This window comes from Anomaloglossus baeobatrachus, chromosome 6 (genome assembly GCF_048569485.1).
Source record: "Anomaloglossus baeobatrachus isolate aAnoBae1 chromosome 6, aAnoBae1.hap1, whole genome shotgun sequence".
NCBI lineage: Eukaryota > Metazoa > Chordata > Amphibia > Anura > Aromobatidae > Anomaloglossus > Anomaloglossus baeobatrachus.
In genome coordinates, this window is record NC_134358.1 from 259866829 (window position 1) to 260155186 (window position 288358).

Here is a 288358-nt window from a genome sequence, read left to right on the forward strand (position 1 = left end):
GGAAAAAAGAAAGTGACTATTTCTGCTGTTTACAGCGGTATAGCTGTGATCAGCAGATAGCGATCAGCAATCGGATTGCTGATCGCTATAGCCCCCTAGGGGGACTAGTAAAATAAAATAAAAAAAGTAAAAAAAAAGTTTTAAAAAATTAAAAAAAACAAAAAAACCCCTAAAAGTTCAAATAACCCTCCTTTCCCCCTATTGAAAATTAAAGGGTTAAAAAATAAATAAATAAATATACACATATTTTGTATCGCCACGTTCAGAAATGCCCGATCTATCAAAATATAAAATCAATTAATCTGATTGGAATTTTTTTGCCACTACGCCGTTTACCAAACGCCAAAATTACGTTTTTTGGTCACCGCAAGTTTTACGCAAAATGCAATAACAGGCGATCAAAACGTAGCATCTGTGCAAAAATGCTACCATTAGAAACATCAGCTCGAGACACAAAAAATAAGCCATCACTGAGCCATAGATCCCAAAAATAAGAACGCTACGTGTTTCGGAAAATGGCGCAAAACGTGCGCCACTTTTATTGGACAAACTTGTGAATTTTTTTTAACCCCTTAGATACAAGTAAATCTATACATGTTTGGTGTCTACAAACTCGCACCGACCTCAGGCATCATACCCACACATCAGTTTTACCATATAGTGAACACCGTGAATAAAACATCCCAAAAACTATTGTGCCATCACACTTTTTTGCAATTTTTCCACACTTGGAATTTTTTTGCTACTTTCCAGTACACCATATGGTAAAACTTATGGTTTCATTTAAAAGTACTTAAGCAAGCATTGTTGACCTTAGGGAGATCAACATATCCACTGCGGAGACACCATCACGTGTTTCTCAACGCAGTGATTCTAGAGCATTGCCCCCTGGGAAGTATGCAAATAAGAAAGCCGCGGAGACACCATCACGTGTTTCTCAACGCTGGCAGGAAACTAGCCAGGTCTTTCACCGGGAAGGAACAACCACGGGAAGGGCAGTCTCCAGTCAAGGAGACCACCTATACCAAACATGGTATCCATCCACAGACAGCCGTTTCGGGGTATTTGCCCCTCATCAGTGTGGAGTAGGAATCTGGCTAGTGGGGGCAATGCCTAGTATAAGACTACTTAAGCAAGCATTGTTGACCTTAGGGAGATCAACATATCCACTGCGGAGACACCATCACGTGTTTCTCAACGCAGTGATTCTAGAGCATTGCCCCCTGGGAAGTATGCAAATAAGAAAGCCGCGGAGACACCATCACGTGTTTCTCAACGCTGGCAGGAAACTAGCCAGGTCTTTCACCGGGAAGGAACAACCACGGGAAGGGCAGTCTCCAGTCAAGGAGACCACCTATACCAAACATGGTATCCATCCACAGACAGCCGTTTCGGGGTATTTTCCCCTCATCAGTGTGGAGTAGGAATCTGGCTAGTGGGGGCAATGCCTAGTATAAGACTACTTAAGCAAGCATTGTTGACCTTAGGGAGATCAACATATCCACTGCGGAGACACCATCACGTGTTTCTCAACGCAGTGATTCTAGAGCATTGCCCCCTGGGAAGTATGCAAATAAGAAAGCCGCGGAGACACCATCACGTGTTTCTCAACGCTGGCAGGAAACTAGCCAGGTCTTTCACCGGGAAGGAACAACCACGGGAAGGGCAGTCTCCAGTCAAGGAGACCACCTATACCAAACATGGTATCCATCCACAGACAGCCGTTTCGGGGTATTTGCCCCTCATCAGTGTGGAGTAGGAATCTGGCTAGTGCTTGCTTAAGTAGTCTTATACTAGGGATTGCCCCCACTAGCCAGATTCCTACTCCACACTGATGAGGGGCAAATACCCCGAAACGGCTGTCTGTGGATGGATACCATGTTTGGTATAGGTGGTCTCCTTGACCGGAGACTGCCCTTCCCGTGGTTGTTCCTTCCCGGTGAAAGACCTGGCTAGTTTCCTGCCAGCGTTGAGAAACACGTGATGGTGTCTCCGCGGCTTTCTCATTTAAAAGTACAACTTGTCCCGCAAAAAACAAGCCCTCATATGGCAAGATTGACGGAAAAATAAAAAAGTTACGGCTCTCGGAAGAAGGGGAGCAAAAAACAAAAACGCAAAAAACGGAAAGTGCCCCGGGGCTGAAGGGGTTAAAGATGTGACATATACACTAATGAAGGCATATATTTTGTGATATATACTGTACATATATTTTGCAGGAACCACATTTTGGATTAAGCTCTTAACACCAGACATAATATGCATGGATGAATGGAGGAGCCTTGATTGCAGCTGATTTGTAGCATTAGTGCCTTTTTATCATATATATGTGTATAATCTGCTGCGGGCTGTTCATGTTATATCTACTGTCAATTACTATAGTGGAGTTTTCTTCTTCTTTTGAACTAGTTTCCTGAAGCAACATATAGATAATTAATATTTCCTTATGTTATGTTCATTAATATTCATACATGTTAATGATTTGATTTCAAAGTATAGAATAAAATATATCATGTTATCGGTTCTGGATCAAAGCCGATTCCAGGAGCATTATACTACAAGTCATGTACAGCGCTTCATGTGAAGGCAAATGCGAATTGTCTTCCATGATATTTACAATAATTCCATATTAACCTACTGAGAACGATAATTTATTTAAGAAAAGATGGCAACAAAATAGCATATTTTTTCATTTTCAAGGCATTGAAAAAAATAAAACAATTTTTATTTTTATTTTTCCAGTAGATCGAAGCGTCAGACATGGCCATGAAATATTTTTAATACTCTAGGTACAAGACTAGTATATTGTGCTAATTTCTGTGAATAGAACTAGTTGGACACATTGGATTTTATATGTCGGAAATATGTATGTGTTAAAGCCAAGAGAGGATATGTCCTTGATTTGGACATCTTCAGTTCATTTCTGCTCGGAAATACCGTCTAGTATTCTCTTTTAGCTTGGTATGAGTGGAGAAGATTGAAGGTGCCTTGCTCTCAGTAGTGATTCAAATAAGACCCAATGGTTCTTTCCATCGGACATAAAAGAATCTACAGAAGAAATGTCCTAAAATTGAAATGATCTCCCCAAATAATGTAATGTTCATGTGCAGAAGGTACTAGAGCTATAAACTGTGGGTGAGGCTTCCGACACACATCCGTGAAAAACACGCACGTGTGTTCCGTTCCGTTTTTCGGGTCCGTTTTCTGTTTTTAAGTCCGTTTTTCATGGTACGTGTGGCATCCGTGTGAATTGCGTATGCTAGCCGTATGTGCGTGTTGAATGTCTGTGTGTGCGTGAGATACGTAAGTGACATGTCCGTGTGTTGCCCTTGTAAAATGTTCCGTGTGTGATGCACAATGACGTTGATACATGTCGACTGACGGCAGACAGCGACGCGCAATGAGAATGAACTCGGGTGAACTTCACCCGACTTCATTGTCATGCCGCGGCTCTATCTGTGTCGCGTACTGATTAGCGGTCACCCGTGAAGGACTCACCGGTAACCGCTAAAACCCAGAGTGACTGAAGTGAGCAGCGCGATTAGCGCTGCCGTCACTCAGGTTACCCGCGGCTAGCTGGATCCTCCACCCGTGACCGCAACTCACCTGTGACTTTATCGCTGTCACTCGGGCGACTTGCAGTCACAGTTGGAGGATCCAGAGGTGGCCGCGAGTAACCTGAGTGACATCATCGCTGATCGCGCTTCTCACCTCAATTGCTGTGTGGAGCTGACAGGAGCGGCGGTGTTCTTCTGCAGCTCTTGTCACCTTCATGTTGCTGAGCTGGAAGCGACGCGGGACCTCCGTGGATTACGCCGGACATAATTGGCTTTTTCGGGCTTAATAAAATGGTGAACGAGGGTATTTGTTAGTGTTTATTATTCTAAATAAAGGATTTCTTCGAGTGTATGTGTTTATTTACTGTAACTTACAGATTAATCCTGGAAGGTATCTCGGGGAGACGCCTGACATGATTAATCTTGGACTTGGTGGCAGCTATGGGCTGCTGCCATTAACTCCTTATTACCCCGATTGCCAATGCACCAGGGCAAATCGGGAAGAGTCGGGTAGAGTCCCAGAACTGTCGCATCAAATGGATGCGGCTATTCTGGGCGGCTGCTGGCTGATATTGTTAGGCTGGGGGGCTCCCCATAATGTGGGGCTTCCCATCCTGAGAATACCAGCCTTCAGCCGTTTGACTTTACCCTGGCTGCTATTAAAATGAGGGGAACCGCACGTCGTTTTTTTTTTTAAAATTAATTATTTATTTATTTTACTGCTCGATATTGACACACCCAACGGCGGCTGTGATTAGTTGCAGTGAGACTGCTGTCACTCAGCGTCGGGGAGTGTCTCACTACAACCAATCATAGGCGCCGGTGGGCGGGGAAAGCAGGGAATACGAGATTGATTAATGAGCGGCCGGCTTTTTCAAAATAGTAAAAGCCGCCGGAGTTTTTTTTAACAGCTGTGCAGCGCCGCGCCGGTGATCAGGGAACGGTGAGTATATGAGAGGGGGAGACTGACCGACAGACTGAGAGAGGGAAAGACAAAACAGAGAGACAGACCGATGGACTGAGGGAGATTGACCGACATACACAGAAAAAGAATGACCGACATCACTAGAAAAAAGCACACAACGCATACGGAGATTCATCCGTGTCACATACGTGTGTTCACGGACCCATAGACTTCCATTGGGTCCGTGTGCGTGTTCCGTGCAGAAAACGGACATGCTTCCGTGCAAAACGGATACACATACATATCACGGACACGGACCGTATGGAATAACATTGGTGCACGTTTGTCCGTGTCTCCGGTATATACGGAAACGGACCAAACACGCACGTGTTTCACGGATGTGTGTTTGAGGCCTGAAAGAAAGGTGATCTGGCAGCTAAATAGGAAAGGGTTCTTTACAGTTAGAGCATCCAGACTGTGGAATGCCCAACCATAAGGAAGTAGTAATGGCTGACACTATAACAGGATGTAAAAAAGGCTGGATGATTTCCTCAGTGCACACAACATTGTTAGTTATGGATGATTTAGTGACAAAATGTATAATTGGTGGAGGAAGGTTGAACTAGATGAAACTAGGGTTTGTTTGTTTTTTTAACCTATTTAACTGTGTAACTAAATGATATGCCATCTTCTTTTTACATTGTTGTCTATTCATATACAAATATAGCATACTTATTTATAGCATTTTTGTCTTTTTCCTTAAACGTGAGACAGGGTTTTTTTTACACCCCTTGCTGATATTGCCAGGGTTTGAGCTGTACAAATTAAAATCTGAGCAAAATGACTACAAACAATAGTAGCAATGATTTCTTAAAATCTACTAGCAACACTTTTGGAGAGAAAAAAAAAATCCCTAAAAATATATACTTATAAGGTGCTAAGCTGTAATGAAAATCCAAAATATCCCATCTGCTTTGGGAATTTATTTTTATTCCTCGTGAAACTTGAAATTAGCACTTTATAAAATGATGTTTTCAGGCACATTTTCAGTATTTTACTGTTTATTAGCTGACATTATTAATTGGCTATATGTAATGCTGTCTTTTGGTGCATTCAGTGTATGGCAAGTATTAGTATTTTTTTCCGTTCATCTGTTTTCTTATGTTTAGTGATGAGTGAGCACTTCCATGCTCGGGTGCTCCGTACTCATAATGAGCAGTGGGATGCTCAGATGGGCACAACTCTTGTACTGAGTATAAAGAGCGCGCCACCCTGCAAGCGTGCGTTAAATGGCGCTGTCATAGATTGATAGTGGCACTTAACAGGTTAACAGCTAGTTAGTGCAGCTCCACTCGCGGGTGTCAGAGGCAGATGAAGGTTTAATGGTTCAGCCTTCATCTGCATGGAAAGATGTGGGCTCCGTGTGCGAGCATTCATCAAAAGCAGGGACACGACATATGTGTATAGTATGTCATGGGTTCCTAAAGGGTTAAAATATTTAATTTGAGGCACAAAGAAGATATTTCCACTGCAAATGTGTTACGTGCAAATTTTGCTATGGCTTTGTTATATATTTGTGGCCAAATCTGTGGTGGATTTTTGTTTTTCACCACTTCTGGGCATATTCTAACATCTCAGAGCTGAATCCACAGTTCTGCTGGTGGTCATTGCTAACAATCCATAATTCATCAATGAACACAGTCTCAAAGGGGGTTTTGGCATTAACAAAGTCAAATTTAATGTTTATTTTTATCAATAGATCTTGGAATAATAATGATGTTCCACAATAGAGTGTGTTAGAAAATATATATATTTCTGTGTTGTGGTATTCTTATATATGTGCCCCTGGTATATACTGTGTAATGGTCGTGTCTAACTGTACAGGAAATAGTCTGATCATAGCACATCTCATGGGCAGGGGAGGACATAATTTGAGATCCTGTACTGTAATGTCTGTATAGTGTTTTATTTCCTCCCCTGCCCAGGAGATGTGGTATGATCAGCCCATGTCCCTGTACAGTCAGACACCTCCATTACACAGCACATAGCAGGGACACATATATAAGATTATCTCAGTACAGGAATGGTTTTTTTTCAAACACAACCAATTGTGGAAATTATTATTTTTCCAAGATTTATTAAATTGAACTTTGTTCTTGGGACAATCCCTTTAACTTCTATAATGACGTGAGGCAATAATTCAGTGTAATGTAAAAACCCTACATATCATAATGCACAAACTCAGCCAGAAAATAATGCTGTGAGATTGTCATTCTGAGGGTGATTAAATCTGGTGTACCTGTGTAAATGAGTGATGGGCAGCATGGTGGCTCAGTGGTTAGCATGGCAGTCTTGCAGCGCTGGGGTCCTGGGTTCAAATCCCACCAAGGACACCATCTGCAAGGAGTTTGTGTGTTCTCCCCGTGTTTGCGTGGATTTCCTCTGGGTTCTTCGGTTTCCTCCCACACTCCAAAAACATACTGATAGGGACCTTACATTGTGAGCCCCAATGGGGACAGTGATGAAATTTACTGCCTATTAGGAGGATCTGATATTGTTCTGAGATGTAGTGGTTGCCTATATAGATTCGTTTTATATATTTCTGTGCATTAAATCGTTGTCATCTGCTTATTTTTCAGGAGGCTTTTGTTGAACTATATGGCAACAGCGTTCGACCTCCATTTGATCCAATGTGGCCCTCCATCAAGACTATCCTAAGTATTGCTGTAATTGGAGCCTGCATCACATTAGGAGCCTACCTGGGAAATAAGTGATCATCCTCGAAGGCATTTCATCTGGCACGATCACAAGACAAAAAAAAAAACAAAACAAAAAGAGACTGATCTGTATGGCTAATGGACCAACTGTCATATCAGCTATAACTGCCAAAGGAGGTTTATTTCTTTATTCTAGAGTTATTTCCTTTTTATAGAAGATTTATTTATTAAAGTTCTTTCGATTTCAAGCTATGCCTCACCATCGTGACCATTATATGTAGCGCTTAAACATTTTCTTTTTGCCTATTTCTTGGTTATATAGTTACTTTAACGGCCACTCTCCTATTGTCCGCTCCATGTGTAATGTTTGGTTGCCCGATTATTGGTTGACTTGCCACCATTAATCACATCACATTTTGTATTAGCACATCTAACTTATTTTTAAATCTCTTTTCCAGTATTTATAGTTAGCTTTATAGTAAATTGTGGCATCCAAGTTTCCATATATTAATATTTCCTCCAGTAGTAAAGAGTTTGGCAGCCATCAATGAGAAGAGAGAATCCGAAATGACATCTATGCCCTTCTGTTCATTTAGTGTTCTCTTGTGACTGGGTTGGTTCTCTGGAAGAGAATATACTGCCATCTTGGTCATCGCTTAGCACCGCGTGCCTAACGAATTAGAATTTCCAGTAACTTAGTCTGAATAAATCTGGCACCGTCAAGGGAATAGATAGTATAATACTATTACTATGTAAGTCTCTAGTTTTCTTACACATCTTCAATGTACTTGCATGCAAGGGTTTTGCTGAGCACATGTAAGGATTGTCGGACAGTTGGTCTGATATTGCTATTCATATGCCTAAGACCACAATTGATATGAAAAACCACTGTCGTCAATCAGTGTGTGTCAACCTCTTGCGGAGAACCTAACAGATGCTTCCAGTCCAGTGGGCCACCTATATAGGTGGCATAATTAGTCAGTGACCTTATTGCTTGTCTCTCAGGCAAGGGTGAGAAATACTATGCGGTATGTGGGACTTATATTTTGCCGAACCACATTTGATCTGGCAACCAAACAATAAGGCTCCCTCGCTCACCCTGTCATATGTAAAACGTCATTTCAGCTTCCATTACGCTATAAAAGTGACTAATTTCCGCGTTAGAATTGCTTGGTTAGAACTACTGTTACTTTAAATTCTGCGTTGCTAAAATAACGGAATGTTGCAACTAAAATGCAATATATTCTAGCGGAGATCCAGGTGTAGTCTCCGGTGTAACGGCTCTGACTTAGACTAGCTAGCTATACATACAGCAACTGCACCTTATGCATTAAAGGGGCATTATCATAAAGACCTGGACATGGCTGATCTTAAGGAATTGAATTAGAACATATAGCACTTATCAATTTTTACACTGATTACCAATGCACAAGTAGTGATTCTACTGTCAAGAGTCATCTTCAAGATCTGGGATATTCAATGTCTCATGGATTATGGTTAATTTAGAGCAGCAAGAGATCTGCATATACTTGCACATAATTTCAGATGAAAATTGAGCAAAAAATATTGGAACGATGCAGCAACTAGTGAGGTCCATGCTTCCAATATATTAAAAACCCAAAGCCATTACCTTAATAATATACTGTCCTCTATCCTCATTAAAATATGTAAAACATTAAGCATCTATTTTGTCTTCTCGCCAACCTAAGATATAACCAATCTCTGGCTTTAATGCACAAGTGGCGCTAAGCCTCACTTTTTGACCAAACGCTACCTATTCGGTCAATATATTTATCTTTTAGTATCCTTTTATAGTGGTTGTCTAGCTTAGACACTAGAAGAACTTCTGAATTATACAAAGGTAGTACTTTGTTCAGAATCCTTGGGGAGAACCCTAAAGGAAAGCTTTGTAAATCTTACTTAACCCCATATTATACGGCATCGTCATGATATTGCCCCTTTAACGAGAAGCTTAATAGTGCAATTTGTATGTTTCCTATATACTACGGTACAGTAGATTGAAAGGCTTGTACTCTGCATTATGCCTATAGATCTCAGTGCATGCAAGCCTTGAACATTAGTTTTCTTGAAATAACTTAATTCTATGCTCCACAGTACACATACGGTAGACAGGTTTTTTGAAAGCAGACTGTATGTATTCATGTGGTTTCTAAGGATTAAAGTGAACTAGATCACAAGAAATAATATGGCTCATTTAACGGCATTGTGTGTAGAAGAAAAAGTTGAACTAAACCATTTCGACCAATCAGATCTAGTCCTGGCAGGTTTATTTGCCGGACTTGCACTAGACAGGTCAATGCTACTGCTGGCTGGTTGTTCTGGTTCGCTGCAAACTTTGTACCCCAATGTAATGCTGTTACATTTGCTGTACTGTCTTTTCTTCTGTTCTCCTATTTTTAACTTGTAGAGAGAAAATTGTGCAATGGGACAGACTAGATACGTCGACAATAGTTGTCTCCACTTCGAATTTCGAGACAATGATTGAGTCTGAATATCATGTCCTTCTTAGAGTCTCGTCCTAATAGAAGCCCTTACTTATTTTACTCTGAAGCATACTATTTTTTATTTCCAAAACTAGTATACATATATATTTTTTTAAGAAAAGAAACATATTTTTGTTATAAGTCTTTAGTTGTGACCTTCTTAGTAGTAGGGTCTGAATAGCTTTCATTTCTTGAATCCTGAAGTCAAACGTTGACGTTAGCACTCACAGTAATGATATTACTATATTTTAAGCTTAATTCCATCTCTTATACGAATAGAATGTATTCACCTGAAAGAGAGAATTAACCAAAAACTGAAAAACAAAGCAATAAGGACGAGTAACTAAAATATGTAGTTGGATAAGTTAACTATGTACATTTAATTTCTTGTTACTCCTAATACTAGGTAGCCCAGAAACTTCCGGTTACCTAGATTGTGTTCTTTTCTATGTATTACAGAGAACATGTTGACCACCATTCGAAAAAGTTGTTGTGTGATCTATCTGGTTAAATAATAGATCCGTACAGATTTACGTGTGCATGACCAAACACCTCTAAAAGTTTCCTTGTTGTATCTTTATGTTATACTAACGGTAACCACAGGTAAGAATGGGGCTGTTGATTCAATGTTTGTGCATGCAATCTCTGTACTATGTAGTAGCCAAAAGTTGCAATGTTCCCAAGGTTCTGATTGAAGAGAAACGTTGGCATGCCGTAGTGAAGAGAGCACTATAACTTTATATACCACACAGCCCCTAACAAGCATGTACTAATGTTGTAATGGTGTTGGCATTGTAAGTATAACAAACTAGAAATGTAATGGACCTTGTTTTAGCCATGTAGAAGAAATGCTGCTTCCTACCAGTGTGCATCTCAGCGTTTTATATTGCTTTTGATTGTTCCAACAATTTATTAAGTGTATTACATTTGTTTGATTTTTTTATTGTAACATTGATTTTTTTATTTTAAGTTTCTATATTGTAATGAACGTGGTGTGTCAAGAAGGTATGAAAATTTAAGTGTAAATACTGTTGGTTCAGGTCAATGTGTTTTTTATTTTTTATTGTTAGGTGGAAGACAGAAAAGATAGTAATCATTTTGATTGTAGTTTTCTACAGATCTTACATATTGATCTGAGTGCGCACCTGAAATGTAACCACAACCCACACACTAATTCTTACCCCCAACTGTGCCACATTGAGTATCAACCCATTGATTGTGTTGGTATGAAATTATATCTGGTGGCTCATTTCCATCCTCTTCATTGGTCATTGGCTGGAGGTCAAGCTGTTGAGGTGTGCCATGGTCATCTGGCTGCATCACCCATCAATGTGCCATACATAATTGAGATCATTTGAGTGTTCTTTAAGCTCATTGTTTGGTGGACCGTTAAATCATCATCAAGCCAAACTCAATTGTGTGTGGAAAGTCAGCTTCTACTTCCTTTTTACAATTAATAAAGCTACAGAAGTTTAATTTATAGTTCCCACCTTAGAGGTTTTCCAGCACTTAATCGAAGACCTCTCTTTAGCAGATCAGTAGGGATCAGACTGCGGGAATGCCCACCAATTAGCCGACGAAACAGAATGTGGTGCTCTGGCAAGCACTGACCCTTCTTCATTGTTCCAGACCTAAGGGTACTTTACACGCTGCGATATCTGTGCCGATATAGCTAGCGAGTGCACCCGCCCCCGTCTGTTGTGCGTCACGGGCAAATCGCTGCCCATGGCACACATCGCTAACACCTGTCACACATACCTTACCTGCGACGTCGCTCTGACCGGCGATCCACCTCCTTTCTAAGGGGGTGGTTCATGCGGCGTCAAAGCGACGTGACACGGCAGCCGTTCAATAGCAGAGGGGGGGGCGGAGATGAGCGGCCGGAACATGCCGCCCACCTCCTTCCTTCCTCATTGCCGGTGGACGCAGGTAAGGAGATGTTCGTCGTTCCTGCGGTGTCACACGTAGCGATGTGTTCTGCCGCAGGAACGACGAAGAACATCGTACCTGCAGCAGCAATGATATTTGGGAAAGGACAAGCAACGATTTTTCACGTTTTTGCGCTCGTTGATCGTCGCTCCTTGGTGTCACACGCTGCTTTGTCGCTAATGGCGCCGGATGTGCGTCACTAATGACGTGACCCCGACGATATATCGTTAGCGAAGTCGCAACGTGTAAAGCAGCCTATAGCTTCGTACATTGGACCTGCTTTTTAAAAGGGGTGGCTCACCCCTTTTCATTACTGGCCACATTGATATTTTGTTGAGAAACAAGGTTTCTGTCAAATACCTTGTGTTGCCAATAGTGTCTGTGAGTGGCGCTATTGTGGTTTGCTCATCCCCATTGCGTGCCCCCCAGGCTTCATGACTTCAGATGTCTGGTGATATCATGACAACTGAGGCAGGCTGCAGTCTTCCTGAGTAACTGGGCTGTGGGCAGCGTTTCACCGCTCATCACAACTCACAGCCCACATCCTCCACCTTCACTGTAGAGCGTGCAAGCAGGAGCGGCGCTGGGCTGTGACGAGCGGTGAAACGCCGTCCACAGCCCAGTGACTCATGAAGACTGTGGCTGGCCGCGGGGATGTCAGGTCAACAGGAAGTTGACGTGACATCACCGGATATCAGAAGTCACGGAGCCCGGGGGACACGCGATGGGGATGAACGACCCGCAATAGCGCCGATTGCAATCAGAATTGGCAACACAAGATATTTTAGAGAAACCTTGTTTCTGAACATAATATCGATGTGGCCAGTAATGAAAACAAGTGAACCACCCCTTTAAGCTCAGAACTATCTACACACATTAGACTGAGCTGCCGAGAATCACAGTACCTGGTAAAATGTGCACAGCTGTGTTTAGTAAATATTAAAGAGGTTGCAGCACTTGCACTGATTAAGTGGGAGATCAGAGAGTGCGACTCTCATCGATCTGGTATTGATGACCTCTCCTAAGCATACATCATCAATATTAAAGTCTGGAAAACCATCTTAATTTGTCTAAAGACAAAAGCCACTGGTTAAGTTGATCCGGTATAGAGGGAGAGGGAGATCCTTAGCAGTCAAAATTTTGTTTACCGAACTACCATCCGTATCTGATTTTTGGATGCTGGGTTTTGTGCTAAGGAGGGTAAGAATACATTTTGTATTTAATTTTTTTGGTTTGTAAAAGTATATTATAAGGAGATTTCCATAAATAATAGGCTGCTTTTTTGTTGGAGTTAATCCAAACTAACAAGAAGTGGCATTCTTTTATCCTTTCATATACTCATCATGTCACTCCAGTTTGTTGCAATTTTTAGGAGAAATCAGTGAGAAACAAATTTTGTTATCTTTCCACTGATGCTCCAATGCACCCTGACCAGAAACCATTTAACGGTCTCTCACGTGGCTGGCACACCCCGTTTGAGGCTGTAGCCCATGTTTACGACTTTCTTGAGGGATCGAAACCTTGACAGCTCGCTCACATCAGTGTCTGTTAACTTAAGCGTTATTTATCTTTCAGTGATTTCACTATCAGAGTATTCTTTATTTTATTACATTTTATATACTGTAGCGAAGAATTAGTAAACCGTGCTGCTAAACTGCCAATATCATTTGAGTTTATAATGATGTATATTTTTGGAGGACAGCGTAATATGGCTGTCTGCATTGGTTAATATGAAGTATATGACTTTGTTGTCACACTTGCTAGATAGCCATCTTGTTCAGGAGTTATCCTGGTCATTATCTCAATGACAGTTTCTTCATCAGCTATAAATACATGGTATACTATCATATTCAGCACACCATTGCATATTTTTAAAGCAGGAATCCATAATTACATGTTACTGTCATCTTTTTCCATACAATTAGTGTTTTATCATCAGAAGATTATCATTGCATGGATTACAGCTCACTTATCTGCTAGATCGACCATGCTTCCCCACACCTCCCTCACACTGATTAGCAGCTCACTGTCAATAGACAATGTACACACAAAGCTTAGCGTTCTGAGCTCTACTACATCTGAATACTTTGTGTCACAACTGCTGCACCCAGTAATCTAAGTGATACATCATTGGAATCAGGATCTCTCTTCCTACATTACAAAGCTCTCAGTGGCGGTGGAAAAAAAAATTGCTGACAGATTCTCTTTAAGTATACATGCCCTAATAGACCTCTAGAATGGGGTCATCTGGTCCAAATTTAGCATGCAATGATTAGTGAAAAACATTTGTGCAGTTATTTGTGTAATATTACAATATGCCATTTATACAAAGCCATTTAAAAGATAAAACCTATTTTAATGGGAAGCTAACATCAGGAATTGAACCATTGTTTAATTCAGGTTTTTGTGTTACATGTATTTTTTATAATGTAGCAATTTTCTTTTATTTTTTTTCCATACATCAACACGTATATAGAATAAAAATAATAATCTTGCAATTTTCACACTGGTCACTGGGGCTTTTTTTTTTTAGACTCATACTTCCTGTTTTTTCAGGAGGAGTTTACAGTAGAGGTCAGACACATCATTACTGAGCTTGATAGTACATAGGATATACTATTCTAAATAGGTAAGTGATGTCACAGCTGGCACTGCTCTCAGGGTCATTTAGACACTTCAATAAAAAAAAGGTCAGGATCGGACACTTGTGGGCGTGTACATTTGTTGTTTCCTGAAACAAGAAGTCGGAGTATAAAAAAAAAAAAAAAAGTGGCGAGTCTGAACATCGCAAGATTTTTTTCTAATATATATATATATATATATTTATATTTGTGTGTTATGTAAAAAAAAATAAATCAAAAAGTGCATTGAAAACAAAAAGCCTTATTTAAACAATAGGTAATTTTCTGACGTTTCATTTCCTTTAAAAAATATGCCTATGACGAGGATGTCTCTTAATGGACTGAAATCAGATTATATCATTCTCCAATAGATTTTTTTTAACACTATTTCTCAAAAGTTAAATATCTTGCCAGGTGCCTAGAATAATTCTGGAATAATCATTAACATAAAGGCAGTATTTAAAAAAAAAAAAGGGCTTCTGGCAGCTTATATATGATTCATACATAGAGCAGATGCACACGCTTTGGAATAACTCTGTACAAGTCACCTGAGTCTATGGCAGCCATATGCGAGGTGTTGGGTATATAGACGCTATCCTAGTAACATTTATGACTTTTCTGCTGAAATTAGACTCTAACACTGAATAAGATCAAAGTGACATTATACACTGCCAGGCTCTCTCCATGGCCGCGTCAGCCGACAAGCACATTCTCTGATCACATAGTCTCCACATCCATACTGTACAATGAGATAATGATATCCAGGTGTGCTGTTAAACCTGGACAAGCAATGCTTTCTGTGCAGCCATACGCCTCGCCGTGTGGGCTGGTTGCATTTCTTAACATATTGTGGTTGACTTTTTTTTTTTTCTCATCCGATCATAAGATATATGTGTATTATATGATGATATATCACTGTCTAATAGTCTATACCCATACTTACTGCTATTATTAATCACTCACTTACCTTTCCTCGCTTTGACCTATGAAGGTGTGTAGTGTATCATATTGTCTACAGTTTTTGTAAAATATCCATTTTATATCATGTGCGTTGTTTTTCATTGTATCTTTATTGGTACGTCACAGACTACCTGCTATCGAAACTAATCTGTCAATGAAACACGATATTGAACTTTATTTTTAACTGACAAAGGTACAGTAGTAGCCTAACTTGGCATTGATGTATCTCCACTATACATCATGCCAGTCTTACCATACGCGAACACCCAACACTGGCTCTCAATCTGGGAGATGGTGAAATTGTATGATTGTTTTCATTTTGTAGACAATGAAGCAGAAATGTATAAACGAGTCCAACTCCCTGAATACAATAAAAAACTAATTGAGGAGTATATTCTCTAAAGCATAGACTGGCACCACCAGAATAACCTCTACTATTATTAATGATCAGTCCAACACTAGGCGCTACTAACGAGCCAACCCATATCCAACAGGTTTTCATTCCTGTATTATTAACAATGTAACAGGATTTTTTTAAACATACTCTAAAAAAACATTTTAAAGGGGTTTTCCACTACTAGGATAACCCCTTTAGCATCCACATGTTTCCACCAGATAAAATACTAAACTATACTCTCCTCACGTACTGGAGCCCTTCCGGTGGTGTGCAGGATTGCGGTGTTGGGGTTGTGAAATCACGCGAGCCCCGCATCCAATCAGTGCCGGCATCATTTTCATCGCCCTTGGACCAAACAAGTTAATTAACAGGAAATGAGATCAGCCAAGGACTCACTTCATGTTGATTGTTCGTGCTGCCCAGACAACAACATGATTAGTCCAATCTCCGACTATGCTCTTCAGCAGAATTTTCAATCTAAATTTTTAATATATGTGGTTGCAACTGTGCAGCTGGGCTTGATTCATTCTGGCCATAGTTTGGTCAACACGAATCACCTGACAGGCTCCCTGTAAGGGTAAACCTAAAAGCCAATGCTTTCCAAAAGGTCCTTCTGGTGGACAACCCTAACATCGAATAGCTAGTATGTATGTATTGGTGGCTTCATCTTTTCAAACCTGATAAAAAGATCATTTAATAAACTCAATGCTTTATTGATCTCTTTGAATTTGGACATCTTAAATCTGAGACTGAAAATAGAGACAAAAATTGAAAGAACTTATCCAATGTTGGATCAGCTAAGCATTGTAGTGCCAACTGGTTTTAAAGGCATTTTCCCACTTAATTTCTCTAACTGTATAATCGCCAGTGTTTTGGCTACTGGGATTCTCCACTCATCTTAAGAACGAGGGTACCCAAAGTCTTCTTTTGGAATGGAGTGGTAATACACAGCAATCAGCCACCCATACACATTTATGGGACTGACAGACATAGCCATTTCTGTCATACCTTTGAAGTGAATGGAGCAGTGGTCAACCATGGCACAATGAGGACATTGAAATATCCATTATCTGGAATAGAGGGTCCCAGCAGTAGGACCACCAGCAATGGTTATATTAACAATACATGACTGTTTACTTGCAAATGTGATGTCCTCTTTTCACTTTCAAAGCATGCTAGTAGACCTGTCATTAAAGGGGTGTTCCCATCTCTAAGATCCTATCCCAATATATAATAGGTGTAATAATAATATAATATTTGCAAACACTTCCAGTTAAAAATATAGCATAAGAAAACCTATAATTGCCACTGAAAATAGAAATAGGCTTTATTCCAATGAGTTAATAACGCACAGAGCATGGATCCAAAAATGAAAACAAAATGTATCATTAAAATTTAGTTTTATTGAAGAAAAATAGATGAGCCAAAAAATAAAAGATTTTTGAGTGACCTTTTTTTTATTTTTTTTGCTTATCCATTTTTCTTCAATAAAGTTGCATTTTAATGATACATTTTGTTTTCATTTTTAGGCTCAATTATTTTTCTAGAAATGTATAGTTCTCCTGATTTACTATGTCACTTACCTCTTGTGCAGGGCATTACAGTAGCATAGGTATCCATGGTTACGTCTACTAGCAACTAACTAATGGAGATGGGCGAATAGTGAAATATTCTGGTCCGGATTATGCTATCAGAATACTGGATCAGAATACTATTCCAGTATTCTGATAGCATAATCCGGATCAGAATATTTCACTGTTCTCCCATCTCCATTAGTTAGTTGCTAGTAGCTGTAACCATGGATACCTATGCTACTGTAATGCCCTGCACATGAGGTAAGTGATATAGTGAATCAGGAGAACTATGCTACATTGTAATGAATCTCATGCAAGTCGAACCTGAGCATTTTTCTTGAAGGTTTCCCACTTAGTTGCTTGGGTTCCCCATTGACTTGCATTAGGTTAATTATTCATGACAAATACCGAAATAGTACTCTGTATTTGGATAGCATAATCCGAAACAGAAAATTTCACTAGTCGGCATACTCTACAAACCTACTGTCCCTATAAGTGTGGCCGAAATCATGGATACCTAAGCTACTGCAATGCCCTGCACATGAGGTAAGAGACCTAGCTAATCAGGAGAACTATACTACATATCTAATTGGAGGTATTTGCTAATATTATTAATAGTATTACACTAAATACGTATTTGGATAGGATCTTAGAGATGGGCTAACCCTTTAAAGCATGACTAATTGGGATTCAACTACTGGCTACCGCTAACTATGAAAATTTACAAAAGTGGACCAAAAATTCTTTAGAAGTCTGTATCATAATTTAGGTTCTGGCTCCACTAGTTATTGTGCCTCATATGAAAGGACAAATAAGTATATAGTAATGTATGTATCCCATCTAGTTGAATTTTCAGCACTGCCCAATATTCTTGTCTGTGCTATTCCCATTATGTGTTCACCAGGTATACATACTCGCAGCTGTCCAGGTGATTCCCTCCAGAGCCTGTGCATGTTTCAGCCTGTGCAGATATAAGCATGTGTACATAGCCAAGACCATTGTTACACCGTAACATCCGTTGGATGACTTGCCTTTCTGCTTCATTGTCCCCTATGTTATTGAGTACCCCCCTTTAATATGTTCATGACAGCGGAACTGGCTGTATGTTTGCAGGGGGAAGCAAAATCACATTTAATTTTAGCCATGATGATTATAATAAGTTAAAAGGATAACATTTGCAATGCAAACTTAAAAGCAGGTGGAGAACTAACGAAATAAATAGCCCACTCCCCTTTCAAAGCCAGTGCCTTTATTAGGTTGTGTGCCTTACATGAGCAGTCTTAAAGAAAGGAATAAAACTGTCACACTTTACAGGGGAAGGAATATGCAGGTTCAAGTGGATGCGAAGTAACCAGATCTGTGGTCATGGTATATTGTATTGTCGTCACTAACATACTGTAACATTGTATTATCACTTGTATCTCTATCTGTGTGTACATATTTATATTTTTTGTAATGTTTGTGCAATGTAGCTTTTGTTTGCATCTTAAGTGTAAAGCCAGATTTTGCTTTATAGAAATGGATGACGTTATGAGCTTTGCGACTTTTAAGTAGCAATATGTAGATTTTGTTTTGAGTACACTGTCAGTTTAAAAGTGAGAAATATTTCATTAAAATTGTGTTTGATCACATCACGGAGTGTGACATTTCTTCTTATCATTTCAGAAAGATTACATGAAAACATTAGGAATGTTTGGTTAACACTGGAAAGCTTTCTTCTTATAGACATAATAATGGTTTTCTTGTGTTTTTTTTCTCAAGAATAGTTCACGGGACAAGCCTTATATATTCATACTTGCGAACGGACATTCCATTTGTTTGTTTGTTCTTTTTATTTTTAACAAGAAACCTGTCCTGTGGGAAAAAAATGCTATTAGCCTGTAGATATGGGCTTAAAGGGAATCTGTCAGCAGGTTTTTGCTACTTCATCTGAGAGCAGAATCATGTAGGCAAATAGATCCTGAATCCAACAATGCATCACTTAGATTATTGGGTGCAGCTGTTCTCATACAATCAGAATTTTGTTTTTTTTTAAATGTAGCCATGTAGCAGTCAAGAGGGCTGTCCCACCCACACCAGGCCCACAATAGAGATTGTACATAGGCAGTGAGGTGTCAATTGGAGGAAGAGGCATGAAACACTGCAGAGTAATAAGGGTCCTGCTGCTTAGGCTACGTTCACACATGAGTTTTTTTTCCATCAGGCACAATCCGGAAAAAAACGGATAAAACGGATCCGGCGCAGGATCCGTTTTATCTCCATTGATTTGTATTAGCGCCGGATTGTGCCTGATGGCCTTGCGTTGCATCCGGCTTTTGACGGATCCGGCGTAATTACTCAATGAGGCAGCTGGATGGAACATTTTTTGTCTCTGAAAAAAAAACGTATCTGCGTGTTTACAATGGAAGCCTATGGATGCCGGATCCAGCGCGATGCGACAAAAAATGGATGCGGCCGCCAGATCCATTTTTTTAAACTGAGCATACTCCAATTTTTTGAAAAACGGATCCAGCAAAAAAACGGATGAAACGAATGCAAACAACGGATGCGCCGGATCCATTTTTTGACGGATCAGGTATACCGGATCCATAAAAAAAAAGGATCAGGCGCATCCGTTTTTGCATATTTTGCGCCAGATCCGTTGCATCAGGCACACACCAGATTGTGCCTGATACCAAAAAACTGATGTGTGAACATAGCCTTAAACAAACATAGCACTTAAACAGCAAATCAGACCTTCACAAGACAGGCATTCCAGAATTCTCTGTTTTAACCATTGCAGCATGCAGTCTATAGATTACATAGCAAAAACCTGCTGACAGATTCCCTTTAATATGCAGCTGTCCCACTGAAAGCCAAGATAGCGGGAAGAAATGAACTTTGTCTTGGGCTTTTAGTTATTTTGGGCAGGGCCAAAGCAGTTTGTTACCGCTCAGTACATTTTGAGTGACAGCTGTAACTGCCCCCTCGGCACTGACTGACAGCTGCCTTTACACTGATGCAATGCCATGGCGCGATTTCAGCTGCCACTCACGATGTACTGCTCCACTATTAAAAATATATTTTTGGCAATACCTCATAGAGAACAAGAACCTACAAACATAAGGAGTATAGCAGCCAAAAATAGAAGTAACAAATCTTTTATTAATGATAACAATAAAATAGGGAGTCAGAAGACTAGACCAAAGGAATGCCCAAATAGTAAAAATGGCACATGTTGACCTAGAAACACCCCAAAGAAATATATATTTTGGCAGATAGATGGTAGAATAAAATCCTGTAGATAATGATTTTAAAAGCAATTCATAATAAATGGAGCTAGGAAAATTGAGTGGAAATGTACCCAGATGATACAGTATATGTAGTGCATCAGGTAAAATGCAAGGAATGGTCCTATGCAAATACCTGCAAAAGAGCAAGCTGATACATTGTAACAAAAGAGATGGGTACAGAAAAAAGTTCCAGCGACAGAGTAAAAAAAAAAAGACTGTGCCAGAAATATCAATAAATGCTAAATCTGGAATCGAGGGCAGAACCTTTTAAAAAGTTGATGGAGACACTTCAACACGTGTTTCGCGTATAGCTTCATCATCCTCTGTAAAAAGATTTACCGGACATCAATCAATTGGCCTTGAAGGTAGTGCATGGCCTTTGGACCACAGCTCTGGAAACCTCCAATCTGCTGCCACTCCCAGTGCCTCTTCTGATTAGTGGGTCCAGCACGATGTCCTCATTGCAGTGCAATGCATACATTATAGTGACCATGGACTGCTAGCATGGCCACTGGTCCTGGATCCTGTACATTTTTTGCTCATCTCTAAGTTTTGAATACTCTATTAAAGAGAATTTGTCAGCAGGTTTTTGCTATGTAAGCAGTGGACAGCATGCTTTAGGGGTTAAAAAAAGCAACAAAAAGCAACTTTCCTCTCATCAGTGTGTGTGCTATTGTTTACATAATCTAAAGGGTTTATTACACTGTGATTACCATTACAGGACTAGAAACTCATGTGCAGAGAAGTCCGACACTCCCCCTGCTGTGATTGTGCATTGACTGTAAGGTGTCAATCTTTATTGAGAGCCTGGTGGTGGTGGGACCACTCTCCCAACTTTGATAGGGGCTTAAAGCTCAATTCCTTGAATGTAAGAATGACTGCAGCCAGTAATCTATTTGATACACCCTTGGATTCAGAATCTCTTTGCCTACATTATGTTGCTGTCAGATGAGGTAGCAAAAACCTGCTGCATATTCCCTTTAATAAGTAAATAGAGGTGTGCACCTCAATTGGGGCCTCGATGAGCCAGAGCAGAGAGCTACTTTATATTATGTGTCTATGGAGGACTCAACATGTCTGTAAACTACAGCTGTAATGTTTTAGTCACCCTGCAGTGCCATGGCAGGGAGCTGAGGATGCCAGCAGTGAGACTTCCTGTGATTAGTGACTTATATCAGGACCCCCTTATAAAAAAAGGAATTTAAGCCTAGAAGATGGTCAAAGGATATCAAAACCTGTCTCATGACAAATCACTTTCTGGGAATTTTTGATACAACAAATCTTGTTTTGTATTAATGTAACAATGCCTACTTGTTACATCTCTCATATCCTTTTCTTGAACCCATGATAAAGATCATAAAGAACCCAACTATATCAATAGTCAATCACTCTATTAAATTTTAAGAAATACTGTATTGTTTACAGTTTCTTATTTTCATGGTGATGAAATTTGATCATTTCTTTTGTTTAGAAACTTTTTAAGCTTGTCAGAACACAAAACCATTTGTTCTATATCTGTCCCTTTTTCAATCCAATCCAACTGATGTCACTAAAAAAAATGGTGCCAGTGATCGCTCTGTAACTGCTTTATCCAATCCAACTGATGTCACTAAAAAAAATGGTGCCAGTGATCGCTCTGTAACTGCTTTATCCAATCCAACTGATGTCACTAAAAAAACTGGTGCCAGTGATCGCTCTGTAACTGCTTTATCCAATCCAACTGATGTCATTAAAAAAATGATACCAGTGATCGCTCTATATCTGTTTTATCCAATACAACTGTCACATAAAAGGGTGCCAGTGATCGCTCTTTAACTGCTTTATCCAATACAACTGATGTCACAAAAAATGGTGCCAGTGATCGCTCTATATCTGCTTTATCCAATCCAACTGATGTCACAAAAAATGGTGCCAGTGATCGCTCTGTATGTGCTTTATACTTTTATAATAGTAAAGAGTTAAATTCTTTCCACCTTCTTTCAGAAGTCTACTCTTTGCTTAAAGGTAATGTGTTCTTCAGAAATGTGACTGATATTCACACTTAAGAAGATATGTGCAGTCGCTTTGTATTGACATGAAATGTCAGGATCGGATTATTTAGGCATTCATTAAGCTTTCAATACATTGTCGTTCCATTAACACCAATCACAGCAGCGCCGCTGTAGAGCTTTTCCACTTTATTAAAGTATGCACAGGAGGACATGTCAAATCATTGTCAAAATGATTTTTTTTTTCACCCCACAAATGCAGAAGATGAAATCATCACTTGACAAGGATTGGAGCTGTAGAGAGGAGAAAGGCTAAGCGAGGGTTGATGGGTATTCAGTGGTGACTATGGGAAGCTCATTATGACTGCAAAGACAGCTGCCCAGCATGATAAGTTTGTGCTTACTCTGTACTGAATGGTCCAATTAAATAAGAAAAGGAGTCCCTGGGCTCCAACTCATCAAACACATGCTGTCACAAGCTTTAAATTACTCAACAATATATTTCAAGGGCAAATACATTTTTTTTCTAAATTTGGGACTGTAATATTTACTGTTTTGCAAGTTTAATGTTCATTAGCTTGGCAAAGACTTTTTAGCGTTATCTGAATAGATGGATGTTTCAAGCTTGTGAGACATGGATGTGATTCATCAAGGTCCATTAATGTCAATGTGGCTGCACCAGCCATAACTCCCATTCAAATTAATGGGCCACGCTGTGTAACCACTAATGGACCTCAATGGATCATCCTCGCAGGCTGTTTAGGACTAGTACTGTTCATGTCAAGGATGATTAATTGATGTGGCTGATAATGCAAGACAATTATTTAGTGATGTGAATACATTTCAAACATTTTAGAAACACTGTTAAGCTAATAGCACCCAACAATTATTATTTAGATTCATTAGATGGTAGACAAAAACAAATTTAGAAAACATAAGGACGGGAGTAAGAAGTGATGAAGAATAAAGATATGAAAACAGTGGAGCACAAGGGACCACACAGTAAGTTCAGCCGCATGAAATCGTGCACCGGACGAGGCTTTCTACTCTAAAAGCTGATATTATCTGCTGTTATTTTCCATTTATTGAAGGCACCTGTCGAATAGGTCAGCGTTTCTCAGCACGGAGCTTCATCCTGTCAATAGACACTAATGAAATTGACACTATTCGAACTGTCATTATTAGTAAACATTTCTCACGATGGCACTCATTTTAATTTTTTAGGACTAACGATAGGTATAATCACCTACCATAGTAAATTTGGCACTACAAATGGGCGATGTTAGTTTTACCACTATTCTTGACTACTTTTATTGCCACTATTATTGAAGATAAAGGTATTGTCACTCGCCAGATGTGCAGCAGCAAACCACACTGCGAAAAGTGATCATGTTGCCTAGAATGGTTCTGTTATTGGGAGCATCTGTGCTGCTTTTAAGCCTTGGGGACAATGCATGTAGCATTACATGACATGTATTGATGAAATCACTTAACAATATCAAATTGCTTCAAGGGCCTCAATGACCAAGACCCAATTTTTTCAAATCTGACACATTACTTTTTATGGTAATAACCTATGGAATGCTTCAACATATCCCAGACATTCTTACATTGTTTGTTTTGTTTTTTTTCTCTCTCATGACACATTGTACTTTGTTAGTGTCATGGGGTATGTAATGACCGGACAGGAGCCCCTAGACTGGTGCTCAGGCTTGAGACCCTGCGCTGTCCTTTATCTCGGAGGTAGGCTTCATGGTAGCCAGGTCCGAGCCCCCAGAGTGACCCTAACTCCTGTCCAAGCCCTGATATTACTCCCCCTCTCCCACTTCCTTGGGCCGGGCAGGAAAACAATGACAAAACCCCACAAAAAGACACGGACAAGGGAGAATGGAAACTGATACACACAGCACTCAAAACATACAGGAGAGACAATATGTGTTCCATGGAGCAATGAAAAAGGGAAGTAACGCACAACAGGGGAATGCTCACACTACTCAAAAGCGCAACCCAGGTCACCATTAACAGGATAACCACCAAGACCGTGATTACTGGAGCTTATGCTGAAGCTATCGTCGGCACATGCTTGAAGGAAACCATGCCTTAAATAGGGAGGAGACAGCTGCACTTAGCAATTAACAATCTGAGCTCTTTGGTCCTGCTCACAAGTCTGCAGGAATTAACTACTGCAGAGCTGAAGACCAGTGAACCTGAACCAGCAGACAACTGGCTTTGGCTGAACAATCCAGAAGCCTTGGGTTGCTTGCCAGACTCTGTGATGTGAACAGTATTATTATTTTATTATTATTATTTATTATTATAGTGCCATTTATTCCATGGCGCTTTACAAGTGAAAGGGTATACGTACAACAATCATTAACAGTACATAACAGACTGGTACAGGAGGAGAGAGGACCCTGCCCGCGAGGGCTTACAGTCTACAGGGAATGGGTGATGGTACAATAGGTGAGGATCTGACAACTCCATGCCAGCAGGTGTGTGCAGAGTCTAACATCGCATGACAGTGGAAGTTTAGGTCAATATGTTTGTTTACTTTTATTTGTTATTAGCTGTAGCACCCAGCGTTGCCCGGGATAGTAACAGTCTCTCTGCTTCTCTCCCAGTCTCTGTCTATCTCTATTTCTTTGTCTATCTCTTTCCTTGTCTGTCTGTCTCTCTGTCTTTCCCTGTCTATCTCTTTCCATGTCTGCTCTCTATCTCTTTCCCTGTCTGTCTATCTCTTTCCATGTGTGTCTGTCTCTTTCCCTGTGTGTCTGTGTCTTTCCCTGTGTCTGTCTCTTTGTCTGTCTTTTTCCCTGGCTGCATTGTGACATGCCAACTTTTCATTTAAGGGCGTGGCTGCGCATTCTTCTGAAGTTCTGGCTGCACTGTGACTCCCAGCTCCATTGACTTTAATGGAGGTAGGTTTTTTGGCAAATAACTGTAAAGCGCGGGGTTACAATTTCCCCTCAAATCATAGTCTTTGACGTTCCCTGAGTCAAATGGAGTGTCTGTGCAAAATTTTGTGATTGTACATGCAAAGGTGTGGATTCCTTTAGCGGACACACACACACACACACACACTCACTCACTCAGCTTTATACAGTGTGTCCACCTATATCCTGTCCACCGCCATTAACTTGAGAACGGCGGCAGCTATAGGCATAGAAGTGGTGTCTAGGTATAGTAAAGTAGCTGTGCGCTACGCAATGAAACCACTTATAGCGCCACCTGGTGGAAAACAACACAGCATTTTTATCTCAAAAAACGGAACGAGAGAGAGAAAAAAGTGAATTACAAAGTTGTAGGGCATCTTCAATTCAATACGAATCGACACTTTGCATACAGAAATGCTATGATATCAAACCCATGCCTCTTCCCCCCCAAAAAAAAACATTGAATTCTGGTCATGCATATGGCACTCATTTAATTTTGATGATACGTCGTCGTAGGTCCTGCAATGTTGGTGGAGGCATTGCATACACCTGCTGTTTGATGTGATCTTACAGAAAGAAGTCCAATGGGGTCAGGTGACGGCAGGTGAGTGTTGAGTCCACTCCACGCAGCCACCATACCCAATGACTTGTAGGAAAGTCTCCATGAGGTATGGCTGCACGTCTGCAGCCTTGTGAGTTTTACACATTCTAATCATAGCATTTCTGTATGCAAGGTGTTGATTCGTATTGAATTGATGATGCCCTACAACTTTGTAATTCACTTTTTTTCTCTATCTCGTTCCGTTTTCGAAATAAAAATGCTACCTCCGTTGTTTTCCACCAGCTGGCGCTATAGGTGGTTTCATTGCGTAGCGCATGGCTACTTTATTATACCTAGACACCACTTCTATGCCTATAGCTGCCGCCATTCTCAAGTTAATGGCGGTGGACAGTATATGGGTGGACACACTGTAGTTTAGAAGATGAACTATTGAACTACAAATGGTCCATTTATTGTTCTTTCACATGGGCCCTCTTTTGTCTGCATCCACCCCTGCATCTCCCATATGTCTCCTTTTCTTTGTGGTAAATTTTGAAAAATTATGCTGACAAAGTATAATGTATCATGAAAAATAAATCAGAGTCACTGGGGTATGTTGGAGCATTATTTTGTTAGGATGTTACAAGGATTAAAATTTAATCTTTTTTTTTTTTTTTATCAAGGAAGTTTACAAACACAATGTTTTTATGAATCATTTCAATTTTAGGTAATGCTCACACTAGCGTATAGCTCACATATAAATCGGATGAGTGCTATCTGATGTTATATTGGATAGTACTCGCTCCAGTGTATACTGAGGGGCAGTGCCGACTAGTATTTTTTTTTCTCATATCCATTTGGCATAATAAAAAAAAAAGCATGCTGTGAATGGTAGCGTATATCAGATGGCTCACACCCATAAAAATCAATTGGTGGATGCAGAAAATCGGACCGCCGATGTCATCCAAGTGCAGTCCAATATATGCCAACACAGACCATGGAGAAATTAAGTTATCCATCTTCTCAACACCTGGGCTCTGATTCTTGCATGCGAGAGAGTTGAATCACAGTAGAATGACGCTGTTCACACTTGAGTGTCATTTGCATAAATCATCGAATTCTCTCGCATGAGAAAATAAACGCTAATACTGAGTGTACCCTTAAAGTGACTTTGAGGCGCCTCTAAATTGGAACCATATCCACAATGTTATATTAGTTGCAAATTGAAATCCGCAAAAGTATAAAAAATTGCAGTCAATGAATTTGTGCAAAGTGGAATGAGAAAAAATGAAAAATTACATATTTTCCGCTTAGATTTAGCAAAAACACTTTTCATTTTCAGAGGGGAGGAAATTGACTCCACAATTTTTAAATTTGTTACTCAATGTCTCCTGAATTTGGATTTTATCACATTTGGAAGATATTTTATTTTTCACATCAAAATCTTGTTTTAGCATCAAATTTGTCTTTTTCATGTGGGATAAAAAGGAGAAAATGGACTCCAAAATTTGTTACTCATTTTCTCCTGAAAACAGCGACACTCTAAATGTGGTCAAAAACTAAAGTGTGGGCACACAGCAGGGATGGGAAAAGAAAGGGCGATATGTGATTTTTGTAATGCAAATTCGGCTGAAATAGATTATGGACACCATGTTCGGGGTCATGGCGAAGATCAGAAGGAAAAGAGTGCTATTTGGCTTTTGGAATGAAGATTATTTTTAAAAGATGTTGGGCGCCATTAGCAAACCCCTGCCCGATGCATAAAAATATAAATTTAAAAAAGAAAAGTAAAAATCAGTCATCTGCATTGCCTCATTGAATAACATGGGTCAAAGTGCTATCCGATAGAAAAAAAAAATAAAAAAATCTGCACATGTCCAATTTATATGGTTGGCTGAATGAGCCCTAAGACTGGAAGTTTGCAAGGGGAGACCCAAGGTCAATCCAAGCACTGAAGTCCACATTGAAATAGTGAAATACACCAGTCGAAACCCACAATTTATTTTGTTGACCAAAAAAGGACCTTAGTAGCGGCTAACTTATGCGATGAGTTGAAGTTATTGGTAACATTTTGGGGTACATAATGTTTTTCTGCATTTTTTATTCATGTTTTTTAGACAGCATTTATAGGGAAAAAAAGGAATTCAGGTTTTTTGTCTGTTTTAAAGCCATTTATGTAGTGTAAGTTAGAAGACAGTTTTGTTCTTCAGGTCAGTAATAGTAATAGAGATAAAAAATTGTTTAAAAGAACTGAAGTCCTCAGTGGTTGTTACCTTTTTACCTGTAATAGAGAGAACACATTTATATAGGTTTTTATACTGAGCAACAATATAAATGCAACACTTGTATTTGCACCATTTTTCATGAGCTGAATTCAAAGATCTAAGACTTTTTCTCTCAAATATTGTTCACTAATTTGTCTAAGGCCAGAATCACACTTGCGAGTAACTCACATAAGTCTTGCATCACATCACCCGGCATGGCCACACTCTCCTGACCGTAGCGGGTCTGCTGCATGCATTTCTATGCAGCTGAGACGTTCCTGTACGGAGAGCGGCAGGTCGTGCCAGGTGATGTGATGAGAGGCTTGTGTGAGTCACTCACAAGTGTAATTCCTGCCTAAATCTGCGTTAGTGAGGACTACTCCTTTGCCAAGATAATCCATCCACCTGACAGGTGTGACATAGCAAGATGCAGATTAGACAGCATGATTATTGCACAGGTGTGCCTTTGACGGGCCACAATAAAAGGCCATATAAAATGTGCAATTTTATCATCACAATGCTATAGATGTCACCAGTTTTGAGGGAGCATGCAATCAGCATGCTGATTACAAGAATAGCCACCAGAGGTGTGAATTGAAGGTTAATTTCTCTACCATAAGGTTAATTTCTCTACCATAAGCCATTTCCAAAGGTGTTTCAGAGAATTTGACAGTACATCCATCTGCCCTCACAATCTCAGACAACATGTAACCAGCCCAGGACCTCAACATCCAGCATGTTAAGCCCCCAAAATCATCTGAGACCAGCCACCTGGACAGCTGCTGCAGCAATTGGTTTGCATAACCAAAGAATTCCTGCACAAACCATCAGTAACCGTCTCAGTGAAGCTTATCTGCATGCTCTTCTTTCTCATCTTGGCATGTTTAAGAATATATTACTAGAATACTGTAGAAAACGTATACTCTCTGGTAATAAAATGTCTAGGAATAAAAATAAATGTCTATGGATAAATAAGACCGTAGAAAGTATAATGAGAAAAAAACAAAGGGCTTTCAAATCTTTGTAGGCTGAGAAATCAGAAATAGCATTTCAGCAGTATAAAGATGTCAATAAGAAATCAAGCTAGAAAAGTTAGCTACTGAAACACAAATAGTCGGTGACATTAAAATAAATCCTCAAAATGATATAAATTTATCAATGCCAAAAAGAAAAAATAGATGGTATCAGCCCCTTAAAAGCTGATATCAAGATAATTAAAAAGGAAACGAAAAGGCTGAGACATTAAACAGACACTTTTCATCTGTGATCACCAATGAACTGACTGTTCCAGAGTTCTGTCAACAAGGCAAAAATCAAAGTTTGCTATAACTAATTTAACATAGGATGACGTACTCCTGCTTCTGATCAAATTAAACATTGACAAACCTCCTGGGCCGGATTACATTCATCCATGGATATTGATGGAATTGAGCTCAATTATTGACAGACTGCAGCATCTCATCTTCTTAAACTCTCTTATAACAAGGTTGGTGCCTAAGGTTTGGAGGATATAAAGAGTGACCATGGCACTTCAGTTTGTGTTGTCCAAGTAGGATCCAAGTAGGAGCACAGAAGTTTCGGTCCTAATACCTCGGACATTATTTTGTATAGGTTGAAAGAGACAACCAGCAAGGTCTCTACAACCTAGGGGAGGGAAAGAGAAAATTCAAAGTGAAGGGTAAGAGTGGTCTGCAAAAGCTGTCATTCAGTGTATTGTGCCCATATTTAAGAAAGGTAAGAGGGTGGATCCAGGTAAATGCCATCCAGTAAGTCTGATATCAGTGTTGTACAATGTTTTTGAGGGCATTATAAGAGATGACCTGCATAAATATATTGCAGAGATAATATAATAATGGACAATCAGCATGGATTCATGAAAGATACGTCATGTCTATCAACATCTTGGGTTTGTATGAGGAGGGAAGTGCAAATGTGGATGTTGGAAATGCAGGTGAGGAGATTTATCTGGACTTTTCAAAGGCGTTTGATACCGTACCACATAATCTAATAATGAATATCCAGTAAAAGGGACAAAAGGGGATTACTATATGCAGATGAGTAAGGAAATGGCTAAAAGATAGGAAACAAAGAGTAGTCGAAACATTCTCCAAATGAAATATAGTTAGCAGTGGGGGTACCACATGGATCTGTGCTAGGACCAATTGTTTTTAATCTCTTTATTAATGACCTTGTAGATGGGATTAAAAGTAAAGTATCATTCTTTGGTGTTGACACCAAACTATGTAGGATATTAAAAACTAACCTTGATTGTACAATTTTACAAAACTATTTGGATAAGATGTCGGAATGGGGAAACACTTGGCAAATTAGATTTAACATTGCTGAATGTAAAGTAATGCACCTAGGACAGAGTAATCCTATTAAATGAAGTAAACCCGCAACTTCAGAACAGGAGAAGGTCTTAGCAGCAATACTCAATGTCAAGCAGTGGCTGCAAATGCAGTAAAAAAAGAGAAGTAAGGCCACATCTAGACTATGAGATATCGTTTTCATCCCCACATTTTAAAAAGGATATTCAAAAGTTAGTCCGTTTAAAGGCAGGCCACTAGATTATTTCAAGGGATGGGAGTCCTTCTATATGATGAGAGGTTGGAAAAGTTGGGCTTGTTTACCTTAGAGAAAAGATGTCTCAGAGGATATCTCATTTATATGTATAAATACATGTGTGGTTAATACAAAGGACTGGCACATGACTGATTCCTTCCAAAGACGATACCAAGGACAAAGGGGCACTCATTATGGGTGGAAGAAAGGAGATTCTGGCAGCTTAATAGGAAAAGGTTCTTTACAGTTAGAGCAGTCATACTGTGGAATGCCAACCACAAATAATGTAGTAGTAATGGCGGACACTATAACAGCGTTTATAAAAGGGCTGGATGACATTTTCCATTCACACCATATTGTGAGTTATAGAAAATTTAGTGACAAAAAATGTACAATTGGTGAAGATAGGTTGAACTTGATGGACTTAGGTCTTTTTTCAACCTATGTAACTGCCATACGAACGCTGTAGTGTTTGATAAATTAACAATTATTCTGTAGCATTGCTTATTCTAATGAGGAAGGACTAATCTGCCTTAGATCTTTTAATCATGTCTATGTGGGTGTGATTCACAGTTTGCATAGTGGTGCTACCATAATCAGCATTTTATGTGATGTCAATCACAGGGACAAAAAAAAGACAGTTACACTCTGAAATGCTAAAGCATGAAAACGATGAATGTAAGAATATAGACATGCATTACTGCTAATGGAAATCTAGGAAACATTGAGATATTTAGTCTACAAAAATGACCATTTCGATATCTGCCCAGTAGCCATGTCAATGTATATTTCATAATACTGGGTACCTACACTAAACTGAAGCCTCTCTCTAGGTTTTAATACCTTCATGTATATGGGCAAGTAGGAGCCTGCTACTAGAGAATAAAATCACCTGTGACTAATGGGGGATAGTCAGAAGGCATGACACCATAATCCAGGCAAAAAGACTGATGGTACTTCCTATGATTTTATTCTTTATAGCAGGTTCCTCCTCTCCCATACACATGGAGGTTTTTAAATCCAGAGTCTTCAGTTCAGAGGTAGGTACAAACATGCGTTTCTACAAAGTGAGAAGCAGGGAGAGCAATGTCAGCTATGCTTCATCGCTCTCTACAGACATATACAGAGCAAGAAGCAGGCTGACAGTGAGGGTATGATTCCACTTGCGTATGACTCCTGCAAGTCTCGCATCGGTATCACCTGGCACGGCGCACACTCTCCTCACTGGAGCGCCTCAGCTGCATGGAAGTACATGCAGCCGACCCGCTCCTGTCAGGAGAGTGTGTACCATGGTGGGTGATACTAATGCGAGACTCGCACAGTGACAGTCAAAGTTCAATCGAGTACATGGCTAAGCCATGGACTCGGGTGAACCCTGATGTCACAGTGAACACGGACGAAAACGGCCGAAGAGTGACGAGCAATGCAAGGAATACCAGAAGTTAATGATCGGACACCGAAGCAGAAGCCGCTAGGAACCAGAGTCTATAGGACGCGTTGCGGGACCTCTAAGTGTAATGACAATGTTTATTATTAACGATATTCTTTATTTTACAGCCCCCTCTCCCCATCCCATAACTGTAAAATCCAAGCTCGGGGTTCGGACGCAAGTTCACATTATCTTCGAGCCCGAACACTGACTGTACAAAAAGTTTGGGCAAGGCTCCCGATCCCAAAACATTGGGGGGTTCACCCATCGCTACTCATAGAATAATAATGATTGCTCCTGTATGCATAGAGTATTCCTTGGCTTTTCTAACTTGGCCATTAAACGTCCGCCGATCAGAATCGAAATATGCCATTACTGTGACCCTCCATTTATACTTAAGTGACCTTTCCATAGTCCCCCCTATATTAGTGGTGAGACCACCCTCCCCATATTTACTGCATATTGTTAATTTGTATCCAAGAACTCTGCAGTGCAATTCTGTACCAGATAAGTAGATTTCAACAAATCTCAACTAGTTATTGCGAAAGATTTCTGTCTGGTAATTCCGCAGTGCGTAATTTCTTTGTGTGGAATCAGAGATTTCTCCCTATGAAATGAAATCTGTGTCACATCTGCAACAAAATTTATAGAAAAATCCTCAAGTAATACAGGATCATTTGGTGAGCCAGTCTGACATTGGTAACAGTTGGGGACAGTCAGCGGACTTGACAGATTCCCTTTAAAAGAGTTGCCCAAACATCAAAGTCCAAATGGTTGAGTCTGACACCTGGCACAATGACCGATCAGCTGTTATCAACAGTAGCTAGATGTGAAAGTTGAATGGAGCAGATGTGTGGGTGTTGTATCCATCAAAGTTTGGTAAAAACGGCACTTGGATATGGCGGATGAAGTTGCACCAGTGACGTTCTCTTAGAGTTGAACGACGTATACAAACACAAAATAAACACGTTGTCATGTATATCAAAATCTAAGTAATTTATTGTGTTATTTCTGACATCAGGTGACAGTCATTTTACTATTTCCACTGCTTCTTCTCGTAGTCCCAGTGGGAGGAGAAGCCTGTGACTGGATTCACCCTCATGTCAATCATTCTCTTGGTCTGCATCGCGATCCATTCATCAGAGAGGGTGTGAGGGACTGGACCAAACACTGAGAAGAAAAATAAGCCATTAGCAAATGTTTGGAACTTGATCAGTTTTCACAACCACATAAACAAAGGATCGGAAACCGGCTGACCCTGAATCGGAGACCCTGACTATCAGCGTGTTGTTGTAGTTCAGGAAGCCATATCTATTCATCTATCTATGTCAACCTTGTGTCAGTGTCACATAATGAGCAAGGCAACAAATGTCACTTTATTCCTCAAAAAGGCCATCATTTAATGTTACATCGCTAATATATACCATAAGATTATGATCCGCGGGGGTCCAAACTCTGACACCTCCGCTGATCTCTACATTGAAGGGACAGAAGTCCGTTCAGTATTTCTTCTGTAATTCTGGAGACCTGCTGTGAATGGAGCTATGTATTTTTCTGCACGGCAGGTGGCTAGGAGCATTACTGTGCAAGAAAAAATCATGGGGGATCTGACAGTATACCCCATTATTCAAGTGATGGCATAGTCTATCAATATGCCACCATGTACACCCCTTCTAACAGACTATTATAACATTTATCAATTATCGCTTTATCTACTTGCACAAAAGAATGTATTTTAAAATGGATCTGTCACCAGATTTCACATTTCAAACGGCATACATCTCAGACCTGGTGTGACTGGTGTGCTTACTTTGAAAAACCATGTCAGAATGGTAGTATAATAATAAGCATTTTATGACTTTGAGAAAAATTAAATCTTTATCAGCCAAGATATCCTCAGTCTCTCCTTACCCAGCTACCCAGCTTGACTGCCACCTGAGCAGTGTGAGATTCACCGGAAGCCTGGGCTGCAAACCGTCCAGAAATTCCAGGACAGTCCATAAAAACAGGGCACTTTTTCTTCCCTGTCCATAATTTTTTTTTTTTTTTTAGGCAATGTAATTTTTTTGAAGCTAAAGAAACTTATACAGATATTGACTGTAATTGTCATTTTACAGTGAATGCAGCTGATGTTCTCTTATCAAAATTATTGGCTGAACACTTGTATCATTTATCATTATGACTTACTATGGTTTTCTAATGTGTCCATAAAAATATTGTCTATGCGTGATTTTTTTGGTAAGCTTTCCAGAAAAAATAGTCAAGTTGGCAACCCTAGCAATATGTAGCCGTACAGACAGTGAAGAGCTCAATGAGGCTAGGCAGATAGAGGAGAGAAAATGAGAAGCCATCAAACAAGCTAGGTGGGTGGAGCAGGGAGGAGGGACAATGAGGTGCTGTCAATCAGGATAGATGGGTGGAGCAGGGAGGAGGGACCATGAGGAGCTATAAAATCAAGTTAGGTGGGTGGAGCAGGGAGGAGAGACCATGAAAAGCCATCAATCAGGCTAGGTGGGTGAAGCAGGGAAGAGAGACGAAGAGGACCTATCAATCAGCCTATGATGCTTGACCAGGGAGGAGGGACAATGAGGAGCTGTCAATCAGGCTAGGTGGGTGAAGCAGGGAGGAGAGATAATGAAGAGCTGTCAATCAGGCTAGGTGGGTGAAGCAGGGAGGAGAGATAATGAAGAGCTGTCAATCAGGCTAGGTGGGTGAAGCAGGGAAGAGAGACGAAGAGCACCTATCAATCAGCCTATGATGCTTGAGCAGGGAGGAGGGACAATGAGGAGCTGTCAATCAGGCTAGGTGGGTGGAGCAGGGAGGAGAGATAATGAAGAGCTGTCAATCAGGCTAGGTGGGTGGAGCAGGGAGGAGAGATAATGAAGAGCTGTCAATCAGGCTAGGTGGGTGGAGCAGGGACAATAAGGAGCTTTAAAATCAGGCTAGGTGGGTGGAGCAGGGAGGAGTGACAATGAGGAGCTGTCAATCAGGCTAGGTGGCTGATATAGGGAGGAGGGATAATGAGGAGCTGTCAATCAGGCTAGGTGGGTGGAGCAGGGAGGAGAGATAATGAAGAGCTGTCAATCAGGCTAGGTGGGTGGAGCAGGTACAATAGGGAGCTTTAAAATCAGGCTAGGTGGGTGGAGCAGGGACAATAAGGAGCTTTAAAATCAGGCTAGGTGGGTGGAGCAGGGAGGAGAGACAATGAGGAGCTGTCAATCAGGCTAGGTGGGTGGAGCAGGGAGGAGAGATAATGAAGAGCTGTCAATCAGGCTAGGTGGGTGGAGCAAAGGCAATAAGGAGCTTTAAAATCAGGTTCGGTGGGTGGAGCAGGGAGGAGGGATAATGAGGAGCTGTCAATCAGGATAGGTGGGTGGAGCAGCAAGGAGGGACAATGAGGAGCTATAAATCAAGCTAGGTGGGTGCAGCAGGGAGGAGGGATCATGAGGAGCTGACAATCAGGCTAGGTGGGTGGAGCAGGGATAATTAGGAGCTATAAAATTAAGTTTGGTGGGTGGAGCAGGGACAAGAGACAAAGAGGATCTATCAATCAGGCTATGATGCTTGAGCAGGGAGGAGAGACAATGAGGAGCTATCAAGCAGGCTAGTTGGGTGGAGCATGGAAGAGAGATGATGAGGAGCTATCAATCAGGCTAGGTAGAGATTCAGTTTACACCTTCAGAAAAGATTATACAGTCATTATGAAAGCCATTTTTAAATTAAGTACACCAGCCTCATCAGGCCTCAGAGACCTAATAATGTATGCAGTGTGTTTTGGGAAATCTGGTGATTAGATCTTTTTTGAAGATTTGGCATTTAATAAATAACATGAAAAGAAGTAAGGATGTTCACAAACGACTGTGTGGGCCATGGCCATGGTCATGAACATGTGAATACATATATACATGTACAAGCTTGCTTTAAAATAACATGATGCCTAAGAATGCCTAAGAATAATACTCTACCTAAGAATCAAGACACCAAGCTCTTCTTGTGCACAAATTGGAACAGAGCACAGTACAGGTAAGAAGTGATGACCCTTATGTCTTGTATGTGGTGCGATCTCCTCATAACCACAGCATAAAACACACAAAAATAGACTACTTAGCCCCAACATTAAACCACCTGCCTACATGTTTGTCTTCCTGTGGTCCCAATGCAACTCTGATGCCTTCAGATGACTATAAAATCTCTGAAGGTGTAATACCTGGCACCAAGACGGCAGAAAATGTACGTGGATCGGACCTAGTTTTTCAGCACAATAACAAATGATTGAGGCATTAACATCTGGGGAATTTGGAGGTGATGTCAACACCATGTAAGCTGTCATGTTCCCTTAAAGGGATTTACAACTTTAAAAAAGTGGCTCCCCAAATGCTTTTATACTTATAACATCATATACGCACCCTCCCTGGGTCAAGCACTGGTTTTCCTCCTCATGCTCCGTTTTCTGTATTTTGACTGCAGTAGTGATCTTGCATCAACAGCCCACATCAACCGCTGCAGTCAATCACTGAGCTCCACGGGCCTAGCAGTCTACATCTATCTTTCCTCCACTTCCTTTGCATGCATGCTCACTTTGATTTCCTTTCACTTGCCGTCAACAGAAAATCACGTATTGTTTAGACATTTATCAAGTCGGCTTCTAGCATGTTATTATTAAATGTGTTGGAAAATGTCCATTTGGTAACATTGTAATTAAAGAGTGTAATCCTCCCTCTGCAGTCTGCTATTCTATTATTGCACAGTAATTTCCAGATCTTATTTTTTTCTTTCTAATATTGTTTGCAATTCTTTTCTTTCAGCAACAAAACCAGATGGTGTTTTCAACAACACTAATGAGGTGGATCAGATTGTCCCAGTGCTTAGCTTAGGAGGCACATTAATACATTTAAGAAGATCAACATACCTACCAATCATGTAGGCTTCAAAGTACAAATCTCACTTTCCGTGTAATATCAGCCTATTTGCCTTGTTTTTGATACTTGACCTGTTTTACTTGCTTTCCAGGCACTCCTTGATATATCATTGCCACTTTCAGGAGGTTGGCATGCCAAGCCGCTTCCTGGCACCTGTAGTCTAGAGTGGGATAGTCTCTATTGTTCTGAACAAAGCCCCGTGCACAAAGACCTGTTTTCTACACATAACTCTGAAAGTGTAACTGGACATCGTTAAACGGACTTTTAGTACTCCACACTCTATGCAAAGCAGTGTTTGCCTACTTCAGAGCCGAGCCTAGATGAACATTTCTCTAAATCTCTAATTCTTCATTGTGAAAATTATTCATCTTTGATTGTATATAGTAGATGTATCACATCCAGCAATGTATTGTTAGTTATGATTTTATTGACTTATGCAGTTTAAAAGAACATTCACTTCATAAAAGGAGATTTACTCTTAGTATTAAGAGTATTTAACCATTGACTTATTTTCCAGTACACCATTACACAAGTCTCTAACTTTTAGTCGTTACTCTACAAAGTAGATGTCACAATATGACTGCAGAATGGCGAGGGACAGTGGGCTCCTATACTGTCCCTCAGGCTAGGGAATCCTAAGCTATCCCTGACCTCCGGATTACCCCTGAAGGTGGAGACTCTGGAATCCCGTGCCTAAGGGTACCGTCACACTTTAGCAACGCACCAGCGATCCCACCAGCGATCTGACCTGGTCGGGATCGCTGGTGCGTCGCTACATGGTCGCTGGTGAGCTGTCAATTAGGCAGAACTCACCAGTGACCAGCCCCCAGCCAGCAGCGACGCGTGGAAGCGACGCTGCACTTGGTAACTAAGGTAAATATCGGGTAACCAAGGTCTTGGTTACCCGATATTTACGTTGGTTACCAGCGCACACCGCTTAGCGCTGGCTCCCTGCACTCCTAGGCAGAGTACACATCGGGTTAATAAGCAAACATTTGCTTATTTACCTGATGTGTAACTCCGGCTACGTGTGCAGGGAGCAGGAGCCGGCACTGGCAGCGTGAGAGCGGCGGACGCTGGTAACGAAGGTAAATATCGGGTAACCAAGGAAAGGGCTTCCCTTGGTTACCCAATATTTACGTTGGTTACAGCTTACCGCAGGCTGCCAGACGCCGGCTCCCTGCTCCCTGCACATTCAGATCGTTGCTCTCTCACTGTCACACGGCTTTGTGTGCTTCACAGCGGGAGAGCAATGTCCAAAAAATAAACCAGAGCTGTGTGTAACGAGCAGCGATCTCACAGCAGGAGCCAGATCGCTGCTCAGTGTCACACAGAGCGAGATCCCTAATGAGGTCACTGGTGCGTCACAAAAACCGTGACTCAGCAGCGATCTTGATAACGATCTCGCTATGTGTGAAGTACCCCTTACTGTTCTCCTAATCAGATATAATCTTTTAGCCCCCAGGGAAGGAAGGGGCAGAAGTATGATGAAAACACAGATAAAAGACAAATGGGAATACCAAAACTCAAAAATTATTGAATGTTCTCAGTGAGAGGAACAAAATTTTGTTCCTCTCACTGAGAACATTCAATAATATTTTAACTGAATTTTGTTCCTCTCACTGAGAACATTCAATAATTTTTCAACTGGCTAACACGGTACCAAAACCTTTTCACTTGTACCAAAACTCAGACACACTGCAAACTCACAGGAACAAATAGTAAGAGACTAAGGAGAAAAGCTAGAGCAGGAAGGCAGCAACAAAAAGACAAGTTAAGATCTATGACCTTTGATGTTATTCTCTTGTTCTTTTTTCCTACATATATTAGTTGTTTGAATTTTCTTACTGTTTGGAAATTTTGCCTTATATTTGCAGTATGTTTCTTTGGCATAGTATTAGTTGCTAGGAATCCTGGAGTTGTATATGTTTTTGTTTTCTTTGTTGAAATTTACCTTCCAAATTTTATCTAAAGCCTATTGTTTGTTAAAAAATGTCAAAATTTGTACAATAAGTAATTTCAGTGCTTGTTACACCTCATTTTATGTTTCCCTTTTACCTTTTATAAATAGACAGTATACAAAAAGACAACAAGGGTTAACACCACAACCACTCACAGCAATAATGCACAACAACCACCAGTAAGTCTGGATCACAACACCTCTCCAGACCAGTGTAGGTAAGCTATAGCTGGCATTAATGTAATAGTACAGCCAGCATATGTAAAAGGGGAGTGAATGTGATAGTCTCTTTGATCACATGCTGTGGGGGAGCCAAACAAACAGCCCTGCAGAAATTCACTCTTGCTAACCTGCCTAAGGGTGGTTTTACACGCTACAACATCGCTAAAGCGATTTTGTTGGGGTCATGGATTTTGTGACGCACATCCGGCCGCGTTAGCGATGTCGTTGCGTGTGACACCTATTAGCGATTTTGAATCGTTGGAAAAACGTTCAAAATCGCTAATCGGTGACATGCCCCCCATTCCCAATTATCGTTGCTGCCACAGTAATGATGTTGTTCCTCGTTCCTGCAGCAGCACACATCGCTACGTGTCACGCCGAAGGAACGAGGAACGTCGCCTTACCTGCATCCCGCCAGCAATGAGGAAGGAAGGAGGTGGGCGGGATGTTCGTCCTGCTCATCTCCGCCCCTCCGCCTTGATTGGGCGGCCCTTAGAAAGGAGGCGGTTCGCCGGTCATAGCGACGTCGCTAGGCAGGTATGTGCGTGTGACGCTGCCGTAGCGATAATGTTCGCTACGGCAGCGATCACCACATATTGGCCGTACGATGGGGGCGGGTGCTATGACGTTCGACATCGCTAGCATCGGCTAGCGATGCTGCAGCATGTAAAGCCCGCTTAAGTGTATGGGTCGACACCAGCGTCTCCCTGCTCTGATCATAGACATCAGAAAAGTCAGCCGGCAGCGTGGCAGAAACTGTAGTTTCCACAGATTCTGATGCCGCCATGACAGTTGGCGATGCCTGCAAAAATCTCTTTGCGACCATAGAAGTAGTTATCAGTCAATTTGTGAGCACTGTCCTGCAATATGGAAAAAGTTGTATCTAGGTAATTGCTACATATGGTTGGGAAATGAAGGCTGAGGGAGGATTTACATTGGTAAAAGTAATGAAAAATATCTATTTTGTGCATAAAAGCAATATAGGGGAAAGGGGCAAATACCTCATTTAAAGGGGTTCTCTGGGAATAGATAAAATAAAGTACGCTTTATAAATTGTTAAATAACTTTAATTAGAAAATCATACTAATTTTATCTAGGGCGTTAATCACTGTAGAATTAAAATTATAGCCACTTTGTTATACAAACAGAAATCTGTCCCAGATAGTTAATTGGACAAGTGTCTAAGTATATAACATAGAACCTCTGCCGTCTTCCTTCATGTGTTGAAAAATGTCCTCCCTATTGATATTCTAATACAAGAAATGCCATGTTTGCTGAGCAAGGGGAATACATTTAATAGCAGAAACTGCTGTGTGAATACTGACATGAAAAATCCAATAGCTATATGTAAGAATGAAAATGTGAAAAATGGAATCTGCATTACAGTAAATTCTTATTACCTTAAAAATATAGTCTTTATTTTTTATTGAACATATATGCCACAAACAGAGTACATACATACATAAAGTCATAAAAATGTATTAAACTGATTTTTGAAGAAAAAGGTGAGAAAAATAATTAATCCTTCTCTCACCCTTCCTTACATACGGGGGTCGGCGTCCAAATTGACCATGACGCCCCCGTTCCTCGTCGACTGTCGACCTAAACTGACCCTCCACTCACTCTAAAGAAAATACCAGTGTGTCTAAATAACAGTGGGTAAGGTGCAACACCAAAGATGAAGCCCACAAGATTATATGCACACAAATAGATTGTGCAAAGGAGGGAGTTATGTCCGTCACTAATCATCAGTCGCAGACTAGTTTACGTCCAGGATTCATCGGGTGAATCCTGGACGTAAAACAGCTTAAGTCAATATTTGATAATCATTGTGTGTCGACTTGAGGACGTAGTCTGGCCTATCCCTACTAGTCTGCGACTGATGATTAGTGACGGACATAACTCCCTCCTTTGCACAATCTATTTGTGTGCATATAATCTTGTGGGCTTCATCTTTGGTGTTGCACCTTACCCACTGTTATTTAGACACACTGGTATTTTCTTTAGAGTGAGTGGAGGGTCAGTTTAGGTCGACAGTCGACGAGGAACGGGGGCGTCATGGTCAATTTGGACGCCGACGGGGGCGTGTCCTGGCTATGAAGGAGTGAGGACGTGACTTGTCTTAGCTCCTGCCACTGGACTTTATAACTGATGATCCACGCAACTGAGGACTCTGCAACACAGGCTATGCAGCGGAGGAGACGAGGGAGATCCCAGGGGTGCAGCAGCAGAGCTTCACAATCGGAGGAGAGAGGGATCAAGCACTTTTTATCCAGGCCGGGGCAGAGAGAAGCTTCACAGGTGGCACCCAAGATGGCTGCTAAGGCTACACATGAGGTGAGCTCAGCGTGCAGCAGTGAGATGGCAGCTATGGAGATGCAGGGAAAGGCTCAGCAGCTGACCCGACTGAGAGGAGAGACCACCCGGAGTGAAGAGGAAATACAGAAGATAAGGCCAGACAGCCCAAGATTACAGGTACAGGGGAAACCCGGAGTGAGAAGCACGGGGGAAGTGCCTGCTGATACAAACAGTAGCCCTGAAGCCTGGAGGCCTCTGGAGGGGGAAGTAACGTCCCCTCCTATAACACACATGCAGGAGTGTGAGGAATTTCAGGAGGGGGGACACTGCACTGCAAATGAGTTACAGGTCCCTGACAGAAGTGAGACTGTACCCAGGGAGAAGCACAACATAAATCTAAAGTTACCAGATGCAGACAAGCATGCAGGGTCAGGGCCAGCCATAACAACACAAGAGTCAGGAGTTCTGACAGAGCTTAATGAGATGCGGGCACGTTTCTCAGCTATACCCACCAGGGAAGATATGGAGGCATATATAACCAGGCTGGAGCAGGCGTACCGCACAGAGCTGTCAGCCCTGAAGGGGGAGGTGGAGAGAGTGGACACCCAGAGTCAAGTGCAGGCAGCTAAAATTCAGAATATGGAGGACACTTCACAGGCCCACGGGGCACTATTAGAACAACACTCCTGCCAAATACAATACGTGGTTGAAGCAATGGATGATGCTGAAAATAGGGGCCGAAGAAACAATCTCAGAGTGCGCGGCCTGCCTGAGTCTGTCGAGTCCAAGGACTTACATGGTACCCTTCAAGTGATCTTCAATAATATTCTGGGTGAACCATCAAGCCAACCCCTGGAATTGGATAGAGCGCATAGAGCGTTGGGCCCCAAACCAGCCCAGAACGACCGACCTCGGGATGTGATCTGTAGGGTCCACCGCTATGTTATTAAGGAGGCCATTCTGTTTAAGCTCCGCAGTGGAGTATCACCATCGTATGAGGGGAGCCAAATCCAGATTCTACAAGATCTATCCCGTTTTACCTTACAAAGGAGAAGAGCTCTTAAACCTCTGCTGGACATTCTCCGCTCATACGAGTTTCCATATAGCTGGGGGTTCCCCTTCCGCCTGCAGGTTCGGCACGCGGGACGAATGCATGTTCTTCGGTCTCCGGCGGATTTACCCTCGTTCACCGCGGCCTTGGACACTCCATTAGTGCCTATAGAGGACTGGCCGGACTTTCCAATGGGGGGGGGGAGTCACCGTCCCAGCCGGTGATCGGATGCGTGGCTCTCATAGAGAAAGAGGAGGGAGGCCGGTCTGATGTATAAGAGAATGGTGGATTAAATTGTTCTAGTATGTTTTTGGTTATAGGATCACAGTACGATGGAGTCTATCCCCTGGTCCTGATGGGAATTTCGTGTTGTGGGGTTATTGTATCGCCCTGGACAGGGGGGTGGGGGGTTCCCTCCTTCCATCCTGGGTGTAATGGGGGGCGCCCCTCAACATTATAAGGTACAATACCCTCTCAAAGCCCCTTCTCCCTTCTTTATACAGAGCTTTAGTTGCAAATCAAAATATATATAGTTAAAAGTTGTTTTTTAGTCCAGGGCAGGGGGCTCCTTTGTGGAAAGTTCCCTCCCTGATTGGGATAACACGCCACAGGGTAGTGGCGTAGGATTAACATCCCTGGTATATAGAGATTCTTATTTTTCTGCATTTACCTCTAGTCTATTTGACCAAGTATAAGGGTCACGTTACGACCCTACAGGCAAGAGGTGCTTTGACCTTTTTGCCTACGGTACTCTCTTTGTTTGTAGTTTCCTTCATATACTTAATCCTTCTACCCCCCCCTCTTTTTTTTTTTTTTTTTCTCTCCCCCTCTCCTAACCTTCTCTATTCTCTCTACCCACACCTCTCTTCCCATCCCCATCCTCTGACCCTACTTCCCGGTTCCTCACCATTCCTCCTCCTCAGAATGACGCAGATTACCTTTGGCTCATTGAATGTGAGAGGCCTCAATGTCCCGCAAAAACGGTCTCAGGTATTCTTTGACATGCATAAGAAACGAGTCCATATATTATTGATTCAGGAAACACATTTCAAAACTGGTTACCTCCCTAACTTTAAAGACAGATATTACACCAAATGGGTCCATAGCACCAACCCAGAGTCAAAATCAAAAGGGGTGTCTATAGGCATCCATAAAGCCCTGGTGCACACGGTTCTGGACACGAGAGTGGACACTGAGGGAAGATTCATTTTTCTGAAAATTAATGTTAATTCATCTATCTTTACCATTGTCAATTGGTATTTACCAAACAGAGATCCGGCGACGTCCTGTTCCTCTCTCCTGTCATCATTGGATGAATTCGCAGAAGGGACCGTGATCGTGGGTGGCGATTTAAACTTCACTTTGGACCCTAAGGTAGATACAACTTCGGGACACAATTTTCTCTCTCTCAGAAAGCTAACAAAAGTTAAACGCTCAATACAAGAGCTTCGATTGGTAGATGTGTGGAGAACGTTACACCCAGTGGAGCGTGACTACACATACTTCTCCCCGGCTCACTCCTCGTACAGCCGCATAGACCTGTTTCTTGTGAGCCAAAAGGCTCTGACTTGGCAGATACAGGCCTCTATAGGCAGTATATCCTGGTCTGACCACGCTCCTATATTCCTGAGCCTTACTATCCCAGATGGGGCAGGGAGGCCGTGGTCTTGGCGGCTGAACGATAGTCTGCTTGGGGATCAGGGGTGCATGAAGGATCTACAGAACACGATTGATGAATTTTTAGAAATACACTCAGAAGACCCCACAGCCCTTCCCGTGCAGTGGGAGGCACTTAAATGTGTGTTGAGAGGGGTTTTGATCAAACATGGGGCTAGGCTTAAGAGAGAGAGAGCCCAAACCATTTTGTCCCTACTTCAGAATATTTCAGATCTGGAAAGGGCCCATAAGAAGACATTATCACCTTTGACACTGGCGGAGCTAGTCAAAAATAGAGAGGAGCTTAAATCGATTCTCGACCGACAGTATGAGCGACATAGGACTAGAATAAAAAGATTCCTCTATGAGTATGCAGATAAATGTGGTAGACCACTAGCTAGGATTCTACACCCTAGGGGAGACCCCAGCCACATTCCCATGATTAAACAAGCAGACGGCTCTTCGACTCAGAACCCAACTCTCATCGCGGAACAGTTCCAAAAGTATTATAGAGACCTATATAACATAAAGGGCAAATTTGGAGACATGCCACATGACGCATTAGAAAATAAAATAAACGACTACGTATCCAGAACGGCCCTACCGGTTATACCCAGCGCTGAGGTTGAAAATTTAGAGACGGACTTTACAGAAGCAGAAGTGGCATCTATCGTTAAAGAATCTCCCTCAGGCAAAAGTCCGGGTCCAGATGGGTTCACCCCTAAATTTTATAAAATATTCCAAACTCAGCTATCCCCGTTCTTGACTAAAGTATTTAATTCCATCTCAGAAAATTCCCAATGGGTGGCGCAATCTCTCGAAGCCCATATATGTGTTATCCCCAAACCGGGGAAGGATCACATGTTAGTTACAAATTACAGACCCATTTCACTGATCAATCTAGACCTAAAACTTTTTTCCAAAGCCTTAGCCAACAGACTTGCTCCTTCCTTGCCCGGGATAATACACACAGATCAAGTGGGGTTCGTACAAGGTCGGGAGGCGCGTGACAATACCAACAAACTGTTCCTCCTGATGACCCGGTCGAGGGCTCATTCTCTTCCCATGTGTTTACTCTCAGTGGATGCGGAGAAGGCCTTTGACCGGGTCAGTTGGAATTTCATGATGGCCGCTCTAAAGCAGGTGGGTTTGGGCAAAAAATTTTTTAGATAGGATTGCGTCCCTTTATTCGAGACCCTCAGCAAAAGTTAGGACGGATGGGTTTCTGTCGTCATCGTTTCAGGTCCACAATGGAACAAGGCAAGGATGTCCATTGTCACCTCTGCTCTACGTCATTGTCATGGAGCATCTCGCGGTCGCCATAAGAAATAATGCTAGTATCCATGGGATAGAGGCCGGGGGAGGGAATCGCAAGTTAGCTTTATTTGCTGACGACCTTCTCATGTTTATTTCCCAGCCACACATATCCTTCCCGTCTTTGCTCAAAGAGTTTGAGGAGTTTGGTAACTTAAGTAATTTTAAAGTGAACTTCTCTAAATCAGAGGCTATGAATGTGACCCTGTCGGCGGAAGATCTAGCCTGTACAACCCAAAATTTTCCCTTTAAGTGGCAACCGTCAGCTATAAAATATCTGGGGGTAGTTGTACCTCGGGATCCAACAAAAATTATGCATCATAATTTTCTACCCCTGATAGAGAGGACAATTAGGGATTTAAAGAAGTACGACAAAAAAAGACTATCGTGGTTTGGGCGTATCAACGCTATTAAAATGGATGTTCTTCCTAGGTTTCTTTTCTTGTTCCAAACGGTACCTATTCAGCTGCCGGGGAGTTACTTTTCCAAAATTCGGACGGCTTTGTCAAGGTTCGTTTGGGGGAATAGGAGACCTCGGACAAGCATAAAAACTCTTACCAGACACAAAAATAATGGAGGGGCAGGGCTCCCAAATTTCCAGTTATACTACAGGGCAACTATTCTAACGAGGATAATGGATTGGCACTTCCATAGGAACTCGAAACAATGGGTCGCGATCGAACAGGACGGATTGGGAGTCCCTTTGCACTTCCTCTCGTGGATGGGAAAGGAGAGTAGGTCACAGATAGAGAAGGGAATGGAGTTTATTTGGACAGTGATGGGGACGTGGGACGGTGAGGTTAAGAGGGGTTCTCTCTCACAGGGGAGGGGTCCACTTACCCCCCTCTTCGGCAACCAGGAGTTCCCTCCGGGGCTTCATTCCAATAAATTTCTGGGATATGCTCGGGTGGAGGAAACTCGTTTTTTTCATGTGCTCCAGGGAAATACCCTGCCCCCTTATGCATCTCTACGGGCCACAGGGAGAGAGGTTTCCTGGATAGAATATATGCAGCTGAAATCGTTTCTATCCAACCAGGACAGGTAGAGGAAGTTGAGGACCCCCCCTACTCCATTTGAGAAATTGTTCTTGCAGGGTTCGTCACCTGGGCATGTCATCTCTCTTATTTATAAAATGCTGAACCAGAGAGACATGTCGGACAAACCCAAATTTGTCTATAGATGGGGAGAGGAACTGGGAGAGGACATTTCGGAGGACAGATGGAGCAGGGCGTTTCTGTGGACCCACAAACTTTCTCTGGCTTGTGCCGCCCAAGAGAAAAACTATAAAATTCTCACAAGGTGGTACCAATACCCGACCAAATTGCATGCTATCTTTCCCTCAGTGTCCGACATGTGCTGGAGATGTGGTACAGAAAAAGGGTCTATGTTACATATATGGTGGAGCTGTGCTAAATTGCAACCATTCTGGGACTCAGTGTTTTCTCTGTATAAAAAGATGAGTGGGGGTGAGGTGGAGAGATCTCCCCAGGTGGCCCTCCTCTCTATCCTCCCAGGTTCATTCAACTCACAAAAGAGGGACCTGCTGCGATTTTGTTTAGCGGCAGCCCGTATAATTATTCCCAGATACTGGAAACAGACTAGATGCCCCACGTTAGCTGACTGGGTAGAGGAGATGGCAAACCTCCAGAGAATGGAGGAACTCACAGCTGAACTTAATGGGCTCACGGAAAAATTTATCACAGTGTGGGGACCGTGGATTACGTTCATGGAGTCTCCTGAGTTCACGGTGAGTCTGGCAGGTTATTTGGGATGAGAAATGGTGACATACCTTGTCTTCCCCTCTCCCCACACACTTTTTTCCCCCACCCCCTCTTTACCCTACTTTCTTCACTCTATTTGATTCCTTCTTTTCTAAGCTTATATCTGTTCTTTTTTTTTTTTTCTCTAGTTTTCTACTTTTTCTTAAATGTTTATTCAATAACTTAAAAGGGGATTGTTTTATGCTGAGAGTGGTCTTGTCAATTATCAGGAAGACATGTTTAGCTGGAACTCTGATTTCTAGTGTATGGTTTGTCATGGAGTGTTAACATAAGGATAGCTTATAGAGTTCCAATGAAATCTACAATGTGATGTTATTTTTCTCATTCCGAAACTGAGAGATCACTGTTTGTTTTATAATCTTTATAAATGTTCAAGATGTATGCTTGATTTATAAACTTAATAATAAAACAGATTTGAAATTTGGACGCCGACCCCCGTAAGGAAGGGTGAGAGAAGGATTAATTATTTTTCTCACCTTTTTCTTCAAAAATCAGTTTTATACATTTTTATGACTTTATGTATGTATGTACTCTGTTTGTGGCATATATGTTCAATAAAAAATAAAGACTATATTTTTAAGGTAATAAGAATTTTCGGTTTTTGATGATTATACTTTACCTTGGTATCTATATTCGTTTTTTTTGTTTGAATCTGCATTACTGCCATGAATATATGAATAGAGAGAAATGTAGCTATTGAATTGATCAATGCAACAGAGCCCCAACACTACGCCAAAGTATTTCTCTACGTTGGGGTCCCTAGCTTGTGTGTGTCCTCTCATGCAGTTAAAAAACCAGGCTATATATGCGTATAATGTGGACTGGCAATAGGTGTGAGTGGGGTGGGTTCACAAACGAAAAACTACTAACTAACCTATTGCCAATCCACATGATACGGATATATAGCCTGGGTCTCAGCTTCCCATACACGGTAAGTTTTTTAACTGCATGAGAGGACACACACAAGCTAGGGACCCCAACGTAGAGAAATACTTTGGCGTAGTGTTGGGGCTCTATTGCATTGATCAATTCAGTAGCTAAATTTCTCTTTATTCATATGTTCATGGCAGTAATGCAGGTTCCATTTTTCACATTTTCATCCTTACATATAGCTATTGGATTTTTCAAGTCAGTATTCACACAGCGGTTTCTGCTATTACATGTATTCCCCTTGCATAGTCACTGGTGTGCATACCTTATCTCCCCATAGTGATTTTTTTTAGGTTTTTGCACCCAGTTCAGACTTAGAATGGTGTTCCAAACGTTATTCCTTATATGTTTGCTGAGCAAAGAAGCCACTCACACTACTGTCCACCCTGTCTTTCTTATCTACTACTGGTGATTTCAGGGGTGCTGAGGTAAGAAGAAACCAATTACATTGTTGTCTTTCTTATCTAATACTGCGTGCAGAGGTAAGAAGCAGTTGCTCAGACTGCTGTCCACCCTGTCCTTCTGATATAATACAGGAGATACTAGGGATCCTGATGTAATAAGAGGCTGCTCACACTGCTGTCTACCTTGTCTTTTAAATGTAATACTGAAGATACCATTGATACTGAAGTAAAAAGAAGCATCTAACAATTCTGTTCACCAACTCTTTGTGATCCGAAACTGTAGATACCAGGGTGCTGAGGGTAAGAAGGGTCTCTCACACTGATGTTCACCTCGTCTTTCTAAATATTGAGTGGCTGCAGATGACCATCAGAACCTATGCTATCTGTAGGTCACAGCAGCCACTCAACATTCAGAAATAATGGATAGCAGTGTCCACAACCTCTTCTTAACTCAGCACCCCTAGCAGCTTCAGTATTATATCAGAAAGACAGGGGGGACATCAGTGTTAGTGGCCTCTTCATACTTCAGGATCCCTGGTATCCCCTGTATTAGATCAGAAAGACAAGGGGGACAGCAGTGGGAGTAGCCTCTTGATACTTCATCATCCCTGGAATCTCCAGTATTAGATCAGAAAGATATGGTGGACAGCAGTGTGAGTGGCCTCTTCATACTTCAGTATCCCTGGTATCTCTCTTATTAAATGAGTAAGACAGGGTGGACAGCAGTGTGAGCAGTCTCTTCATACTTCAGCATCCCTGGAATCTTCAGTATTAGATCAGAAAGACAGAGGGGACAGCAGTGTGAGCAGCCTCATCTTATCTCAGCACTCCTGGTATCTCCAGTATTTTATTAGAAAGACATTGACGAGAGCAGTGAGTGGCCTTTAATATTTCAGCATTCTGGATCTTTCTCTTATTATATCAGAAAGACATGGTGGACAGCCGTGTGAGTGGCCTCTTCATACTTCAGTATCCCTGGTATCTCTCTTACTAAATGAGTAAGACAGGGTGGACAGCAGTGTGAGCAGCCTCTTCTTACTTCAGCATCCTTGGTATCTCTTTTTTTAGAATATCCACTGGGAGTACATACTCCTACAAATGAAGGGAGAGCTAGCTTTTCCTTCTGCACACACTCACAGGAACCTTTCCTATTAACATTCTGTCACGCTCCCCGGGTCCCCTGCCCTGCTTCCCGGCTCTCCTGCCTCGCTCCCCGGCTCACCTGCCACGCTCCCCGGCTTCCCTGCTTCGCTCCCCGGCTCCTCTGTTAGGCGTCCCCCGCTCCACAGCCTCCAGCCTCCATCACCTGCGGTCCCCAGGCGGCCCGGTCCCCGCTCCCGGCGCCCGTCGGCAGCTCCGCTCCAGGCCGGCTCCCCTGCTTCCTATTCACCGCTCCTTGCCCTGGCATCTGGCACCCGGGCCTCGCGCATGCGCATTAGGGCGCGCGCGCGGTCATTGACCCTCTCTTAAAGGGCCAGCGTCCACTGACAGGATATTGAACACACAGGTACAGGGTATAAAGGGGTTTAATGTCCAAGTGGGCGGGGCCTGTTCTTCGTGTTTCCTAAGCTAGGAGTCAGGTCTCCTTGCGTCTGCTGGTATACTTACTCATCTCTCTTCTAGAGCCGCTCCTGCCTCGCCATCCGGTCCTGACGATTCCCGAACCCCGAACGCTGACTGTCTGCCATCCCGTCACTCCGTACCATCTCTGATCCCTGTTGTGATCCGTCCTCTCGCTCCATCGGTTCCGGACTCTGCCTGACAACATCTCGGCCTCCGAACCTGAGCTCCGTCACCCGGACTACCATCAGTGACTCCGCGGTCCCAGGGACTTCTCCACTCCACTCTTTTGCACGGACTGTGCTGCTACCTGTAGTGCTCCGGCTACCGGACCCCTTGCCTTCAGTAAGGTGTTCGGCCCAGTGGATCCACCTCCTGGGTCTGCCCGTCCACCTGGCCCTAACACATTCTAGGACAGGTTTCTGTCAGGGTAACAAAACAATTTTATAGAGATTGTCTCCCTAGACAAAACCAGTGTGATTTGCTTATTAACATTGTTTAAAAATCATGTGCCAATATGGTATAAAGTCACTCTGTAGTATTTGCATATTTACATATATATTTTGTGCCAATCAAAAGTGGTCAATTTTTCCAAACCAGAGCAATTAACAGGTCAAAGGCTGATCTAAAAGGAGCAAAATTCCATTAAGACTCTTCCAAGTTCTTGTATATATATATATTTTTTTTTTTTTAAAGTGAAGATTCCCTAGAATGTGTCCAGTTTTGCAAACATTTTGTTCATCTGCATGTGGCAATATTCCCCAAAGACGTTACCAGCAGACATGAGAAGAGCTACCTCATCACCTGATCCAAACCTGAGCCTTCACTTTTCAGTGGTCGTCATTTAAAAGAATTCTATATAATACATTCATAGGAAGAAATGACAGGGAGCGCAGCACAGCCAGAGAACGTGCCGTATCGCAATGTAACACATGAGATCACATTGCCTAGCAACCGGCTTCCCTATCCGCAGTAATCAGTTATAAGTTAACATTTTGTGCTCATTTAGATGCTGAGTTGTTAAGCATTTATTAAGAATCTCGCTTTGGTTATCTCATATAACATGCAAATATTCTGCTAAGTGTGGTTGGCAAACACTGCATTCAACAGGAATGAAAACGGGCAAAAACATGACTCAGTAGCCATCCTTCCCAATATTTCTTTATATTGATAAAGAGGTTGTCCACTACTTTTACATTGATGACCTGTCCTTAGGATAGGTCATCAATGTCTGATCAGCTGGAGTCCAACTCCTCGCATCTGTCCCGCCCCTGCAGCAGTCGATCCGCTCGGATCCGGATGTCACTGCTCGTGGCTTGAGGGTCTCCGGACCCGGGGCTAAAGGTCACACCCAAAATGAAGAAGGGGCTATTTACAGGGGAGATGTATATAGAGTTCATGACGCCACCCGTGGTGTACAGTAATAGGGAGTACCGCTGCTGCCGTTGGGAGTACCCGGAGTGATGGAGGGGGGCAGCTAGAGGTCGTCACTCTCCACGGGTAGGGGAAGGCCCCGGGACTCTGGATGGTGTGATGGGGTGCAGGGGGAGCGCAGGCTCGCTAGTTGCAGGGGTTAACCAGGTACGCACTCAGCAAGAAAGTAGACAACATGGTAAACCAAGTCTCTGGGTGCCGCTGCCCTCTTGGAGGTGCTCGTCTGAGTCCCGTCCTCTGCAGCACTGCCTGGTGGTCCATGACCTGCCTCCGGACACAGTAATTTTGAGTGTCCAAGTGGCCCGTAAGCCTGGAGCTTACCGGGCCCCACTCTCCTCTGTGGCTAAGTAGAAGAGCTTGCTCTCAGGAGCTCACGCTTGGGATTTCAGTGGGCTGCTTGCTTGGAAAGCCCTATCCCCCTCGTTACGCTAGTGCCCTCGATCTCTGAGCTTCGTGGGAACAGTCCATAGAGGCCCTGTCCTCCGCAGGTTAATTGCCGGGTTGCTTGAAGCCTCTCCCCAACCTAGGGTTTGTGTACCCTGTCAAGCCTTCGGTCCCGGACCGGTGATTAGGCTCAGGCTGCTGACTGTCCTCCAAGACAGGTCCCAGGCACCTAGCCTCAATCCCCTGCGACCGGGGGTCTGACTCCTCTAGGTCCAGACCACCGTCTGCGACCTAGTCTGCTTCTTCCCTAGGAGCTACATCTCCCACTTTCCTCAGAGCTCCTCACAGCTCAAGGGCTACCACTCGACTGACTTGTCATCTCCCACCTCCCTGCCTGACCCCTAGGTGGGCGGCCTTATTCCAGCTTAGCAGCCCACTGGTGTACCTGACAGGGTGTGGTGTAAGGTGTGGCTAGGATTTGTATATGCTGGTGGAGGCAGTACTGCAGGATGGGAACCCAGAACCATGGGGGGTTGAATCCTGCACTGGAGATAAAGATTGTGCAGTACCCTGTGATGACCTGAATAGTCCAGGGGAGTCACACATCCCTGCCGATCAGATTTTCTTGGTGCCGCCAACGGCATCAGGCAGCTGGTAATGCTTATTTCCAGAGGTGCCTCATTTTCTGATAGTGGCTGTAGCCAGTTACTGTACATGCACTTCCTATTGATAATAATGAGAGGCAGATGTGCAGTACCTGACCATGGCCACTATCAGTTGACGTGGCAGCTCCGGAACTGAGCATTTCCGGCTGTGTGCTGCTGCCGCCGGAACCAAGAGCAACGGCATGGCGGGGGTTCGGTGTGTTGGACCTCAGCTGATCAGACTTTGATAACCTACCCTCAGTAGTGGACAACCTCTTTAAGCATAATCTCAGTAGTCTGATCCTATAGTAATATTGACTACCATCTATTCCCTACATAAGTAATGGAAAATATGCATAACTTAAAATAAAAAAGACCTAAAGTTTAATGCAAGGAGTGACTTTGAATATACGTTACCGATAGATCAAAATGCATTACATACTTGGATTGAAGCCATTGACTGTGGTGAATGCTTATCAATACCATATACTGCAATGTCCAATATTTTCTATTAGTGCAAGCTTTCATCTGAACTCAGTATCTTCACCCACAATGTATGGTCACACAACCGTATTTTATCCATCTGCGAAAAACTTTCCAATTATGCTAATCAGACTGTAATCATAGATTGATCAGAGTGGGATCTGTTTTTCTCTGAAGTGGAGAATACGAATATAAAAGTTTGTCCAGCTTCTCCATTCTGTTAAGGCCGCTTTACACGCTACGATATATCTAACGATATGTCGTCGGGGTCACGTCGTTAGTGATGCACATCCGGCCTCGTTTGACATATCGTAGCGTGTAACACAAATGAGCGACTGTGAACAAGCAAAAATACTCACCTTATCATTGCTCGTTGACACATCGCTCATTTTAAAAAAAATCGAACTTTCTTCTGTGCTCCGGTTGTTCATCATTCCCGAGGCAGCACACGTCGCTCCATGTGACACCCCGAGAATGATGAACACAGCTTACCTGCATCCCGCTGGTAATGTGGAAGGAAGGAGGTGGACGGGATGTTTACGTCCCGCTCATCTCCGCCCCTCCGCTTCTATTGGCCGGCCGCTGTGTGACGTCGCTTTGACGCCGAACGTCCCTCCCCCTTCAGGAAGAGGATGTTCACCGCCCACAGTGAAGTCGTTCGGGAGGTAAGTACGTGTGACAGGGGTGACCGAGTTTGTGCGACACGGGCAACAAATTGCCCGTATCGCACAAACGATGGGGGCGGGTGCGATCGCACATGCGAACGCACGATAAATTGATACGTGTAAAGCAGCCTTTAGTCTATGTAACTTAGATAGTACTCGGATGTCTTCCATGTACAGCCTGACTTTTTTTTTCTGACCCGTAGACTTAAATAGGAGAGTGCCATCCGATTATCGGAGATAAATTGTGCACGTTGTGATTTTTGTTTAGTCTAAGGAAAAAATGGACATGTGCATAGCCTCTTTGAATAACATTGGTCCAATGATCTAATTTTTTGATGGATAGCACTTGGACCAAAAATATGGTCTTCTGCACGAATCCATACACTGAATATCTTTATTTGCCTTTATCCTGTGATCAGGGGTAATTCATAGCTCATTATTGTAGACCAACCACCTCAATTTCCTCTGTGCAGATAATCCCACCACCTTTGTAATATCTAATCCCCATGCAGATGTCATGTTCTCAACTCATTATACATTAATTTGTAAGGGGGTGTTAAGCTGGTGTCACACTAAACGACAGCGACAACGACGTCGCTGTTACGTCACCATTTTCGGTGACGTAACAGCGACCTTGTAAGTCGCTGTTATGATCGCTGCTTAGCTGTCAAACACAGCAGAAGCAGCGATCATAAGGTCGCTGTGCTACATGTTCAGAGAGCAGGGAGCCGCGCTTAGCGCTGGCTCCTTGCTCTCTTGCAGCACACATCGGGTTAATTAACCCGATGTGTGCTGCAGCTACATGTCACAGTTCAGAGAGCAGGGAGCCGCGCTTAGCGCTGGCTCCTTGCTCTCCTGCAGCACACATCGGGTTAATTACCCGATGCGTACTGCAGCCACATGTCACAGTGCAGGAGCCGGCACTGGCAGCAAGAGCGGAGGCTGGTAACCAGCGTAAACATCGGGTAACCAGGGAAAGGTCTTCCCTTGGTTACCCGATGTTTACGCTGGTTACAGCTTACCGCAGCTGCCAGTGCCGGCTCCTGATCGCTTCATTTCGTCGCTCTCTCGCTGTCACACACAGCGATGTGTGTGTCACAGCGGGAGAGTGACGACCAAAAAATGAAGCTGGACATTCAGCAACGACCGGCGACCTCACAGCAGGGGCCAGGTCGTTGCTGGATGTCACACACAGCGACAGCGACGGGACGTCGCTGCAACGTCACAGAAAATGGTGACGTACCAGCGACGTCGTTGTCGTCGTCGTTATGTGTGACACCAGCTTTAGGCTCGGCTGCCTCAGAGCTCCAAATGCATTATGTGTAATGTTTTAAGTTAATATAATGATGTAGTATGTTCAAACAGCCACTAGGTGGCCACAATGTGTAAGCTGCTTCCCTGGTACTCCTGGGCTACAGATAATCAAGGGAAGGAGCTTATTAAAAAAAAAATGGTTAGGCAGAGAGAGAGAGTGGGAGGAGAGTCCCTGAGGGAGCAGTACAGACTGCGTCTGTGAGAGACGTGGTGGAGGAAAAACCCCAATAACTTTAATTTGGCTTGACTTTCTGGGTGCCGCCCACACAGAGCGGCCCGGGTGGTGGCCATTCCCTGGTGGATACCTAACGAACCCCCTCAGTCAGCGGAAGGTCAGTGTGGTCTTGAAAGAAGAGTAGATCTTGACTGACTGAAAAGACTGTTGTTTCTGCCGTGAACAATGAAGCTGAAGGAGAGGATGAGGAGCTTAGGGACCCCAACAGGAGCCAAAGTACCAGGGAAGCGGTTGGCCGGCAAAATGTCCAAATTTTCCGTTGCTAATGGTAACCCCTTTGGAGAACAAGATTGTGCTCTCCTTAGGCTAGATAAGAAACTGTATTTGAGGTTGACAAGCAAAGATGTTTGGTTGAAAGAACCTGTGACAGTGTCAGTGCTTGTGACGCATGAAGAAAAAGTATGCTTATGACTGTATTGCACTAAAGCAGCAATCGGGGTGCAGAGGAAGAGCACTTGGCTATGCTGCAGCCGAACAGCAGCCTCTGCCACGACTAACGAGGCCCCCGACCTCCCCTTTAACAAATTTTCACTCATCCAACCTACAAATATAACCTTCAAGCCAGGTGCAGTATCTCCAATTTAGTAACCCAAGACAGCCAAGCTTTTGACAGTCCCCTCAACAGATATTCACTCCTACTTCAAATAGGTTTTCCCATATTTGACCATTCGCTGCAATAACTGATAATCATTGACATCATCACACCACCAGACGCAATACCAAGTCCTAAACCATGACTATCCACTATTGACCATATACCATTAGCAGTTCTTAAAATCCTGTCAGAATGATGGACCTTGTTGTAAATTTCTAATGATGCTTTGTTTTGCAGATGAGATATCTAACTTACAACTCAGCTCTGATCGGGGTGAGATAGAAAATCAATACTGTAGTCTATCGTAACCTATTTCCATTATTTTGGTCTAAATTTGAACTCAACCACATAAAATAAAGGGTTAGAGCTAATGCTTTGTCTTTTAAACTAATTTATTTCTCACCATCTACTGTATAGACTATGGTAATCCAGGTTAATCTTCCTGACATAGAAAACTAGCAGCACATATCCCATCTTTTATACATTCACCAGAAATCAATGGAAAGAAACAAAAATAGGTTACTGCTCCTTTGAAGTTTGCATAGTTTTTCGATACCAGGAAATAAAAGGTAATACTTCTATAATGAAATGTTTGCAACTTACTAATGCATCAATTCCTCACTATTTTAAGATCTGTGCTATCAGTAGCTAAAAATGCTCTTACATAAGGTGCTTGAAAAAGTCTTCATATGCAATGAACATTTCCACGTATTCCATGATATACTCACAAGCTTAAATTAGTTTTATTGGGATGTTTTGTGATATACCCAATACAATACCAACATAAAATAGCAATTATTTGTAAAGTGTAAAGAAAATGATACATGGTTTCCTAAATATTGGAAAATATTCTCAGTATAAGGGCTCTTTTACACTTGCGTACCGCTTCCGATGTGAGAGCATCGAAAGCGATATGCTAATGACCCTCGCTGCGTGCGTCAGCCGAGGGTCATGAGACTGTGATGCGATCGGTGACACTGCCTCATTAATTAACACTGGTGCGAGTGCAATCTGATGTTTTATCGGATCACACTCGCACAGAGAAATCACAAGTGGAAAAGAACCCTAAGTACTGTTGTTCTGTGAAGGCCTCAGAGTTTGAGCACATTAGGGATCAAACTGCAACATGAAAGGAACACATCAGACACGTCAGGGATAAAGTTGCGGAGAAGAGTAATGCAGGGTTAGGGTCACGAGCGCACAGTTAGTAGTCACCTGTCAGCTTCAAAATAGCTACCATGAACAGGCTTCATGCAAGCTTCTCCATTTCCCAGAACCCAGGGATAGCCCTGGCCTTCACCCTTTAACCCCTTTACAGGGATCCGGACTTAAACAGAGGTCCCTGGGTAAGGGCCACAGAGTCAGCTGCTGTTCAGTGGCGCAAGCTGGAAAGAAGGATAATTAGGAAGCTGGGTCAAGTCCAGGAGGTCACGTCAGGAATAGAATCAAAACAACAAGATGGTAAGCAAATGTAAAGACGAGGTCAATGAACGGGAAAATCAGGTCAAAATACAAGGGCTCAGAACAGATGCACAAATTCTATTGATTGGCAGTGGGAGATTGCTCTCTGGGGTTTATAAAGAACAGCCCCACCAAGTGCAGACAGGAGACAAAAATTAAGATTAATCCTGTAGCTTCCAGCCCGAACAGAGGCACAATTTCCAGGAATAAAATAGGATTGTTATATCAAGCATCATCTGCAACAACAGTGTGGCACCGCCTAGTGGCTGAAGCAGAAACCAGCACAGATGTTACAGTTATGTTATTAAAAAAAAAATAGGCCAAGCACTGAACATCTCACTGAGCACAATTTAATCCAAAATTAAAAAATGGAAGGAGTATGGCACAACAGAAAATTTACAGAGACATGGCTGTCTACCTAAACTGACATCCCAAGCAAGTAGAGTACTAATTAGAGAAGCAGCCAAGAGGCTCATGGTCACTCTGGAGGAGCTGCAGAATCCACAGCTCAGGTGGGAGAATCTGTCCACAGGACAACTATTCGCTATATAAACCTCAAATCTGGCCTTTATGGAAGAGCGGCAAGAAGAAAGTCATTTTTTAAAGAAAGCCATAGAAAGTCCCATTTGCAGTTTTCAAAAAGCAATGTAGAGGACACTGCTATAGCATTTGGTAGAAGGTGTTCTGGTCATAGGAGACCAAAGTAGAACATTTTTGGCTAAATGTAAAACGCTATATGTGGACGAAAACTAACACTGAATATCGCCCTGAAAACATCCCTACCATCATGCTGTGCGGAAGCTTCAGCTGAGACTGCCTGGTCAGAGTTGATGCGAAGATAGATGGAGCCAAATACAGAGCAAACCTGTTAGGGTATGTGCCCACGATCAGGACTCACTGCATCCTGGATGCAGCGGGTCCTAACCTGCAGATCCGCGAGTCTTCTCTGCAGGAGAACGCAGCTGTTTGTACCCGCGATCAGGGTTCAGTGCGCTGCGATTTCTCGCTTGTGTTCTACCTACAGTTACAATTAACATGCTGTTATCTGGAAAAAACAAGCACAGAGGGCATGGGATTTCTAGAAATCCCGTCCACTATGCTTGTACTGTACAGCGCTGCGTTTTGGATACAGCTGAAGCATGCTGCATCTAAAACGCTGCAAACACTGATTGTGGGCACGCACCCTTAGAGGCTGCAAAACACTTGAGACTGGGGTGTAGGTTATTATTATTATTTATTATTATAGCGCCATTTATTCCATGGCGCTTTACATGTGAAAGGGGTATACATATTAGGGACAAGTACAATAATCATAAACAATACAAGGCACAGACTGGTGCAGGAGAAGAGAGGACCCTGCCCGCGAGGGCTCACAGTCTACAAGGGATAGGTGAGGTTCACCTCCCAGTAGGATAACGACCCTAAACATACTGCCGGAGCTACAATGGAATGGTTTAGAGCAAAGCATATTCAGGTGTATGAATGGCCCAGCCACAGTCCAGACCTAAATCCCATTGAGAATCCGTGGTAAGACTTGTAAATCCTGTTCCTATACGCCTCCATCCAAGCTCACTGAGCTACTGCTTATTTGCAATGAAGAATGCGGCAAAATTTCAGCCTTTAAAAGTAGAAAACTTGTAGAAACATACCCCAAAAGACTTCAAGCAGTAATTGCAGCGAAAGTTGGGACTACAAAGTAGGGGGCGCTGAAAACAAATGCACATCACAATTTTCTGATAAATATTTTTAAAATATTTAGAAAATCATGTATCATTTCTTTCACACTTATCAGATAGTTGGTACGTTGTGTTGGTATATCACATAAAACCCCAATAAAATACATTTAAATTTGTGTAAAAATGTGTAAAAATTAACTGGGTATGAATACTTTTTCAAGACAGTGTATATTATGCTGGCCTTATGACTTAATTATGGTACTCCACAGCTTACTATCAGTGCCCCCCACAAGGTCCACCATCATACAAATAACAATACCAAGCAGGTTGACGTGCCATACAGGATAGAACTCAAATAATAGTAGTGTGATACGCTGTGCAATTACCTAAAGGGAATCGGATGTGTCCCCAAATACAGTACTATTAACTTATAAATATAGTAATAATCTGAAGGTTCATAATGTGACCATGTTGTCTGGCCGCCTTATTGAAAGTGCTGTTACCGGTAAAAAATATGAACTTCATTTCTCCTGGCAGCTGCCTAAATAATACTGCTGTATGATTAGTACTTAGATTAATAGAAGTCACAAGTCTTCAATGACAGGCAATCTAAGATAACTGATACCTGGTGTGATGGAAATGCTAAGGGTACCGTCACACTTTAGCGACGCTCCAGCGATCCATCAGCAATCTGACCTGGTCAGGATCGCTGGTGCATCGTTACATGGTCACTGGTGAGCTGTCAATCAGGCAGATCTCACCAGTGACCAGCCCCCAGCTCCCAGCAACGCGTGGAAGCGATGCTGCGCTTGGTAACTAAGGTAAATATCGGGTAACCAAGCGCTTGGTTACCCGATATTTATCTTGGTTACCAGCGCACACCGCTTAGCGCTGGCTCCCTGCACTCGTAGCCAGAGTACACATCGGGTTAATAAGCAAACCGCTGTGCTTATTTACCCGATGTGTACTCCGGCTACGTGTGCAGGGAGCAGGGAGCCGGCACTGGCAGCCTGAGAGCGGCGGACGCTAGTAACCAAGGTAAATATCGGGTAACCAAGCAAAGCGCTTTACTTGGTTACCCGATATTTACCTTGGTTACAGCTTACCGCAGGCTGCCAGAAGCCGGCTCCTGCTCCCTGCACATTCAGATCGTTGCTCTCTCGCTGTCAAACACAGCGATGTGTGCTTATCAGCGGGAGAGCAACGTCAAAAAAATGAACCAGAGCACTGTGTAACGAGCAGCGATTTCACAGCACGGGCCAGATCGCTGCTCAGTGTCACACACAGCGAGATCGCTAATGAGGTCACTGGTGCGTCACAAAAAACGTGACTCAGCAGCGATCTTGCTAGCGATCTCGCTATGTGAGAAGTACCCCCAACTTCAGTTTACTGCATTTATCTTAATCCCTTTAAGAACGTAACCCATACATGTTGGGTGCATGTTGGAAGAGTGTGTATGGACTGAGCACAGAGGCTGTGTAATTCAGCCATCACCTGCCTTAATCAGCAGCTCTGCCCACTGCTGACTTGTTAAATGCTGCTGTCAATCTTGTACAGTGGCATTTAGGATCTGTTCACATCTGCGTATATAAAATCGCTCTGAATGTCCTGCGTATGTCATTCCGTATGTCAGTTGAGTGCTATTTGAATGAGTTTGTTTCTCGCCTAACATCTGTATGCCATCCGTCTGCAATGCGTTAGTAACATCATCCTTTACATGCATACTGTATGTAAACTTTGACAAAAATAATGAAGCAATAATGAAGCAATCATATATATAAAGATAAATGATAGAAAGATATTAATTATATAATAGATAGATGATAAACAGAAAGAGAGAGATCCTGCAGATATAGAATTTTCCAACCCTCCTACATATTAGAAACGTCCCCTCTTTAGTTCCTTCAATAGTCAGTTATTCTACAGCTTTTTTTATCTTTGTTTAACCTAATAAATAATTTGAAAAAAATGATGTGGGGTTCCCCCTATATTTTATAACCAGCAAAGGTAAAGAAGACAGCTGAGAGCTGGTATGATCAGGCTGGGAAGGTCCATGATTATTGGTCCCTTCTTAGCCTAAAAATAGCAGCCCACAGCCACCCCAGAAATGGCTCTTTCCGATTGCCCTGGTGTGTTGGATAAATAAAAACACAAACAACCAAAAATATTTTTTATTATTTTACAAATTTTCAGTTTATTTTTTTCACCAGTAAAATAATTTAAAAAAAAAATTGGACAAGTATGGTATTGCTGTAATCATACTAATGAATTATTACCAGGTCAATTTTACCAGACACTGAATGACAATAAAACAAAACCCCAAAAATACTGTCAGAATTGCGTTTTGTTTTCCTCTCAAATTCATCGCAAAACGGATTTTTCCCCTGTTTTCCAGAATATTATATGGGAAAATGTCTGATGAAATATATCTTACCCTAGGAGTTGGTGATTTACAATTCGCTCTCACAGATCAATAGAATGTAGCATAGAGGAATTAAAATATACTTTTTTTTTTTTAGGTATAATAAAATACTATCAAAATCTGACCCAAATTAAAGTGACTAAGTGCTGCTGGCGCCATGTGCAAAACAGTGCAATAAATATATATAAAGTGCACAAAATAGAGAAGATCTCACCCGTTTGTTGATAGAGGGGGATTACTGTAAGCCAGTCTGGAAGCAGAGCTCAATTCACAGGGGGTGGTGCTCTTCATACCCTTTAGTGCCCAATGTATAGCAGGGCAGCACCCATGTGTTGTGCCGTCTAGCCCTAAAGTATCCCTCTCTACGTGCTTCTTCCTCAATATGCAGGATTCATCAGAGGAGTGTGAATGATGGGTTAATGAGAGTCTGTAGTGGCTTGCATGGTGTTTCCACAATAAAAGGAAAAGAGGGGGCATTGATGAATGATGCCATTCAAAGCTACAATTCATCCAGTAAAAAGCAAGCCCACATACTGTACATCTATGTCAATGGAATTCATAGCTTTTGGCAAAAGTCGAGGAAAAAACAAAAGTGCAAAAATAGCTGCATCCTAAGGGGTTAAAGCATACTTCATGAGCTTTTTCCAATTTACACTTTAATATGCCTATAGGCCCCCATACACCAGACTGAGAGCAAAAGTGTGTTCTTCTGGCCTGTACATGGACACTGTGAATAGATATTTTGCTTTTTTAACTGTAAAAAAAAGGGCAGCGGACTGTGTTTTTCTATACAGAGAACCACCACTGTTATTTTTGTATTTTTAATTTTTAAACAAGGCAATAGATCCATATGCTAAATAACTACCTAGGCATTCATCTTGACAGTGGCCACTGTTGAGTTTAGCTCTCCGCAGCGCTTTTGCCTGACAGTAGCTATAACTAGTACTGTATGCATGTAGACTTAAAGGGCTTGATTCATGAACAAAGTACATTTTAATGAATAGATCTTGGAATATAAATAAGTTCCCCAATTGGATGTGTTAAAAAATCTTCCTGTGCTGATATAATCTTATAAATGTGCTCCTGCTATATACTGTGTAATGGCCGTGTCTGACCATACAGGGACAAGGTCTGATCATAGCACATCTCCTGGGCAGGGTAGGATACAAAAGAGTATACAGATATTACAGCATGGGATCGCAGCTGAATCTTTTCTGTGAGGTAAAACATTTCATTGCTTGTTTTTAAACAATGTTTTACCTAACAGAAAGAATCAGCTGTTTGTCCTTTCTTATACCTATATACAGTTAGGTCCAGAAATATTTGGACAGTGACACAATTTTTGCGAGTTGGGCTCTGCATGCCACCACATTGGATTTGAAATGAAATCTCTACAACAGAATTCAAGTGCAGATTGTAACGTTTAATTTGAAGGTTTGAACAAAAATATCTGATAGAAATTGTAGGAATTGTACACATTTCTTTACAAACACTCCACATTTTAAGAGGTCAAAAGTAATTGGACAAATAAACCAAACCCAAACAAAATATTTTTATTTTCAATATTTTGTTGCGAATCCTTTGGAGGCAATCACTGCCTTAAGTCTGGAACCCATGGACATCACCAAACGCTGGGTTTCCTCCTTCTTAATGCTTTGCCAGGCCTTTACAGCCGCAGCCTTCAGGTCTTGCTTGTTTGTGGGTATTTCTGTCTTAAGTCTGGATTTCAGCAAGTGAAATGCATGCTCAATTGGGTTAAGATCTGGTGATTGACTTGGCCATTGCAGAATGTTCCACTTTTTTGCACTCATGAACTCCTGGGTAGCTTTGGCTGTATGCTTGGGGTCATTGTCCATCTGTACTATGAAGCGCCGTCCGATCAACTTTGCGGCATTTGGCTGAATCTGGGCTGAAAGTATATCCCGGTACACTTCAGAATTCATCCGGCTACTCTTGTCTGTTGTTATGTCATCAATAAACACAAGTGACCCAGTGCCATTTAAAGCCATGCATGCCCATGCCATCACGTTGACTCCACCATGTTTTACAGAGGATGTGGTGTGCCTTGGATCATGTGCCGTTCCCTTTCTTCTCCAAACTTTTTTCTTCCCGTCATTCTGGTACAGGTTGATCTTTGTCTCATCTGTCCATAGAATACTTTTCCAGAACTGAGCTGGCTTCATGAGGTGTTTTTCAGCAAATTTAACTCTGGCCTGTCTATTTTGATGAATGGTTTGCATCTAGATGTGAACCCTTTGTATTTACTTTCATGGAGTCTTCTCTTTACTGTTGACTTAGTGACTGATACACCTACTTCACTGAGAGTGTTCTGGACTTCAGTTGATGTTGTGAACGGGTTCTTCTTCACCAAAGCAAGTATGCGGCGATCATCCACCACTGTTGTCATCCGTGGACGCCCAGGCCTTTTTGAGTTCCCAAGCTCACCAGTCAATTCCTTTTTTCTCAGAATGTACCCGACTGTTGATTTTGCTACTCCAAGCATGTCTGCTATCTCTCTGATGGATTTTTTCTTTTTTTTCAGCCTCAGGATGTTCTGCTTCACCTCAATTGAGAGTTCCTTAGACCGCATGTTGTCTGGTCACAGCAACAGCTTCCAAATGCAAAACCACACACCTGTAATCAACCCCAGACCTTTTAACTACTTCATTGATTACAGGTTAACGAGGGAGACGCCTCCAGAGTTAATTGCAGCCCTTAGAGTCCCTTGTCCAATTACTTTTGGTCCCTTGAAAAAGAGGAGGCTATGCATTACAGAGCTATGATTCCTAAACCCTTTCTCCGATTTGGATGTGAAAACTCTCATATTGCAGCTGGGAGTGTGCACTTTCAGCCCATATTATATATATAATTGTATTTCTGAACATGTTTTTGTAAACAGCTAAAATAATAAAACTTGTGTCACTGTCCAAATATTTCTGGACCTAACTGTATATATATATATATATATATATATATATATATGATTATCTCAGCACGGGAACATTTTTTTTAAACACATCCAATTGTGGAAATTATTATTATTCCAAAATCTATTGATTAAAATTAACTTTGAAATGAACTTTGTTTGTGGTAAAACCCCTTTAACTCCCCCAACAATCATCTATCCAGGGCCCTTTATACATTGTAGACTGTTGGCTGAACCCGTCGACAGATTTGGCCAATGTTACCCTAATGTGTTAGTGGCTTTAGCCAATTAGTTTATTTCACAGATGATTGTTTTAGGCTTCATGTGGAAATAAAAATGTACCTGATGGACATCAGGCAGATATATTGAAAATAAATTGCGACTGTTACAAAAAGAATGTTAGAACGTTGCTGAACTTTTCACTATTCATTAATTTAGCTATAGGCCACATATCACATGTTCAGCATTTTGTCAATATTTTACATCAGTATTTGTTAGCCAAAATCAGGAGTGGGTGAAAAATGCAGAAGTGGTGCCCGTGGTTCTATTAGGGTACATGTTCGCGATCAGGATTAGTAGAGTTTTAGACGGAGTGTACTTTTGCTGCGTACAAAACTGCTGCATAGTACAGTAGAAGCACAGTGGATGGGATTAATAGAAATCTTGTACCCACTGTGCTTTAATGCTGTGTAAATTGACCTGCGGTGTGTTTCCTATCCGCAGCATGTCAATTTCTCATGTGGAGACGCTTGAATCTCCTGCGTGGGAGGATGCAGTTAAAATACATTGCGTCCAGAGTGCCACATAACCCTGATCGTGGGCACATACTCTTATACTTTTCTCCTGATTGTTCCACTGCTGGTTTTGGCTTACAAATACTGAGGTAAAATACAGACTAAAGCGTTGATTCACTACTTTTACATTAATGACCTATCCATAAGATAGGTCATCAACATGAGATCGGTGGGGTCCGACACCCGCTAACTACTCCAGCTATCAGCCGGATTTTACCGTGTTTTTCTAAAAATAAGCTCTCCCCCAAAAATAAGCCCTAGCAAGCATTTTCAGAGCAAGGCTTAAATATAAGCCCTCCCCCGAAAATAAGTCCTAGTCGCGGTTCAATAATGAGGTGTCCATGCAGCTAAAAAAGTTAAAGAATACTGCAGGACAGTTCATTATAGACAGTGGACACCCCGCAATCATACTCACCAGACGCCGAGCGGGAGGACCTGCAGTGATCGCACACCCACACACATCAGATCGCACACACACATCAGATCACACCCACACAAAACAGATGAGACCTTACATCCACACACATCAGATCTCACACCCACACACATCAGATCATACATGAGATCACACACCCACACACATCAGATCGCACGCCCACACACATCAGATCAAACATAAGATCACAGACCCACACACATCAGATCGCACACCCACACATCAGATCATACATCAGATCACACACCCACACACGTCAGATCGCACACCCACACACGTCAGATCGCACACCCACACACGTCAGATCGCACACCCACACACATCAGATCTCACACCCACACACATCAGGTCTCACACCCACACACATCAGATCGCACACCCACACACATCAGATCACACCCCCACACACATCAGATCTCACACCCACACACATCAGGTCTCACACCCACACACATCAGATCGCACACCCACACACATCAGATCACACCCCCACACACATCAGATCGCACCCCCACACACATCAGATCGCACCCCCACACACATCAGATCTCACACCCACACACATCAGATCTCACACCCACATCAGATCGCGCACACAATCACAGATCAGCAAGCCCACACAATCACACATCAGATCGCACACACAGTTACCACATCCAGCGATACCGTTTTTTTCTGGACGGCAGAAATGTGTTCCACCGCCGGGTCCTCCTTGCATTCCACCGCAGTGCATCCCATCTTTCCCTACTGGCTGGAAGCAAGCAGTATTGCCAGATGTGGTGAGTGTGTGATCTGATGTGTGATTGTGTGTGCGATTTGATGTATGTAAGTGTGTTGACCTGAAGCAGGGGATGACTGCATGGAGCTTACCTGCTGGGAGTGCCTGTCAATGATCACCGGAGGATCTGGGAGCCACGCAGATGTCCGGGGTCTCGTAAATATGAGTATCCTGGGAAGGGGAGGTCTGCGTTTTTCGGGGTAAAGTTAGCCCCAACCATGTTTCTCCAAGAAAAAGACCTACCCTGAAAATAAGCCTAAAGGGGGCTTTACACGCTACGACATCGCTAATGCGAACTTAGTTGGGGTCACGGAATTGGTGACGCACATCCGGCCGCATTAGTGAAGCCGTTGCGTGTGACACCTATGAGCAATTTTGCATCGTCGCAAAAACGTGCAAAATCGCTCATCGGTGACACGGGGGTCCATTCTCAAAAATCGTTACTGCAGCAGTAACAAAGTTGTTCCTCGTTCCTGCGGCAGCACACATCGCTCTGTGTGACACCGCAGGAACGAGTAACCTCTCCTTACCTGCCTCACCCCCAAAATGCGGAAGGAAGGAGGTTGGCGAGATGTTACGTCCCGCTCTTCTCCGACCCTCCACTTCTATTGGGCGGCGGTTCAGTGACGCAGCTGTGACGTCGCTGTGACGCTGAACGAACCGCCCCCTTAGAAAGGAGGCGGTTCGCCGGTCACAGCGACGTCGCCGGACAGGTTAGTAGTGTGATGGGTCTGGGCGATGTTGTGCGGGACGGGCAGCGATTTGCCCGTGTCGCACAACAGATGGGGGCGGGTACCCACGCTAGCGATATCGGTACCGATATTGCAGCGTGTAAAGCGGCCTTTAGTGCTTTTTTTTCTGGGCAAAAAGAAAGTATAAGACAGTGTCTTCTTTTTGGAAAAAACGGTAGTCCTCGCATAACTGAATATCACAGCCCCATCACCAGTGGAGTGGCTACAGCTGGGTACTACAGATCCATTCTTATTTATTTGAGCATGGTTTGATCTGCTGTACCTGGCAGCATCTACTACACAATTGATAGACCTGTGCTATACAGCATTGCAACTGCTAACACTTCAGTGCTGGCAGCTGCTGGAACAGCACATTAGTGAGGGTGCTGGGTGTCAGACCCCCACAAATCTGATATTGACGACCTATCTTAAGGAAAGATCATCGGCATAAAAGTATTAGAACAGCCTTTTAAGGCAGACAAAATATTAGTTGTCTTAGACATGATGGATGCCTTGAAACTAAGGTGACGACTGTACTGGAAAGACACAAAGATATGAGGATGATTTTATATAAAGTTCTCATCTTTGGCAGTTGTAGAGGAAATTCGTTGAAGGAAAAATCTGCTTGTCAGGCATTAAGTCTTTCATCAGCAAAGAGGTGGTTTCTTGGGCAACACAAACTCTAACACCAGCCCTTTTTATCTCTGCTGGCAGTTTAACTGACAGAACGCGGCTTGCATTTACAAGAATAATGTAGAATTCATAGAAAAAACCCTTCTAATTCATCATCTCTAGAATGCAAAAGCCAATTCAGCTATTCAGGCCCCTGAGCTGACCTCTCTGCAGTAAACACTGATCTGATAACCCTGAAACAGCAAACTGATGACGAATTCTAGATACCGCAGAGAGATTGTAATACACTTACAGCAATACATATACAATGCTATACAGCAATTACATAACAGGAGGATTAAAAGGGATCGTGCTGGTAAACCAACCAAAGGATTAGTGTGTGTTCTGATACCAAGCAAAACTGCAACCTACAATGCATTCAGGAACAGTCACACTGAGGGCCTGCTGAAAGGGAACCTGTGTGTTACGGAGCAGGAGACGCTGAACACACACACACACACACATATATTTTTATATATATATATATATATATATATGTATGTGTATATATATATATATATATATATATATATACTAGCTGTACTACCCGGCTTCGCCCGGGTTAATAACTGCTGTTAACAAAATAGAATGTATTAACAAAAATGTATTCTGCACACAAAAACCACAAAACAAATAGATATAAATGTAATTATAATGTCTGTCTCCCCCTCTGTATATATCTCTCTGTCTCTCTCTATCTCTTTGTCTGTCTGTCTCTTTCCCTGTCTGTCTCTGACTGTCTATGTCTCTTTCTCCGTCTGTCTATCTATCTCTTTCCCTGTCTGTCTATCTAGCTCTTTCCCTGTCTGTCTATCTATCTGTCACTTTCCCTGTCTGTCTCTTTCCCTCTCTTTCCCTGTCTGTCTCTTTCCCTCTGTCTCTTTCCCTGTGTCTGTCTCTTTGTCTGTCTCTTTACCTGGCTTTGTCTGTCTCTTAACCTGTCTGTCTCTTTCCCTCTCTTTCCCTGTCTGTCTGTTTCCCTGTGTTTGTCTCTTTGTCTGTCTCTTACCCTGTCTATGTCTGTTTCTTACCCTGTCTGTGTCTGTCTCTTTCCCTGGCTGCATTGTAACATGCCAACCTTCAATTTAAGGGCATGGCTGCGCATTCTTCTGAAGTTCTGGCTCCACTGTGGCTCCCAGCTCCATTCGCTTTAATGGAGGCAGGTTTTTTGGTGAATAAATGTAAAGCGCGGGGTTAAAATTTCCCCTCAAAACCTATGACGCTCTTGGGGTCCAGAAGTGTGCAAAATTTTGTGGCTGTAGCTGCGACGGTGTAGATGCCAATCCTGGACATACACACACACACATACATACACACACACACATACATACACACATTGAGCTTTATATATTAGATATATATACGGTATATGTAAGAAAAGATTGATTATAACTTCTATGTTCAAGTGTATTTATTTAATTCCTTGCTTTTCTATGCTTAAAAGGAACAAACCACCAGGATTTTCCCATATAAAGTGCAGGCAGTGCCATACTGGCACTAGCATGATGATTAAAATCTTACCTTCACTTTTCAGATTGGATCTTTGATTGCAGAGAAAAACGTTGATAAAGGTCCAGAAACTGGTGCATTCCTTGATTGACGTGTGCAGTGGGGCGGGCCTTGGTGGGTCAGGTCCTCTGTGTAAATCCCTCCTCTGGTGTCCCTGGCTTGCCCCTTTTCTTTATTTAAATTTCGTGCTACGCTGACATTGCTGCTGTTGGCAGCGCTGGCGCTTTGCTTAAGTAATGTTGAATTCATTAAAATGGCACAGGAGTCAGCGCATGCCCTTAAGCCTGCTTTACACGTTGCAATTTCGCATACGATATTGTATGCGATTTGCAACGCCCCCATCGTATGTGTGGCACGTTCAATTTGTTGAACGTGCCGCACAAACGATTAACCCCCGTCACACGTACTTACCTTCCATACGACCTCGATGTGGGCGTCGAATGTCCACTTCCTGGAGTGGGAGGGACGTTCGGCGTCACATCGACGTTATACGGCAGCCAGCCAATAGAAGCGGAGGGGCGGAGCTGAGCGGGACGTAAACATCCCATCCACCTCCTTCCTTCCGCATTACCGGCCGGGAGCCGCAGGACGCAGGTAAGATCTGTTCAATGTTCCCGGGGTGTCACACACTGCGATGTGTGCTACCCCGGGTACGATGAACAACCTGACATGCAATTCTAGATAAAGGTACGATGTGTATGCGATGAACGTTTTAACGTTCAATCGCAATCGCACGTACCTGTCACACACTGCAATGTACCTTACAATGCCGGATGTGCGTCACTTACGACGTGACCCCGCCGACACAGTGTAAGATACATTGCAGCGTGTAAAGCGGGCTTTACTGCGATCTCCAGCACCATTTTAATGAAGACACTGTGGAAAAGACTATGAGTGGCACCGGTGCATGCGCAGATGAAGGAAATAAATGAAAACAAATGAAATCTGTTCATGCGCCAATTTTGCTCATAGTCTTCTCCACAGTGTCTTCAATAAAATGGCGCTGGAGATCGAGGTATGCACATGCGCTGACTCCGGCACCATTTTAATGAAGGCATCAGTAAACTAGCAATTTGCCTGCGCCACCAACAGCGGTAATGGCAGTGCAGAGTGGAATTTAAATAAAGAAAAGGGTCAAGCTGGGAAGACACCGGAGGAGAAATTGACACAGAGGACCTGACCCACAAAGGTCAATTCCGCTGCACACGTCAATCACAGAATGCTCCAATATCTGGTCCTTTATGAATGTTTTTTCTGCAATCAATGATCCAATCTCAAAAGAGAAGGTATGATTTAAATCACCATGCTAGTGATATTGTACCGCCCCTGCAGCAGTCGGACTGCTCGGATCCGTGGTTGTTCTGGCTCGAGGGTCTACGGAACCGGGGGCTTACGCTCACTCTAAAGTGAAAGGGGGCTATTTACAGGGGATTAGTGTTCGTGACGCCACCTGTGGTTCACGGTAAGGGGAGTACTGCCGCTGCCAATGGGAATACCCTGGGAGATGGAGGGGGGTAGCCAGATGACGTTTCCTCCACGGGAAGGGGAGGCCCCGGGACTCTGGATGGTGCAGGCCAGGCAGGGAAATCCAGGGGAGGGCAACATACTCACTCAGGCCGTATGGATGTTGGTGTGACCATTAGGCATACTCTGACACAGAAGTACATCAAGTCTCTGGGTGCCGCTGCCACTTTAGGGGTATTGCTGATGGTCCTGGACCTGCCTCCATGTACTAAGTTAGACTTTTCTGAGTGACCCCTCAGCCTGAAACTTTCGGGGTCCCGCTCCCTACAGTTAGTTAGAGGAGCTGTGCTCTAGATGGCTGACACTTGGGATCTCAGTGGGCCGCATAAGCTGGAAAGCCCTATCACCCTCGTTGTGTTGATGCCTCTGATCTCTGAGCTCTTGGGGAAAGTTCATAAAGAGACTATTCTCCACAGGTTAATTATCAGGTTGCGTGAAACTACTCCCTGATTTAGCATCCAGTACCCCGCTGTGCTCGGTACCGGTTCGGTTACTAGATTTTTCGGTGCCGACCGTTCTCCAAAACTAAGTCTGGCACCCCTCTCTAATACCCTACGACCGGGTCTCCGACTCCTCCGGTCCCAGACGTCTGCGACCTAGCCAACTTCTCCCAGGGAGCTCCAACTCCCTGAAGCTCCTCATTCTCTGAGGGCTACCACTTCTTCTCTCACTATCTCTCTCCCACCAGTCTGCCTGATCCCTAGGCGGGTGGCCCTGTTCCAGCTAGACCACCCACTGGTATGCCTGACAGGGTGTGGTGCGAGGTGTGGTTAGGATTTGAATGCTGATGCAGCAATACCAAAGGTTAGGATGCCAGAACCATGGGGGGTTGAGCTCTGCACCAAAAGAGAAAGGAGTGCAGTACCCTGTCACACCCTGACTAGTTCAGGGGCGTCGCAATATTATGCAACTGCCTTTACTTTAGATGGTAATATCCTGGTGGTTGGTTTTCTTTAAGAGTCTAATTTGTACCTATCCCTTACTAGTATCAACGACCACTGGACTCCTAAGTTTAAAAAGAGCAGTGCTTACAAGAATAGAATACAAGTTAGGGCTCTCTCACATAAGCAATGTTTCATAGGATAGCACTCGGTCTAATGTTATTCTATGAGGCAGTGCCAATTAGCACAGCATGCTGCGAGTGGCAGCGCAAATTGGTTGGCATGCACCTATTTAAATTTATGGGTGCATGTAAATTATCGGACTGTTATTGTATGTCATCCGAGTGCAGGCCCATTTCCCACCAATTGGAGAAGATGGAGAAATGTTGTTCTTCTCCTGACAGTGTGCTACGATTCCCTCAAGTGAGAGAATCAGATCACACTAAGGGGTACTTTGCACACTACGACATCGCAGGTGCGATGTCGGTGGGGTCATGTCGAAAGTGACACACTTCCTGCGTCGCTCTCGACATCGTAGTGTGTAAATCCTAGATGATACAATTAACGAGCGCAAAAGCGTTGTAATCGTATCATCGGTGTAGCGTCGGTGAACTCCATAATTACGCTGACGCGACGGTACGATGTTGTTCCTCGCTCCAGCGGCAGCACACATCGCTGTGTGTGAAATCGCAGGAGCGAGGAATATCTCCTACCTGCGTCACCGCGGCTCCCGTCGGGTATGCGGAAGGACGGAGGTGGGCGGGATGTTTACATCCCGCTCATCTCCGCCCCTCCGCTCCTATTGGCCGCCTGCCGTGTCGCACGACAGGTGAGTGTATGTGAAGCAGCCGTAGCGATAATATTCGCTACGGCAGCTATCACAATGATATCGCAGCTGTGAAGGGGGCGGGGACTATTGCGCTCGGCATTGCAGCATCGGCTTGCAATGTCGTAGTGTGCAAAGTACCCCTAAGCTGACATTCTGATCAGAGTTTGATCAGAGTGTCATTTGCATAATCGATCTGATACTCTCACAAAGGACACTCTATGCTTGTGTGACTGCAGCTTTAGGCCTCGGGTCCACTTGCGTTTTGCACGGACAAATGCAATCCGATAAAACATTGGATTGCTCTCACTCTAGTGCAAAACTGTGGGGCAGTGTCCATATGCGATTGATTTCTCAGACAAGTCTATGGGAGCGCGTGAAACATCGCACTGCACTCACATGTCATTCGACTGCAGTGCGATGTATGCAGAGACAGGCCGAGGAGGAGATGGGGAGAAAGTGCTCCCCCCCTCTTCTCCGCACATGTGATGCGATCGCAAGATACTAAAGAAGATACGCAAGAAGCTATATGAGGGTTCATACTGTTACTGTATATAGGGGGCTATATGAGGACTCACACCTGATATAGAGGGGCTATGTGAAGGCTCATAATGTATATAGGGGGCTATGTGATGGCTCATACTGTATATAAGGAAGCTATGTGAGGGTTCATGCTGAACATGAGGGGTATGTAAATATTAATACTGAGCAGAATTACTTTCAGCCTATTGGTTCGGCCCCCACAACAGTCATGGTCTTTCATGTGACCCCTTGGAAAAATGAATTGCCCACCCCTGCACTATTATGTATTTCACAATATTACATACACCGCTGTACAAAATAAAAAAAATGCGCAACACACAATCTTTCAAGGTGATTATGTCACAGATCACGTAATACATCGGGAACTGGGAAGGCCTACATCTTCTAAACTGCCTGAGGCACTGGATACTTTTAATCAACCCCTGACTATATATGATTGTATTCCATTATGAACAGTATCGACATGTAATTATTTGTATGTTGCTTCCCCCATCCAGCTTAGTCCCATTTTATTATTGTGTAGCACCCACGGGTCAAGAGTTATATTACTGATCTCCGGGCCTAGTGATGTTGGGTCTGGGGATGTCACGGGGTGGCCCTTTTACCCGGTTTCGTGGCCCGAGGTGTACAATAAAGGAGGGGGTGGTAATGGATGATGGTGGAGGTTGATTTTGTGACGCCACCTGCGGTATGCGGCCAAGGAATAGCCGCCGCTGCTTTTACTGTCCTCCGGGGTAGATGGTAGTAGCAGCTGAGGTGTTTCTGCTCTGCACAGGTGGAGTGGGCCCCAGGGAGGATGATGAGGGGAGTAGTAATGACGGGTGCCGAAGTGCGGGGCGTCGTCGGGAATGACAGGCGGATAAAGTCTCTGTGGGTTCCAGATGTTTTACTCACAGTTCTTTAAGTAACCCAGTTGCCGCTTCCGAAGCACTGGCCACTGCTGTGATGGACTACAGCTGATCCCGAGCAATTTGAGGTCACCGCCGGTGTTCCCACTGTGAGTCCTTTTTGGTCGGGGTCCCTGCAATCCGATGTATGTGGAATATGGAATGGGTCGCGAGTGTTTCCTGCACTCACCGCAGACCTTGGAATCCCGTGTAGCTGTAGAGAACCCGGGCTGAGCTGGATGCTCCAAGCCACGGGTCCTATGGCGCTCCAAGAAGTGTGAATAGAATAAGATGGGACCGAGGACCTAGGTGCGTTTCACCCCAACACGGGGCTAACTAACTATGTGTGAATATGATCCTTCCCTTTTCCCCAAGTGGTGCCCGCCCCCCAGGTGGCTGTCCCAGTGACCGGGAAAGTCCCATGCTTTGTGATGGCCACCCCCCTATCTACCCCAGGCCATCTCCCCGTTGGGAAAGCAACTAACTGTTTGTGGTGTGTGAATGTGAGAAACACCAGCGATTAACCTCTCCTTACCCGGGATGAGTACTACATCATAAAGGAGATGAAGTACCCTGTGGCGACTGAAGCCTCAGGGGCGCCACAATTGCATCTTGTGTACCGCCCCGCGGCCTCGGCTGCGGCCGCCGAGCCGCTTGGGTCCGTGCTCGCGTACTGCAGGCGGTGGCTCGAGCCTCTCACGGACCCGGGGGAGGGTCACGCCGCTCTGAAAGGGGTAGTGGCGATGCACGCAGGGGTTCGGGTGGTTGGTTGGTGGAATTGGTAAAGTTCGTGACGCCACCCACGGGTTGTGGTGATTGTATGATGGACACCACCGCTGCTGTTGACTAGGCCTCCCGGGGACGGTGTTATGCAGCTCGGTGTTAACCCCTCCGTGGGCAGGGGCGATGGTCCCGGGGGCCCGTGGGAAAGGTGATGGGGGCGAGGGAGCGTGGGCGTACTGGACGCGGGTGCGGTGCAGTGCAGTGCGCGGCCCGAAGGCGCTGGTGTACTCACTCTGACACAATATACTAGATTCTCTGGTAAACCAAACGGCTGAATGGACGGGGCCCGCAGCCGGTTGCAGTGTTCTCCCTGGACGGGTTGGTGATGGCTGTCGTTTCCCTGCACCTGTGTTATTTAGATGTCGACTCCTGTGCCTGGACACTGGTAGTCCACTCCGCAGCGTGTAAGTGTCGTAGGAGCCCGTTTGCCCGCAAATGCTGGGCCTTTGGATCTCTTGCCCTTGGTGGTGGCACTTATCCTGGATGGTTGGGCTGTTGCCTTCAATCGGGACTTGGGTGGGAATGAACCCCTAAGGTCCAGACCGCAATCAGTGAATTTGACTATCAGAGCGGCTACTAGCCTAGTCGGGGTCTGAGTACCCTGCCTGGTGCTTGGCTTCCAATCGGCTCCCCGGTTCGGTACCGGCAGGCCACCGCCCGACCCCAGTCCTACGGTTCCACCGACCGTACTCCCAACTCCTGCAGACTACCACCACCGTCTGCCGACCTTGCTGGAGGTGCCTGGGCTTCGACCCAGACACCTAGCAGTCCCACTGGCGGGCCTGGTCCCAGGTCCACCTGTGTGTGTCCTTTCTCCTCTCCTTCCACTCTCACTCCTCTGTCACTACCACTGCAACTGCCGTGTTTTCCCGCCTTCTGGCCTGTGAACTCCTCGGTGGGCGGAGTGAACAGCCTGGCTCCGCCCCACCTGGTGTGAACATCAAGCCCGGAGGGTGGCAACAAGGATTTCTGTGTGACTGGTGTCACCTCTCCGGGGAAGGGGTGTGTGTGGTGTTGTGTTTGTGACTACCTGGCTAGTCCAGGGCGTCACACTTGCATCTCCCCCTAGATGAAGTACATGTCCGGTTGCTTTCTGTCAATTGAAGCCATTCTTTGCTGCCAGTGGTGTACCACCAGTCGCGGCAGAACAAGCAGCCGCTATGTGGCAAAGGGCCCCTCATGCGGCACGGATGCCGATACAGTTGAAAGCAGTGATGAAAGATCCTCTATTATTCTCCGTCAGCGAATGAGATCTGATGTCTCAGCACTACAGGAACAATTACATAACTACTGTACAGCCCGATGCAGAGACCAGAGCAATGGGGGAAACAGGAGAGGGGAGTATTTTATTTATTTATTTTTTTAATCTGTGAGTATACTGGTGGCAAAAGGCCATAACACTATATGGATAACTATTGGGTGCATTCTACTATTTGGAGAACTATGTGGTGCATTATAATATATGAAGGACTATAGGGTGTATTAAAATATATGGAGGACTATGGGGGTGCATTATACTATATAGAGCACTATGTGGGGGTGCATTACAATATATGGAGAACTATGGGGGAGTATTATAATATATGAAAGACTATGGGAATGCATTCTACTATATGGAGCACTATGGGTAGTGCATTATAATATATGGAGGACAATGCAGGTGCATTATAATATATGAAGGTCTATGGGGAGATGCATTATAATATATGGAATACTATATAGTGTATTATACTATTTGGAGTACTATGGGGGTGCATTATATTATATGGAGGACTATAGGTGTATAATAATATAAGGACAACTATGGGGGTGCATTATAATACATGGAGCACTATAGTGGTACATTATAATATGGAGAACTATGGTGGTGTATTATAAAATGTGGATTACTATGGGATGCATTATTATATATGGAGGATTATGGGGGTTGCATCATAATATATGGAGGATTACGGAGGATTATGGGTTGCATTGTAATATATGAAGGTCTATGGGATGGTGCATTACAATATATGGAGGACTATGTAAGACATTACAATATATGGAGGACTATAGGGGTGCATTATAATATATAGAGGACTGTTGGGTGTATTACAATATATGGAGGACTAGGGGGGGTGCATTATACAGTGGGGAAAAAAGTATTTAGTCAGCCACCAATTGTGCAAGTTCTCCCACTTAAAAAGATGATAGAGGCCTGTAATTGACATTATAGGTAGACCACAACTATGAGAGACAAAATAAGAAAACAAATGTAGAAAATCACCTTGTCTAATTTGGCAAGATTTTTTTGCAAATTATGGTGGAAAATAAGTATTTAGTCATCTAAAAACATCCAAGATTTCTGGCTCTCACAGACCTGTAACTTCTTCTTTAAGAGGCTCCTCTGTCCTCCACTCATTTCCTGTAGTAATGGAAGCTGTTTGAACTTGTTATCAGTATAAAAGACACCCGTCCACAACCTCAAACTGTCACACTCCAAACTACACTGGACGACTGATCCATGTACATGAAAGAATGAACGGGGCCATGTATCGTGAGATTTTGAGTACAAACGTTCTTCCATTAGCAAGTGCATTAAAGATAAAACATGGCTGGGTCTTTCACGATCATAATGATACCAAGCACACTGCCATGGCAACGAAGGAGTGGCTTCGTAAGAAGCATATGAAGGTCCTGGAATGGCCTAGAGAGTCTCCTGATCTCAACCCCATTGAAAAACTTTGGAGGGAATTAAAAGTCTGTTTTGCCCAGCAACAGGCCCAAAACATCACTGCTCTAGAGGAAATCTGCATGGAGAAATGGGCCAACATACCACCAACAGTGTGTGTCAACCTTGTGAAAACTTACAGAAAACATTTCACCTCTCTCATCGCCAACAAAGGATATATAATAAAATATTGAGATGAACTTTTGTTATTGACCAAATACTTATTTTCCACTATAATTTGCAAAAAAATCTTGCCAAATCAGACAAGATGATTTTTTGGATTTGTTTTCCCATGTTGTCTCTCATAGTTGTGGTCTACCTATGATGTCAATTACAGGCAAATCTCATCTTTTTAAGTGGGAAAACTTGCACAATTGGTAGCTGACTAAATACTTTTGTTTCCCCACTGTACTATATAGAAGAGTATGGGGTGCATTATACTACATGGAGGATTATGTGGTTGCATTACACTATATGGAGGACTATGGGTATGTATTATAATATATAAAGGACTATAAGTTGTGCATTCTAATATATAGAGGACTATGGGGTGCATTATAATATATGGAGGACTCTGGGGGGGCATTATACTATATGGAGTATTATGGGGGAACATTATAATATATGTAGTACAATGCAGGTGCATTATAATATATGGATGACTATGGGGTTGCATTATAATAAATGGAGGACTATGGGGTGTGCATTATAATTAATGGAGGGCTATGAGGCTGCATTAAAATATATGGAGGACTATGGGGTTGCATTATAATATATGGAGGACTATGGGGTGTGCATTATAATTAATGGAGGGCTATGAGGCTGCATTGTAATATATGAAGGACTACACTGTGTGCAGAATTATTAGGCAAATGAGTATTTTGATCACATGATATTTTTTATACATGGAGTCCTACTCGAAGCTGTATAGGCTTGAGAGCTACCAATTAAGTAAATCAGTTGATGTGCATCTCTGTAATGAGGAGGGGTGTTGTGTAATGACATCAACACCCTATATAATGTGTGCTTAATTATTAGGCAACTTCCTTTCCTTTGGCAAAATGGGTTAGAAGAGAGATTTGATGGGCTGTGAAAAGTCCAAAATTGTGAGATGTCTTGCAGAGGGATGCAGCAGTCTTGAAATTGCCAAACTTTTGAAGCGTGATCACCGAACAATCAGGCGTTTCATGGCAAATAGCCAACAGGGTCGCAAGAAGCGTGTTGGGCAAAAAAGGCGCAAAATAACTGCCCATGAATTGAGGAAACTCAAGCGTGAAGCTGCCAAGATGCCATTTGCCACCAGTTTGGCCATGTGTTACTGGAGTATCAAAAATCACAAGGTGTGCCATACTCAGGGACATGGCCAAGGTAAGGAAGGCTGAAAAACAACCACCTTTGAACAAGAAACATAAGATACTATGTCAAGACTGGGCCAAGAAATATCTTAAGACTGATTTTTCAAAGGTTTTATGGACTGATGAAATGAGAGTGACTCTTGATGGGCCAGAGGCTGGATCAGTAAAGGGCAGAGAGCTCCAATCCCACTCAGACGCCAGAAAAGTGGAGGTAAGGATACTAGTATGGGCTGGTATCATCAAAGATGAACTTGTGGGACCTTTTCGGGGTGAGGTTGGAGTGAAGATCAACTCCCAGACCTACTGTCAGTTTCTGGAAGACAACTTCTTCAAGCAGTGGTACAGGAAGAAGTCGGTATCGTTCAAGAAAAACATGATTTTCACGCAGGACAATGCTCCATCACATGCATCCAACTACTCCAGAGCGTGGCTGACCAGTAAAGGTTTAAAAGATGAAAAAATAATGACACGGCCCCATTATTCCCCTGATCTGAACCCCATAGAGAACCTGTGGTCCCTCATAAAATGTAAGATCTACAGGGAGGGAAAACAGTACACCTCATTCACCCAGGAACAGTGTCTGGGAGGCTGTGGTGGCTGCTGCATGCAATGTTGATCATAAACAGATCAAGCAACTCACAGAATCTATGGATGGTAGGCTGTTGAGTGTCATCATAAAGAAAGGTGACAATATTGGTCACTAATTTTTTGGGGTTTTGTTTTTGCATGTCAGAAATGTTTATTTCTAAATTTTGTGCAGTTATATTGGTTTACCTGGTGAAAATAAACAAGTGAATGGGAATATATTTGGTTTTTATTAAGTTGCCTAATAATTATACACAGTAATAGTTACCTGCACAAACAGATATCCTCCTAAGATAGCCAAATCTGAAAAAAAAATACTCCAACTTTCAAAAATAATGATCAATAATAAAAAAAATCCTTTAAAGTACAACTTGCCTAATAATTTTGCACACAGTGTATAGGGGTGTATTATATTATTTGGAGGACTATGGGGTGCATTATATCATAGGAAGACTACAGAATGTATTATAATATATGGAGGACTATGGGAGGTGCTTTATAATATATGGAGACCTATGGGATGTGTATAATATAATATGGAGAACTGTGGGGGTGCATTATAATATATGGAGGACTAGGGACAGAGTCAGGCTGAGTGGGGCTAATTATACTATATGGAAGGCTATGTTGGGGCTATTATAATATTTGGAGGGGTATGTCGGGGCCATTATACTATTTGGAGGGCTATGAGGGAGCCTTTATACTTTGTGTTTTGGTTTTTTTTTATGGCCATTATACTGTATGTAAGCAATTATACAGTGTGAATATTTGTGTGGGGTCCATAATACTGTGCAGAGGGCTGTCTTGGGGCTATTATACTGTATGGAGGGCTAGTGGGGGACAATATCCTGTGTGAAGAGGTGTGGGGCCACATATACTGTAAGCAGCCCTATTATACTGCATGGAAGGCTGTATGGGGTTCACAGTTAAGGGTCATACTGTGTTGCCGGGGGGGGGAGGGTCACCATATTTTGCTGGGGTAGTTGAAGTTGGATACAGTAGGGTCATCATACTGTGCACATGGAGGGTGCTGTGGAGGTTGCATACAGTTTTTGTGTAGAATTTTTTGTGATATATGTTCTTTTGTGACCCACCAATTTATTTATTTATTTATTTTGAGGTGTTCCAAATAGAACTCCTATGAACGCCCCTGTCTGATTCATCTACCTCCATATTGGCTCCAGTCCTATGACTGTTCCTGGATCACTTACGGTAATTTAACTTGTGACTGTAATTCAAATCACATATCTCAGTGATTCTGACATTCTCCGCTGTAAGTCAGGGATCCCTTTAAAAGGCCACATATGGGTTATCTGTGGTAATATAAAATGAGCCTTCTGCTAGTTTGATACTACCCATGACAAAGGCTTGTGCTCAATTGTGTGTTGGGTTCAGCGCCATTCCAGCAGGAGGAGACAACCATGGATAACCCTCCATATAAACTTGATTAATTGTTTTTCTAAACTTTGCAGTTTAGCAACTCAGGCTCCTATTATAGTACAACTATTAAGTGCAGATATTAATTAAGGGCTTTTAATAAAAGACATATTGCAGTTGCCTCTATTTATTGCGTTAATGTCATTGTTTAATTTGCCCTGCACGATACCATTACACTATGGTTCATGTTTTTGTTATTTCACTGGTACATGACCATTATTTTAACCCCATACTGAAATACACATTAATCTATAAACTTGTGGACCTTGTTTTTTTGTCTCCTGCTGTATCTGATGCCCTTTCCCGTGTAACTTATCTGTGTCGATAATACATTTATATGATATATTTGTCTATTCACCATTTTTATCGGGATTCTTTCTTCCGAAAGAATCAAAATCTGTACAAAATCTTCAAGGTAACTGCAACGTGTAAATATTAGTAAATGATGGCTGATTCTGTTTTTACGGAATGGCGGTTGTTACAGGGAAAGGAATGTTTACCCTTATGAAACAGTTTTCTGGGCTCACTGGTATTACTTTTTTTATACTTTTTTTTAGGATATACAGAAAATTTCACTAAACCATCTAGTTTGTATGAGGCCACATTCATCTCACACAGTGTTTGACTGTAAACTCGCCGAGTGTCATGGCGGCATTTGACGCTGTTCACTCTACAGAGTCTGACACTCCTCACTATGCCTTCTCTGGTGCTTCGGAGTTGTACAGACAAGCTTGAGCATCGACCAGCTGTGTACTCATTAGTGATTGGCCTTGCAGGAGTTAGACGGGCTTTACACATTGCGACATTGCTACCGATATATCGTCACGTCATTAATGACGCACATCCAGCGCCAGTAGCGACATCGCAATGTGTAAATCCTTGGTGCGACGATGAACGAGCGCAATAGCATAAAAAGCATAAGGAGGGACAGGGCCGCACAGCTAAAATAGAAAAATGATAATTGAACTAAGTGAGGGTGCAAAGCCTACAAAAACATTGTATAGAAGAAAAAAAGAGTAGGCAAGGAGCACTCAACTCACTAAATAATTATCAGTGTAATAACGTTTATTATATGCATAAGGTGCAAAACAGTATAAAAACAATTAAAAACAAGGACACCTGTCCCATGGATTCAGTGAAGAAGCGCAATGCACTAAATACAATCAGACAAAAGGCAAAAGTATTATCCAAAGGACCTACAATAAAGTGCTAATGTCGCGGGCGGAGGAGGGGACGCTGCGCTCTCCCACTGCTCGGGTCCGGCTGCCGCTGCTCTGCGGCTGTGGCTGCTGCTCGGTGGCTCGAGCGATGGGCCGGATCCCGGGGACTCGAGCGGCGCTCCTCGCCCGTGAGTGAAAGGGGAATTGATTTGTTGGTGGGGGATTTGATTAATGTCCGTGACGCCACCCACAGTTGTGGTGATTGTGTGGACACCACCGCTGCTCTGTCTGGGGATCCCGGGAGTGGTGATATGGAGAAGCTAGATGTTGGTTTGCCCCTCCGTGGGTAGGGGTCTTGGTAGTCCCAGGGCCCGATGATGGGGAGGACAGGCGGGTTATGAGGCCTGTGGAGGTGCAGGGACGCAGGGCAGCGCTGTGCCGCACGGCACGGAGGTACTCACTCAGCCCAAGGATGATGACACAGTTCACGGTAAACAAACGGCTGGTTGGACGGGTCCCTCGGACGGCTACGGTGCTGATGTTCCCTGCAGTTAGCGGTGACGGTCACTTCCCTGCACCTAAGTACGGTTCTTTGGTAGCGATGGATTCCCACCTGTAACCCGCTCCCCAGCTTGGATATGAGCCGGAGGAGCCCCTCTCTTGCCCGCAGGTGCTGGCCTTGAGAAACTGGTGCCTTGGCGGTGGCGGTGTCTCTCTCTAACGGTCGGACTGTTGCCTTCAATCGGGACTTGGTTGTTGGGAGACCCAGAGGTCCCCTTCACTGACGGATTTGGCAAATTCACGGCGACTCCTAGCCTTGCCGGGATCCGAAAGGCCCCTGCCAATGGTGCTGGCTTCTCTTCGTATACCGCTCCGGTACCGCCGGGCCACCACCCGTCCACGGTCCTTTCGGCAACCTCCGATCAGCCTCTCCTGCAGACGGTCACCGCCGTCTGCCAACCTTGCTGTCTCAGTCCGGGGCACACACCCGGACCAACTTCAGGCTTTCAAACTGTCACTTTTCTTCTCTCACTTCCACTCCTGCCACAAGCTCCACTCAACTCTCTACTCAACTCTCAACTGAACTCTCAACTGAACTCTCAACTGAACTGCCTGTTTTCCCGCCTCCAAGGCTGTGAACTCCTCGGTGGGCGGAGCCAACCATCTGGCCCACCCCCTGGTGTGGACATCAGCCCCTGGAAGAAGGCAACAAGGATTTGTGTCCTGACCTTGGTGTTCCTGCAGGGAATGTGGGGTGTGTGTGGTGTTATGACCTGTGACCCCTGGCTTGCCCAGGGCGTCACACTAATGCAAACAAATATGGCCATAGGGTACCGCATCAATACATAATATCAAGACATGGAACACAGGGAATGTAAGATAAAATAAAACTCTGAAAATATTCCTGCTTGGAGATAGCGCACCACCATGTAAAACCCAAACAGGTCCAAAGGGATATCACCTAAGTCAGAACAAGGTAAGACCCATGGGATGTGTCAGAAGAAAGATAAGCAGCGCAGCGTTGTAATTGCCTACTGCCCAGCCTCCACTGCGCTTGCTGTAATTATCGCTAGTGTCTGCGCAGCTTTCTACTTGTTTACCGTGTAGCTTCTACTGCGCATGCGCATTTACATCTATTACGCTGTATGGGAAGCCTTTTGTGGTTGCACATTTACTTGCGCTCTACATTTATGCGCGGTACCTTTGTTATCATTGACAGTTCCAGGGGGAAGCCTTTGTTGATTACACACTGGCTTACTTCCTGTCGTCCTCCATGCTCAGATGCTGAAGGCACAACCAGGTGCGCTCTCACACCGGTATTTAATTATTTTGATTTGTTTATGCATTTATATGTGTGTTTTTTTCTCTCTAAACCTCATTACCTCCCCTGATGAAGCTCTTCTGAGCGACACGCGTCGGGCTGGTACCTTTCTTCTGACACATCCCATGGTTCTTACCTTGTTCTGACTTAGGTGATATCCCTTTGGACCTGTTTGGGTTTTACATGGTGGTGCGCTATCTCCAAGCAGGAATATTTTCAGGGTTTTATTTTATCTTACATTCCCTGTGTTCCATGTCTTGATATTATGTATTGATGCGGTACCCTATGGCCATATTTGTTTGCATTAGCACTTTATTGTAGGTCCTTGGGATAATATTTTTGCCTTTTGTCTGATTGTATTTAGTGCATTGCGCTTCTTCACTGAATCCATGGGACAGGTGTCCTTGTTTTTAATTGTTTTTATACTGTTTTGCACCTTATGCATATAATAAACGTTATTACACTGATAATTATTTAGTGAGTTGAGTGCTCCTTGCCTACTGTTTTTTTCTTCTATACAATAGCATAAAAAATCGCTGATCTGTGTCACGTCATTCATTTCCATAATGTCGTTACTGCTGCAGATACGATGTTGTTTGTCGTTCCTGCAGCTCCACACATTGCTGTGTGTGAAACCGCAGAAACGACAAACATCTCCTTACCTGCGTCCACCGGCAATGAGGAAAGAGAGAAAGTGGGTGGGTGGGCTAGCAATTGCTAGCGATGTCGCAGCATGTAAAGCCCGCCTTACTCTCTGCTAGCCTGCTGGTTACCTCTTGGATCACATGTTGTGGGAGACCTATCACAGTTACTCCCTGTCTTTTTAAGATGGTGAAGGCTGTTTTACCATGCCAACTATAGCTTTTGCTAACCCAGTCCACGTGATGTTCTGTTCCAGATGGTGGTGATTTATTACATGCTGCTTGATGTGCTGTGGAAATCCACTCGTCTGTTTATCTCTTCTCTGCTCTTTATTTCCTCCTTATCACGGATTGTCTTATCTCCTGTGTGCTAGCAGTGGGATAGAGCTTTTGCTTTCCCTGTTTGTCTATATCTGTGGATTCAACCATTCCTGTTCCGGTCCTCCCCTGGGGTAGGGGACAGAGGGTATTAGATTAGGGATGGCCAACAGCAGGATAAGGAAGGCGGCCCAGACATCTTCACCATTAGAAGTATCTCTGGGATCAGGGAGAGCTAGAGCCCCCTAGCCTGAGGGACAGTCTAAGAGCCCCGGTCCCCTATTGAGTCCAGGTTAGTTGATCTGTGGCTGGTCAGTCATCTGCCATGATGGACATTTAAGTTGGAATTACAACACACCAATGACCCATTTAATTCCCATTTCTCTAACTGGAAGGTGTTTTCATCTGTGTATGCAATCTTTCAATAATAAACCAAATAATCCATAAACCTTTTTTGTAACTTTAATACTGCCCAATTTTGTTTTGTAAATTCCACAACTGTACTTCATTGAAAGAGTTAATCCGTATAGTTTACACTGTTTTAATGAGAGGGCACTCTGCCATTAAGCATACCAAAAACAAGGCAACATTTTCATTAGTAATTGTGCCAAGATTTTTGCTTTGTTCTTCAAAACAATTGCCCTCTCTTTTCTTGATGTTGCGCTCCACCTCTTCACGGAACCTGCATCACGCTTACATCAGAGCAAGCTGTTTTGTAAATCTTTCTTATGTTTTGTGTGGTAATTGAAATCACGGCTTTTGGCAATACTTTGCAGGTATTCCCATGATGCCAGCACTTATGTCAGCCCAGCCGGTCCTTTGAGACAACCATGGGAAAACTGACCAAACTGCTTTACTTGGCACGAGAAGGAGAGAAGAAGAATGTGTGATAGAAACGCAGCCCGGCCTGGTATTCATGGTATAGGATCATCATTCTCCCAGGCATGATGGATGATATTTAGAAGATCTTAGCAATATAAGGTGTTTTCTCATACTTATATTGTCATTTTAGCTACATACATTACTTATTATTAATTGCTTTACCATTAAGTTCATTATTTTTCCCAGCTGTTCTGGCAATAATCCTACTAAATCCACAGCATGTTAGCAAAATATTAGCTTTACTGAAATGGCTGGCATTACCTAGTAACTGCAAATTGAACTCATTCTTTATACAGGATCATTATTGGTGTTTATAGATTATTTTTCTTCTTCTTTGGTTTGACAACAGTTTAAATTGACAGTAGAAAAACAAGTGAAGAGAATAACATCTTCATTATCACGAAAGATACGGAGAAATGTTCTATCTGTGTAAAAAGACGGGTTTTAAGCACTTCCTAATGAAGTTGTAACTTATTGTCGGGATGGAAATAAGCCATAATGCCAGATAGACATGAAAGTTATCTTATAGACCTGGGCAAACTGTGGTCCAAGGGTCACATCCAGGCCTTTGACAGCTCCTATGAAAACTGGTGGATCAGAAAAGCCGTGAGGCTCGAAATCAAATGCAACGAGGCAGTGAAATGCCAGCAGTGTGCACTTGATCCGTGAAGACCTGCTACTTCAAAAATCCATTGTTTATTTATGAGCACTATATGTGTTTTTCATGGTTAGAGCTCATAGCTATGATAGATTATGGGAAAGCTCACATATCTGATTGTTTTTTGTCAGTGGTCAATGAAAAAAAAATCATGGAAACACGTCCAATATGGATCAGAGTGTTTGATCAAAATTGCAAATGCAAGTGTATGGGTTATGGTCATTTGATAAGAGAAGCTGGAGAAGTATATATATATATATATATATATATATATATATATACATACAAACCAAACGTTTGGACATACCTTCTCATCTCTAGAGCAACTATTAAGAGGAGACTTTGTGCAGCAGGCCTTCATGGTAAAATAGCTGCTAGGAAATCAGTGCTAAGGACAGGCAACAAGCAGAAGAGACTTGTTTCAACTAAAGAACACAAGGAATGGACATTAGACCAGTGGAAATCTGTGCTTTGGTCTGATGAGTCCAAATTTGAGATCTTTGGATACAACCACCTTGTCTTTGTAGAAAAGGTGAACGGATGGACTCTACATGCCTGGTTCCCACCATGAAGCATGGAGGAGGAGGTGTGATGGTGTGGGGGTGCTTTGCTGGTGACACTGTTGGGGATTTATTCAAAATGGAAGGCATACAGAACTAGAATGCCTACAACAGCATCTTGCAGCGGCGTGCTATTCCATTTTGTTTGCGTTTAGTTGGACCATCATTTATTTTTCAACAGGACAATGACCCCAAACACACCTCCAGGCTGTGTAAGAGCTATTTGACTAAGAAGGAAAGTGATTGGGTGCTATGCCAGATGACCTGGTCTCCACAGTCACCAGACCTGAACCCAATCGAGATGGTTTGGGGTGAGCTGGACCGCAGAGTGAAGGCAAAAGGGCGAACAAGTGCTAAGCATCTCTGGGAACTCCTTCAAGACTCTTGGAAAACTATTTCCGATGACTACCTCTTGAAGCTCATCAAGAGAATGCCAAGAGTGTGCAAAGTAGTAATCAAAGCAAAAGGTGACTACTTTGAAGAACCTAGAATATAAGACATATTTTCAGTTGTTTCACACTTTTTTAAGTATTTCATTCCACATGTTTTAATAGTTATCTGTTTATTTTTTTCTCATCTGAGAAAAACTGATGAGACCCGGACCAAACTACCAAACTCTGATGACAATCTGCTGAAGCTTGGAAGAAACTTTGTCTATTTTTCTCACACGAGTAAAAAAGATTTAGTGATCGCTCATTGTGGGTAAGAGAGCCTTTGCAAAAAAGATCATTGACAGTGCTAGAAATGCAAATTGAAGGGCGCCAAGGGTGCACCAAACTGCTCTCATTTGCATATGAAATAAAAACTCCTTCACTTGGGACATGTGCGGTGAAGCGTGGTGAAGAAAACTGAGCGCATGCGCGAGATTTGCAGAAAGCTGATGATGACGCCAGCTCTTACAAATCATGTCATCATGCCCACAGGGGCGCAATCTGAAACAACTAGTCTGGGGAAACTAATAATCAAATAATAATCAAATAATCAAAAGGCTAATTAGCATATTGAAAACATGGTTTATAAAACTTTTTTTAAACATGCAATTAGGTGTAAAACACAATAAAGGCCTGGTTAGGCAGGATATTTAGTAATACAAATACTGGTAGGTTGGAGGTCATGGTGGACCTGTCAGGTTCCCTAAATCAATGACAGAAGAAGTGCAATAAAAGAAATACGGCTAAACAAGAATCATTTCTTATGAGTTTCTAAAATTGCTTATTTAAGTGCAAGTATGCCTTCTATAAAATCTTTACAGGAAAGAAAGTGAAATATTTTATGTACAATCATTTTATCTCTTCATGCATAAAAATGAACTTATAAGGTTAGGGGTTTATGCACAGAAAATGAAGGACAGTTCTATGATCTCATGCTGTTGTCCTAAGTCAGCATACGATATGAAATAAGATGGCAGACAAATTGAATGTGTTGTAAGGTAAAGGTCGCAGCAAAGAGAAAGCTACTGCAACCATCTGGCAGAAAAATGGCATAACTTAAAAGTTCTGGTAGTCTAAAATGTGTATATGGAAAAGTGGTGGACTGTGGCTGTCGTGTTCCTACCACTGAAGACACCAATCATGTCAATGTGTTGTGTTTTACTGTAATGTGAATGCCTTGCGTCTTTTGTAAATGTTGTGTAATGTGAATTGTAATGTAATGTGATATAATATAGTATTTATATTAGGATGTTTAATAAGAAAGTTGCTAGACTACAGGGCTGTAAGTGGTTAAGTGTTGAGACTTGCCCGCATTGGGAGCGGTCAGCTGATGAAGAAAGTGATGGTTCATTCTGGAAGGAACCAGTGAAGGCCTGGTGATTGAATGTGGCAGACATATAGTTGGTTGGTCGTGAAGATCGCATACAGTGGATAGTTTGTAGTTTGTCTACCCCGGTAGACCTCTGATGGCACGGTGGTGGGTCCGAGTGGCGATGTGGCCGTACTGGACGCAAGAGACAGGTTTTTGTAATGGGAATTTTAAAAGAATAGTAAAAAGGAGGAGAGAAAAATAAAATAAAGTAATCAAATAGTTTGTGATGCCAGTTGGGATGTTCGGCTTTGGTATGGCTAGGCACTGCTGGAGGTCCACAAGGGTTAGATGGTGATGCACGATGCCAGAGGGTTGTCCCCTCACCACTCCCAACTAAGGCTGGTTCCTGGGGATGTTGAGGTAGGGATAGCGAAGCAGAGAATAAGTTAGCCAGAGACAGGACAGGGAGCTTTTACTGGAGCTCTGCAGAACTTTCCAGAACATTTCTCATAGCATTAACAAAGATGGTGGTTCTTCCTGCCCTAATGAGAGTTTGACTTCTATGTGGTGGTATTGTATTCCTCCTGCCGCTACTTCCCTTCCTGAGAATAGGTATCTTGGTATCCTAGGATTTCCAAGACAAGAGAACTCTGGATCTTTAATACCTTCCAGCGAACAGGTGACTTGAATCCTGAAGGAAAACTCATTTCTTCTAGAAGTTTCCAGACTCAAATGTGTCACTGTGCTCCCAGGCAATTAACTGCTCCTTATGAAAAGACTAATCGTAGTCTCTCAGTTTGCCACTAACCTTGAAAGTACTGGCGGCCTAGGGACTGATATAATGCCAATGTGTAGCTGGCCCCTCCAGAGGTTTTAGCAGTCATCTCAGGACTGGACCATCTCCATATTACACTCCCCACTTCACCTCACACTGACTTCACCTCCAACTGTCTATTGAATTTACCTCACACCTAAACTCTTCCTCTTTTTCCTTCTAGGGTGCACACTCAAGCTTTTTTTTTATCTCAAGTGAACAGCCCCAGTAAGTGAGTGTAGGCAAATGTTTGTTTCTAGTGAACAGCAGAGAAAACCGTATCTCATTAAATCTGACAATGCATGGTATACAGATTGAAATACACATGTAGCTATTGTTTGTGGTAACTAGGCACAGGGCACCACAATAACAACGGAGGAAAGGAGATAGAAGGTAAGATAGCGTGAAGTTTTACTCCCGTCATTATAGAAGAACTATGGACATTTTTGGAACTCTTTTAAATTTAAATCAGTGTTATTTTTACAAGGTGGCTAGAATGCAGGGAAGTGACGGTTTTCCATGGAACATCAGATAGGGTCCAGTGTGTGACTAGAATAGACCTAAGGTCTAGTTAGCCAACAAGATAGTGTGACGTGGGTGTCCCTGCAGCTAGAGGAGACTGGAACCAAAGATAGTGTAATCCTGAGGAGCAGACTGAAACAGACAAAATTGGCCAGAACACAGAGTGATCCAACATAGTTGGGTCAGTGGACTGACCAAAAGAATGAGTGACCGAGTGAGACAGGCCTTTAAATAGGATGCTCAGCAGTATGGCCCCGAGTAACTTACACCTCCTTGAAGATTAACGGGCCAAAAACGGATTTGTCTTGAGACAAGATAAGAGTCCGGTCAGGTATCTCTAAAGCATCAGTAGGCAACGAGCCTTGTACAAAAATATTGGCATTATCCCCTCAAGAAGGAGAAGCTGCAGAACTGCAGGGAGGACAGGATGCCTTTCACGATTGTGTTGTTATGTTGAGCTGGGTGGTGGTGAAAGACTCTGGAATATGGAAGATACTGTGTTTGAAAATGCTCTGTGTTGTTAATGACATATCGGAGAAGATAAGTGCCACTATCCTGTGTACATAGTTGTCATCATACCGGTGTCAAGTAAAAGATTGTGTTTTAAGAACTGAAGGTTTCCTTCAGTGATTCAGTTAACATCTGGTACTGGCCAGCCAAGGTTAGCGGCAACATGCGACCTGCACGGGTGTACTGCCCTCACGACACAGGTTCACACACTCAGTGAGGAACCCATCTTTCATGTAGTGTGCTGGGGCGTAAGACATCTACACCTCGCCCATGACTACCACCCAGTGCCTTGCTACACATACATAAGAGATAAAGGTTCATCAGGAGACTATCCAGGGTGGGTAAAATGAGTCCTTCCATAGAAATGTAGGATGGTCTGAAAACTATCTGCAATTTCGGTCATAAAAAGTGTGTCTAAGATCTAACCTCTTACCTTGCCCATCGCATGTGTAGGCCATAGACGACATCCTAGCTTATAATTTAGTGTCCATAAGCCTATAATAGATATTGTCTTTATCAGTCCCCGGGTCCTCAAACGTTCTTACCTTAAGAGCCACATTCAGCTCTGAGATATAGTTACAAGCCCTGCATATTCGACATCAAGCCAAAACTCAAACAACAAGATCTTGTCTCCTCTCCCCTATATGGAAATATCTTTCCATCCAAAGGTTCCCTGTCACACTGATCTTGTGGAGAAAGTGACACAAGATGCAGTAAGCAGAATATCCAGTAGAGGTCGAAAAAACCAATAGAGAAGTCAACAAGTCGAGTAAATTACCAGGATGTCAATTGGAGACCAGAGGGAGATGCAAAATGTAGTCAGATACAAACTGAAGGTCGCAATAAGGAAGTAATGACAAAGTCAGGAGGGAAAAACAGAGCAGAACACAAGCAAAGCAAGGTCAGAAGCCGGGAGATCAGAGAAATACAAAGAGACGGGGCTGGGAGGTTAGGAGAGGCTTGGTGAACAAACGGTCATGGAGATATGTAGCACCCATGGGAAAAGGGGTCAAATATACTCATCGCTGGGCCGGTGATGTCAGGTCAGGGGGATGTCACAGGTGGCCTTGCCCGGCTTCGTGGCCTCGAAGTGTACAATAAAAGAAGGAAAGATGATGGAATAGTAGCTTATCTCGTGACGCCACCTGTGGTATGTGGCCAGGGACTAGCCGCCGCTGCGGGTGATGTCCTCCGGGGCTGGTGGTGTCGCAGTAAGGATGGTTCTGCTCTCCACAGGTGGAGCGGGTCCTGCGGAGGATAATGAGGGACTATAATGGCCGTTGGCGCCGAAGCGCGTGGCGTCGGCAATAAGAGGCTAAGTCAGCTGCTGCGGTTTCAGGTCTTTTCACTCACAGTTCAAGTGCTGCCCTCAGGGTACCGGTCACTGCCGTCATGGACCCCAGCCGATCCCGGGAAAGTCCGAGGTAGCCACCGGTGTTGCAAACTGAGAGACCCTCCTTTCTTGTCCTTTTAAAGATGGATCCCCGTGGCCTGAAGCTACTTGGGCACCTTGGTTCTTGTAAGTTAACTTCCCGTCGCGTGTGCAGGTGACACGGATTCGTTGTGGGGTGTGACCGTAATCCCGGCCCGGGTCCTATGTGCCACTCTGCTCCGGGAACTTGAGATGGCCAGAGGGACGTACAATCCCCCTGTCCTGCAGATTCTGGTGGTCCAACGTAGAGTATGTTCCACCCTAGGACTCTGCACCCTGCACTGCGCCGATTCCGAGGGAGCAATGAAGCTCTCCCATCAGCAACCGTGTTACTCCTCTGTCTCTCCAGCTCACCGGTAAACTACTGCTTCTTCCAGTCGGGCCCTGTAACGGCAAGCCACCCACTAAGTAAGACCCTGAGGTACCCCCAAAACCCTTTAACCCCTATACAGGGATCTGGAATTACTGCAGGGTCCAGGGGTTCACTTCCTATGGTAGGCTGCAGTCCAGAGATGGGGATAGTCGACAGGCTGAGGTCAAACCGAGATGTCAGGCGAGGTACAAAACAGCAGGCAGGAGGGACATCAAGAAATAAAGCCGAGTTCATATGAGACATAAAGCAAGGTGCACAGTACCAGGAAGGATGTGGCTCAAAGCAACACAAGACTATCTCTGGCAAGGAACAAGGGACACTGAAGGATATAAAAAGGGTGTGGTGCCTTCCCATACGCTGAAGTAGGAGCTTATACTAGCTGGAAGGAACACACCCCTACAGTCAGTCAGCAGTACTGCAAGTTCCAGCCAGACCAAGCTTGGTGAATGTGCGGCGACACCGACTTCTCCCCTATCACCAACACAGCCTGCAGTGTGAGCAGAGCAGCGCCTGGGGGTGACCAGGACAGACGTCATTGGAACAGGCCCTGGTGGAGATGTGACAGTAGAGCGGCACCTGGTGATCGGGGCAGACATCAACAGAGCAGGCCCTGGTGGAGACGTGACAGTAGAGCAGCGCCTGGTGACCGGGGCAGACGTCACCAGAGCAGGCCCTGGTAGAGACATGACAGTGGAGCGGCACCTGGTAATAATAACGAATAACGTTTGGAACACCATTCTAAGTCTGAACTGGGTGCAAAAACCTAAAAAAACATCACTATGGGGAGATAAGGTATGCACACCAGTGACTATGTAAGGGGAATACATGAAATAGCAGAAACTGCTGTGTGAATACTGACTTGAAAAATCCAATAGCTATATGTAAGAGTGAAAATGTGAAAAATGGAACCTGCATTACTGCCATGAACATATGAATCAAGAGAAATTTAGCTACTGAATTGATCAATGCAATAGAGCCCCAACACTACGCCAAAGTATTTCTCTACGTTGGGGTCCCTAGCTTGTGTGTGTCCTCTCATGCAGTTAAAAAATACTTAGAGAAATAGATTGGATAAATTACTACACCTCAATTTTTGTTATGCATGTAAACAACTGAACAATCTTCCCTTTATGGGAGGCAGGATCACTTCAAACGTGGCAACATAATAATAACCTTAGCAGTCCTCTAAAACTTTGTACATTTTCTCCTAAGTCCGGTATCGAGAGACTGTGATACAGCCATCATGTGATGTACAGCAGAATAGGAAATACATATAATGAAAAAAAAATCAGGGCAAGGCTCTTTAATAGCAAAATTCTTTTCCTATATACAGTGCCTTGTGAAAGTATTCGGCTCTCTTGAATTTTTCATCCTTTTCCCACATTTCAGGCTTCAAACATAAAGATAATTTTTTTTTAATGTTATGATGAAGAATCAACAACAAGTGGGACACAATTGTGAAGTTGAACAAAATTTATTGCTCATTTTAAACTTTTTTAAAAAATAAATAACTGAAAAGTGAGGCGTGCAATATTATTCGTCCCCTTTAAGTTAATACTTTGTAGCGCCACCTTTTGCTGCGATTACAGCTGCAAGTCGCTTGGGTATGTCTCTATCAGTTTTGCACATCGAGAGACTGAAATTCTTGCCCATTCTTCCTTTGCAAATAGCTCGAGCTGAGTGAGGTTGGATGGAGACCGTTTGTGAACAGCAGTTTTCAGCTCTTTCCACAGATTCTCGATTGGATTCAGGTCTGGACTTTGACTTGGCCTTTATAGCACCTGGATACATTTATTTCTGAACCATTCCATCGTAGATTTTGCTTTATGTTTAGTATAATTGTCTTGTTGGAAGACAAATCTCCGTCCCAGTCTCAGATCTTTTGCAGGCTCGAACAGTTTTTTTTCAAGAATGGTCCTGTATTTGGCTCCATCCATCTTCCCATCAATTTTAACCATCTTCCCTGCTCCTGCTGAAGAAAAGCAAGCCCAAACCATGATGCTGCCACCACCATGTTTGACAGTGGGGATGATGTGTTCATTGTGATGAGCTGTGTTGCTTTTATGCCAAACATATCGTTTGGCATTGTGCCCAAATAGTTCGATTTTGGTTTCATCTGACCAGAGCACCTTCCTCCACATGTTTGGTGTGTCTCTCAGGTGATTTGTGGCAAACTTCTTATGGATAGCTTTGAGAAATGGCTTTCTCCTTGCCACTCTTCCATAAAGGCCAGATTTGTGCAGTGTACGACTGATTGTTCTCCTATGGACAGACTCTCCCACTTCAGCTGTAGATCTCTGCAGTTCATCCAGAGTGATCATGGGCCTCTTGGCTGCATCTCTGATCAGCCTTCTCCTTGTTTGAGATGAAAATTTGGATGGACGGCCGGGTCTTGGTAGATTTGAAGTGGTATGATACGCCTTCCATTTCAATATAATTGCTTGCAGAGTGCTCCATGGGATGTTTAAAGTTTTGGAAATCTTTTTGTAACCAAATCCGGCTTTAAACATCACCACAACAGTATCATGGACCTGCCTGTTGTGTTCCTTGGTCTTCATGATGCTATCTGCGCTTTAAATAGAACACAGAGACTATCACAGAGCAGGTGCATTTAAACGGAGACTTGATTACACACAGGAGGCTTATATTTATCATCATCAGTCATTTAGGACAACATTGGATCATTCAGAGATCCTCAATTATCTTCTGGAGTGAGTTTGCTGCACTGAAAGTAAAAGGGACAAATAATATTGCACTCCCACTTTTCAATTATTTTTTTTTAAACATGTTTAAAATAAGCAATACATTTTGTTCAACTTCACAATTGTGTCCCACTTGTTGATTCTTCACCATAACATTAAAATTTTTATATCTATCTTTGAAGCCTGAATGTGGGAAAAGGTTGAAAAATTCAAGGGAGCCGAATACTTTTGCAAGCCACTGTATACAGTCATATGAAAAAAAAACAAAGAGAAAAATTGCATTATTTATTTATAGTCAGGGTATTTTTCATGCAATTTTTCTCTTTGGTTTTTTTCTAGTCTTAAGGCTGCAATAATGTTGCATGTTTACTGAACATTGTTTCAGCTCAGGTTTTTTGTGTTTTTAGTCATATGAAAAAGTTTGGGCTCCCCTATTAATGTTAACCTTTTTTCTTTATAACAATTTGGGTTTTTGCAACAGCTATTTCAGTTTCATATATCTAATAACTGATGGACTGAGTAATATTTCTGGATAGAAATGAGGTTTATTGTAGAAACAGAAAATGTGCAATCCGCATTTAAACAAAATTTGACCGATGCAAAAGTATGGGCACCTCAACATAAAAGTGACATTAATATTTTGGAGATCCTCCTTTGCAAAAATAACAGCCTCTAGTTGCTTCCTGTAGCTTTTACTGAGTTCCTGGATCCTGGATGAAGATATATTTGACTATTCCTGTTTACAAAACAATTCCAGTTCAGTTAAGTTTGATGGTCGCCGAGCATGGACAGCCCACTTCAAATCATCCCACAGATTTTTAATGATATTCAGATCTGTGGACTGGGATGGCCATTCCAGAACATTGTAATTGTTCCTCTGCATGAATGCCTGAGTAGATTTGGAGCGGTGTTTTGGATCATTGTCTTGCTGAAATATCCATCCCCTGCGTAACTTCAACTTCGTCACTGATTCTTGCACATTATTGTCAAGAATCTGCTGATACTGAGTTGAATCCAAGCAACCCTCAACTTTAACAAGATTCCCGGTGCCGGCATTGGCCACACAGCCCCAAAGCATGATGGAACCTCCACCAAATTTACTGTGGGTAGCAAGTGCTTTTCTTGGAATGCCATGTTTTTTTGCCTCCATTCATAATGTCTTTTTGTATGACCAAACAACTCAATCTTTGTTTCATCAGTCCACAGGACCTTCTTCCAAAATGTAACTGGCTTGTCCAAATGTGCTTTTGCATACCTCAGGCGACTCTGTTTGTGGTGTGCTTGCAGAAACGGCTTCTTTCGCATCACTCTCCCATACAGCTTCTCCTTGTGCAACGTGCGCTGTATTGTTGACCGATGCACATTGACACCATCTGCAGCAAGATAATGCTGCAGGTCTTTGGAGGTGGTCTGTGGATTGTCCATGACTGTTCTCACCATTCTTCTTCTCTGCCTTTCTGATATTTTTCTTGGCCTGACACTTCTGGGCTTAACAAGAACTGTACCTGTGTTCTTCCATTTCCTTACTATGTTCCTGACAGTGGAAACTGACAGTTTAAATCTCTGAGACAACTTTATCCTTCCCCTGAACAACTATGTTGAATAATCTTTGTTTTCAGATCATTTGAGAGTTGTTTTGAGGAGCCCATGATGCCACTCTTCATAGGAGATTCAAATAGGAGAACAACTTGCAAGTGGCCACCTTAAATACCTTTTCTCATGATTGGATACACCTGCCTATGAAGTTCAAAGCTCAATGAGGTTACAAAACCAATTTAGTGCTTTAGTAAGTCAGTAAAAACTAGTTAGGAGTGTTCAAATCAAGAAATTGATAAGGGTGCCCATACTTTTGCACCGGTCAAATTTTGTTTAAATGCGGATTGCACATTTTCTGTTAGTACAATAAACCTGATTTCAATGCAGAAATATTACTCAGTCCATCAGTTATTAGATATATGAAACTGAAATAGCTGTTGATAAAACCCAAATTGTTAAAAAGAAAAAAGGTTAACATTAATAGGGGGGGCCAAACTTTTTCATATGACTGTATAAAAAAAACTTTTGACACATATAAACCTTTGGAATGTACAGCACACATTTAAAATCTTCAATACAGTGGAACCTCGGTTTAAGAGTAACTTGGTTTGAGAGCGTTTTGCAAGACAAGCAAAGCTTTTTACAAATTTGTAACTTAGTTTAAGAGCAATGCTTTGCAAGAAGAGCAAATAGTCACCGAGCACACTTCCGGTTCTGTCCTTTCACCGTGCTCTGACCACTCTGGAGGTAACCTTCTATACATACATACATATGTACTGTATACTGTACACACTATACAGTATATACTATACAGCATGTCTATCAATTTACATTTGTGGATATAAATTTCATTCTACTAACCAGTACAGCACATTGCTTGCATTGTACCCCTCGCCCACCAACAATTTAATTGTAAGCTAAAGTGCAGCTTAATTTGCTTTATGTTTTTACTGTACTGTACAGTATTTTGTATTAGTGTACTATAATAATTTTATATGAACAGTACATTATTTTGAATTACTGTAATCAGTTTGTATAAATACAGTAAATATTTTTGGACTGTGGAACGAATTGTCTGCGTTTTAATTATTTCCTATGGGAAAATTTGCTTTGATATAAGAGTAACTTGGTTTAAGAGCACACTCCCGAAACGAATTATGTTCGTAATCCAAGGTTCCACTGTATAGACATTATATTAACACGTACGACTTAGCAGTCTAAAGCCTGCTTTACACGCTGCAATGTATCTTACAATGTGTCGGCGGCGTCACGTCGTAAGTGACGCACATCTGGCATCGTAAGGTACATTGCAGTGTGTGACAGGTACGTACGATTGCGATTGAACGGTAAAATGTTCATTGCATACACATCGTACCTTTCTCTAGAATTGCACGTCAGATTGTTCATCGTACCCGGGGTAGCACACATTGCAGTGTGTGACAACCCGGGAACGATGAACAGATCTTACCTGCGTCCTGCGGCTCCCGGCCCACAATGTGGAAGGAAGGATGTGGGCGGGATGTTTACGTCTCGCTCAGCTCCGCCCCTCCGCTTCTATTGGCTGCCTGCCGTGTGACGTCGATGTGACGCCGAACGTCCCTCCCACTCCAGGAAGTGGACGTTCGCCGCCCACATCGAGGTCGTATGGAAGGTAAGTACCGTGTGACGGGGGTAAATCGTTTGTGCGGCACGTTCAACAAATTGAACGTGCCACACATACGAAGGGGGCGTTGCAAATCGCATACGATATCGTATGTGAAATTGCAACGTGTAAAGCAGGCTTAACCGTTAGAACATTAGCACATAAAACTTTGCATAAAAGAGAGAAAAAAAACAAAACAGAAAACCATTTACTCTTTCTTGGCTGCTGGTGGTGGTACCAGAGGACCGGTTCTGGCCCCCTGGATCGGTACACTAATGAAACATTCTCTAGTATAGTATCCGACTTTTTCACAGTAAATGCAGATCAGTATTAAGATGCTAGTTTTCTGGCTCTCAGCCTGAGAGTACACACAAAACAAGCTGTCCAGTCCAGGTTTAAAGTCAGTCCGAGTATACGCTTCCCCAGCATACTGTGGCAACCACAATGCTCCCGGAAGGTACAGCATAGCAAAGGAGCTGGTGATGGTGGTGCAGCGTCAGCAACGGGGACGGCTTGGTCTTTTTCAGTTGACATGTCCTTGTTTCCTGCCCTTGCTTAGAGGTACGGGGTTTCCGATAAGTCTGTGGCAGTGGGGCACTCTTTCGCGCTCTTTCTGGGCTCCACCCATGATGGCACGCCACTTCTTTTCCCGCCCTGAATGGTTAATGGCGGTTGTCGTTTTTTAAGCAATACGGTTTTAATACAGTTCTGTAAGGGGCACAGTACCCGTTGTTGCAGGCACGGAATCCTGTTCGTGATGCCAACTTGTAGCACCCACGGGGCAAGGGGTCAAATATACTCATTGCTGGGCCGGTGATGTCGGCTCAGGGAGATGTCACGGGTGGCCCTGCCCGGCTTTGTGGCCCCGAGGTGTACAATAAAAGAACGAAAGATGATTGAATAGTAGTTTGTTTCATGACGTCACCTGTGTACGTGGCCAGAGATTAGCCGCCGCTGCGGGTGATGTCCTCCGGGGCTGGTGGTGTTATAGCAAGGATTGTTCTGTTCCTCACAGGTGGAGCGGGCCCCGGGGAGGATGATGAGGGACTGTAGTGGCCGTTGGCGCCTAAGTGTGGGGCGCCGGCAATAAGAGGCTGAGTCAGCTGCTACGGTTCCAGGTCTTTTTATTCACTGTTCAAGTGCTGCCCTCAGGGTACCGGTCACTGCCGCCATGGACCCCAGCCGATCCCGGGAAAGTCCGAGGTAGCCACCGGTGTTGCAAACTGAGAGACCCTCCTTTCTTGCGCTTTTAAAGATGGATCCCCATAGCCTGAAGCTACTTGGGGACCATGGTTCTTGTAAGTTAACTTCCCATCCCGTGTGCAGGTGACATGGATCCACTGTGGGGCCTGACCGTAATCCTGTCCCCGGGTCCTATGTGCCACTGGAAGTTACGATGGCCAGAGGGACGTATAATTCTCCCCTACGTCCAACATAGAGTATGTTCCACCCCAAATTTAGAGATAAAAAAAGGTAAAAAAAATAAAAATGGGGTCCGGTGTTGTCTTACCGGAGGGTGGCGGCAGCGGTAGTGGAGCGGGGTCACAGGAGGCAGAGGCTGTGCTAGCAGTGTCGGCAGGTCCGTGGTGGCAGCAGCGGGTCAGTGGTGTCAGTGGTGGGTCAGTGACAGCAGCAGCGGCGGGTCAGTGGTGGAGCAAGCCGCGGTGCTGTGAGTGTCCTAGTCTGTCTGCAGTCCCGGTTCAAATGATGGCGCCTGGAGCAGCGCTTGTGCAGAAGGAGTTCTCATCCAAGAGCTCCATCTGCGCACGTGCTGTCTCCCGGCGCCATAATTTGAAACCGTCACCGCGGACTGACTGGGACATTTGCTGCACAGCCACTGCAGTCCGCATAGCCACCCACCCGCCCGCACAGAGTGGCAGCCAGCAGGCCGCCCACCTGCACAGAGAGGCAGCCGGGACAAAGAGGCAGCCAGCCGCCAGCACCGACAGTCACCAGGTCGCCGACACCGACAAGCACCTGGCTGCCGGCACCGAAAGGCACCCGGCCGCCCGCACGCACCCAGCCGCCCACACACAGAGCTGCACAGACAGCCACCCCCGGTAAGCTATATTCGAAATTTAAGATTTTAAGACACACCCTCATTTTACTCCAAAATTCTTATAATCCGAAAAATACGATATGTAAAAAAACCTGTATAATTTTCTTTACACTTCACAAATACTTATGTGACGCCCTGACAAAATCAGGTTGTCACAGGAGACTGCATCCATCTTCCAGATGCAGGATTCCCTCCTCCTTGGTCTTCCAACATAACCCCACACACAGGTACAAACACCAGCCACAAAAGCCTAGTCACCCCCCAAGGCAATAGGGACACACCTGTGGACGGGGCCAGGCAGATAGTGATGCCCACCTAGGGGTCCTGAGGTGTGAAGGGGAGGGAACAAGGAGTTTAGTGCAGACAGAGGAAGTGAGAGGAGTGAAGTGGTAGTCGGGGGTTGTAGCTCCCGGACTACCGGACTACCTGAGCTGACTAGGTGGCAGACGGCAGAGCAGGGCCACAGGCAACGGAGATCCGGTCGCGGGAGACCTTAAGTGGACCAGGGAATGGTTGTAGCCCACCGGTGCTGACAGCGGGAATCCGGTCCGGAGGCCGTTCACAGTACACCAGTACCATCCGGTCCAGCCTGCAGACTGCGTCCCAGAACTCTATTCCACCTACACCTGGGCCCCGGGACAACACCTCCCCTACTCGTGGAGGGGATACCATCCTGCTGCCCTGCTCCACCAGCCCCGGGCATCCCATACCAAGGCAGCGGCGGTGTCACCAACCATCACTGCAACCCACGGGGGGCGTCATTGACAAACTCTCCCCTGTAAATAACCCTTTTATTCTGTTGTGGGCGACGGGCTGCTGCACGAGCCCCGGATCCGGCTGCCACTCGAGCCACAGTCATGATCCCGGATCCGAGCATCTCGAGTAGCCCCCCTTGCCGTAGTCTGCGCTCCAGCCCGCGACAACTAATCTTGGCGTCACGAACAGGATTCTGACCCCATCCACTAACCTGGGTGAAGTGCGCCTTTCCTGGACTGTTAACCCGTGAAACACTGAAATTTTTCCAACAGCCGCCATCTTGCCCGCCATTTTGGCGTCAAAAACAACAACCTCAGCATCTTCATCCTCGAAAAGAGCGCGCGTCTGAAGCTCCGCCCACCGCCTGTGAACACAGCCAGTGATTGCTGCCGAAAACCAAGGGGGAAGGTGAGGGAGTGGCATGTGACCAGAGCTGATAAAGTGCAGGGACGCCAGGACTCTGCAGAAACCCGTTCCTGGACACCAACGTGGCAAGATGTTACAGCAACCTGGCAGGCAGCGCCCGGAGAGTACGGCCAACTGGATCGAGGAGATGACGGAGAGGATGTGCCGGAGGATCCAGGCCCAAGCCCACTTCATGCTGGCGAAGTGGACGTCAGTGATGAAGGGCCTGGCTGCAGCTGTCCGGGCATGCAAAGTGGAGAGGGCCTCGGAGGAGCGGGTAAGCAGTGACCCACGCCCCTATGTTCCCCAGGAACCGGCCTGCCCGGCTGAGGGGTCCGGTCTGCTCCCGTCCGCCAAGCCGCCTCCCTCGTCACCCGTGTCCGCAGCCAACGCCCCGACCGACCCGGTGCCTCAGTCCGTGGCATCGGAGCCCGTACCATCTGCAGGGGAGGACCCGCTTCTGGGTCCTCAGGCTTTACCATTGCCATTGCTGCAGCACCGCTTATGACATCAGACCCAGCCCTGAGCCAGGCCGCACCACCTGTGACGACCATCCCGATCACGAGCCAGTCCGCACCGCCTGTGACGTCCATCCTGACCCCGAGCCTGGCCGCACTTCGGATGACGTCAGCCCCAACCCTGGGTCCTGCTCCTACGGAGGCGACACCCATCCTTGTTTGCACCCCAGCCGCAGTACCAACAGCTCCCAAGTACCCCGCCCCGGCTGAGGAGCAGCAGGAGTGTTCCTTCAGGGAAGAGGAGCAGGCCAATGAGCGATGGGGCCCACGGCAACTTGCGAGGCCGATCGTAGCCGGCGCCGAGGGCATCTGAGTGAGCCTAGCTCCTGAGCAGGAGGAAGAGCATGGAAACCGTGCCCAGTACTGGGAGCGGTAGCTCCGTAAGGAAATAGCCGCTCGAGAGGAGGAGAGGGCGAGAGTGATTGCCCGGACCTACCGTGAAAAGGACTGCCTCCGACAAGCTACTTTCCGGGTCAGGGGCCCGACATACCGAGGACAGGTCCGTCATTTTAACTCCCAAAAGGGGTGGGGGTTCATTTACAAGCTGGGACTGGAGGCCGAGATATTTGTGTCCCAGAGGGATGTAGCCCCTCATCTACCAACCGGCCATCCAGATAGGAATCTGGAACCTGGAGACATGGCATTATGAAGAGCGAGGGTGGTTCATCCTTGTTGTCAAGAAGTGGTTAGTGGTCAATGAGGAGCCACGCCTCGCCTCCCACCGTCACCTTTATGAGAAAAAGGAGTAAAAGGTAGCGGAACCCGGCTGCCTCCTTTCCCCAGTTAACCCAGCTTTTCCCCTGTTGTTATAGACCATGGCCTCAGGACTGGCAGAGGCCACCCAAAATCAGGTTGTCACAGGAGACTGCATCTATCTTCCAGATGCAGGATTCCCTCATCCTTGGCCTTCCAACACAACCCCACACACAGGTACAAACACCAGCCATAAAAGCCTAATCACCCCCCCCAAGACAATAGGGACACACCAGTGGACGGGGCCAGGCAGATGGTGATGCCCACCTAGGGGTCCTGAGGTGTGAAGGGGAGGGAACAAGGAGTTTAGTGCTGACAGAGGAAGTGAGAGGAATGAAGTGGTAGTCAGGGGTTGTTGCTCCCGGACTACCTGAGCTGACTAAGTGGCAGACAGCAGAGCAGGGCCACATGGAGATCCAAACGCGGGAGACCTTAAGTGGACAGGGGAAGGGTTGTAGCTCGCCGGTGCCGACAGCGGGAATCCAGTCCGGAGGCCGTGCACAGTCGGGGAACCTGGACTCCAGGGTGAGGACAGCTGCAAGCACCTTTCCAATCAACCAGCAGGGAACAAGGTTCCAGATCTTGTCCCACTAGTAGCCCAGATAGAGCGAGATGGAAGCCCAACGCAGGGGATATGGCGTCTGCAAAAATCCCAAGGGTCAGATCTCGTGGGCAACAGCTCCCCCAGCAAAGACACCGGGAGTGGACTTTTCCCGTTCCATGCGGACTAGTCAACACACGAGACACCAAACTAGAGTGAATGAGGAAGGGCCCCTGTTCTGTTCACCGGTGTGCGGGACCCGAGCACACCCCTCCGGAGGCTACCGGTATCCGGCACTTGGTTTACTATCTGGAATCTGTGATTTATTCAACAACAGTGAGTACACCAGTACCATCTGGTCCAGCCTGCAGACTGGTCCAGCCTGCAGTGCGTCCCAGCACTCTATTTCACCTACACCTGGGCCCTGGCAGGGCCGTATTTGGGGTTTTTGCTGCCCTAGGCACTGTCAGTGGTGGCGCCCCCTTCTGAGCAGTCAGATTAAGGGTATATGCACACAGCATTTTGTTTTCAGACAGATTCGCCCTGTAACCTGCCAAAAAACCCCAAACTCTAAATATTAAAGAAATGAACTCATACACTGCAATGTAAAAAACGACTTGCTGTCCATATGTTCAGTCTTTGGAGTTTTTTTAAGCGCGTCAGGTTTCCTCAGACATGAAGCGGCTGACAGTGACCGGTCCATTATATGGCGCCTGCTGCTTGGATGCTGCTTACTAGTTCATTTAAAAAATAAGTAAAATCCAGTAGCTAAAAGATGTTGGAAAAAACAACCAAGAAGCAACAGCAAAAAAAAAATATTTGCTTCAGGATAAAATGATGACTGTCCTGAAGTGTTTTCTGTCTGAATAATTCCGGGGGTTCACAGACAACTACAAGAGGTCTGCACATTCCCTGATAGAGCCCATAGCCTTCAGATAGTAGTTAAGACCTCCATACACATTAACCTAAAGTGGTCTAAACCCGCCAATATCGACGGGTTCTGCTGACAGCCCAATGTGAATGGGGGCTCTCAATTCTGATTGTTGGGGGAATAAGGATCCAGCATGTCCGATTACGGAGTGTAGATCCTATTATCCTCTAAATGATAAGCTGCTGCCGGAGATGTCCAGCAGCAGCTCTAATAGAGAACACAGAAACACTTGGCAGAATGAGTGCTCCTGTATATGGGAGAGCCGAGCAAGATAGGTGTCGGCTGAAAGATCAGACTATACTGTATGGGAGCTTTAGTCTATTACTTATTCGGCTGACAGACATGCAGATAGCTGTATTTTTAGTCCAGCACACTGACCCTATGTTTTAGGATCAAGACTGATAAGGTAAAGAATATGACAGCCACATGATTATCACCAGAACCACCATCAGTACAGCAGTAATACATAACTAAAACCACACTAAATACAAGTATATATAACCAAAACCACAGTTAGTACAGTAATACATCAACAGAACTACTGTCAATACAGTAATACATCACCAAAACCACCCTAAATACAATAATACATCACCAAACCCACCCTAAAGACAACAATACATCACCAAAACCACCATCAGTACATGAATACATTGCCAACTTCGTACAGCAATCAAAAGCAGTGTCAGGTTAGACCCATATACATATATGCATTGCATTAACGTACAACTGCCAGTATGTCCTTAACAATGGTAAAGAGATGCTGGTAGTTGTTACCAGCCATCATTAGACTGTGGACCATATAAGAACCACAATTCTGATTAGTCCCAGGCAGTAGACTTAACTTTTGGAGGAGATCTTATATGTTTAGGTCCATTAATTCTGAGGAGATTAGTAGGGCAGAGGTGAGCTCAGTAGGGAGAAGCGGCATCATGGGGTGGGATTTGAGACCCCCACCAATTGCTCAAAAGACCTCTTAAGTGCACAGCTCAGGAGACAGGACTATGAAATTTTACTCCCGGAATCCATTCTGTATGCATGTTATGGTTCTCGGAAACACTCGGGGCCATGGTAGTCGGACTCCCAGCGATTGGAAAGTTATTCCCCATCCCAAGGATAGGGGGTAAGTTTCCACGTGAGAAAACCCCATTAAAGCAGCATTAAGGCTATGTGCTCACTAGAAAAGTGATTTTTCTCAAGAAAATTTCTTGAGAAACTTCTGGGAGTTGAAAATTACCGCACCTGCGGTAAAAATCCGCACCAAAACCGCGGGAAAAGCGCATGCGTTTTTGCCGCGATTTTGTCGCGGTTTTGCCGCGGTTTTTCCACAGGTTGGTCCCTGCGTTTTTTTTATGCTGAACTGCAATAAATAATATAGATAATAGATAGATAATCGATAGACAGACAGATAATGGATAGAGGGAAAGATGGATAGATGAATAGATAGATAGATTAGAAAGACCTATATAATGTCCCACCCCCCTGCATATTCTAAGCTGGCACCCTTTAGTGACTTTCATGTGGCACTAAAGGGTGCCTAGCCTTGTATTTAGCCAAAAAATAAATAAATAATTTTAAAAAAATGACATGAGGTCCCCCCATCTTTTGCAGCCAGCTAGGGTAAAGCAGATGGCTGCAGCCTGCAGACCACAGCTGGCAGCTTCACCTTGGCAGGTAATCCAAAACATAGGGCATCCCACGCTGTTATTTTACATTAAATAAATAATTTTAAACAAAAACGTGGGGTCCCCCCCATATTGGATCACCAGCCAAGGTAAAGCGGACAGCTGGGGTCTGATATTCTCAGACTAGGGAGGTCCACTGTTATTGGACACTGCCCAGCCTAAAAATAGCAGGCTGCAGCCGCCCCAGAAGTGGCGCATCCATTAGACATGCCAATCCTGGCGCTTCGCCCCAACTCATCCCGTTGCCCTGGTGCGGTGGCAAACGGGGTAATATATGGGGTTGATGCCAGATGTGTAATGTGACCTGGCATCAAGCCCTGGGGTTAGTGATGTCACGCGTCTATCAGATACCCGACATCACCAACCCAGTCAGTAATAAAAAAAATAGACAACAAAAAAAGTTTTATTTGAAAAAACACTCCCCACATTCCCTCTTTCACCAATTTATTGACAAAAATAATCAAATCCGGGTACGGCGTAATCCAATAAGGGGGGGGGTCCCACGACGATCCATACCATAGTCACTGTCCCAGTAAGTGAAGAACAGAAGGTTCCCCATTGGCTGGGAGAGTAATGCAGTGACCTGAGCTAACATCAATAGGTCAGCCCAGGTCACTGCAGGGGATGACGAGCGCTGCTGTCAGGAGGTTAGATGAGATCATTACCTGCTGTGATCTCCTGCAGTCCTGCCATCAGCGCTGTCACTGCCTTCTATGCCCGCCGCGTTCTCAGCAGTATCGCGAGAGCCCGTGACGTCACCGCTAGTGACAGTCTCGGGCCGCGGGTATAGACAGCAGTGACAGCGGTGACGGCAGGAGGAGATCGTCACAGCAGGTAATGATCTCATCTCACCTCCTGACAGCAGCGCCCGTCATCCCCGTGGCTGCACGCACTGCTGTGTGTCAGTGTCTGCCTGCGCTGCAGGGTGATAAGCTGCTGACACTGCGGGCAGACACTGACACTGCTGTGCTGGCAGCCGCGGGGCCGGAGCGGGATACAGACTGCACAGGCAGCTGGAGTTCACACGGAAGTGCTTCTGTGCGGCGTCCAGGCAGTGTGATGTGTGTGTTTACTCTTCTCCGCTTCCTCTTCCTGGCATAATGACATCACTCCCTGCAAAACCGCAGGCAGCGATGAGCATTACCGCAGGTAAATCGCGGCTATACCGGGGGTATACCGCACATCATTTGCTACCTGCGGTATACCCCTGGAATTTCGCGATTACATTACAGTGAATGGAGTGAAATACCGGGGGTATTCTGCAGGCACCTACGGAAAATAATGGACATGCTCATTTTCTCAAGAAATTTTCTCAAGAAAATCTTCACAAAGAATTTTCTTGAGAAAAAAACGCAGTGTGCGCACAGCTATTTTTTTTTCCCATAGGTTTTGCTGGGAAATGTCTGCGGAAAGATTTCAAACCTTTCTCAAGAAATTTCCGCAGCAAAACCGCGGGTAAAAACGCCTAGTGCGCACATAGCCAACAGTGAAGCCAAAGATGGGAAACTGATTTATCATGTCATCATTCTTAGCACACATTTTCCTGCGTCTCCCAAGACTCCCCTCTTGTTTGGTCTGCTGCAGCACATACTGCAATGGTGCCCGTATAGGGAATATGTCACCAGGTTTTTGCTCCCCCATCTGAGAGCAGCATAATGTAGAGACAGAGCCCCTGATTCCAGCAATGTGTCACTTACTGAGCTGTTTGCTGTCATTCTCTCTGCTGCAGATCTCGCAGCTATACAGAGCTCATGAATATGCTGGACTACCTGCAGCACACCAAGTAGTCCTGTAATGATAACTACTGCTGATTAAACAGTGATTTTATCAAAACTACACTAAGCATCCCAGTAAGTGACAACACTGGAATCAGGATCTCTGCCCCTACATTATGCTGCTCTCAAATTAGGTGGCAAAAACCTGGTGACAGACTCATAATTCTCCTCACTAAAGAGTAACCACCCTAAGTAAGCCCAAGGCTGTGCCCAAGAATACATAATTGCCCATCACTGAGCTCACTGCACAAAAAATGACCTCACACCATGTCACTTATAGTATACGGCCTCCACATTCTCTCCTATAACATTTCCACTACACTGCCCCCTCAAATGAAAACCCCCACTGTCCTCACCACTGAATTATACCCTCCAGACCTTCCTCACTTATGAACTATGACCTCCACTGTCCCCACTCTCCATGCAGCCCCCACTTCACTGTCCCCCTCATGCTGTCCCCACTCTATAATGAGCCTTATGCTTCACATTCTGTATACCGAGCCCTCCCAGGCTCCTAACTGAGCGCTCCCCATGCTGCCCCTTCTCCATATCAAGCCCCCTCCATACCAAGCACCCCCATGGTTCCCCTTCCATACCGAGCACCCCCCATGATTCCCCATTCTCCATACCATGCCTCCCATTCTCAATACTGCAACTCCCATTCGCTATACTGTCCACCACCCTCATTCCCCCCCCCCCCATTTTCGCATTCTGCTCCATCACCAATGCAGGCGCACCCCTATCCTGCTCCATCCTCCATGTTGCGCCCCCACATCATGCTTCATCCCCCCCATCCTCCATGTTGCACCCCCACATCATGCTTCATCCCCCCATCCTCCATGTTGCGCCCCCACATCATGCTTCATCCCCCCCATCCTCCATGTTGCGCGCCCACATCATGCTTCATCCCCCCCATCCTCCATGTTGCGCCCCCACATCATGCTTCATCCCCCCCATCCTCCATGTTGCGCCCCCACATCATGCTTCATCCCCCCATCCTCCATGTTGTGCCCCCACATCATGCTTCATCCCCCCCATCCTCCATGTTGCGCCCCCACATCATGCTTCATCCCCCCATCCTCCATGTTGCGCCCCCACATCATGCTTCATCCCCCCCATCCTCCATGTTGCGCCCCACATCATGCTTCATCCCCCCATCCTCCATGTTGCGCCCCCACATCATGCTTCATCCCCCCCATCCTCCATGTTGCGCCCCCACATCATGCTTCATCCCCCCCATCCTCCATGTTGCGCCCCCACATCATGCTTCATCCCCCCCATCCTCCATGTTGCGCCCCCACATCATACTTCATCCCCCCATCCTCCATGTTGCGCCCCACATCATGCTTCATCCCCCCCATCCTCCAAGTTGCGCCCCCACATCATGCTTCATCCCCCCATCCTCCATGTTGCGCGCCCACATCATGCTTCATCCCCTCCATCCTCCATGTTGCGCCCCCCACATCATGCTTCATCCCCCCCATCCTCCATGTTGCGCACCCACATCATGCTTCATCACCCCATCCTCCATGTTGCACCCCCACATCATGCTTCACCCCCCATCCTCCATGTTGCACCCCCACATCATGCTTCATCCCCTCCATCCTCCATGTTGCGCCCCCACATCATGCTTCATCCCCCCATCCTCCATGTTGCGCGCCCACATCATGCTTCATCCCCCCCATCCTCCATGTTGCACCCCCACATCATGCTTCATCCCCCCATCCTCCATGTTGCGCCCCACATCATGCTTCATCCCCCCATCCTCCATGTTGCGCCCCCACATCATGCTTCATCCCCCCCATCCTCCATGTTGCGCCCCCACATCATGCTTCATCCCCCCATCCTCCATGTTGCGCCCCCACATCATGCTTCATCCCCCCATCCTCCATGTTGCGCCCCCACATCATGCTTCATCCCCCCATCCTCCATGTTGCGCGCCCACATCATGCTTCATCCCCTCCATCCTCCATGTTGCGCCCCCACATCATGCTTCATCCCCCCCATCCTCCATGTTGCGCCCCCACATCATGCTTCATCCCCCCCATCCTCCATGTTGCGCCCCCACATCATGCTTCATCCCCCCATCCTCCATGTTGCGCCCCCACATCATGCTTCACCCCCCATCCTCCATGTTGCACCCCCACATCATGCTTCATCCCCTCCATCCTCCATGTTGCGCCCCCACATCATGCTTCATCCCCCCATCCTCCATGTTGCGCGCCCACATCATGCTTCATCCCCCCATCCTCCATGTTGCACCCCCACATCATGCTTCATCCCCCCATCCTCCATGTTGCGCCCCACATCATGCTTCATCCCCCCATCCTCCATGTTGCGCCCCCACATCATGCTTCATCCCCCCATCCTCCATGTTGCGCCCCCACATCATGCTTCATCCCCCCATCCTCCATGTTGCGCCCCCACATCATGCTTCATCCCCCCCATCCTCCATGTTGCGCCCCCACATCATGCTTCATCCCCCCCATCCTCCATGTTGCGCCCCCACATCATGCTTCATCCCCCCCATCCTCCATGTTGTGCCCCCACATCATGTTTCATCCCCCCATCCTCCATGTTGCGCCCCCACATCGTGCTTCATCCCCCCCCATCCTCCATGTTGCACCCCCACATCATGCTTCATCCCCCCCATCCTCCATGTTGCACCCCCACATCATGCTTCATCCCCCCCATCCTCCATGTTGCGCCCCAACATCATGCTTCATCCCCCCATCCTCCATGTTGCGCCCCCACATCATGCTTCACCCCCCCATCCTCCATGTTGCGCGCCCACATCATGCTTCATCCCCCCATCCTCCATGTTGCGCCTCCACATCGTGCTTCATCCCCCCCATCCTCCATGTTGCGCCCCCCACATCATGCTTCATCCCCCCATCCTCCATGTTGCGCCCCCACATCGTGCTTCATCCCCCCCCATCCTCCATGTTGCGCCCCCACATCATGCTTCATCCCCCTCATCCTCCATGTTGCGCCCCTACATCATGCCCCATCCCCCTCATCCTCTATGTTGCGCGCAGCCCGCCCCCCCGAGTTGCTTGTTCGGCGCTGTCTTCGGCTGTCTTCGGCTGTCTGGCGCTTACCTGCTCCAGGCTGCATTTCCCGTTCTCGGCGGCGGGACCTCCCATCTTCCTCTGCGGCGGCTCTATCTCCCGTTTTCCGCGGTGGTGGTGGCGGCAGGATCTTACATCTTGCTCGGCGGCAGCTCCATCTCCCATACTCCTCTGCGCGGCGCTGCCTCACGCTGCTGTGACCTCTGCACAGTGAGTGCATGGCAGCACGTCGGGGCGGGGAACTGATTGCAGCTCCTCTGACCCCGGAAGTGGCAGCGCGCTCACAATTTCATTTATATTCGCGTGTTATAGACGTGACTATAAATGACTGCGGCGCCCCCTCCCTCCTCCAAAAAGGTGCTGGATTTAATAAAAACTTTGGAGCAGGGAGGAAGATTTAAAAAATTTTGTTTTAAAGTTTTGGTCTGGGCGCCGCCCCCTGGAAGGCGCCGCCCCAGGCACGTGCCCTCAAGTGCCTAATGGTATATACGGCCCTGGGCCCTGGGACAACACCTCCCCTACCCGTGGAGGGGATACCATCCTGCTGCTCCGCTCCACCAGCCCCGGGTATCCCATACCAAGGCAGCGGCGGTGTCACCAACCATCACCGCAACCCACGGGTGGCGTCACTGACAAACTCTCCCCTGTAAATAACCCCTTTACTCTGTTGTGGACGACGGGCTGCTGCATGAGTCCCGGATCCGGCTGCCACTCGAGCCACAACCACGATCCCAGATCCAAGCGTCTCGAGTAGCCCCCCCTTGCCGTAGTCTGCGCCAACTTACTGTTACATGCTGTATATAAGAGCCCAGGCTGGGGGTATAACAAAAAAAACACTTTATAATACTTACCTAACGGTCGCACTGTGGGCCTTATGAGCTTCCGGTGCTGGCGCCGCCTCTTTTGACCATCTTTGTGCTCCTTCTTCTCTAGCCGTGGTGCATAACGGGTCCGATGTCATCCACACTCACCAGCATTCAGGGCCTGAGCAGGCGCAGGACCGGCGAGTGTGTATGACGTAGCCGCGTCATGCACCTAGGCTTCAGAAAGAGGACGAAGATGGCCGAAAGATGAGGCGCCGGCACCGGAGAATGGAGACCCCCATAAGGCCCACAGTGCGACCGTTAGGTAAGTATTATAAAGTGTTTTTTATGTTATACCCCCAGCCTGGGCTCTTATATACAGCATGTTAGAATGCTGTATATAAGAGCTTATAGGCCAAAAAAATGGTAACAGGTTCCCTTTAAGGGTTCAAAGTACTCACAATGCAAGTTCAATACACTTCAGATTTTGTGTTATATTGAGCCTGATGAAGAGACCTGAGTAGTCTCGGAAGCTTGCTATTATTACCATCTTTTCAGTTAGCCATTAAAAGGTATCAACCACTGAGGACTCTCAGTTCTTTTAAACAATTTTTTTATCTACTGGCTAACACGGTACAAAGATATATTTTACCAGTAGTGTGACTTGCAAACAAAACCCTTATTAGGCTGCAGTTCACATCCCCACCACTGGGGACACACAAGGACAACACGCAGGAAAAAGATTTCCCAAGGGTATTGTAGAAAATCCTGTTCTTTTTTAAAGCTGGTGAACTTGTGCCACTCATCCTGGGAAGAATCAAGAGAAACGGTAAGGAAAGACACATCGGTATCATAGTTACATAGGTTGAAAAAAGACCTAGGTCCATCCAGTTCAACCTTCCTCCATTAATTATACATTTATGTCACTAAATCTATAACCGACAATGTTGTGTGTACTGAGAAAATTATACAGCTCTTTATTTATAAGCTGTTATAATGTCTGCCATTACTACTTATTATGGTAGGGCATTCCACAGTCTGAATACTCTAACTGTAAAGAACCCTTTCCTATTTAGTTGCCAAAATCACCTTACTTCCACCCGTAATGATTCCCTCTGGTCCTTAGTATTGTCTTTAGAAGGAATAAGTCATGTGCCAGCTCTTTATATTGACCACACATGTATTTATACATATAAATGAGACTGTGATAGGCACAGTCACCTTGCAGTGTTTGTTTTCCATAATGTATTGTTCATGAGTATTGTTTTCATTATGTATATGTGACGCCCTGGGCAAGCCAGGGGTCACAGGTCATCACACCACCACACCCTACACCCCAGTTAGGAACACCCAAGCTACCAAAATCCTTGTTGCCTTCCTCCAGGGGCTGATGTTCACACCAGGGGGGTGGGCCAGGCGGTTGGCTCCGCCCACCGAGGAGTACACAGCCCTGGAGGCAGGAAGAACCAGGCAGATAGACTTTGGAGGAGGAAGTGAGTGGAGTGTTAGAGTGAGCTCAGGGAAGAGCTTGAGTGAGGAGTGAAGTTAAGCTAAGGAAGTGAAAGTAGAAGGAAGTGAAGTGGTAGAGGAGCAAAGGAGAAAACTGGAGTAGAGGAATAAAAGTGACAGTAAGAAAGCCTGAAGCTGGTCCGGGTGTGTGCCCCGGACTGAGACAGCAAGGTCATCAGACGGCGGTGACTGTCTGGAGGGGTGATTGCTCGGAGGTTTCTGGAAGGACCGCGGACGGGTGGTGACCCGGCGGTCTAGAGCAGTGTACAAAGAACAGTCAGCACCAGGGCAGGGGCCTCTCAGACCCCGGCAAAGCTAGGAGTCGCCATAATTTGCCAAATCCGTCAGTGAAGGGGACGGCTGTCTCCCAACAACCAAGTCTCGATTGAAGGCAACAGCCCAACCATTAAAGCAGAGACACCGCCACCGCCAGGGCACCAGTTTCTGAGGGCCAGCGCCTGCAGGCAAAGAGTAGAGCTCCTCCGGTCCAGCTTGAAGCCGGGGAGCGGGTTACCGGTGGGAACCCATCGCAACCATCAACAACATAGGTGCAGGACAGAGGGACATCACCGTCACCTACTGGGGAAAGCAAGTGCAGCCGTCCGTGGGAACCGTCTTTCCAGCCGTGTGTTTTACCGAGAACTGTGTCATCGTCTCAGGCTGAGTGAGTACCACAGTGCCGCAAGGCACAGCGCTGCCCCCGCGTCCCTGCGCCCACCAAGCCCTGCATCTCCCACCTCATCACTGGGCCCCGGGATCACCAACCCCTACCCACGGAGGGGCAACACAACAACTGGCTGCTCCATACCATCCTTCCTGGGATCTCCATACAGAGCAGCGGTGGTGTCAACCAAATCACCACAACCGTGGGTGGCGTCACGGACAATAAACAATCCCCACACCCAAAGACCCCCTTTCACTCACGAGCGAGGAGCGCCGCTCGAGACCCCCGGGATCCGGCCCACCGCTCGAGCCACCACTGAGCAGCAGCAGCCGGACCCGAGCAGAGGGGTGAGCGCAGCCTGACACCCTCCTCCCCGCCCGCGACATATACCCCTTTGCACTTGTAAAGCAACATGGAATAAATGACACAATAATAATAGTAAATGAAGAAATATTTGTGTCACTTTAATCAAATTAATAACTGAACAAAAAGATTATTTGGTTTTCATGTATACACGATTGGAACAATGAAAACCTATATCTGCAACATAAAAGGCTTTGTTGCCAAATTTTCATTGTGAAAGTGAAGGAGAAAGTGGGAGGAATGTGTCAGTGTTCTGTGCTGCAGAAGGTGACACTGTAAATGAAGTGTATTAGGAAAGGAGGCATAAGCCCTGCCATTCACAGCACATCCTCCATGGACAAAGAGATCTGCTGCCACCTGTTGGCCAGCACAGGCGGCCATGGTTCTGGCAGACTGGTGTGTGCTGACAGCCGCACTAGAATATAGATACGCTGGAAGAGATTTAAGGAGAGAATTCTGGAACAAAACCAAACTTGATATTTACAGGATTTTACAACATTTTCTGCCTGTAAATTCCAGTAACACGGAAGTTTTTTTTCTGTAATGGGCATTGACAGAGTAAGGCTGGTTTCACACTACGTTTATTTAACATCCGTCCTTAACGTTATTTTAGCGGAAATACGGATCCTGCTTTTACAGCAAATAAGGCTGGTTTCACACTACGTCTTTTTAACATCCGTTGAAAACGTTTTTTTAGCGGACAAGCGGATCCAGTGCAAATGCGTTTTCATTTCAATGCATTTGCAATGGACTCGCGTTAACATCCGTTCACCTGCGTTTGCCTGCGTTATAGTGAGGATCCAGTGACTTGCAGTTTTTTAACATGTTTCAAAAACGCTACTTGTAGCGTTTTTGAGCTCCGTCCAAATACTGCAAATTGCTGGATCCTGACTATAACGCACGCAAACGCAGGTGAACGCTGGCGTGCTGATAGACAGGATCCTGCTTTTGTACTGAGCATGCCCAGAAAGTACTGAGCATGCCCAGAACCAGTCTCGCGTGATCTGTCTATCTCTCTACTCCCTCCCTCACCCTCTCTCTCTATCTCTGTCTTTCCCCCTCCCTCTCTCTCCCACCTGAGAGCTGCGGACACTCGTAACCAAGGTAAATATCGCGTAACCAGTTATCTTAGTTACCCGATGTTTACGTTGGTTACGTGTGCAGGCAGCCCTGCTCCTAGCAGCTGCAGACACTCGTAACCAAGATAAATATCGGGTATCCAAGGCCGATGTTTACCTTTGTTACCAGCGTCTGCAGCGGTCAGAAGCCTCCTCCCAGTCTAGTTCCCCTCACTCCCGATCACATGACTCCAATGCCCGCCCCTAAACATCCAGTGCAGGATCCTGCAAAATAACATATGCGTTTGCATACGTTATTTGCTGTAAAAGCAGGATCCGTACTTCCGCTAAAAAAAACGTTTTCAGCGGATGCTAAAAAGACGTAGTGTGAAACTAGCCTAACGTATGCAAACGCATCTGTTATTTTGCAGGATCCTGCACTGGATGTTTAGGGGCGGGCATTGGAGTCATGTAATCGGGAGTGAGGGGAACTAGACTGGGAGGAGGCTTCTGACAGCTGCAGACACTGGTAACCAAGGTAAACATCGGGCTTGGATACCCGATATTTATCTTGGTTACGAGTGTCTGCAGCTGCTAGGAGCAGGGCTGCCTGCACACGTAACCAACGTAAACATCGGGTAACTAAGAGAAGTGGTTACGCGATATTTACCTTGGTTACGAGTGTCCGCAGCTCTCAGGTGGGAGAGAGAGGAAGGGGGAAAGACATAGATAGAGAGAGAGAGGGTGAGAGAGGGAGGAGGAGAGAGACAGATCACGCGAGACTGGTTCTGGGCATGCTCAGTACTTTCTGGGCATGCTCAGTACAAAAGCAGGATCCTGTCTATCAGCACGCCAGCGTTCACCTGCGTTCGCGTGCTGTTTAGTCAGGATCCGGTGACTTGCAGTATTTTGACGCAGCTCAAAAACGCTACAAGTAGCGTTTTTGAAACATGTTAAAAAACTGCAAGTCACCGGATCCGCACTATAACGCACGCAAACGCAGGTGAACGCATGTTAACGCGAGTCCATTGCAAATGCATTGAAATGAAAACGCATTTGCACTGGATCCGTACTTCCGCTAAAATAACGTTTTCAACGGATGTTAAAAAGACGTAGTGTGAAACCAGCCTAAAGGTTATTGCAATTATTCATTTTCAGCCAGGAGCTTTGTGATGTTCCATTTACGTTTATTTAACATCCGTCCATAACGTTTTTTTGCTGCAAAAGCGGATCCTGCTTTTACAGCAAAAAACGCATGCAAACGCATGTCTTATTTGCAGGATCCTGTCACTGGATGCTTAGGGGCGGGCATTGGAGTCATGTGATCGGAGTGAGGGGAACTGAATGTGCCAGACTGGGAGCCGGCATCTAACAGCTGCGAGGCTGTAACCAAGGTAAACATCGGGTATTTACTTTGGTTACAAGAGTCTGCAGCTGCTAGGAGCCGGGCTCCCTGCACACGTTACCAACGTAAACATCGGGTAACTAAGATAAGTGGTTACCCGATATTTACCTTGGTTACGAGTGTCCGCAGCTCTCAGGTGGGAGAGAGAGGGAGGAGAGGGAGGGGGAGAGAGAGAGGGAGGAGAGAGATAGACTGATCACGGAGGCTGGCTTCTGGGCATGCTCAGTAGAGCAAGCAGGATCCTGTCTATCAGCACGCCAGCGTTCACATGCGCTTGTGTGCTGTTTAGTCAGGATCCAGCAATTTGCAGAAGTTGGACGCAGCTCAAAAACGCTACAAGTAGCGTTTTTGAAAGATGTTAAAAAACTGCAAGTCGCTGGATCCTCACTATAACGCACGCAAACGCAGGTGAACGCATGTTAACGCGAGTCCATTGTAAATGCATTGAGATGAAAACGCATTTGCACTGGATCCGTTTCTGCGTTAAAAAAACGTTATGGACGGATGTTAAATAAACGTAGTGTGAAACCAGCCTTAGAGTGAAAAATGATCAACTCTGCTATATTGTGTAACATACTGTACATAGGTGCTGCACACAGACTACTGTACCGCCCTGCTCTCAGCAGCCGAGCTGCTCGGATCCGGCCCTTCTTTGGGTGGCTCGAGGGTCTCCGGACCCGGGGGCCTCACGGTCACTTCAAATGAAAAGGGGTAGTGATTGGATGGTGGATGTGGGACGTAAATGTATGGGTTGCGCCGTACGGAGTTCGTGACGCCACCCACAGGATTTATGCAACGCGTGAACACGGCTTTATAGGCACAAATAAGCAACATGTCATATAGTGCCGCATAGAAATATAAGAAAATTCTGATTGCTATGACTATTAACGAACCACCGCTGCAGTTACGGGGCACCCGGGGGAGATGTTGTGCAGCAAGTTGTTAACCCCTCCGTGGGCAGGGATGGTGGTCCTGGGACTCGTTGGGGGTTTGGCGATGCAGGGAGATGGGCGACCGCAGGGTGCTAGTGTACTCACTAATAGAAAACACACGAGTCTCTGGTAAACCAAGGTGATGGTGGTCGGTGCCCGCAGCCGGCTGAGTTCTGGTTCCCCCACCCGGCTGGTGGTCTCTGTCTTTCTCCTGCACCTGTGTAGGATGGTGGACTACCTGTGCTTGCAACTTCAGGAGTCCGCTCCTGGCTTGTGGTCGCCTAAGGAGCCCTTTGCCCGCAGACGCTGGCCCGTGGGATCTCTGAGCCATGGCGGTGGCCTTTTACCCCCCTCGGTGGGCTGTTGCCTTCAGTTGGGACTTTGGGTGGGACAGGACCTCTAGTCCTGGCCGCAATCAGTTAATTAGCTAGCCCCCAGTAGCTTCTGGACCTAGCTTCAGGGTCTGAGTGCCCCCCTTTGTGCTCCGGTTTCCGAGTCGGTTCCCCGGGTCGGTACCGGCGGGCCACTACCCTGTCCCGGTCCACCTCGGTTCCACCGAGCCGTCTTCCCGGCTCCTGCAGATGGAGACCGACGTCTGCCTCCTAGCCAAAGGCACCAGGGCTCCTACCCTGGTACCTGTCAGTTTGCCTCAGGCCCAGACACAGGCCTGACCTCCACTCTCTCTGAACTCTGAAACTGAACTCTTTGACTGAACTGACTTTTCCCCGCCCCGGGCTGTCTAAAACTCCTAGGTGGGCGTCTTCCAACCGCCTGGTTCCGCCCCCTGGTGTGTCTATCAAGCCCTGAAGAGGGTGACTAGGGTTTTGTGGTTGGCTGTGTGTTACCTGTGAGGGAAGGGTGTAATGCGGGGCCCTATTTGTACGTACCTGGCCCGGCCAGGGCGTCACACTATCATCATGTACATCCATCATCGTAGAATGTTTGCACCTTCGTTTCTTTTCTTAGTGTGATACTTTGGATTCTTGTCACAGAATACTCCATCAAGCCCTCAGGAAAGTGTATTATGCAGCATTGTTACCACTAGTGTGAAGCCCCACAGGTGTAGTGTCGGTGCATTACCTTCAGGGACTCCACGTAGCTGGATCTTGTCACAGGTAGGAGATCTTCTTCTTGTCGTGACGCCACTCTCAGTATTGCGGCCAGTAGGGACCGCCACTGCAGGTTGAAGGTCGCCTGGGGCTGATGGTGTGTGCAGTTAGTTGGAATAGCCTCCTGAGAGTGAGGCAAGCCCCAGGGCCCGGTGTAGATGCGTAGTACTACAAGTCGCAGAATGACTCACACAGGCAGAACTGTCTTTCAAGGGCTTTACTCACATTTGATGGCAGGGTGAGTAGCCCGGGCGTAGCTGAGATGAACCAGGTGGGAACCAGGTATCCTTCAGGCTGACTTTATGAGGGTGACTACCAACTCGCCTTCCTTAGCCCTTGGTGGTTTGGGGTGACCCCGACTTTGAGTCCCTATGGGGGTCACCCAGGGAAGATGCTGCAGCCTCTCTCCCCTTCGTTCGCCGTGTGCTTGTCGCCTGGGCCAGATCACTCCAGCTTCTTGCCTCCTGTGAGCTATGGGCCCTAACTGTGGCTACGTGGCTGCGGCTTTTGTGGTGTTGTGGCGTGGGCTTTGAGAGCCCCACACCGGCAGGTTTAGCAAAAGAAAGCTGGATCTATCTCCGCTTCGGGATCTGCCGCCCGTTTGGGCCTGGTTCTCCCTAGCAGTCTCCTTACTTCCCACTCCGTGCTCTTCTCTCTAGCTGAGATGGGTTTCGGGTAGCACTCCTAGTTGACCGTTCTCCCCCGTCAGTAGCCACTGCGCGGGCGCTGTTAGACAGCAACAGCCCCACAGGTCTGCTCCTCACTGAGCCCTATGGAGTTCTGCTCTAACTGACTCACTGCCCCTCCTCTCCTGTTCTTGCCTACGCCACCTAGCAACCAGATTCTCTTACCACACCCCTTGAGAGGAGATGGAGGCTTTTGGCCCCCTCCACTATTCCAGTGAAGGTCAAGGCTTTTCCCCCTCCTGGGATCCCCAGGGGTCCTCTCATGGGTACATGTGTGAGACCTGATCACTATGCGCCTGTGTTCCACACCCCTGTCAGCCTTCTGGATTACCTGTGTTGTACTGTCCCCAGCATGGGTGCAGTACTCAGTGGTGCCTGACCAGGTCAGGGGCGCCACATTCCCCCTTAGTTATCACCAGCACGTCCTCGGGCTGCAAGACAACATTTTAAAATGCATAAAACATTAAAACATGTAAAACATTTTTAAAAGCACCAGGTACCATACATCACCACCCTCCACCCACAAGTCCGTTAACCCACCCAAACCCTTTCACGTTGGCCGCGGCTTCAGCCACTTCTGGCAGGATGTAGAGGCGGCTTTCACGGGCTGGTGGTCTTCAGGGTATACCTGGCCTGGTGGATCCGCGCCTTCAGCCTCTTCTGGCAGGATGCAGAGGCGGCCTCCACAGTTGGTGCTGACCAGGTACCCTCTTTGTGGTGGAGAGCCAGGCCCCATAAACAGGCATGCTCTCTGGTCGCAGGTGAGCCAAGGCCCTATATACGGACGGGCTCCTCCTGGTTGCAGACGAGCCAAGCCCCTAAACAGGCTGACTCTGGTGGTGCCCTCTGGTGTAACTATTTACACTGCGAGAGTTTGTGGCTATAGCCAGTTCATAGCCTTAAGGTTTATGGTTTTCTCACAATAGTTTTTGTGGGCACATGCTTAAACTTGGGAACGTTGCAAAACAAACTTGTCAAAACTTTAACTTCTCTTCTTACTTTACTTTACTCCTCCATTTCAGGGCTTTGGCCTGTTGGGCTGCGGCACCTGCTGCTTTCTTGCTCTTTGTCGTCGTCTGAGGTAGTTTCATCTGTAGGTTCCTTGTCTTTTCTTTCTTGATCTTCATCTGTGTCTTTATCTCTGTCTTTTCTGTCTTCTTTGGGACATGGTGCTACATCAAGCGCATACAATCCTCTTTCGCCTTCATGCATAGTGAATTGCACTGTATTTCCCATCTTTAGGTTTCTGCCAGGGTGTCCTCTAGGCAGATTAGCGCTCACATCTCTTCTGTTGACAAATATCCCTTCTTTGATACCAGGGGCTACAATAAAGCCATATCCGCTTTTCAAGTTAAAGTCCTCCACAACTCCTCTGCAAAGGGGTCCTCTGACCTGGGCTTTGGCTCTTCTGAGGGACCGTTTTTCTTGTAGGTCTCTGGCTGTGACTTCTCTCTGCTCTGGAGACTGTGGTGCAGGGGACAGCGTTGTTCTGTTGCGACGCCTTGTCTTGCGGGCTGGGTTTTGCTGGGCTGTTACCTCAATGCCTGCAGGGCCCCAGGTGAGGTTTCTGGGCTGGTCTTCGTCAGCAGACGGTGTCAAGTCCTCCTCATCCCAACGGGAATAGGGTAACATCTCCGGCTCTGAGTATAGATCCACTGCTGGTGGCTCCGGAGTCAGCTCCTCAGCTTCCTGGCCTCCTCTCCCCCTTAGTTCTTCTTGGCACTCCTTTGGTGGCAGTGCTGGGGATGGGCTTTCTTCAGCTGGTCTGGGCGGTGGACTCTCTGGCGCGGCTGCAGGGGTTGCCTGAATCTCCTTGGGGGTATGCGGAGGGAGCAGATACCGATCCACCATCTCTTGCGGGAACTGGGCCTCTAGGTCAGCCTTCAGCTTCCAGTATTCGGGGTCCTCTCCTATCAGGGACTTCCTAGCAGGGACTTCCTGAGACTGGGGAGCGGTGTCTGCTCTGGCCTTGCAGGCCGGGGTAAACAGTGGTACATTCTTGTCTTGGCGGGCCGCGCCTGACATGGCGGCGGCCTGGTCTTGGCGGGCCGCGCCTGACATGGCGGCGGCCTGGATCAGCGTTGCAGTTTCAATCAGGGTCGCAGCTGGAGTCTTAGCGGGCGTCGCTACTGTGGCCGGTTCTTGGCGGGCCGCGCCCTGGATGGCGGCGGCCTGGTCTTGGCGGGCCGCGCCCTGGCTGGCGGCGGCCTGGATCTGTGTCGCTGTTGCAGGGGGCTCTGTGCAGGCTGGGCTGGACGTCGCTGCAGCAGTCTGGGCTTGGCGGGCCGCGCCTGGCGTGGCTGCGGCCTGGTTCAGCACCTCACTTGCGGCGCGGACGAGCGTTGCTGCGGCGGTGGGGTCTCGGCGGGCCGGGCCTAGCAGGGCGGCGGCCTGGGTCAGCGTTACGCCTGCGACGCGGATGAGGGTCGCGGTGGCAGCCGGTTCTTTGCGGGCCGGACTGGGCGTTGCTGCAGGGACCGGGTCTTGGTGGGCCGAGCAGGGCATCGCTGCGGCGGCCGGGGCTTGGCGGGCCGCGCCTGGCGTGGCTGCGGCCTGCTTCAGCGTCGCCGCACCGGACGCCTCTTCGGGGACCGCGGGCGTGACAGCAGGGGTCGGGGCACTTGCGCTGGCCGGGGCATCACTCGACTCACCCACCGGTGGCAGCATCGGGGTCTGCGTCATCGCCGTCCTGTCTGGCACTCGGCGCGCGGCTCTCCTTTCATAGGCCCGAACCGCCGCGGTCATCTCCAGCATTTCCATTCGTTCTTCCCGGATCTGCTCCACAACCCGGTTCTCCAGTCGGTCGCAGAACTGGGCCAGCTCCCGATACCACCAGGCAGCGGAGCCCGGTTCTGGATTTCTGCGGTCAGACGCCATTTCTTCTGCGCCCTCTTCTGCACGACTCTCCAGCTGTGGACTCGCCGTTGCCTCTGATAGCAAGCTGTTCAGTTTCTGCTCTGCCTCTTTCAGCAGCTCCTCTCCCAGCAGCAGGCTTGTGGCTTCCTTTCTGTCCCGACGTCTCTGGACGCTTCCACTCTCTTCACAAGCGAGGTCAGAACTCTGCAGGGGATCTCTGGGTAGCCACACCTCTTCGTGGGCGGTAACTTCTCCCAGCGCGGGCTGCTGTTGTTTTTCAGCGCGCTTTTCATGGTGGCAATATGGCGGCGCTTCCAATTTTTCAAGCGGACCGCCCAGGCACATGGTCACCTGTCTGGACAGGTCTAGTCCTTATCCTGTTCGTGACGCCAGATGTGAAGCCCCACAGGTGTAGTGTCGGTGCATTACCTTCAGGGACTCCACGTAGCTGGATCTTGTCACAGGTAGGAGATCTTCTTCTTGTCGTGACGCCACTCTCAGTATTGCGGCCAGTAGGGACCGCCACTGCAGGTTGAGGGTCGCCTGGGGCTGATGGTGTGTGCAGTTAGTTGGAATAGCCTCCTGAGAGTGAGGCAAGCCCCAGGGCCCGGTGTAGATGCGTAGTACTACAAGTCGCAGAATGACTCACACAGGCAGAACTGTCTTTCAAGGGCTTTACTCACATTTGATGGCAGGGTGAGTAGCCCGGGCGTAGCTGAGATGAACCAGGTGGGAACCAGGTATCCTTCAGGCTGACTTTATGAGGGTGACTACCAACTCGCCTTCCTTAGCCCTTGGTGGTTTGGGGTGACCCCGACTTTGAGTCCCTATGGGGGTCACCCAGGGAAGATGCTGCAGCCTCTCTCCCCTTCGTTCGCCGTGTGCTTGTCGCCTGGGCCAGATCACTCCAGCTTCTTGCCTCCTGTGAGCTATGGGCCCTAACTGTGGCTACGTGGCTGCGGCTTTTGTGGTGTTGTGGCGTGGGCTTTGAGAGCCCCACACCGGCAGGTTTAGCAAAAGAAAGCTGGATCTATCTCCGCTTCGGGATCTGCCGCCCGTTTGGGCCTGGTTCTCCCTAGCAGTCTCCTTACTTCCCACTCCGTGCTCTTCTCTCTAGCTGAGATGGGTTTCGGGTAGCACTCCTAGTTGACCGTTCTCCCCCGTCAGTAGCCACTGCGCGGGCGCTGTTAGACAGCAACAGCCCCACAGGTCTGCTCCTCACTGAGCCCTATGGAGTTCTGCTCTAACTGACTCACTGCCCCTCCTCTCCTGTTCTTGCCTACGCCACCTAGCAACCAGATTCTCTTACCACACCCCTTGAGAGGAGATGGAGGCTTTTGGCCCCCTCCACTATTCCAGTGAAGGTCAAGGCTTTTCCCCCTCCTGGGATCCCCAGGGGTCCTCTCATGGGTACATGTGTGAGACCTGATCACTATGCGCCTGTGTTCCACACCCCTGTCAGCCTTCTGGATTACCTGTGTTGTACTGTCCCCAGCATGGGTGCAGTACTCAGTGGTGCCTGACCAGGTCAGGGGCGCCACACTAGCACCAGGGGCTTCCTGTAAATTAGTTGGGCACCATACTTTCAACAGACATTAATATATTTTATTAGTAAATTTCTCTCTTCCCTGTCTGCTGAACTCATCATCCACTCTAAAAAAAACCAACAACTCGAAACTAGTTAGCCTGCCCGCACATTAAAGGGAACCTGTCACCATGATTTTCCCCTATAAGCTGCAGTCTCCACCTGTGGGCTCTTATATACAGTATTCTAGAATCCTGTATATAAGTGCCCAGGCCGATCTGTAGAACATAAAAAACAACTTTTATTATACTCACCTTCGGGACGGTCCTATCTTCCTTCCATCGCAATCCTCTTTGTATGGTATTGAACGGCGATAGTCGTGTGTGATGGATTGAAACAAGACACCCCAGCACCCTAGATAAAATACACTGTCCTGGCTGGGTGTGTGGACGTGTGTCGTGTGAGCCAACCACCCGAACAGGGCACATGCTGACGCTGATTTTGGCTGACCATGACCTGATGACGACTCAGGAGCCCACCAGCTCATTTTAAACATCTCTATACAGTGGAACCTCGCTTAACGAATAACCCAATTAGCGAGTATTTTGCCTAACAAGCAAAGCTTGCTGTAAATTTGTAACTCGGTTTACGAGCAAGCTTTGCTGAACGAGCAAAATACTCACCCCACACACTTACGGTTCCGTACCTCCACCGCGCTCTAACCCGATCTTGCAATCCACACAAAGACACACAAGCACTCACAAACACACACAAACACTCAAGCACGCACACACATATTATGCTCAACTTACCTTCCATTCCATCGCCGGCCTCATGGTTCTTGTAGCTCGCTGCTACAGGATGTGTATCGGTCCCCATCGCGACGAGGGAGGCACTTGCTCTGGCAGTGGAAGCTCCTTCCTCGTCGCAATGGTTACCCGATACACATCCTGTACCGGCGAACTACAAGAACCCTGAGGCCGGTGCTGGAACGGAAGGTAAGGTGAGCATAATATGTATGTGTGCGTGCGTGTTTGTGTGTGTTTGTGTGTGTTTGTGCGTGTTTGTGCGTGTTTGTGCATGTTTGTACATGTATGCAATGGCCCAATAAGGGACCAGGATGAGACATTTAACAAGTTGTGGAACGAATTGTCTCCATTGGAGTGATTTTCTATGGGAGCGTTTTTGAAAGATGTTAAAAAACTGCAAGTCGCTGGATCCTCACTATAACGCACGCAAACGCAGGTGAACGCATGTTAACGCGAGTCCATTGTAAATGCATTGAGATGAAAACGCATTTGCACTGGATCCGTTTCTGCGTTAAAAAAACGTTATGGACGGATGTTAAATAAACGTAGTGTGAAACCAGCCTTAGAGTGAAAAATGATCAACTCTGCTATATTGTGTAACATACTGTACATAGGTGCTGCACACAGACTACTGTACCGCCCTGCTCTCAGCAGCCGAGCTGCTCGGATCCGGCCCTTCTTTGGGTGGCTCGAGGGTCTCCGGACCCGGGGGCCTCACGGTCACTTCAAATGAAAAGGGGTAGTGATTGGATGGTGGATGTGGGACGTAAATGTATGGGTTGCGCCGTACGGAGTTCGTGACGCCACCCACAGGATTTATGCAACGCGTGAACACGGCTTTATAGGCACAAATAAGCAACATGTCATATAGTGCCGCATAGAAATATAAGAAAATTCTGATTGCTATGACTATTAACGAACCACCGCTGCAGTTACGGGGCACCCGGGGGAGATGTTGTGCAGCAAGTTGTTAACCCCTCCGTGGGCAGGGATGGTGGTCCTGGGACTCGTTGGGGGTTTGGCGATGCAGGGAGATGGGCGACCGCAGGGTGCTAGTGTACTCACTAATAGAAAACACACGAGTCTCTGGTAAACCAAGGTGATGGTGGTCGGTGCCCGCAGCCGGCTGAGTTCTGGTTCCCCCACCCGGCTGGTGGTCTCTGTCTTTCTCCTGCACCTGTGTAGGATGGTGGACTACCTGTGCTTGCAACTTCAGGAGTCCGCTCCTGGCTTGTGGTCGCCTAAGGAGCCCTTTGCCCGCAGACGCTGGCCCGTGGGATCTCTGAGCCATGGCGGTGGCCTTTTACCCCCCTCGGTGGGCTGTTGCCTTCAGTTGGGACTTTGGGTGGGACAGGACCTCTAGTCCTGGCCGCAATCAGTTAATTAGCTAGCCCCCAGTAGCTTCTGAACCTAGCTTCAGGGTCTGAGTGCCCCCCTTTGTGCTCCGGTTTCCGAGTCGGTTCCCCGGGTCGGTACCGGCGGGCCACTACCCTGTCCCGGTCCACCTCGGTTCCACCGAGCCGTCTTCCCGGCTCCTGCAGATGGAGACCGACGTCTGCCTCCTAGCCAAAGGCACCAGGGCTCCTACCCTGGTACCTGTCAGTTTGCCTCAGGCCCAGACACAGGCCTGACCTCCACTCTCTCTGAACTCTGAAACTGAACTCTTTGACTGAACTGACTTTTCCCCGCCCCGGGCTGTCTAAAACTCCTAGGTGGGCGTCTTCCAACCGCCTGGTTCCGCCCCCTGGTGTGTCTATCAAGCCCTGAAGAGGGTGACTAGGGTTTTGTGGTTGGCTGTGTGTTACCTGTGAGGGAAGGGTGTAATGCGGGGCCCTATTTGTACGTACCTGGCCCGGCCAGGGCGTCACACTATCATCATGTACATCCATCATCGTAGAATGTTTGCACCTTCGTTTCTTTTCTTAGTGTGATACTTTGGATTCTTGTCACAGAATACTCCATCAAGCCCTCAGGAAAGTGTATTATGCAGCATTGTTACCACTAGCACCAGGGGCTTCCTGTAAATTAGTTGGGCACCATACTTTCAACAGACATTAATATATTTTATTAGTAAATTTCTCTCTTCCCTGTCTGCTGAACTCATCATCCACTCTAAAAAAAACCCAACAACTCGAAACTAGTTAGCCTGCCCGCACATTAAAGGGAACCTGTCACCATGATTTTCCCCTATAAGCTGCAGTCTCCACCTGTGGGCTCTTATATACAGTATTCTAGAATCCTGTATATAAGTGCCCAGGCCGATCTGTAGAACATAAAAAACAACTTTTATTATACTCACCTTCGGGACGGTCCTATCTTCCTTCCATCGCAATCCTCTTTGTATGGTATTGAACGGCGATAGTCGTGTGTGATGGATTGAAACAAGACACCCCAGCACCCTAGATAAAATACACTGTCCTGGCTGGGTGTGTGGACGTGTGTCGTGTGAGCCAACCACCCGAACAGGGCACATGCTGACGCTGATTTTGGCTGACCATGACCTGATGACGACTCAGGAGCCCACCAGCTCATTTTAAACATCTCTATACAGTGGAACCTCGCTTAACGAATAACCCAATTAGCGAGTATTTTGCCTAACAAGCAAAGCTTGCTGTAAATTTGTAACTCGGTTTACGAGCAAGCTTTGCTGAACGAGCAAAATACTCACCCCACACACTTACGGTTCCGTACCTCCACCGCGCTCTAACCCGATCTTGCAATCCACACAAAGACACACAAGCACTCACAAACACACACAAACACTCAAGCACGCACACACATATTATGCTCAACTTACCTTCCATTCCATCGCCGGCCTCATGGTTCTTGTAGCTCGCTGCTACAGGATGTGTATCGGTCCCCATCGCGACGAGGGAGGCACTTGCTCTGGCAGTGGAAGCTCCTTCCTCGTCACAATGGTTACCCGATACACATCCTGTACCGGCGAACTACAAGAACCCTGAGGCCGGTGCTGGAACGGAAGGTAAGGTGAGCATAATATGTATGTGTGCGTGCGTGTTTGTGTGTGTTTGTGTGTGTTTGTGCGTGTTTGTGCGTGTTTGTGCATGTTTGTACATGTATGCAATGGCCCAATAAGGGACCAGGATGAGACATTTAACAAGTTGTGGAACGAATTGTCTCCATTGCAGTGATTTTCTATGGGAAGTCTTGCTTTGCTGAACGAGTAACTTGGTTAACAAGCACACTCCCAGAATGGATTGTTCTCGTTAACCAAGGTTCCACTGTACTTAACAGTTCCTTTATAACAACTTCACACATGAGATAGCAGACACATAACTTCCAGATACTGTACAAGCATTTTCACACACAGTCTTAATACCCACTGGTGCGCCCGATATTACTGGTCTTGTGAGTCCCAGTGCAATCCAGTCCATCACAATGGAAGAGTTTGTGATAGTCACTTTCTTTTCTACGGCTCCACGTCTCTTCTTCTCTTAGAGTATGGGGTATGGGGGTTATGCCACTATGGCAAAGCAAACACATGCTTTCAGACACTTAGGCGGTATCCACCCTGGCATGCTCTGATACTTGGAGGGTATCTGACAGAATAAGGCTGCATAGGGGTAACTGCTGGTCAGCGGTAGGTATGGAATTTCTCACAGGAGTGAGACAATCCAGGTTACAAATTCAAATTCAAATTCAAATTCAAATATGCTTTATTGGCAGGACCAAAATGCAGTTAGTGTTGCCAAAGCAAGAGTAATACAGTAAGTAAGGTGGGAGGGGATCAGGGTTATGGGGAGTTGGGAGGCACAATTTGGGCTCTGACAGTCCATTTAGGGGTCTTAGGTTCCCCTCAGCTTATGACATGTGGTGACATATTGGGCGGCGATCTCCACCATTGATTCCTCTTCCCCCAGTAGGTTGCGGAGTTTCATGTCCTCATCCATGGATGGAAAGCCCGGGCTATGGGTGGTAAATTTCTGGAAGTGGGAGGCCCTCACTGCTGAGTATTTGTCACAGTGCAGTAGGAAATGCGTCTCATCCTCCAGAGCCCCCTGCTGGCAGTGGTGGCACAGTCTGTTCTCCCGCGGCTTGTATGTCTGTCGGTGCCGCCCTGTTTCCACCTCTAGGCTGTGGGCACTCAGTCTGTACAGACTCAGGGTCTGCCTGTCTTTGGGGTGGCGTAGCCTTTCCAGATATGGGGCCAGAGTGTAGTCCCTCCGCAGTGACCGGTAGATGGTGAGTTTCTGGGAGTTCTCTAATTCACTCTTCCAGTCCTCTATGTATTGCATCTTGCGGCTCTCTGAGATCTCTTTTATTTGGGCTTTTGTCAGGGTGTGTTGCTGACTTTGGTTGCCGCAGTTCTTGGCTTGCTCTGGGCTCCGGCTCAGCAGGGCTTTATGATGGTAGGAGCTGGGGTTGCTGTTCTGTATGTGCGCCTGGTGTGATAGCGCCCTCTTGTGTATAGTGAACCATAAGGGGAATCGGCCCAGCTCTGCCCGACAGGCTATGTTTGAGGTGCTGCGATGGACTTGGAGGAGATATTTACAGAACTCCATGTGGAAGACTTCGGTAGGGCTGGAATCCCACTTTGTGTGGTCTGGGTAGGTCACTGGGCCCCATACCTCGCTGCCATATAACAGTATAGGGGTGATGACGCTGTCAAATATCTTGAGCCAGACTCTCACAGGTGGTTTGAGGTGGTACAGTTGTCTTCTGATGGCATAGAAGGTTCTGCATGCTTTTCCTTTCAGGGCTTCTGCTGCTTGCTTGAGGCTCCCGTTATTGCTTAGCTCCAGACCGAGGTAGGTATAGCTGCTGGTTTTCTCCAGCGTGGAGCCATTTAATGTGAAGGAGGGAGTGTTTATTTTGTTCTGGTTCCTCTTCTGAAACACCATGACTTTGGTCTTCTTTTGGTTGATGGGAAGCGCCCATGTGGTGCTGAATGTTTCCAGCACTGCCAGGCTATCTTGGAGGCCTCTTTCAGTTGGGGAGAGTAGCAGGAGGTCATCTGCGTACAGCAGGAACTTCACCTCTTGGTCATGCAGACTGAGGCCTGGAGTGGGGGAGGACTCTAGAGCTGCTGCTAGTCCATTTATATAGATGTTGAATAGAGTTGGACTCAGGCTGCAGCCCTGTCTGACCCCACGGCCCTGTCGGAAGAAAGCCGTCCTCTTCCCGTTCACCTTCACGCTGCACCGGTTCTCAGTGTATGAGCTCTTGATCACGTCGTAGGTTCTGCCACCTATTCCGCTCTCCAGAAGTTTCAGGAACAGGCCTGGATGCCACACTGAGTCAAAGGCCTTTTTGAAGTCCACGAAACATGCAAATATTTTCCCCTGTTTTTTGTCGTGGACGTGGGTCTTGATGAGGCTTTGCAGGGTGTAAATGTGGTCCGTGGTGCGGTGGTTTGGCATGAACCCAGCTTGGCTTCTGCTGAGGACATCACCCTGGGTGAGGAAGGCGATAATCCTTTTATTAATGATGCTGTTAAACAGTTTTCCCAGAATACTGTTGACACAGATCCCTCTGTAGTTTGCTGGGTCATATCGGTCTCCATCCTTGTAGATGGGCGTTATGAGACCTTGATTCCAGCTTTGAGGGAAGTAGCCGGCACTCAGGACGTGGGTGAATAGTTTAGCCAGTGCTGCATGAATATCTGGGGAACTGTATTTGATCATCTCTGGCAGGATGCCATCACTGCCCGCGGCCTTCTTACATTTTAGCAGTTTGATTCTGTCTTTTATTTCCAGCACACTGATTGGTATGTCCAGAGGATTTTGAAAGTCCTTGATTGTCTCCTCCATGTCCCTCAGTTTAGTCATTATATGCTCTTGTTCTGGGGTTAGGTCGTCTTCTGGGATATTCTTGTAGAGGCCCTTGAAGTAGCTGTGCCAGATGTTGCCATTTTGAATGTGGAGGGTGCTTTGCTTGGGACTTGTACCGATATGGCTCCATGTCTCCCAGAATGAGTTGTCCTGGAGGGAGTCTTCGAGCTGCTGCAGTTTGTGGGAGATGTGCTTTTGTTTTTTCTCCTTGAGGGTTCGCTTGTATTGCCTCTGTAGGGTGTCATGGACCACTCTTAGCTCCTTGTTGTCCGGGTCTCTGTGTTTTTGATTTGAGGCTACCCTTAGGGAGTTGCGCAGTGCCTTGCATTCTTTATCAAACCATTTTTGGCCTTGTTTATTTGTAGGTCTCTTGGAGTTGGTCCTTCTGAGGCCTGCTAGTTCTGCCATGGTATATAGGATGTTATTAAAGTCGTTTACTGCCAGGTTGACCCCTTGCTGGTTTGATGTATAGGATTTTGTGTGAAAGTTTACAAGCAGCTCTTTAATCTCTGTTCTGTTGGTCGTGTTGGTGTATTCAATGGCTAACTGTTTGGACCACTTGAAGGATGGTGGCAAATTGTGGAGACCGCTCAAGTGGGGCTTTTGTGTGGGTGACTTGTCCGTGGATCTCAGGTACAGCAGTGTCTGGTTGTGGTCTGACATGTGGGTGTCGGGGGTGACTATGAAGGCATTTATGTTTGCTGGGTCTATGTCTGTTATGGCATAATCCACTACACTGCTGCCCATGTGGGAGTTTAGTGTAAATCTCCCTAATGAGTCCCCCCTGGTGCGCCCGTTCAGTATATGCAGCCCCAAGCTCCGGCACAGGTTCAGCAGTTTTCTGCCGCTTTTATTCACCACTCTGTCATAGCTGTTTCTTGTTGTCTGTACTGAGTCTCTGTAGAAGGGCTCATCTCCCAGGACGTATGCGTTTCCGTCAGGTGACAGGTAGTCCTTCTCTGTACCTGTCCTGGCGTTCAGGTCTCCACAGATGAGCACCTTACCTTTGGACTGGAATTGGGCAGCCTCCCTCTGCAGTTCCTCATAGATGTCCGGCTTATAGTATGGGGATTCTGATGGAGGGATGTAGGCTGCGCAGAGGTAGATGTCCTGCTGAGAGGTGAGGATGGAGCTGCTTATCTGCATCCAGATGTGGCTTTCTCCTCTTTTTATTGCCTTGATATGTTCTTGGATCTCCTCCTTGTACCATATTAGTATGCCCCCTGAGCAGCGGCCGTGTTTGGTGTTCTTGTTTTTCTGGGCGGAGACAGAAAATTCCTTGTATCCCATGGGTGCGAGAGATTCCTCCTCTGCCCGGGCCCATGTCTCCAGGAGGATCTGGATGTCAATGTTCTTTAGCCTTTGTTTGAAGTCTGGGTCATTTGTCTTGGACCCAAAAGCTGAGGCATTCAATCCTTGAATGTTCCAGCTGCTGATAACTAAGGATGTCATATTTAGTTGATATACCTTATAATGAGGAAGGATAGATTTTCATAGGACATAACCGGATTTAGTGTTGGGTTTGGGTGGCATATTTTAGTAGTGTCCTAAGAGTTTGCTGCACAGTGTGTTGAGCAATGTCCTTATTTCTGCCATGTTGCTGCCCTCTGTTGCTTTGTATTGCCATTTTGGGGCATGTGGTCTTGAGTATTTCTGCCATCTCTGTGGACTCTCTCCAGGGGTCTCTGTGGGCTGCCATCTGTTTGGTGGGTGTCTTGCTTGTGGTCTTGGAGGTCTGTTTAGAACCATGTCCTTTAGCTCTCTTGCTAGATGGCTGACTCCTTGTTTATTGAGGTGTTTGTCGTCATAGAGGTGATGGAGCGTTATTTCGGGGTGTCTTGCCAGCTGTATGTTTGGTGCTGAGGTGATACTGGTGGCCAGCTCTGAGTTGATTTGCTGGGTTATTTGTTGGTGTACATCTTTCCTTGGAAGCAGGGCAGACAGGATTATTTTGGTTCTGGGGAATTTTTGCTGGGCTGCTAGTGCGAGTTTTGATAGGTCCTTTGTGACTGTCTTTTGGTGGATATCGTTTGTGCCGGTGTGTAGTATGAGGTGTGTGGGCTCGGTGAAATATGGGTTACTGATCACCTCCTCTGCTTGTGGGATCGTTGAGCAGTGAATTTTTATAACCCGAGCCGTCGGAAACAGTCTCTGAGTGTCCAAGTATTTCCCATTTGAGTCTATTATTAGGACTATATCAGGATCCAGTGTTTTATTTGGGCCATTTGGTTTCTGTGTGTTGGGTCTCTGAGTGTTGGTTGCCTTTGTTTGTTGTGATGATGCATTTTCATTGCTGGGGTTGATGGTAGGGGTTTCCTTCGTGTTGTTGGGTCCAGGGGTGTTGGACACCCTGATATGCTGTGCTTGTGGGGCTGTATTGATATTGCTGGAGTTATGTGTAGAGTCCGTCTGGCTGAGGTTGTCGCAGGTCTGTGATATATCTGGCACCAGGGTAGTTGGTGCAGGCATTTGTTTTGGGGGAGTGCTTATACTTTGAGGTGCCCTCTCTGTTTTTTGTTGTAGGATTGAGGATTTTAGCTGGGTTATTTCTTCTTTGAGGTATGCATTTTCTTCCTGCAGCCTTTGAAGTGACCTTTGCAATTCCCACAGGTCTGTTTTCACACTTGATATTTCCCCCCTCAGTTGGTCATTTGCATTTTTCTCACCTTGGCTTCTTTGAAATTCTTCTTTGAATTGAATAAACTCGCATTCTAATTGGGCCAAGCAGTCTCTGAGTATATCCCTGGGGGGTTGGGATGATTGAGATGTAGGTGGGGCTGGGGGGGGGCTGGAGATTCTGTCTGCTATGGTCTGGTCACTTGTGGATATGCTTCCTTCCTTCATTAGGGTTTTCACTTGCTTTTTAATGTGCGGGAATTGTTGATGAAATTCCTCTATTTTTTGTTCCGTTCCTTGGACCATGATAGTTCCATTGCTATACATATTTATGGAGAGATTAAAGGTCTCAGGGTCCTCCTCATCCTGTACTCTAATTTGTTTGCCCCTGCTAATGCCCTGTTTTTTGATGTTCTTGTAATGTTTGCTGAGAGTCTGGTCCCAGGCTTCACGGTGCCCTGAGTAGAATAACAGATTTGTTTTTTCCCCCTGTTCATTAAAGTCTATTAGTAGTGTCTCTGGGTTTTTCTTCATAGAGTCTAGTTTTATGGCTTTTCTAGCTTTCTTGGATTTGGCATTCTCAGGGAAGGTTATCTCTAATGTGTCAGACCCCCTGCTAGCTCCAGTTGCCTTCTCCAGGTCTCCTGCATTGACTACAGTGCTATCCCCGTGTTGTTTCATTTTAAAGGGCTTTCTTCTATATTTTCTAATGCGTAATATACGATCAATTCTTATTTTAGCAGTGTATTGGCATGGAGCCCTTACCTTGGGGATGCGCAGTGCTGGTAGGGTTTGATGGTGGTCTGTTTGCTGGGTTTCCACTAGGCAATCTTGTCCTCCTTTTCCATCTGTGTATTAATTTTTCTTGTGATTTTTCTTGTCATTGCTTAAAATCCTTAAAATGTTTGTCCAGTGTGCTTAGTACTCCGTCATATCTGTAGATTTCCGTATTATGTCCTCCAATCTGCTCATTATAAGGTATAAACTCTGGTTGAATCAGGAGCTCATCTTACAGTGTCCTGCTCCTTCAGTGTCATTCTTAGAATGCAGCGCTTTAAGATTCAATGGACGTTATCTAACATTATTCTTTCAATTACGTTGGAACTTCCAGGATTTATTTTTCATTAATAAACTGGTGAGGGAGTGTGAGGGAGTGTTTTTTCCCCAACTGGGTTACATCAGAACCTTTTACTGGGTTACATCAGAAGATTTTTTTTATTAACAAATTGGTGAACGAGCGAATGTGGGGGAGTCTTTATTCAAATAAACGTTTTTTTCCTTGTGTCTGTGCTTTTTTTAACTCTACACTAGCTGGGCTAGTAATGGGGGTGTACGCTAGACGCCTCCCCAATACTAACCCCTGAGCTTCATGCCAGCTGTCAATTCACAGCAGAAATCAACCCGAAAAATATTACACCGATTGTCACCGCAGCATGGTAATCAGAAAGAGCCAGTAAAGCTCCAGAATTGGCGCATCTAATGGATGCGCCACTTCTGGGGTGGCTGCAGGCTGCTGTTTTTAGGCTGGGAATTACCATGGCTCTTCCAGCCCCCAGCTGTGTGCTTTGCCTCGGCTGTTATGAAAAATAGGGGGGAAAGCACTCCGTTTTATTTAAATTATTTATTTAAATAATTAAAAAAAATAAAAAAAAAATTGAGTGGCATCCTTTATATTTCTGATAGCTAGCCAAGGTAAAGCTGACAACTGAGGGTTGCAGCCTGGATTTGTCTGTTTCATTTGCTCTGGTTATCAAAAATAGGCGAGAGCCCACATCAATTTTTTTTTAATCTTTAATGTTCATAGCAGCAGGCAAGCAACTTACGCATTCAAGAAAGCATGTTGATTTTCTACGCTGCTGCTTTTCAATATACATATGAACAGTACCAAAACTTTTTTAACAGTCCGTGTTCATTTTCGAGCCTTGGACACCCATTGTCCAGTACAAACTCCAAACTTTACTGTTCAGATTTGTTCATCCCTAAAGTGATAACACAGCCCTGTAAAATGTCTGTCAGGGGTTAATGTTGTTAATTGACCAGACAAGAGTCCCTTTTGTGTGTTAACTAGTTGTTTGTTAAGTCATTGTTTTCCCCAGTACTATAATAGGCTCCCATTGTCTGAAAATGTGGATTGCTAAATTAATGTAACTTTCCCCAGCCTCTCTGTCTACCTAAAGGCCCCGTCACACTAAGCAACATCGCTAGCAACATCGCTGCTAACGAACAACTTTTGTGACGTTGCTAGCGATGTTGCTGTGTGTGACATCCAGCAACAACCTGGCCCCTGCTGTGAGGTCGTTGGTTGTTGCTGAATGTCCTGGGCCATTTTTTAGTTGTTGCTGTCCTGCTGTGCAGCACAGATCGCTGTGTGTGACAGCGAGACAGCAACAACTAAATGTGCAGGCAGCAGGAGCCGGCTTCTGCAGAGGCTGGTAACCAATGTAAACATCGGGTAACCAAGAAGCCCTGTCCTTGGTTACCCGATATTTACCTTCGATACCAGCCTCCGCCGCTCTCACTGCCTGTGCTGCCGGCTCCTGCTCTGTGCACATGTAGCTAGCTGCAGGACACATCGGGTTAATTAACCTGATGTGTGCTGTAAGTAGGAGAGCAGGGAGCCAGTGCTAAGCAATGTGCGCTGCTCCCTGCTCTGTGCACATGTAGCTGCAGCACACATCAGGTAATTAACCCCATGTGTGCTGTAAGTAGGAGAGCAGGGAGCCAGCGCTCAGTGTGCACTGCTCCCTGCTCTCTGCACATTTAGCTGCAGCATACATCAGGTAATTAACCCGATGTGTGCTGTAGCTAGGAGAGCAAGGAGCCAGCGCTCAGTGTGCGCTGCTCCCTGCTCTCTGCACGTGTAGCTCCGTGCGGTGGTAACCAAGGTAAATATCGGGTTGGTTATCGATATTTACCTTAGTTACCAAGCACAGCATCTTCCATGCAGCGCTGGGGGCTGGTCACTGGTTGCTGGTGAGCTCACCAGCAACTCGTGTAGCCACGCTCCAGCGATCCCTGACAGGTCAGGTTGCTGGTGGGATCGCTGGAGCGTCGCAGTGTGACATCTCACCAGCAACCTCCTAGCAACTTACCAGCGATCCCTATCGTTGTTGGGATCGCTGGTAAGTTGCTTAGTGTGACGGTACCTTAACTCATATGAGAATTACTTATGCAGATTGAAATGCCACCCAATCAGAGCACAGCCTTATTCCACCAATCCGGTGAGACCACATTCCCTGGAATGAGTGTCTGGGAGATATAAAAAGGGACTGTTGGAGTTACCAGGTTGTTCTTTTGCTATATGGCTGCAATGTAGGGGTTTCAATCCCAGTTGGAAGTCCATTACCCAGCCTAGGCACTTTGGTGCCGGCTAGGGAATCTAAAACTGGATTACATTGTGCAGGAGCACTGCCAAGGATCCTAGGATTTGGCTGGAAGAAACCCAGGTTGGGGACGATTCGGTTACCTGGCTATAGACTTTACTGTGCTCGTGAAGCTTCCTATGCTTGTCACTATCCTATTCTCGGTGAGTACCTGACAAAAGCAGAGTGCTGCTGGTTTGGGGTATGTGGCCCTGGAAGCTTCAAAGGCCCAAATATTCTACTCCCTGGTGAGCCAGCGGAAGGGTGAGACTCTGCTGCCTGTTACATTGCGTGGTTTTGTGTTATATGCCTTTGACTGTTGGGGATTCAATAAAGTTTAATTATTGTGGTTCCCGCACCCTGTGGTGTCTGAGTAATGTTCTGCCCACGGGTAAAGAGCTTGGGCTTTCAGTTGGGATGAGCCCTAGTCCATGTGGTCTTTCTAAAGGCGGCTGGGCTAGCAGAGGAGAACACCCACTGCCCCCCGTGTCTCCACACCTAGTATCTAGCGTCATCATTCTTTCCGCTCCATGAGAATCACGCTATTTCCATTCAGGTCTCCTTCCTCTTCTTGCTCACCACTGCATATGGCCTTGACAACCTGCACACTACACATCCATCTCTGTTACACACAGGTCTTCATTAGCTTACCTAGAAGAAACTGTCACTTTCCTTATCAACTAACCCATTTTGGGCTAGTCCCAACACTTAACTACATCTAACCATACATTCTGACAACCACATATAAACATAATGTACATTACATAACACACTATCAGCTCTACATATTACAAGCTACACTATACATTACATGAGAAAACATTGCAATACATAACATTACATTTCAATTCACATGACACAATATTCAGGAAAGAGACAAGGCAAAATTAACACTATACTACACAATGCGATTGGTGCCTTCATGGGCAGGAACGTAACAGTTAAGGCCCCGTCACACTAAGCAACATCGCTAGCAACATCGCTGCTAACGAACAACTTCTGTGACGTAACAGCGATGTTGCTAGTGATGTTGCTGTGTGTGACATCCAGCAACAACCTGGCCCCTGCTGTGAGGTCGTTGGTTGTTGCTGAATGTCCTGGGCCATTTTTTAGTTGTTGCTGTCCCGCTGTGAAGCACAGATCGCTGTGTGTGACAGGGAGACAGCAACAACTAATGTGCAGGCAGCAGGAGCCGGCTTCTGCAGAGGCTGGTAACCAATGTAAACATCGGGTAACCAAGAAGCCCTGTCCTTGGTTACACGATATTTACCTTTGATACCAGACTCAGCCGCTCTCACTGTCAGTGCCGGCTCCTGCTCTGTGCACATGTAGCTGCAGGACACATCGGGTTAATTAACCCGATGTGTGCTGTAGCTAGGAGAGCAAGGAGCCAGCGCTAAGCATTGTGCGCTGCTCCCTGCTCTGTGCACATTAGCTGCAGCACACATCAGGTAATTAACCCGATGTGTGCTGTAACTAGGAGAGCAAGGAGCCAGCGCTCAGTGTGCGCTGCTCCCTGCTCTGTGCACGTGTGGCTGGACACTGGTTGCTGGTGAGCTCACCAGCAACTCGTGTAGCCACGCTCCAGCGATCCCTGCCAGGTCAGGTTGCTGGTGGGATCGCTGGAGCGTCGCAGTGTGACAGCTCACCAGCAACCTCCTAGCAACTTACCAGCGATCCCTATCGTTGTTGGGATCGCTGGTAAGTTGCTTAGTGTGACTGGACCTTTACAGTCCACCACTCAAGGAAAGAACAAGAATCTTTCTAGATGTCAGAATGTGATGTGTATGGGCCACATCATAGCAACTTCTCTTCTCCCACTATCTGAGAGTGAATTGTAAGTTAGAAAGAGCGCCTAAAAAGGTGAAAACTGGTGACACATGAAGTATGCAAGTCATATAATGACTCAAAATTATGTTATTATTTATGTAAGTGTTATGTCAGATTTAACCTGCTTTTTCAATTTATATTAAAATTTATCTTTTTATTTATATCTCTTTAAAAATCTTCACACAAAGACAAACAAGAATACATAAACAGTGAAAATTTAAAAGGGTTGTCTGAATCACTATACTTTAGACACTTGAGGGATGGAAGGTATAGAAAATATGTACACCTCCTTTTGAAAAATCAATCACACTCGAGGGGAACCAATCAATTAGAAATGTCCTTATTAATACCCTCACAAGGACTATCCCTACCTGTCAATGGAGTACATCCTTATTTATACGATGCCCCCATTCCTCGGCGGCTTACCCTTGTATGTCCCTTCTCTCTCCCTCTCAATTATTACAAAAATAAGTCTCTATAGTGATAAGGACCACCTAAATCTCCGGCACCCAGTGTATCTAGTACATATGACATTAGTACCTATTATGGACTATCCCTTCATCTCATTCCTGCCTGGCCAATGGAGCACACCCTTATTTTTCGGGTGCCCCCACTCCTCGGCGGCTCACCCTAAATTTTGCCCTTACAATCCTAGTTAAGGAAATAGCATACGGTCATGGAAAAATTCAAAAAGGACACTTATTTACTTATGCTAATGTTCTTTCCAGAAAAAGGTGCCTAGAGAATATTCAATGTCTTGTATCATAATGTAGTGGGTGCTCATAACCCCTACTAAAGGACCGGAAATGTTGTTAATAAAAATGTCTGTTGATATTGTTGTCTAGTGTTAGGGCCCCCCCTAGTGGCCGGGTGGGACGGCTATTGCCACCGGGGAAGGAGGAGTCGGCTGGATGTCTAGGGAAGGTCTGTGTGTGTGTGGAGGGGAGAGGGATCCGGAGGCAGTGTGTGAACATCGGTGGCAGTGTGTGTGAGCGGAACACCAGGGGACGCCGGAGCAACGGAGGGGAACGTAACCTCAAGGTCTGAAATCGCTGGTGTGGGTCCGGTGTGTGCTTGACCTAGGAGTGGGAGCCCGGAGAAGCGGAGTACCCAGGGCATATCCCCACCAGAGGGCGCGTTTGGGCAGGTTGTCCCCAGCTCCACAGAAAGTGCCGGATTCTGCTGACCGGATTGTATTGTGCAAATAAATGTCATCTTTTATTATAACCAGCTTTTGCCTGAAGACTGTTTGTGCACCATCCGGCGAAGGCGCCGTCACACACTGCCTCACAAGAGAAGAGCTCGGTATTCAAGAAATGGTGGAGTCAGGGGTAAGTCAATCCTCAAGGGCCACGACTACAAAGCCCGAGGCGCCCCTGGCCCATCATTTCATGTGGCGTAGTCGGCAGGATGCGAGTCCCCTGCTGGAGATCAGGTGGTGCCTGGGGCACAGGATCCCGACTACGGGAGAAGATTTCCAGTCCCCTGGTGGGAAGAGAACACAGTGCCCGCAACGTTGGACCGGGCGCAAGATGGCGGCAAGAGGGCCGTTATCTGTGAAGATGAGGAAAGGGCGCGAAGGGTTGGCGCCAAAAGAAGAGCCTGGGGCTGGCCGGTGCCGAAGAAGAGGTACAGAGTACTCCGCTCAAAGAGGGGAGGCGCCAGTTCCAGGGCATTGAGGAAGACATACGAAGTGGGCGGTGTTCGGAAGAAAAAGAAGTACCGCCGCGGAGGAGTCAAGATGATGCGTGAGGCTGGGGGAGGGATCTGTTTAAGAGCGGGAAACAAAGGCCCGCCTCCACTCTCCTCAGTCTCAGCTTTGCCGCCGCCGCCATTGTTAGTACAACGATCGGAGACAGAGATGGAGACTTCCGGACAACCAGAAGAACTTGCCACCACCATGGCTCTGGTCAGCCTAGGCCGGGGACGTCCCAAATTTGCTGCCGCAAGCGAGGCATCCCTAGTAGACCTTCCGACCGGGCCAGGAGGTTCCACGCGTCCCGAGAAGGTGACCTGGAAGACCACTTGGGATGCGAAGACTGGAGGTACGATTACAGAGGTACAGGCGACGTATGCCACACAGCCACCAGTGAGAGACCGGATTCCGGGGATTACGTATTCCCCTTGGGAGACACCACAGCCTGGTGCCACCGCCGCCATACCTTCTGTCCCATCTGGGGAGCCGGCCGAAGTGCTTGCCGAGCGGCTGGAGGAAGACCACCTGGGCTTCGTTTGGGATCCGGTAATCGTCCCGTCCCCCGTACCGCACCCCAGAGCTCCGTCCCCGGTACCCGACCCTGTTCGAGAACGCCTGCTTGCCGAAACCATCGTCCGGGAAATGTTGTCCGGTCCCGGCGGTGAGGAGCTGGCCCTGCAATTCACCACTGGCATAGTGGTGAAGTTCAACCAGCAGGAGGGCTACGGGTTTATCCGCGAAGCAAACACCGGGGACGACTACTTCTATAACCGGGTCCACCTGGACGTAGAGGGGTTGCCGAAACGTCTCCACACGCTCTACCCGGGGGAGAAGGTGCAATTCTTGCCCGATGCGGGGAGTCGTGGCCTGTTTGCGGTGGGGGTCACTCGGATGCCGACCGCCCGGGAAGCGGCCCAGTGGCAACAAGAGCTGGAGTGGGAGGAGCAACAGGAACGGCGCCGGAGCCATCCAAAACCGGTACCGACCGCGGCCTCTCATTCCAGGCGCACCTTGGCAGCTGCACCGGAAGCACCATCTGGCCCAACCGCTGACCCGGAGAGGGTTACCCCGGTGGTAGCGGTGAATCAGAGTGTGACCAACAGACCGGTCATAGTCCTGGATGTGCCGCCACCCGCGCCACAACCACCCCGGGTAGCGACGCCATCACCCCCGCCGGGGGCTGAAGAAGCTGCGCCAGCAGAGCCACCTTTTGCTCCCGTGTCCTTCCGGAGAATACGCCGCCAACCGGGGCAGTCCCTGGGTGCCTACATACAGGCACAGGCGGAGGAGTGGAAGCGGTCCTGGCCTCCGGAATAGATCTCCGCAGATATCCTGTTTGAAGACCGGTATCGTTCCTAGACCGGCAGAAGTTCTTGTTCCAAAGGGTTAAAAGTTCTACGGGCCCGTTGCCCGCCACCTAAGACCGGGAGCGCTGTTGAGCCTCCGGGCGCCATCTAAGACCGGGAGCGCTGTTGAGCCTCCGGGCGCCACCTAAGACCGGGAGCGCTGCTGCGTCTCCGGGCGCCACCTAAAGATCGGGAGCGCTGCTGAACTGGTGCCTCTGTTGTTGTGAACTGGACTAAAGGTTTTCTCATGTTATGTGTGTTTTAAAGAAGAGCCGTGCCGGGAGGCTTGGATTTTAAGAGGGGAGGCATGTAGTGGGTGCTCATAACCCCTACTAAAGGACCGGAAATGTTGTTAATAAAAATGTCTGTTGATATTGTTGTCTAGTGTTAGGGCACCCCCTAGTGGCCGGGTGGGACGGCTGTTGCCACCGGGGAAGGAGGAGTCGGCTGGATGTCTAGGGAAGGTCTGTGTGTGTGTGGAGGGGAGAGGGATCCGGAGGCAGTGTGTGAACATCGGTGGCAGTGTGTGTGAGCGGAACACCAGGGGACGCCGGAGCAACGGAGGGGAACGTAACCTCAAGGTCTGAAATCGCTGGTGTGGGTCCGGTGTGTGCTTGAGTGGGAGCCCGGAGAAGCGGAGTACCCAGGGCATATCCCCACCAGAGGGCGCGTTTGGGCAGGTTGTCCCCAGCTCCACAGAAAGTGCCGGATTCTGCTGACCGGATTGTATTGTGCAAATAAATGTCATCTTTTATTATAACCAGCTTTTGCCTGAAGACTGTTTGTGCACCATCCGGCAAAGGCGCCGTCACACACTGCCTCACAAGAGAAGAGCTCGGTATTCAAGAAATGGTGGAGTCAGGGGTAAGTCAATCCTCAAGGGCCACGACTACAAAGCCCGAGGCGCCCCTGGCCCATCATTTCAATAATTTTAGAGGTCTGGTCTCTACAAATGAAAAAGACCACCTCACTTTCTGGCACCCAGTGCATATAAATACGTACAATTTGTACCCAATATGAACTTTCCCTCCGTCTTTCTCCTTCCTGGCCAATGGAGCACACCCTTAATTTTTCGGTGCCCCCACTCCTTGGCGGCTTGCCCTGAGTTTGGCCCTCACAATCCTACTAGAATTAATGCCAAATGGTTATACAAAAATTTCCATTATATTCAGCAATGAGATGAATCACTTATCTGGGGATCTCCAAGGTGCCTAGAGAATATTCAATTTCTTATGTCATGATTCCTTTTTATAGTCTGATCTCAAAAGGAATCATGACATAAGAAATTTTTGTATAACCATTTGGCATTAATTCTAGTAGGATTGTGAGGGCCAAACTCAGGGCAAGCCGCCGAGGAGTGGGGGCACCGAAAAATTAAGGGTGTGCTCCATTGGCCAGGAAGGAGAAAGACGGAGGGAAAGTTCATATTGGGTACAAATTGTACGTATTTATATGCACTGGGTGCCAGAAAGTGAGGTGGTCTTTTTCATTTGTAGAGACCAGACCTCTAAAATTATGATACAAGACATTGAATATTCTCTAGGCACCTTTTTCTGGAAAGAACATTAGCATAAGTAAATAAGTGTCCTTTTTGAATTTTTCCATGACCGTATGCTATTTCCTTAACTAGGATTGTAAGGGCAAAATTTAGGGTGAGCCGCCGAGGAGTGGGGGCACCCGAAAAATAAGGGTGTGCTCCATTGGCCAGGCAGGAATGAGATGAAGGGATAGTCCATAATAGGTACTAATGTCATTGTATATGTACTAGATACACTGGGTGCCGGAGATTTAGGTGGTCCTTATCACTATAGAGACTTATTTTTGTATTAATTGAGAGGGAGAGAGAAGGGACATACAAGGGTAAGCCGCCGAGGAATGGGGGCATCGTATAAATAAGGATGTACTCCATTGACAGGTAGGGATAGTCCTTGTGAGGGTATTAATAAGGACATTTCTAATTGATTGGTTCCCCTCGAGTGTGATTGATTTTTCAAAAGGAGGTGTACATATTTTCTATACCTTCCATCCCTCAAGTGTCTAAAGTATAGTGATTCAGACAACCCTTTTAAATTTTCACTGTTTATGTATTCTTGTTTGTCTTTGTGTGAAGATTTTTAAAGAGATATAAATAAAAAGATAAATTTTAATATAAATTGAAAAAGCAGGTTAAATCTGACATAATAGCTGCGTTTGGTACCCGCTAAAGATATTCTTTTCTGAGAATTTATTTATGTAAGTGGTACTTAAAGCTTAGTGAACCCTTCTGAATGTCCCATTTCCTATAAATTTCATCAATTTGACCTAAGATTACATCAGATCTTTACATAAGGGGTACTTTACACATTGCGACATCGCTAGCATCGGCTAGCAATGCCGAGCGCGATAGTACCCGCCCCCGTCGCACATGCGATATCTGGTGCTTGCTGCCGTAGCGATAACATTATCGCTACGGCAGCTTCACACGCACATACCTGCTCGTCGACGTCGCGGTGACTGATGAACTATCCCTCCTTCAAGGGGGAGGTGCCTTTGGCATCACAGCGACGTCACCGCGACGTCAGTAATCGGCCAGCCAATAGAAGCGGAGGGGCGGAGATGAGCGGGACATAACATCCCGCCCACCTTCTCCCTTCCAAATCGCCGGCGGGACACAGGTAAGGTGTTGTTTGTTGTTCCTGTGGGTTTACACACAGCGATGTGTGGAGCTGCAGGAACGACAAACAACATCGTACCTGTGGTCGACCCGACATTATGAAAATTAACGACGCTACACAGATCACTGATGTTTGACGCTTTTGCGATCGTTTATCATCGCATTTAGGATTTACACGTTGCGATGTCGCTACTGGCGCCGGATGTGCGTCACTAACGATGTGAACCCGACGATATTTCAGAAGCGATGTCGCAACGTGTAAAGCCCCCCTAAAGGAAAATGTCAAGATATCTGTCCATAAGATGAATCTCAATAGACTTGCATAAGATGCGGAAAATATGCAGGTAAAAACCGCATATATTTTTTTAGTGTGCTTCTGTAGCACCCACGGGGCAAGGGGTTTGAATACTCGTCGCCGGGCCGGTGATGTCAGGACTGAGGATGTCACGGGTGGCCCTGCCCGGCTTCGTGGCTCCGAGGCGTACAATAAAAAGGGGGGTAGGATGATGGGGATGATTTGTCTTGTGATGCCACCTGCGGTACGCGGCCAGAGATTAGCCACCGCTGCTGTCGCTGTCCTCCAGGGAGGAAGGTTGTAGTAGCTAAGATAGTTCTGCTCCCCACAGGTGGAGCGGGCCCTGGGGAGGATGATGAGGGGAGTAGTGCCTGTTGACGCCAAAGCGCGAGGCGCCGGCAAGGACGGCCATACACAGTCTCTGCGGTTTCAATGCTTCTCTACTCCGAGTCCCGGTTGCCACTCCCGGAGTACTGGTCTCTGCCGTGCTAGGCCCCAGTCAATCCCGAGCAATTTGAGGTTACCGCCGGTGTTCCCATTGTGAGTCCTTTCTGGTCGGGGTCTCTCCAATCGTGATGTAGATGGAATAGGGAACGGGCTGTGGGTGTTTCCTGCACTCTCCGCAGACCCTTGAATCCCTGGTGGCTGTGAGGAACCCGGGCTGAGCTACCTGCTCCAAGCCATGGGTCCTATGGCGCTCCCAGAAGTGTGAAGGTAGAGAGAGAATATGTCTGGACCGAAGTCCCAACTGTGCTCCTCACCCCAATCAGTGCCCGGGGCTAACTAACTCTGTGTAGAGATGCTCCTTCCCTTTTCGTCAAGTGTTGCCCGCCTGCCCCCCAGGCGGTTGTCCTAGTGACCGGGAAAGTCCCATGCTTTGTGATGCCCAACCCCTATCTACCTCAGGCCATCCCCCCAGTGGGAAAGCACCTTACTGTGTGGTTTGTGAATGTGAGAAACACCAGTGATTAACCTCTCCTTACCCGGGATGAGTACCGCACCTTAAGTGAGGGGCAGTACCCTGTGGTGACTTAAGCCTCAGGGGCGCCACACTTCCGCTGCGGAAACTCATCAAAAACGCATGTAACTCACACATGTCTATCAATTCAGTTATATGTTAGATGAAGACTAATGTCTGGTAGTTGTCACACAAAGGAGTAGCAGAAAGTAATAACCTCCTGTTTTCCTTTCATCAGCATATATTCAGAAGAGCAGTTACCCTCTATTTTTTCAGATCTTTCAACACTAAATTATCATGATTTTCTACTTTTAATTTAGATCATAAAATTGATATAATTAGACAGTGAAAGCAAAATAATGCTGTTTACACTGTCAAAAAAAAAATCAAAACGCGAAAGAAACCAGTGAACAGAGTCTAAAAAAAGAGCAAGAAACTGACAAGTAGGCATTGTAATACTTGTTACAAAATCCTACATTTATTTCTAAACATAGAAATTCGCAAAGGGAGTCAAGTGAAATTTTGCTTCAAGGTAGGTTTCCTGCGGTAGGTGAGGAAAATGCAAAAGATATGTTCACAGACAAATTGTGAAACCTAAATTACACTTACTCTAAATATAGTTCATATATGAAATGCTTTGGAGTTACAAATACTATCTTCCTGGGAAGACATAAGGCCGCTTTACACGCTACGATATATCTAACGAAATGTCATCAGGGTCACGTCGTTAGTGACGCACATCCGGCAGCTACGAGCGACTGTGAACAAGCAAAAATGCTCACCTTATCGTTGCTCGTTGACACATTGCTCATTTTCAAAAAAATCGAACGTCCTTCTGGTTCAACCGCTGGTTGTTAATCGTTCCCGAGGCAGCACACATTGCTCCGTGTGACACCCCGGGAACGATGAACTGCAACTTACCTGCATCCCACCGGCAATGCGGAATGAAGGAGGTGGGCGGGGTGTTTACGTCCTGCTCATCTCCGCCCCTCCGCTTCTATTGGCCGGCCGCTGTGTGACGTCGCTGTGACGCCGAACGTCCCTCCCCCTTAAGGAAGTGGATGTTCGCCGCCCACAGGGAGGTCGTTTGGAAAGTAAGCACGTGTGACGGGGGTTACCGACTTTGTGCGACACGGGCAACAAATTGCCCGTAACGCACAAATGATGGGGGCGGGTGCGATCGCACATGCAATCGCACGAGAAATTGCAGCGTGTAAAGCAGGATTTACTCTTGTGAAACCACAAGATGTCTTATCAGTCAACTATGGGGAGATAAGGTATGCACTCCAGTGACTATGGAAGGGGAACACATGGAATAGCAGAAACTGCTGTGTGAATACTGACATGAAAAATTCAATAGCTATTTGTAAGAATGAAATGTGAAAAATGGAACCTGCATTACTGCCATGAATATATGAATAAAGAGAAATTTAGCTACTGAATTGATCAATGCAGAAGAGCCCCAACACTACGCCAAAGTATTTCTCTACGTTGGGGTCCCTAGCTAGTGTGTGTCCTCTCATGCAGTTAAAAAACTTACCGTGTATGGGACGCTGAGACCCAGGCTATATATGCGTATAATGTGGATTGGCAATAGGTGTGTATGGGGAGGGTTCACAAACGAAAAAACTACTAACATTAAGGAATAACGTTTGGAACTCCATTCTATGTCTGAACTGGGTGCAAAAAAACTAAAAAACATCACTATGGGGAGATAAGGTATGCACTCCAGTGACTATGGAAGGAGAACACATGGAATAGCAGAAACTGCTGTGTGAATACTGACATGAAAAATTCAATAGCTATTTGTAAGAATGAAATGTGAAAAATGGAACCTGCATTACTGCCATGAATATATGAATAAAGAGAAATTTAGCTACTGAATTGATCAATGCAGAAGAGCCCCAACACTACGCCAAAGTATTTCTCTACGTTGGGGTCCCTAGCTTGTGTGTGTCCTCTCATGCAGTTAAAAAACTTACCGTGTATGGGACGCTGAGACCCAGGCTATATATGCGTATAATGTGGATTGGCAATAGGTGTGTTAGTAGTTTTTTCGTTTGTGAACCCTCCCCATACACACCTATTGCCAATCCACATTATACGCATATATAGCCTGGGTCTCAGCGTCCCATACACGGTAAGTTTTTTAACTGCATGAGAGGACACACACAAGCTAGGGACCCCAACGTAGAGAAATACTTTGGCGTAGTGTTGGGGCTCTTCTGCATTGATCAATTCAGTAGCTAAATTTCTCTTTATTCATATATTCATGGCAGTAATGCAGGTTCCATTTTTCACATTTCATTCTTACAAATAGCTATTGAATTTTTCATGTCAGTATTCACACAGCAGTTTCTGCTATTCCATGTGTTCCCCTTCCATAGTCACTGGAGTGCATACCTTATCTCCCCATAGTGATGTTTTTTTAGGTTTTTTGCACCCAGTTCAGACATAGAATGGAGTTCCAAACGTTATTCCTTAATGTTATCAGTCAACTAGTCCTGTAAGGGAGAACTCTACAGCCCATATTTATTATAGGGGTTTTCCTGTGAACAAAGTTAATTTTACACTGTGTGCAGAATTATTAGGTAGGTTATATTTTAGAGGATTTTTTTTATTATTGATCAACAACTGTGTTCTCAATCAACCCAAAAGACTCATAAATATCAAAGCTTAATATTTTTGGAAGTTGGAGTGGGTTTTTTTTTAGATTTGGCTATCTTAGGAGGATATCTGTTTGTGCAGGTAACTATTACTGTGCAGAATTATTAGGCAACTTAATAAAAAACAAATATATTCCCATCTCACTTGTTTATTTTCGCCAAGTAAACAAATATACAGTTAGGTCCAGAAATATTTGAAAAGGGACACAATTTTCGCGAGTTGGGCTCTGCATGCCACCACATTGGATTTGAAATGAAACCTCTACAACAGAATTCAAGTGCAGATTGTAACGTTTAATTTGAAGGTTTGAACAAAAATATCTGATAGAAATTGTAGGAATTGTACACATTTCTTTACAAACACTCCACATTTTAGGAGGTCAAAAGTAATTGGACAAATAAACCAAACCCAAACAAAATATTTTTATTTTCAATATTTTGTTGCGAATCCTTTGGAGGCAATCACTGCCTTAAGTCTGGAACCCATGGACATCACCAAACGCAGGGTTTCCCCCTTCTTAATGCTTTGCCAGGCCTTTACAGCCGCAGCCTTCAGGTCTTGTTTGTGGGTCTTTCCATCTTAAGTCTGGATTTGAGCAAGTGAAATGCATGCTCAATTGGGTTAAGATCTGGTGATTGACTTGGCCATTGCAGAATGTTCCACTTTTTTGCACTCATGAACTCCTGGGTAGCTTTGGCTGTATGCTTGGGGTCATTGTCCATCTGTACTATGAAGCGCCGTCCGATCAACTTTGCGGCATTTGGCTGAATCTGGGCTGAAAGTATATCCCGGTACACTTCAGAATTCATCCGGCTACTCTTGTCTGCTGTTATGTCATCAATAAACACAAGTAACCCAGTGCCATTGAAAGCCATGCATGCCCATGCCATCACGTTGCCTCCACCATGTTTTACAGAGGATGTGGTGTGCCTTGGATCATGTGCCGTTCCCTTTCTTCTCCAAACTTTTTTCTTCCCATCATTCTGGTACAGGTTGATCTTTGTCTCATCTGTCCATAGAATACTTTTCCAGAACTGAGCTGGCTTCATGAGGTGTTTTTCTGCAAATTTAACTCTGGCCTGTCTATTTTTGGAATTGATGAATTGTTTGCATCTAGATGTGAACCCTTTGTATTTACTTTCATGGAGTCTTCTCTTTATTGTTGACTTAGAGACAGATACACCTACTTCACTGAGAGTGTTCTGGACTTCAGTTGATGTTGTGAACGGGTTCTTCTTCACCAAAGAAAGTATGCGGCGATCATCCACCACTGTTGTCATCCGTGGACGCCCAGGCCTTTTTGAGTTCCCAAGCTCACCAGTCAATTCCTTTTTTCTCAGAATGTACCTGTGTCGCCCTGGGCAAGCCAGGGGACACAGGTCACACCACCACCACACCCCACACTCCAGGTAGGCACATCACAGCTAACCAGAAATCCTTGTTGCCTTCCTCCAGGAGTTTGATGATGCACACCAGGGGGTGGGCCAGGCGGTTGGCTCCGCCCACCGAGGAGCTCACAACTCTGGAGGCAGGAAGAAACCAGGCAGATGAGTCCAGGAGGAGGAAGTGGAAGCTGTAACAACAGAGAGTAGCCCAGGCAGGGCAAGAGTGAAGTGGAGTTAAGCAGAGGAGTTAAGAAAGTGAAAGTGACAGAAGAGAAAGACAGCCTGAAGGGTCCAGCTTTGTGAGGGCCAGAACAGCAAGGTCAGCAACGGCGGTGACTGTCTGGAGGGGGACCGTTTGGAAGTTCCTGGAAGGACCCCGTTGGCTGTGTGCCCGGTGGTCTGGAGCAGTGTTCCGAAGGACAGTCAGCACCAGGGCAGGGGCCTCTCGGACCCCGGCAAGGCTAGGAGTCGCCAGATTTGCCAAATCCGTCAGTGACGGGGACGCAGCTCCCCCAACAACCAAGTCCCGATTGAAGGCAACAGCCCAACCTGAACCGGAGAGACACCGCCACCGCCACGGCACCAGTTTCTCAGGGCCAGCGCCTGCGGGCAAAGTGTAGAGCTCCTCCGGCCCAGATTGCAGCCGGGGAGCGGGTAACTGGAGGGAATCCACCAATACCACAAGACAAACAAAGGTGCAAGGAAGAGGGACATCACCGTCACCTACCGGGAGTGCAGGTGCAGCCGTCTGTGGGACCGTCCTACCAGCCGTTTGGTTTACCGTACAAACTGTGTCCGTGTGTCAGGCTGAGTGAGTACCATAGTGCCACAAGGCACAGCGCTGCCCCCGCGTCCCTGCGCCCACCGGGCCCTACACTTTACATCTCATCACCGGGCCCCGGGATCACCACCCCTACCCACGGAGGGGCAACACAACACCTGGCTGCTCCGCATCACCATCCCTGGGAGCCCCGTACAGAGCAGCGGTGGTGAAATCACCACAACCGTGGGTGGCGTCACGAACTATAACAATCCCCACACCCAACAAACACCCCCCTTTCACTCACGGGCGAGGAGTGTCGCTCGAGAAACCCCGGGATCCGGCCTACGGCTCGAGCCACCAGGAGCAGCTGCCGGACCTGAGCAGAAGGGGTGAGCGCGGTGTGCTGACACCCTCCTCCCCGCCCGCGACAACTTGGCGTCACGAACAGGATCTTACCGCTCTGCCGTCAGGTAGAGGTGCGCCTTGTTACCGCCGGAGGCATCCGGCAGAAAAATTTCAGAAGCCGCCATCTTTGGCGCGAAAAGTTCCCGCTCGAGCGTCTTCTCGAGCAGTAGAGGCGCGAAGGCCAAAACCCCGCCCAGAGAGAGGAGGGGCTGGAAAGAGCTAAGGGGGACGGAAACAAGATGTCTGCGCCCGACGGAGCCGCTGGAGGAGCGGTGGTCACAGCCGCAGCGGCACCCGCGGATGGGAATGGGCCTGCCCAGGTCCCGGCCGTACCGGCGGGAGGTGCCGCGGCCCCCGCGCTTGCTCAGGTCATGCCGTTTTCCTTGCCCTATGCGCCCGGAGCTGCCTGGCTACCGCAGTATGACGGGAAACCGGATGCCCTACAGGCCTTCCGGAAAAAGCTTAACCCATTGCTAGAGCTGTATCCCCTGACTGATAAGCAACGTGCAGCGATAGTGCTAGGCCAGCTAACCGGTGCGGCGGAGCAGGAAGCGGAGACCTGGACCGAGGGGGACCGGCTCTCTGTAGCCACCATCTTCGAGAAGCTACAGACTGCCTTCGAGACCCGGACCGAAGCGGAGCTGAGGATGCAGTTTTACCAGTGCCGGCAACGAGCTGGGGATAGTATTCGGGACTATGCTCTACGTCTGCAGACCGCCCTACGCACGCTGAAGCGGGTGAACTCTATTAATGAGGCGGATAGCAACAAGATGTTAGTGGAGCAATTTGCGCAGGGGATGAGGTCCCCTGAGGATCGTAAACAACTCCGGCTCTGGGCCCTGGAACACCCTGATGTGGACTTTGCTGTGTTAAAGGAGCGGGCTATCAAAGCACTACAGCCCCCAGCTGTTGAAGCTCTGGAACCTGTCCTGTGGCCCGTCGAGACGGCCCCCGTTGTGGCGGCCTCAGCCAAACCAACCTCCCTAATATCTGCAGCCCCGAGCAGCACAGTAGAAGAGCTGGCAGCCCAGGTCCGTCGCATGGACGGAGACCTTGCCAAAATCCTGGCTGCGCTGCAACCTCTGACCAGACCTCAACCCCCAGCGCAGATACAGCTTGCTGACAGTCCCGAAGATGTTCCCTGGATGCAGCGGAGAAGCGCTAACAACCCGCGGAGCAGACCTCCGATCTGCTACAAGTGCCGTAAGCCGGGCCATTACTACCGTCAGTGCCCGTTAAACGAGCAACCCCTGGGGCCCCGGGCCAATCCTCAGGAGTAGAACACCGTGGCCCCCCGGACTGGCGAGACCGATATGTCGGGGCCCGCCCTATCATCCCCGTGGCTGTGGACGGCATACCGGTGATGGCTCTCTTGGACACTGGATCACAGGTAACTACCATACCGTACACGTTGTATCAGCAGTATTGGGCCACAGACGAGCTGGCGCCTCCAGACAATAGTATAAATTTGATTGCCGCTAATGGACTCCCATTGACCCAGGTGGGGTATAAACAAGTGGCTATGACAGTGGGGCAAGCTGAACTGCAACACCAGGGTATGATTGTGATCATGAATGAACCCAGTGATCATAACCCGAAAATAGTGCTGGGAACCAATGTGATGGAACACTGCATGGCTGATGTGTTGAACTTATTGCAACAGCTAGCCGCTACAGCGGCGGGGAGCCGGCAGAGGGCTGTGCAGCGTGAGATCCGCGCCCTGATGTACCGCCAGCATGTGAGCTCAACCGGAGGGGAGATTGGTGGAGTGAGAGTGATGGATGTTGCTCCATTGACTGTGCCCCCTAGGAGTGAGATGATGATCTGGTGTAGGGCAGCAGTAGGGCCTCAGGGGCGTGACTACCCTGCGATGATGGAGCCCATGCCTTCCGAGCACTGGCCCACTGTAGTGGCCGCCCGCGGGGTGGTAGATGTGAAGAAAGGGAGAGTGCCCATGAGAGTGTTGAACTGTGGGGAGGAAGAAGTCAGGCTCCCCCGGTATGCCACCATTGCCAAGCTGCTCACCCTGGACCCTCACACTATCCATGAAGCCAGTCCATCCACACTCCCACCTACCGTCAGCACTCCCCCACCCCAGGGGGACGCAAAGGAGTGGCACCAACAGTTACATGTAGGCACTGATGATACCCCTACACATCACAAGGCAGGGGTACACAGGGTGGTGCAGGAGTACGAACAGGTTTTCAGTAAGCACCCCCTAGACTTTGGGCAGATCAAGGGGGTCCAACACCACATTCCCACGGGTGAACTTCCCCCTATCAAAGAGAGGTATAGACCTATTCCCCCTGCACATTACCAGTGTGCCAAAGATATGTTGAGGAATATGAAGGAGGCAGGGGTTATTCGGGACAGCTGTAGTCCCTGGGCCGCTCCGTTGGTACTGGTCAAGAAGAAGGATGGTACCATGCGGATGTGTGTGGACTACCGGAAGATCAACCAGATAACCCATAAAGATGCCTATCCATTACCTCGTATTGAAGAGTCTTTGGCTGCACTGAGAACTGCAAACTACTTCTCGACCCTTGACCTCACCAGCGGATACTGGCAAGTGGCCGTGGCCCCAGAGGACCGGGAGAAGACCGCCTTCACCACCCCGATGGGGCTCTGCGAATTCAATAGCATGCCGTTTGGGCTGTGCAATGCCCCCGGGACCTTCCAACGGTTGATGGAGTGCTGTCTGGGACATTTAAACTTCGAGACCGTCCTGCTGTATTTGGATGATGTGATTGTTTATTCCCAGACGTATGAAGCCCATCTGGAGCACCTGGCCGAGGTGTTCGCGTCCCTTGCCAAGTACGGGATGAAGTTGAAGCCCTCAAAATGCCACCTGCTGAAACCCAGGGTGCAGTATCTAGGGCATGTGGTGAGTGCGGATGGTGTCGCCCCCGACCCTGAGAAGATCACTGCCATCCAGAGCTGGCCGAGACCAACTACAGTGAGGGAAGTAAGGCAGTTCCTGGGTCTGGTGGGGTACTATCGGCGCTTTATAAAGGGGTACACGAAGATGGCTGCCCCCATGCAAGATCTCCTCGTGGGACAGACCAAAGGTGGTAGACCCATTGGGGCCCCACTGTCGTGGGAGGACAAGCATGAGGAGTCCTTTTGCCAGTTGAAGGCGGCCTTGACCGGAGAAGAGGTCCTGGCGTACCCTGACTATGGGAGCCCGTTCATCCTCCACACGGACGCCAGTAACGTGGGGCTAGGAGCGGTCCTATCCCAGGTCCAGGATGGAAAGGAGAAGGTGATTGCCTACGCTAGCCGAAAACTCCGGCCGACCGAAAGGAACCCTGAGAACTATAGCTCCTTCAAGCTTGAGCTATTGGCGTTGGTGTGGGCTATCACGGAGCGGTTCCGCCACTACTTGGCGGCAGCCAAATTCACCGCGTTTACGGACAACAACCCGCTGACTCACCTGAACACGGCCAAGTTGGGCGCGCTGGAGCAGCGGTGGGTAGCCCGGCTAGCCAACTATGATTTCACCATAAAGTACCGAGCTGGTCGTGTCAACATAAATGCTGATGCACTCTCCCGGATGCCCCATTTGTCAGAAGAGGGGTGCGAGGATGACGACCTCGAGGAGATCGAGTTGCCTGCGTTTCACCAGCTGCCTACTGAGAGGGTACAAGTCTGTCAGCAAAGGGTGGATCTGGACCCGCGGCCCAGTCAAGAGTGGCAAGACGCCCAGGATCAAGCGCCGGCTGTCCGCCTTGTCAAGACTCTAGTGGAACAAGGTGCTATGGGAATAGACCCTGCCGCTCCAGCCGAAGCTCAACGCTTGTGGAAAGAACGAAAACGGCTTTACCTACACCAAGGGAGGCTGTACCGTGAGCTGATCAACCCAAAGACCCATGAGAAAATATGCCAGTTAATCGTTCCTCAAGCTGATGTCGCTACTGTCCTGCAGGCATACCATGATGGTGCTGGCCACTTCGGGTGGAAGAAGCTGGAGATGCTGTTGAGGGAGCGGTTCTATTGGAGTGGGATGCGTGAATCGGTGGAAGCCTGGTGCCGAGAGTGCGGTCCTTGTACACTGAGGAGAAAGGACGAGACTAGCCAGAGGGCACCGTTACATCCCATAGTCACCCATCAGCCGCTGGAGCTGGTCGCCCTGGACCATGTCAAGCTCACCCCTAGCCGAAGTGGGTACACCTACGCCTTGACCATGGTAGACCACTACTCAAGATTTATGGTAGTAGTCCCCGTTAAGGACCTAACTGGTCGAACCGCTGCTCGAGCGTTCCAGGCTTATTTCTGCCGACCCCATGGGTATCCCGAGAAGGTGCTGACTGACCAGGGCCCGGCTTTTGAAGCAGAGGTGTTTCACGAATTCTGCCAGTTGTACGGCTGCAAGAAGATCCGGACCACTCCATACCACGCCCAAACCAACGGCATGTGCGAGAAAATGAACCACTTGGTCCTGGGGCTCCTCAAGACACTACCACTAGAAGAACGGAACATGTGGCCGGAAAAGCTACCTGACTTGGTCGACATGTACAATAATATCCCGTCTAGCTCGACGAAGTGCACCCCAGCGTATCTGATGAGGGCTCGGCCTGGCCGCCTGCCGGTGGATCTGGAGATGGGATTGGAAGCCCCGGAAGCACTCCCTTCAACGGCGGAGTGGGAAAGTCGGAGGAGGGCACAATACCGGCAAATCCAGGAGTATGTGGAGAAAAACCTCAGCCGAAGTCGAGAGCAGCAAGAACATCGGTTCAATCAGAAGGCGCCCGCAGGTCCTTTCCAGCCAGGAGATGTGGTGCTGAAACGGAAGAGAAAAGCCCACAAGCTGGATGATCAGTGGGAGCCAGTCCCTTACGTCATACAACCCACAGAATGGGGAGATGGGAAGACCTATCAGATCAGTCGTGACCAAGGGGGCATCCTAGCCACAGTTTCTCGGGACCATCTAAAAAAATGCCCCCCAGCGTTAAAGGCAGAGGCTGAAGTACCGGTTCCTCCACCAGTGGAAAAGGCAGCCGAGGTAATCCACACTGTAATGGGTGACTTCCCAGCAAACTGGCCTACACAGAACGGCGCGGTGATTCTTCCTGTGATACTGTTCCCACAACCCGTGGATGAAGAAGTAGTGGAAGTGGTTAACCGTGAGCCAGAACCAGTGCCAGTGCCCAGGGACGAACCTATACCCAGCCCCCCTGCACCTCCGCCTGCCCCACACTGTAGCAGGGAGGAGGAACCGATTGTTCCCTCTACCCCACTGTCTAGCACCACTGACACCGGGCCCCGAAGGTCCACCCGTTCTAACCTAGGTAGGCCCCCACTTAGGTACCGGGAGACCGTTTTATGAGTAAAAGGGGTCCGCAAATGTAAAAGAGTGTTGTTGTTTGTTTGAAAGTTTGAAAAAGAATGATAAGAAAATGATGAGAAATGATTACCGAACAGTAACCAGATTTGCTTTGTGATTAGAACCGGCAGGAGCCGGCACCGTTGTCCCCGTGGGGACTGTTTAAAAGTTTTGCATGGGAACTATCCATGGACAAGCCCGTGAACTTGCAGGGCACCACAAACGTTAAGTGGCTTGTAAATATGTTGGGTACCGTTACCGTTTCCGCTATACCGTCTCCGGAGAGGCAGGTTGGAGGGAGGGCCCTGAGCAGAGCAGGCCAGGGCCCAGCCACCAAAGGAACCGGTGGCCACCCTCTGGAGGGGAAGGACAGATCCCGCTCGGGTAACTTGTGCTGGACTGTGGGTCAAGGGGTGCTGCCTGGGTTTTAGGGGCAGCATCAGGGCCAGGTTGCTTGGGTGGGAGAGAGCGGAAACCGTGACCGTATACCGTTGCAACGTTTAAGTAAATGTGCCTCCCTTCTTGGGAAGAGTTTTTGATTAAAAATGTATTTATGTTTGCTTAACCTTGTTACCCCTTTTACAGAAAAATAAAACCGGTGTAGGACGGCAGCCCGCGGACGGTCTGCATTTTGCTAAGGGGGAATGTGTCGCCCTGGGCAAGCCAGGGGACACAGGTCACACCACCACCACACCCCACACTCCAGGTAGGCACATCACAGCTAACCAGAAATCCTTGTTGCCTTCCTCCAGGAGTTTGATGATGCACACCAGGGGGTGGGCCAGGCGGTTGGCTCCGCCCACCGAGGAGCTCACAACTCTGGAGGCAGGAAGAAACCAGGCAGATGAGTCCAGGAGGAGGAAGTGGAAGCAGTAACAACAGAGAGTAGCCCAGGCAGGGCAAGAGTGAAGTGGAGTTAAGCAGAGGAGTTAAGAAAGTGAAAGTGACAGAAGAGAAAGACAGCCTGAAGGGTCCAGCTTTGTGAGGGCCAGAACAGCAAGGTCAGCAACGGCAGTGACTGTCTGGAGGGGGACCGTTTGGAAGTTCCTGGAAGGACCCCGTTGGCTGTGTGCCCGGTGGTCTGGAGCAGTGTTCCGAAGGACAGTCAGCACCAGGGCAGGGGCCTCTCGGACCCCGGCAAGGCTAGGAGTCGCCAGGACGCAGCTCCCCCAACAACCAAGTCCCGATTGAAGGCAACAGCCCAACCTGAACCGGAGAGACACCGCCACCGCCACGGCACCAGTTTCTCAGGGCCAGCGCCTGCGGGCAAAGTGTAAAGCTCCTCCGGCCCAGATTGCAGCCGGGGAGCGGGTAACCGGAGGGAATCCACCGATACCACAAGACAAACAAAGGTGCAAGGAAGAGGGACATCACCGTCACCTACCGGGAGTGCAGGTGCAGCCGTCTGTGGGACCGTCCTACCAGCCGTTTGGTTTACCGTACAAACTGTGTCCGTGTGTCAGGCTGAGTGAGTACCATAGTGCCACAAGGCACAGCGCTGCCCCCGCGTCCCTGCGCCCACCGGGCCCTACACTTTACATCTCATCACCGGGCCCCGGGATCACCACCCCTACCCACGGAGGGGCAACACAACACCTGGCTGCTCCGCATCACCATCCCCGGGAGCCCCGTACAGAGCAGCGGTGGTGAAATCACCACAACCGTGGGTGGCGTCACGAACTATAACAATCCCCACACCCAACAAACACCCCCCTTTCACTCACGGGCGAGGAGTGTCGCTCGAGAAACCCCGGGATCCGGCCTACGGCTCGAGCCACCAGGAGCAGCTGCCGGACCTGAGCAGAAGGGGTGAGCGCGGTGTGCTGACACCCTCCTCCCCGCCCGCGACTTACCCGACTGTTGATTTTGCTACTCCAAGCATGTCTGCTATCTCTCTGATGGATTTTTTCTTTTTTTTTAGCCTCAGGATGTTCTGCTTCACCTCAATTGAGAGTTCCTTAGACCGCATGTTGTCTGGTCACAGCAACAGCTTCCAAATGCAAAACCACACACCTGTAATCAACCCCAGACCTTTTAACTACTTCATTGATTACAGGTTAACGAGGTAGACACCTTCAGAGTTATCTGCAGGCCTTAGAGTCCCTTGTCCAATTACTTTTGGTCCCTTGAAAAAGAGGAGGCTATGCATTACAGAGCTATGATTCCTAAACGCTTTCTCCGATTTGGATGTGAAAACTCTCATATTGCAGCTGGGAGTGTGCACTTTCAGCCCATATTATATATATAATTGTATTTCTGAACATGTTTTTGTAAACAGCTAAAATAACAAAACTTGTGTCACTGTCCAAATATTTCTGGACCTAACTGTAACTGCACAAAATTTAGAAATAAACATTCTGACATGCAAAAACAAAACTCCAAAAAAATTAGTGACCAATATAGCCACCTTTCTTTCTGATGACACTCAACAGCCTACCATCCACAGATTCTGTCATTTGCTTGATCTGTTTATGGTCAACATTGCGTTCAGCAGCCACCACAGCCTCCAAGACACTGTTCCGAGAGGTGTACTGTTTTCCCTCCCTGTAGATATTACATGTTATGAGGTACCACAGGTTTTCTATGGGGTTCAGATCAGGTGAACAAGGGGGCCATGTCATTATTTTTTCATCTTTTAGACCTTTACTGGCCAGCCACGCTGTAGAGTAGTTGGATGCATGTGATGGAGCATTGTCCTGCATGTAAATCATGTTTTTCTTGAACGATACTGACTTCTTCCTGTACCACAGCTTGAAGAAGTTGTCTTCCAGAAACTGGCAGTAGGTCTGGGAGTTGAGCTTCACTCCATCGTCAACCCGAAAAGGTCCCACAAGTTCATCTTTGATGATACCAGCCCATACCAGTACCCCACCTCCACCTTGCTGGCGTCTGAGTTGGAGTGGAGCTCTCTGCCCTTTACTGATCCAGCCTCTGGCCCATCCATCTGGCCCATCAAGAGTCACTCTCATTTCATCAGTCCATAAAACCTTTGAAAAATCAGTCTTAAGATATTTCTTGGCCTAGTCTTGATGTTTGTTCTTATGTTTCTGGTTCAAAGGTGGTCGTTTTTCAGCCTTCTTTACCTTAGCCATGTCCCTGATTATGGCACACCTTGTGCTTTTTGCTACTCCAGTAACATTGCAGCTCTGAAATATGGCCAAACTGGTGGCAAATGGCATTTTAGCAGCTTCCCGCTTGATTTTCCTCAATTCATGGGCAGTTATTTTGCTCCTTTTTTTGCCCAACACCCTTCTTGCGACCCTGTTGGCTATTTGCCATGAAACGCTTGATTGTTCAGTGATCATGCTTCAAACATTTGGCAATTTCAAGACTGCTGAATCCCTCTGCAAGACATCTCACAATTTTGGACTTTTCAGAGCCCGTCAAATTTCTCTTCTGACTCATTTTGCCAAAGGAAAGGAGGTTGCCTAATAATTTAGCACACCTTATATAGGGTGTTGATGTCATTACACCACACCCCTCCTCATTACAGAGATGCACATCACCTGATTTACTTAATTGGTAGTTGGCTCTCAAGCCTATACAGCTTGGATTAGGACAACATGTATAAAAATTATCATCTGATCAAAATACTTATTTGCCCAATAATTCTGCATACAGTGTAAAGTTCATTTTAATCAATAGATCTTGGAATAATAATAAGTTCCACAATTGGATGTGTTTAAAAATGTTCCTGTGCTGAGATAATCATACATATGAGTCCCTATGTACTGTGTAATGGCCGTGTCTGACCATACAAGGACATGGTCTGATCATACCACATCTCCTGGGCCGGAGAGAAAGTAAAAAATTATACAGATATTACAGCATGTGATCATAGTTGATTACTTTTGTTAGGTAAAACATATCCATTACTGTTTTTAAAAAATATTTTACCTCAAAGAAAGAATTTTTGCGATCTTGTGCTGTAATGTCTGTATACTTTTTTATCGCTCCTGCTTGTGACGCTCTGCAGCGAAGGAGGGTGTGCACAAGATGCTGGACATTGACGAGTGGTGAAACTCCGCCCCCGGCCAAGTCACTCATGGAGACTGGGGCCCGCCTCGGTGATATTGGGTCAACTGGAAGTTGATGTGACATCATGAGATTTCAGAGGTCATGAAGCATGGAGGTCATGCAATGGGGAAGAGCGGACTGTAATAGCGCCGCTCTGACAAATACCTTGTGACATCACAAGGTATTTGAGAGAAGCTTTGTTTCTGAAAGCTATCGTATATTGATATAACAAAGTAGTGAACCACCTCTTTAAGACTCATTTCGTATTTACAAAAAGCATCTAATCGCATACTTAACAAATTTTCCATTATTTCCCAGGAGATGAGAATTTTATTTTCAGGGCCTTTTTTAAACTATAAAATAACACTCTCTTTCTTTCTGGTCATGCCCATCCGTGAACTATTTCTACTTCTAAATGTAACTCTGGACACCAGGGCTTAGCATAATAACAATGGAAAAAATGTTGCAGAAGTCCTGGAGTGCAAAAAAGATATGTCAACTGTTTCAAGACCCTAGGACGTTGCCACTGATGGAAATGTGTCATCTAAAAAAATACAATTTTCCAGCTCACTTGGAGTAGTTGAGGTGAAGCAGTGGACTATAAGGCCACATGCCACGTTGAGTATTTGGTGAGTTTCTTAACCTCAGTATTTGCTGAAACACGGGCACCACTTCTGGTTTTTGCTTACAAATACTGAGGTAAAAAAGTCACCAAATATTCTAACAGTGCATGTGGCCTAATAGTCAGGGCTGTTATATACAGTTAGCATTGTCACGAACAGTCGGGGGAGTCACTCAGATATCCCGCAGCTGTTCACGGATTTGTCAAGAACACGACTACTCTCTAGCGCCCCCTTAGTGTCAGGTCAATTTCGGAACTGCCGGACAATAAGTAAATGAGGCTGCTGAGCTAATAATGCCAAATATTGGAGGTCTCACAGCAAGGGTAAATGTATATATCACCGATTCCTGCTAATGGAATATATATATACCTCGGTACCCTTAATGATAGCACCCCAATAATTTTACACCACAATAATTCTGCTGCCACCACTGAAACTTGGTACAGGAAGTTCGACACCCGTTACAGATAGCATAAGGCCCTTTAGGTTTTGGATTCATAAATATAGAGCATGAGGAAAGAAACTATTAAATTTTATATATTTAATCTGAAAATAGGCAGTGTTTATAAAAAATATACAAGAATTTACAAGAGGGAACAATACAAGTACAGTATACAATTACATAAAAATAAAAGAGAACAAAAATTAAAGATTACTACACCTGGTCACGGATTATGGCTCAGATATAGGGGGAGAGGAAGCCCCTTGAAAATGGACAATCCTATACACAGAATGTATATCCTCTGGCATTGACATAGAGTGTACTAAGACACTGGCTTTTATTAACCTCTGTCCGACCCGCAGCCCCCACCTCTGCTGACATCATGTAAGGGAGGGGGTTTCCCCTCTTCCAAAATTATGGAATCCTCATGGTCCTTATATCTCCGTGTGGGAGCATCCCACGCGGACGATATTACCGTCGTATTTTATTTTAGGATTTTAGCAGAAGGTGGATACCACACAAGGGGGATCTGGCATGTTCTAGGGGGCAGATATTAATTTGTGGCTCTTCCGTATGTCATACGATTAAGCTTAAATATGTGAGATGTGCGTTATAGAATTTCGAGATCAGCGGTATGCCTGCCATATCTGGGGGACATATGTATCTCGCAATATTAATACTTCCCCAACGGAGACAATACGGCTGCCCTAGCCTTTTGATCAGCAAAGCTATATTCCTGCAGGAAACTTGTACTCTGTCCCTGTGTATACAGATTGTAGTTGGAGTGTCTTTGGCTACGCAGGGGGTCTTTGCAGAGCTGGGAACAGGTGTTGTAAGATAATTGAAAGGTACCTGTTACATCTCCTGACAAGGAAATCATTTCCTGGCTGTTCATTTGGTAGGGCTCTGGAGGGAGGGGGGGAATCACCCCTGATCCAGAGACCATGAAAACATATCTGCTTATTATATTTTCAGGACAAGCATGTAATACATGAGCGTGCTGTAATCACTACACCTATATCTTTACCGACAGCCTGCTCTGTACATATATGCGGGGGGGAGGTAATCACAGTGTACTCACTGTCTAATAAGTTGTGACTGTGACATCTCACTGCACCGTCCCGATGACTATTTGAAGTGAGCATCTAAAGGGAGAATATATGTTAATTTTCTCCCTGTAGCCGTGTTTCTAGGTATTATTTAACTGCTAGTTAGATGGAGATTACTACAATATCTGTAGGTAAATTGTGGTTTTGTAGCTGACAATTTCTCTTTACTTGTAAACTACAATCAAGAATAATGCAAAACAAAAGGATAAGTCACTTAGCTTTCAATTCTGTGAATATCCCTTTAAGCTATCCCTGATCTATTGTGATCCTTAGCGATTTATAGAACGGGGCTCTGGACCTTGAGAATGACCCTGTCTTGCAAGGAGTGGAGGTACACATGCTTGACCTCTGCTCCATTCATTGTCTATGGGACTGCTGGAACTAGCAGAATGGTCTAGAGAAATGGGACATAATGAGTTTAATTTATGAACTCTGACATCCTACTGAATATTAATCTGGCTTTGTCAAGAACAATGGATATTTAAGAATTAATTTTTATATTTCGCATCCGGTCCGAGAGCTCTCTCCTTTCTAAGAACCATATTTAACCAGGTAGACACAGGAGATAGTAGCAGATTGGCTACTCCATGGTAAAGTTAGATCTTTAAATATAATGCTTTTACACATTCATTTTGTGAATATCACACAATTTCCTATATGTATGATCAGATATATTACTTTCTTAAATGTATCACCTGTCCATATTATTCTTGCAAACAAAATAATCGATGAGCCTACAATTTTAATCCATCATTTTATCAAAAATAATTCCATTTTTGGAAAGCACTTAGCTTACAAAGTGTAGTTACTGAAGTTTTAAACTGAACCATACTAACCATATACGCGATGCCACCAGAGGTATAATCCGCTAAACGCCAGAAAGTAAAGTACACCACCCACAATAGTTTTCCACTCTGATGGAGATCCCTTGTTCTTCATCTCTGTGAAAGACTGGTTGAAGCTGATTCGATACACTGCATAAGAGAGATACACAACCATTAATATTGGTGTTCCGTATTCCATGCAGTTATTAATAGTTTAATAGATGAATAAAAAACTGATAAAACAAAAAAGATACAATGAATGCATGAGAAAACGAAGCTGATGCACTAGTCCAAGTAATGTTCTGGGCATAGAGGCCTGAAACAGAATTTTTTTGTAGTTCTGAACGAAAATATTTATATTACCATACAACTACAGATGAGCGAACCCGAGGTTCAGTGTTCAGTTCTCAGACCAAACACAGACTTTAAAAAAAAAAAAAAAAAAATAGTGTTGGGGTTCGATGCTCGTGTGCCGTCTCCGCGTCAGGATCAGGATCAGGATCCGCGGTGGCTCGAGGGGTCTCCGGACCCGGGGGGTCGTGCGGCCGCTTGAATAAAGGGGGCTATGTACAGGGGATAGTATAGACAGTTTGTGACGCCACCCGTGGTGTGTGGTAAGGGTGAAGTACCACCGCTGCGACTGGGAGTACCCGGTGACGATGGTGTGGGCAGCCCGGTGTTTGACCCCTCCACGGGTAGGGGGGAATGCCCCGGGACTCGGTGTTAGTGTCGGGAAGGTGCCGTCGGGCCGGTAAGGGTTAATTACGTACTTACTCAGTCCAATAACGCTGACGTTGACAACCATGGTAACCCAAAGTTCTTGATGCCACTGCAGAAGGGAGGGAGGGAGCACGCCTGGATCTCGTGTTGCTTGTTAGCCTGTGACCTTGACCTTGGCACCTCTTTCTGTGTTTGGTCCCTTTCAGCTTGAAACTAAAACGGGTCCCGTTCTCTAATATGGCTAACGGACTGATCTCAGGGTTCACGCTTGGGATTTTCTGGACTATGCAGTAGGAAAGTCCTATCCCCCTCGTTGCGCTAGTACCCCGATTTTGGAGCGGGTGGAGAACGGATTTTGAAGGCTCCCTTCTCGTCGGGTGAATTACCAGGATGCCTGAAGCTACTTCCTGGCCTAGGGTCCACGTACCCTGTCGTGCCCTGGCCCCTGTCCGGTGATGGCACAAGGTCGCCGTCTGTTCTCCTCGACAGTCCGTGCCCCTTGTCACGATCCCCTGCGACCAGGGTCCAGACCAACATCTGCCACCTAGTAGTAACAAGGAGCCCAGCTCCTGACCTCTCCTCTTGAGAGTCACTTCTCTACTGACTTGTGACCTCTCCTCTTGAGAGTCACTCCTCAACTAACTGTCTCCTAACACTCCTGACCTCCCCTTAACCAACCCAACAAGTGGCCAACCCTATTCCTTTCAGGCTGTCCACTGGTGTGTCTGGTGGGTGTGGTGTAGAGTGTTCCTAGGGTTTTAATTAGCTTGTTCTTAGCAACACCAAAGGTCAGAGACCCATAACCAAGGAGGAGGTGGATATCATGCAGAAGGGCAGATTGCACAATACCCTGTGACGACCTGATAGGCCAGGGCGTCACACTCGCATGGGTGCAACTTGAGCACCTCAGTATAATGGAAGTCAAAGGGGGAACTTGAGCATTTTTACGGAAGATTACTTGGAAAAATGCTTGAATTCCCCATTGACTTCCATTATACTCGGGTGCTCAGGACACACCCATCCGAGCATCCAACTGCTCTAATCAAGTGCCGATCACCCGCGCTCACTTATCACTAATTTTAAGGTAAAATTTAGGCTCCTAGTAAGGCTGCTTTCACACATCCGGCTTGAGCTCTGCGGCTCAATCCGGCTGTGCAAGCTATGCAACGGATGCGTTGAAAACACCACATCCTTTGCATAAGTTTTTCCATTGCGGCCCGTCCGGTTTTTGCCGCTTGCGGCATGCTACTGAACATGCGCAGTGGCAAAAACCGCATGCGGCGGCCGGATGCATTTTTTGCCGCATTGCGCCGCATCCGGCCGCCAGAGGCATGCATTGAAAAATGTGCCGCATTGGCCGAATGCGGCGCGATGCGGTTTTTTTTGCCACACGAAAAAACGTGCTAGGCAACGTTTCATCCGGCCGCTGCATTGGCTAAATCTGCCGCATGCGGCAAAAACCGGATGGAACGCAAGGCCATGCGGCACAATGCGGCACTAGTTAAAGTCTATGCAGAAAAAACGCAACCGGCAGCAAAAAAAAACCATTGCGATTTTCCTGCAAAGTGCCGGAGTGTGCCGCATTGCAGAAACCGGAGGTGTGAAAGCAGCCTAAATGGTGAGATACATTTCTGCCTGATTTGTGCTTTGATTATTTACCTTTGGTGAAATTATGAGAAAAATAAGTGAAACATTTCCATTTCCATTATATAGAACAGTGATTCACAAACAACATGCCAAATCCTGCCAGATCTGAGCACAAAGCTTTAGATAATGTACGTAATCAGCTCTCTTTCATAACACCTAGTACATCTCATGGGCAACTTGGTGGCTTTGCAGAGGTGGAGTCCTGGGTTCAAATCCCACCAAGGACAACATCTGCAAGAAGTTAGTATGTTCTCCCCATATTTACCTCCAGGTACTCAGGTTTCTTTTCACACTCCAAAGACATACTGATGGGGAAGGGGGACTGTGATAATCACGTCTGTAAACATTGTGGAATTAATGCCGCTCTATAAGCTAGTAGAACAAATATACAGGAAAAAGAAAAACATCCAGCACTCGTGTCCAGGAAATGTAATAAAATTTGCTTCTTTTATTTATTCAATTTTCATAGTAAAATTGGATCATATCCACAAAGTATAAAAAATCCTCATAAAGACAGGATGGGATGACAGAGGAGTACGCGTTTCGAGCTACATGCTCTTAATCTCAATCCTCAATCTCAAGGTGGATTGAGATTAAGAGCATGTAGCTCGAAACGCGTACTCCTCTGTCATCCCATCCTGTCTTTATGGGGATTTTTTATACTTTGTGGATATGATCCAATTTTACTATGAAAATTGAATAAATAAAAGAAGCAAATTTTATTACATTTCCTGGACACGAGTGCTGGATTTTTTTCTTTTTCCTGGAGTTTCTTGGCCGGGCCGGCCTTCCCGTGCACCTGTCCTTCATTGGAGTCTCTATGTGATCTGGGTGAGCTGATTCTACCTTTCTGTTTCTCTAGAACAAATATACAGTATACCAAATAAAATAATTTCTCCAGATTGTGTCCTCTATTGTTAGTGATGAGCGAGTACCAAAACGCTCGGGTGCTCGAGGCTCGGGCCGAGCATCCCAAGATACTCGTGTACTCGGCCCGAGCACCGAGCCCAATGTTATCCTATGGGAGACCCGAGTATTTTTATGAAATGACCCCCCGGCAGCATGTAGAAACCCTAAAAATGTCACAAAAGTCTCAGAAGAGTGCTCAAATGACATGGCAACAGCATGGGGAAGACCCCTTGAAGCATTTATCACTCAAAAGTCACAGCTGTGAACAATTTTGTCCGAGTTTTACGCCATTTTTACGGACTCGCCAGAAAACCTTCCAAAATGACACCAAAATGAATTTTCATGGCGGAAATGTTAAGGGCACATACCCAATAGTGAGATAGAGCTGGTGTATGTTACTTTTTGAGATTATTACATGAAAGATTTTACGTAAAAACATTGTGTGGCACTCCGATGTCCAAAACGCACGTTTTGTGCTTTTTACTAGCGATGTCGGGCATTTTTTTTTTCATTCTATCTCCCTCAGTCCATTGGTCGGTCTCTCTGTCTGTCTGTCGGTCTCTCTCTGTCTTGTCTGTCTCCCTCTCACAGTCTGTCGGTCATTCTCCCCCCTCTCTCTTACTTACCTTCCCCGATCACCAGCGCGGCGCTGCACGGCATTCACACTCCTCTGGCGGCTTTTCCTCTTTTGAAAAAGCCGGCCGCTCATTAATCAATCTCGTATTCCCTGATTTCCTGCTTTTCGGCGCCTATGATTGGTTGCAGTGAGACACGCCCCCACGCTGAGTGACAGGTGTCTCACTGCACCCAATCACAGCAGCTGGTGGGCGTGTCTATAATGTGCAGTGAAATAAATAATTAAATAATTAAAAAAAACGGTGTGCGGTCCCCCCAATTTTAATACCAGCCAGATAAAGCCGTACGGCTGAAGGCTGGTATTCTCAGGATGGGGAGCTCCACGTTATGGGGAGCCCCCCAGCCTAACAATATCAGTCAGCAGCCGCCCAGAATTGCCGCATACATTAGATGCGACAGTTCTGGAACTGTACCCGGCTATTCCCGATTTGCCCTGGTGCGTTGGCAAATCGGGGTAATAAGGAGTTAATGGCAGCCCATAGCTGCCAATAAGTCCTAGATTAATCATGTCAGGCGTCTCCCCGAGATTCCTTCCATGATTAATCTGTAAATTACAGTAAATAAACACACACCCGAAAAATCCTTTATTAGAAATAATAAACACTAACCAATTCCCTCGTAACCAATTTAATAAGCCCCAAAAAGCCCTCCATGTCCGGCGTAATCCACGGACCTCCAGCGTCGCATCCAGCTCTGCTGCATGGAGGTGACAGGAGCTGCAGAATACACCGCCGCTCCTGTCACCTCCACGCAGCAACTGAGGTGAGTAGCACGATCAGCTGAGCTGTCACTAAGGTTATCCGCGGCCACCACTGGATCCAGTGGTGGCCGTGAGTTACCTGACTGACAGCAGCTGATCGCGCTACTCACCTCAGTTGCTGTGTGAAGCTGACAGGAGCGGCGGTGTATTCTGCTGCTCCGGTCACCTTCATGCAGCAGAGCTGGATGCAACGCTGGAGGTCCGTGGATTACGCCGGACATGGAGGGCTTTTTGGGGCTTAATAAATTGGTTACGAGGGAATTGGTTTGTGTTTTTTATTTCTAATAAATGATTTTTTCAGGTGTGTGTGTGTTTATTTACTGTAATTTACAGATTAATCATGGAAGGAATCTCGGGGAGACGCCTGACATGATTAATCTAGGACTTATTGGCAGCTATGGGCTGCCAATAACTCCTTATTACCCCGATTTGCCAACGCACCAGGGCAAATCGGGAAGAGCCGGGTAAAGTCCCAGAACTGTCGCATATAATATATGCGGCAATTCTGGGCGGCTGCTGACTGATATTGTTAGGCTGGGGGGCTCCCCATAACGTGGAGCTCCCCATCCTGAGAATACCAGCCTTCAGCCGTCTGGCTTTATCTGGCTGGTATTAAAATTGGGGGGACCACACGCCGTTTTTTTTAAATTATTTATTTATTTATTTTATTTTTTTTACAGCTTTGCCGGCGGCAGACTATTGTGAACGATCAACTGATCGCTCCCAGAAGCCGGCCGCTGGGTGATCAGCTGATCGCTCCCTGCAGCAGGCCGCCGGGTGATCAGCTGATCGCTCCCAGCGCCAGGTGATCAGCTGATCGCTCCCAGCGCCGGGTGATCAGCTGATCGCTTGGCCGCCGAGAATCTGTGCGGGGGGAGGAGTGCGGAGTGGGTGGAGCCGAGCGGGGCCATGGCGCTGAGGACAGGTGAGTGTGTGTGCGCGCGTGTATATATATATATATATATATATATATATATATATACATGCGGAGTGGAGTGCGGGAGGGTGCGGAGCCGAGCGGGGAAGTGTCGAGCTCCCTGCACACGTGGCCAGGGTAAATATCGGGTAAAGCACTTTCCTTGGTTACCCGATATTTATCTTGGTTACGGGTCCAGGGAGCCAGAGAGAGCATGCGCAGTGAAATCCTAAGGATTCTGCTGCTCAAAAAAAGTCACTGCACAGTATACACACACCCACCGGCTGCTGTGATTGGGTGCAGTGAGACACCTGTCACTCAGCGTGGGGGCGTGTCTCACTGCAACCAATCATAGGCACCTGTGGGCGGGGAAAGCATGAATACGAGATGGCTGTGTGCAGAGCACAGCGCGCCCGCCGGTATAAAGGCTCGGTCACGCTGTGCGGGCCGGCCAATCACTGCAATTCCACAACTAACAGGGCTGTGGCATTGCAGTGGTCTGCCAGCCAATCCCTGCATGAGGGCTGGCTCTCAAAAGAGCGCCAACATGCAGGGATGAAGACCACGAGTACAGCACAAGTATCGCGAAATTACTCGGTCCCCGCCGAGTAGCCCGAGTACAGTGATACTCGTGCGAGTACCGAGTAGTGACAAGCATACTCGCTCATCACTATTGTTAATGTGAAAGTAAAGCCTTTATCCCTTTAGTATTGAGGGAAATCATGTTTGGTAATAATGTATATTTCATCTACTGGTCGTTTTATGGTTTCTCATAACCAATAGGTCTACTTTAAGGTTTTCTATGTTCTATATACAATACTGAAGTATAAGACATGACTTACATGCCAGTTTTTCTTCCTGTGTTAAGTTAGTCCAGGGTCCCGCTTCCTTTTCCTTTAGTGATTTTTGCTGTGAGTTCAGCTCAGATACAAAGGGTACATCAGGCAGAGGTAGTGCCCGGGAATCGTAGTAAGTTGGTTTGGTGTAATATGGCACTTTGTCAACATCTGTGAAAGGAAAAATATAATTTTATCACTTGATACAAATTCAAAGTTTTCTTATTTTTCATATATAAAAAGGTAATTTTAGAAACAATAAGCTTTTCAAAAGGGTTGGCCATTTAATCTTAAGGTCCAGTCACACTAAGCAACTTACCAGCGATCCCAACAACGATAGGGATCGCTGGTAAGTTGCTAGGAGGTTGCTGGTGAGCTGTCACACTGCGACGCTCCAGCGATCCCACCAGCAACCTGACCTGGCAGGGATCGCTGGAGCGTGGCTACACGAGTTGCTGGTGAGCTCACCAGCAACCAGTGACCAGCCCCCAGTCTCCTAGTTACAGCACACATCAGGTTAATTAACCCGATGTGTGCTGCAGCTAAATGTGCACAGAGCAGGGAGCAGCGCACAATGCTTAGCGCTGGCTCCTTGCTCTCCTAGTTACAGCACACATCGGGTTAATTACCTGATGTGTGCTGCAGCTAAATGTGCACAGAGCAGGGAGCAGCGCACAATGCTTAGTGCTGGCTCCTTGCTCTCCTAGTTACAGCACACATCGGGTTAATTACCTGATGTGTGCTGCAGCTAAATGTGCACAGAGCAGGAGCCGGCACTGACAGTGAGAGCGGAGGAGGCTGGTATCAAAGGTAAATATCGGGTAACCAAGGACAGGGCTTCTTGGTTACCCGATGTTTACATTGGTTACCAGCCTCAGCAGAAGCTGGCTCCCTGCTCACTGCACATTAGTTGTTGCTGTCTCGCTGTCACACACAGCGATCTGTGCTTCACAGCAGGACAGCAACAACTAAAAAATGGCCCAGGACATTCAGCAACAACCAACGACCTCACAGCAGGGGCCAGGTTGTTGCTGGATGTCACACACAGCAACATCGCTAGCAACGTCACAAAAGTTGTTCGTTACCAGCGATGTTGCTAGCGATGTTGCTTAGTGTGACGGGGCCTTAAATCGATACCTTCGCTTTAAAAATCATTCTTATCAGACGTACAGTGTTAAAGTAAATACTGGTCTTAGCAACACTTCCATTTACCTAAGGAACGGTTGCAGAGCACATAGACCTAGTGATATCTCCTGCTGGGCAACAATGGCATGCCACGCTGGTAGCAAGGTCCATAATGATGGAAATGTTCATCAGATCATTAGAATGACTTTTCAAACAAGTGACTAATTATCGGTGGCTTGAAAATTAATTGTGTGTAATACAGGACATTAAAGTGATTTATGATGGCAAAACATCTAGAACATATATCCTACAAGGACCATCACATTGGGCAGCATTGAGCTCACCTCATCAATTTGCATGATATTTAATAGAAATAGTATATTTTCTATGAATGACTTGAAATGAATAATTACAAAGGAAAATTGAGCTTCACCATTAAAGTTATCAAAGGATCCTCTTGACATCCCCAAGATCAACTTTAATGAAGAAGCTGACCCTGAAGATGTTGTGTGTTATTTAATTTTAGAATACCCCTGCTACAAGGTCATAAAATCCCAGTTATTTCACTATGTTAAAGTAATTCTTTGTATAATTGACCTTTGTAATCTGTAAGCCACCAAATATGTCTTTTATGGGAAACCTTGAGTTTATCGTGCTTTACAGGTAGTAAACATTACAGTCCATTGTAAATGGTAGTAGACAGCTTTATACAGGGTTAAAGCTCAACGTCAATAACAAGTAATGCCGGAAAACATAGAATCGTACAATGCTATAATACAAAAACTAATATATCAAAACTGAGTGACTTATAATGAATTATTGGTGTATACATAGTTTTATTGTATGTTCACAGGTGGATATTAGACACATTTACTGTGGATTTTGTGCTAGAAATTCAAAGTTCAGGCAAATGCTTGTTGGCAATTATAGATGGGAGACCATGGTGCTTTGTGGTAGGGCCGTCCCTCCAAGCAATAGTACAAAATAAAAGGTGCACTCATAGATATTCAGTTAAGATTTAAAGGGGTATTAACATCTCTAAGTTCCTGTCTATTATGTAGTAGGTGTAATAATAATAATATTCGCAAATACCTTCAATTATAATTACCTCATGTGCAGGGCATTTTAGCTTAGGTATCCATGGTTACAATGACAAGCAACTAGCTAACTCACTATATGAGTGGAAGTAACCATGGATATGTAAGCTGCAATGCCCTGCACATGAAATAAGAAACATTGCTAAATCAGGGGAACTATATTACATTTCTAATTGGAGGTATTTGCTAATATTGTAATTATTACACCTACTACATATTGGGATAGGATTTTGGAGATGGGAATACCCCTTTAAGTTTTATTGATAAGTCAGCGTGTGAAAATAGGTCAAAAGTTGAGACTTAAATTTTTACAAGGGTTGGCCACTATCTTTATTGTAGGGAGTGTGTTGGGAACACGGTTTTCTGGCACTTACAATAAGTATTACAGTTTCTCCTCTTGTATTGTTAGTACTTTTTTCATCACATACTGCCCAGCTCGTCTGTCTACAATATGGCTGCTAGAAGAAATCCATGTGACCAGATCTGTCCATCTGCTTTACCTTCTCCAATTGAAAAATGGTTTTCCCATGTGAAGTGCTTAAATGGAGGATGCTGATGGACTCCATTCAATTAAATATGAGATATACAGTAGCTAAGAGCAGCCACAAAACAGTGTGACAGCAGTGGTTTTCCACTGTTTCTATTCAGCCTGTTGCCAAAGTTGTTAGCTCTTATCAGTAGGATTGAAGGGTGTTGTAACCCCACAGATGTGATATTGCACCTCAAAGATCTGAAAGGTCATCAGTATCAGTGTAGTGGAAAACCCCTTTAAGTGTTCTTGAGATCAGCTATTGGAGACAATGTGCATACACAGTTTTTGAAAGGCAATTTGTAAGTGTGATTCATCCACTTCTCCCAAACTACTTACAAGGATTTGTAGGTAATTGAAAAATAAGTCAATATGTACCTTTATTTAAGCAATCTGTTCCTCTATTACTGAAGTAACAATGTTTTACTCCATATGCAAATGAGGCTGAAGTGCTCTGGGTGTCACCGGGGAACTTCCCAGGTTCTATTCCTTGCTTAGCGCCACCTTCTTTTGCTTGACTGACAGTTCACTAGTGTGACAACAGAGTAAGTGAGCTGTTAGTCAAGCAGATGAAGATGGCACTTGTTGGCTGTGAAGAAAGGTAGAAAGGCAGAGGCTTTAGAAGTACTTTTGTTGAGGAGGGCCTTTCCATCAAATACTTAAGTAACCTCTTGATATAAGGGATTGTGGGAAGTATTTGCAATGAAATCGATTCTCCATACATAAGTCAGTTTTTAGACACACACAAGGCAAGATGGCCCCGATGATGTCATAGACCCTCCCACCAGCGTCACCATGGACCGTCCTGATGACATCATAGACCCTCCCCCCATCATCACAGATCCGCCCATTGGTCAACCCATGGACCAACCCACTGACCAATGAACATATCCAGGCATGCCCACTGTAGAGCTAACCATGCCCCTTTCCCTAGTTTATATAAGTCCATGTTTCTGCTGGAATAAATCTCTCTTGGGCCAACCTCTGAAAGATACACATCGGAATGTGTGTGTGTCTGATGTTATTTTTTCAAGCATGCACTTGATCTTAACTAATTACGTCAGGAGCAGGCAACTAGTGAAAATTACAGAGTATTTGTCGCGGGCGGGGAGGGGACGCTGTGCTCACCCACTGCTCGGGTCCGGCTACTGCTGCTGCTTCGCTCGCTGCTCGGTGGCTCGAGCGGTGGGCCGGATCCCGGGGACTCGAGTGGCGCTCCTCGCCCGTGAGTGAAAAGGGGAATGGTTTTGGGGATTTATTATCCGTGACGCCACCCACGGTTGTGGTGAGGTTGTGACACCACCGCCGCTCTGGACGTGGAGCCCGGGAGCGATGACAGGGAGCAGCTTGGGTGTTGTTCTTCCCCTCCGTGGGTAGGGGGATTGGTTGTCCCGGGGCCCGGTGAGGGAGGGATGGCAGGCGGGTTACGGGGCCTGGTGAGGTGCAGGGTCGCGGGGGCAGCACGGTGCCGCACGGCACGGTGGTATTCACTCAGCCAATGACGAATGCAAAGTCTCCGGTAAAACAAACAGCTGGATGGACGGGTCCCACAGATGGCTGCGGTTGTTCTTCTCCCGGTAGGTTGGTGGTGACTGCCTTTCCCTGCACCTGTGTTATGTTCTCGGTTCTGGTGGCTTCCCACCGGTAACCCGCTCCCCAGCTTGGATGGATGCTGAGGGAGCCCCTCTTGCCCGCAGGCTCTGGCCCTGAGAACTGTAGCCTTGGCAGTGACTGTGTTTCCCTTCACGGTTTGAGCTGTTGCCTTCAATCGGGTCTTGACTGCTGGGAAACCCCGGAGGTTCCCTTTGCTAACGGATTTGACCGGTTTTACGGCGACTCCTAGCCTGGTCGGGGTCCTTAAGCCCTGCCGAATGGTGCTGGCTTCTCTTCGTTCCCCGATCCGGTACCGGCGGGCCACCGCCCGTCCCCGGTCCTTACGGTTCACGTCAATCAGCCTCCCCTGCAGACGGTCACCACCGTCTGCCAACCTTGCTGTTAAGTGCTCGGGCCACGCACCCGGACACGGTCAGTCTCCTCTACTACCACTTCATTTCTCCTCTCCTTCACTCCTCAACTGATCTCGCTTCCTTTTCCCGCCTCCAGGACTGTGAACTCCTCGGTGGGTGGGGCAACCGCCTGGCTCCACCCCCTGGTGTGGACATCAGCCTCTGGAGGGAGGCAACAAGGATTTTTGTTTGACCTAGATGTGCCTAGCCAGGGTGTGGGGTGTGTTGTTGTAGTACCTGTGACGTCCTGGCTTGTCCAGGGCGCCACATATTCACTATAACACTTTGAACAGAACCAAACCATTTTATTCTCATTTTTATTTGGAATAGAAAAATATGTTTTATTCAGTAATTAAGTCAATTACTTAAGTTAAGGTATAGACTGCGTTATATTTCAAAGACCTACATAACCATATTTTGAGGGTTGTATGTGTGTGGAAAAGATCCCTTCAATCTTTATTTATTAGAAACATTGAATATGTTAAAGAAGTGAATTTCATGGGAATCCAAGGCTTGACTGATTCTGAGATGTTTGCAGTGTAACTGTGGCAGAATTAGGAATGAAAGTAACCTTCACCCGATGATACCATTTAGGTGGAATACAATTTTAACACAACTAACCTTTGGTTTATGGAACCATTTATGAAAACATGAGAAATTAAAGGGATATTATAATTGGTGTTAAAAATTTAAACAAATGTAATAGACTTGTTTATCAACTAATTGTAATATTCATGGTGTTGGTGTTGCATTAATAAAATATTCATGAGATATTTAAGGAAATAGTTTATGGTAACCTCATTTATACAGTAAGTCCTACTACTGTTCATCTGAGTCTATGTAGTTTTCAGTCGAGCAATGTCATTCAGCACTTGGAGGGTGCATGGAAGGATACACAAGCCCCCAATCTAGTTCTTATTTAGGACATCAAAATTCTGAATGAAAACAATTCATGATATGGAAAATCGATAGCGACTCACCGTGTGCAGACAAATAACTGCTGGTAGAGATACTCCGCCATGTGATGGCTTTTGATCCACGGAGGGCACGAGCAACAGTTGTTAACATCTGTAAGGATAAGAATACAAATAAGTGCTATTTAGTAAAGTATTAAAAAAAAAAAAATCCATCCAAGGAGAAATGTAGAGACCCTTAGTACTTGGAAACTATTCTGCTAAATTCTGACACCAGGTATCCTTGGGCAGATGCAAGGCCCCAGTGGGTTTGGGAGGCAATGGTGATCTGGTAAATATGTCCTATGCTAATCCAGCCAAGGTTAAAATTTACCTACCTAAGGACATACAACAGATAACAGCAACCAGAAAGAGGTTGTGCTATTTGGATGAAAACCAGTTTGCAACAGATTACAAACCTTTTTATTAGCAAAATCTAAAACTCTGATTCCAGGAATCCCAAACAATCATTATGGTCTTATGGTCATTATGGCCAACTCTGTGGCTTCTTCAATGTTAATCAGGTAGAACTCTATACATTTGTAATATCTGTGCCTGCAGTGGTGGACATAGACATATGAGGGCCCCTGTGCAAGAACAATAGATGGGCCCTTTGAGGTACAATAGCTCCTCATAATGCACCTGCCCAGAGTTTGAAGTTGGCCCCCTTATTGGTCCCCTGTGTTACTGCACAGGTTGCAGCAATGATATGTATGCCATTGTGTCTAATATTGCAACTTAGTCCCATTCATGTTCATAGTACAGGTGGAAAAAAGACTCATGCCCATCAAGATCAACTGAGGGATTGCTGAGGATAATGTGAAGGTGTATACATACAATAATAATGCAATAATCAATCTGACCTTAGTCTTCAATAGGTGTGATCTGCAGAAAATGGTAGGACATTGCACAGACAATACAGAACATATGGCACACAATAATTATTGTGCAGCGCCCCAGCCTCTTTACCTGCTTTCTTTCATGCCACTGCCTTTTCAAACCCTAACAGAACATGACACTCTCCATTATGATATGAAACGGCAGTCAACCTTTACTCTGGGACTTAGATCCCTGGGCTCCCACTATGTAATGGTACTCATTCCATGATGTCGGTGTTTGCAGTGGCTTCATTAGCCCATCACTTGCCACATTCCAAGAGACCACAGCTTGTAAGGAGTTTGACAGAGGGAGACTCTCCTCCTGTCACTTCATCAGCTCCCTAGAAAATTAGCCTTCAAATCTGCTATAGATCAAAGTCAGAAGCATGATCTATATATATAATTGCCTTATTCTGTCTGTCTGTCTGTCATGCTCCAAAATTGTGTCACCGTGACATGTCCTTACGGTGACACAAAGCTGATTGGCCGCTGGGCTCGCCATGGCCCCGCCCCCCCCCACGGATTGGCCTCTCGCCCCGGCTCTCTGCAGGCCCTGCCCCCCTCACGCAATCCACGCTCGCTCTGGCCCAACTGACACGGAGCCCCGATTCCCAGGTGAGTACACACACACACATCAGATCACACTCACTCTCACACTCACTCTCACACACACCTCACACATCACAACATGCTGGGATATCGCTTGCTTCTACACCGGCTCCGTCAGGATCCCGGCAGCGCCAGACATAACCTTGCGATGCTGGGATCTTGACGGAGGCCGTGAAAGCTGGTAACCATTATACACATCGGGTAACTAAGGTCCCTTAGTTACCCGATGTGTATCATAGTTACCAGTGTACACCGGCTCACACTCACTCTCACACACACCTCACACACACATCACATCGCATCCACACATCAAGGTCCTGCAGCGCCGGAAAATACAGACACATAACAGCACACACACATAACAGCACACACATAACAGCACACACATAACAGCACACACATAACAGCACACACACACACACAAATCAGATCACACTCACTCACACACACACACACACATCGCATCCACATACTCACAGCATCCTGGGATATCGCTTGCTTCTCGGCCTCGATACTGTGCTGTTGTGATCTTCCAGGACCTGCGGGAGGATCACATGGCCAGAAGCATGTGATATCCCCGGATGTTGTGAGTATAAGCGCGTATGTGCGATATCGTCAGTGTCTGTGTGTGTGAGTGGATGCGATCGGGTGTGTGTGAGTGTATGCGATCGGGTGTGTGTGAGTGGATGCGATCGGGTGTGTGTGAGTGGATGCGATCGGGTGTGTGTGAGTGGATGCGATCGGGTGTGTGTGAGTGGATGCGATCGGGTGTGTCTCAGTGGATGCGATCGGGTGTGTGTGAGTGTATGCGATCGGGTGTGTGTGAGTGGATGCGATCGGGTGTGTGTGAGTGGATGCGATCGGGTGTGTGTGAGTGGATGCGATCGGGTGTGTGTGAGTGGATGCGATCGGGTGTGTGTGAGTGGATGCGATCGGGTGTGTGAGTGTCGGCAGAGGAGCACGGCGTGCTGGAGGAGGCTGGGAGCAGAGAGACTGATCATGGGGAAGGCTGGGAGGAGAGAGGCTGATGCTGGGGGAGGCTGGGAGGGGGAGGCTGGGACGAGGGAGGCTGATGCTGGTGGAGGCTGATGCTTGGGGAGGCTGATGCTGGGGGAGGCTGGAAGGAGAGAGGCTAATGCTGGTGGAGGCTGATGCTTGGGGAGGCTGATGCTGGGGGAGACTGGGAGGGGAAGGCTGATGCTGAGGGAGGCTGGGAGGAGAGAGGCTGATCCTGGGGAAGGCTGGGAACGGGAGGCTGATGCTGAGGGAGGCTGGAAGGAGAGAGGCTGATGCTGGGGGAGGCTGGAAGGAGTGAGGCTGATGCTGGTGGAGGCTGATGCTTGGGGAGGCTGATGCTGGGGGAGACTGGGAGCGGAAGGCTGATGCTGAGGGAGGCTGGGAGAGGGAGGCTGGGAGGAAGGAGGCTGGGAGGAGAGAGGCTGATCCTGGGGAAGGCTGGGAAGGGGAGGCTGATGCTGGGGGAGGCTGGAAGGAGAGAGGCTGGAAGGAGAGAGGCTGATGCTGGTGGAGGCTGATGCATGGGGAGGCTGATGCTGGGGGAGACTGGGAGCAGAAGGCTGATGCTGAGGGAGGCTGGGAGGAAGGAGGCTGGGAGGAAGGAGGCTGGGAGGAGAGAGGCTGATCCTGGGGAAGGCTGGGAAGGGGAGGCTGATGCTGAGGGAAGCTGGAAAGAGAGAGGCTGATGCTGGGGGAGGCTGGAAGGAGAGAGGCTGAGGCTGGGAGGAGAGAGGTTGATGCTGGGGAAGGCTGATGCTGAGGGAGGCTGGGAGGGGAAAGCTGATGCTGGGGAAGGCTGGGAGGACGGAGGCTGGGAGGAGAGAGGCTGATCCTGGGAAAGGCTGGGAGAGGGAGGCTGATGCTGGAGGAGGCTGGAAGGAGAGAGGCTGATGCTGGCGGAGGCTGATGCTGGGGAGGCTGGGAGAGGGAGGCTGATGCTGAGGGAGGCTGGGAGGAGGGAGGCTGGGAGAGGTAGGCTGAGAGAAGAGAGGCTGATGCACACACACACACACACACACACACGCGCGCGCACTGCACAACACACCACACACACACACACACACACTGGGAACCACAAACAACTGCCCTACACAGACACCCACACACACAGACAACGCTGCACACACACAACACACAAACACCGCGGCACACACAAATATACGCACATACCGCACAACACACACATTGCACAAAACATACCTCCCCCCAAAACACACCACACACACACAAACCGCGCAACACACACACAACGCTACAGACACACAGCGCTCCACAAACAACGCAACACACGCAACACACATACAACACCGCTCTTACCCCCCGTCACACCCAGACAACACCCAGAACATGTACAGCGCCTACACAAACACTTGGTAACTACACACAACAACATCTATATATATATATATATATATATATATAAAACAAAAATCATACATGAACTACACAATACGTAAATTCTAGAATACCCGATGCGTAGAATCGGGCCACCTTCTAGTCTATTATACTACCTGTCAGTATAAAGACAGCTTTACATGATCGTATTTTCAGTCCAAGTATTATGATTGAAAAAAAACAGACAATGCTCTCATTAATGTTATTCAGTGGGGCAGTGCCCAAATAGAATCTGTGTCTATAAAAAAATCACAGTAAAGGATTTTCCTCTGAGAAACAGAAGAGACTGACCCATTCAAGTCTATGGCAATATGGATTCCGATTTTTATGGATACATTGCAATTCTATAAGATAGGAAACTGTAACTAGTCCTGTAAATTATTAAAAGCTGCTACTGTGAAAAAAGGATTGCACATGGACTACACACTGATGGCATGTGAGAAAAAAATTGTCCCACATTTGGATCAAAATCGGACCGATTTTTTTATACTGTTGTGTGACCCTAGCATAACACTGAGACGATGGGTATAGAGATGGGTGAATAGTAACTATTCGTGTTCGGTAATGCTTACCGAATACTATTCTAGTATACGTCGCATCACGAAAAATGCTCAGGTTCCCTATTTGCTTGCATTAGGTTGGTTATTCGTGGTGAATACATGAATAGTTGCTGTGCGTTCATCACTATTAATAAACTATATTATCTATGCAGCCAAAGAATCGCATGTTTAAGTCCCCATATGAGGCTAATAAATACTGTAAATATCATAATCTAACAGTGATGAGTGGACCCATGGATGTTCGAGCTCAGACAGACTTCAGTTAAAAGTTCGGTCCTTGAACTTGACCCGAAGTTGACCCCAGATGCTGGACCCCATATCAGTCAATGTAAACCTGAACTTCTGTGCTGTAAAATGGTCACAGTAAGTGCTAGGGAACTGCAAAAGGAAGCAAATTGGGGATAAGAGCAGTGACTGAGCTGCAGCTGTGAGTGGTGACATCACTAAGTTTATGTGCAGTCACAGCTGGAGGTTCCCACGGTCCCCCATCTGTGACCACAGGTAAACTGACCTCAGGTGAACTAATTGAACACAGTGACCACACCTCAGGTGAACCGAGTTCAATCAGACCTGCATCTCCTGGCAGAAAACCGCATTTTGTTTGCTAAGGCCGACTTCACACTTGCGATTAACTCGCACGAGTTCAATGAAAGAAAATCTCGCATTGCACTCGGACCCATGTTAATCAATGAGGCAGCTCCCATCTGCTATTTTTTTCTCAGTCCAAATCGGACTGAGAAAAAAATCGCAGCATGCTGCGTTTTGGTGAGTTTCTTGCACGAGTCTCTTCAATGAAAGTCTATGGGTGCGTGAAAAAAAGGATGTCCCACGGACGGCACATACACCATCCTAGTGACATACGTTTTTCTCAATACATTTCACGCATGTGGCAGAGAACTCTGTAAATGCTCCTGTACATAACATTACATGAATAGCAGCTGCTGAGGGTAAAAACTGATTGCACACTGATGAAATGTGAAAATAAATTGTCCGACTTTCTAGCATGAAAATTGGACCGATTTTACACTCGCAAGTGTGATTCCAGCCTAAGAGATGCAGATTTGGTGCTGGAATTTATACACCAAATTCCTGCAGCAAATCTGCATTTTCTCACAAAAAAAAAAAAAACACACATCAAAATGCAATGTGGTTTTGATGCATTTTTCTTTTTTTTACCAGAGATCCAGATTTGCTGCAGGAATTTAGGGGTACTTTGCACACTACAACATCGCAAGCCGATGCTTGCGATGCCGAGCGCAATAGTCTCCGCCCCCATCGCAGCTACGATATCTTGTGATAGCTGCCGTAGCGAACATTATCGCTACGTAAGCTTCACATGGACTTACCTGCCCTGCAAAGTTGCTCTGGCCGGCGACCCGCCTCCTTCCTAAGGGGGCGGGTCGTGCGGCATCACAGCAACGTCACACGGCAGGTGGCCAATAGAAGCGGAGGGGCGGAGATGAGCGGGACGTAAACATCCCGCCCACCTCCTTCCTTCCGCATAGCCGGCGTGAGCCGCAGGATGCAGGTAGGAGATGTTCCTCGCTCCTGCGGTTTCACACACAGCGATGTGTGCTGCCGCAGGAACGAGGAACAACATCGTAACATCGGTCCTTCCGAAATTATGGAAATGACCGACGCTACACGGATGATATGATTTCGACACTTTTGCGCTCGTTAATCGTATCAAAAACGATTTACACACTCCGATATCGTCAGCGACGCCGAATGTGCGTCACTTTCGATTTGACCCCACCAGCTGCGATGTCGTAGTGTGCAAAGTACCCCTAAGTGTATAAATACAAATCTGCATCTCTTGGCAAAAAACTCACAAAAATTGGTTTTGAACGGTGCAGAAATGTCTGCACGAAATTTGCATCTCCTGAGAGAAAACCGCACCGAAATGGCGTCAAAACCAATTTTTGTGCAATTTTTTGCCAAGAGATGCAGATTTGGTGCTGAAATTTATATACCAAATTCTTTTTTTTTCTTTCAGGAGAAGCAAATTTGGTGCAGACATTTCAGCACCGTTCAAAACCATTTTTGTGCATTTTTTGCCAGGAGATGCAGGTCTGATTGAACTCGCATATGAGGCAATGAGCAGGAAGGACGAAGTGACACTACAGCACAGACAGAGACAACCCCACTTTCAGCAGCAGCTCTGATATCTTGGGGTAATTTTTAAGGAATCTCTTCACCACCAAATTCAGCACATGCACCATGTGAGGGATGCGCGTCAAACTGCCTAGGCCCAGAGCCACTACGAGATTGACGTGCACTGGCAACAACCACTCATTTGTCCTTTGTTTGATCCCCGACCAAGGTTCCTGCGCAGCATGCAATTGTCCCCCAGACAGATGAGTTTCAGAACAGCTTGTTGTTGTTTACCCTGGCTGTGCTGAAGTTGGTGTTGCAGGTCTTAGGGGTACTTTGCACGTTGCGACATTGCTACTGCGATATCGTCGGGGTCAAATCAAAAGTGACGCACATCCGGTGCCGGTAACGACGTTGCAACGTGTAAAGCCTAGATGCACCAATAAACGATCGCAAAAGCGTCGTAAATCGGTGATCTGTGTAGTGTCGGTCATTTTCATAATTTCGCTGCAGCGACAGGTACGATGTTGTTCCTCGTTCCTGCAGCAGCACACATTGCTGTGTATGAAGCCGCAGGAGCGAGGAACATCTCCTTACCTGCCTCCAGCGGCTATGCGGAAGAGAGAAGGTGGGCGGGATGTTTACGTCCGCTCATCTCCGCCCCTCCGCTTCTATCGGCCGCCTGCCGTGTGACATCGCTGTGACGCCAGACGACTCGCTCCCTTAGGAAGGAGGCGGGTCGCCGGCCAGAGTGACGTCGCAGGGCAGGTAAGTGCGTGTGAAGCTGCCGAAGCGATAATGTACGCTACGGCAGCTATCACAAGATATCACATGTGCGACGGGGGCGGGTACTATCGCGCTCGGCATCGCCATCATCGGCTAGCGATGTCGCAGCGTGCAAAGTACCCCTTAGCCTGACCGGATGAAAGAGGGTTGGAGATAGTGGAGTAGGAGGAGGAGAAGGCGGCAGCAACATGGACAGAGAAACATCCATCAATCCTTGATGGTGGTAGGGCATGAGCTAGAACGTTTTCACCTGTGGTCCACAACATTTAGCCAATGGTCAATTAGGGAGATATAATGTCCCTGCTCATGCTTACTGGTCCACACCACTGGTCCACTACTGATGGAGTTGCACAGTGCACACTTGATGTGGTCTGCAACATGTGTGTGCAGGGCAGAGATGGCCTGCCTGAATATGTAGTGGCAGCTGGGAACATCGTATTTCAGGACAGCCACCGACATCAGTTTTTTAAAACTGTCCATTTCCACCAGCCAGAATAGCAGCTTTTCAAAGGCCAAGAATCTTGAAATGCTGTCATTCAGGGCCAAGGCTCGTGGGTGAGTAAGAGGTAAATTCCTCTTTTGCTCCAGGGTTTGGGGAATGGAGACCTGAACACTTCTTTTTCCTCCGAACTGCACACGTCAGTAGGATGGCATTCACTCCATGTGAGGTCTAGGACCTCATCATCCCACGCATCATCATCATCAAGGCCATGGACCTGTGGAAGCATCAGCAATCGATGCAAAATGACCGTTGTCCATGTGCACGTCATCCCTGCACCCTCCCCCAATGCCTGAATAAATCCATCTTCTGAAATTATCTACAAACCGATGAGTGCCTTGTTTCTTCAATTTTTTGGATTTTTATGGCACTGCAGTTTTGGGGTGCACCCCGGTGAATAGATCCATACTCTAGAACACGCTGAAACACCAGAACAGGTGTAACAAGGCAAAGTCTTGGCCTGACGTTACTATTAGTGGATATTGGAGTTTGATTGGTCGTTTATGAGAAAATAGTGCCCAGTGTTCCTTCTATCTTTACTGGAAAAATAAACTTTCATACAACACTAAAAATTAAAAAAGTTATGGATCTCAAGTCTGCGTTTTATTATTGTCTCTATTCTGGCTTATAACCTTCTCAGTTACAGAAAGGGGCCACATTTCATGATATCCTTATAACCTTGCAGAGCATATGGACAGCCGTGGTCTGACGGCGACAAGTTCTTTAACCAATCCCACTTTAAGTGGCTGTTGATCTAGATCCATGCATGGAACTTCATGTACTCAGGATTTAGAATAAAACTGTTTAAAAGAAGTACCATCCGGGGCAGAAATTGATCAAATGTGTAATTCTGTGTGTGCTGAATCATGGACTGCCACTTCCCTACTTTACAGTAGGGGGGCAGTGGGTTTTCGACTCTCCTCCATTTTATATGGATTTCTTCTTTGCTAATACAATTAACTTACAACTGTATGAAAATTGAAAAATAAAATAAAAGCTTTGGAAAATAACCTAAAGTATAAAATGTAGAGGACCTAGATGTATAATGATATCTATGTCCTAACCCCTTCACCCCCAGTCAATTTTCCATTTTCCATTTTCGTTTTTTGCTCCCCTTCTTCCAAGAGCCATAACTTTTCTATTTTTCCGTCAATATTGCAATATAAGGGCTTGTTTTTTGCGGGACAAATTGTACTTTTAAATAAAACTATTAGTTTTACCATATAGTGTACTGGAAAATGGGAAACAATTTTCAAGTGTGGTGAAACTGCAAAAAAAGTGCAATTGCACAATTGTTTTTGGGATATTTTATTCACCGTGTTCATTATATGGTAAAACTGATGTGTCAGTAGGATGCCTCAGGTCAGTACATGTTTTTATACACCAAACATGTATACTTTTACTTTTATCCAAGGGGTTAAAAAAAATTCAGTTACAAGATGGAACCCCTCCCACCTTTTACTTGTCTCTCAGTGTGTTTATGACTAGTGTTGAGCGCGGTTCGCGTTTCGAGGTTCTCCAGTTCGCGGCTCGAGTGATTTTGGGGGCTGTTCTAGATCGAACTAGAACTCGAGCTTTTTGCTAAAGCTCGATAGTTCTAGATACGTTCGAGAACGGTTCTAGCAGCAAAAAGACAAGCTAATTACTAGCTGGCTTTCCGCTGTAATAGTGTAAGTCACTCTGTGACTCACACTATTATGAAATTTCAGTGTATAGTGTGCGGGAACAATGCATTCAGATCACTGCTGTTTGGATAATGGCGATCGCCATTTTTTTTTTTTTCCTTGTCTTCCTTCCCTAAGCGCGCGCGTGTAGTGGGGCGGGCCAGCATGTCAGCCAATCCCAGACACACACACAGCTAAGTGGACTTTTAGCCAGAGAAGCAACGGCATGTGTGATAGGATGTCCATGTCACATGTCCCTGCATTATAAAAACGAGTATCTGCCCGTCCGGACGCCATTATCTCTTCTGCGTCTGGGTGTCAGTCACCGCTGGTGTAGCTCCTGTCTCCGATACTGCTGTGTACGCTCTATACACAGCGCTATACAGAATAGGGATAGAAGTTTCTTTCAGCCCTTGTAAGGGCTAATACCGGCAGGGTCAGAGCCATAGGTGACAGTCAGGGCCGTGAAAACAGATTTTAACAGCTACACAAGATGACAGCGTCTGTGTAGCTAAGGTCAGGGATTTCCTCGCTGCATTTCCCCATTAGGAGGGATAGAACGGGAGGCTTCCTTTCCTCTACCCAGACCCACAACCCTGCCACTGTACCCTCCTGCCCTTTGCACACTCAAACTCATTGTTACTAAGCCATCATACTAGCAAACACTGAGGAAACTTAGTGGCATCCTAAAAGTGGCTGTTGGACTTCTGTATTGTCCCACTAGTGCAAAGATATTTGCAGCACATCTGCCTGCATTGCGCACTCAAACTCATTGTTACTAAGCCATTATACTAGCAAACACTGAGGAAACTTAGTGGCATCCTAAAAGTGGCTGTTGGACTTCTGTATTGTCCCACTAGTGCAAAGATATTTGCAGCACGTCTGCCTGCATTGCACACTCAAACTCATTGTTACTAAGCCATTATACTAGCAAACACTGAGGAAACTTAGTGGCATCCTAAAAGTGGCTGTTGGACTTCTGTATTGTCCCACTAGTGCAAAGATATTTGCAGCACGTCTGCCTGCATTGCACACTCAAACTTATTGTTACTAAGCCATTATACTAGCAAACTATGCTGCCAGTTTAAGGGCCGTAGTTGCATTGTCAGGGATAATTATTGTTGTTTATTCTGCTGTTAATAAAGCTAGACCACCGCTGAAATCTACACCACCTCTCAATTTTTACTACCACATTTTAAGTGCACAATCTTGTCGCAATCAAAATGAGTGGCAAAATGACAGATTCTGGTGGAAAGGGGAAGAGGCGTGTTAGAAAAGGAAAAAAAGGGTTTGTCCGTGGGGAAGGTGGCAAAGCTCCATTAACATCTGCTGAAGATACACCATCTTCCAGCAAAAGTAAGATGTCTACTACTTACCGTGGACAATCCGATGTGCTCCCTTTTTTACGGACACGAACAACTGGAACAAAGGTAGATGATGGCCAAAAAAGGAAAATGCTTGAATGGATCTCAAGTGGTCCAACAAGTGCCCTCTCCGCCACCTAAACTACCGCATCCAAAAAACACCAGTCCTCTGAGTTGTCAGCCCAATCACACTTGCATTCTCCCAGCTCTGAAGTCTCCATCCGCCCTGCACAGTATGGTGGAACTGAGATGGCTGAGTCTGCAGAGCTGTTCAGTCACACTATAGCCTGGGAATCAGAAGTCTGCTCCCAAGCTACAGTGAGTACAGACCAGGAAATGGTCTGCAGTGATGCCCAGAACCTTTGTGACTCTGATTCAGGCCGTGAGGACCAAATTTCTGAGCATAATGTTGACCCTTTTTCACAAACTGTAACACCTGTTGTTATAGACAATGAGGAACATACTGATGACGATGAGACGCAGATACCAGATTGGGATGATAACTTAAATATTCGGTCAGGGCAAGAAGAGGCTCGGTCTGAGGGTGAGGGGAGTGCAAACACAACAATTGATGAGGAAGTTCTAGATCCCACCTACTGTCAATCCACAGTCAGGCACTCGAGGAGGTCAACAGAGGCGGTGGAGGAGGATGCAACCGACAACGAAGTTGCCTTGCGCCTTCCTGGACAGAGTCGGAGCACTGGTAGCACGTCTACAACTGCATCCTCAGCCACCACTCTGCCTCTGAGCACTAGTCAGGGGGGCTCAGCAAGTCGCATGCCCTCTAAGCCTTGCCTAGCCTGGTCCTTTTTTGACATAGCAAAAGATCACCCAAATTATGTGATCTGTAAAATTTGTCGTGATTCTGTTAGTAGACGGCAAAACCTCAGCAGTTTGACAACTTCTTCCATGAATCGTCACATGAATAAATATCATATGTCCCAGTGGGAAGCTCACCGTGCTGCCTAGCGGAGAGAACCATCCACCGCCTGCCCCTTCCAGTGCATCCGCGCGCTCTTCATCTTCTAGGACTGTGGGGACAGCTGTCACACCTGGTTTTCCACGCACAACTTCCACCACTGTAACCGCAACAGGCAGTTTGCTTGGTAGGTCGTCAGTTGGTTTGGAAGGGGAAACAAGTACGTGTGTACAGCTCTCTCAGACATCGATAGCACCAACGTTGGATGAAGGTAACATCATGTCTCTGCCTGCACTTTCCTCACAAAGCTGCATTTTTCCAGGGACACCCTACTCAACACTGTCTACACACAGCAGCCAGATCTCTGTCCCTCAGATGTGGACAAATAAAAGGCCATTTCCTGTGACCCATGAAAAAGCTAAGAGGTTGACTTTATCCCTCTGTAGGCTCTTGGCTACTGAAATGCTGCCTTTCCGCCTGGTGGACACACAGGATTTTAGAGACCTTATGTCTGTCGCTGTGCCCCAGTACCAGATGCCCAGTCGCCACTACTTCTCTAAGAAAGGTGTGCCCGCGCTACACCAGCATGTCGCACACAACATCACCGCTTCCTTGAGAAACTCTGTGTGTCAACGGGTGCATTTCACCACCGATACTTGGACCAGTAAGCATGGACAGGGACGTTACATGTCGCTGACTGGGCACTGGGTAACTATGGTGATAGATGGTGAAGGGTCTGCTGCACAAGTCTTGCCGTCCCCACGACTTGTGTGTCAATCCTCTGTCTGTCCAAGTTCCGCCACTGCTTCTGCCTCCTCCCCCACATCTGGGTCCTCCACCTCCGCCCCAAGCCTGCCTGGTCAGGCCACCAGCGTTCTAACTGCGCAAAAGGAATCACGCACCCCTCATTACTATGCTGGCAGCAGAGCGCAACGGCATCAGGCGGTCTTTAGCTTGACATGTCTTGGAAATAGGAGTCACACAGCGGCTGAGTTGTGGGCAGCTCTGGAGAGTTTAATAAATGGTTGTCTCCACTCAACCTGCAGCCTGGTAAGGCCGTGTGCGACAATGCTGCAAACCTGGGTGCGGCCCTTCGCCTGGGCAAGGTGACACACGTGCCTTGTATGGCTCATGTGTTGAATATTGTTGTCCAGCAATTTTAAACACACTATCCTGGCCTAGATGGCCTTCTGACCAGGGCACGAAAACTGTCTGCTCACTTCCGCCGTTCAACCGCCGCAGCTGAGCGACTTGCATCGCTCCAGAAGTCTTTCGGACTGCCGGTTCATCGCCTGAAATGCGATGTGCCGACACGCTGGAATTCTACTCTCCACATGTTACAGCGACTGTGGCAGCACCGCCGAGCCCTGGTGCAATACGTCATGACGTATAGCCTGGGCCAACGAGATGCAGAGGTGAGGCAGATCACCCTGATGGAGTGGTCTCAGATCAAGGACCTATGCACCCTTCTGCACAGTTTCGACATGGCGACGAATATGTTTAGCGCTGACAATGCCATTATCAGCATGACAATTCCAGTCATTTACATGCTGGAGCACACGCTAAAAACTATTCGGAGTCAGGGGGTGAGACAACAGGAAGGGGGGGAACTACAGGAGGATTCATATGCGCAAGATACAACAACATCTCCAAGGTCCAGACGTTCATCATCACCAACGCGGCAGGCATGGGACCATGGGGGACAGGGATCAACAAGGGCGCATGGTAGCAGGCGAAATGTTGAGGAAGGTGCAGGAGAACATGAAGAAATGGAGGACGAACTGTCCATGGACATGGAAGACTCAGCGGATGAGGGAGACCTTGGTCAAATTTCAGTTGAAAGAGGTTGGGGGGAGATGTCAGAGGAAGAAAGAACGGTTAGCATCTCTATGCCACAAACAGCGTGGACTTAGTCCGCATGGCTGCGCAAGACACATGAGCGCCTTCTTGCTGCACTACCTCCAACATGACCCTCGTATTGTCAAAATTAGAAGTGATGATGACTACTGGCTTGCCACACTATTAGATCCCCGGTACAAGTCCAAATTTTGTGACATAATTCCAGCCATAGAAAGGGACGCACGTATGCAGGAGTATCAGCAGAAGCTGTTACTCGATCTTAGCTCGGCTTTTCCACCAAACAACCGTGCAGGTGCAGGGAGTGAATCTCCCAGTTGTAACTTGACAAACATGGGACGGTCTCGTCATCTTCAACAGTCTACCCGTACCAGTAGCATCGTATCTGGTGCTGGTAACAGCAATTTTATTGAATCTTTTCATAATTTTTTTAGACCGTCCTTTGCAAGGCCACCAGAGACAACAAGTCTGACACATAGTCAACGGCTGGAGAGGATGATGCAGGAGTATCTCCAAATGAACATCGATGCCATGACTTGCAAATGGAGCCTTGCTCATTTTGGGCTTCAAATCTTGAAAAATGGCCAGAGCTCTCAACTTACGCCTTGGAGATTTTGTCGTGTCCAGCTGCCAGCGTTGTCTCTGAACGTGTCTTCAGTGCTGCTGGGTGTGTGCTGACAGATAAGCGCACGCGTCTGTCCAGTGACAATGTGGACAGACTAACGTTCATTAAAATGAACAAGTCATGGATCCACAAGGAATTTACTACCCCTGTGTCATCCTGGGGAGAGTAAATGATTGTGGATTTGGAATGTGCTTGATGCAAATCAAAACATCCTGTTTGCAACTAGGGCACAAGTGCTGCCACTGATAGGGTGTCTGTGTGGCCCAATTTTTGGAAAAAATGGGAGACTCCGCTTGGAGTAACCCTTGCTTGCTGTGTTTTTTAAAAGGAGCCAAGATGAACAAGTCATGGTTCAGCAAAGACTTTGCTACCTACCCCGGTGTCATCCTGGGGACGGTTAAGTATGGCGTATTTTTGAATGTGCTTGATGCAAATCTACCTGTGAAATGTACAACTGAGGCACAAGTGCTGCCACTGAAGGGGTGTGTGTGTGGCCCAATTTTTGGAAAAAAAGGGAGACTCTGCTTGGAGTAACCCTTGCTTGCCGTGTTTTTAAAAAGGAGCCAAGATGAACAAGTCATGGTTCAGCAAAGACTTTGCTACCTACCCCGGTGTCATCCTGGGGATGGTTAAGAATGGTGTATTTTTGAATGTGCTTGATGCAAATCTACCTGTAAAGTGTACAACTGGGGCACAAGTGCTGCCACTGAAGGGGTAGGTGTGTGTGTGGCCCAATTTTTGGAAAAAAAGGGAGACTCCACTTGAAGTAATCCTTGCTTACATTGTTTTTAAAAATGATCCAAGATGAACAGAGCTGGGATCAGGAAAGACTTTGCTACCTACTCCGGTGTCATGCTGGGGACGGTTAAGTATGGCGTATTTTTGAATGTGCTTGATGCAAATCTACCTGTGAAATGTACAACTGAGGCACAAGTGCTGCCACTGAAGGGGTGTGTGTGTGGCCCAATTTTTGGAAAAAAGGGAGACTCCGCTTGGAGTAACCCTTGCTTGCCGTGTTTTTAAAAAGGAGCCAAGATGAACAAGTCATGGTTCAGCAAAGACTTTGCTACCTACCCCGGTGTCATCCTGGGGACGGTTAAGAATGGCGTATTTTTGAATGTGCTTGATGCAAATCTACCTGTGAAATGTACAACTGAGGCACAAGTGCTGCCACTGAAGGGGTGTGTGTGTGGCCCAATTTTTGGAAAAAAGGGAGACTCCACTTGGAGTCACCTTGCGGTGTTTTACATGATTTTAGAAGGGCGTGCCATGCCTATATCTGTGTCTCCTCCTCTTTTTCCTTGTCCAGCTCTTTTGTTTTCGCATGAGTATATGTCCTTGTCACTTTCCCATGTGTTTGTGTTGTGTTGTGAGTTGTTTGTCACCTTTTGGACACCTTTGAGGGTGTTTTCTAGGTGTTTTTATGTGTTTGTGATTGTCTGCCATTGTTTCCTATGCGGATCGAGTTCGGTTCGTCGAACGTTCGCCGAACTGAATTCGAACGAGACCTCCATTCGACGAACCGAACTCGAGCCGAACCACGGCCGGTTCGCTCATCTCTATTTATGACATATCTTACCTATATGCATACTTGTGAAATGGTTCATTTACTTATGTAATTGTATGTTTGTTCGTTTATTTTATGTATAACATTTTTATAAAAAAACAAAACCTTTTTTTCAAAATAAAAAGTTGAATAAAAAAAAAATAATTCAGAATTTCTCCAAAAAAGAATTGCGCTTTTGTCGCCATTTTCTGAGATCCGTAGCGTTCTCATTTTTCAGGCTCTGGGCTCAGTGACAGCTTAGCTTTTCTGTCTTGAGGTGACATTTTTAATTATACTACCTTTGTGTGGATGCTATGTTATTGCATTTTAAACAATTTTACGGGACCAAAAAACGTAATTTTGGTGTTTGGAATTTTTTTTCTCGCCACGACATATACCGATCAGATTACTTGATTTTATATTTTGTTAGATAGGGCATTTCTGAACATGTTGATACCAAATAGGTGTTTATTTTTTAACTGTTTTATTTTCAATGGAGCGAATGAGGGTGATTTGATCCTTTAGGGTTTTTTTATGTTTTCATATTTGTAAAAAAAAATTTTTACATTTTTTATTTATTTTACTACGGCACTTTATGGATCAGCAGCCTGATCGCTTGTGCATTTCTGTTGATCAGAGCTGCACAGGTCTTATCCGCAAAAATGTACTGTTCCTTTGAGAACTGCCACTCTGTCGGCTCTTACAGGAACTATGTCATGATAGCAACAGGAGTCATCACATGACCCGTCACCACCATGGCAACCATCTGCTCTCTGTGATCACATCACGGGGCCTCTGATGGTGGCGGTGAACACCTCAATCCCCGCTGGGGCCATTTAAATCACGCTGTCAAATTATAACAGTGCAATCTAAGTGGCAAGAACTTGCGGATGGATTGTGGATCCATCTGCACCTTAGCCCCACATGTCTGCTGTTCAAATTAGCAGACATGTGCAGGGATCACCACTGGCTCACAACAGCAGCCTGCGGTGATTACCGCAATACGACCAAGGATGTACAGTTACGCCCTTGGTCGTAAAGGGGTTAAGTTGTATATTAGTTATTTTCAAAACAATCTTTATTGGAGAGATGTAGATAAACTGCTGCTAGACTTATTTTTAGAGATGAGCTAACCAGAACTGTAAAGGTCGGTGTTCGTACCGAACACTCGGTGTCTGGGGATCGAACTTGTTTTCTGATGTAGAGTGTAAAAATAAATAAATCCTTCCCTCTCTCCCCTGGAAATGTTCTGTTTAAGGCTGGCTGTATGTGGGCGGAAAGCTGAACTGTCCAAATAGTGACTTACATTGTACTTATTACTCGAGTTGAGCCAGTTAGTTTGGGTCCCATTGACTAATATGGAGTTCGGGTTCCGTGAACAATTTTGTGCCGCCCCATGCCTGTAGCAGCCGGGCTGCTCGGATCCCGCTGTGTGGCTCGAGGGATCCTCCGGACCCGGGGGTCACGCGGACACGCCAAATGAAAAGGGGCACGTAGTTATACGGGCTTGGCCGTATTCAGTTCGTGATGCCACCCATCGTGTGTGGTGAAGTGGGACACCACCGCTGCTGTTGTGGGACACCCGGGGGAGATGTAGTGGCAGCTGGATGTTAACCCCTCCATGGGTAGGGATGGTTGCCCCTGGAACAGTGTCTCTGTGCAGGGTATGGCGATGGCAGGGGCCTGCAAGCCCGGACATACCAGGGGGTGTTTGGTTACTCACAATTAAATGAATCACACGAGTCTTTTGGTAAACCAAGGTGCTGGTGGCCGGCCACCGTGGACGGTTGTACTCTGGTCCCCCACCCGGGCTGGTGGTCCCTGTCTTTTCCTCTGCACTAGTTCTATTGTTTGTTTAGACTTCCCGGTATGGAACATGGGAGTCCGCTCCCGGCTTTTTGTGTACCTGAGGAGCCGTGCCCGGTGACGCTGACCCGTGGGATCTATGGGCCCTGGCGGTAGCCCTATCCCTCTCTGTGGGTGGTTGTCTGCTTTTGGGACTTTGGTTGGGACAGGACCTAAAATCCTGCCCTCAATCGGTTGATTAGCTAGGCCGTTGGTTCCGGTCCTGGCTTCATGGTCCGAGTACCCCCTCTGTGCACGGTTTACGGGTCGGGTCTCTGGTGTCGGTACCGGCAGGCTCCAACCCTGTCCCGGTCCACCGTCTTCCCATCGCCTGCTGACGGGGACCACCGTCTGCCACCTAGCCAAGGTACCAAGGCTCCAACCCTGGCACCGCTCGACTTGAGCTTCTCCTCTGCTGGAGCTACACCTAGCCCCAGCCTCCACTCCTCTCAACTTGACTCCACTCAACTCAACTTCACTTCACTACACTGTTTGTTTTCCCGCCCCGGGCTTTCAAGACCCCTAGGTGGGCGTTCCCTAACCGCCTGGTCCCGCCCACTGATGTGCCTGTCTTGCCCTGAGGGGGGGGGACTAGGGTTTCAGGTCGGCTATATGTAACCCTGTGAGGGAAGGTGTTATGCGGGGGCCTAATGTGTGACTGTGACGACATGGACACCCAATGCCTCTCATGGGTTAAAGTTTCTTAAAATTCAGCCAGACAGGATGATAGATTGTTTATAGACGGGGGATAAGTCCCTCATTGTTTTTACAAGACTCTTGTTGACTCATGTAATTGTGTTGGCCACTGAAAGCCAGACGTATTGTTTCTCCAGACTCTTCCAGTAATCATTGTATTGTAGTTGTGTATTGCTAATTTGATTACCTTAGTAGCCATTGTCAAGTCTGTGACTTGCAGACTTCATGGAGATACCTTCAGTCTTTCTGTGGACATCATTTGGATGAACATTGTCCATGCAGCTTGAGATTCATCCAATGGGAGAGGCGATCTTGTCCAACCAATCGATGAGGACGCAGTGTATACAAGTGGAAGGCTGTGACTATAAAAAGGGATTTCTTTAAGCCACCAGGGTTGTTGATGGATGCTGATGGATCCAGTCTAAGCTCTTAGGAGCTGACTAGAGGATCAGGATATCTTATGGCTTCAATCTAGGGACTCCGGTTCCGGTTGGAGACCATATCCACAGCCTAGGGATTTCGCCTCTGGCTGCCAGGATCGTATCATCATACCAAGGACTACTTAAGGAAGAAACCCAGGTTGGGACAATTTGGTCACCTGGCTACAGACTTTGCAGACCTCTGCCAGCTTCCTAAATCTGGCGTTATTCCAGTCACGGTGGGTGCCCGCCGAAAGCGGGTTGCTGCTGGATTGGAGTAAGTGGCCCTGGAAGCTCTGAGGCATGGACATTCTAAATCCCTGGTGAGCCAGTGGAAGGGTGAGACTCTGTTGCCTGTTACATTTGTGTTTTGCTGATTATGTGTTATGTGCCGTTAATTGTTTGGGGATCCAATAAAGTCTAATTATTGTGGTTCCCTCACCCTGTGTTGTCTGAGTAGTGTTCCGCCCACGGTTAAGGAGGCCGGCGTTCAGTTGGGATGAGCCCTGAGCCACGCTGTCTTTCTAAAGGCGGCTGGTTCAGTGGACAAGAGCACCCACTGAGCCCCGTGTCTCCACAGTGACTACCTGGTTTTGCGAGGGCGTCACAATTTCATACCAAGTCTGGGTCCCGAAATGAACTTTTAACTAAAGTCTGCCTGAACCCGGAGAACCCGTACATCTATGGGTCTGCTCATCTCTACTTATTTTCCAGCAGTATAAATTCAACAAGCCTGATCCTTCTTTCTTTTAAGAGGTGACTTTTGGCGACCCCCTAGACACATTAGATTGTTGGTCCATCCTGCCAGAATTGACAAGAGACTTTGGTCTAGCATGTATGTGTACCAAAAGTTGTTTTTAGATATAATTAACTCCTTCACAACATCTGATGTACACGTATGATGCTGCGGAAAGTGCATTCCTGCAAACTGCTGTACATGTACGGTGCCGCAAGTTCTGGTCACCGTGTTGCAATGCATGTTGACTGAAATAACATAGCTGCGGTCTATGACAGCAGACCCTCCCTGTACATCGCCTCAGTGGTCTTTATCACCCCCACATCAACAGATGATCTCCTGTCTCCTGTGATTGTCCGCTGTGCTGTATGCTTGTGTGTGACCTATTTGATCACAGAAACAGCAGCAATTCCTAAATCCCTATTTGATACTCTCCCATCCCAATAATCCCCAAATCTCCAATTACATTTTTGTTGCACTTTTTTTTTTGCTCCTTTTGTGTGTTTGCATCCTGCATGTACACAGTTTCATTTTGCGCTGTGTATCTGTGTTCAAGTTTTGGCGCACTTTTTTCTACGACACTAATGTGGTGCCCCTGAGACACCAGGTTGCCACAGAGTAATGCATCTCCTGGAGGTGTGATACCCATCCTGAATTCTAAGGACTCCTGTGTCGGTAAAAGCCACTAACAACACACCAGCACCATCAGGTACACACCTACACCCCAGCACCAGGCTGGGAGACTGCCTAGCAACAGATGACAGGGATGGGCACTCATTGGTTAAATGGGGCATCCAATCTGTAGGAGGAGACCCAGCAAGGGGAGAGAACAGTGGTGTGGTAGATGGGAGCTGTCAGGAAGTGAGTTCAGTTAAGTCTGTGACAGGAAAGAGTCAGGAGTGAGGTGTGAGAAGAACAAGAGGTTGAAGGGAGAGTTCTGTGGGACCCGCAGTCTGGGCGATGTGAGGACTGGGGTCCGGCCTGGCCACCGGACTCTGGTGGACCAGAGGAGCAGTCAAAGAAAAGCAGAGGACAAGAGAGTATTGAGGGGCTGGAGAGGCCAGTTGGTCTGGTGGCGCGGCAAGCCACAGGGCTGGCAGGGCCCGAAGCTGCTTGAGTACCTGTGTGAAGCCTGGGGCTGGTAACTGAGTTCAGCCCAGGTTCTGTCTGTTAACCGCTGATGAAACTAAAGGTGCATGAAGAGTTCATCTCACATGGTACCGGCACGGGAGTCTGAGAAGAAGGGATTCCCTGAAGTCCACCTTGGTAGAAGACAGTACCAGGCGGCTGCACCTTTTACTGTGAGTAAAGTGACATCAACTGCAGCACTTGTGGGGACTGAATCATTGCCGGCACACTGCACTGCAACAACAGCTCCAAACAATACTACCACCATCATCACCTGCTGGGGAAAAGCCCTACTTGGGGAGGGCCCAGGTCATCAGAGCTGCATATTACATCACCCCCAGCAGAACTCTGCAGCGGCGGCACCCAAATCTGGCCGCAAACCGCAAGTGGCGTAGTCACTACAATCCCCTTTTTATTTTCTCCCCCTCTTTGTTTTCTGACCAACCCCAGGGTCCGGAACCAGGCACCGGCCACGACAACGACTATCTCCCTGAGTATCGCACATGCCCGGGACCGAGTACCCCAAGCCCTGGGGCGAGTCACTAACGTGTGCGCTTCCCGTGGTCAAAGTGCTGCAATCGGTATTGCTGCAATACTGGAGTACTTATATACTATACAGTACATAAGTATTCCGTATGGCCATGACAAGTACACAGTTTAAAGCAATCTAAAAAATTTTGCTTTAATGTGATAATACACAGTACCCTTCCCGAGACAATCCCAACTTTGATCATGTATACAAAATTTGACCAGTAGTTGATCACTTCATCAGAAAATTTGCTGAGGCGTACACCCCCAAAAAAGACATCTGTATAGATTAATATCTGGTTAATTTCAAAGGGAGGGAAAAATTCTAACAATTCTTGCCCAGTAACAGGGCACAGTATGGAATTAAATTGTACAAGCTGTGCGATAGTACCTCAGGGTACACACACAGATTTAGGGTGTATGAAGGGAAGGACACTTGGATTGACCCCCCTGAATGCCTCTGACCTGGGGTGTGTGGGAAAGCTGTGTGGGAATTGGTGCATCCACTGCTGGATAAGGACTATCACATCAATGTAGATAACTTTTACACTAGCATCCCACTCTTCAAGTCTCTCTCTGCCAGAGGTACTGTTGTATGCAGTAGTGTGAGAAAAAGTCAGCGAGGCCTCCCTTAGCCGCTAATTAGACAACTGCTGAGAAAAGGTGACAGCAGAGCTCAATGCAGTGACAACATGGTGGTGGTCAAGAACAAGGACAAAGACCACTGGCTGTTACTCGTTCCTGCGGCATCACACATCACTGTGTGTGACACCGCAGGAACGACGACCATCTCCTTACTTGCGTCTACCGGCAATGAGGAAGGAAGGAGGTGGGCGGCATGTTACGGCCGCTCATCTCCGCCCCTCCTCTGCTATTGGGCGGCCGCTTAGTGACGCCGCTGTGATGTCGCTGTGACGCTGAACGCACCTCCCCCTTGAAGGAGGGATTGTTCGGCGGTCACAGCGACGTCGCTGACCAGGTATGTGCGTGTGACGCTGCCGTAGCGATAATGTTCGCTACGGCAGCAATCACCAAGTGTCGCACGTACGACGGGGGGCAGATGCTATCGCGCACGACATCGCTAGCAATCGCTAGCAATGTCGCAGCGTGTAAAGCACCCTTTAGTGTATCCGGTATTTGTTTGAGTCGGGCATAAACATTTTGCTGTTTTGTGCAGGGGGGCACCACATGCAGAGCAAATGTCTCTCCTACCCAGCTTCTGCTGTCAGGAGTTCCAACATGTCCATCCTCCAGGTCCATTGTTTGGGGGAGGCACCTGAGGAGCAGGATTGGCAGCAGGACAACTCAAAGGCATGTTAAGTTGCGTCAGTTGAGATTGTTGGTCATACATATGGTAACAATACTTTTTACAATTCCGAACCTCCTTATAGCCACCACTTTTCACATCCTGTAAAACCTTTAACCAGCTCTGGGAAGTACTTTCCATTCCATGATCTTTCAACCAACCAGTGTTGTTCTGAATGAACTTTCCCCATTTAACATGATCCAGAATTCCATAAGATGGCACTCCTTACTCATAACAATGCAGAATCCTAAGGGTTGGGAATCCATTGGCTATTCTTTTACATGTTCTACAAACTATCACAAACCAAAGCATGCTAATGCAATCAGTACAGAACACGCAACAGTAATTTCATGATGAAGCAGTATCATTGCATCATTTACTCACACATAAGATCTCTCTTATTGTGGGTTAATTCAAAGTAGTCCACATAGGAGTAGTATTTGTTGTCCAGGCCACCCAGAGATGCCATATTTATTGTGGGCCAACTAGAGTTGATGTGCAAGGGCAAATTAGAGATAATATAATCGATTAGCTCAGGGATTCAAGAGATGGGACACTTGTGTAGTGTTCAGCATAATGATTCCACTTTATTGGAATACAAGCATGGTTTATGTACACTCTTGACTTTGAAGAAAGAAGGCTACATTCAGTGCCAATAAGCAAGCTATGAATATACAACATGTTTTCTACGATTGCAACTGCACGGAGATGTGTTTGGGTTTTGAGATATACTATACACCAATAAGCAAAAAGGTAACACTGTTTTAAACTTTGACTTTCAGGCTCTATATCTCACCATCTTCTACAGCTTTCAGCGTGAGTATCTTCATTTTATAGGCAATCATCTTGGCTATCTCATAGATTGATTTGAATTTCAACTATTTAGCATATGGTTAGTCATACAGATTCTTGTCATGTCACTCCATTGTTACGGTTTACTCTTAATCTAAATTTTAAATGTAATTATTTTGTTAGTATTTGTAAATCCACCTTTGGCTTTCAGTATTGCCTGAATCCTTCTGGGCATGCTCTCCATCAGATTCAAGCATGTCTCGACCGAAAACTGATCTCAGGTTTCTTGTACATGTTCTATGTTGGTTGCATACTGGTTGACTCACTTGGGTATGTATACAGCTTTTTCTTCAATTCTAACCACAAGTGTTCAATTGGGTTGAGGTCTGGGAACTGTGGGGGCTAATCTAGCAACTCTACTTTATTGTTAATGTAGCATTTTTTTGTAAACTTGATAAATGCTTCGGGTTATTGTCCTGGTGAAACATAATGTTGTCCTGTTAATACCCATAATACTTCAGTATATGAAGTAACTTGTCTTGTAGGATACTCACATATAGTTCAGCATGGAGACCACCATTGTTCCTGGTCAAGTATCCAATGCCTGTCGCTGTGAAACAACCCCAAATCAGGCTTCCTCCTTCCAACTTAACAGTTCCTTTAATTTATCAATCCATTAGCCCCTTTTTCCCTTGTTTATTACAGAACCATTTACACCCTTGAGAGCTTAGTCCATTGAGTTTCATCTCATCGCTCCAATTCACCAATTTACAATCTTCTTCTGTCCACTTTTCGGACTTCTTTGCAAACTCAAGCCGACGCTTCTTATGACAATATTGAAGTAGAGGCTTCTTCACCTTTTTTCGGGCCACCATTCCAGACTTGTGTAACATGCACTGCACGGAACTTGAATTGACGTCTGTGAGCTCACTATTATGATGCATACGAGCCACTGCCATGTTTTTGCGCCAGAGCTGATAGACCTTGTGATGAAAGGATTTGTTGATGCCGATGTTTTTCCTGGATGGCCACCTCTTGCTTTTTGAATGGACGGACTTCATTTTGAATTCTTCCAACTGTCATGGCACTCACATGATTCAGTTTGGAAATTTTATTGGTCGAGAGACCACCATCGAGGTGCTAGATTATATTGTTCTATTTTCTTCTAAATCTTCTTTATGGCTGATCCTCAATTCAAACCAGTCACCTTGCGCTTGGGAATCAACATAATAAAACACTGGGTTATTAGGGATGTGAGAAAAGGTTGTAATTTGCACTATACAGGAAGAAAATATTTTTTAAACGCCAGGAGCAAAACAGTAACAATGCAGTTACATGACAGCAATCTGCATAACTAATCACATGCTAAATAATTGAAACATTAATTTATGTATGAGCTAGCCAAGATGATTGTCTATAAAATGATGGTAGTCTGATGCCCAAACATTTAGTGAATAGTGAGATATGGAGTCTGAAAGTCAAAAGTTCAAAACATTGTTACCCTTTTGCTTGTCAATGCGTTTCGGTTCTTACGGAATTTAGGAGCAATTGGCAAATGCGTACGTGAATTATAGTGTAGAGGTGCTACGTGGTGGATATGACACATAAAATGGAAGCAGAAAAGACCAAATGGATTCTGATTTTCTCAATATGTTTATGTCTTTGCCATGAATATTAACAGTAATACTTGAACTTATTGAAAGAAAATATTTGTATAATGTGGTTACAAATTCTTAACTTTGTTGCTGGTGCCAGTAAGTTTTATTTCCCTGTGACCACGATTGTTTTGCATGCAGAGAAATAACAAAACTGAATTTTTTATGGTTTGTTTTAAAATTCAGTAGTTAAACACTGGAGATGTCTATTAATACAAAGAATAAAGTGGTACAAACACTGGCGCCAAATGCTATGTCTTGCAGCCAGAACTACTGTATACACAGCGAGAAACCAAGACTCTAGAAAAATCCTAAATCTTACCCAGCAGGAAAATGCTATGTGACTAAGTTATACCCTGACTGCTTGAAAGGGGTTTCCCATCATATATATATTTAATAGTTAACAATATTCAGAATGGGGCACCTAATGCACCATTTCTGGAATGACGGAATTCACGCAATTAGACGTTCAAACATAAAACTCTTTTCTGAAGAAAAACAAAACAAAAAAATTAAGTTTTTTTTTAACTTTGTTGTCCAATTTAAATTATTTTACAGCTTTACTTAGGATTTATTTTTTTACTCTCTTTAATGCGTCGTAAAAGTGATGACAGCTTTATTCTCCGGGTCAGTACGAATACAGCCATACCACATTTATATATTTTTTTTGTTTTGCCACATTTACACCATAAAAGCAATTTAATAGAAAAAAAATAGTTTTGCATTGTTGTATTCTGACAGTATAGCTTTTTTATTTTTCCTCTGGTGGCTTGTTTTTTGCAGGACAAGATGACATTTTCAGCAATACCATTTGTATTTACATATGACTTTTTGTTTCATTTTAGTCCACTTTTTTGTCAGCTGTATGATGAAAAGACAGTTTTTGGAAGATGGTGGAGTACTTAGCTGACCATATCAGCATCCTCTATGATTTTTCTGTGCCGTCAACTATTGGGTATTGAAGCTGTACATGTAACATGAACCCTGTCGCTAGCGTTTTGTTAGAGAGGGTTTTTAGTGCCGCTGGGGGCATAATAACTGATAGGCGCATCCACCTGTCAACTGAAAATGCTGTCAGGCTGACTCTTATCAAAATGAACAACACCTGGATTGGCCCTGAGTTTTCAACCACAGCAGTGGAACCTAACACCAATTAAAATGTTCCACTTTTTGTGATGTATTTCCATGCAACCCTTTCCACCCAAAAAATTGTATACGGATCATAGTTTCTTCTTTTTCTTGTCCTCCTCCTCCTCAACCATATCAACAGTGTCATCAGGCAGCCCTCGCTCAAAATTTTTAAATTGTCATCAGGAGGCTCTTGCTCCAAATTTTTAAAGGGTCAGCAGGCGGCCCTCTTTCCAAATTTTAAGAGAGTAAACAGGTGTCCCTCACTGAAAATTTATAGAGGGTCATTAGGCGACCCTCACTCTTAACTTTCCAGGTTGTGTATGATGCCATTCTTAATTTTTTCAGGATGTGTATGAGGCCTATCTTTACAATTCTCTTACTTGTATGCTCCCCAGGTGTAAAAGTTTTTCAGCACTTGCACTTAGTGCATAGGCTTTACCAGTCTAGGAGTCTCACTCATTAAAAATGAGAAAAAATGTTTTCCAAGGCGTTCATTTATGTGTCTTCCAGGGAGTATTGCAGTCTCTCCTTCTAAGTTTTGGCAGCCTTTACACTAAGTGCATAGGCTTTATGAGTCTCACTGCCTAACAATCTTAACAGAATGTGTATCAGGTCCTCCTATATGTCTAATACAATAAGCTTAGGCTTTGTGAGTTTCAGAGTCCCTCTTTCAAAAATTAATCAGGATGAGTCTGACCATGTCACACACCCCACATGCCCAGATAAAGTAGTAAAATGTTAATATTACATTTACTGGTAACTACCAGCAGGTGTAGTTTAACTTCCCCTTGTGCTATGTCATCTACTGTAATCATAAATGACGGGGAAATACGGTGAGAGATGGCCCAGCTATTAAGGGGTGAATTACATTTTTTTTTTTTTTTTCCTCTTTTTAATTTTTACTTATATACTAAGCATTATACAGGAAAGAATGTTTCCTAACATTTTTTCTATAAAAATCCATTTTATCTCCGGGTTTGAAATGTTTTATTGTCAGTTTGTAAAAGTGGTGTAATACTCTGACATCATTGCTCCCAACAGTGACTTGGAAGTCAGAGGTGCGTCTAGGCATTTTCCCCATGCTGTTCACCTTTTATTGGCGCACTGTTTACATTAATTTCAGTAATTTTCCTGCCTCCTCAGCCCTCCTGTTAAAGTCTTATGGAAAAATGCTCGAGTTTTCCATTGACATCCATTATACTCATTACTTGGGTCTAGCCCATCTGAGCGTCCAATCTGCTCAATTTGAATTCCAAGTGAGCACTCAAGAATTTTAGTGCTCGCTCATCTGCAGTACTGTACAAAAATTTTAGGCAGGTTTGGGAAAAAATGCTGCAAAGTAACAATGCTTTAAAAAAATAGAAATGTTATTTGTTTGTTTGGAATTAATAAAACTAAAGTGATTGCAAAAAAACTAAATCTAAATCAAATTAATATCTGGAGTGACCACCACTTACTTTCAAAACAGAATAAAACATTAGTTCTTCTAGGTCTTTATGCACTTTTTGAAGGAACTTAGCAGATGCCTCCATGATGGTATTACATGATGGATAAGTATCTGTCTATAATTCTTACCACTGAGAACACTGGAACCAATAGGAGCCAGCTACACCCGTCCACTGACAAAAATCTGGCCAGAAGTGGTCTTCATATAAGAATTACAACCAAAAACTGTATTTTGAAAGCAAGTTTAAGCAACTTAACTATGCAATCCTATCCTATGAAAACAGGAACTGTGGTGCAGAAAAATGGAATCAGGTCCACGGGAACAAAGAATCAAAATGTGAAATATTTGTCTATAACAAAAGACAGGAGAACAGTACAATAACAAGTGTCTGCAGGCAACAGTGAAGTGCGATGGAGGCTAATTGCCAGTTTGGGGCTACATTTTAACAAATGGAGTTGAGGATTTGGTCGAGATTAATGGTATCCTCAATGCTCAGAAATACAGGCAGATGCTTATCGATCAAGCAATACTATCAGGGAGGCATCTGATTGGCTCCAAATTTATACTGCAGCAGGACAGCAACCCCAAAAATACAGCTAGTGTCATTAAGAACTTTCGTGGGGTAAAGAACAATTAGTACTTAGAATGATTATATGGTTCCACACATCTCTGTTCTTAACATCATTGAGTTTGCCTGGGATTACAGTACATGAAAAAGGAAAAGGATTTGTTTGCACAGTACTACATGATTGCAACAACACTGCTGAACTCCTGCAAAAAATGTGTGCAAGTGTACCTAGAAGAATTGAAGTTTTGATTCTGTTTTGATGGCAGAGTAGTCACACCAAATAATTGTTTGATTTAGATTTCTATTTTGTTCATTCACTTTGTATTTTACTCATTCATACACACAAAAATAACATTTCTATTTTTTTTTTTTTAAACATTCTTAGTTTGTAGCATTTTTAGCATAACTGCCTTATACAGTACCTTATTGTGTACACACACACACACACACACACACATCTATATATCTAATATATAAATATATAATATATAAAGCTGAATGTATGTATGTGTGTATGTATGTATGTGTGTGTGTATGTCCACTAAAGGAATCCACACCGTCACATTTACAATCACAACATTTTGCACAGATGCCTCATGTGACCCAGGGAGCATCATAGACTATGTTTTGACAAGAAAATTTAACCCCGCGCTTTACAGTTACTCTCCAAAAAACCTGCCTCCATTAAAGTGAATGAAGCTGTGAGCTACAGGCTATTAATAAGAGCTATGATTGGTTGCTATAGGAACAAAGGACAGTCATAGTATAACAAGCTTATGTGTGAGGTGATATGATGTCAGTGGAGAGACAGACACAGACAGTCACAGACTGAGAGACAGACAGAGACAGACAGGCATAGACAGAGAAAGAGGCACACAGGGAAAGAGACAGACAAACAGAGACAGACAGAGACAGATAGGGAAAAAAAAGCCAGAGAGACAGACAGAAAGAGACAGACAGAAAGACACATGGGGAAAGAGGCAGACAGAGGTAGACAGGGAAAGAGACAGACAGAGGCAGACAGGGAAAGAGACAGAGAGAGACAGACAAGGAAAGAAACAGAGCGACAAAGACAGTCGGGGAAAGAGACAGTCGGGGAAAGAATCAGACTGGGAAAGAGACAGACGGAAAAAGAGACAGACAAGGAAAGAGAAACAGGGAAAGAGACAGACGGGGAAAGAGACAGACGGGGAAAGAGACAGACCTGGAAAGAGATAGACGGGAAAAGAGACAGACAGAGAAACAGACAAAGACAGACAGGTAAAGAGATGGGGAAAGAGACAGACAGGGACAGAGACATAGAGAGGCAGACAGGGAAAGAGACAGAGAGAGACAAACAAGAAAAAAGACAGTCAGAGACAGGCAAAGACAGACGGGGAAAGAGACAGACCTGAAAAGAGACAGGCAGCAAAAGACACAGACAGAGAGACAGCTAAAGACAGACAGGGATATACGGGGAAAGAGACAGACATGGAAAGAGACAGATGTGGAAAGAGACAGATGGGGAAAGAGACACACCTGGAAAGAGACACACCTGGAAAGAGACAGATTGGGAAAGAGACAGACAGGGAAAAGACAGACAGCAAAAGAGACATAAAGCAAAAGAGACAGACAGAAAGACAGGTAAAGAGACAGACGGTGAAAGAGACAGACCGGGAAAAGAGACAGACCAGGGACAGAGACAGTCAGGGAAAGAGACAGTCAGGGAAAGAGACAGTCAGGGAAAGAGACAGATGAAGACAGACAAGGAAAGAGAGAGACTGGGGAACGAGACAGATGGGGAAAGAGACAGATGGGGAAAGAGACAGATGGGGAAAGAGACAGATGGGGAAAGAGACAGATGGGGAAAGAGACAGACAGGGAAAGAGACAGATGGGGAAAGAGACAGATACAGATGGGGAAAGAGACAGAGACAGACTGGGAAAGAGACAGAGACAGACTGGGAAAGAGACAGACCGGAGAAAGAAACAGATCAGCAAAGAGAAAGACCTGGAAAGAGTCAGACGTGGAAAGAGTCAGACGTGGAAAGAGTCAGATGGGAAAGAGACAGACGGTGAGAGAGACAGACAGACACAGAGATAGAGAGAACTTAAGCAAGCACTGTTGACCTTAGGGAGATCAACATATCCACTGCGGAGACACCATCACGTGTTTCTCAACGCAGTGATTCTAGAGCAATGCCCCCTGGGAAGTATGCAAATAAGAAAGCCGCGGAGACACCATCACATGTTTCTCAACGCTGCCAGGAAACTAGCCAGGTCTTTCACCAGGAAGGAACAACCACGGGAAGGGCAGTCTCCAGTCAAGGAGACCACCTATACCAAACATGGTATCCATCCACAGACAGCCGTTTCGGGGTGTTTGCCCCTCATCAGTGTGGAGTAGGAATCTGGCTAGTGGGGGGCAATGCCTAGTAAAAGACTACTTAAGCAAGCACTGTTGACCTTAGGGAGATCAACATATCCACTGCGGAGACACCATCACGTGTTTCTCAACGCAGTGATTCTAGAGCAATGCCCCCTGGGAAGTATGCAAATAAGAAAGCCGCGGAGACACCATCACATGTTTCTCAACGCTGCCAGAAAACTAGCCAGGTCTTTCACTGGGAAGGAACAACCATGGGAAGGGCAGTCTCCAGTCAAGGAGACCACCTATACCAAACATGGTATCCATCCACAGACAGCCGTTTCGGGGTGTTTGCCCCTCATCAGTGTAGAGTAGGAATCTGGCTAGTGGTGGGCAATGCCTAGTAAAAGACTACTTAAGCAAGCACTGTTGACCTTTTAGCGAGATCAACATATCCACTGCGGAGACACCATGACTGACTGGAGACTGCCCTTCCCGTGGTTGTTCCTTCCCGGTGAAAGACCTGGCTAGTTTCCTGGCAGCGTTGAGAAACTTGTGATGGTGTCTCCGCGGCTTTCTTATTTGCATACTTCCCAGGGGGCATTGCTCTAGAATCACTGCGTTGAGAAACACGTGATGGTGTCTCCGCAGTGGATATGTTGATCTCCCTAAGGTCAACAGTGCTTGCTTAAGTAGTCTTTTACTAGGCATTGCCCCCACTAGCTAGATTCCTACTCCACACTGATGAGGGGCAAACACCCCGAAACGGCTGTCTGTGGATGGATACCATGTTTGGTATAGGTGGTCTCCTTGACTGGAGACTGCCCTTCCCGTGGTTGTTCCTTCCCGGTGAAAGACCTGGCTAGTTTCCTGGCAGCGTTGAGAAACATGTGATGGTGTCTCCGCGGCTTTCTTATTTGCATACTTCCCAGGGGGCATTGCTCTAGAATCACTGCGTTGAGAAACACGTGATGGTGTCTCCGCAGTGGATATGTTGATCTCCCTAAGGTCAACAGTGCTTGCTTAAGTAGTCTTTTACTAGGCATTGCCCCCACTAGCCAGATTCCTACTCCACACTGATGAGGGGCAAACACCCCGAAACGGCTGTCTGTGGATGGATACCATGTTTGGTATAGGTGGTCTCCTTGACTGGAGACTGCCCTTCCCGTGGTTGTTCCTTCCCGGTGAAAGACCTGGCTAGTTTCCTGGCAGCGTTGAGAAACATGTGATGGTGTCTCCGCGGCTTTCTTATTTACAGAGATAGAGAGAGACAGACACAGAGAGAGAGACAGACACAGAGATAGAGATAGAGACAGGCAGACAGACAGAGATAGAGAGAGACAGACAGACACAGACATAAAGACAGACAGACACAGAGATAGAGAGAGACTGATACAGAGAAAGACAGAGATAGACACAGACAGACACACAGAGACTGACAGGGAAAGAGACAGACAGACAGACAGAGACTGGGAGAGAGACAGAGAGACAACTACTATCGCGGGCAATGCCCGGGTACTACAGCTAGTATATATTGTTGTCTTTTCTGATAAATTCTACACCACTGCAGAAAAAAAAGAAGCATTACATAGTGTCTGGCATTATTGGATCCTCATCTCTTAGTTACAGTCTTAGTTGCAGCTCTCCTTCATGGCAAAGTAAGAAGGGTCAAAGGTAGAAATGACTGACAAAGTAAAGGAAAGATTCAAAATGAACAACTGTTTAAGAACTGCAGACCCCATAATGAATTCTTCAAGGTGAATGTTGATATTAGCTAAGGATTCTAAAGTGAACATCTAGTATATACAAACTGAAGACAGAAACATAATATTCACACTGCAAACCCCATGGGAGGACATATTAGAAGTAACTTTCTAATCCAGAATATTGCACAGATCTCGCAGTGTACAAAAGCAAAACAACCTTTGGACCAATTCTGATCAGCATTCTATAAGTTCTTTATAGGGTGTGTAAAACCTAATATGTTTTACTATGCGGCAGACTTTATTATGCAATCCTTGTGTTGATCATTAACTTCAAGTTAACATTCACAAACGACTTACGTTACAGTTTTATTACACTTTTAGCTGGAAAGATTGAATGACCTGTCAGTTTTGTTGGCTGAGTGCAGCAAGTCTCCAGAGAGATGAAAGGCAAGCAATACGTACACCTGTCTCTGCATTACGGATAGCAAATAGCAGTCTACACCTTGTCGGCAGTTGATGATAATCACATTCGCCTGCTGTCTTTTGCCTCTGCTCATATCCGTTTGTGCACTACACTCAGGGTGGAAAGAATATTTATGATATTTAAAGAGAATTATAATGTTTGGATGGAATAATATTACCAATTTATTACAAGATTAATGCTGCAGCTAGCAATAATAAAGGGCCAAGGAAAGTTATGGTAAACGTATAATGTATATGTAACGTCATAAAACTTTATATGAGAAAAGCTTTAGTTCCTAACAAATGCAAGAGAAGAGGTAAGAGAAATTATAGCAATACGTCCACACAATCACACCATGTTGTGCACTGTTTAGAATTGGCACCTATGCATGTTTCTACGTCTGGGAACTAAAATGGGTGAGGCTCTAAATATATTATATATAAATTAAGAGAGTGACAATACAATAATATCCTTCTAATTGAACCAAAACCACAATATAAGTGATGCGCCTGCGGGGTCTTGGGGAATTACTCATCACAAGGCCGGTGTTTGGGGGGAGTTTGGGTTGTCACAGTGGCCTGCCCCAGCTCCGTGATCCCGCGGTGTCAACCAAAATGATGGGGATGGTGGTGATGGAGGGAGTAGTTGTCTTTAGTGACACCACCTGTGGTATGCAGCTATAATGGGAGCCGCTGCTGCAGAAAGTCTCTCTCCGCTGGGGCAGATGGTAATGCAACTCAGATGTTGCAGCTCTCCACAGGCAGAGCTAGGTCCCAGGGAGGATGTTAGGGGTTGTTGTCCACCCTAGTGTGAGAAGCGCGGGGCGCGGGAAGAATCAGATGACACAGCAGTTGCAGTTTAAGGTGTTTACCCACTGAGTACCTCCTACCGTTGGACTGCCAGACTCCACTGTGATGGGCTCCAGACGATCCCAGATAGTTCAGGGGCCGGTACCGGAGGGATACTTTATGAGTCCTTCCTCCCTGCGCACTGTTGTGTGAGTCTCTGCAACTTGAAGCTACACAGGGACCTCAGTCCTTTGGGGTGGTTATGTTCCCCATCCCGTTTAGCAGGCAGCGTGAGTCCATTGATGGGTCGCCTTAAGTTCACGGCTTCTGGCTCTATATGCTGCTTTGCCCCGGGTGCTGTTGTCGGACAGAAGACTTGAAATCCTCTGCCCGGCGGATTCTGCTGGCAGGCCTTGAAGTGCCCACCAGCCTAGGGCTCCGCACCCTGCGGTGTTCGCCGGTCCTGAGGGAGCTATTAGCTCTCCCCTCAGTGACTGGGTTCTCCTGCATCTCACTTGGTTCCCGGTCGTGACTAGACTGAATAAGTGTGTGTAGCTCCTGCTCCCAGATCAGTCGCCCCGCCCACTCGAGCCCCAGAGTTAGTGGGTGGGAGGCCCCAGACAATATGATGGCCATCTTAAATTACCCTATCCTAACCCCGTCCAGATGAGTGGGCAACTGGCTTATGTGTGGTGATGGATGTTGTGAACCGGCACCGACCTCCTCCTTACCCGGGAGGAGTAACGCACCTCTGGTGAGATGCACTACCCTGTGGCGACTGAAGCCTCAGGGGTGCCACATAAGTAGCATATTATTCAGTTATTCTAAATTTCCCTTAAGCTGCTTTCACACATCCGGTTTTAGCAGTGTGGCTCAATCAGGCTCAAAAACCTATGCAACGGATGCGGCGAAAAAAACGGATCCGTTGCATACGTTTTTCCCATGCGGCCCGTCCGTTTTTTGACGGATGCGGCTTGATACTGAGCATGCGCAGTGCAAAAAAACAAATCCGGCGGCCGGATGCGGTTTTTGCCGCAGGACGCCGCATCCGGCGTCCATAGGCTTGCATTGTAAATCGCACCGCATCGCGCCAGATCCGGCGCAATGTGTTTTTTTCGGCGTCCAAAAAAACGTGCCAGGCATCGTTCTATCCAGGCACTCACCCCTCCCGGAAGAAGCGGTGTCAACCGCGAAACGGCCGTCGGAGGTTCCCTCTGGTCTGGCCTGGCTCCCCTAAACTACCATCATAATTAGGTAAGCACTTTATTCCCACCGTATGGGTACTTAATGGTTGCCTTGCAAATATTACCTTGTGAACGTAGGTCTGCCGCTACTCCTGGTTTGTTTGACAACCATGTGTGTAATATTATGGGGGCATCAGACAAATTGGGTTTGATTCGCAGGATCCATTGCCCTATTATTGGAATTTATGTGATTCAAATACTCTACATAACTGTATACTGACTTAGATCACCTGTGAACCAACCTGATTCTAGTCCCTTTTATATACATCTGATTGCTTGAATATCCTACATGTAACTGGATGTCCTGGCAACCATATATGTATCAGTATGGGGGTGTCTGATAATTGAGGCTTGATTCACAAGATCTACCTTTTTAGGATCTGTGTGATTCCGCATCCTCTTTAACTGTATGTTGATCTTGATCACCTGTGAACCAGCCTGACTTAATCCTCAGATACCTGATCCCACAAAAAGTTTTGGTAGTATGATTTATGGGACCCAGATTTTCATTCCCTCTATCTTGCTTGCTAAATGTCCTTTGTCTTACTTGTTGTTATTTATTTATAATAAATTTCTACTTTTGCATGAATACTCCCAGTGCTCTTGTTTTTTCGGATCGTTCTATCCAGTCGCAGCATGGGCTAAATATGCCGCATCCGGCAAAAAACGGACGCAATGCAAGGCCATGCGGCACAATACGGCGCTAATGCAAGTCTATGTGGGAAAAAACGCAACCGGCAACAAACAAAAACGGTTGAGTTTTTTCTGCAGAGTGCCGTATTGTGCCGTACTGAAAAAACCGGATGTGTGAAAGCAGCCTTAGTCTATGTGCCCACGTTACGTTTTTGTGTGTTTCTTTTCTGCACATAAAAATGCATGTTTTGGCATGAAAACAGCAGCTGAAAAAACATGCATTTTTTATTGGATTTGCACATTTTTCCCATGCTTTTTTCCCTGTTTTTTGTGCATTTTTTTTTTTAGACATGGCAACCGCAGGAGTTCAGGAGCTGTACCACTGCAGTTGCTGCTGTGTCACCGGCTGATCTTACAGCCGGAACCCAGCTCTCGCTGCCAGGAGCATTGCCCACGCCGCTCCCGACAGTTTAACCCTCTACATGTTACGATCAGTTAAATCGCAACATTCAGGAGGCAGAGAGAGGAATTGTTTACCTCTACCTGGTGATTGTGTCCCTGTAATGCGATCACAGGGACCCGATCACTGCCATGGTAACTAGAGATGAGCGAACCGGTCCCGGTTCGGCTCGAGGTCGGTTCGCCGAACGGAGGTCCCGTTCGAGTTCGGCTCGTCGAACGTTCGACGAACCGAACTCGAACTGCATAGGAAACAATGGCAGGCAATCACAAACACAGAAAAACACCTAGAAAACACCCTCAAAGGTGTCCAAAAGGTGACAAACAACTCACAACACATGGGAAAGTGACAAGGACATATACTCATGCGAAAACAAAAGAGCTGGACAAGGAAAAAGAGGAGGACACACAGATATATGAGTATATGCAAGGAAACATCGATGCCATTACTGTGCAACTTGAGCCCTGCTCATTTTAGGCTTCCAATCTGGATAAATTGCCTGAGCTCGCCACGTACGCCTTGGGGATCTTGTCGTGTCCTGCAGCCAGCATTCTCTCGGAACCTGTCTTCAGTGCTGCTGGGGGTCTGCTGGCAGATAAGCACACGTGTCTGTCCACTGACAATGTGGACATGGCTCTCAGAGGACTTTTCTTCCCCTGGGTCAGCCAGGGGACGGGAAAGGCACGCGTATTTTTGAGAGTGCTTCATGCAAAGCATCTTTTTCTTTTTCAAAAGGGGGGTCAACTGATGCCAGTCAAGTGGGGTGTGTGTGGCCCAATTAGTGGCAATGAGGGAGACTGTGGTTGGAGTCCCCTCGCTGTGTTTCCGAAAAGAACCAAGATGAACAAGTCATGGCTCTCAGAGGACGTTTCTTCCCCTGGGTCAGCCAGGGGACGGGAAAGGCACGCGTATTTTTGAGAGTGCTTCATGCAAAGCATCTTTTTCTTTTTCAAAAGGGGGCTCAACCGATGCCAGTCAAGTGGGGTGTGTGTGGCCCAGTTAGTGGCAACGAGGGAGACTGTGGTTGGAGTCCCCTCGCTGTGTTTCTAAAAGAACAAGATGAACAAGTCATGGCTCTCAGAGGACTTTTCTTCCCCTGGGTCAGCCAGGGGACGGGAAAGGCACGCGTATTTTTGAGAGTGCTTCATGCAAAGCATCTTTTTCATTTTGAAAAGGGGTATCAACTGATGCCAGTCAAGTGGGGTGTGTGTGGCCCAATTAGTGGCAACGAGGGAGACTGTGGTTGGAGTCCCCTCGCTGTGTTTCTAAAAGAACCAAGATGAACAAGTCATGGCTCTCAGAGGACTTTTCTTCTCCTGGGTCAGCCAGGGGACGGGAAAGGCACGCGTATTTTTGAGAGTGCTTCATGCAAAGCATCTTTTTCTTTTTCAAAAGGGGGCTCAACCGATGCCAGTCAAGTGGGGTGTGTGTGGCCCAGTTAGTGGCAACGAGGGAGACTGTGGTTGGAGTCCCCTCGCTGTGTTTCTAAAAGAACCAAGATGAACAAGTCATGGCTCTCAGAGGACTTTTCTTCCCCTGGGTCAGCCAGGGGACGGGAAAGGCACGCGTATTTTTGAGAGTGCATCATGCAAAGCATCTTTTTCATTTTGAAAAGGGGCATCAACTGATGCCAGTCAAGTGGGGTGTGTGTGGCCCAATTAGTGGCAACGAGGGAGACTGTGGTTGGAGTCCCCTCGCTGTGTTTCTAAAAGAACCAAGATGAACAGGTCATGGCTCTCAGAGGACTTTTCTTCCCCTGGGTCAGCCAGGGGACGGGAAAGGCACGGGTATTTTTGAGAGTGCTTCATGCAAAGCATCTTTTTCTTTTTCAAAAGGGGGCTCAACCGATGCCAGTCAAGTGGGGTGTGTGTGGCCCAGTTAGTGGCAACGAGGGAGACTGTGGTTGGAGTCCCCTCGCTGTGTTTCTAAAAGAACCAAGATGAACAAGTCATGGCTTTCAGAGGACTTTTCTTCCCCTGGGTCAGCCAGGGGACGGGAAAGGCACGCGTATTTTTGAGAGTGCTTCATGCAAAGCATCTTTTTCATTTTGAAAAGGGGCATCAACTGATGTCAGTCAAGTGGGGTGTGTGTGGCCCAATTAGTGGCAACGAGGGAGACTGTGGTTGGAGTCCCCTCGCTGTGTTTCTAAAAGAACCAAGATGAACAAGTCATGGCTCTCAGAGGACTTTTCTTCCCCTGGGTCAGCCAGGGGACGGGAAAGGCACGCGTATTTTTGAGAGTGCTTCATGCAAAGCATCTTTTTCATTTTGAAAAGGGGCATCAACTGATGCCAGTCAAGTGGGGTGTGTGTGGCCCAATTAGTGGCAACGAGGGAGACTGTGGTTGGAGTCCCCTCGCTGTGTTTCTAAAAGAACCAAGATGAACAAGTCATGGCTCTCAGAGGACTTTTCTTCCCCTGGGTCAGCCAGAGGACGGGAAAGGCACGCGTATTTTTGAGAGTGCTTCATGCAAAGCATCTTTTTCTTTTTCAAAAGGGGGCTCAACCGATGCCAGTCAAGTGGGGTGTGTGTGGCCCAGTTAGTGGCAACGAGGGAGACTGTGGTTGGAGTCCCCTCGTTGTGTTTCTAACAGAACCAAGATGAACAAGTCATGGCTCTCAGAGGACTTTTCTTCCCCTGGGTCAGCCAGGGGACGGGAAAGGCACGCGTATTTTTGAGAGTGCTTCATGCAAAGCATCTTTTTCATTTTGAAAAGGGGCATCAACTGATGCCAGTCAAGTGGGGTGTGTGTGGCCCAATTAGTGGCAACGAGGGAGACTGTGGTTGGAGTCCCCTCGCTGTGTTTCTAAAAGAACCAAGATGAACAAGTCATGGCTCTCAGAGGACTTTTCTTCCCCTGGGTCAGCCAGGGGACGGGAAAGGCACGCGTATTTTTGAGAGTGCTTCATGCAAAGCATCTTTTTCTTTTTCAAAAGGGGGCTCAACCGATGCCAGTCAAGTGGGGTGTGTGTGGCCAGTTAGTGGCAACGAGGGAGACTGTGGTTGGAGTCCCCTCGCTGTGTTTCTAAAAGAACCAAGATGAACAAGTCATGGCTCTCAGAGGACTTTTCTTCCCCTGGGTCAGCCAGGGGACGGGAAAGGCACGCGTATTTTTGAGAGTGCTTCATGCAAAGCATCTTTTTCATTTTGAAAAGGGGCATCAACTGATGTCAGTCAAGTGGGGTGTGTGTGGCCCAATTAGTGGCAACGAGGGAGACTGTGGTTGGAGTCCCCTCGCTGTGTTTCTAAAAGAACCAAGATGAACAAGTCATGGCTCTCAGAGGACTTTTCTTCCCCTGGGTCAGCCAGGGGACGGGAAAGGCACACGTATTTTTGAGAGTGCTTCATGCAAAGCATCTTTTTCTTTTTCAAAAGGGGGCTCAACCGATGCCAGTCAAGTGGGGTGTGTGTGGCCAGTTAGTGGCAACGAGGGAGACTGTGGTTGGAGTCCCCTCGCTGTGTTTCTAAAAGAACCAAGATGAACAAGTCATGGCTCTCAGAGGACTTTTCTTCCCCTGGGTCAGCCAGGGGACGGGAAAGGCACGCGTATTTTTGAGAGTGCTTCATGCAAAGCATCTTTTTCATTTTGAAAAGGGGCATCAACTGATGTCAGTCAAGTGTGGTGTGTGTGGCCCAATTAGTGGCAACGAGGGAGACTGTGGTTGGAGTCCCCTCGCTGTGTTTCTAAAAGAACCAAAATGAACAAATCATGGCTCTCAGAGGACTTTTCTTCCCCTGGGTCAGCCAGGGGACGGGAAAGGCACGCGTATTTTTGAGAGTGCTTCATGCAAAGCATCTTTTTCTTTTTCAAAAGGGGGCTCAACCGATGCCAGTCAAGTGGGGTGTGTGTGGCCCAGTTAGTGGCAACGAGGGAGACTGTGGTTGGAGTCCCCTCGCTGTGTTTCTAAAAGAACCAAGATGAACAAGTCATGGCTTTCAGAGGACTTTTCTTCCCCTGGGTCAGCCAGGGGACGGGAAAGGCACGCGTATTTTTGAGAGTGCTTCATGCAAAGCATCTTTTTCATTTTGAAAAGGGGCATCAACTGATGTCAGTCAAGTGGGGTGTGTGTGGCCCAATTAGTGGCAACGAGGGAGACTGTGGTTGGAGTCCCCTCGCTGTGTTTCTAAAAGAACCAAGATGAACAAGTCATGGCTCTCAGAGGACTTTTCTTCCCCTGGGTCAGCCAGGGGACGGGAAAGGCACGCGTATTTTTGAGAGTGCTTCATGCAAAGCATCTTTTTCATTTTGAAAAGGGGCATCAACTGATGCCAGTCAAGTGGGGTGTGTGTGGCCCAATTAGTGGCAACGAGGGAGACTGTGGTTGGAGTCCCCTCGCTGTGTTTCTAAAAGAACCAAGATGAACAAGTCATGGCTCTCAGAGGACTTTTCTTCCCCTGGGTCAGCCAGGGGACGGGAAAGGCACGCGTATTTTTGAGAGTGCTTCATGCAAAGCATCTTTTTCTTTTTCAAAAGGGGGCTCAACCGATACCAGTCAAGTGGGGTGTGTGTGGCCCAGTTAGTGGCAACGAGGGAGACTGTGGTTGGAGTCCCCTCGCTGTGTTTCTAACAGAACCAAGATGAACAAGTCATGGCTCTCAGAGGACTTTTCTTCCCCTGGGTCAGCCAGGGGACGGGAAAGGCACGCGTATTTTTGAGAGTGCTTCATGCAAAGCATCTTTTTCATTTTGAAAAGGGGCATCAACTGATGCCAGTCAAGTGGGGTGTGTGTGGCCCAATTAGTGGCAACGAGGGAGACTGTGGTTGGAGTCCCCTCGCTGTGTTTCTAAAAGAACCAAGATGAACAAGTCATGGCTCTCAGAGGACTTTTCTTCCCCTGGGTCAGCCAGGGGACGGGAAAGGCACGCGTATTTTTGAGAGTGCTTCATGCAAAGCATCTTTTTCTTTTTCAAAAGGGGGCTCAACCGATGCCAGTCAAGTGGGGTGTGTGTGGCCAGTTAGTGGCAACGAGGGAGACTGTGGTTGGAGTCCCCTCGCTGTGTTTCTAAAAGAACCAAGATGAACAAGTCATGGCTCTCAGAGGACTTTTCTTCCCCTGGGTCAGCCAGGGGACGGGAAAGGCACGCGTATTTTTGAGAGTGCTTCATGCAAAGCATCTTTTTCATTTTGAAAAGGGGCATCAACTGATGTCAGTCAAGTGGGGTGTGTGTGGCCCAATTAGTGGCAACGAGGGAGACTGTGGTTGGAGTCCCCTCGCTGTGTTTCTAAAAGAACCAAGATGAACAAGTCATGGCTCTCAGAGGACTTTTCTTCTCCTGGGTCAGCCAGGGGACGGGAAAGGCACGCGTATTTTTGAGAGTGCTTCATGCAAAGCATCTTTTTCTTTTTCAAAAGGGGGCTCAACCGATGCCAGTCAAGTGGGGTGTGTGTGGCCCAGTTAGTGGCAACGAGGGAGACTGTGGTTGGAGTCCCCTCGCTGTGTTTCTAAAAGAACCAAGATGAACAAGTCATGGCTCTCAGAGGACTTTTCTTCCCCTGGGTCAGCCAGGGGACGGGAAAGGCACGCGTATTTTTGAGAGTGCATCATGCAAAGCATCTTTTTCATTTTGAAAAGGGGCATCAACTGATGCCAGTCAAGTGGGGTGTGTGTGGCCCAATTAGTGGCAACGAGGGAGACTGTGGTTGGAGTCCCCTCGCTGTGTTTCTAAAAGAACCAAGATGAACAGGTCATGGCTCTCAGAGGACTTTTCTTCCCCTGGGTCAGCCAGGGGACGGGAAAGGCACGCGTATTTTTGAGAGTGCTTCATGCAAAGCATCTTTTTCTTTTTCAAAAGGGGGCTCAACCGATGCCAGTCAAGTGGGGTGTGTGTGGCCCAGTTAGTGGCAACGAGGGAGACTGTGGTTGGAGTCCCCTCGCTGTGTTTCTAAAAGAACCAAGATGAACAAGTCATGGCTTTCAGAGGACTTTTCTTCCCCTGGGTCAGCCAGGGGACGGGAAAGGCACGCGTATTTTTGAGAGTGCTTCATGCAAAGCATCTTTTTCATTTTGAAAAGGGGCATCAACTGATGTCAGTCAAGTGGGGTGTGTGTGTGGCCCAATTAGTGGCAACGAGGGAGACTGTGGTTGGAGTCCCCTCGCTGTGTTTCTAAAAGAACCAAGATGAACAAGTCATGGCTCTCAGAGGACTTTTCTTCCCCTGGGTCAGCCAGGGGACGGGAAAGGCACGCGTATTTTTGAAAGTGCTTCATGCAAAGCATCTTTTTCATTTTGAAAAGGGGCATCAACTGATGCCAGTCAAGTGGGGTGTGTGTGGCCCAATTAGTGGCAACGAGGGAGACTGTGGTTGGAGTCCCCTCGCTGTGTTTCTAAAAGAACCAAGATGAACAAGTCATGGCTCTCAGAGGACTTTTCTTCCCCTGGGTCAGCCAGGGGACGGGAAAGGCACGCGTATTTTTGAGAGTGCTTCATGCAAAGCATCTTTTTCTTTTTCAAAAGGGGGCTCAACCGATGCCAGTCAAGTGGGCTGTGTGTGGCCCAGTTAGTGGCAACGAGGGAGACTGTGGTTGGAGTCCCCTCGCTGTGTTTCTAACAGAACCAAGATGAACAAGTCATGGCTCTCAGAGGACTTTTCTTCCCCTGGGTCAGCCAGGGGACGGGAAAGGCACGCGTATTTTTGAGAGTGCTTCATGCAAAGCATCTTTTTCATTTTGAAAAGGGGCATCAACTGATGCCAGTCAAGTGGGGTGTGTGTGGCCCAATTAGTGGCAACGAGGGAGACTGTGGTTGGAGTCCCCTCGCTGTGTTTCTAAAAGAACCAAGATGAACAAGTCATGGCTCTCAGAGGACTTTTCTTCCCCTGGGTCAGCCAGGGGACGGGAAAGGCACGCGTATTTTTGAGAGTGCTTCATGCAAAGCATCTTTTTCTTTTTCAAAAGGGGGCTCAACCGATGCCAGTCAAGTGGGGTGTGTGTGGCCAGTTAGTGGCAACGAGGGAGACTGTGGTTGGAGTCCCCTCGCTGTGTTTCTAAAAGAACCAAGATGAACAAGTCATGGCTCTCAGAGGACTTTTCTTCCCCTGGGTCAGCCAGGGGACGGGAAAGGCACGCGTATTTTTGAGAGTGCTTCATGCAAAGCATCTTTTTCATTTTGAAAAGGGGCATCAACTGATGTCAGTCAAGTGGGGTGTGTGTGGCCCAATTAGTGGCAACGAGGGAGACTGTGGTTGGAGTCCCCTCGCTGTGTTTCTAAAAGAACCAAGATGAACAAGTCATGGCTCTCAGAGGACTTTTCTTCCCCTGGGTCAGCCAGGGGACGGGAAAGGCACACGTATTTTTGAGAGTGCTTCATGCAAAGCATCTTTTTCTTTTTCAAAAGGGGGCTCAACCGATGCCAGTCAAGTGGGGTGTGTGTGGCCAGTTAGTGGCAACGAGGGAGACTGTGGTTGGAGTCCCCTCGCTGTGTTTCTAAAAGAACCAAGATGAACAAGTCATGGCTCTCAGAGGACTTTTCTTCCCCTGGGTCAGCCAGGGGACGGGAAAGGCACGCGTATTTTTGAGAGTGCTTCATGCAAAGCATCTTTTTCATTTTGAAAAGGGGCATCAACTGATGTCAGTCAAGTGTGGTGTGTGTGGCCCAATTAGTGGCAACGAGGGAGACTGTGGTTGGAGTCCCCTCGCTGTGTTTCTAAAAGAACCAAAATGAACAAATCATGGCTCTCAGAGGACTTTTCTTCCCCTGGGTCAGCCAGGGGACGGGAAAGGCACGCGTATTTTTGAGAGTGCTTCATGCAAAGCATCTTTTTCTTTTTCAAAAGGGGGCTCAACCGATGCCAGTCAAGTGGGGTGTGTGTGGCCCAGTTAGTGGCAACGAGGGAGACTGTGGTTGGAGTCCCCTCGCTGTGTTTCTAAAAGAACCAAGATGAACAAGTCATGGCTTTCAGAGGACTTTTCTTCCCCTGGGTCAGCCAGGGGACGGGAAAGGCACGCGTATTTTTGAGAGTGCTTCATGCAAAGCATCTTTTTCATTTTGAAAAGGGGCATCAACTGATGTCAGTCAAGTGGGGTGTGTGTGGCCCAATTAGTGGCAACGAGGGAGACTGTGGTTGGAGTCCCCTCGCTGTGTTTCTAAAAGAACCAAGATGAACAAGTCATGGCTCTCAGAGGACTTTTCTTCCCCTGGGTCAGCCAGGGGACGGGAAAGGCACGCGTATTTTTGAGAGTGCTTCATGCAAAGCATCTTTTTCATTTTGAAAAGGGGCATCAACTGATGCCAGTCAAGTGGGGTGTGTGTGGCCCAATTAGTGGCAACGAGGGAGACTGTGGTTGGAGTCCCCTCGCTGTGTTTCTAAAAGAACCAAGATGAACAAGTCATGGCTCTCAGAGGACTTTTCTTCCCCTGGGTCAGCCAGGGGACGGGAAAGGCACGCGTATTTTTGAGAGTGCTTCATGCAAAGCATCTTTTTCTTTTTCAAAAGGGGGCTCAACCGATGCCAGTCAAGTGGGGTGTGTGTGGCCCAGTTAGTGGCAACGAGGGAGACTGTGGTTGGAGTCCCCTCGCTGTGTTTCTAACAGAACCAAGATGAACAAGTCATGGCTCTCAGAGGACTTTTCTTCCCCTGGGTCAGCCAGGGGACGGGAAAGGCACGCGTATTTTTGAGAGTGCTTTATGCAAAGCATCTCTTTCATTTTGAAAAGGGGCATCAACTGATGCCAGTCAAGTGGGGTGTGTGTGGCCCAATTAGTGGCAACGAGGGAGACTGTGGTTGGAGTCCCCTCGCTGTGTTTCTAAAAGAACCAAGATGAACAAGTCATGGCTCTCAGAGGACTTTTCTTCCCCTGGGTCAGCCAGGGGACGGGAAAGGCACGCGTATTTTTGAGAGTGCTTCATGCAAAGCATCTTTTTCTTTTTCAAAAGGGGGCTCAACCGATGCCAGTCAAGTGGGGTGTGTGTGGCGAGTTAGTGGCAACGAGGGAGACTGTGGTTGGAGTCCCCTCGCTGTGTTTCTAAAAGAACCAAGATGAACAAGTCATGGCTCTCAGAGGACTTTTCTTCCCCTGGGTCAGCCAGGGGACGGGAAAGGCACGCGTATTTTTGAGAGTGCTTCATGCAAAGCATCTTTTTCATTTTGAAAAGGGGCATCAACTGATGTCAGTCAAGTGGGGTGTGTGTGGCCCAATTAGTGGCAACGAGGGAGACTGTGGTTGGAGTCCCCTCGCTGTGTTTCTAAAAGAACCAAGATGAACAAGTCATGGCTCTCAGAGGACTTTTCTTCCCCTGGGTCAGCCAGGGGACGGGAAAGGCACACGTATTTTTGAGAGTGCTTCATGCAAAGCATCTTTTTCTTTTTCAAAAGGGGGCTCAACCGATGCCAGTCAAGTGGGGTGTGTGTGGCCAGTTAGTGGCAACGAGGGAGACTGTGGTTGGAGTCCCCTCGCTGTGTTTCTAAAAGAACCAAGATGAACAAGTCATGGCTCTCAGAGGACTTTTCTTCCCCTGGGTCAGCCAGGGGACGGGAAAGGCACGCGTATTTTTGAGAGTGCTTCATGCAAAGCATCTTTTTCATTTTCAAAAGGGGGCTCAACCGATGCCAGTCAAGTGGGGTGTGTGTGGCCCAGTTAGTGGAAACGAGGGAGACTGTGGTTGGGGTCCCCGCGCTGTGTTTTTCATGCTTTTAGAAGGGCATGACATGGCTTAGAGGTTGACTTTCAGCATCTGGAAACTGTTGGCTACCAAAATGCTGGCTTTCCAACCTTTTCAACCGAGGATTTTCGAGACCTTATGCCCATCACAGTGCCCCAAGAGCCGATGCCCAGGCGCCACTCCTTCTCCAACAAAGGCGTGCACGCGCTACACCAGCATGTCGCACTAAACATCACTGATTCCTTGAGAAACTCTGTGTGACAGGGTGCTTTTCACCACAGATAATTGGCCCAGTAAGCATGGACAGGGGCGTTACATGTCGCTGACTGGGCAATGGGTTACTGTGGGGAGAGATGGAGAAGGGTCTGCTGTACAAGTCTTGCCGTCCCCACGAGTTGTTTCAATCCTTCTTCTGTATGTAGAAGTTAATACACTGCTTCTGCCTCTTCAACCTCGTGTGGGTCCTCCACCTTGGCGCAAACCCTGTGTGGTCAGGCCACCCTTCCTTGTAACTGCACACAAGGACTACCACACACCTCCTTACTATGCTGGCAGCAGAGCTCAATGCCATCAGGCGGTCAAAGTTTTACTTTGAAATGTATGGGAAATGTGAGTCACACCGCTGAGAAGTTGTGGACGGTTAGCTCTGGAGACCGAGTTTCATCAATGGTTGTCTCCACTCAACCATCAGCCAGGGAAGGCCGGGTGCGACAATGATGCAAACATGGGTGCGGCCCTTCGCTGTGACAATGTGACACACGTGCCTTGTGTGGTTCACGTGTTGAACCTGGTTGTCCAGCAATTTTTAAAGCACTATCCTGGCCCACATGGCCTTCTGCAGAGAGCACGGTGTAACGCCTTGCTTGATCCACACACTCAGATGGGCTGTAAATGATAGGCTAGAGGGAAGCCACTCACCAAGCAGGACCCCTAGAACCCTGAAACCCTTTAACCCCTATACAGGGATTAGGAATTGCACAGGGCCCAAGGTGATTAATACCTGTGGAAGGCTGCAGTTCCAGAGAATAGTAGTCAGGCAGGGTCAAAACATTAATTGAGGAACAGGAACAGAATGGGACGGCCAGGACTTAATCAGAAAACAAGCAGAGGTGAAATGCGGATCGGCCAACAAGGTACATAAACAGCAAGCAGGAAAAGTAGTCAGGTAACAAGCACACAAAATCATAAAACTGAACTGGGGGTAAAAGCAGAGCTATGTCTGGCAGTCGTCTGCAGACAGGATGGGCATAAAAAAGGGTGTGGTGTCTTCCCATTGGTTGTAGCTGAATGATGGTATTTCATCTGTGAGATACCCACCAGCTACATTCAGCCAGAGATTCTGCATCTGTCAAGGTAATGCAGCCCAGTGGGTGAGCATAACCTGCGTCCACCTGCACCGCTGGCATCGACTCCTCTCCCATCATCAGCACTATTCATGAAAGGAACACGTTGTCACCTGGCGACCGGAGTACAAATTGACGGAGCGGACTCCGTTGGTGACTTAACAGCCGTGTGCGGCAATGATGCAAACCTGGCTGCGGGCCATCGTCAGGGCAATGTGACACACGTGCCTTGTATGGCTCAACAACTGCTCAACAACTTTCGTCGCTACAGAAGTCTTTAGGTCTGGTGGTTAAACGCCTGAAATGCGATGTGCCGACACGCAGGAATTTGAATCTGCACAGGTTGCAGCGTTTGTGGCAGCACCGCCGAACCCTGCTGCAATACGTTATGACATATAGCCTGGGCTAACTTGATCCAGAGGTGGTGCAGATCACGCTGCTGGAGTGGTGTCAGATCAAGGACCTATGCACCCTGCTACACAGTTTACAAATGTCGACGAAGATGTTTAGCACTGGCAATGTCATTCTCAGCGTGACAATTCTGGTCATCTACAGGATGGAGCACACTGTAATTATTATTCGGAGTCAGGTGTTGGGACAAGAGGAAGGGGAGGAAGTACAGGAGGAGTCATATGCGGAAGGGATAACAAGATCTACGAGGTCCAGATGGTCAGCGGCACCTATGCGGCAGTCATGGTGAGGGAGAGGGATTAACAAGGGCACATAGTATCAGCAAAAAGTGTTGAGGAAGGTGCAGGAGCCCATGAAGAAATGGAGGACGAACTGGCGATGGGCATGGAAGACTCAGCAGATGAGTGAGAGCTTGCTCACATTTCGGTTGTGCGAGGTTGTGGGGAGAGGGCAGAGGAAGGAGGCACGATTCTCACGTCTCTGCCACCAACACACCAAGGACTTGGTCCTCCTGGATGCACAAGACACATGAGCGCCTTCTTGCTGCACTACCTACAACATGACCCTCGGATTGTACGAATTCAAAGTAATCCAGAATACTGGGTTGCCACACTGTTAGATCCCCGGTACAAGACAAAATTTGGCAAAATAATTCCTGCCATAGAAATGGACGCACGTATACAGGAGTATCTGCAGAATGTGGTACGCAATCTTAGATCTACTTTTCCACTAAACACCAGTGCTGCACAGAGTGAATCTCAACGCTTTGTCATGGATAGGAGGAAATGGTCTTTTACTTGTCCACATCTGAGGGACCGAGGGCTGGCTGCTGTGCTGAGATGGCGTTGAGTACGGTGTCCCTGCAGAGTTGCACTTTTGGTCATATACCAAAATGAGTTGAAAAAGGACAGATGCTGGTGGAAAGGGGAACAGGTGTGTTGGAAAGGGGAAAAAGTTTTGGTCCGTGGATTTGGTGGTTAAGCAACAGTAACATTTGCTGAAGAAACACCATCTGTTACGGTGGGACTGGCAGATTTGGATAAAGTGGTATATACTATGTTACCGCTATATAACGAAAATTAATAAGAAAAGAAAGAGAAAGGTATATATCCCCATCAGCAGTCAGTGTCCACCGTGCTCCCAGTTGGAAAAGGAGAGGTTGGCAACTGGAAGGTTTGGTGGAGGATACAGAGCTGTGTGGCTATGAAACTAATAGTAGCCTGAACCGAGTTAGACGACATTCGGATCTGTAGACTGGGAGCCCTGTTAGTGTCACAGGGTCCACATGCCCACCCAGCCCAGGAACTCCCTGTTAACAACACAGGGGCCATTGAGTACGCTGACCGTGTGCGTAGGGGCACACCTGTGGACAGCAGGCGCATCAGCAGCAGCAGGCCTGTTAATGCCACTGGGCTGCACAAGCAGGACTGGTAGGACAGGAGCTGGTCTTAACCATTCTGCGTTACCAACTGTGGTGGTGGCCTGCATCGACACCCTATCCTTGCCTACCTCTGGCCTAAAGCCGCAATGGGTTCAACACATGGAGGTGTGCTCTTTCGGAGCATAATAGAAGACTGCGCACCTCCTTGTTGGCTCCAGCCCCTTTTATAACCTGGGTCCGCCCCAAACCAGGGTGAACCACAATGCACCTCCTGGAGACAAAAGTAGAGTGACACGTCATGAGTGGCATAACTAGCATCCTATTTGGAACCGCAACTTCAATGATGACCTCATGGCTGCCATGACCCAAACACCTCACCAGCCATCGTCTGACCATCAATAATGCGGTGACAAGTCATAGGGGTGGGCCTCTGCAAGCCATTTGGGAGGACACCTGATGCCCTGTGGTCTATATGGGACCCCCACATCAGGGGCAGGGCCAAAGAGTTCATTACCGTACCTAGTCTCTGATGCAGTAAGTGCCTGAGCATGCTCAGTAGCATGAAATACAGTCTCTGAAAAAAGACTATCAGCTTTAGCATGGTGTCTAGATCAAACATTGGGTACATTTCAGCATTTCTATTTGGCATCATTTACAGCATCTAAACTTTGGTTATTTATTTCTTACTTATGTATTTATCTTTACCATCTCCTATGTAATGCTGTTATTTTTATTATTTGCCCAGGGTGAACCGACCTCACCTCTTGTTTGCATGTTCACCTTGTATTTCTGGTTTTAAATGGTTTTAAATATTGATATACAATAAAGGCAAATTATATATTTTTTACTATCGGTGTGCATTTGATTCATGTGCGGTTGCCTTCTTCTCCTTTTTCTGAGCATGGTGTCTAGGCACAAAACAGGACTTAGACCCGGCACGGAATGCAAGTACCTGTGCAAAGAGGCTTTTGACACTTAGTGTGGGAGCATGCGCTGTATCCCGAAATGAAGACTTAGCGTCAGGAATGGCACAGTCAGGCTGAGCATACTCACTAGGCGAAACACTGTAATTAGGCTGCAGCTGGGGTAAATCGGCACACGCATGCGCACTAGCTGCCTCTCCACACTTAGACGTGGAGGAGAAATTGCTCTTCGGGTGTGAACTTGGAGATGCTGTCTATGAACAGAAGGAAAAGCTAAAGGAAGCCTCACTTTCTATCCCTCTGAACTATCAAATGCAGCAATGAATTCCCTGAGTTTGCTATAACATTAGCGTAGCAAAATGTGCATGAGGGTGTCATGTAGAGGTGCTAGAAATAGCTTGGCACCAGTGGGGCACTAATGGAATACAACAGCCAGTTCTATGATGCCACTAAATGGCAGTATTTTTTGCTATCATTATAGCTTATTAAAAACAGAGCAGGAGGGTGTCATGCACAGGTGCTAGAAATAGCTTGGCACCAGTGGGGTACTAATGGAATACAACAGCCAGTTCTATGATGCCACTAAATGGCAGTATTTTTTGCTATCATTATAGCTTATTAAAAACAGAGCAGGAGGGTGTCCTGCACAGGTGCTAGAAATAGCTTGGCACCAGTGGGGCACTAATGGAATACAACAGCCAGTTCTATGATGCCACTAAATGGCAATATTTTTTGCTATCATTATAGCTTATTAAAAACAGAGCAGGAGGGTGTCATGCACAGGTGCTAGAAATAGCTTGGCACCAGTGGGGCACTAATGGAATACAACAGCCAGTTCTATGATGCCACTAAATGGCAGTATTTTTTGCTATCATTATAGCTTATTAAAAACAGAGCAGGAGGGTGACATGCACAGGTGCTGCACATAGATTTGCAATAGTGTGACTAGACAAAAGTCCAATAGCCACGTTTAGGATGCCACTAGGTACACTGACTGTTTGCTAGTATAATGGCTTAGTAACAATGAGTTTGAGTGTGCAATGCAGGCAGACGTGCTGCAAATATCTTTACAATAGTGTGAATAGACAAAAGTACAATAGCCACGTTTAGGATGCCACTAGGTACACTGACTGTTTGCTAGTATAATGGCTTAGTTAAAAAAAGTTTGAGTGTGCAATGCAGGCAGACGTGCTGCAAATATCTTTCCACTAGTGTGACTACACAAAAGTACAATAGCCACATTTAGGATGCCACTAGGTACACTGACTGTTTGCTAGTATAATGGCTTAGTTAAAAAGAGTTGGAGTGTGCAATGCAGGCAGACGTGCTGCAAATATCTTTACAATAGTGTGAATAGACAAAAGTACAATAGCCACGTTTAGGATGCCACTAGGTACACTGACTGTTTGCTAGTATAATGGCTTACTTAAAAAAAGTTTGAGTGTGCAATGCAGGCAGACGTGCTGCAAATATCTTTCCACTAGTGTGACTACACAAAAGTACAATAGCCACGTTTAGGATGCCACTAGGTACACTGACTGTTTGCTAGTATAATGGCTTAGTTAAAAAAAGTTGGAGTGTGCAATGCAGGCAGACGTGCTGCAAATATCTTTACAATAGTGTGAATAGACAAAAGTACAATAGCCACGTTTAGGATGCCACTAGGTACACTGACTGTTTGCTAGTATAATGGCTTAGTTAAAAAAAGTTGGAGTGTGCAATGCAGGCAGACGTGCTGCAAATATCTTTCCACTAGTGTGACTACACAAAAGTACAATAGCCACGTTTAGGATGCCACTAGGTACACTGACTGTTTGTTAGTATAATGGCTTAGTTAAAAAATGTTGGAGTGTGCAATGCAGGCAGACGTGCTGCAAATATCTTTACAATAGTGTGAATAGACAAAAGTACAATAGCCACGTTTAGGATGCCACTAGGTACACTGACTGTTTGCTAGTATAATGGCTTAGTTAAAAAAAGTTTGAGTGTGCAATGCAGGCAGACGTGCTGCAAATATCTTTACAATAGTGTGACTACACAAAAGTACAATAGCCACGTTTAGGATGCCACTAGGTACACTGACTGTTTGCTAGTATAATGGCTTAGTTAAAAAAAGTTTGAGTGTGCAATGCAGGCAGACGTGCTGCAAATATCTTTCCACTAGTGTGACTACACAAAAGTACAATAGCCACGTTTAGGATGCCACTAGGTACACTGACTGTTTGCTAGTATAATGGCTTAGTTAAAAAGAGTTGGAGTGTGCAATGCAGGCAGACGTGCTGCAAATATCTTTGCACTACTGTGACTACACAAAAGTCCAATAGCCACGTTTAGGATGCCACTAGGTACACTGACTGTTTGCTAGCATAATGGCTTAGTTAAAAAGAGTTGGAGTGTGCAGAGGACAGGAGGGTACAGTGCCAGGATTGTGGGGCTCTGGGTAGAGGAATGGAAGCCTGCCTTTCTATTCCCTCCTAATGGTGAAATGCAGCGACGAAATCCCTGACCTTTGCTACACAGACGCTGTCGCTGTTTTCAGGACCTGCCACCTATGTCTCTGACCCTACCGGTTTGAGCCCTTAAAAGGACTGATAGAAAGTGCTCTCCCTAAGCTGTCTAACGCTGTGTATGGAGCGCATACAGCTGTATCGGCGATAGGACTCAGGAGGACAGAGCTGCGACAGTGATGTCTGACACCAAAGACGCAGAAGAGATAATGGCGTCCAGGAGGAAAATGTCCGGTTTTATAATGCAGGGACATGTGACATGGACATCCTATCACACATGCCGTTGCTTCTCTGGCTAAAAGTCCACTTAGCTGTGTGTGTGTCTGGGATTGGCTGACATGCTGGCCCGCCCCACTACACGCGCGCGCTTAGGGAAGGAAGACAAGGAAAAAAAAAAAATGGCGATCGCCATTATAGAAACAGCAGTGATCTGAAGGCGCTGTTCACGCACACTATACACTGAAATGTCATAATAGTGTGATTCACAGAGTGACTTACACTATTACAGCGGAAACCAAGCTAGGAATTAGCTGTTTTTTTGCTGCTAGAACCGTTCTCGAACGTTTCTAGAACTATCGAGCTTTTGCAAAAAGCTCGAGTTCTAGTTCGATCTAGAACAGGCCCCAAAATCACTCGAGCCTAGAACTGGAGAACCTCGAACCGCGAACCGCGCTCAACTCTAATGGTAACCCTGGGTCATCACCATGACGACCCTGGGTTACTGAGGTATGAATCGCCTCACAGACCAGGGCACCTACGTCACTGGAGTTCCCTCTAGCAAGGTCCCACTTTAAAGACTGCGAGGCTTAGGTGCAGGGAAACCTGGTGACGTCACAAGGTGAATCGAGTTCATGCTAGCGGATCTGCAGGAATTCCGGTGATCCACCAGCATGAACTCGATTCACCTTCTGATGTCACTGGGGTTCCCTGCACCTAGGCTTCGTGGTCTTTACCATGGGACCTTGCTGGAGAGAACTCCAGTTACATAGGTGCCCTTGAGGCAGGGAATCGTGGACTGAATTCATGCTGGTGGATCTGCAGGAAACCCCAGTGATCCGCCGGCATGAACTCGATTCACCTTGTGATATCACCGGAGTTTCCTGCAGTAGGTCCCGAGGTAAAGACTGCGTGATGAGGACAAAAAAGCAACGCAATGTGGGCATTACACATACGCTTTTACCTGCGTTTTTCACTGACTCCATTGATGTCAATTGGGCAAAAAAGCAGGAAAAATGCAGCAACAATTGACATGCTGCTTCTTTTTTCAGCAACAAAAACTGCAAGGAGAAAAGAAGCAACATGGGGACAGCAAGTCAGGACTCTCATAGACTTTGCTTGGATGCTTTTTCATTGCTTTTATTGATTAAAAGAAGCAAGGAAAAATGCTAAAAACAAAACGCAAAAAATGAACCATGGGCACAAGGCCTTAAAGGGATTCTGTCAGAAGTATGAACCCTCCTAAGCCATCTAAATGGGCAAGCACATCATAAAAAGTTGAATAAAATAATATATTGTTATCGGTGATCCAATGTCTTATTGAAATAGAAATCTACGTTTTTCTTATTTGTAAATTAGCTGTTAGGATCTATGGACAAGACTCAGATCCGCTTTATTATCTTCCTCCATGGCTTATTTTAAATGAAAGGGGGCATTACCAGCAGGGCTGTGGAGTCGGTAAGCCAAACCTGCGACTCCGACTCCTCAATTTCCCTTGCACCGACTCCAACTCCGACTCCACGACTCCGACTCCCACATATATTGCTTATATTTAAGTGAAAAATTTATTGTAGTACAATGTGAACATCAGACATTTAATCCTCTTTATGATACAATAATCAAGATATTTGGATAGAACATAAAATATATTTATTGGAATACAACTTTTGAACACAAAACTGTAATAAATTGTAACTATGTGATACACTATGTAATATAGATTACATATTATTTATTACATATATATATATATATATATATATATATATATATATATATATATATATACAGTGTATAACACTATGTAATAAACTATGTAAGTGGCAGAAAACAGTTTTCAACAAAAACTTACTAAATAACATTTGTGCAGTGTATGAATTTGTTCTAAGAAATAGAATTGCCTCCATCAGATCCTCCTTTATAGATGACCTCAAATCTGACCTAATAATGTTAAGGCTAGAGAACAACCTCTCTACACTAACTTGGGTTGGAGGCAAAGCCGTAACCACATGGGCAACATCTCTAACAATTTCTGGGTATAAAGGTTTTGCCTCATGAACAGTCAGTTTTGATGAATGGTTGAATTTTTCCATTTCTTTGAGAGCAAGTAAAAAATGTTGCTGGAATATGGTCAATCTGCTTGCTATAGGAGACGAAGTGAAATTTTTTTTCCTTGCGGCAATGCTTTGCCTGCTCCATGTCATCCAAATACTTGTCAAAGTTAAACTCCTCATCTGATGAGGATGAAGATATGGCAGCAGTAGCACTGTCAGGCCCCAAGTCCTCTTGCACCTGGCAGTCCTGTAGGCCACTCATCCTAACTGCTACCTCAGTCAGAGCTTCTTTTCTTTTAGTAAGCTGTTGATCATCAAGCAGTATACGATGACTTGGGTTCACATAAACAGCTGCCAGACGAATTTTATTTTCCAATAGCTGTTTCTCTCTCCATTTCATTGAAGCAGAAATGCCATCTGCGATTAAACCTCCTCTTTGGGACAAGCAAAATAGCAAGGTCTTCCACTCCCGTATGAAAATGCCAGGAGTTAATCCTTAGCTTGTAATTTTTATAGTCACGGTAAATGGGTGATTAAGCAATTCCTTCAATTCAGCCACCTATGTCCATTGACCTTCATTTAGGGTTACCTGAGGGTTCGCCATATCTATAAGAAACAGTTTTAGTTCAAGCAATTACTCAATCATTAAATAAGTGCTGCCCCACCGAGTGGCTTGATCGACAATTGCCCCTTTCCCAGAATGTCTCTTTAAGTTGGAATCAATTTTAGGGGTTCTAGCAGCAATAACCAATTTCCTCACTTTTCCAATCAGATTTCCAGCATGTCCCTCTTGCAGACTATCTCTTATTGCCAGCTGCAGCGTGTGCACAACACAGCTCATTTGATGAATATGAAAGTATTTTGAAGCAGCTTCAACAAGATCATCTAATTCTAAAGTATAATTTTGCTGTTCTTCTGTTGTAATATCTGTTTCTTCCTCAGTTACATGAACAGCACTGTGGCCTTCCATCTCAAACATACTGAATCTTAAATTTTCTTCTAGCTGTTGTTCATTACTCTCATTCATCAGGTTTTTTTAAACAATACATTTTTTATTGATTTTCAAATCATCAAAATACAAAATGAAAAACATTAGAGAGAAAATAATACTCAATCACTTACAAAATGAGATTTAACATAGCAGTTCGGTGTAGATTTGATTAAGATAGGTGTAATGTTAGCAATGTAGCAATCTGACATGCTACGTTACAAGGATTTACTAGTAATAATGACTCCCATGGTCAGGTAGCAACTTAAGAAAGACAAAAAATTGTTATAGCTAAGCTCATGTTCAGACGAGTCACTAACCCTGGTCCCCCAACTTGGGGATTTCTAAACCATGAGAGAGAGAAGAGGAACAATGAGGGTGGGAAAGAGAAGGAGTGAGCTATGAAAGTAAGAGAAGAGGAGAAGGAAAAGAAGTACGGAACATTGCACTTTACGTCAAGATATGACGGTATAGGGGAGAAGATAAGAACGCCTCCCAATGAAACCATGTCTTTGTGACTATACTCCTTTCCCGCTGGGAACAGGCAACTAGAGACTCCATACGGTATGTCAAAGCCACTTCTGCAAACCACTCTTCCAGGGACGGGGGGGTCTAGGATCTCCAGTGTCTGGGGATCACTGTTTTCACAGCTTGCAATAGATGTCTGAGCAGTAATTTTTTATATTTAGATTTGGACATGGGGAATACGTACAGCAAGATTGCTTCTGGGGATGGTGGGACTGAGATCCCTGTCACCTCCAGAACTGTCCTGAGGACCCCTTTCCAAAAAGCGTTCAGGGTCGGGCAGGACCACCATATGTGTGACATCGTTCCTGATTCCGTTCCACAGCGCCAACACGGAAACCATTTATTAAGTGTGACTGGAACCCTGTACCACCTCGATATTATCTTATAACTTGTCTCTTGTGATTTAGATGCTATGACTGATTTGCGTGAGAGGGAGAAACATTTGTCCCATTGGGTTTTCGTGAAAGTTTTATGTAGTTCCGACTCCCAAGCTTTACAATATGGGGGAAGGGAGAGGAGGTCTTTTTCAGAGAGCAATTTGTAAATAGCCGAGGTCGTATGTGGTATAATAGGTTTTGTAAGGCAAAGAGACTCAAATGTTGACAGGGGGCGTATCAGTGCTCCTTTCACAGGAATGGTCGCAAAAAAGTGCTGGAGCTGAGTGTATTCATATTCATGACGTGGAGTGGGGGGAGTGTCTCCCAGGATCGTGTTGAGTGGCAGTAATACCCCGTTAGGGGCCACATGGTATAAACGTAGAGGGCAGGATTTGGGGCAGCCTAGAAATATCGAGGTATAGCCCGGACCGCACTTAGGGTTTCCTGAAATGGGGAACAGGGGGCCGTTCCTATCCAACAACTCCTTTTTCATAGAGGGGACGCTCAGGGTCTTCAGTGTATTGGCTGTTGTATAGGATATGTCTGGGCTATTTGGAAGTGGGGATGAGCGTAGCCACAGCAGGGCTCCCACCGGGATCGGGCACATATCAGTCGCCATGCGTACCCATAATTTCGAAGAATAGTTATGGACTAAGTCCAAAACACGAGCATGTGCTGCAGCTAGATGATAACGACGACAATCTGGTAGGCCCGTCCCACCCGCCTCCTTTGGACGAATTAGTGTTTCCCATCGCAGTCTCGGGTGCTTTGATGCCCATACGAAGCACCTAAATTGTCGCCGTAGTCCCACCCAAAAAGAAGCTGGAATGTAGGAAGGAATTGTATGCAATAGATATAATAACCTGGGGAGAATAGTCATTTTCAATATATTGATGCGTCCAAACAAGGAGAAACTCGTCCGCTCCCATGTGGCTAAGTTGTATTCAAGTCTGGAAAGAAATGGCTGAAAGTTCTCATTCATCAGTTTAATTGTACTTATGTTTGAAGCATTGTCCATTACAATAGCAAGAACCTGCTCTTTTTTGAGTTCGTAATCTTGCAGAACTTTTTCCACTAAGGCCTGGAGAAACAGGCTGGTGTGATGAGCTTTAGTATCTTTTACTGCCAGTGTCTTGGTAACAATTTCTTTGTTGTCACAAACATATCGATATTAATTTATTATATATTTTAGGAGTTGGTCCATTTTATACCAACTCTGACTCCGACTCCACCAAAATGAACTCCGACTCCACGACTCCGACTCTGACTCCACAGCCCTGATTACCAGTGTGAGACACATACGACTGACAGTCTGTTTTCCTAATTAGCATATCTCACCCCTTTCATTTAAAATAAGATGTGGAGGCAGATACTCGAGTAGATCTATGTCTGGCCCATAGATTTTAACAGCCTATTTACATACAGCTGGTGAAATGAAGTATTAAAGGCGTCAGCAATTTTCTAAGTAAATATATTTCTAAAGGTTTTGTTGACATGAATTTCTCACCAGATGTCGGTAACAACCCATACAATACACAAAGGCAAAGTAATCAAACCACATAGGTCCATAAATGTATAGTGATTTGTAATAATGAGAAATGACAGAGGGAATCAGTATTGAACACCTGAAGAAAAAGAGGTACAAAAAGCCATGGCAAGTCATGACACCAGATGAGATCATCAGTATTTAGGAAGCTGGTTCAACTGATGGTCTATAAAAAGGTGTCTCATTACCAAGGTGCCACACAAGAAACATCTCTAATGGTAAAACCAGTGAGCTGTCTCAAGACTTTTGCAACCTTATAGTTGCAAAACATATTGATTCAATTGGTTACAGAAGAATTTCTAAACTCCTGAAGATTCCAATGAGCTTTGTTGGGGCTGTAATTCAGAAGTGGAAAAAACATAATTTCACCATAAACTGGCCATGAACGGGTGCTCCCTACAAGATTTCAAACAGAGGAGTAAAAGAATTATCAGAAGAGTTCTCCATGAGCCAATAACCATCTGTAGAGAGCTACAGAAAGACCTGGAATCAGTTTCAAAGAAAACAATAATTAATGCACTAAATCCCCTGACCTATATGCACATTCACCAAGCAAGACTCCATTACCAATCAAAATGCAAGTTGAAACGCGTTTAAAGTTTGCTCAATAACATTCAGACAAACCTGTGAAATACTGGGAGAATATAGTCTGGTCAAATGAGACCAAAAGTGAACACTTTAAAAGCCACAATACTGACCATGGTTGGAGGCCAAAAGACACTGCAAATCACTGGCAAAGCACTATACAACAGTGAAGTTTGGAGGTGGGAACATCATTGTGTGGGGCTGTTGTTCAGCATACTGTCCTGGCAAACTTCATATTATTGAAGGAAGGATGAATTGACAAATGTATTTGAGATATTTTTGATAAAAATCTGCTGCTTTCAACTAAGATGATGAAGATGAAACAAAGGTGGACATTTCAGCAAGACAATTATCCCAAACACACAGCCAAGGAAACTCTCTCTTGGTTTCAGAAAAAGAAAGTAGAGTTGCTAGAATGGCCCAGCCGATCACCTGACCTGAATGCAATAGAAATTTATAGAAGGAACTAAAGCTCAGAGTTCATAGAAGGAACCTTCAGGATTTGAAGAGTGTTTGTGTAGAAAAATGTGCCATAATCACACCTGAGCAATTCATGCCACTAGTTTCTCCATGTAGGTGACGTCTTGAGGCTGTAATTACCAACAAAAGCTTTGTAAAAAGTATTAAATAAATTTCAGTAAGCGTGTGCGATACTTTTTAAATGTTTTATTTCTCATTATTACACATCACTAAATGTATGGACAGATATGGTTTGAATTCTTTGCTTGTATGGATTGGATGGGTTGTTACCAACATCTGGTGAAAAATTCATGTCAATAGCACCTTTAGAAATATATTTACTTAGAAAAGTGTTCAATACTTATTTAACCCGCTGTATTCCAGAGAAATCCACAGTTTTCTAATAAGACATCGGATTGCAGATATCATTTCATTCAACTTTCTATGACTTACATGTCCATATGGATGTCTTATGAAAGTTGATCCTACTGACAGATTGCCTTTAATTTTCACCTATTTATTCAAGTCTGTATCCATTTGTATCATGCGTCTATCTGTTATGGTTGCTAAAAGGCTTTACCAGTAGGTTTTTATTTACAAGATCATATTTAATGGTCTAAAATGCAGCCACAAAAAAACTGGACTATGCATTGTACTGTATTCATCCAGACAACGAAAAATGATCACTTTACTTGAAAGCAACCCTCCACAGATAGCGGCTGATGAGCAACATGGAGCTCCTGTCTGTTCGCAGATACTGCACTAGTTCCACAAGGTATAACATATCATTACTAGAACTAGGTTCTGGGTTCTGGGGTCAAGACCATATCACCAAGGTAATATCCATCTTAGATAGGCATATCTTGGGTCCTGTCTACTCCCCTGAATATGTTTGTTTGTAAATATTTGTGTTAATAATAATTTTTGAGCATCTTTTCATCCAAAGGGTCACTGAGTTGTTCTTCTGTTATTCCTACTAGAAATGTATGATTAAATTAATAACTTATTGGACACTTTCAAAATGTCCAAAAAGATCAGACTATAAAGACACCTTCAACAGGGGGAATGGGAATACACAGGTGGGTGTATTATTTTCTAGGAGGAGTTACAGCAGAATGAAATAGCGAAGAGTTCTGAAAAAGATGAATTGTTACTTCCATAGGAGTGAAAGTATTTACTAATATATACATTTTACAGCAGCTAATGGGTCCTCCTCGCTAGGCTTCTTTTATAATAGTGGTGCTCAACACAATGGTCACCAATGGAAATCCATGTAAAGACTACTTTCAGGTGGTATCCTGGCCTAATCAACCAGACTATTGTAGTTGTAAATATCATAATATATTAATATTTTTGTCAAAAATGTTGAAGTCAACTTATAGTACAACACAACATACACAAAGCACAAATAATATCTTGACAAAGCATGGCAATGTGTTCAAATCAATCTCCTGATGACCCTGTAGTCCTCCCTTGTAAACTGTTCATGGCTCCTCAATTTAGTTTATACATATACACTTAGAAAGCACATTATTACAGATTTCATGAAGCCACCTTGGGACCTATATTTTCTGTGTTGTGGAGACCAGTTCATCAAAGCATTTATGCCAGAAGACAGGTGTAAAAGCTTTGAAAAGTCTGACACATTTTTACAGAACAGAGAGTCACGCAAGAATTTTGTGATGCTTGGTGTTATTCACACTATGTCATGATGTGACTGCAGGTGTCATGCCAAGTATGAGAGGACTGCCATTGAGGGGCGCAACACAGAAGGAACACAAGGGTAGCAATACAACAGAAGGCCCTGGCTCTAGGGAGAGGGGAGCAGGATCACCTCCTAACACTCACCTGAGGTGGATTCCTGCACTCCATAATGTCACTAGATGGGTCCTTCCTCCAGTGCATAATCACGTGCCTAGGCTCTCACTGGCCCTGAACCCATCCTAGCTAGTGAAGGCCAGTGACACACTAGTCTCACCACAACACAAGGAAAGTAAGACAAACAGGTGGAGAAAGACACAACAAATAACACTCCACAGTGTCTTCAGCGGGAACTGTTCAGCTGCAACAGAAGCGACACCTCATCTTCTCCAGAAACAAGCGCCCTCAACGTGGACAGCATAGGTATGAGCTATAGGCGGAATAGGGGAGTGAGGAGTGGATATTTATAGCAGAAGTGTGTGGCTGCAGCTGAGATTACAACTATCTGTTAGATCACTGCAGGATAGAAATGAACCTTAACCCCTTCAGTACCAGATGGAATTAAATAAGCCCCAACTCATGGTAAGTGATGAATGGACACAAAAGTGGATCTGCAATCAACAATTCGCTGTGACCTTCTGATCCCAGATCCACTGAGATTACATCAGGCGGTGACACACTAATTAAAATTTGCTCTACCGAAAAGGATGGAGCTAAAGCAGAGACATATCAAATTCATGAAAAATACCAGAGTTTTGTACTCAGAAATACTACTCCAGTCCCTTATTGTACTAGCAGTTTGGCAGGGCGCGTAGAGGTGCATGCGACAGGGGAGATGCACTGAATTCAATAAGTGGTATGTGCATCTTAATTCACCCCTGTGCACCACAGCAACACTAGTGAAGCATGAACATGTGCTATGCCAGTCTTGATGAATCAGCTACCATGCGTTTTCACATGAAAAAAATGAAAAAGAAAATTTATAATATGTACATTATTTGATTGAAGTAGAAAATTAAATATTTTTTGCAGTCTCAAAGCTAATGGTACACCCCAGGTCAAATACATACATCCACCATATGTTCTTCTACAAAATTTCCTATGGTTCAATGACAATTATGAATATGATTATATCTAGGTAGTGATTACCTAGAGAAAACACAGACAGCGTAGGCTTTGTTCACATCTTTGTTGTGGTTTACATTTATAATAGAAGCCAAAATTTAATGCCATATCCAATACACAATACCAAATACGCCTTGTGGAACCTTTGGTCCTGCCAAGTAGTCCACTGAATAGATTGAAAAACTTGCACTGCATGCAGCACTATTTTTTTCTGCAAAATGTAACAGAGTATACAACATAGGAACGAGCCCCAATATGTGAACAGAGACCTAAAGCCCTCCTGCACAATAATGTCAGTGGAACCAGCAAAAAATATCTGTTGTGCATGGGGATCACCAGACTTTCTCATGGGAAAGAAGGATTTTTCTCCATTGGAACTACATGAATGCTCATTCAAGCCCTGCGTTCATCTGTATATGGAAATCAGGATAGTTGACAACAGCATCATGTGTATGAACACCTTAGGTGTATTAAAAAAAACTTCAGTTAGGTTTTTCTCTCATTGGGTAAAGACTCAGTTCTCTGCCCTAGCCTTGTACCACAGTATCTGTTCAGACACCCTTCTCGTTGGCAACCTACCTGGTATGAAGCACCTGGGGCACAATGCCTTTTAATTTCCTATCTATGGGCACCCCAGCAAAAAGCAGATACATTTTACAGGGTTCAGATACTGCTAGGCTCACATTTATCCTGTGGTCTTCACTGATCACTTGTGTCAGAGTTTGCATCTAAATCCCCTAAAAATGAGATTCAGATGGAACCTCTGAGTGAGCCATTCAAAAGGTATTTGGGGAGTTTACTCAGAAACCCTAACACATTGCTGAGTGTAAAACACAGGATGAATGTGAACAAAGGCGTAACTTTAGTCCAATGGGCCCCAGAGAAAAATGTGAACCTCCCCTCCCCCAATGTTGGTCAGATGTATGGACCCCTGTCGTGTTCTAAATCCTATAAGAACATATGAGTTGCCCCTCCCCCATTTTGTAGTAATGTCCCCAATTCTGGTAAATATTTCCTCATCCTTGTGTATGTGTTCCCAATCCTGTTATATATGTTTCCCATCCTGGTATATATGTCCTCATCTTAGTATATATGGCCTCCATCCTTGGCCCATCCTAGTATGTATGTCCCCCATCCTGGTATATATGTCCCCTATCTTGGTATATATGTCCCCAGCCTGATATATATGTGGCCCATCCTAGTATATAAGTCCTCCATCCTGGTATACATGTTCCACATTGTGGGCTCATCCTCATACATACAGTATGTCCCCCATCCTTATATAGCTGTTCCCCATCCCTTTATATATGTTCCCAATCCTTGGCGCATCTTGATATATGTTCCCCATCCTGGTATATACACTACTTACAAAATGTTAGGGATATTTTGATGTTCCTAAAATTCTCTCTAACCTTTTCTGGTCAACTTAATGCAACCTTTTCTAAACTTTTGAATGCACATGTCCAAATGTTCAATGTATCAGTACTTTTTGCACAATTTACTTTTCTCTAACAAGGAGCTTAATGGAAAAAATTCACAACAGGTGTTTGATGCATGAATCGCCCAATACATTTTGGGTATTGAATTGCTTTTAAACAGTTGTTCTCATCATATTGTTCACATTTTGACATCAAGAGACCAAGACTATAGCCAACAATTGATCAACAGTACATGGTTTCAAGCAAAATTTCTCAGATGGAAGTGGCTACTGAGCTTAGAGTGTCACAGAGTGTCATCAGCAGGTTGCAACAGAGATAGAGAGACTGGAAATGTCACAGAAAGGCCGAAAAGTGGATGTCCTTTGTCCATATCCCACACTGATGACCGCTTCATTGTGAACAATGCTCTTTGGAATGGGATGATGAATGCCACACAACACAGGCCTCATTTCATCCTCATAGATGACATTGCTCCAGCTCATAGAGATTGCATCATTAGGGAACAGCTGCTGGACCCTGGGGTACCTCAAATGGGTAGCCTGCGCTTTCTCCAGACCTGAATCCCATAGAAAACCTAAGGGATCAGATGAGTTGTCAAGTAGACTCTCGAAAATCTGTTTCTTAGAACCTCAATGACCTGAGGGAAACCCTTCAAGAAGAATGGGATCCAATGCCTCAGCAGACAATAACTCAACATGTCAACAGCATGAAATGTCATTGTCAAGCTATAATTGATACTCAAAGCCACATGAGACGTTATTGAGAAATAACATTTTTGGGTGGTATACCCACCACTATTGTTGGCTTTTATTTCAATAAATTGTTTGAGATAACAAAATCACCATTGCCTGCTTCTACTTAAATGCCCTACTTTCATGCTAAAATATCACTGTAAAGTAAACGCTTTACATTTTACATAAATTTCACCTGAAAGCCAAGTATCCCTAATTTTTTGTGAGTAGTGTATGTTCTCCTCATTCTTATTTATGTCCCCTATCTATGTCCCCCATCCTGGCATATATGACCCCTATCCTACTATAAATCTCCCGATCCTGGTATATATGATCCCATCTTGCTATATATGTCTCCTATCCTAGTATATACAGTATATACAGTATGTCCCCACACCCTGGTATATATGACCCCATCTTGGTAAATATGTATCCTACCCTGGTATATATGTCTCCTATCCTAGTATATATGTCCCCCATCCTGGTATACAGTTGTAAGTTTTTTATTTACTCAATTTTGCAAGTTTTCCCACCTATAAAGATTGGAGAGGTATGTAATTTTTATCATCAACTGTCACAGACAGAATAAAACAATAATCGAGAACATACCATTATATGATTTTTGAATAATTAATTTTCATTTTATTGCAAGAAATAAGGATTTAATCAGCTACCAACCAGCATGAATTCTGTCTCTCACAGACCTGTTATTTTTTTCTTTAAGAAGCCCTCCTACTCTGCACTCATTACCTGTATCAATTGCACCACTTTGAACTTGTTACCTGTATAAAAGACACTTGTTCACACTCACACACACACTCCAGCCTCTCCCCCATGGCCAAGATCAAAGAGCTGTCCAAGGACACCAGAGACAAAATTGTAAACCAATAAACAAACAGCTTGGTGAGAATACAACAACTGTTGGCACAATTATTAGAAAATGGAAGAAACACAAGATGACTGTCAGTCTTACTTGGTCTGGGACTCCCTTCAAGACTTGCCTCATGGGGTAAGGATGATTCTGACAATGGTCAGGAATCAGCCCAGAACTACATGGAAGGATCTAATCAATGACCTGAAGAGAGCTAGGACTAGAGTCTCAAAGATTACTGTTAGTAACACACTACGCAATCATGAATTAAAATCCTGCAGGACATGCAAGGTTTCCCCTGATCATGCCAGCACATGTCAAGGCCTATTTGAAGTTCGCCAATGACCATCTGGATGACCCAGAGGAGGTATGGAAGAAGGGTCATGTGGTCAGTTGAGAGCAAGATAAAACGTTTTGGTATCAACTCCACTCGCTGTGTTTAGAGGAAGAAGAAGGATGAGTACAACCTCAAGAACACCATCCCAACCATGAAGCATGGGGCTGGAAACAATATACTTTGGGGATGCTTTTCTGCAAAAGGGGTCAGCACAACTGCTGTCTTAAGAAAGGATGGATGGGGTCATGTATAGTGAGATTTTGGCCAACAACCGCCGTCAATCAGTAAGAGCATTGAGAATGGGTCGTGGTTCTTTCAGCTTGACAGTGACCCAAAACACACAGTCAGGGCAACTAAGGAGTGGCTCCGTAAGAAGCATTTTAAGGTACTGAAGTGGCACAGCCAGTCTTCAGATCTGAACCCAATAGAAAATCTTGGAGTGAGGTGAAATTCAATGTTGCCCAGTGGCAGCCCCGAAACCTGAAAGATCTGTAGAAGATCTGTATGGAGGAGTGGGTCAAAATCTCTGCTGTAGTATGTGCAAACTTGGTCAAAAACTACAAGAAGTGTCTGTAATTGCACAAAAAGGTTTCTGTACCAAATATTAAGTTTTGTTTTTCTATTGCAGCAAATGCTTATTTCATGTAATAAAATGTAAAGTAATTATTTAAAAATCATGCGATGTGATTTTCAGGATTTTTTGGGGGGAATTCTGTCTGTCACAGTTGAAGTGTACCTACTGTATGATAAAAATTACAGACCTCTCCCTTCTCATAGGTGGGAAACTTCCAAAATCGGCAAAGTATCAAATACTTATTTTCTCCACTGTATATGTCCCCATCTTGGCATATATGTCCCCATCCTGTAATATATGTCCCCCATCCTGGTGTATATACCTCCCGTTCTGCCGCTGTTTTTTAGGGCATAAAATATTTAAATGTTTCTATTCCCCTTTCCTCCGCTCCTCTGGCATGCTATGTCGTCTTCTGAAGCTGGTAACTGACCTTTAGTGTGTAAGCATCGGGAGAGCATGACATCACTGCCATATGCCCCCAGCCACAGATGCGACAATGTCAGCTGCTGGCTTCTGATTGGCCAGCAGCTTGTATTGCTTTGCAGTGACCCGGCAAGTGTCTGCAAAGCAATACACTCCACCTTACTTCACATCCGAGGATGTAAATCCCACTGACGCCAACAGGCCTCCTCCACCCATGGGCCATGAACGTTACTCCCTTGAATGTGACCCTTAACTAACTAGTACAAATGAAGCTCTAGTAAAGTATATGTGTCTGTAAATAATTTTTTGCATAATGGTAATTTAATATCTGATGCCATACCCCCCAAAATTTAGCACACTTAAAGAAGACAACGTATTACTAGGTCATTGTTAGTCTGGTTTGTTCTGTGCATGCAACCACAAATGCCTCAAGGCTTCTTCTCTAATACTATACCACAAGTTTCAGAATCACTCTGAACATATGAAAAGCTATGCATGGGAGGTTCCACTTGCAAATGAGTCCCATTAGTGCTGTGCTCAGAGTCACGTACAATACTTCCTCATCTTACCCAGGAATGATCCTTACTCAGCTTTTACTCAGCTTATCAATATCCGTAGAGTTCTATCTGAGAGATATTACCATACTTATCACCTATGTGTGGATACTGCACAGTTCCTGGTGCTGTGCAATAGCCATTACTCATCCGCAGTGGAAGAAAACGTATTTTATTTCTCTAATTGAAATAAAATGTACATTATGGAAACAACTAAATCCAATGAGATTAAAACAATACACTTCAAAATGACAAAATGAACAATATTTATGGAAATTGGTCATACATACAGAGTCCTGTATTTTTTTTAGGTGCAGCAGAATTTGCTTTGTAATTTGACAGCACTGATTGAGATATTGATATTTTTTCTCTTTTACATAGGACTGCTGGTACATCATGATAATGCAAATATAATAGGAGTTAGAAGACAGATTAAGGTCTGCAGCCTCTGTATGGTCATTAAATTTATGGAAAAGACAATATTTTATTATTATTATTATAATTATTATTAACAACTAATTAATAATAATAATTGTTATATACTATTGTAGCACAGCTATTCATGAAGTCTCATAATGTTGCACTGTAAGATTAAGGACTACAAGAAGACAGCTATATGTATAGTAAGGAACACTCACAGACCTTGCAAGTTTCCAAATACCATCTCCAAGAATGAAACAGTTGTTTAAGTATATGGTATATACAGTATGGTACTGCCGTCAGCAGAGCTAAAAGATGGGAATAGCTCAGCACTTGGACCTGAGAGGACATTGTACATGGGTGAAGCCCCTTGATTGTGAGAATCAGGGGGATTCCTACTAAGACAGACATGTCAGAAAATTGATCAAATTATAAGTACACGTTGATTGCTTCTATAATGGGTTAATTGTCTTGGATTTAGAGAACTTGCAGATTGTTAAACTCAGGCAGGAACATAAATTGTGACGATACATGTACAGCACTATGGAGTATGTTAACGCTACATAAGAAGCAATAAAAATGGTATCAAGGGCTCTAGACATGGGCTGCAAGTATTACCTTTAGAAACCATAACCAGGAAATTGTAAGGTATATGTGTTAATAATATCATATTCATGATTTGACCTTATTACTCGTACAACATATTATACCTTTTATTTCAGTTTTGGTACATTTATGAATTCTGTGTATAGAGGGATTTAATACTCTCTGTTAATTAATTCTGGCATTCTGTTAATACTTTGAATTATTCTTTTACCGCGCAATCATTATACAATGCAGAACATAAAATTAGACCATATAAAAAGCTTAATATTGCTTCTCAATAGGAGCTGCTGCATATAATTGCTGAAATGTAACACAAGCTGCGCATTGTAGTGTGTGAAATCCAGAAGCTCATCTTACCTTGCCTGCCTTTGTATCTGCTTTTAAGAATGAACTTGTGTTCAGCCTCTGCTCAGATAGGCAGGTCCCTCTATATATATGTAGTCACCCAAACAGAAAGTAGGTGTAGTTGGATTGTAGCCAAGCCAATCTAATAGGAAGTCACACACAGATCTGCAGCACATAGCGCAGGAGAATGAAACATTAGAAGTGGTCCAGCCTGACAGACACATGTCATATTTACATTCTTTGATTATTATGGAATATAAACAGATCTGTCATCATGTGGCATCAACACGATTGTTCTCATTATGATTCTGGACTGAAATTAGGAATATACTTATTTAAAAGGGAATCTGTAAGCAGGTTGACTTCTAATCTGAGAGAAGTATAATGTAGAGACAGATACCTTAATTCCAGTAATGCATGACTTACTGGACTGCTTTCTGTAGTTTTATTTAACTTGCTGTTTTATCAGCAGGAGACTATCACTATATTACAAATAAACCTTCTGTCATGGATTGCTCCACATTCATAAGCTTTGTATAACACTGCCCCCACCATTGTTTGGCAGTTTTCTGCCTATGCACAATGTACACAGCAAATGGCAATCAGTTGTTTGAGCGAGGTTATACAGAGCTCAGCTGTCACATGTGTGTCATGTTTGCTGGTTACATCTTTACATCTTTTAGCTGCATCATCTTGTCGTCATGCCCTTCCACTATATTTATTCACTCCTGGCTTTACTCCATGCTATTGATAGAATCTCTATACTGACCACTTTGAAGCAGTCAGTCTCTGGAGAAGCTTATGTGTTGTTTTAGTTGCAGCTAAGAAGTTCCCTCTAGGAAAAACGTAGGATTGCTATTGTTGTGTTTTTCCCCATGCATTTGACTTACTGTCATTGTGTTGTCTTATTGTAGTAGTGTGACGAGTGTCTCGCTTTCCTATTTACTAGTCAGGGTAAGTTAAGGGTAAGCGAGGGCCTAGGCATATGACATTGCACGAGGGGAAGGATCTATCTAGGGACATTAGGGACTGCAGGGATTACCCGCAGGTGAATGTGAGGTGGTGACACTTTTCCCCTCCCCTATTGCCAGGGCCTTCCTTAAACATCTCCCCTGATTTACCTTCTCTGTTACACTGCACACTATATGTTCCCTCGTCCCAGCGTGACATCAGCATTTAGAGAACTTCTAAGTTTGTAGATAAAAGACCTACAATTTGGTCTTCTGCTTCTGTGTTCCATGCTTTCGGATTCATCCCTTTGCAGATCAAAGCTGAGATGAGAAGGACCAGGGACGAGAACCGTGGGATGAATTGCTGCAATAATTGGCAAAGCCGAGGAACCGCTGGATCGCTTTCAGACTGTCAGGACGAGGTCAATACAGCTGACAACTTGTCTGGATCCATCCTCAGACCAGTATCTGAGATAAACTAGACTAGGAAAGGCAGAGAGGACTGTTCAAAAAGGCACTTCTTGTATTTGGCATATAACCTTTTCTCTTAACCTCTGCAACACCTGACGAACATTTCTTTTGTGTGTAGGCAGGTCAGGTGAGAACACCAGAATGTTGTCCAGGCATACCACCACACATGTATGCAGCAGATCTCAGAATATATCATTGACGAATTCCTGGAGGACTGCTGGGGCATTGCTAAGCCCAAATGGCATCACCCGATACTCATAGTGGCCGTCACGGGTGTTGAAGACAGTCTTATGTTCGTCGCCCGACCATATCCGAACCAGATTGTACGCACCATGGAAGTCGAGTTTGGAGAAAATCCTGCAACCTCTGAGTCGGTCGAACAATTCCGCTATAAGTGGTAGTGGGTGCTTGTTCGTGACCGTGATTTGGTTGAGCCTTCAGCAGAGACCCATCCTTTTTCTTGACAAAGAAGAAACCGGCTTCATCTGGTGAGGAAGACTTTTGAATGAAAACTTTTGCCAGATTCTCCTTTATGTGACATAGCTTGAGTTTCGGCCTGAGACAGAGGATAAATACGACCACAGGGAGAAATAGACCCAGGGAGTAGGTCAATAGGGCAGTAGTACTGTCTGTGTGACCGTAGAGTCTTGGCCTCTTTCTTGTCAAAGACATATGTATAGGCCCAGTTAGCGGACGGCAGACAGGGAAAATTAGAGGATCTCACAAGCGGCCGAGCAGGTTGCATGGAAATAAGAGAGCTGTCGTGGCAGGAATGACCCCACCTGAACACATCTCTAGACCGCCAGTCCAGAACTGGATCATGCTTTTGAAGACATAGCAGGCCCAGTAACAGCAGATGCGATATTCCCGATAAAATGTGTAAGGCGATTCTCTCAGTATGAACCAACTTCTGATTACTCAGAAAAGATCCTAAACCATGCAAATCATTAAAATAAATTAATTTTATTAATGTAATATCAAATTCATTTATATATACACTGTGTGTAGAATTATTAGGCAAATGAGTATTTTGATCACATGATAATTTTTATACATGTTGTCTGTTACGGTTGCTGCGAGCACTGGAGACTATGTCCAGATTTCTTGCTACTGCACATGTGCGAGCACTGGAGACTAAGTCCAGATTTCTTGCTACTGCACATGTGCGAGCGCCAGAGACTAAGTCCTATCTTGGAGCCATTGCACATGTGCGGGTGACATCATCGCTGACACGAGGTCACATGTCTCTGACACCTTCTATGCCGATTGGTCGCTGGTCATGTGCTTGTGATGCCTTGCTCAGTGATAGGCCAGCATGACGTCACTCCTGTCGTTCTGGCAGCAGATTGGCTCTGGTGTCCTCCATCTTGGATGAGGCACAGAGTCTATATAAGACCCTGACACACGCCGCATGGCGCTCAGTCCTCTTGGTTCATGCATAAGAGTAGACGCTCTGTGCGCGTTCCTCTAGGCATTCCTCTGTCTATGCTAGGTGAGCGCTACCAGCAGGGTAGCGTTCTTATACCTTACAGCTTCGGCTGCTGTCCGTATCCTTACCTCTTAGGGGAGCGGACATAGGCAGGTGCCTGAGGCACATGGTCTGGCTGGCCTTGTGGTTCGACTCGTAGGTGGACGTTGCCGCTAGGGTAACGTTCCTTATACTGCGTCTGGCAGTTGTTCGTATCCTCGCACACTAGGGGAGCGAACAGAGGTAGGAGCTTTGTGCGGCTTACGCTGCTGTTCGTCTCTTTTGCACCACTAGAAGAGCAGACCTAGGCAGGTGCCATATCTTGTGGTTCGTGTCCTCGCACACTAGTGAAGCGAACGCAGGTAGGAGCTTTGTGCGGCTTACGCTGCTGTTCGTCTCTTTTGCACCACTAGAAGAGCGGACCTAGGTAGGTGCCATTTCGCACACATTGCCTTTGTCTCTGTGATTATTAACAGAGATCATTCCACACACCCTCCAAGTAAGGGAGGAATTGCTTTACTTACTTATTATATCCTTCTGTGAGTTAACAGAGGTATTGCACTCTGCCATAGTCTGCAGCAGAGTCTTTGCACGGTGGACCCTGACTGTCTGATACTCCTTTAGGCTATTATCAGACAGCCCCCCGTAACATTGTCCTACTCCAAGCTGTAAAGGCTTGAGAGCCAACTACCAATTAAGTAAATCAGGTGATGTGCATCTCTGTAATGAGGAGGGGTGTAGTGTAATGACATCAACACCCTATATAAGGTGTGCTTAATTATTAGGCAACTTCATTTCCTTTGGCAAAATGGGTCAGAAGAGAGATTTGACGGGCTCTGAAAAGTCCAAAATTGTGAGATTTCTTGCAAGGGATGCAGCAGTCTTGAAATTGCCAAACTTTTGAAGCGTGATCATCGAAAAATCAAGCGTTTCATGGAAAATAGCTAACAAGGATGAAAGAAGCGTGTTGGGCAAAAAAGGCGCAAAATAACTGCCCATGAATTGAGGAAAATCAAGCGTGAAGCTGTCAAGATGGCATTTGCCACCAGTTTGGCCATATTTCAGAGCTGCAACGTTAGTGGAGCATCAAAAAGCACAAGTTATGCCATACTCAGGGACATGACCAAGGTAAGGAAGGCTGAAAAATGACCACCTTTGAACAAGAAACATAAGATAAAACTTCAAGACTGGGATAAGAAATATCTTAAGACTGATTTTTCAAAGGTTTATTGGACTGATGAAATGAGAGTGACTCTTGATGGGCCAGATGGATGGGCCAGAGGATGGATCAGTAAAGGGCAGAGAGCTCCACTCTGACTCTGACGTCAGCAAGGTGGAGGTGGGTACTGGTATGGGCTGGTATCATCAAAGATGAACTTGTGGGACCTTTTCGGGTTGAGGATGGAGTGAAGCTCAACTCCTAGACTTACTGGCAGTTTCTGGAAGACAACTTCTTCAGGAAGAAGTCGGTATCGTTCAAGATAAACATGATTTTCATGCAGGACAATGCTCCATCACATGCATCCAACTACTCCACAGCATGGCTGGCCAGTAAAGGTCTAAAAGATGAAAAAATAATGACATAGCCCCCTTGTTCACCTGATCTGAACCCCATAGAGAACCTGTGGTCCCTCTTAAAATGTAAGATCTACAGGGAGGGAAAACAGTACACCTCTAGGAACAGTGTCTGGGAGGCTGTGGTGGCTGCTGTACGCAATGTTGATTGTAAACTGTGAGGCAAATCCTGGGATATGAAAAGAAATTATGATGTTCAGTCATAATATCTCTCATCGCTCCCTGATGTCACCCCTCCCTTCTCCCTTCACACACAGAAATCCTTTGCAGATTGGTGTCAAAAGAAAAGTGTCAAATCCAACTACACAGCCAGAGGCAATCTCCTATGATATGGAGATTAGCTGAGCTGTTAGCCCTGGGAAGCATCAAATGACCCAGGAAGACCCCCCTCAGTGACACTGTGGTAAAAGTTTGTATCTACCTAGCAGGCTTTGAAGTCTCCAGACAGCCAGGCTCCAGTAAAATATGTGTAATATCTCGTGAGCCATGCTTCCTACAAATATGGCAAGCAGAAATATGGCGTCCCAGCATGCGAACAATGCTAGCACATATTTTATATAGAGGTGGGATGTTTGGAAGTATCCCAAACGTGATATGGGCCAGTGGGGAACCAGGAGACCAGCCATGTGTCCTATCATTTTGAAGGTAAATTCATAACTCTGAAAATGAGAGCATTGGCATCTGCCTACGATGTTCCCAGGCAAAGTTATGGCCAATAATCCCTTGGGGATACTATCTTAGACACAGGACAAGGGTGGAGCTGTACACTCCTGTGAAGTCACCAAACGGGGAGGGGATATGGATTGTAGCAGGTTGATAACCACAGTTCAGACATTTTGGCTTGTTCTTTGCTCGGGGGTCTGTGTCTGGAAAGACCTGTGAGGAAGTTCCTGGAACCCTGGTCTAGCAGCGCCCCCCTGTGGCCAGACGCACAAGGTAACTGCTTGAACTGTATGGCTGTTTGTAATCCATAACTTACTTGTAAATGTACTCTGACCTAGATTCCATATTGTATATATTGTAGTTTCTAGTGTGGCTTAGGCTGATTAAAATATATAATTAATCTTGGGCTGTTCTGTTATCTCGATCTTGAATCCCACGTCTGTGGGCTCGGCGAATAGTTACCGTAATCGTTTTTTTGGCATCAAGTTCATGCCAAGGATCATTGTGGGGCGGCTGGTGAGATTTGGGGAGTTTTAGATATATTTCTGTCCGCTGAGGTCGGGGAAATATATACCTTACTATCACCGGGAACCCTTCAGTCATCGGCATAGTAGAATAGCGGCCTCCTTGCTTATTGTCCGGCAATTCCATAATTGGTCTGACTATAAGAGGGAAGCTAGAGAACGCGTCACGTGCTCTGTCGATCGGACGGGTGGTAGCAAGGAAGGGCGTAATTCCCGCTTCCTACCCCCCGTTGGTGACATATTGGTGGCAAGCGGTGGGATTGAGATAATACTGTGTGTGAGTGTGAGACCCATACTCCCAGACACTAATGACTGCCAGTAGCAGCTGTGGCTGCTGGGGTCTTCAGACCAGACCAACACTAGAGTGTCAGAGTGCAGATACTGTAAGGTGTTTGGGCGCATCAGGTGGAAGTTCTGTGTCAGTGACCAAAGTCTGCAAGAATGGCTGAGGGCACCAGGAGCCACAAAGCTAAAGAAATGGCCAAGGCTCTGGCCAGAGGCGGGGAGGTGGAGGACAGTGCTGTGGACCGCAATGAGGAGGGTGTCCACGAGCCGTCAAAGAGCCCGATGCCCGATAACAGCTCTGCAGAGGACATCGCACAACCTGGCAATTATGGACAAGATGAGGAGGAGCTCACAAAAATGTCCTCAGGGAGCCAGATGCCAGCCCTCCGCTCTGCAATAGACAGTGAATCACCAGGCTCTGCAGCATGCCACAGATCACCACTTGCCAATCCACCGAGCCTGGCAACTGGCTATGGCCCTACTCCAGGCTGGAGACCGGGAGGGCTACCAGGACCTCATGGCAGACCGCAAGGCAGCACGTGAGGCTGCAGAGCGAGAGCGCAAGGCAGAGCGTGAGTCTGCAGAGCGAGAGCGCAAGGCAGAGCGTGACCACCCGCTGCAGCTAGCTCAGCTCCAGCCCTCATCAGCCACCCGTGACCATCAAGACACCAAGCTTCCAAAGGTCCGTGTTGAGGACTTCCCAGTGCTGGAGAAGGATGGAGACTTGGACTCTTTTCTGACTGCCTTTCAATCGACTTGCGAGCAGCACCATCTGGACAAGGACCAGTGGGCCAAATACCTGACCCCCCGTTTAAGGGGTAAGTCCGTGGAAATCCTTGGGGACTTGCCTACTGAGGCATATCAGGGCTATGACACCATCAAGCGGGCCCTGATCCAACAGTACAACCTTACTCTGGAGTCATACCGCAAAAAATTCCGGAGCCTGCAAAAGGGACCAAAGGACTCCTAGGCTGACCACCGGCGGGCACTTGCCAGAGATGCCAACCACTGGACCCAAGGCCTGAAGCTTACCACCGGATCGGAGATCCTGGATTTGTTCATCACGGAGCAACTCCTGTGGAACTGCCCTGAGGATCTCCGCCAGTTCATCCGAGACCAGAAGCCAAAGGGGTCCACTGCTACGGCCGCCCTGGCGGATGACTACACCAACAATCGGGCCCCTGAGGCCAAGAGAGCAGCCGCCAGCAGCACTTGGAGAGCGGGTAAGATGAATTCTGCGACTGCCCCACCTGCCCCTAGACTGCAGGGGGTGTCCCCCCCAACTCCCGTCTCCAGGCCCGTGGCAGAACCAAGGCGGTGCCACCAGTGCAACCAACCCGGACACTTCAAGGCCATGTGCCCTCAGCGTCCCAAGGCCCCGTCACCGTCCCAAAAACTGCCCACGGTGAGTGTGTGGGTGGGGGTGGTGGTAGGTCCCAGGACAACTTAAAACCCCTTCACAGTCGGCCGGTCTACGACCATGGGACTGCGAGACAGCGCCGCTGAGGTGACCCTCGTACGGCCTGAGATGGTGTCCCCCCAAGACTTGGTGCCCGGAAAAACCCTCGCTGTCTCCGGGATTGGAGGCATTGACCCGGCGCTGTCCGTCGCCAAGGTTTATTTGGATTGGGGCGCAGGACGAGGGGTGAGGGAGGTGGGGATAACTGATCGGATTCCCGCTAAAGTGTTACTTGGGACAGATTTGGGGCGGATAACCTCCTAGTTTGAGGCCCCTGAATCGCCAAGGGCCAATCTTTCAGCCAGTACTGACATACCCCCTGACAATGTTGATGTGTTATCTGTACGTGATGTAAGGGAGGAGGGAGTGAGCTCGGGGTCTTCTGCTTACACTGACACCACACACACAGCTGCAGCTGTGACAGGGGAGGTGGTGGGAGAAGAGTGTGACAGTGCCTTTACCAGTGATCAGCCAGTGAGCTGGGATCTGTTACCCTCTGCAGGGATAAGCAGAGAGCAGGGTACTGCAGGGGGAGAACCAGTGTCTGGGGTGGGGGCTACCACAGCAAATGCGGGGTCCCCAGAGATTTCACAGCGGGGTTCTGTTGCTGCAGGGGGGGAACAGTCAGGTGAAATTGGGGCTGGCCCAGGAGCGAAAGTGCTCCCAGGTAAGATCTCGGTGCAGGGTTCCCCCACAACCGGGGTGTCAGGAAGCCAGGTAGGTCTGCCTGAACCAACGACTTGGTCAGGAACGGAGGAGGAGCAGGCACGACCCACGGTAACAGCGGCTGTGGCCGCTGTTACCCGCAGTAGGAGTGCTGGAACCCAAGAGACCTCCCGGAGGTCCGATTGCTCTTCCCCTTCTGACCAAGTGGCAGCCGAGTCAGGCGGAGGCCAGGACACAGGTCCCGGAGTACTGATCGAAGATGTGACAGTCTCGTCAATTCTGGCCACATCTAGTCAGAGGTTTCAGGCAGCGTTAGAAGCTGACGACAGCCTGAAAGCTCTTAAGGAGCAGGCGGCACAGCCTCCCTCGGACTTGGACCCAGAGCAAGTGGTCTGGGACCAGGGACGGCTGTACCGAGTCACGGTCCAGCAGAGTACACCAGAGGCGTAGCCCAGGGACCGACAGTTGGTGGTACCCTATCCGTTCCGGACGGAGTTGTTGTGGATTGCACATGAGATGCCAATGGCCGGACACCTAGGGATTGCTAAGACCAAGGCCAGGTTAACCCAGCATTTCTACTGGCCAAAGATTTGGGCCGATGTAGTTGCCTACTGCCGTTCGTGTGACACCTGTCAGAGAGTGGGGAAGGTGGGGCCATGCCCCAAAGCCCCACTGGTATCTTTGCCCATCATAGATGAGCCTTTCAGGAGGGTGGCTGTGGAACTGGTCGGCCCGCTGGCCATCCCCAGAAGCTCCGGGAAATGCTTCATACTGACGGTAGTAGACTATGCCACCCAGTGCTCTGAAGCGGTAGCCTTGTCGTCCATTCGGGCTGACAAGGTGGCCACCGCATTGCTGGAGATTTTCTCCCGAGTGGGTTTTCCACAGGAAATGCGCACTGACCGGGGGACCCAATTCATGTCGCAGCTGATGGAGTCCCTCTGTAAGCAAATCCAGGTGCAACATCTGGTGGCCAGCCCATACCATCCACAGACTAATGGCCTGTGCGAGCGGTTCAATGGCACCTTAAAGCAGATGCTTAAGATGTTGGTCGACTCCCATGGGCGTGACTGGGAGCGGTATCTCCCACACCTGTTATTTGCTTACCAGGAGGTTCCACAGGCCTCAACGGGGTTCCCACCTTTTGAGCTCCTGTATGGGCAATGTTTGCGGGGCCCCCTGGCTCTGGTGAAAGAGGCTTGGGAAGGGGATTTGGCTACCCCTGGAGTGTCTGTCATCGAGTATGTCGTGCACTTCTGGGATAAAATGCAGGCCTTGACGCAGCTGGGGCACGACAATATGGCTCAAGCCCAGGCCGTTCAGAAGCGTTGGTACGACCAGAATGCTTGTGAGAGGACCTACCAAATGGGTCAAAAGTTGTGGGTACTGGTCCCCGTACCACAGGATAAGCTTCAGGCAGCCTGGGAAGGCCCATACCTAGTGTACCAGCAGCTCAACCCTGTAATAAACCTGGTCACCCTGGACCCTGCCCGTGGAAGGCGGAAGGCCTTCCATGTGAACATGATGAAGGCACATCATGAGCGGGAGGCATGTGCACTCCCCGTGTGCAACCTGACCGAAGAGGGAGAGGCAGAAACCCTCTTGGATATGCTTGCCCAGGTCAGGGCAGGTGGATCCATTGAGAATGTGGAGGTTGGCCCCCGGCATTTGGAGGACCAATGGTCCCAGCTGTGGTACACCCGACACTCCTTCCGGGAGTTGTTTACCAACCGGCCCGGAAGGACTGAGTTGGCCGTCCATCACGTGGACACTGGGGATCACCCCCCGATCCGGCGTTCAGCATATCGGGTCTCCCTGGAGGTGCAGCAGCACATGCGCCAGGAGATTGACGACGTGCTGAAGCTGGGGGTGATCCAGGCATCCAACAGTGCTTGGGCCTCGCCTGTAGTCCTCGTCCCAAAGAAGGACCGAATCACTCGGTTCTGAGTGGACTACAGGGTGCTCAATGCTGTCACGGACGCCGATGCGTACCCAATGCCGCTCATCATTGACTTGCTCGATCAGTTGGCCAGGGCTCAGTACCTGACCATGATGGATCTGAGCCGGGGATATTGGCAGGTCCCCCTGACTCGTTAGGCCAGGGAACGCTCTGCCTTTATTACCCCATTTGGACTGTACGAGTCCACGGTGATGCCATTCGGAATGAAGAATGCCCCTGTCACTTTCCAGTGGATGGTCAACACCCTGCTCAAGGGACTCGAAGGGTACGTGGCCGCGTACCTGGATGACATTGCCATCTTCAGTCCCACCTGGGAGGATCACCTGGAGCATCTAGCACAGGAGCTCAGGCGGATCCACCAGGCAGGTTTGACCATCAAGCTGGGAAAGTGTCAGCTGGCCATGAGCGAGATCCACTACCTGGGTCACCGGGTAGGTGGGGGAGCTCTGAAGCCAGAGCCTGAGAAAGTGGAGGCCATCACATCCTGGCCCACCCCCAGGACCAAGAAGCAGGTGATGTCCTTCTTGGGGACTGCCGGGTACTATAGGAGGTTTGATCCACACTATGGTAGCCTGGCGAAGCCCCTGACGGACCTCACCAAGAAGAAGCTGCCCTCTGCAGTCGATTGGACAGTAGACTGCGAGACAGCCTTCCGGGCCCTAAAGGGTGCCCTGTACAGCTCATCAGTACTACAGGCAGCTGACTTCACGCGGCCGTTTGTAGTACAAACCGACGTCAGTGACTTTGGCCTCAGTGGAGTGCTCAGCCAGGTGGACTCTGCGAGCCAGGAGCACCCAGTCTTGTATCTGAGCCGGAACCTGTTGCCGAGGGAGGTGGCCTACTCCACGATGGAAAAGGAATGCCTGGCCATAGTGTGGGCTCTGCAGCATCTGCAACCCTATCTATACGGGCGCCGCTTCATCGTGGAGACGGACCATAATCCCCTCAGCTGGTTACACACAGTCTCCGGGACGAATGGGAGGTTGTTGCGATGGAGCCTTGCGCTCCAGCAATACAACTTCACCACAACTTCATTTCATTCAGAAATCCTTTGCAGATTGGTGTCAAAGGAAAGGTGTCAAATCCAACTACACAGCCAGAGGCAATCTCCTATGATATGGAGATTAGCTGAGCTGTTAGCCCTGAGAAGCATCAAAAGACCCAGGAAGACCCCCCTCAGTGACACTGTGGTAAAAGTTTGTATCTACCTAGCAGGCTTTGAAGTCTCCAGACAGCCAGGCTCCAGTAGAATATGTTTAATATCTCGTGAGCCATGCTTCCTATAAATATGGCAAGCAGAAATATGGCGTCCCAGCATGCGGACAATGCTAGCACATATTTTATATAGAGGTGGGACCTTTGGAAGTATCCCAAACGTGATATGGGCTAGGGGGGAACCAGCAGACCAGCCATGTGTCCTATCATTTTGAAGGTAAATTCATAACTCTGAAAATGAGAGCATTGGCATCCGCCTACGACGTTCCCAGGCAAAGTTATGGCCAATAATCCCTTGGGGATACTATCTTAGACACAGGACAAGGGTGGAGCTGTACACTCCTGTGAAGTCACCAAATGGGGAGGGGACATGGATTGTAGCAGGTTGATAACCACAGTTCAGACATTTTGGCTTGTTCTTTGCTCGGGGGTCTGTGTCTGGAAAGACCTGTGAGGAAGTTCCTGGAACCCTGGTCTATCAGCACCCCACTGTGGCTAGACGCACACGGTAACTGCTTGAACTGTATGCCTGTTTGTAATCCATAACTTACTTGTAAATGTACTCTGACCTATCTATGTATATATTCTGTAGATTCCATATTGTATATATTGTAGTTTCTAGTGTGGCTTAGGCTGATTAAAATATATAATTAATCTTGGGCTGTTCTGTTATCTCGATCTTGAATCCCACGTCTGTGGGCTCGGCGAATAGTTACCGTAATTGGTTGGTGGCAGCGAGTTCATGCCAAGGATCATTGTGGGGCGGCCGGTGAGATTTGAGGAGTTTTAGATATATTTCCGTCCGCTGAGGTCGGGGAAATATATACCTTACTATCACCGGGAGCCCTTCAGTCATTGGCATAGTAGAATAGCGGCCTCCTTGCTTATTGTCCGGCAATTCCATAATTGGCCTGACTATAAGAGGGGCTCTAGAGAGCGCGTCACGTGCTCTGTCGGTCGGACGGGTGGTAGCAAGGAAGGGCGTAATTCCCGCTTCCTACCCGCCGTTCGTTACATAAACAGATCAAGCAACTGACAGAATCTATGGATGGTAGGCTGTTGAGTGTCATCATAAAGAAAGGTAGCTATATTGGTCATTCATTGTTTTGGGTTTTGTTTTTACATGTCAGAAATGTTTATTTCTAAATTTTGTGCAGTTATATTGGTTTACCTGGTGAAAATAAACAAGTGAGTTGGGAATATATTTGGTTTTTATTAAGTTGCCTAATAATTCTGCACAGTAATAGTTACCTGCACAAACAGATATTCTTCTAAAGGCCCTGTCACACACAGAGATAAATCTGTGGCAGATCTGTGGTTGCAGTGAAATTGTGGACAATCAGTGCCAGGTTTGTGGCTTATACAAATGGAACAATATGTCCATGATTTCACTGCAACCACAGATCTGCCAAAGATTTATCTGTGTGTGTGACGGGGCCTTAAGATAGCCAAATCTAAAAAAAAAGCACTCCAACTTCCAAAAATATTAAGGTTTGATATTTATGTCTTATGTGTTGATTAAGAACATAGTTGTTGATCAATAATAAAAAAAATCCTCTAAAATACAACTTGCCTAATAATTCTGCACATAGTGTATGTATTAAAAAAAGCAGCAGGGGTTCCAACAAGGTTCCACCTACCTTAAACCACTAATACCATCATACCTGTGATACTTTCAGACCCTGACTATACATGTCATGTTATCTATTGTCCTCATATTATGATAGGACTGTTCATAATTACAATAATCTTACAAATATATCATTAATGCAAAGATTGTAAATACTTTAAATTAAAATGAAAATTAAATATATGAAAAATATATGAAAGACATGAAGGAAGATTTTTTTAAATTAAATTGCATGTATACATTGGATTTAATAAAACACCCAACCATATAATATTAGGGTTACATTCAAATTACAATGATTATTAAATAATGGCTGGGTATACCATTTACACACATAAGTTTGCCTTCATGCAATTACTTTAGCCATGTGAACAGAAAAATAATACTATCACCGTCATACAATATCAATAGTTAATCACATTAGGGGATTAACATATAATGGTGTTCAGGATAGTTACTAACCGTGTACTGTCTGAAGATTACTCGCCATGGGGTGAGAACCGGGCACCTCGACGTGCGTTTCACTCCCGTTTTCTCAGGAGGCACACGCTTCCACACGCTTCCTGAGGAAACGCCTCCTGTTCATATGGCTAAAGTAATTGCATGAAGGCAAACTTATGTGTAAATGGTATACCCAGACATAATTTGATAATCATTGTAATTGGGATGTAACCCTAATATTATATGGTTGGGTGTTTTTTTAAATCCTATGTACACATGCAATTTAATTTAAAAAAATCTTCCTTCATGTCTTTCATATATTTTTCATATATTTCATTTTCATTTTAGTGTAAAGTATTTACAATCTTTGCATTAATGGTATCTTTGTAAGATTATTGTACTTATGAACAGTCCTATCATAATATGAGAACAATGGATAACATGACATGTATAGTCAGGGTCTGAAAGTATCACAGGTATGATGGTATTAGTGGTTTAAGGGAGGTGGAACCTTGTTGGAACCCCTGCTGCTTTTTTAATACATATATAAAAATTAGTTTGATATTGCATTAATACAATTTATTTATTTTAATGATTTGCATGGTTTAGCATCTTTTCTGAGTAATCAGAATTTGGTTCATATGTAGTTTTGATGCTGTTTTCCAGTTAATTGTGTGCCCATTGGTGAACATATTTATTATATGATTCTCTCAGTATGCAGCAGTCCCACATGAAGATCAACTTCCTTGGTAATGAAACAAATGGGCTCAGAGAGAGGCTTTCTATCCACCGACAGCACAGTAACTGGAGTAATTCCTGACAGACAGGAATCTGGTACCGATATACTACTGCCTGCTGTTTGAAATTCACGTCAGCACCTGAGTCCAGCAAGGCTGTTTCGGAGAACCGGGAACTGCCACTGGTAACAGACACAGTAAATATAGGGGTGAAGAGGACTTGCTCTCACTTAGGGTAGCCTCTCCTACTGACCCTAGGCAGAGAAGTTTCCCGGTTTCTTGGGACAAAAATGGATCAGGTGCATGGAATTTCCGCAGTTGCAACATCGCTCAGAGGTGCGTCGGCTTCCACGAGAATGACTTGCCGGGTGTCCTTGATCCACCTCCATGGGCGCAGAGGAAGCTGCAGTTAGCAGTACGATGGGCCTCTGGAATGAAGGATCCAGGCGTAACGACCTCCTCTCCCAGTTCATCTCTCTCGCTGGTTCCTGGAACCGAAGGTCGATGCGGATAGCCAGCAATACTAAGTCATCCAGGGAAGATGGAACAGCAAGTCCTGCCAGCTCATCTTTTATTCTTCCAGACAGACCTTCCCAGAAGATAGCCACCTGTGCTTCGTTATTCCAGCCCAGTTCAGAGGACAGGGTGCGAAACCAGACAGCATATTGGCCTACAGTAAGACTCCCTTGATGGAGTCTGACCAGTGAGGATGCAGCTAAAGAGACCCAGCCCAGCTCGTCAAACACCTTGTGGAATGTCTCCAAGAAAACCGGTAGGTTGGAGGTATCTGGGAAGCAGAGGCAGAACTGACCACCGGATCTAGCATTACGACCTGAGCAGGAGCCGGAGAGATGGTGGCTTACAGACTGTTCAGGCGAGTATTCGCTGATGTTATAAAGGCCAACATCCGGGTCTGCTTCTCATATTGGTGGACAAACTCCTGTTGAGCTCCAACTGATTGTACAGCATTGGCGCCAGCGGGATCCATGGCCTGGGCAAACTGTTATGCTGGCATGGCCAGCACTGTATTAGTGGGTCCACAGGACCAATTGTACCGTTCTCTTGCCTGGGAAAGCAAACTGAACATGTCACAAAGTCTTCACTACTGCCACTGGAGGTGATAGAAGGTACACAAGATTGTAAGCAGAAGGCAAAGGGCAGCCCCAGGGTATCTGCGGTACCTCGGCAGCTGATGCCACGGATGCAGATGTGAAGCCAACCTGCAGTCGTCCCAGGGACATCATTCCACCTTCAGGGACGTCACAGGGTCTTCTTTGGTATATTTGGCAACAAGTAAGTTAGTTTTTATTATCGGGACGCTACTCATGGTTTGCGGTCAGAGATATGGGTGACCGCCACTGCAGGTTTAATGAGCGTCTGGGGCTGATGGAGTCTGCAGTCGGATGGCGTGGCCTCCCATGAGTGAGGATGGCCCCAGGGGCTCAGGTGTGTAGAACATCAAGTCCCAGAATAACTCAGTCTCAGTTCAAATGTCTTTCAACTGCTCTTTACTCACTTTTAGATGTTTTGTGAGGTACCCAGGCGATGCTGAGATAAAACCAGGTGAAACCAGGTATCCTTTAAGCCGGTTTCGGATAACCCCTGACTTGAAGTACCGTGGGATTCATCCAGAGAAGTCGCTACTGCCTTTTCTCCCCTTTTTGGCCCATTTGCCGGCAGCGTGGACCAAGTGAGATGGCTCCAGGCTCGATCCCCCTCATGGGCCTCCTCGTTGCTGCTGAGGCTCGGACTCTAGATGGTTGGTGATGGACTTGTAGTTCCCCTCAGGTTTAGTAGGTAGTTAAACTTGAGCCTGCTCTGGGAACCTGTATCCTGTACGTGCCTAGTCACTAGGAGTCCCCGTACTCGACCGACTGACTCCCTCAGCGTCTTTCTGACTGACTGGTCACCATTCTCCCCCGCTAACGGCTACTTCACGTGCAGGGTCTGACTAGTGGGAGCGAGCGTCTGCGTCTCCTAACCACCGCCACTCACCACTACCAGACTGGCTCGCTCCACTCCTTTCCTGACAGCCTCTGCAACTTTAGCTCCCAGGCCCTCCACTACACCCCTTGATGAGATGTGGAGGCAAGCCCCCTTTTGAGTCTACCCAAGGGTCCCCTCTCAAGGTGGGGGAGACCTGGTTGCTATGTGTCTGTGTGTACACACCCTATTCCAGCCTTTAGGATTACCTGGAAGCACTGCCCCAGCATGGGTGCAGTACTCAGTGGTGCCTGACCAGGTCAGGGGCGCCACACAGTACAGTGCTAGGTAGAAGCTGCAGCAGCATTAGCAGGCAGAGATTGGATCCGTCTGGTGTGGATGAATGGAAGGATGGGTAGATACGACATCAGTGACCAGCGTGGATGCTTCCTGTGGCGGATATCGTGGTAGCCGGCCAGCATAGATGATAGCGGCAGCAGCAGATCAGCAAACTGGCACAACACTGAAATATAAATCAATGTAAGAAGCAGCACTCAGCAGAATGACAGCAGAAGCACTAAGGGACCTAAAATCTAGCAACACAACTAAATTGCTGCCCAGGCACCTCCCTTAAGGGGAAGGTGCCTTAAATACCTGCAACCTGTCAGCTGACATGAGAGGCACTTCTGGGTTAGGGTAAACTGGCCCTTTAAGAAAAGGGGCGTGGCCACACACACACCCTTTGTGAAGAATCAGAAAGCATGTGAGGTGTACACGGGCTCTGGGAGACGGCAGCATGGACTGGGGATGAGGCAACCCCCACAGGACGTCCAGGCAGGTGAGAGATCCGACATCCCCACCGGGGGAGGAGGCAGGACAGCGCAGGGACGCTGGTATGGGCGTTACAGTAAGATACTCACATAGAGCTCTGGCAAAAATTAAGAAACCACTTCCAAATTTTCAGTTTTTCTGATTTTTCTCTTTATAGCTATATTTTTCAGTAAAATGTAAATTGTTGTTTTATTTTATAAACTACTGACAACATGTCTCCAGATTTACAAGCAATGAATTTTGTATTTATTTTCTGAAAATGAGAAATGGTCAAAATAACAAAAAAATGCATTGCTTTCAGACACCTCAAATAATGCAAAGAAAACAAGTTTATAATCATTTAGATACAATAATACTAATGTTTTAATTCAGGAAAAGTTCAGAAATAAATATTTTGTGGAATAACCATGATTTTTAACCACAGCTTTCATGCTTCTTGGCATGCTTTCCACTAGTCTATCACACTGCGTTTGGGTGACCTTATGCCACTCATGGCACAAAAATTTAAGCAATTCTTCTTTGTTTGATGGCTTGTGACTATCCATCTTTCTCTTGATTACATTCCAGAGGTTTTCAATGGGGTTCAGGTCTGGAGATTGGGCTGGCCATGACAGGGTTTTGATGTGGTGGTCCTTCACCCACACATTGATTGACCTAGCTGTGTGGCATGGCGCATTGTCCTGCTGGAAAAAACAGTCCTCGGAGTTGGGGAACATTGCCTGAGCAGAAGGAAGCAACTGTTTTTCCAGGATAACCTTATAACCATGCAGTCTCTTCCTCATTTCCCTGTGACCAGGTGTTCACTATACACATAATTGCTGAACATTTACCAGACTGTAACCAGGGGCAACCTTCTTATTATCTTTCTATGACCAGAGTCAGTAGATTACTGTTTTCCGTTTCATTAATCTTAAATATCATCTCAAAATTGTGACCCCGCATGTTGGCATATAAAAAAAACTTGGACATCATATTCTACCTCCTGGAACATATGAGGCTAAGGAGCTATAACTTGCATCAAATTGGTGATGAGGTTTGCATTGATTGTACTTTATATACTTAGACAGTTTACTGAAAAAGGCTATTGTACTAGCCGAAACGTCAACAACTGTCAAACAACTGTCCATACTCTTCTTTTTTTTCACATGAAGAATTATCAATAAAGCAATCTTCTTTACAAAAAGAAAAAAAAAATCTTTATTTCTTTTGAGTGCCGGAGTTTTTTGTATTTGTCTATAAAATGAAGGTAGTCTCACATTCGAAGCTGTAGTGGATGGAGCCCGAAAGTCAAACGTTCAAAACATTGTTTTGCTTATCAGATTATATAGAGTTGCTTCCTTTCATATTAATCCTGCCTGTGATGATAATGAAACTTTTGAAATGTTTCTCGGTAGAACAGGAAGTGTGACTCTAAAATAGCCCAGGGGGCAATGTGAAAATAGCAAGATTTATAATTTATTTTAATACACGTTGTGATTTAAAAAAAAAAATCCCCAAATTTTAAAAGTACATTTAAGACAAAAAGCAATAGGTCATTTTATGATTACTAGAAGGTGGCCCGATTCTACGCATCGGGTATTCTAGAATTTACGTATTGTGTAGTTCATGTATGATTTTTGTTATATATATATATATATATATATATATATACATATATATAGATGTTGTTGTGTGTAGTTACCAAGTGTTTGTGTAGGCGCTGTACATGTTCTGGGTGTTGTCTGGGTGTGACGGGGGTGAGAGCGGTGTTGTATGTGTGTTGCGTGTGTTGCGTGTGTTGCGTTGTTTGTGGAGCGCTGTGTGTCTGTAGCGTTGTGTGTGTGTTGCGCGGTTTGTGTGTGTGTGGTGTGTTTTGGGGGGAGGTATGTTTTGTGCAATGTGTGTGTTGTGCGGTATGTGCGTATATTTGTGTGTGCCGCGGTGTTTGTGTGTTGGGTGTTGTGTGTGTGCAGCGTTGTCTGTGTGTGTGGGTGTCTGTGTAGGGCAGTTGTTTGTGGTTCCCAGTGTGTGTGTGTGTGTGTGTGGTGTGTTGTGCAGTGCGCGCGCATGTGTGTGTGTGTGTGCATCAGCCTCTCTTCTCTCAGCCTACCTCTCCCAGCCTCCCTCCTCCCAGCCTCCCTCAGCATCAGCTTCCCTCTCCCAGCCTCCCTAAGCATCAGCCTCCACCAGCATCAGCCTCTCTCCTTCCAGCCTCCCCCAGCATCAGCCTCCGCCAGCATCAGCCTCTCTCCTTCTAGCCTCCTCCAGCATCAGCCTCCCTCTCCCAGCCTTCCCCAGGATCAGCGTCTCTCCTCCCAGCCTCCATCCTCCCAGCCTTCCCCAGCATCAGCTTTCCCCTCCCAGCCTCCCTCAGCATCAGCCTTCCCCAGCATCAGCCTCTCTCCTCCCAGCCTCAGCCTCTCTCCTTCCAGCCTCTCCCAGCATCAGCCTCTCTCCTTCCAGCCTCCCTCAGCATCAGCCTCCTCTTCCTAGCCTTCCTCAGGATCAGCCTCTCTCCTCCCAGCCTCCTTCTTCCCAGCCTCATCCTCCCAGCCTCCCTCAGCATCAGCCTTCCGCTCCCAGTCTCCCCCAGCATCAGACTCCCCAAGCATCAGCCTCCACCAGCATCAGCCTCTCTCCTTCCAGCCTCCCCCAGCATCAGCCTCTCTCCTTCCAGCCTCCCTCAGCATCAGCCTCCCGTTCCCAGCCTTCCCCAGGATCAGCCTCTCTCCTCCCAGCCTCCTTCCTCCCAGCCTCCCTCAGCATCAGCCTTCCCCTCCCAGTCTCCCCCAGCATCAGCCTCCCCAAGCATCAGCCTCCACCAGCATTAGCCTCTCTCCTTCCAGCCTCCCCCAGCATCAGCCTCCCCAAGCATCAGCCTCCACCAGCATCAGCCTCCCTCGTCCCAGCCTCCCCCTCCCCCTCCCAGCCTCCCCCAGCATCAAAACAACCTCCACTCAAAAATATTATGTATTGCAAAGTGTGCACAGTACCAACATTCCAAGCTGTACTATTGAAAAAATGAGATTTTTGGCAAAAAATTGCAATTTTTCGAGCCACCCCGCCAACGTCACGGCAAATCTCCTGGGGCAGTCCTAACACTAAAATATTTTTATTTAAAGTGTGCCATGTGGCCTCACATATGCAAAATTAGGACTGCACAGCACGTACCTTGTGCTTTTCAGTCACCGTCTCCATGACTGATTCATGGTTGTGGGCGGGACAGGCCCGAGCACATGCTGCTTAGAATAAATAGCCAGTGGACGGGGTTGGATGGCCAGTGTGAACAGCCACCAACCGCCAAAAATCAGGACAGATGGAAAAATAAACATGAGGTGCACTGCAAGATGAGAACCAACTGGGACCCTATATAACAAGAAAAAACAGCATAAAAACAACCTCCACTCAAAAATATTATGTATTGCAAAGTGTGCACAGTACCAACATTCCAAGCTGTACTATTGAAAAAATGAGATTTTTGGCAAAAAATTGCAATTTTTCGAGCCACCCCGCCAACGTCACGGCAAATCTCCTGGGTCAGTCCTAACACTAAAATATTTTTATTTAAAGTGTGCCATGTGGCCTCACATATGCAAAATTAGGACTGCACAGCACGTACCTTGTGCTTTTCAGTCACCGTCTCCATGACTGATTCATGGTTGTGGGCGGGACAGGCCCGAGCACATGCTGCTTAGAATAAATAGCCAGTGGACGGGGTTGGATGGCCAGTGTGAACAGCCACCAACCGCCAAAAATCAGGACAGATGGAAAAATAAACATGAGGTGCACTGCAAGATGAGAACCAACTGGGACCCTATATAACAAGAAAAAACAGCATAAAAACAACCTCCACTCAAAAATATTATGTATTGCAAAGTGTGCACAGTACCAACATTCCAAGCTGTACTATTGAAAAAATGAGATTTTTGGCAAAAAATTGCAATTTTTCGAGCCACCCCGCCAACGTCACGGCAAATCTCCTGGGGCAGTCCTAACACTAAAATATTTTTATTTAAAGTGTGCCATGTGGCCTCACATATGCAAAATTAGGACTGCACAGCACGTACCTTGTGCTTTTCAGTCACCGTCTCCATGACTGATTCATGGTTGTGGGCGGGACAGGCCCGAGCACATGCTGCTTAGAATAAATAGCCAGTGGACGGGGTTGGATGGCAAGTGTGAACAGCCACCAACCGCCAAAAATCAGGACAGATGGAAAAATAAACATGAGGTGCACTGCAAGATGAGAACCAACTGGGACCCTATATAACAAGAAAAAACAGCATAAAAACAACCTCCACTCAAAAATATTGCAATACATAATATTTTTGAGTGGAGGTTGTTTTTATGCTGTTTTTTCTTGTTATATAGGGTCCCAGTTGGTTCTCATCTTGCAGTGCACCTCATGTTTATTTTTCCATCTGTCCTGATTTTTGGCGGTTGGTGGCTGTTCACACTGGCCATCCAACCCCGTCCACTGGCTATTTATTCTAAGCAGCATGTGCTCGGGCATGTCCCGCCCACAACCATGAATCAGTCATGGAGACGGTGACTGAAAAGCACAAGGTACGTGCTGTGCAGTCCTAATTTTGCATATGTGAGGCCACATGGCACACTTTAAATAAAAATATTTTAGTGTTAGGACTGCCCCAGGAGATTTGCCGTGACGTTGGCGGGGTGGCTCGAAAAATTGCAATTTTTTGCCAAAAATCTCATTTTTTCAATAGTACAGCTTGGAATGTTGGTACTGTGCACACTTTGCAATACATAATATTTTTGAGTGGAGGTTGTTTTTATGCTGTTTTTTCTTGTTATATAGCCTCCCCCAGCATCAGCCTCTCTCCTCCCAGCCTTCCCCATGATCAGCCTCTCTGCTCCCAGCCTCCTCCACCACGCCGTGCTCCTCTGCCGACACTCACACACCCGATCGCATCCACTCACACACACCCGATCGCATCCACTCACACACACCCGATCGCATCCACTCACACACACCCGATCGCATACACTCACACACACCCGATCGCATACACTCACACACAAAGACACACACACTGACGATATTGCACATACGCGCTGATACTCACAACATCCGGGGATATCACATGCTTCTGGCCATGTGATCCCCCGGCAGGTCCTGGAAGCTCACAACAGCACAGTATCGCCGCCGAGAAGCAAGCGATATCGCCGGATGCTGTGAGTATGTGGATGCGATGTGATGTGTGAGGTGTGTGTGAGTGTGATCTGATTTGTGTGTGTGTATGTGTGTGTGTGTGTGCTGTTATGTGTGTGTATGTTCCGCAGCTGCAGGACCTTGATGTGTGGATGCGATGTGATGTGTGTGTGAGGTGTGTGTGAGAGTGAGTGTGAGCCGGTGTACACTGGTAACTATGATACACATCGGGTAACTAAGGGACCTTAGTTACCCGATGTGTATAATGGTTACCAGCTTTCACGGCCTCCGTCAAGATCCCAGCATCGCAAGGTTATGTCTGGCGCTGCCGGGATCCTGACGGAGCCGGTGTAGAAGCAAGCGATATCCCAGCATGTTGTGATGTGTGAGGTGTGTGTGAGAGTGAATGTGATCTGATGTGTGTGTGTACTCACCTGGGAATCGGAGCTCCCTGTCAGTTGGGCCAGAGCGAGCGTGCATTGCGTGAGGGGGGCGGGGCCTGCAGAGAGCCGGGGCGAGAGGCCAATCCGTGTGGGGGGGCGGGGCCATGGCGAGCCCAGCGGCCAATCAGCTTTGTGTCACCGTAAGGACATGTCACGGTGACACAATTTTGGAGCATGACAGACAGACAGACAGAATAAGGCAATTATATATATAGATACATTTCAGTAAATTAACAGATGCACTTTGCTATGCGTGATGCAAGTCCAGAGGGGGCAGCACATGGACACTTGGGTTTTCTATTTGGAATGTCTTTAAAGGGAATGATGGAATGTTCCATCTTTGTGCTCCTTCTCTATCCGCGGTGCATGACGGATCCGACGTCATCCACACAGCACAGCAGCATTCAGGTCCTGAGCAGGGGCACTTTGATCTGCCCTGAGCCGGCGAGTGTGTATGACGTAGCCGCGTCATGCACACAGGCTTCAGAAAGAGGACGAAGATGGCCGAAAGGGGAGGCACCGGCACAGGATGACAGAGATGCCCATAAGGCCCACCGCGCGATCGTTAGGTAAGTATTATAAAGCGTTTTTTATGTTATACCCCCAGCCTGGGCTCTTATAATCAGCATGTTAGAATGCTGTATATAAGAGCCCGGTGGTGGTGGCCGCAGCTTATAGGCTAAAAAAGTGGTGACAGGCTCCCTTTAAAGGTCCTTTCAATAGCAGGGCAGATCAAAGTATCGTAGTGCGCCTGCGCAGGATCGGCGAGTGTGTATGATGTAGACGCGTCATGCACACAGGCTTCAGAAGAAGGCCGAAAGAGGCAGCGCCAGCACAGGAGAACGGAGATGCCCATGAGGCCCACCGAGCGACCGTTAGGTAAGTATCATAAAGTGTTTTTTATGTTCTCACAGAGGCCTGGGCTCTTATATACAGCATGTTAGAATACTGTATATGAGAGCTTGATGGTGGTGGCTGCAGCTTATAGGGCAAAAAAGTGGTGACAGGTTCCTTTAATCTCTATGTCAAGCAGCCTACCTGTTGTCACACACCATGCGTAAGATGCAACGTGTATCAGCTGATCCTGGAATGATTTTACAAAAAATTATATCTACAGGTTCTAATTCTTGATGGGTCTAATCCTTGGCAAAAATGACAGCATGAAAACCAAAAGATAAGTTGAAAATGCTTCCTGAAAGAGTCAAAAGGGGTTACATTTATTTTATAGGGACAGTAAATGTGCTGGACAATTATCAATTATTCACTCATACTGGCATATGCCCTCATATTTTATACATGCATTCACACTGAAATACATTTTAACACTTTAGTATAAATGTATTGATTTAAGACAGTTTCTTCCTCTTTGAAAATATTAGTGACAGGTCGTGTTTCCCCACTGCAGATTGAATGACTGAGTGCACGTACACTATTGAGTCATGTGCATGCTATATTTATATCCACCCTGGGCTAATGCATAGCTGGTGAGCCTTGTGTTAACCTTGTCCAATTGTTTATGAAACAATGTCTCTTTTTCTCCTCCATATGACATTGGTAGGATGAAAACATAACAGCCTGTATCCGAGATGTAGAGAATCACAAAACATGGACCCTAGGTTTATTATTCAGTGGTTTATTCATTTTTTTCCTGTATGTTCAAAGTGTTTTAACAGATTTTTTTGTACAAAACCAATCTGAATATAGAATATTTTAGTATACTGTAATGCATCAGACCAAACCTTCCTGTAATAATATAACAAATTTATTAATTCAACTATATTGATCAATATTTAAACATACTGACATTGTTTCATCAAGGCGGGCAATTTTCTCGTTAGTCTTAAATAGGTGGCGCATAGGACTCATTAATGAATCAGGAGAGTCTAACCAGTAGTGTGCAACTCCGTGCACCACGCAGGAAATCTTACTCCAGCCACTGTAGTAAGATTTCTGGCATAAGTAACACCACAGTTTGTCAGGAATTAGACCAGCCGTGGTGTCACACTCCCGTCGTTCCCAGCTCCTAGCTCCTCTCATTTTTGTGTAGCTGGGAAAAGCTTGCGTGAAAATGCCAAAAGTCACATCATTTTTGCATAATTCATAGTTCTGCAAAAATGTTACAATTTTTCAAGGCAATTTACACTAGAATTCTGCAGAATATTGCTTTGATTAATTGGGGCCATTGTATATTGTACAAGTGCCACTAGTGTCTGGGGTGGTGCTTGCACAGTAAAATGTCACAATGTGACTGCAGGATAGCAAGGGACAGGGGGCAACTATACTGTTCCTCATGAAAGGGGACCCTAGGCCATTCCTGACCTCCGAATTATCCCCGAAGGTGGAAAAGCTGGAGTACCATACCCTACTATTCTCCTGGCCAGATCTATTCTGTTACCTCAGCTCCATGGAAGGAAGGGGGCAGAAGTGTGATGGAAAAACAGATCAAGAGAGGCAGAGGAAAACCAAAACTCAGACACACTGGAAAAATCACAGGAATAAACAGTAAGAGACTAAGGAGAAAAGCAAGAGCAGGAAAGCAGCAACAAAAAAGAGAACAAGGGTTAACACCACAACCACTCACAGCAATAATCCACGACAATCACCAGTAAGTCTGGATCACAACACCTCACCTGACCAGTATAGATAAGCTATAGCTGGCATTACTGTAATATTTGAGCCAGCATATATAAGAGGGGAGCGAAAATAATTGGCTCCCCCACAGCATGTGATCAAAGAAACTAGCAGCCCAGTAGAAATTAACTCTTGCTAGCCTGCCTAAGTCTGTAGGTCAACGTCCGCTTCTCCCTGTGTCGATCACAGACATTAGAGAAGTTAGCAGGCAGAGTGAAATAAAGTCCTCATAACCCAGTGAGTCGATCTGTGCATGCGCCACACCAGTCATTAGTGGTACTTATAAGAGATATTGGTCAAGTGAGGCAGATGACTTAAAAGGAATCTATCACCAAGTTTTTTAAACCTAATCTGAGAGCAGCATAATCAAAATAAACAAGGGAGGTACTGCACCACCGTGTTACCTGAACCTGTACTGCAATGGATCGTAGGGCGGAGGAGATTCCACAATCACTCTGTGTAGGGGTGCTCACTGAAAGAAGCAAGTCCAAGGAAAATCCACAAGGAAAGAGATGAAAAGTGGCACACGCTGTCATATAAAAGTCCTTACTTTATTGTAGGTGCATAAAAAATGAGCGGGTCTGGGACGACAGCTGTTTAGTGCTTCTACGGGTCCTTGCAATACCAATTTGTGCCACTTCTCATCTCTTTCCTTGTGGATGAGAGCAGTTAAATGTGGAGGCAGAGACCCTGATTTCAGTGTTGTGTCACTTTCTGGGCTGGTAAGTGTAGTTTGATAAAATCAGCAGTAGATTATCATTAGAGGACTACTTGACGTGTGGCCAGGTAGTCCAGCATATTTATGAGCTCTGTATAACTGCTAGATCTGAGAAAACATTGATTTTATCAAAATAACAGCAAACAGCTCAGTAAGTGACAAATCGCTGGAATCAGGGTCTCTGTCTCTACATTATGCTGCTCTCAGATGAGGTAGCAAAAACCTAGTGACAGATTCCCTTTAAACAAGAAAGACCTTTCAATCATTTTAACACAGGAGGCAAGCAGTGGGCGTAGAACAGGAAGGGGCAGCAGGAGAGATGCAAGTGCAATATCACACACTAAAGGACTCGTGACTCATTTGCATACGATTTAAAAGGGTGATTGCTGGTAAATGCTAAAAAGGATTTCTGCAATCAAAATATGGATTTAATCAGCCTCAAAGCTCCTGCACTATATGCCATTGGTTTGAGGTGTAAAATCCTGATGACAGGTTCCCTTTTAGGAGGACCTGTCACCAGATTTAAAGTAGCTTGATTTGCCTTTATTTTATTCCCGCTGTTCCTCTGAGTTTTCTGGGGGGTTTTTGTGTGTTTTTTGTTTTGTTTGCTTATAATTCATCATACGGTTCCAGAGATTCCAGGGAACAAGTCAGTCTAAGTGAGACAGGAGTGTGAAGTGACAGGGTAGTCAGGGGTTGGAGCCCCTGGACTACCGGACTACTGACTAGGTGGCAGTCGGCAGACAGGGCCATAGGCGACGGAGATCCGATCGCGGGAGAGCTTACGTGGACCGGGGCAGGGTTGTAGCCCGCCGGTATCGACAGCGGGAATCCGGTCAGGAGGCCGTGCACAGTCGAGGTACCTGGACCCTAGAGCAAGGACAGCTTCAAGCACCTTTCTAATTGACCAGCCAGGGACAAGATTACAGGTCTTGTCCCACAGGAAGCCCAGATAGAGCGAGACAGAAGCCCAACGAGGGGGATAGGGCTCCGCAATTGCCTGCTAAGATCCCACGGGTCAGTTCTCGCGGGCCACAGCTCCCTACACACAAAAATCACCGGGAGTGGACTTCCCCGTTTCAAGCGGAGTAGTCAAACTAAGGACACAAAAACTAAGTGCAGGAGGAAGGGACCCCTGTTTGCTGTACCAGGGTGTGGGACCCGAATACACCCGCTGGAGGTCACCAGTCACTGGCAATTTGGTTTACCATTTGGACTCTATGTGAATTCTTCAAGAACTGTGAGTACACCAATACCACCTGGTCCAATCCTGTAGAATATGCTCCACAGCATCCTTCCCCATACACCTGGGCCCCAGAACAACACCTCCCCTACCCATGGAGGGGATATTATCCTGTTGCCCCGCTCCATCAGTCCCGGGCGTCCATACCAAGGCAGCGGCGGTGTCGCCAACCATCACTGCAACCCACGGGTGGCGTCACTAACAAACTCTCCCCTGTAAATAATCCCTTTTATATAGTTGTGAGGACGGACGGCTGCAAGAGCCCCGGATACGGCTACCACTCGAGCCACAGCCACGATCCCGGATCCGAGTGTTCCGAGCAGCCCCCTGCAGTGGTCTGTCCCCCGTTCGCAACAAAAGCGAGCAGACGGACTGACAGGAGTGAACAGTGACCTGAGGTCCCAGTCGGTTAGTTGCCGGTGGAGTACGGTGGAGTACTCCCGGAACTACTCACCAACAGGGTACAGAATCCTAGGTCAGGCAAAAGCTCCAGGCAGACCTGCTAAAATCTGCACAGTGAGGAGACCATCAAGGACCTCACTGATCTTGAACTTCGGGACTCAGTAGCAAAGGGAGAACCGGCGACAGGACCAGAGACTCCAACCCCACAGGGTTCACGCTACCGTCATACGGACTGCTGAAGAGGACAACCAGGAGGGGACCCCAGCTGTTCTATGCCATGGGACCCATCAACCAAAGACAGGTGGAGGGGAAAGAAGCTACCAGGTCACTAAACTGGCACTGGGACTACGGGGACCTGCGGTTAAGACCAGCCAGCCTCGGCTGAACAGTTACCACCAGAAAGGGAGTAAAGAACCAGTTACACTGAAACCCTTGTGTGGCCTACCTTCTTCCGACACCCATCACATCACCTATCCTCCGGGGCCTGGCTCTGCTTGGGAAGGGTCCAACATCCAGGCTGCCACTAACACCAGCCCCAGTAGTGAACATTGTGCAGTAGTGGCTCCATCTATATAGCCGCAAAATCGCAAGTGGCGTCACGTAAGAACTTCATACAACAATCCCCTGTAAATATTCCCCTTTTCAAAAAGCACCCAGGGCACAGGACCGGGCAACGACCACCAAAGTGACATTCCCCAGTTATACACCACCTGGGACTGAGTACCCCATAACTCTGGGCGACACACCAATATTAGCAAAGCTGGAAAAAAGATGAAGATGACAGCAGGTGAGTATGAGACAGGGCAGAGGACTTATATTTAAAGCACACCAATCACCAGGATTTTCCATATGGCCTAAAGCCATTATCAGGTATGATATATACAGTGCCTACAAGTAGTATTCAACCCCCTGCAGATTTAGCTGGTTTACACATTCGGAATTAACTTGGCATTGTGACATTTAGACTATAGATCAGCCTGGAAGTGTGAAATGCACTGCAGCAAAAAAGAATGTTATTTATTTTTTTATTTTTTTTTTTAAATTGTGAAAAGTTTATTCAGAGGGTCATTTATTATTCAACCCCTCAAACCACAAGAATTCTGTTTGGTTCTCCTAAAGTATTAAGAAGTATTTCAGGCACAAAGAACAATGAGCTTCACATGTTTGGATTAATTATCTCTTTTTCCAGCCTTTTCTGACTAATTAAGACCCTCCCCAAACTTGTGAACAGCACTCATACTTGGTCAACATGGAAAAGACAAAGGAGCATTCCAAGGCCATCAGAGACAAGATCGTGGAGGGTCACAAGGCTGGCAAGGGGTACAAAACCCTTTCTAAGGAGATGGGCCTACCTGTCTCCACTGTTGGGAGCATCATCCGGAAGTGGAAGACTTATGGAACTACTGTTAGCCTTCCACGGCCTGGACAGCCTTTGAAAGTTTCCACCCGTGCCGAGGCCAGGCTTGACCGAAGAGTCAAGGCTAACCCAAGGACAACAAGGAAGGAGCTCCGGGAAGATCTCATGGCAGTGGGGACATTGGTTTCAGTCAATACCATAAGTAACGTACTCCACCGCAATGGTCTCCGTTCCAGACGAGCCCGTAAGGTACCTTTACTTTCAAAGCGTCATGTCAAGGCTCGTCTACAGTTTGCTCATGATCATTTGGAGGACTCTGAGACAGACTGGTTCAAGGTTCTCTGGTCTGATGAGACCTTTGGTGCCAACCACACACGTGACGTTTGGAAACTGGATGGCACTGCATACGACCCCAAGAATACCATCCCTACAGTCAAGCATGGTGGTGGCACCATCATGCTGTGGGGCTGTTTCTCAGCCAAGGGGCCTGGCCATCTGGTCCGCATCCATGGGAAGATGGATAGCACGGCCTACCTGGAGATTTTGGCCAAGAACCTCCGCTCCTACATCAAGGATCTTAAGATGGGTCGTCATTTCATCTTCCAACAAGACAACGACCCAAAGCACACAGCCAAGAAAACCAAGGCAGGGTTCAAGAGGGAAAAAATCAAGGTGTTGCAGTGGCCTAGTCAGTCTCCTGACCTTAACCCAATTGAAAACTTGTGGAAGGAACTCAAGATTAAAGTCCACATGAGACACCCAAAGAACCTAGATAACTTGGAGAAGATCTGCATGGAGGAGTGGGCCAAGATAACTCCAGAGATCTGTGCCGGCCTGATCAGGTCTTATAAAAGACGATTATTAGCTGTAATTGCAAACAAGGGTTATTCCACAAAATATTAAACCTAGGGGTTGAATAATAATTGACCCACACTTTTATGTTGAAAATTTATTCAAATTTAACTGAGCAACATAACTTGTTGGTTTGTAAGATTTATGCATCTGTTAATAAATCCTGCTCTTGTTTGAAGTTTGCAGGCTCTAACTTATTTGCATCTTATCAAACCTGCTAAATCTGCAGGGGGTTGAATACTACTTGTAGGCACTGTATATATTTATTTATATATTTATATTTATGAGCTTGCCCGTACGCTGGAGGTATCGAAGTGCTTTCTTTGTTATGTTTTTAGGATATCCGGTTAGAGAGGGAAACACGACATTCAAGCAGATTGTATTGGAGTATTATTATTAAACTATTGAATAATTGTAATAGGCTGGCCTACAAAGTTTCAGAATCAAGATTGATATGGGATAAAGATGAGTTTTACTTCACGCAAGGTTGATGTGCTGGATATATCTTCATTACAATATTCAAGAATGGTACACACAGTTTTCTTACAGCCCATTTCTTTAAAATTGAACTTTTTAAAACATATCCACTTTAACTTGACTGTCCACAAGGTGGCGCTGGTATACTTTGACAGCAACTGGTTAAAAAAAAATAAATCTGAAAACACATCTGCATCCAGTTATCTGGATAGTCTCTATTTGTCTCTCTTAAAAAATAAAAAAAACAGAAATCAACAAATGTTATAGTCTTGGGATTTTCATGTTACTAAAGGTGAAGCATCCCATGTCTAAATTTCAACCGCAGGCAGAATTGGACATGAGCCTTTACATCTCTGTGGATTTATTTTAGGCACGTTTTCTTTGCAGAATTGCTTTTTAAGGGAATCTGTAATCAAATATTGGCCCTTATTCATCCAGACCAGCATTGTTCATGCCACTGTTGATGAGAGGGCATGTAGGAGTCAGAAGCGTCCGATTAATTAAAGTTAATTTCTCATGATGAGTTTTTGATGCTGTGTATTTTTGCTGCACAAAACAACACAGAATTTTACCATTCTAACAAAGTGGAAGGGATTTAAAGAAATCTCATCTCCACTGTGTGTTGTTTTTTTTTTACGCAATCGAAATGTGTGTTTGAAATCCACAACATGTCAATTTCTCTTGTGGGTATGCTGAGCTACAGGGTTTCCCCGAAAATAAGCCCTACCTGAATATAAGCCCTAGCAGGAATTTTCAGTCTTTTCAGAGCAAGCCCTACCTCGAAAATAAGATCCTTAGTTGCAGTTCAAAAATGAAGCATCCATGCAGCTAAAAAAAGGTAAAGAATACTGCAGGACTCTTCTTCTGAAGACCCACCTCTTCCGACATGCCTACAACCTGCCGTAACCCTCAGTCTGATACAGCGCCGCACAATCAGCTCTACCCTCACTGTATCCTCACCCATCCCTTGTAGACTGTGAGCCCTCGCGGGCAGGGACCTCCGTCCTCCTGTACCGGTCTGTGCCTTGTATTGTTTATGATTATTGTACTTGTCCCTATTATGTATACCCCTTTCATATGTAAAGCGCCATGGAATAAATGGCGCTATAATAATAAATAGTAATAATGATAATAATTATAGACAGCAGACACCCCCAAAAGAGAGAAGACAAACCCCGCAATCATAGTCACCAGAATCCGAATAGTCACAGCTTGCAGGTGCTGACACACACACACACACACCTAGGGACCTGGGACGCTATGGAACCTGAGGACATGCTGTGGAACGCTTTGTTCATCAATGTTTAGGATCCAGTGTTTCGGATCATCTAACACTAGGTGAAGTTTTAATATTAGAGTAGGGAGTGTCCCAAATGGGGTTCACCTTGTCGCGTCAGATGGCATTTACACTTTTTTGATCATTAACAGTGTTTGCTAAGTTCCCTATGTTATTTATATGTACTATTACTATTTAGTTACTGCAGGGTATGTGCTCATTTTGTTTCTCAGTTATGTTTTGTCTGTTAAAAGGCCACAGTGTGAACATGCTTCTATACGTTGCATGTATACCAACTTCTACGCCGGCTCATTTCATGCTTACATTTTTTACATATGTTTTTTCAGACTTCTTAGGCTACTTTCACACATCCGGTTTTAGCAGTGCGGCTCAATCCGGCTGTGAAACCTATGCAACGGATGCGGCGAAAACTCTGCATCCTTTGTATAAGTTTTTACATGCGGCCCGTCCGTTTTTTTCCGCTTGCGGCGCGCTACTGAGCATGCGCAGTGGAAGAAACCGCATGCGGCGGCCGGATGCAGGTTTTTCCGCATTGCGCCGCATCCGGCGTCCATAGGCATGCATTGAAAAATGCGCCTATGGACGCCGGAACTTGCAACGTTTTTTTGTCCGGCAAAAAAAAATGCATCGCGCCGCGGCGCATTTTTCAATGCATGCCTATGGACGCCGGATGCAGCGCGATGCGGGAAAATCCGCATCTGGCCGCCGCATGCGGATTCTTCCACTGCGCACACTCAGTAGCGTGCTGCAAGCGGAAAAAAACGGACGGGCCGCATGTAAAATCGTATGCAAAGGATGCGGTGTTTTCGCCGCATCCGTTGCATAGGTTTCACAGCCGGATTGAGCCGCACTGCTCAAACCGGATGTGTGAAAGTAGCCTTACGTTGCCTCCGGCCGCCGCTTTAATTAATTTTGCCGCATCCGGAAAAAAACGGATGCAACGCAAAGCCATCAGGCACAATCCGGTAACAATGCAAATCTTTGGGGATAAAACGGATGCGGTACTGCATCCGTTTTACCCGTTTTTTTTCGGATTGTGCCTGATGGAAAAAACCTGATGTGTGAAAGTAGCCTTAAAGAGGCTTATAGAGAAAAAAAAAAAACGGAACAAAAAACGCACTGTTCAACACTATTTTTTGATGCACGGTGAGCAACAGTTTACATGAAATCCCATCCATTTTGCTTGGACAGTTAAACAAAGCAGATTTTCTGCACAATGAGCAACATTTGCATTATGTGTGAATACAATCTTACAGACGTGTTTGGCATAATGACACTTAAAAAAAAGCAAGACTTTATTTTGGGTAGCTTATGTAAAAATTAAAAAAAATGTCTGTTACAACTGTGAATGAATGAACAAAAAAATAAATCCATAGGTCCCAACAGTCTCGGGTAAAGTGGGTCGGATCTGGATTGGAATGAATGTCCCTCACTGCCACAATGACCCCTCTGATGTATCTGTTTGCCAGGTAAATGGGTATATCTTTGGGGAGTGGTTAAGGGCAAGGCCAAAATGTTTCTTTCTTTCTCTTTTATGAAAGTTGGGAGGTGTAAGACAGGTCTATTAAATTTGGGTCATATAGCAAAAAAAAGCAGTCTAACTCCAAACCATGCTTGTTTATGCAAAAAGTGCAAAAGTTCAAAACCAAGAGCAGATGACATGTTTCGGATCAAATTGGATCCTTACTAAGTATCTGATTTGATTCAAAACGTGTTATCTGCTCTTAGTTTTAATGAAGTTTGAACCATGGAATTTTAATTATTTGAAGGAATTTTATCATCTGGGATTGCTGGATCTCTTTTGAACTTTTGGACTGGGTCTTCCGGTGACCAGTTGGACTTCATTCCGTGCACTCCCTCTCTCATACCAGGATCTGCAGTTGTCTGTGGAGTGGCTCATAAGTACCTTGTTCTTTATATATTATGCAAAAAGTGCCCTGCGTTACCAGACTTTCCTCCTTCCAGAGTAGATCTTGAGAAGAAGACCAAATGTGACCAAATCTCCTCCCTCCGTAATGGCCAACTACTGCATGATTTTGCTTCATTCTGTTTGGCCCTGCCTTCAGGTAAAGTGCTGATTAAATGATCAATAATAATGGTTTCTCGCTTGTATTTGTTCTTAAGGAAAGATTAACCTATTGTGTGCTGGCTACGGACTGCAAGAAATTAAAATTTTGAGTGAAAACATTTTTAACAAATCTCTAGAAGTATATCTTGATGGGTGTCGCTTTTAGGTCAACCAAAAGCACTAAAATAACATAATTGCAATAAATCAGTTCTTGCATTACAAAGTGTGCATTTTTTTTAAATTGATGTCATAAAAATATTTAAAATATTTATTTGACACATTTAATTTAGTTTCTTTTTTTGCCTGTTATTACAACTATGTTCTTCTAAAATTAACAGTTGTTTTATTTCTGCTTGGTTTTGTGGACATAGGGTTTTTTTTTAAGAATTTAATGCTAGAGCTCTTCTTATTCACTAAGTATGGGCTTACTTTTGGTTTAAAGGGAACCTGTCACCAGATTTGGTGACTATAAGCTGCGGCCACCACCACTGGGGTCTTATATATAGCATTCTAACATGTTTTATATAAGAGCCCAGGCCGCTGTGTAGAGCGTAAAAATGACTCTATAATACTTACCTAAATGGTCGGTGCGGTGCAGATGGGTCAGATGGGTGTCTCCGTTTTCCAAGTGCGACGCCTCCTCTTTCAGCTATTTTTGTCCTCCTTCTTCTGAAGCCTGGGTGCATGACACGTCCTACGTCATACACACTCGCCGGCATTGAGGTCCTGCGAAGGCGCACTTTGATCTGCCCTGAGCAGGGCAGATCAAAGTATTGTATTGTAGTGTGTATGAGCAGAACCTCAATGGTGGCCTGTGTGCGTGATGTAGGACGCGTCATGCACCGCACTGACCATTTAGGTAAGTATTCTAAAGTCATTTTACGCTCTACGCAGTGGCCTGGGCTATTAAATACAGCATGTTAGAATGCTGTATATAAGAGCTCAGTGGTGGTTGCCACAGCTTATAGGCCTCATATCTACTGACAGGTTCCCTTTAAGGCTAAACTCCTGTAATGAGCGTTTGGTGAGTTTTTGAATTTCTGCACCTATTAAGTAAAGTAGGTTAATTGTGTTTTTTCATTGCATTTTTTTGTGCATGTTTTACATGAGTTTTTATCACATTTTTGATACTACAGTTTTGTCTTTTCTTGGATTGTCATGTTTTAAATAAAGTTGCTTTGTTTTTGGTACCCCCACTTACCTTCCTTCTCTATCAGTAACAGTTGTCCCACTCAGGAAATCCCTATTTACCACACTTACAAAAATCCACAGGCTATCAATACCCAACAGAATATACATTTATCGTTTGCCCCAATCTCCCCCCTCTCATGTCCAAATTCAGCTGTCAAACATTATAATAAAACATTAGAAAGTGCCATTGATGAAGCTGCACCCCCTAAAAACAGAACAACTCAGCACAGATGGTGGCAACCATGGCCCACGCTGCAAACACATTTTTGCCACCGATGCTCCAGGTGTGCTGAGCACCAGTGGAGAGAATCAGTTTGGCCAAAGATTTCATCTATTATAAGCTTATGCTTAAACATTTTTACTCTGCCCTTCACCTCTCCAAACAAGCCTATTTTAACATATTCATCACCTCACTATCCAACAATCGTAAACGACTATTTGAAACCCTCCACTCCCTCCTCAGCACTGACAATCTGGCCAATTATTGCAAAGAAAATATGTACCATATATAACAGGAAATCTTTTCCCAATTCCCCGATATCATGGCTTTTCCTCCCTCCCACACACTGGTGGACACAGACATAAAAGGCCACTTGTGAAATATCTCATCAAAATCCACAATACCACGTACTTTGAAGGTACAAGTTGGCCCCTACCTCTTGGGTCCCTGTGCAGTTGCACAGGATGCATCAGCGATATGTCCACCCCTGCTCCCACACTTCAACAAGTTCACTTTCTGTCTTTGAACTCACAAGAGAAGTTACCGTGCTCCTCGCTACTCCTTGCCCAACTAACTGCAACAGTGACCCTATCACCTTCTTCAGTCCCTCTCCCTGGCTGTCACTACCTACTTAACTTAGATATTTACCCTCTCTCTTTCTTCAGGTGTCTTTCCCTTCACCTTCAAACACGCCATCATAAACCCATTACTACAAAAAAAATCCCTCAATCAGAACTGCTCTGCTAACAACAGACCTGTCTCTAAACTCCTGGAATGCTAGGTCTACAGTATTCTCATCTAACCTGTTATCAGAAAAAGTCTCATCTTGACACTTTACAATCTGAATTCAACTCTTTCCATTCTACAGAAACTGCCTTTAGTAAAGTCTCTAATAATTTACTAGCGGCTAAATCTAATGGCCACAACTCCCTGCTGATTCTCCTGGATCTCTCTGCAACATTTGACAGCTCCTCCTCATTATACTCTGCTTTATCGGCTTCATAGACATCGCTCTCTCCTAGTCCTCCTCCTACCTCTCTGACCACTCCTTCAGTGTATCAATTGCCGGCTCCTCTTCCTCTCCTTTACCGTCTCTGCCGGGGTTCCCCATTATGATGACACCCAGTTATACACGTCTCCTGACATCACCTCTGCAATACTACAAAATACCAGTGATTGACTGTCTGTTGTTTCTAACATATCCACCACCAATCTAAAACTGAATTTGGCAAAGACTGAACTGCTTGTTACCCCCCACCCGTATTTATCTATGTAAAACTTAAATTGACATCTCTGTGTGTGTTTTAAGCATGATTTCCTCAGTACACACAACATTGTTTTTGGTTATAAATGGCTCAATGACAAAATGTATAATTGGTGGAGGAAGGTTGTACTAGATGGACCTAGGTCTTTTTTTTCCAACATATGTAACTATGTAACCTGCATCTAAAAAAAATCTGTAGAATTCGACCTTTTCTTACATTTGATTCTGCCAAAACTCTTACCAGTTACTGTTGCTCTGATTCATTCTCATTGTGAGCTCAATTCTCTACTAATCACAGTTCTAAGCCAAATTGGATCAGGGATGAAAACAGTTGAACACAACTAATTTTGTGATGCTGAAAACGATATGATACTTACATTTTCTAATTGGCTCTAATTTTCAAGATCCAATGGAAGTTGTAATTACTCGTGACACCTTTCATGTAGGCTTATAGAAAAGTTGCATCTTTATTATTCATCATCATTATTGCATTGTTAGTAGCTAGTCTATTACATTATCTACTTAGTCTATGGAACCTTCAGTATTCTATCATCTTACGATGACAAATCAAAAAACGCCAATTCAGCTTCGATGACGTAATGCTAATTACAGTTGCATCACCTACTTTTATAAATGCTCTCTTTGTGTAAGGTATACAGTTTAGGATTTCTTAGCTTAGTATATTAGCATATTAAAATGTTTCAGCTATGCCTTGTTCTTGTATTAACAAAGCGGATTGTTTTTGCAATGTATGTTGAAAAGTTACTTTTTCAGTTAAGTGAGGAAGAAGAGTGTGATAAAGCATCTTCCTCTCATGATCCAGACTTTCTGTCAGCAACCACAACTGAAGCACACCTTATAAACACAAAGTAAGGCTAAGCTCTTAGGTTCAAGGCTACAGCAGTGGTATCTCCTAGCAGCTGATGTTCAGATTTCTTTGTATCGCAACCGTGATAAAGATCATGTCCAATACATCTTCATGGAGGACAATCTCAACAACATCAACAGTTTTAATGGAAGCTCTGAAAATAAGTCCAAATCCAGAGGAATTGAGGCTCTTCTATTCTTCCAAAACAACCCTAAAAGCCGTCTTGCTGCATAATGACAATGTACTACGTTCATTTCTACTTGGTTATGCTGTCCACATGAAAGGACAACATGAAACAGAGCTGTTGAGATGCCTGAACTATGAATTTGTGGCCCATCTGTGATGACATAAATCTGGTTGCCCTCTGACTTGGTTTCCACGGTGGATATGTGCCGCCCCTGAGGCTACCATTGCCACAGAGGTACTGAACCTCAGCCAGAGATGTGAAGCCCCATCCTGGTAAGAAAGAGACCGTCTACTGGTTCACGCACCAAAAGCCTGCAGACACCCAATTGTTAGTGTAGCACCCAGGGATATGGGGTACTTGGTTCCGGGCAATGTCTCTCTTGTGGGATGTCACAGTGGTGGCCTTTACCCGGTTCCGTGTCCTAGGCCCTTTTTGTAATGGGGATGTTTACATGGGAGAATAAGGTAATGTTCACATGTGACACCACTTGCGGTGTTGCGGCTAAGTGTAGGGAGCCGCCGCTGCAGAATGTCTCTACTGGGGCTGGTGGTATTGGCAGCTAGAATGGTAGACCCTCCGCAAGTAGGGTTTTGCCCCAGAGGGGTGTATGGTGTAGTGGGCATCGGAAGAAGGTAGTCCACACAGAGGTTTAGTGCAACTGGTTTACTCACTGCTGGTAGATGTTAACTGGCTGCCTGAGGCTGGCTGGTTTCGCCTCCAGGTCCCCTTCGTCCCAGTGCCAGTTTATTTCTTTGGTACCTTCTTCCCCTGCACCTGTCTCTGGGTAAGTGGTCCCCGTGATATGGAACAAATGAGGGTGTCCATTCTGTGGTTTGTCCCCTTCTGTCCGCCTGCGTATAGCGTGAACCCTGTGGGGTTGGAGTCTCTTGTCCTGTCCCCGGTTCTCCCTTTGCTACTGAGTCTTCGGATTCTTTAGGGTCAGCAAGGTCCTTGATGGTCCCCTTGCTGTGCAGGTGTTAACAGGTCGGCCTGGAGCTCTTTCCTGTCCTAGGGTCCCCTGCACCTGTCTCTGGTAAGTGGTCCCCCGTGATATGGAACAAATGAGGGTGCCCATTCTGTGGTTTGTCCCCTTCTGTCCGCCTGCGTATAGCGTGAACCCTGTGGGGTTGGAGTCTCTTGTCCTGTCCCCGGTTCTCCCTTTGCTACTGAGTCTTCGGATTCTTTAGGGTCAGCAAGGTCCTTGATGGTCCCCTTGCTGTGCAGGTGTTAACAGGTCGGCCTGGAGCTCTTTCCTGTCCTAGGGGTCCTGTACCCCGTCGGTGCGTAGTTCTGGGAGTACTCAACCATACTCCACCGGCAACCATTTCTCCTGGGTACCAGGTTACCGTTAACCTGAGTCAAGACATTGCTTCACTTCCACCTTCACTCCTCTGCTCCTGTCAACTCACTCACTGTGTCTGCTCCCTTTCACTGCAGATTCCCTTCTCACCACTGTCTTCCTGTGTTCTGACTACTCTCCACAGTCTGCCCCTCCTACCTGGTCAACTAGTGGACTGAATTGGCTCCACCTCCAGGCGGCCATCTATTGGTCCCAGCCTAGCTGGGTACCATTGTATGGGGGATTGTTGGGGAAAAGTGAGATTACCTTGGTTTTTGTTAGTACCAGCACTGGGGTTCTGGGTTCCTAAGGGGGTAGGCCTTGCATCCTGGTGGGGATGCAGAACCTTGTAGCACCCTGATGGTCTCAGGGGCGCTACACTAGCTTACACATTAGATCACGGGCCGGGGCAGGTCCCATTAATGATTAGTGACCAGTAATATGGTTATGGCACTTAAGCCTCGTACACTGTCTCTGGAACCAGCCTGGAGGTGGAGCTTGGTGGCAAGGTGTCTGAGGTAAATTGGCCGTAGCTAAGTTTGAAAAGTTGACAGTTGACCATTGACAAAGTCAGTCAGGAGCGGGGAGGAGACCAACTAAGGGTCTGGACCCTGGGGTCTTCCTCAACCTTGGTGATGTTGAAGAGAGGATCCCAGAGAATTAGGGGAGGGGTTCCAGACTCCCGAGACTAGGAAGAGACTTCAGGACTTTCTAGTAATACTGGAGGCCAGGGTGGCTGTACGCACCTTTGGGCCACAAGCAGCACACAAATCCACTGGAAGGGGGTCACAGAGGATCAGGGAGCCAAGCAGGCAGAATTCCCTTTGAGGGTCTGCGACCCCTGGCTCAGGACACTTTGTGTGGAGGCGCAGGACCGGCGGGATAGAGTCAGTGCTGACGAGACAACCAGGAAAGGCAAACAAAGGAGAACCGTTACTGGCCTCAGACTTACTCGGGATCGGTGGATGCCCATCACTGGGGATCCCAACATACTATGGTGGACTAATCTGGCTGTTAACTTGGAACCATTACAGTGAGTGTTATTGCAAAGCTACAGTGTCGTCTCCATTCCTTATGTGTCACAGGCCTGCCCTCATAGACTTTTCATATTCCATAGGTCGCCCTGGTGACACCGCTCCACCTGTGGGGAGCAAGAACACCTCAGTTACGGCATCACCACCTTCCCCGGGGAACACGCAGCGCAGTGGCGGCCCACATAGCCGCAAAACCACAGGTGGCGTCACAAACTTTATTTTATTATAAATACAACTCCCATCATCATCCCCTTTATTATTTAAAAGACACCGCCAGAGTCACAGAGACGGACCCCACCACCGCTGACAGTCCCGAACTTGTCCGGCCCGGTTCCGTGTATTGCCTACGGCCATGGGGCTGGGCATGTCACAGATGCACAAAGTACTGCTGCTTTCTGTTTGAATGGGATACTCATACAAGAGAATATCACTACATTAAAAGAAACTAGCTTCTATGGCTTCCTTCAGCCAGGGAGTAAAGATGTCCTGCATCCATCACTTGTTGACCCACATAAGATTTTGTAACCACCATGGCATATCAACTTGGAGGGAGGCAACAAAGGTTTTGTTTGACTGGTGTTAACTATCCAGGGAAGGGTGTGTGTGTGTTGTTATGTCTGTGACTACCTGGCTAGTCCAGGGCGTCACATTCCCCTTTGGTGAAATGCAGACCGTCCGCGGGCTGCCCGTCCCATCACCAGTTTTATTTTTCTGCAAAATAGAAATGTAACATGTAAAACATATAAAACATAAGCATTTTTGTCAGGTCACTTGAACGTTGCACATATAAAACATTTTTAATAATGACGGACGGACGGATGTCTTCCGCTCTCCCACCCAAGCAACCTAGCCCTGCTGCTGCCCCTAAGAAGTGGGCCGCACCCCTTGACCCCTGTCCAGGTTCAGGCTGCCCGAGCGGGAACGGGTACGGTAACTCGCACCCGACTGTCACTTCAGGGGACCCCACGTCCAGGGGGACCCCTGACCCCCGGAGGATGGCCACCGGTGCTGGTGGTGGCCGGGCCCCAGCCCGATCTGCTGCGGGCCCTTCCTCCAATCTGCCTCTCCAGAGGCGGCAATGGTATCCATCCCACAACACTATTTACAAACCCACAAGTTCGTGGGCGGCCTGCAAGTTCTCGGCCATGTTCATGAGGAGTTTCTCATGTAGGTATGGGGGGGTGTTAACTAAACAAGGACAACTCCAGTCCCAACGGGGACGGTTCTCTTCTCAGACGGTAATCAGGTGATTTTTCGGTTTGATCAATGTTCATTCACTCACATATTTACACAATCAACAGGTTGCACCCCTAAATGTTGTTTCCCTATACCTAAGCGGGGGCCTATCTAGGTTGGTGCGTGTGGACCTTCGGGGTCCAATGTCAGTAGTTACAGGCGAGGGAACAGAGGAGACAACCTGTTCCTCTTCCCGCATATCGTGTGGGGCAGGCGGAGACCCAAGGGTACTAGGTACAGGTGCAGCCCTGGGCACTGGTTCACTGGTGGTTACTTCCGTCTCCTTTTCTTCCACGGCTTGTGGGAACATTATTACCGGAATAATCACCGCGCCATTCTGCGTAGGCCAGTCCGCTGGGAAGTCACCCATTACCGTGTGGATCACCTCTTTTTCTTTCTCCCCGGTTGGTCTGGGGGCCGGAACTTCAGCTGCCACCTTCAATGGAGATGGGCACCTCTTCAGGTGGTCCCTGGAAACTGTGGCCGAAGTCTTCCCCTGGTCACGACTGATCTGGTAGGCCTTCTCATTCTCCCATTCAGTGGGTTGTATGACATACGGCGTTTTTTCCCACTGGTCATCAAGCTTATGGGTTCTTTTTTTCCGTTTAGCACTACATCCCCAGGTTTAAAGGGACCAGCTGGAGCCCGCCTGTTGAAGTACTGTTCTTGCTGTTCCCGACTTCGACACAGGTTCCTTTCCACGTACTCCTGGACCTGTCGGTACTGCGCTCTCCGCCGAGTGTCCCAACCAGCAGTCGAAGGAAGGGCCTCTGGAGCTTCCAAGTCCATTTCTAGGTCCACCGGCAACCGGCCCGGCCGGGCTCTCATCAAATACGCTGGTGTACATTTGGTAGAGCTAGAGGGAATGTTATTGTACATGTCGACCAGGTCAGGCAGCTTTTCTGGCCACAGGTTCCGCTCTTCTAACGGTAGCGTCTTAAGGAGACCCAGGACCAGATGGTTCATCTTCTCACACATGCCATTAGTCTGGGCATGGTATGGCGTGGTCCGAATCTTCTTGCAGCCGTATAACTGGCAGAATTCTTGAAACACCTCCGCTTCAAAAGCCGGGCCCCGATCGGTAAGCACCCTCCTCCGGGTACCCATGCGGTCGGCAAAAGTAGGCCTGGAATGCTCTAGCGGTGGTACGGCCGGTCAGGTCTCTGACTGGGACAACCACTATGAATCTTGAATAGTGGTCTACGATGGTCAGGGCGTAGGTGTACCCACTTCGGCTAAGGGTGAGTTTGACGTCGTCCAGGGTGACCAACTCCAGCGACTGATGGGTAATGATTGGGCGTAGAGGGGCCTTCTGGCTGGCCTCGTCCCTTCTTCTCAGTGCACAGGGACCACACTCTCAGCACCAGGCCTCCACAGACTCCCCGCATCCCATTCCAATAGAACTGCTCTCTCAACAGCATCTCCAGCTTCTTCCACCCAAAGTACCCGGCACCGTCATGGTAAGCCCGTAGAACTGTGGGCACACTAGCCTGAGGAACCACCAGCTGACGAACCTTCTCATGAGTCTTCGGGTTGATCAGTTCCCGATACAGTTTCCCCTGGTACAGATGCAGCCGGGCTCGTTCCTTCCACAGCCGTTGGGCCTCGTGAGGAGCAGCAGGGTCCATTCTAGCAGAACCTTGTTCAATCATGGTTTCGACCACTTGGACGGCAGGCGCTTGGTCTTGGGCTTCTTGCCATCCCTGACTGGGTAGCGGGTCCAGGTTCGCCTGTTGCTGCTTGACATGCAACTTCTCGACTGGTTGCCAGTGAAATGCGGGCAACTCGATTTCTTCGAGATCATCGCCTTCCGACCCCTCATCCGGTAGGTGGGGCATCCGGGATAGCGCGTCCGCGTTGGTGTCCTTGCGGCCGGCTCGGTACTTGATCGTGAAGTCATAGTTAGACAGCCTGGCCACCCACTGCTGCTCCAGCTTGGCCATGTCCAGATGGGTTAACGGATTATTGTCCGTAGAAGCGGTGAACTTAGCTGCTGCGAGGTAATTGCGGAATCGCTCAGTAATGGCCCACACCAGGGCTAGGAACTCAAGCTTGAAGGAGCTGTTATTCTCAGGGTTCCTTTCGTGGGTCGGAGTTTTCTGCTGGCGTAGGCGATCACTTTTTCCTTTCCGTTCTGGACCTGGGACAGGACTGCTCCCAAGCCTACATTACTGGCATCGGTGTAGAGGATGAATGGGAGACTGTAGTCGGGGTACGCCAGGATTTCTTCCCCGGTCAAGGCCGTCTTCAGCTGGCGAAGGACTCTTCATGCTTCACTTCCCACGCCAACGGGGTTCCAGGGGACCTGCCACCCTTGGTCTGTCCCACGAGGAGGTCTTGCATGGGGGCGGCCATCTTCGTGTATCCCTTAATGAAGCGGCGATAGTATCCCACCAGGCCCAGGTACTGTCTCACCTCTGTCACCATGGTCGGCCTCGGCCAGTCCTGAATGGCAGTGATCTTTTCGGGATCTGGGGCGACACCTTCCGCGCCCACCACATGTCCGAGGTACTGCACCCTGGGTTTCAGTAGGTGGCACTTAGAGGGTTTCAATTTCATCCCATATTTGGCTAGGGACGCGAACACTTCAGTCAGATGTTCCAGGTGGGCCTCGTACGTCTGGAATTACACGATCACATCGTCCAGGTACAGTAGGACGGTTTCGAAATTGAGATGTCCCAGGCAACATTCCATGAGCCGTTGGAAGGTTCCAGGGGCATTGCACAGCCCGAACGGCATGCTGTTAAACTCGCAGAGTCCCATGGGAGTGGCGAATGCTGTCTTCTCACGGTCCTCTGGTGCAACCGCTACCTGCCAGTACCCGCTAGTAAGGTCAAGGGCAGAGAAGAAGTTAGCAGTTCTCAGCGCAGCTAGCGACTCTTCGATACGGGGGAGAGGATAGGCATCCTTATGCGTGATCTGGTTGAACTTCCGGTAATCCACATACATTCTCATGGTGCCGTCCTTCTTTACCAGCACCAGTGGGGCTGCCCAGGGACTACAACTATCCCGAAATGACCCCTGCCTCCTTCATGTTCCTCAACATGTCTTTGGCGCATTGATAGTGTGCTGGCGGAATGGGCCTATACCTCTCTTTGATGGGTGGGTGTAGGCCTGTAGGGATATGGTGTTGAACCCCCTTAATCCTCCCGAAATCTAATGGGTGCTTGCTGAAAACCTGTTCATACTCTTGCACTACCCTGTATACCCCCTCTTTTTGATGTGTGGGTGTGGTTTCAGTACCTACGTGTAGTTCCTGGCACCACTCCTCCAACTGTTCAGGGGGTGTATGGTTACTGGCAGGGGATGCTGAGGTAGGAGGGACGGCTTTGTGAATGGTGTGAGGGTCTAGGGTGAGCAACTTGGCGAGGGTAGCGTAACGGGGAAGCCTGACTTCCTCCTCCCCACAATTCAGCACTCTTACAGGCACTCTCCCCTTTTTAACGTCAACCACCCCTCTGGCCGCCATCACCGTGGGCCAGTGTTCAGAAGGCGTGGGTTCCACCATTGCCGGGTAGTCGCGCCCCTGGGGGCCTACTGCTGCCCTGCACTAAATCATCATCTCACTTCGGGGTGGCACGACCAAGGGGGCCACATCCATCACCCTTACTCCACCAATCTCTCCACCAGTTGAGTTCACTTGCTGCCGATACAGAAGGGGTCGGATCTCACGCTGCACAGCCCTCTGTTTGCCTCCTCCTGCTGTGGTGGCCAACTGCTGCAACAGACTCAGCACCTCACTCATACAATGCTCCATCACATTGGTCCCTAGGATTACTTTTGGGTTATGGTCACTGGGTTCATTCATCACCACAATGATCCCTTGGTCTTTTAACTCCGCATGTCCCATGGTCAGGGTCACTTGTTTGTATCCCACTTGGGTTAGAGGGAGTCCATTGGCTGCGACCAGGGTCAGGCTATCATCAGGGGGGGCAAGTTCGTCAGTATACCAATAGTACAGTGGTACAGTGTATATGGTATAGTGGTTACCTGTGATCCTGTGTCCAAGTGGGCCATGAGCGGGATGCCATCCACTGCCAGAGGGATGATGAGGCGAGCTCCGACGTACCGGTCTCGCCAATCGAGGGGGCCGTTGGTGTCTACTCCTGAGGATTGGCCCTTGGCCCCAGGGGTTGCTCGTTTAACGGGCACCGCCTCGAGTAGTGGCCAGGCTTGCTGTACCTGTAACAAATAGGAGGCCCGTACCGTAAGTCATTGGTCCTTCTCCGCTACATCTAGGGGACGTCCTCCGGGCTGTCGGCGAGCTGGATCCTCCCTGTGGGCTTGAGTCTCGACGGCAGCTGGAGTGCGGCGAGGATCTTGGCTAGGTCTCCATCCATGCGGCGGACCTGGGCAGCTAGCTCCTCCATCATCCCGACGGGCGCTGCAGGGGCTGGTAGAGCCGGGAGAGGAGGTGCTACCGTGATGGGAGCGGTTTCAGCCCGCCACGGGGCCGCCTCAGGAGCGCCTGGCGTTGGGGCCTGCAGGGCCTTGATGGCCCGCTCTTTCAGCACTGCAAAGTCCAGATTGGGATGTTCTAGGGCCCACAGCCGCAGCTGCTTGCGGTCTTCCGAGGACCCCAGCCCTTGCAGGTATTGTTCCACTAGCATCTTATTGCTGTCCGCATCATTAATAGTGTCCACCCGCTTCAGTGTACGGAGGGCTGTTTGCAGGCGCAGGGCATAGTCTCTTATATTTTCTGCAGGCCGCTGTCGACACTGATAAAACTGCATCCGCAGCTCCGCTTCTGTGCGGGTCTGAAAAGCGATTTGTAGTTTCTCGAAAATGGTAGTCACCGAGGCCCGGTCCGCGTCGGTCCAGGTCTCCGCCTCCTGCTCAGCCGCGCCGGTTAGCTGCCCTAGCACTACCGCTGCCCGTTGTCTATCAGCCAAGGGATATAAATCGAGGACCGGGCTAATCTTTTTCCGGAACACCTGCAAAGCATCAGGCTTCCCATCGTACTGCGGTAGCCAGGTAGCACCGGACACATAGGGCAGGGAGAACGGCATCACCTGGGCGACCGCTGGGCCCGCGGCCTCCCCCGCTCCAGCGGCCGGAGCATGGGCTATCCCGTTTCTATCTACGGGTGCGGCGGCGGCTGCGACCGCCACTTCTACAACAGCTCCGTCG

The 288358-nt window shown here is 46.2% G+C and overlaps 2 protein-coding genes across 2 annotated transcripts in view; one reads left to right on the forward strand and one right to left on the reverse strand.

Annotated features, from left to right (window-relative positions):
- The window catches only part of BCL2 (BCL2 apoptosis regulator), a 231518-nt gene extending 224095 nt beyond the window's left edge, over positions 1 to 7423 (forward strand). Inside the window, exon 3 of the mRNA XM_075314829.1 lies at positions 7098 to 7423. Coding sequence (XP_075170944.1) covers positions 7098 to 7232 — 135 coding nt within the window. The 3' untranslated portion in view covers positions 7233 to 7423. The remainder of the gene's footprint in view (positions 1 to 7097) is intronic.
- Positions 7424 to 33130: 25707 nt separating this feature from the next.
- LOC142243190 (cytochrome c oxidase subunit 4 isoform 1, mitochondrial-like) lies at positions 33131 to 242524 on the reverse strand. Its single transcript, XM_075314830.1, has 5 exons — positions 242464 to 242524; positions 174733 to 174820; positions 169002 to 169166; positions 162584 to 162721; positions 33131 to 33322 (listed from the first exon to the last, which is right to left on the reverse strand). The coding sequence occupies exons 2-5, from the start codon at positions 174818 to 174820 to the stop codon at positions 33189 to 33191; spliced, it is 525 nt and encodes a 174-aa protein (XP_075170945.1). The 5' UTR covers positions 242464 to 242524; the 3' UTR covers positions 33131 to 33188.
- Between the last annotated feature and the right edge of the window lie 45834 nt (positions 242525 to 288358).

Excerpts from the sequence above, each read along its gene's own strand:
- LOC142243190 (XM_075314830.1), bottom strand. The coding sequence starts at position 174,820 with ATGTTAACAACTGTTGCTCGTGCCCTCCGTGGATCAAAAGCCATCACA. Across the intron at positions 169,167-174,732 it reads CAGTTATTTGTCTGCACACG|ATGTTGACAAAGTGCCATAT; the intron begins GTGAGTCGCTAT and ends TTCCTTTCACAG. Across the intron at positions 33,323-162,583 it reads CTGGTGGCATCGCGTATATG|TGTTTGGTCCAGTCCCTCAC; the intron begins GTTAGTATGGTT and ends TTTTCTTCTCAG.